Source organism: Phyllostomus discolor, chromosome 1 (genome assembly GCF_004126475.2).
Source record: "Phyllostomus discolor isolate MPI-MPIP mPhyDis1 chromosome 1, mPhyDis1.pri.v3, whole genome shotgun sequence".
Lineage (NCBI taxonomy): Eukaryota > Metazoa > Chordata > Mammalia > Chiroptera > Phyllostomidae > Phyllostomus > Phyllostomus discolor.
The window spans coordinates 177,065,253-177,353,610 of record NC_040903.2 but is presented as its reverse complement, the minus strand read 5'-3'; the positions used below and the strand labels follow the sequence as shown (position 1 = coordinate 177,353,610).

The 288,358-nt window shown below is 49.0% G+C and overlaps 2 protein-coding genes and 1 non-coding gene across 3 annotated transcripts; 1 reads left to right on the top strand and 2 right to left on the bottom strand.

Moving 5' to 3' along the window:
* Positions 1-110,138: 110,138 nt before the first annotated feature.
* Positions 110,139-229,837, top strand: ITGA11 (integrin subunit alpha 11). The gene is given in 34 exon segments (XM_028506350.2): positions 110,139-110,301; positions 139,741-139,852; positions 167,727-167,827; positions 172,001-172,092; positions 174,580-174,694; positions 177,757-177,884; positions 178,976-179,124; positions 183,657-183,801; positions 184,593-184,758; positions 186,089-186,159; positions 193,882-194,026; positions 195,770-195,918; positions 198,938-199,078; positions 199,353-199,556; positions 200,227-200,357; positions 202,015-202,177; positions 203,567-203,710; positions 205,187-205,297; positions 208,596-208,681; positions 209,481-209,688; positions 213,037-213,060; positions 213,062-213,103; positions 213,105-213,137; positions 214,630-214,706; positions 216,688-216,777; positions 217,647-217,742; positions 219,285-219,354; positions 219,356-219,397; positions 219,613-219,699; positions 221,722-221,841; positions 221,948-222,001; positions 222,003-222,044; positions 225,374-225,487; positions 226,062-229,837. Coding segments are annotated over 34 exon segments (3,576 nt in total). The 5' UTR covers positions 110,139-110,249; the 3' UTR covers positions 226,134-229,837.
* A 2,657-nt stretch (positions 229,838-232,494) lies between these two features.
* On the bottom strand, positions 232,495-248,870 carry FEM1B (fem-1 homolog B). Its single transcript, XM_028507677.2, has 2 exons — positions 247,950-248,870; positions 232,495-238,556 (listed from the first exon to the last, which is right to left on the bottom strand). Exons 1-2 carry the CDS (start codon positions 248,195-248,197, stop codon positions 236,921-236,923), a joined length of 1,884 nt encoding a protein of 627 aa, XP_028363478.1. The 5' UTR covers positions 248,198-248,870; the 3' UTR covers positions 232,495-236,920.
* A 29,104-nt stretch (positions 248,871-277,974) lies between these two features.
* On the bottom strand, positions 277,975-278,106 carry LOC114493676. The gene has a single exon (XR_003684288.1). It is a non-coding gene; the product is annotated as a small nucleolar RNA SNORA41 (small nucleolar RNA).
* Positions 278,107-288,358: the final 10,252 nt, after the last annotated feature.

Genomic DNA, 288,358 nt, shown 5'->3' with positions numbered 1-288,358 from the left:
ATTTGGATCTTCTCGCCCCTGCAGCTCCCTGCTACTGTTTATTAAATGCGGGTCGCACTATTCCTCCTGACGCTGTATCAGCCACTGTGTCGCTCATGAATACTGGATTCCAGTGACTCTCTCCAATGCTTGTTGTCTGCTTCGTTGCAGACAACTGCAAACACAAGTCCCACCCAGCATGCAGGAGATGAGGAGGAACACTCACTTCCTGGTCATGAACTGACCATGAAACGTGAGAGTGTACACGACAAACCCTGTAGCTGTAGAAGACAGCAAGGGGTGCTCTTGGACGTTGGCACCAGGGTGAAGGGTGCTTGCCACCGCCCCTGCCACTCTTGGTACTGTTGGCGAGAGGTGACACCATGGTCAAAACACAGAGGGGCAAGAGCCACCTCACAGACCCTAGACTGATGGTCGCCCAGAGGTCTGAATTTGCCCTGATTCTGATGTGGGAATCCCCGAAATCAGCGTGCTGGCACCATTCCAGTGGCCCAATCTCTTGTGACCTCGATCCACAAAGGCCATGAGGCACCAGCCAGACTGTGGGAACAGCCTGCTCACCAGACCACCCTCTTGGAACTGCAGCCTGACCACAGGATCCTAGGGAAGCTCCCAAGTGTGAGTCCCAGAGCTCCTGGTGAGGAATTATCAAGCCAACCCCCTGCGTGGGGTCAAAGTCAGAAAGTCCCCAAAGGAGAGAAATGGGGGGCTGAGGCCCAGGTAGGGTCCAGACACGCTCCAGGCACCTTGTATAAGTGGCACTGTAGGCCCCAACTGGCCTCAGGTACTGGAAGGGAACTGAAAAAGAAGGCACCCCACTGTAGGGACCCCTGAGGGTTCAGCAGTAGGGCCCCTGGCAGATGTTTTGCCCTCCTAGGAAGGCCTGCTTTATACTTTTTTCCATCCCTCTCTGTCTTGGCTTTCTTCTGTGCTCTGTAATGATTTGTGAGTTGGCTGGGTCAGCCAGGTAAAGGCTAGCTGGAAGAGTCTCTTCCTGTAAAACATTCTGTAAAGCAGGGCTCCTCAAACTTTAATGAACCCCCTGGGCCCCCTCTCTTGTTAGCAACACATTTTGATTCAGTAGGTCCCGAGCTGGATTATATCCCTCTGCATCGCTGAAAGCTCCCAGGTGCTGTTGCTGGTCTGCGGGCCACACCGGGAGCAGGAAAGCTCCCCAGGTCTGGGTTTCCCTCTGAGACAGTGACACCTGCTTTCAAAGACTGCAGTGCAAGTGGCTTGGGTGATGGAGAGGATGTCGGTCTAGGGGTCAGAGGACCTGAGCTTTATTTTATCTTACTCGGCACATAAGCCTAGTAAGAGTCCATCCCACCATTAGCCTGAGAGAGCTTGTTACAGGAGAGGGCTGAGGCTGGACTGTGTGGGCTAGACTTTCCCTCAAAATCTTACCTTCCCCATGGGATGCCTCCCTCCTATTACTGCTATTTCCACCAGGATAATGGCATTAATTAGAAGATTCATTTGACAAATATTTAACAGACATCTAATCCATACCAGTCACTGTGCTGGGACCTAGGGATGCTGGTGGAAACAAAGCCAAATCCTTGCCCCTCTGTAAGCTTTTCTTTTCCTGTGGGTGTGTTGGGGGCAATGTGCAAAGTAATCACTAAGTAAAGACATATCAGGGGGAGCTAAATATGATGCAAGAGAAGGGGTAAAGGGAGTAGGGTGGGGGTATTTCTGGTATGGTCAAGGGAGGCCTCATTAATACATGGCACTTGAGTAGATCCCCAAGGAGGCCAGGATGGCAGTCCTGTGGACATCTGGGGACAAGGAGCCCCGGAGGCCCATGTGGCTGGACAGAATGGGAGAGCAGGATCCTGCAATGTTGCCAGGCAACCCATCGGGAGCTTACAAAGAAGCCAGGTAAATGTTCTAGGGCAGCTTTTAAATAGATGTTCGCCATCAGATCTCTACCCCCAAACTCCACCACAGCCTGGGGCCCAGCTTATATATGTCAACCACCCATTAGCTCCTCTTCATCTTCCCCTGAAACTTCCTTCCACAAGGACAAAACCCTACCAGGGTCCTCTTGAAGTGGGAAGATGAATGCATTCTGCCATCATCAGAAATGGGGACCTAAGATCAAGAATCAAAGGTGACCAGTTCCGGGAACCTGCCATGCACCAGGTGCTTTTGGTCCATTGTCTCAGTCTGTCTTCATTGTAATCCTGGAGAGGGTTTCTTTCACTCTACAGACCAGAACATTGAGACTCAGAGATTTGGAGCTACAGGCCATCCCAAGAGGCAGTAGTGGCCACAAGATGGGACTGTGGGTCAGTCTGGCTCCACCCTGGGCCCTTCCTGCTGCACCATGTGGGGCTCTGCCTGTGTGCACACAGATCCTTCCTGGGTGTTTCCCTCAGCAGAGCTGGGGCAGGCGCAGCTTCCATGGTCTGAACCCCAGGGGAGGACAGAAGGAGAGCTTGAAAGTACCTTTACTCTCCTACTTTGGGTGCCTCGGGGCCTTGGACCAGCCCACCTTTGTGGGCACATTGCTTCTTCTCATCATCTTAGTCCCTGGTCCTATCTCAATGAGAGGACACTGACTTCTTCGTCACCTAGAAGTCTCCCCTGATGTCTTAGAGTTTCACGATCAAGGCCCACAATAGGGATTCATTGTTTAGATTCCAGCTAAGATGGAGGCATAGGTACATTCTCTTTGCTTCCTTGCACAACCAAAAGAAGGATAACAATTATTTAAAAACAAAAAACAACAAGAACTGCCAGAAAATCAGACTGTATGGGAAGTCCAACAACCAAAGAGTTAAAGAAGAAATATTCATCCAGACCGGTAAGAGGGGCAGAGATGGGAAGCATGACAAGTCAGCTGCTGGCGGCCCAGGGTGGACGAGGTGGTGGCTGGCAGACCAGGTAGTCCCACATGCACATTCAGAGGAACAACTGAGTAGTGAGACAAACCACACAAACCAGGGTTCCAGTGTGGGGAAATAACACCTCAAAACCTCTGACTACAAAAATATGTGGGGGTTGCAGCAGTGGGAGAAACTCCCAATCTCACAGGAGAGTCTCTTGGAGAGACCTATGGGATCCTAGAATGTACACATGCCCACCAACCCGGGAATCAGCACCTGAAAGGGCGTAATCTGCTGTGGGAAGTGAGGAAAGTGACAGAAAGTGGGGCAAAATCAGAGGAAGCTAGCAAGCAGCATTGTTCCCTCTCTGACCCCTCCCCCATGTATAGCACCACAACACAGCAATTTGGGTTGCCCCATCCTGGCAAACACCTAAGGCTCCGCCCCTTACAATATAACAGCTGTGCCAAGACAAAGATACATGGCCAAAATGAAAAAACAGATCAAAGCTCCGGAAAAAAACTAAGCAACAAAGAGATAGACAACCTATTAGGTGCAGAGTTCAAAACACTGGTAGTCAGAATGCTCATAGAAATTATTGAGTATGGTCGCAAAATAAAGAAAGAAGTGAAGGCCATGGAAAGTGAAATAAAGGAAAATATACAGGGAACCAACAGTGAAGGGAAGGAGACAGGACTCAAATCAATGATTTGGAACAAAAGGAAGAAGTAAGCATCCAACCTGAACAGAATGAAGAAACAAGAATTCAAAAAAATGAGGAGAAGCTTAGGAACATTCAGGATAACTTTAAACATTCCAACATCCAAATCATAGATACCAGAAGGAGAAGAGAAAGACAAAGAAATTGAAAACTTATTTGAAAAAATAATGGAGAACTTCCCCAATCTGACAAAGGAACTAGACTTGCAAGTCCAGGATGCTCAGATAGTCCAAAACAAGTTGGATCCAAGAAGAAACACACCAAGACACACCATAGTTATACTACCCAAGATTAAAGATAAGGAGAGAATCTTAAAAGCAGCAAGAGAAAAATTAAAGAGTTACCTACAAAGGAGTTCCCCTAAGACTATCACCTGATTTCTCAAAAGAAACCTTGCAGTCAAGAAGGGGCTGGAAAGAAGTGTTCAAAGTCATGAAAGGCAAGGACCTATATCCCAGATTACTCTATCCAGCAAAGCTCTCATTTAGAATGAAAGGGCAAATAAAGAGCTTCTCAGATAAGGTCAAGTTAAAGGAGTTCATCATCATCAAGCCCTTATTATATGAAATGTTAAAGGGATTTATCTAAGAAAAAGAAGAAGATCAAAAACTATGAACAGTAAAATGACAACAAACTCACAACTATCAACAACTGAATCTAAAAAACAAAAACATAACCTAAGCAAACTAGAACAGGAACAGAATCACAGAAACTGAGATCACATGGAGGGTTATCAGTGGGGAAGGGGAAGGCAAGAATTGGGGGGAAAGTACAGAGAATAAGATGCATAACTGGCCCTGGCTGGTGTGGCTCAGTGGATTGAGCACTGGCCTGTGAACCCAACGGTCACTGGTTTGATTCCCAGCCAGGGTACGTGCCTGGGTTGTGTGCCAGATCAGGTTCCCAGTGGGGGGCATGCGAAAGGCAACCACACATTGATGTTTCTCTCCCTCTCTTTTTCCCTCCCTTCTCCTGTCTAAAATAAATAAATTTTTAAAATTCGTGTAAAAAAAGACACATAATTTGTAGGCACAAAACAAAAAAAATGAAGGGAGGGTGGGTGTTAAGAATAGTATAGGAGAAGCCAAAGAACTTATATGTACAACCCATGGACATGGACTAAGGGAGGGGGAATGCTGGAGGGAGAAGGGGTGCAGAGTAGAAGGGGAGAAAGGGGAGAAAAAATGGGACAACTGTAATAGCATAATCAATAAAATATACTTTAAAAATACCCATGATAGACCCTTATTCATTCTAGGAGGCCAGAATTACCCTGATACCAAATATAGATAAGGACATTGCAGGAAAAGAAAGAAAACTTCAGACCAATACCCCTCACAAATACGGATGGTCTAATTCCGAATCATTGCCGTGTTCCCTGCAGGCACTTCATAGCCTAGTCTCTGTTGGTGCTCTCAACAGCCCCATGAAGGTGACTCATTTTTCAAGAGGGAAAACTAAGACTTGGAGGCTAAGTGACTTGAAGGCAGTCACGCAGCTAGTGAGTGGCAGAGCTAGGATTCAAACTCACTTCCAACTCCAAGCCCAGCTCCTCCTCCTACACCACCCAGCCATCCACACGGGGAAAGAGAAACAGCTGACCCTGCAGATTTGCCCTTTCGTTCCAGTACCAGCTCTGCACAACTGTTTGGTCAGGTGACTCACCAGAGTAGCTTCTCCCTGCAGGTGAGACCCTTCCTCAGGCCTGCAGGGAAGGGCACAGACCCCACGCCCAGGAAAGTGGCTCCTTAGACAAAGAACATCAGCCTATGCGCTGGGAGAGTTGTGTGTAGGGAGAAGGTGGAGAGGGAGGGCAACCTGTCACTTCCTGGGCAAAGCCTTCACCTCCCTGCACCAAAGTCCCCTCGTTTGCAAAATGGGGGCGAAGCTCCAAAACACCGACAACACCAAATGCTGGCAAGGATGAGGAGCTCTCTCGTTCACTGCTGGTGAGAATGCAAAACAGCACAGCCACTGTGGGAGACAGTCGGGCAGTTTCTTATACAACTAAACATAGTCTCACCACACGATCCACCAATTGCACTCCTTGGCATTTACCCAAAGGAGTTGAAAACTTATATCCATACAAAAACCTACACATGGGTTTATAGTCATAGGCAGTTTTACTTATAACTGCCCAAACTTGGAAGCAAACAAGATGTCCTTCAGCAGGTGAATGGATGAATCAACTGTGGTACATCCAGACAATGGAATATTATTCAGCACTAAAAAGAAATGAGCTATCAAACCATGAAAAGACAGAGGACATTTAAATGCAGAGCATGAAGTAAAAGAAGTCAATCTGAAAAGGCTACATACTCTGTGACTCCGTCTAGGTGACATCCTGGAAAAAGGAACACTATGGAGACAGTCAAGAGGTCAGGAATCGCCGGGGGTTGTGGGGAGAGAGGGGCGAGGGAGTAGAGCAGAAGAATTTTAGGGGGGGCGAAACTGTCGTGCATGACACCGTAAGGTCAGACACACACCATTATACGTTTGTCAAAACCCACAGAAGGCACCGCACCAAGAGTGAGCCCCAGTGCACACTGCGGACTTCAGATCACTGTGATGTGCAGGTTCACGGGTTGTAAAAGCGTCCCACTCCGGTAGGGATGTTGCTAGTGGGGGAGGCCATGTCCACGTGAGGGGAGGGGGATAAGGGAACTCTGTATTTTCTGTTCCGTTTTGCTGTGAACCCACAGCCGATCTAAAAAATAAAAATCTAGTTTTAAAACTGGGGCAAAACCACCAGGTCTCAGGCTGGGATCAACTAGCTAATGCCCATGGGAACAGCTGTAGAGGAGGGCAAGCTGGTCGGTTTGTTTGCTTGTTTGTTTTTGTCATAGGGATTGGTGCCATTGAGTTTCTAAATCCCAGCTGTGCCAGAAACCTTCAGTGGGCGTTCATGAGGGTCATTTTAACTTTTTGGGCCCCAACATCCTCAGCTACAAACAAAGACAGTAATACTCATTTGTTGTTCCCATCCCCATGACAACCTCTCAGAGGGTAAGTGGCAAGGAGTGAAAATGATGACGATAGCCACCATTTATGGTGGGCACTGTGATGAGCACTCTAAACACCTTATTCCGTTTAATCCTTGCAGCTGATTTTACAGATGGAGCACTGGGCTGGGAGAGGAGGGGGAAGTGGAGCGGGTGGGGGCAGGCAACTTGCCCTGAGTCACAGAGCTAGTCAGTGGCCCAGCAGCTTCTGGGAGACTCAGTGCTTGCACTCACCCTCCAGCCTCACCCCCACACCGCCCAGCTGACCCCAAGGGTACAGGGGGGCGGCCCCATTGCCCATCACTGGGCACTGGCTTCGTAATAACAAACAATGATCACAGCCGACCTTTCTGTAGGAATTCCCATGAGCCAGGACAGCCTGTGTCAGTGTACCGTTTCACTGAACTCTTACAATAACTCCCCAAGGTTGGTAGTAGTATTGTGTGTGTTTACAGATGAGAAAACTGAAGTATAGGACTCCAAGAACAGAAGATGTCAGACCCAAGAGGGAGTGTGGGGCTCAGCAGCTCCCAGGCCTTTGTGGGACATTCTGCCTCCCCTGGGTGGCCTCAGGTCCTGCAGCTAACGCAAGGCCCGTGGTGTGTGTGCGTGCGTGTGTGTGTGTGTGTGTGTGTCGCACACCTCGCTGTGCTGTGGCTGCATTGCTTCCTTTGTGGCCTCCCTACTCAGCAGTCAGAGAGGCCACACCTGGGCCTCCAGATTCCTGTCTCCTGCTGCGTTGGCCCAGGAGTACCTGGCAGCACAGGCTCCACCCCCCACCCCCAGAATGACATTTCGTCCCCACAGGCCAGGTAGGAAAGGGAAGTTGGGAGCATGGAACCTAATTTGCCCCTTAACTGTGGAGGAGGCCCACGGAGCAGGAATGAGCCACAGTGGGGAAGGGGGCAGGGGAGCAAAGCATGTAAGGCCTGGAGGCAAATCCATTTAGTGGCGAGACTCTGCGGGCTGGAGGGGAGAGGAGGAGCTTCCTCTTGGTCCCCACAGGATCCGAGACCTGATTTTGAGTGGGAGTTCCTCAGAGGACGTTTTGTACAAGGCTTTAGAATCAGCCAGATCTGAGTCCAAATCCTGTCTCTGCTGTTCCCTGGCTGGGTGACCTTGTTCGAATTCCGTAGCCTATGTAAGAGAGCCCCAGTTCCCTCCTCTATCAAATTCAGATAATGATGGCAGCCACTTCACAGGGCAAAGTCTGTGCCTGGCCTGGGTCAGAGATTGCCACGGAGTAAGGACTCAGAACATTATTAGCTGTCTCTCAGCGGTAGAATGGATTTCTATTTGTTCCTGCCTTGTTGTGAAGGTTAAATGAGTAACAGACATGAGAGGTGTTTCAGGACCCTGGCACAGAGAATGCACTGACCGTTTTATTGTTAACATCCTCTCTCCCTGCCTCTCTCCCAGTCCAGGCAGGGCACCTCAGGCCTGGGCAAGGGGGCTGCCCCACTGCAGGATTCAAAGTGCAAAGCTGGCATTATTCTCAGCTGTTTCCCTACAGCAGTGGGGGAGAGATGGGGCTGCACGAATTCATTAGCACCAATTAACACAGGGAGGCTCCTTCTGCTCTCACCCTGGTCTGCCTCCCTGCGGGCTGGGGGCCTGGGACTACACGGCAGAGGAAGCAGCCAGGCTTGAGGAGAGGGGCATACGGTGGAACCACCAGCTGAGCCCAAGCAGGTATTATTCCTAGATGCCCAGGGAGAGGTGCGGCCAACACGAAGCACAGGAGGGCCTGCTCCTCAGAACCATGGACAAATGCTTCTCCCAGTCAGGGCCCTCCTCGTGCATCCAGCCCCCAGAGTGGGGACCATCCCTCACCCCAACCCCAACCCCATACAACAAATGCTTTCAGTTATAATCTCACGATGAAGGAAATCATAAAAATGGCTGGAAAAGAAATGCAGACAGTGAAATTTTTTTAAAAACTTTATATATATGTAGCCCTGGCTGGCGTAGCTCAGTGGATTGAGCTCGGGCTGCGAACCAAAGTGTCGCAGGTTCGATTCCCAGTCAGGGTACATGCCTGTGTTGCAGGCCATGACCCCCAGCAACCGCACATTGATGTTTCTCTCTCTTTCTCTTTCTCCCTCCCTTCCCTCTCAAAAATAAGTAAATAAAATCTTAAAAAAACCTTTATATATATTTTCATGCCAGTAAAAATATGAAAAAGGAAAATAGTAATGGACTAATAGTTTTAAATTACTCCAAGGTGTTTTGGAAAACAGGGGAAAACATATTACTTTATTAGTCTGTCACTGTAGCAAATGACATTACAACTTCGGCCTATCTGAGACTGGCGTCCGAACTGACCTCCAACTCATGTTCAGTCGACAGTAAAGCAATATTTGCCCATCTGTCTTTACTCATCAGTCATTAAAGAACACTTTCTATTCATTTCAACTTTGGAAACTTACTTTCACATGAAGCAACAGATAAATAAGTAGTTAGGAAAATTCTTAAATATAAGGATAGATTTGGTAGGCATTCTAAAGCTTTCATGTCACAAAAAATTCTAGAAATTGAAATACGGCTTTTATCTTTCTTTAGTATTGATTACAGTGGTTTTCAAATGTTTCTTGTAGTCAGAAATTTCTGGTAAAATGTCTTCACCAGCAAATTTTTTCACTCCATTTGGTAAAGTCTTTTGAAGACTTTTTTTCCCTCCAAAAGGCACAGACAATGGCTGAGAGAGAGCCCTGATGTGACTGACCCACTGCTCTGAAGGATGGCGGACTGGAGCCACTCAGGTTCTGCTTCCCGATGCTTACCTGGCACTATTTGCCGGCAGTTCTGAATCTGAATCTACCCAAGCCAGAGGAACATTTGACAGATTTCACTATGATTAAATTGTTCTCTCAACAATTCCATATAGAAGCTTAGTTTAAGTGTGCCAAGGCCCCCTGTACAACTGGGGGTTCTCCTAATCAAATTACGTGTTCAAAACAACACTTATTAAAGGGTAGATCATAAAACATGCTATCTTACAAAATATTCCTCCCTTACACATTCAACAAGAAACACAGCAATTACTAGAATGTAGATCATCTAATGTATCTAAGGGATTTGGCCTATAGTTGTTTTCTTTCTTGTAACATCTCTGTCTATATTTGGTACATGGGTAATGTTGCCATCATAGAATTAGTTAGGAAGTATTTCTTCATCTTCTATTTTCTGAAAGAATTTGAGAAAGTTGGTGTTGATTCTTCTTTAAATTATTAGTAGAATTCACCAGTGAAGCCATCTGGCTTTTTCTTTGTTGGAAGGTTTCATTATTGATTCAGTCTCTCTACTTCTTATATGTATATTCGGATTTTTTTTTTTTACTTCTTCTTGAGTCAGTTTTGTATGTAGTTTGTGTCTTTTAGAAATGTGTCCACTTCATTTATGTTATCCAATTTGGGGACATGTAATTGTTCATATTCTCTTATCTTCGTTTTATTTTTGTAAAGTGAGTAGTACTGTTTCTAATTTCATTTCTGATTTTAGTAACTTAAGTCTTATCTTGTTTTTCTTAGTCAGTCTAATTAACAGTGTGTCAATTTTGTGGACCCTTTCAGAGAACCAACTTTTGGTTTCACTGGCTTCTCTATTACTTTTCTAGTCTATATTTCGTTTACCTGTTCTCCAATTTTTATTACTTTATTCTTCCGATGGCTTTGGTTTAGTTCGCTCATCTTTTTCTGGTTCTTATGTTTTAAATTTAGGTTATTGATTTGGGATCTTTCTTTTTTTATAATGTAGGCATTTACAGCTATAAGTTTCCCTCTAAACATTGTTTTGGCTGAATCTTAGAAGTTTTGATATGCTGTGTTTTTGTTTTCATTGCCTCAAAGTGTTTTCTAGTTTTCTCATTTCCCTTGTGATTCCTTCTTTGACCTATTGGTTTTTTAAGAATGTGTTTAATTTGCATATATTTGTGAATTTTCCAGTTGTCCTTCTGTTGTTAGTTTTCAGTTTTATTCCACTGGGGGGCAGAGAACATGCTTTGGATGATTTACACTCTAAAAATTCACAGAGACTTGTGCTGTGACCCAACAGCTGGTTGATCCTGGAGAATGTTTCACGTTCACTCGAGAAGAATGTGTATTTTGCCTTTTAGCAATGGAGCATTCCGTACATGCCTGTCAGGTCTATTTGGTGTATAGTTCTATTCAAATCCTCTATTTTCTTATCGATCTTATTTTCTAGTTGTTCTATGCATTATTGAGAGCAGGGTATTGAAATCTCCAGCTATTTGTTTAGCTATTTCTCCCTTCAATTCTGCCTTTATGCATTTTGAGACTCTGTTGTTAGGTGCATATTTGTTTGTAATTGTTATATCTTCTTGATGAATTGATCTTTTATAAATATATAATGCTCTTCTTTGTCTCTTGTAACAATTTCTGGCTCAAAACCAGGTTTGTCTGATATTAGTATAGCCAGCCCAGCCCTTTTTTTATTATTATTTGCATGGAACATCTTTTTTTACCCTTTCATTTTCAGCCTATTTGTGTTTTGGGGGAGCTACCAGTATAAGGTTGCCAGATTTAGCAAATAAAAATACGGGATGCCCAGTTAAATTTGAATTTCAAGACACAATGAGTAAGTTTTTAGTGTAAGTATATCCCAAGCAATTTTTGATATGCATGTACACTAAAAAAGAATCATTCACTTTTTAATCTGACATTTAAATTTGGGTGGGTATCCTGTGTTTTACCTGGGAACCTTATTCTAATAAGAATGCACAGACAGACATATGCCCTGCACTCTGGGAACTCTTATCTGGGGGTGACAATCAGAGCCTACCCTGGAGAGTCTTCCAGTTTAAGAGGGACATGCCTGTCTTGCACACAGAGCTTACAATCTGAGGAGAAGGAGAGACGTAGCACAATCTTACCAGGAAGGCGAGAAGCGTTAGCAAGGCCTTCCTAGCAGTGCCTCTTCTTGGGTCTCTCCAGGTTTCCCCATCCACACCTCATTGTCCACCCAGTGCCTAACACCCAAAGTTCACTTTTTCATCTAGTGGGTAGGGGCTGGGGAGTCTCAGCCAGCCTGCGTTGGGGAGCAAGATCTGTGGAAGAACAGGGCACCCCCCCCAACTCATCCACATTCATATGCATGTACACAAACTCATGTGACATTCATGTCATGCTCCCAGGGATATCTTCACTACATACACACTCCCACACATTAACACACGTGGCATGTCCAGAAGGTATCCAGCTATGTAATATGAAAAATAGAGACATTTACTCAAGAAGATAAAAGATACAAGAAACATTGTACACAGGACAATGACATCTCAGTTCCCTTCAAAGTGGGCACCTTGGGACTTCACACAGGTCTTCCAATCGCCATCAGCTGCCCTGTCGTATTTTTCTGAATCTCATCAACAGTTTGAAATCTCTTCCCTTTCAAAGGTGATTTTAGTTTTGGGAAAAGCCAGAAGTCACAAGGCACTGAATCTGGGCTGTAGGGGGGCTGAGTCACCTGAGTGATCTGATGTTTCACAAAAAAACTGCATAAGACATGATGCATGAGTGGTCTCATTGTCATGATGAAGCTGCCAGTTACAGTTGCCCACAGCTGCGGCCTTCTCAGTCATTGGAATAGTGTCCATGGAGGAATGTTCAGGCTTAATGCAAAATCTGATGCAGATTCGTTGCTCCACTCGCTCAGTCATTTTGAATGCGATGGCCACACAGTACACATGCTCACTCAATGGTGTCTACCCCCTCACTAACTAGTACAGGGAGGTTGTTATTGTTCACGCATGTGCATTTTAGTCCACTCTCCTTGGCTGCCAGGTTACATCAATGTTGTGCAAAGGACCTGAATAAATACTTCTCCAAAGAGGACATACAGATGGCCAATAGATATATGAAATGATGCTCAGGGTCATTAATCATCAGAGAAATTCAAATTAAAACCACAATGAGATATCATCTCACACTGTCAGAATAGCCACCATCAGTAAGTCAACAAAGAGCAAGTGCTGGCGAGGACGTGGAGAAAGGGGAGCCCTTCTGCACTGTTGGTGGGAATGCAGACTGGTGCAGCCACTGTGCAAAGCATTGTGGAGATAGCCCAAAAAATTAAACATGGATCTGCCTTTTGACCCAGCAATCCCACTTCTGGGAATATATCTGAAGGAACCCAAAACACTAATTCAGAAGAACCAGAAGCACCCTTATGTTCACTGCAGCATTACTTACAATTGCCAAGATATGGAAGCAGCCCAAGTGTCCATCAGTACATGAGTGGATAAAACAACTATGGGACACAAGGAATACTACTTGTCTGTAAAAAATTTTTTTACCCTTTGTGTCAGTATGGATGGACCTGGAGAACATTAGGCTAAGTGAAATAAGCCAGTCAGAGGAAGAAAAATACCGTATGTTTCACTCATATGTGGAATCTAACGAACAAACTGAACTAACAAGCAAAACAGAGACAGACTTGTAGATGGAGAGCAGGATGACAGCGAAGGTGGGGGTGAGGTTAGGGGGTGGAGGGATGGAGCAAAAAGGGAAAAGGACTCATGGACATGGACAACAGTGCGGTGATTGCTGGGAAGAGGGAAGCTTAAGGGAACTAAATAATAATGGAAAAAATACAATAAAGGTTACATTAAAAAATTCTCATTATATTAACAATGGCTGGACTTTTTCTGGACAGACTGACACCGGCAGGCCCACCAAACACAGTAGCGGAATAAACACAGACTGGGACACCCAGACCCACGGACACACGCTCCACCCCCACAGACACCTGGTCCTGTGCACACTGGCACACTCGGCCCTGCGTGCCAGCAACAGATCACGGTCGCAACCAGCCTCGTGCACTCTGCCTGTCCTTCTTCGGGTTCCAGATGCGTGTGTATTTCTGCATTTTCTCCTATCCTTGCTACCTGGATATCTGTCCATCCTCCACTCTCCCACCCCAGCTCCCTGCTGCCCTCCCTGCAGAACAGGGAAGGCCTTTTCTTTATGCCAACCAAGGACCCTCGACCCTGGAAGGAGGCAGTACTGGCTTTTGCTCAGGCCCTTGCCCAGTGGGACTGGGGTGAGGACGGGGGGAGGAGAGGGGAGGACAGGATGGGATGACCATCTGGACCTGGGAGAGTGGAGCCGCAGGCATTGCCCGAGGACTCCAAGATGGCAGATGGGCATCGTGGTGCCTGAGAGGAGTTGGAAGGGGGCCCCTCAGTATGGCGTATGCAAGAAAGCCCCCACTCCACCCCTCACCTAATCTCCCTGAGCATCCTTACATCTAACAGATTCTGGGAAAAAAAACCCTCTCAAAGCTCCCTTCCTTGGAATCCAACCAGCACTCAGACGTAAAGTTGGGTTGGGAGTGAGGGGAGGGGCACAGCCCCTTTAAAACTCTCCAGGCTCTTGTACCTTTTGTGTTCCGTTCTACTGCAGGAAGTGTGGTCGCTCCCACACTCTTGTTTTGGATCCTATTCCTGGGGCTGATGGAGAAGATCACTCTGTGCCATGGAAAATCCGGAGGAGTGGGTGCTAATTTGTGCAAACCTCACAACAGGGTGAGGAGGGCTTGGCGTGGGTTCCTCTGGGTACCTCACACCAAACGCATCAGTATAAGGCCTGTTTATGCCTGGCACTCAGCCCTGGAGGTCCTGAAAGCTGGACTTGGAAGGGAGAGGTTTAGGGAGGGTGGCCAGAGAGGGGCCCCACCAGAGTAGCCAGCGGAAGAGATGAAGAGAAGGGCCTGTTTGTGAAGGGCCATGATCTGAAAGGCGGGAGGCCGCCTGCTGCTCCAATCCTCTTCAAGAAGAATTTGCCTATCAGCCTCGAGGAGGGCAGTTAGCGGACAACGTCCAGCACTTTCTGTCCCTGAAAGTGAAGCCCCACCTTCCCACGTGGCCCTCAGCCAATGACTGAGAGCAGCGAGTTCTGAGGACCTGCTGGTTTCAGCCTGTCCAGGGCCCCTCACACAGACAGCCTGGACTCACAGCTCCCTGTCTCCCAGGGGTTAGCAGGGACTTCCTCATATTTGCGTTTGGTCTGAGCTTCCCCCTGCCAACCCTGCTGCCTTCCTCCTCATCTTTCCCAAGTTTAATCTCAACTTGCACTCCAAACTGTTTCAATGTCTGCTTACCAGAGGACCCAAACTGACCCAGAGTCTCTGTCTCTCTCTTTCTCACACACAAATACACACACTTCTCTTGGCATCTGGGTCAGTTTGGGTCCTCTGGTAAGCAGACATTGAAACAGAGTTTGGAGTGCAAGTTGAGATTCAATTTGTCTTAACAGTGTTCCTCGGAGCCCTCAAGGTCCTAAGTATGTGGGCCACACCGCCCCCTGGTGGAAATTCCTTGGAACCTCACCTCCCCAACAGGAGGCCATTGGGAACATAAAATGGTTTCATTGCAGCCATTGACTCAGACTGTTCTCTAACAGAACTTCAGGGATCGCTGTAGCAACAGGGAAACTGAGACCCACAGAGGAAAAGGATTAAAGACAGAATTGGGGGACATCTTGTTACCACCCGTGTTGCTCCTCTGCCCCCCATCTTGTTCCTTCCTACGTCTTATGGGCCCCGCACTATCAGCTCTGCCCTCTTCTCCTGCAGCCATAGCCAGCCCCACCCAGCACCCCTCCTTACTCTGGCCCTTATCCCCACTCCCCAGGGCCATGGCGACTGCCTCCCCAGAGGCCCCTTTGCTCCATCCACCTCTCTGCAGCCAGGTGACCTTCCTGAGGTAGAAGTCAGACTCCATTCCTTTCTAGCCTAAAGCTCACTGCGGCACCCCGGATCACAGGGGGCCCTGCCTGCACCACCTCGCTCTGGCTCCCTCCTCACCCTGGTCCGGTTGTCACCGAGCACCCAGAAACTGCAGGAGTCCCATGTCCCCCAGCCCACTGAGACTGTTTCTTCCACGTGGACTGAGTTCACTGCACCCCACAGCCCATCTCAGAGCCCGCCTGACACCCCCTCTTCTCGCCCCCTCTCCCTGACCACTGCGTGCTGACCTTTATCCCAGTGGCAGGTGTAATCCTTTCTTGTTGCTGCTGTAACAAATTACCACAAACCTAGTGGCTTAACAACAACTCAAGTTTATTTTCTTACAGTTCTGGAGGTCAGAAGTCTAAAATCAGTCTCACAGTCAAGGTGTCGGCAGGGCTGATTCCTTCCGGGGGCTCATTATTCAGCCTAACTGTTCAGGCCACTGTTCAGTAGGTAAGGCCCAGTCCCTGCTTTCACCGTGTCAGAGAGGGGACAGGTCTTTACTTTCCTAAGCCCCACTGACCTCTACTGAGGCATTCCAACATGGACTGTTGTTTTCCACGCCACCAAGCAATTTGCTGATTCTTGGCAGACACTGACTGGGTGTCTTACACATTCAACTCAATTCTGACACTACCTACTTGGAGATAGAATCAGACCCCACAGGTGAAGGCCTCAGTCCTACAGGACTTCCCCCCGCCCTTCCAACTCCCATCGAAAGCCCCAGGTTATCACCTGTGCTTCTGACCCACCAGCTATAGATCGGAGGTTCCCATGACCCCTCCTGGGGCACCACCAACTGGCTGGAGCAGCTCACAGAACTCAGGGAAATATTCACTGGTGTCCACCAATCTATGATAGAAGCACATGACTCCGGAACAGCCAGGTGGAAGAGACGCGCAGGGCAAGGTCTGGGGAGCGGGCTGAGAACTCCCATGCCTCTCCAAGCTCGCCACTCTCCCCCAGGCTCTCCGTGTTCCCAACCCAGAGGCTCATCCTTTCTTGTTGTTCAACAGTTTGTTTTTTTAAAAAAAGATTTTATTTATTTACTTTTAGAGAGGGGGAAGAGAGGGAGAAAGAGATGGACAGAAATATCCACGCAAGAGAGAAGCATTGATTGCTGCCTCCCCTACACGCCCTGATGGGGGACCAAATCCACAACCCAGGCCTGCGCCCTGGCTGGGAGTTACACCGGTGACCTTTCACTTTGCGGGACAATGCGCAGCCCACTGAGCCAGCCAAGGCAGCGTTTGACCGTTTTTGTAGAGCTTCACCGCAGGGCCCATTCCCAGAGGTTGATGGGTGTATCTGAAAGTTCCCACCCTGTAATGACTTGGTCTTTCTGGTGGCCAGCATGCTCCTGTGGCTATTCAGTGGCCCTACCCTAAGTCACCTCATTAGCCTGTACTCAGGTATGTTCAAAAGGGACTCCTTACAAATGAAAAGACACTCCTGATACTCAGAAAACTCCATGGCTTTTAGGAGCTCTGTGCCAGAAATCTTAACAAAGGCCAAATACCTTGCTTTTTACACTACAGGCACCAACCAAGATTGCTGGCAAGAAGCTGACCATGGATTTGCCCAAAGACACCAATTAACTGTTGATCAAGTGAAGCTAAGTTTATTAAGCATCTTGCAATAGGGAGAATCCACCCTGACAGGCTCTCAGTAGTGTCCAAACTGGGGAGATCAGGGATAGGATTGGAGGGCCCGAGCTCATTGAAAACAGGCAGGGACCTGGCTGGGACTGGGGAGAACCGACAGAGCTTTGAATGGGAGGGCACGGGGATGTGAGGATCTTGAATTGAATCTTGATAATCTGGTTGTTAATGAACTGTTTAATTAGTTCATGGTCTTACCAATCCTAGAGCCAGTAACTGAGTTATTTTTGCTTGGTCTCTGAATTGTTTAACACAGGGATGGGGGATTGTCGGTTCACCAAGATAAAAATGGAGAGAAAACCCCAGAGAGATTTGCAGATGGATTTTATTAAGCTTGTGCTTGAGCACAAGGGAGGCGGCACAGAGGAAAGGAAGGTCCTTTAAGTTGGCCCAGGGGCTGGCTCTGCCTGGCTGCTGGCACAAACTGGGGACAAAGTGGGCTTGTGAGGAAAGGTGGGCTTTTTGAAAAAGACAGGCTTTTGGAATTTTCCATTCCAGGGTCTGGGTGGCCTCCTTCCCAGCTGCGTGGCCTGCTAACTGCGTTGGCGCCCGAGCTGTCAACGCAAGACGGCGGACTGCCCATCACCGCCACCGCAGGTAGTCGGGTAGAAGGCAAACCTTCATCGACTGAGCCTGCGGGTCAGTAGTTTAAGCAGGTGGTTAGAAAGGAGATAAAATCAACTGCCTCAGCATTTCTGAGTCCGGTATGGAGGCTGCTGATGTTTTTGCATTCCTTCTAGCCAGCTGGTCTTAACTCGACTTCCTGCCCTCCCAACATTTTCTGTTCCCTGGGCCGCAGTTCCTATGCTGTCTCAAGGTAACTGTTTGGTGCGGCCCTGCCTTCCTGCTGGGCACGCCACTCCCCGGGAGAGACTGAAGAGAGCAGAGCCACCCCTCCTAGGCATGGCCCCACTCCTGGGATGCCCCCAACCAGCTGTGAGTCCCCCCTTGGTCACCAAGGTTGTCCCTCTGAGGCACTGGGGCCCTGTTTGGCCTGGAGTCTGACCTCCCCAGGCAGGGCCACTGCTTACGCCAGCCCTCAGCACCCACAGTGCCAACCCCACAGTTTGTGCAGCCCAGCCCAGTCCCGCCAGTGGCCTAGCAATGAGTCTCAGACCTCCGTATGCTCTAAATCTTGTGGGCAGCTTGCTAAAATACAGGTTCCTGGGCCCTGTCCCCAGAGGTGCTGCTTCATCAGAGTAGAAGTCAGGGCTGGGAATCTGCTTAACGAAGGGTTTTGAGTCATCTGATCTGGGGGTTGGGGCTGGGGATTCTTTTGACCACACCGTGAGAAAGAAAGACTAGCACTTCTAAAATAAACAAATGTGTGGAAGTTCATCAAAAGCTTTTCATTTCCCCTGGGCAAGGAGGCCACAGATTCCCCCAAAGGCTGCCACTCCTCCTGCCAGTGAGCAGGGGAGATGGATTCATTTATTATTTTTTCTTATGCAAATGCTTTTGGCAAAACAAAGCACAGAGTAATTTGTACATTAAAGTATTAATAAAACACAATGCCACTTTTAACTAGCAGGGATGCCACTGAATGATAACTGCCCCATGCCCCTCTGGTGTGCCGTCCTGGTGAAAACAGCCACTTCCCACGCACATCTGCTACCCACTCCCCTCTTCTTAGCACTTACAATGGCGTCCAGCAAGTAACACGTGGTCAGTATTATTTGCTTAACAAAAGTAAAGATGACACAACAGCAAAAGAGAAACGTGCTCACTCCTTCACTCACTTCCTTGTCTGTTACCTCATTTCATTCCTCACAACTCCTCTGTGGGGTGAGTGTCAGGGCCTGGAGATGAGGGAACTAAGGCTCAGAGAGGGGAATTAACTTGTCCAGTGTCACACAGCAAGTCAAGGCAGAGCTGGGATTTGCTCTGAGATCCATGTGTGTCCTGGCATCTCTCCTACAGCCACTGACAAGGAGTTAGGAAGGAGGTCAGTGGTCCCATATCCTCCTCCCCCTTTATCTTGCAGACCACATCCTGTCTGGGGTCCAGGGGAAGTGAGTTTGCTTTCTCATGCCTACCCCCACCCTCCCAGCCATGCAGGGCTTCAGCAGGATCCCTGGGTCCTGCAGGCAATGGCCACAGGAGACAGCTTCCGGAGAAGCTGGGCTTTTAGCCCAGAAATGCATTATGCATGGGGGTCTCCATGGAGCCCCACAGTGTATCCCCACAGAGGATAGGGAGCCAGCCTCACCCAGCAGCTGCTTCTTGTCTGCCCTCCCCCTGGAGGTGGCTCCCTCCCTCACCACTGACCCACCCCTGAAGAAGCCCCTGTGCCCACACTGCTGCTCCTTCCAGGGAGGTGCCAGCAAGTACCTGTCTGGCTGCCCTCTCAGCCACTGAGATAAGACATCCCTCAACTGCCAGGACACCCCACAAAGGACTCTCATGGAGCCCAAATGCCCCCCACTGGAGGCATGTCCTCAGGGCTTTCCAGACACATGCTCAGTCCAACTGGACAGAGATAATACATTACCTGGGAGGTGTGCAATACCACTGTCCACCCATCATTCCCTGCACCCCTGTCCTTGCTACACTCCTGGAACGCCATGACTCAGGCTTATGGAGTCCTGGTGAGTAGTGCAGATCTGATATCAGGCTGCCTGAGTTCAAGTCTCAGCTTTGCTACCCACCAGCTCTATGACTTGGGCCACTTACTTAATCTCTGCACCTCAAGTGATGGTGAAAATTGTGGCACCAAGAGCTTGACATGTCACCCTACCTTACAGGGTGACATGTCAAGCTCTCAGACCAGTGTCCGGCTTGCAGTGAGCACTTGGAGATGATGCTCTTCTGGTGAAGGTGTTGCTCAACTTCTGCAAAACTGAGCACGGCCTGGGTCCCCAACCTACACCGCCATTTCCCAGGTCTGTCTTGGGTGGATTAGCCCTGAACCCTAGCTTCCTCACCGGGAGCCCTCCCCAGGTTCTGTTCAGGATTAGACTGTATGTATAACTCTCTATGTGTCCGGTTCAGAGCGCTGGAGAAAATGTCAATGGGTCAAGATCACGCGTCGAGCTGTGTATTCCCATCCCTGTACTTCGGTGAGGCAGTTAGACTTGGCATTCCTACCCCAGGAGACAGTCCCGGGCAGACCAAGGCAGGAGTTGCCAGCGCGGCCACATCTGCCTTCAGGGTTTTGTTTCCAAAGCTGGAAGTCAAATGCCCCAGCCTGAGCAATGGCAGTCAGAGGGTCTTAGAACTGGTATGCTTTTCCTGCTAGGTCTGCAAAGAAGAAGGGGCCTGGGCTGGAGGGCTGCCTGAGGGAGGAGGTAAAGATCTGTTCAAGATCAAGGATGTTCTTGTTGGAGAGACTGTGAGAAGGAGCAGGGGGAAGGCAGGAAATGAGGCAGGAAGGGTCCTATTCATGTTCAGGGTGGTGGGGGAGTCCAGCGTGGGCAGGAGTCAGTCTGCGGTGTGTGTGTGTTTGGGGGAGGGGGTCATTCCAACCAGCTGGTGCTGAGAAGACTGGAGACTCACAGGCACACACTGCACACAGCCTCCCTCTGATGGGGCTGTCACCGAGGCAACAAATGAATCTGGTTGCCCAGCAACGAGACCCTGCCTCCTCCATCCCTCCCATGGCCATTTCTGCCCCTCGGGAGCCTTGTGCCCTTCCTGGATTGCTCCCATGTGTAGTTGGAACCACATTCCCTCTGTGTCCAAATACTGAGGGTAGCAGGGCAAAGGAACCCCTTTTCCTTCTGTGATTGTGGTGGCTGGTGCCACCGATTCAGCATCGGGAGAGAGGAGGGCCTCGGTGGTCTAGGTGAGGTAAGTGGTGTTTCAGCCTTAGTTTACACTGGGCGTTTTCCCTTTTCTATTCTTACTGAAGGGAAGCAGGAACTACAGCTGCCTGGCAGTCAGGAGAGCGGGTGTGACAGCCTAGGTCTGCCTCTCACTTGCTGAGCATTACCAGCAAAGGACTTCTCCCTGGCTCTCAGTTTCCCCGTCTGTGACGGGGGAGCTGGGGCAAGCTGACCGCCATGGCCCCCTCTGTGACTGCAGAATTTCAGGGGCAGAGATGCAGCAGAAAACAGGCTTCAGGTCCCAGCCAGGTCTCTTCTCCAAACACCCACCCCCACCCCACCCGCAGGCCTGCAGCATCTGGCCTTGGCCTGTGGGGGCTGGGGGGAGGGGAAAAGGCCATTTGGCTCTGGGCCTTCCATTCACCAAGGACCCCACATCTGGACCTTAGATGTCATTTCAAACAAAGTTATAGTCACTATCATGTTTTATAAGCAAAAAGCATTAATCTGTAATTACAAGCATTTAAAATAAGCTGTGGTCTTTGTAACTCCAATTGCCATTCTTCATTGTTCAAATATACCTTGAGCTAATGATGTGGAAGTGGCCCAGGCCCCCATCCGTCTGGGAGGGCCCTGACCCTACCAGCTCCGGGAAAGGAGGGTGGGGGCTGCTCAGTGTCCCTCCTGGGGGCTGCCCGGAGACCAACTGGACCGTCAGAGGGAGTGAGGTGGCTGGTTAAGTCCCAGGTCTTGCGGGGGTTGCAGTAGGGGGGCAAGTGTTGAGGTGTAAAGGAGGCTGGGGAGGCAGAGCTGGAGGAGGCCCTGCCCCCACCCCGCATATCTCTGCTGCCTGTGCTCCTGGGAACCAGAGGCCTGAGGGGCACCTCCTTGTGCACAGCCCTTGAGGGGACCTGGGGCTACGAATCTCTAAGACACAATGAGCCACCTCCAGTGCTGCACCTTAAGCCTGTAGAGAACCCCTGGGGCTCACACACTGACAGTGAGGAACTGGGCGGGCTGGGCTGGGGTCGGACACTCACACAGAATGAGTCCCTGAGAGCATCCTGGCTCTGTGCCCTCTGATCCGCCTCCTCCACGTCCCGCCTGAGGTTCTCCCCACTGCACACTCTCCACCCACCATGGCTGCTGGTGGCTGGGGGTGGCTGAGTGAGAAACCCTGTTCAGGGTCATCCAAGGGGCAGAGACCTGGGCCCCTTTCCCCTGAAGAGTCAGAAACTGTCTGTCTCTCCACCCAGACACCCACACAGCGCACTTCGCCCACCCAACAACCCACACCCATGGCGGGCAGTTGGCAGGCACGTGGGGGGAGACTGGAGGTGTGGGGAGAAAAAAGTGTCTCTGGGAAGCATGTGGCCTGTGTTGAAGCCCTAGCTCTGTCGTGACTGCAAGAAGACAGCATTCCCTCTTTAGTCTCAGGACCCCTCTCTGGAAAATGAGGGAGCTGCACTCTCCAGAGCCCTTTCCATCTCGGCCTTACTCTGGCTCCAAGACCCTCCCTGCCTGCTGGAGAAAATCTTTCCGCTAAGCAGCTGGAAGATTTGCTCTGAGACAGCACCACCTGCTGGCCATTCTGAAAATGACGCCCCTCCCTTCCAGGTGACTCGGGAATCCCTGAAACTTGCTGCACGGGTAACGGAGGTTGTGAAAATGTACCCGTTGAGCCTTACTTTGCACCTGGATTATTTCATTAAAATTTTACAGTAAACTATATGAAATAGGCGATATTGTTTTATAATTTTATAGACTATTGAATTGAGGTCTAGAGGAGTTAAACAACCTGCCTAAATTGGTCAGCGGTGGGGCTAAAATTCAGTGCTGCCCTTCTGACTCCGTTGCCCCTCACACCACCAACCACCGCCCCCCAACTCCGCCCCGTGAAGGGCTGTTTTCAGAAGGGCTCCTGAGGCCCAGGCTGAATGACTTGCCAAGGCCACGTGACAAGTCAATGACAAAGTTGGGAAAGAACCTAAATCAACAAGAAAGCGCATTTACACGCCAGGGGGCTCCTCCCAGCTTGCTTTGGGGACTTGTCTGAGAAACTCCTAATTTTCATGCTGGCAAGAAAGAAGTAGCTCCAAATCAGCCTCAGGCAAGTAGGTTTCTCCCTAGAGAACCCTCAGCTTCAAGCACACCTGGGGCCTGGCATCTCCCCTGTCCCCCTCTTCGGTGGACTCTACCTATTTCTAGGTCTGGAAATCCCACCACATGCAGTGTGCAGCCTCCAAGGAGCCGGAGTCGAGGAGCTCACCGAGACTGAGAGGAACTCAGTGATTCGTCCATGTTCACGGCAGTTTTGGAGGGGCTGGGACTGCAACTGCGTGAGCCAATCGCCAGTTCAGGACTTTTCCCACTTCATTCTCCCTGTGGCCCCTTCACCCTGTGCCACAGGAGGCCTGAGCTGATTCGGCCAAAGGAGGAGGAGGGAAAGGGCTGGAAAACTTTGCTCCAGACAGCAGGAGATTTTGGTGCCACAAGAGCAGGCACATTAAAACAACCAATAAGAAAGCAAAAAAAAAAAAAAGTCCAGATCTAAAATTCCAGGAAGGAATGTTGACAGATCAACAATTGCTAAACCACATTCTCAGAGAGCTGAGTGCTGCACAGCAGGGTGCCCTCGGTGGGCTGACATCACTGGCCCACACAGAGGGACAGTATAAACAGCCTTATGTCCATAGAGGAGTGGGAGGTAATATACCAATGTACTGACAGTGCTTGTTTCTGGGTAGCAGTGTTTTTCATTGCTTTCTCTTCTTACTGATTATATATATTTTCTCATTTTTTTTCTGCAAAGACTCTATTGCTCATGTAATACGACAAAAAGTAATTTGCAAAAAGGAAGCAAGGAGGAGAGTATCTTTATGGTTTGGGGAAGAGGGGGAAGAATTTCTTAAACAAAATATGAAAAGCACAAATCAACAGAGAAAAGATTAGAAAGTAAGACTAAAGATATTTCCTTTCATATAACAGACAAGGGATGATGATATGAAGTAGGAAGAGCTAAGACTCATGAAGAAAATGATAAATAGTTTGAGATAAAATGGCCTAAGAATGTGAATAGGCAATTTGCAGAAGAGGACATCCAAGCCATCAACAAACGCATTAGAAGGTGTGCAGTCTCACTGGGTCATGCCGTTTCTTAGTCACCACATTGGCAAAGACGGAAGTCTGACGTGCCCGGCACTTGTGAGGGCGTGGAGACGCGAAGACTCTCATATGCTGCGGGAAGGAGTGTGAATGAGAAAGGCCACTTTGGAGAGCAACTTGGCAATGAGTGGTAAATCTGAGGACACCAACAGCAGCTTCATTTTAATCTCTGTCCCTAGAGAAAGACTCTCATATGCTGCGGGAAGGAGTGTGAATGAGAAAGGCCACTTTGGAGAGCAACTTGGCAATGAGTGGTAAATCTGAGGACATCAACAGCAGCTTCATTTTAATCTCTGTCCCTAGAGAAATGCTTATATATATGGCTCAGGGAGGTCAGCACGCTGTGGTGTGCCAGAGCCGACTTGTACCGGTTCTCAAGTCCTGACTACGTTTGACTCTCCCCAACTCTGCATTCGCTGATGTTATGTTGGTAGCTTGGAATCAGTCCAGGGGGGAGAACTTGCACTATGGGAATTAGCAAACACTACAAACCAGGGTGCTTTTCCCCCGCTGAAAGCTAATGGCTAAACATTTACCTGCATACCACGGCAAATATGTTCTTCACAGCTCTGATATTAACAGAAAAATATTGGCTAATCTACGTGCTCATTCTAGGAAAATAGGTTAATAAAATGTGGTCTGTTTATTCCATGAACTAGTATACAGAAATTAAAAGAGTTAGATTTATGTATCAGCATTGATCTAAAGAATATACTGTTAAACTAAAAAAGTGATGATGAAATGTTCAGTAGGAAATGGCCGTGTAGATTAACAATTAATGTAATATATGAAATGTATGTCTGTATTTTAAATTGACTGGAAGGATAATCACCAAATTTATCATAGTAGCTCCTTTGGAGAGAGGAAGGTGAGAGAAAAAAAGATAAAGGACTTTATCTGAAGCGTTTTATTTCTTTTATTGTTTAAAGTAATGCTGACAAAATACTAACAACTCGCTGTAAATGGTGGTGTGGCACATGTTTGTGATGATCTCTCCACTTTCTATATTTTTACTTTTCTTTTCTTTTCAAGGTAGAAAAGAAAATTCTGTGTTGATGCGTCGGTTTTGCAGGTAGCACTCGGTTAAGCTTAAAATATCTCCCTGGTTTACCAAGTTTTGGGGACATTAGTGGGACTGATTCTTCACCCCACACGGAGCCTCCCTTGTCTGCTCAGGTGAGTCTTTCAAGGCTGAAGACCCCCTTGGGAATCCCAGCGCTGGCGCAGGGACCCTCCAGTCCGATGCTCAGGAGCCGCTCGAGTCTAAAGCAAGCGGGACTAGGGTGCTTCAGGGTAATACGTTCATGATACCGAAGTTTAAAGTCCCGTCAACAGAGATAGTTTTTAAAAGCATCGCTTGGATGAGTAGTGGAAGCTTGCAAGTGACTGTTGTCCAGGGCCAAGAATGACACTACCTCTCTGATCCATTCATTCACTGGATTGCCCCAGGGGAAGCCTAGAGGCCAAGTATGGGCTGGGCTGTGTGTGTCCAGGGACTGCCACTGGGCTCGTGGGCGCTCATCTGTTTGCAAGTCTCATCGGACGATCTCCTGAATCTCAGTTTTCTTTGGACAAGCCTCCGCTCTTTCGTTATGTGTCTTGGAATGCTTGAACCAGGCCACGCCCTGCCGGGGCCATGTGCTTCCCAGGACTCTAGAAATCCGTGATTTGGGGGGTGGACGTGGGCCGAGGTCTGGGGAAGAATGTGGCCTCTGCCGTCCACCACAGCAAAGCCTTGTGGAGAGGGACAGCCACACACAGGGGCTTGCCACAGGGCTCTCGTCTCCCCCTTGGCCAATAATCAAGTGACAATGTTATGTTTTCAGAGTTTTGTAACATAACTTTTAAGTCCTTTGGCCGGGAGACATTACTCCGCACAGTGCAGCCCAGAACCGCCGCGGCAGTCTCGCTCTGGCTGCCTGCCGCCTCGGAAGGACGGCAGGTCCGAGGCTCCTCCCACCCGTGTGCCCGCTGCCCCGCTCTCAGCAGGCATTTTTAACGTAAAGGCAGTAGCGCTATGGACTTTCTGGCTCTACTTATGGTGACTGAGGCCACAACTATGGATGCAGCTAATTCACATGGACTCTCTTAACGAGGAAGCGTGATTCCAGCTGCAGTGGGGAGTCTCTAACCTGTCTTTATCTCAGGGACACCAGGGAGTTCTCTGAGTACATGTGATAGGGTGTCCCCTTTGCACTGGCTGTCAGGAAGCTCGGTGGCAGATATTTGCACTATCTCTAGAAATTATACTGGAACTCCAAGTTTGCATTTATGTCATTCTTTATTTTTAACTTCGTTTTTAGCATCACTTTCCCTTTGCTGTGATTTTTGTATTTGTTTTATAATACTTTATTTGCATTATACTTAAACTTATAAGCTGATTTGAGTCTTTTCTGGAATGAAGCTGGCTGTAAGTTAATTTATTTTTTCAAATCCATCAGGTAGATAAGATGTGATCCAACAAGAGAAGGAGAAAACATCCTGAGTGCTTACCTAAAATATTAGCTAATATTTGTAGGGTTTGTTGTTGTTGTTGTTGTTGTGTCCCGACCTAAAGGACCAGGTAATGGCGTGGACAGGGGGCAAACACTAGCTAGCTAAGGTCAAGGCCAAGGTGTGTGGAGGAAAGTCAGTATAAGACCACAGAAAGGCAGGAACAAGGCAGGATCAAGAGCATAACAAGGCAACATTTGGTTCATCCCCCCTTCTTCCCTCCCTCCCTCCCTTTCTTCTCTCCTTCTCATTCATTCATTCATTCATTTGTTCATTCAGTAAGTAAGTACCGGGCACCAGAGGAAGAAGAAAATGCACTGTACTGGGCAGTGAGGGCGGGTCAGGCAGGAGGCCAGTAGCAGCTCCTGGGGGTCCATCTAGACACCTCGGGCTTTGGAATAACCACAGCCCAGCCTGGGAAACCAGCACAGGGCAGCCAGAAGATCTGGGCTGCAGGTGGCTGACTGCTCCCACTTTGACAGGACTCCCTGCAGGTTCCATGGAAACGCTGGAAGCCCTCGGGTAGCTGAGTTAGGGCCCAATGTACAGAAACTCATACCACACACCCAAATCGGTGCGTAGTATTAGGAAGGCAGAGAAACAGAAAAAGATGCAAACGGGATGGCAGTACCCTAAACCCAGCACTGGGAGGCCTTGTGGCAAATCCCGCAGTGTCTCTGAGCCGGGCCTCCTCTTTTGCAGGAGGAACGTGGCAGTTCCTTGTCTGGTCACCCTCTGGGCAGGAACCGTGAGGGTGGAGGGGACTTGAACTTAATGGACCGCCAACAGTATATTCGGAAAAAAGAGCCTTCTGTCACTCCATTTACTGCCCAAAGACCGGAGGGTGGCAAGCACAAATCACAGTTGGCATTTTGCTCTGGAAAATGGGTGACATGAGTTGGCAAAAGAGGGAGAGCAGAGTGGGGGAGGCCTGGGGTGTAGGAGACCCTGTGAGGAGGAAATGAGAGCTTTTGTTGGAGGAAATGCCAACTCCCTGGGTGGCCACTGGCCGTGACAGACTTGCTGGGCTCTGGCACAGCCGTGTGCCCCTTTCCTGACCACATCGTGGGGGCTGGGGCCCGGGGATGTCTGGGTCTGAGCCCAGGAGATGACCTCAGCTCCCATCACACCCTGGGGGTGTCCCAGCCCCCCAGACAGGCCTCATTTACCCTGGCTCTTTACTGCCAGTGAACGGGAGGGCGGACCCGTCTCTCCCGAGGAAGAAATGTTTCCTCCAGCACCTGAGGAAGGGGAAGCCTCTTTGGCTCCTTCAGATGCTGCCCCAGCTCCCTCCCCCAGTATTACCCGCCTTCCCCTTCAGGCTGGGCTTCCCTCGGGGAGCTTCTGGGTGGTGAGAAAGGCCAATGGGGAAACCCCACTCTCTCTCTCAGGAACTTTAAAATGTGAAGAGCAGCCACACCCACGCAGGAGATGCAACTCAGTCCACGATACATTCGAAGGACTGCATTTCCCACCTAATGTTTCCAGGACTGCAGCGTGTAGGGTAGGGAGGCCCCAAACTTTGGAGTCAGATAAACCTGAGACCTAACATTTACAGCAGCAAATGCCTTTCCACATCAGTTCAATGAGAAAGTGGAAACAACTTTGCGGGTGGAGGAGTCAGAGAAGAAATCACGGAGGCGCGAAGGCGGTTTTCACTTATTTGCGCCTTCCACCTGTACTGAGCACTCCGTACGAGCCGGGCACCATCGCTTTTATTTATCAGAACTCCTTCAATCCTCACAGCCCCACGAAGAAGGAACAATGAGTTCCACCATTTTATAGCTGCAGAAAATGAGGCGCAGAAAACTTACAAAAAGCAGTAGGTTCCTTAGCCCTGCGGTGTGCAATGCCCTGTACCCAGCACTAGGGGGAGCACAGAGATGTCTGCAAAGTAGACCCCATCCTCTTAGGAGTGTAGGGTCAAGTTGGGGTGTGGCGCCCTCCCCTTTGTCCATTATTGGGAACTCAGCTCAGGTGTTCTCCCCAGACAGAAGGGTCTGCTCCCACTGCACAGGCGCAGTTCTGAAAATGCGTGTCACACGGTGTCCAGACTTTGTGTACCTAGCTCCCCTGGTTGAAGGAGGCTCCTTGAGGGCACAGCCCCAGCCTTAAGCATCCCTAGCTCAGACCCTGGCAGAAATGGGGGTTTGGGACACCTGTGCCAGGTGGATGGGTCAATAGATGGATTGAATGATGACCAGTGAGACAGGTCACTAGTGACACACACACAGTACCTGTTACATGTTGTCTCAGTTACTGCCCCCAGTAGCCTTCTGAGGAAGGTACCATCATCATCTCCCTTTTGCAGTTGGGGAAACTGAGCCACAGAGAGAGAGAGCCACTTGCTCAGGGAAGGGCAGAGTCCGGATATGGACACTGCAGTTGGGTGCTGGAGCCCCAGCTCTCAAACACTACCCTTCCAGTTGGCTGTCTACAATGGGGACTGTAGAGCGTGGACTGGGTTGATGGTCACCAGGTTGGCCTTTTGACAATCAGAGAAAGGGATGGGAGAACACCCCAGGAAGAAAGCATGCGATTGGCCCAGCAGACTGCTCGTTCTGACTAGGGTGGGGCGGGGGGAAGGTGAAGGAAAGGATCCAAGGTTGCAGTGGGCATCATCCCTTCACCTGGGCAGCTGTTGGAGGCTGCTGGGCAGGAGACTGCAAGGTGAAGCTGGGGAGACTGGATTGGCATTCACGAGCAGGATGGATGAGGAAGGTGGGGGGAGAGACCAGGGCAGGAAGCAGATGGGAGATTTCTGCAATTGTGTTGAGGGGAGGGTGGAAGTCCTGAGCCCAGAGACAGGCAGGGGGGCTGGCAAGGAGGCACGAGAGTCCTTACAAGGGAAGGGTCCTTGGGAGCAAACGGGAGGGTCTGTATGGGAACTGTCGAGTTTGCCTCTGGGAAATTGGCCTTGTTGGCCTTAGAGTTGAATTGCAGTCATTCCCACAAGCCCCTGGGGTGACAGAGGAAGGAGGGGAGACAGTGAAAAGGTGGGGGCGGGGATGCACCAGCCCCTGAGATGCTTTTAGTCTCTGTGTGTCTGCGGAGTCAGGAATGGGCTCAGACACCAAGATAAACAACTTGTTGACCTGGCACAGGCCTGAGAATGATGCTGATAGTGACTGTGAATCAGCACCAGGCTCTGGTCCAGGACAGACATTTCCCAGCCAGGGGAAGGGAACAAGCCAGCCACTGTTCTGGAAATTTCCACTCGAATTGTCCCTCTTTTAGAGGGGAGAAAGCTGAGGCCTGCAGAGGAGACATGACTTGTTCCAGGTCATCTGGCAGCAGCAGGGCCAGTGTTGAAGAGCACTTCCGTGAGACCTAGGCCCCAGGGTCACTGGGATTGTGGGCATTTTTGACTCCTAGTGCTGCCCCCTGCTGGAAGCCTTCCTGAATGGTTGCCTCCAGTCCAGTCTGATGCTTTTCCTAGTTAAGAGTTTCCTTTGACAATAAACCCTGACAATTCAGGAGAAGTTTGGGACAAGGCACTTTTTTGTTGTTAAATATGTTAAATTCAAAGCATGACTCAACAAATCACATATTGACTGCCGATTATCAAGTAGGCATTGGGGCTGGTTGAAAATCTCCCTGTTTCCCTCCTTCTTGGCACATGGTAAGATTGTACATCTCTGCTCTCTTTGGAAGCTAAGGAAGGCCATATGACTTTAGCCCACCTATAAAATGTGAGCAGAAGTGACATATGACTGTCTGGGGAAGCCTTAAGAGCCAGTGTACAATTTTGGTTGTGTCCCTTTCCTGCTCAGCAACTATGGAATCAGGAGTTGAGACAGAACCTTGATGGCCTGGTTGCTGAGTGACTACCAGGAGTGGGGTCCCTTCTTTCTGGTCCACACTGGACATGTAGTGGGAGCCAGACGTGAACTCTTGTTCATTTGGGGAGTGTTAGCATACCTTGGCCTATCTTATGCTGACCGACACAGAAATTTGTCTTTGGAAGTGGGAGGCAGTTGAAACAAACAACTAAAAGAGGCAGCATTCTCTTAGAGGTTCAATGGCAGGCAGGGAGGAGACTGACTTTGGAGGCTGGGAAGGCAGTGATCCTGCAGTGGAGAAGCATTTGGTAGTGCTCGGAATGCACCCTAGGGAAAGAAGTTTGAAGACAGAAAGTTAAAAGTGATGTGCTCAGTGTTGGCTACATTTGGCAAGGCCGTGCAAAAAAAGTGATGAGCTCAGAAGTTGCGTGGTTAAGCGTGGGTCAGCCTAATTCATGGGTACACAGTGGGATGAGATCTGGAACACTTCGGGGCTTCCAGGTCCAGCCAAGAAGTAAGAAACTGGATTGACTGGCCTGCCCGAAACAACTAAAAATGTGAACCAATGGTTTTCAATACATTGGAACCCCGGCAACAGAGGACAAGGGTCCCTAAAGCACAACAAACAAATGAGACAAGTTCCCAGCCTGCTGCCTTGAGGGAGTTCCCAGGCCACCGTGCAGGGAGAAGGAACACAGGCCGATCCCAGAAGACTTTCTGAGCTGAGAAGGCGGAACTGAAGCCAGGGAGACCGAGGCAGCTAGAATCCACAGGGCACGTACTGGAGAGGAGAGAGCCACACAGAGAAAGAACTGCAAAGATCCACAGGGGGTCTCTCTCCAGACTTCAGCAGAGCACTGAGACACCCACGGAAGCTGCAGGGGCCGGGGAAGAACTGCCTGAAACGATTAGAGGGAACAGTGGCAGGAGCCCACACTAGGCCGGGAATAATGCTTGTTCTCCAGGCAGACTGAACTAGGTCATAATTCACAGGGCATTGGGCAAAGCACTCAGAAGGGTCTTGCTTCAGTGGGGCATAATCAGCTCTAAGTGACATTATTTGGGTGAAACGACATCACCACTTGCACTATGATTGTGGCACGACTGCGGTGATATAGATTCCTCCAGGGTCAGCATCTTGTTATCCTGTGATGACCCCACTCGCTCATCACCGGGTTCGCCAGAGAAGTTCATTTGGTTTTCCTATAAGATGTCTCTAGGAGCATTTAGTCATTTTTAACTTCATTCAAAACAATTTTGTTAGGTTGTATTGTGACAGCTGTCACATCAGCGTGCATTTTTTTAAAAACATCAAAATTGGTGAATTTTTGTGTAACCCAACACTTTTGGTATATTATGCTTTAATATTTCAAGAAAGGTAAAAACACAACTGAAACAGACAAAAAAAGATTTGTGCAGTGTGTGGAGAAGGTGCTGTGACTGATCAAACATGTTAAAAGTGGTTTGTGAAGTTTTGTGCTGGAGATTTGCTGCTGGACGATGCTCCATGGTCCAGCTAGAGACCAGCTGGAGTTGATCGCGATCAAATCAAGACATTGACTGAGAACAATCAATGTTTTACCACACAGCAGATAGATAGCCTATATACTCAAAATATCCAGATCAATGAAGTTATTGGTGAAAATGAAAAATGTTGGCTTATATTTTACAGAAAAAAGTAAACAGACGTTTTGGCCAACCCTGGACTATGTAATCTTTGTTCCCACAGTTGGATGTGCCCCCCCCCCCCCCCCCCCCCGTTAAGAACTCATCTCAGTGCAGTACGTATGCCCCCTCCTAGTCTCACCTGCCCCTAAAGGCAACATCGTGCTACTTGGCTCCAACAGGATTCTCAGTTCATATGAGAATTAGGACCCTGAAATCACATAAATGTCCTCAGTTATAAAATGTTTAAATAGATCTACAATTTTCAAACTGTTGGCCACAGAATCTTGGAGGTTCCTGAGACCCTTTGGGGATCCACAGAGTGAAAACTATGTTCATAATGACACAAAGACCATGTTTTTCCTTTTCTCCACGTTGAAATCTGCACTGATGGTGAAAAAGCAATGGCCCGTAGAACTGCTGGCGCTTCAGCACGAATGACGTCGTGGCACCAGCTGTGCAAGCGGTCATTGATTGGGTTTCTCACCACCATGCACTTGCGGACCAAAAAAAAGAAAAAGCCAGTTCGGTTTAAGAATGTCTTTGTTGAAGCAGCAGAAATTTTTCATTTTAATAATATTGAATTCTGAGTACATGTCTTATCAATACTCTGGCTCTGCGTGATGAAGCGGGAAAGTGCGGAGAGCGGTTCTGCCGCCTGCGCCTGCGTGGGAGGCAGCGCTGCCTGGAGACCAGGCCTCGTGCGCCCAGCTGAGCTGCCAGCGCCCCGGCCCTCGTGTCGGGGACTAGCGTTCTCACTGCAGACAGACAAAGTGCAGTTGCTCAGAGTTCCGTGTTTGGCAGACACAATTCTGAAAATGAATGGAGCAAGCTTACCACTCAAGGGAAAATAACTGATACTTATTGCCAATTAGAAAATTCAAGCTTGTAAGTACAAGTTAGAACTTTGGAAAACTTGTATTTGCCGTTGTGAGGATGACAGTTTTTCAATACATTGTGATTGGTCATGACATTTGAGATGCCATTTTTTTACATTGTCTACTGAAATGTGTCCACATTTGGGAGCTCTACATAATAATTCAATAAATCAATATTTTGCACATGATCGATAAATGATGTTTCAGGAGCATGCATAGACAAGGATCCCTTTAAAGTACAAGGCTGACAAATGGATTGGATGTGACAGAGCATAAAAGTTAGCTGATATGATTTCCGATTCCTCAGTGCAACTCACCTTTAAGGAGCTACCACTTGTTGCACTTTGGCACACTGTCCAAGAAGAACAGTCACAATTAACTTTAAAAGTGGTTGAAATACTCCTCTCTTTTCCAACTCCATAGCTGTGTGAAGCCGGATTTGCTTTTAAAAAACTTATAAAAACAGCTTTACTGCCCTGGCTGCTATGGCTCAGTGGATCGAGTGCTGGCCTGTGAACCAAAGGGTCACCTGTTCAATTCCCAGGCAGGGCACATGTTTGGGTTGTGGGCCAGGTCCCCAGTAGGGGGCATGTGAGAGGCAGCCACACATTGATGTTTCTCTCCCTCTCTTCCTCCCTCCCTTGTCTAAAAACAAATAAATAAAATCTTTTTAAAAATAGCTTTACTGACATATCATTGACATGAAAATTGTATATATTTAAGGCATACAACTTGATGTTTTGTTTTATTCATTGTGAAAAGATCACCGCCATCGATCTAATTAACACATCATCACCTCACATAGTTACCATTGTGTGTGTGTGTGTGTGTGTGTGTGGTGAGAAGCAGATTTTCTTCATACACCTCAACTAAAACAACATATCACAACAGACTGATTGCAGAAGCAGATGGGAGAATCCAGCTGTTTCCTATTAGGTCAAACATCAAAAAGATTTCCAGAAATCTAAAACAATGTTACTCTTTTCACTAATTTAATTTGTTTTGGAAAATAGTTATTTTTATAAAAATGGGTCTATTGTTATTTTTAAATGAACAAAAACTTCAAAGATTTCTCAGTTTTTCCAATAAGGTAATTATTGATAGGCATAGCCCATATATACTGGTTAGCAGTTTACTGATTCCAAGTTCTTCACTGCCAGCTCTGGAAAAATGGAGCTGGGCCCTTTAAATATTTTTTTTCTTTGCCAGCTGGCACACTGTTTGTCAGTAGAGGGCGCTAGAGAGACATTGCAGCAGGAAGGGGGTCTTCCTGTCTGGTTCAGTGTGCTCTCTTGGCAGGCTCCTGCAGCTTGGGCTTCTAGAGTTCCCAGTTCTGTTACACTGTGGCTAAACTTGCTTATTGGCCCCTAAGCCATTTCCTACATTGTAGGAACTATGAATGTTAAATAGCATGATACAATTAATATACAATGCAAGTGTTTAAGTTTAGGCACAAAAACTGCAACATGAGAGTATGACTGCCATTATATAATTAATAGTTTTCCAAACCATTGACACATCCAGAATTACATAAGATTCATACAGAACAAGCTTTCAAACTTATGCAAGATTCCTAGAGGCCAAGGTACATGAAAATCAAAATTCCATAATTACCCTGAACTTCATATAGACCAGGATCCCAGAATCACACAATATTCTTTTTGAGCAAGTTTCTGAAATAACACAGTGTTATTACATAATGTTCTGATAGCCAGGATCCTAGAATCAAGCGTATTTCTTTCAGGCCAAGTGTTCGGAATCACATAATGTTTTAGTCAATCAAGTTTCTAAAATCATGTAAGTTTATTACATATCAAATATCCAGAATCACACAAGCTTATGAAGTGGCATAATATTATTGTAAGCCAATATTGCACATCATATAACCTTCTTACAGGCTGTTTCAGAGTCACCCAAAGGTTTCTCATGCCATTGGATCTAGAATCACACAGCATTCCTGGAGCCTGATGTTCCATAAACCCACACAATTCTCAAAGATCAAGTTTCCAGAATCATACAGTGTTCTTAACCTGAGTTCTGGAACCTCAGATTCTTATAGGTGACATTCCTGGTCTCCAGTTCCTAAGTAGACCACTAAGCTGGCATTGAAGTTGACTGCTTTCAAGTTAGGATTTGCAAAACATTCCCCCTCCGATGCCAGAAGCAGACACTCTTGCCCTCTCCAGACACTTCCAACTGCTGTATAAACTGTAACAGATTCTTAAAGTGTTTATATATTTGTGAGAGGCAGGAGGAGCAGAGAGGTGGCATCATCAGTGTATTAATAATAATTAGATCAATATGCTATATGTATCATAGTAGTTCTTGACATATTTTATCTATTTAATTATCCCAGCCCAACAACCCTTTGAATTATTAGTATGATTAACATCATTAATAATTATCAATGATCTCATTTTTTACATGATCAAGCTCAGTTCCAGAAGAGTTAAGTAACTGTCTAAGATCATACAACAATAAAATGGTAGATTCAAAATCATAAGCCTGATTGCACCAGGACTACTGGGAGATACCTCCAGCTTTGGAGCAAAGCGTAAGGAAAAGACCATCCCACTCCTGAGATAAAAAAAAATACTAAATTTCAACAGGAAAGTGATAAAAGGAGCCATCTACAGAAACAATTCTTTCTGGGAGGGAGTAGGAAGCCAGGACCCTAGCAGATCTGGGGAGGCATAAATCTTAACCAGGTGGCTCGGGCAGCCTGGAGTGCATTCCCAGGTCACGAGGCACCACGTGACAAGACTCATGGGCTGGCACATGCGGAAAGAACAGAGGTGTTGGCAAAGGGGCTGTAAGCGCCAGTGCGTTTTCAAAGGGTAATTTAGCAGTTTTTAATCCGCCGTGAGTAGAGAAAAAGAATGCCTAGAATGGCCGACTTGCATATTCTGGTTCATTGGCAGGCACATTCCTAAGGTGGAAGTGAGCACATTGTTCGGCAATAGTTCGTTAAGCTTCTATCATGTTCCTTGGTTTGAGGAGAAAATACTATAAAAATGTATAAGGCAAAAATACAGGGCCCAGCACAAATACCGCACCTTTTTAATGACAAAATCTTTTATAACAAAATCATGAGCCTGTAATTCTGGAACATAATGCTATCACCCTCAAGCACGCCATATGTCATGTTAGGTGAAATGTTCAAATCAAAACGGTAAATTGTTACACCCATATCATTACCCTACGGACGACACTCAGGCAGGCCTTACTTCTGCTGGACCCTGCATGTGTCTTTAAGCAGTTCCGCTTCAACAGAAGGAACAGGTCGGTGAACAACCACCAAGCCTAAGTGCAGTCGCGGGAGGCCAGCATGCATGCGTGTGCACGAGCCGTTCTCGTGCGCGCACAGAGAGGCGAGGGGAGAAGCAGGCTTCACGGAGAGGGAGACGGTGAGCCGCATCTCCGGAGACAAGACGGAAGAAGTCTGCTGCGTGGGGTGACGCTGGCAGAAGTGTGGGAGGCCTTCCCATCCAGAGGACCCACGAGAGACACAGGTGCCCCAGGGGAAGGGACCCCTGCGTGATGGGGAACCACGAGGAGTCCTGCCTGCCATGGACACAGAGCTCACTGTAGGGAGCTCAGGGAGCAGGGAGGTTAGGGCCAGACTGAGTCCTGCTTGGATCTATCGATGACAACAGGAAGCTCTGGCTCCTGAGGTTCTGAGGCGGGGCGCTCCGCACAAGCAGGAGTGGGGTGTGGTGAGCAAACAGTCACGATGAGGTCCCCACCCTTCGATGACCTTCACGAGCTCTCAGATGTTGGGCACAGATATTTCACCTGGGCATTTCATACTGCTTACCCTAACAAATTTTTATTATTATCTTAACAACTGTCATGTCAAATGTAATCTTTGAAAATGTTGGAAAGACACTGTTTTTTGGGACAGTGCTTGGGGAGCCACAGCTGTTCACCTTCCTGACCTCATTCTGTCACTGACCCTGCCCAGGGGAGGACCAGCTCAGGTGTGACTTCTCTCCTCTCCCCACAAAGGAGGGGTAGTATTCCCCTACCAGCCTGCACTCAATGATTCAGCCCCACTGGCTTCCTCTTGGAGAGGTTGGTCTGTTTTATCGGTTCATGCATTCACTAATATTTCTGTGTACGTATTACATATCCATTTAATCTGCACATTTACTAATCTACCTCTGTCTCCCTCAACCTAGCTGAGAGTATCTGAATTAAAATTCAGCTCACAGGGTTTCTACATCTGACCAGGATAGGGTAACAGAGTTCAGGCTTCCCTCCCTTCCATTACCAACGAGTGAACTGATCAAACTATACCAAACACTTTTTTCAGACACTGGGTAGCAGGCAGCATGGGATTGTGATCCCTGAGGGAAGGGAAGCAAATGAGATGAGCCCAGTGACGTCTACAGACTTGCGTCTAGAGGCACATTTTGGACTGTGATGCGGGAAGGAAGTCTTAAGCAGAGCACAGTGGCCTCATTGTGTTGAAGAGACAGAGATCAAGTTTCAGGGATGTGGAAGTGGCCAGAAATGTGGCTAGAGTTCTAGGCAGAAGGGAGCTATGCAGAAAAAAAAAATCCAAAAAATTGCACAGGGGTTCCCTTGAATGTTTGCTGAATTATATGTCATGCACATGGTAATGGAAAGTCCATGAATTCACACAGAGGACAACCGTGGATTTGCAAGTTGAAAGTTTCCAGGGTTCATACAGAGGAAGAGATGTTCAGGCTTCAACTCAACAGAGCGAAGTTTTTATTGATCACCCAAAACATTCAGCTCCCAACCTGCCCTGACAAAGGGTTAAACAAGCCTTGAAAGGAGCAAGTTAGTCCTTTGGCAAATTTAACCTCCTGATCTAACAATTGCAACATTGTTTACAGGAAGACAAGAAAATACTTAGCTGCATAATATTCACATTTAAACAAAAACGTAATTAAAAATTACTAAACATGCCAACAAGCAAGATAATGCAACTCAAAACCAGGAAAAAGTCAAGTCAGTAGAAGCAGAAACAGAAATTACAGAGGTGACAGAATTAGCAAACGAGATCTTTAAAACAGCTACTAGAAATATACTCCACATGTTCAAAAACTTAAAGGAAAATATGAACACAATAATAAAAAATAGAAGACACAAGAAAACAAAACCAAGAAGAGAACCACACAGAATTTTTGGAGGCAAAAATACAACATGTGAAATGAGAAATTCACTGGGCGGGGTTAAGAGCAGATTAGAAGAAAGCATCAGTGAACTTTCAGACTTGGCACTAGAAACCTTCTAAACTGAAGCACAGAAATAAAAAAGGCTGAACATGAACAGAGCCACATAACCTCCCCCCGTAACCTACGGGCAGCAGGAAGCTGTCTAATACATGTTGCTGGAGTCCCAGAGGAGAGGAGCAAGGACAGAAAAATACTTAAAGATCTATTGGGAAAAAATAGTTTCCAAATGTGATGGAAAATGTAAACCCGTAGAGCCCAGAACCTCAATAAATCTCAAGCAGAACATAAACAAAACCAGAAAAAGGCACATTACTGTCAACTTAAAATTCTATATTCATAAAAATATTCTTTAAAAATGAGGACAGTAAAGACTTGTTCAGGCATACAAAGCTGATAGAACTCATTACTGGCAGATCTACGGTATAAGAAAGCTTAATAAAGAAAATTTTAAAAATTGATACTCAAAAACTTGGACCTATTGGAAGGGATAAAGAGCATAAAAATGGCAAATACCTTAGTAAGTTAGTAAATTTGAGAGTACTTGTCAGGGAGTGGCATCACAGAAATGGCCACACGGGACATCCTTGACTTCACTCCCCCTCACAACAAGAACAACTAACAACTGTTTGAGAACAACACACCACTGAGAGCAACTTATTTCCTCATGGTCCTGGAGACGAGGCGTCCAGGATCAAGGTGCCGGTTGACTGGTTTCTAACGAGGCCTTTCCTTGGCTTGCAGATGTCTGCCTCGTGCTGTGTCCTCGCATGGCCTTTCTCTGCACACGCACATCCCTGGTGTGTCTTCTTCTTCTTCTTCTAAGGACACAAGTGCTTTGGATTAGGGCATCGCCCTGTGACCTCATTTAACCTTAATTACCACCTTAAAGGCCCAATCTCCAAGTACAATCTCTGGGTGGTTAGTGCTTTAACATATAAATTTTAGCAGGTTCATAACTTAGTGCACGACACTGTTCATCAAAATTAAAAACTTCCGCTCCTTGAGCCCTGGCTACTGTGGCTCAGTGGGTTAAGTGTCAGCCTGCAAACAGGAAGGTCATCAGTTTGGCTCCCAGTGAGGGCACATGCCTGGGTTGTCCGCCAGGTCTCCCAGTTGGGGGCGTGCCAGAGACAGCCAATCGATGTTTCTTTCCCTCTCTTTTCCCCTGTCTTCCTCTCTCTCTAAAAATATATAAATAAAATCCTTTTTTATAAAACCCTGCTCTTTGAAAAACATCTTTAATAACTGAAAGACAAGCCATAGGCTGGGAGAAAATAATCACTTTACATATATCTGACAAAGGACTATATCCTAGATATACAAAGAACTCTCAGAATTTAACAATCATAGAAAACCCAAGTAAAAATGTTCAGCATATTTGAAAGATACTTCACAAAAGGAGATATCAGAATGGCCAACATCATTAGTCATCACGGAAATGAAAGTTAAAAGCCACAATGAGATATTCATTGCATTAGCCTGGTTAATATTAAAAACTGACAATTCCCAGACTTGGGAGGATGTGGAACATTGTTGGTGACAGTGTAAAATGGCCTAACCCCTTCAGAAAATTGTAGCAGTTTTTATAAAGTTAAATATACATTAAACATATGACCCAGACATCCTATTTTTATACCCAAGAGAAATGAAAATATATGTACATGAAAGACCCATACACTAAAGTTTATGAGCAGCTTAGAAAAAGCCCCAAACTAAAAAATAAACAAAATGTTCATAAATTAGTGAGTGGATAAAAATGTTTCGGTACATCTATGCCATGGAATGCTACTTGACAATGAAGAGGAGTGACCATTGATATATAGGCAGCCACAGGGTTGAATCTTAAAATAATTATGCTGTGTAAAGAAAGCCATACTTAGGATGTCATTCATTTGAGACCCTAGAAACTTTAGAAATAACTACTTTAGAAACTTTTAGAAATGTATGCTGTGGTGATAAAAAGCTGACTGGTGGATGTCCAAGGTTGGCTGTGAGCGTCCTGGACTGGGGCAGGGCACGAGCTCACTTCCGGGGGTGAAGGAGTGTCCAGCATCTTGAAGTTGTCCACATGGATGGTAACACTTGCAATGGGTGCCCTTTACCGTGTGCGCACACACATGCACACATGTATAAGTATATATAAAAATACCTCAATGCAGTCGATCAAAATAATATAAAAACCCAGCAAGCTAAGCTCGACTGCCTGCTCAGCAGCCCATTCTGTAAGCGATGTCAATGATTTTGACCTTCTTCATGAACTGTGGCTGCAAACCGTACTGGGGACAAAAGTGAATTGGACTGAACTTGAGACAGGACTTTGGAGACCTTCACTGAGTGAACGAGTAACAGAAATTGAGTTTCTGCTTTTTAATGAATGAAAAAAAATATTTGCCCCAAACCCCACAAAAGGCTCTGTCAAGAGCTGAGTTTGTCTCAGCTTGGTGAGCATACAGCCTCACTGAACCCTCCCGTGACCCAGAAGGAGGGGACACTACCCTGTTCCAAATTTTGACAGGCTCACTAGTAATTTGCTTCAAACCTCTTATAGGCCTTCCTGACTTTTTCAGCAATGTTCCACAGACAGCATTTCATTTCAAAGTGCTTCAGAATTTACTTTGAAAAGAATGTTGTGTCACCCCAGCCCCTGCCCACCCCTGGAATCTTGAATGACTTATTTCAGAAATGGCTTCAATTTACATGCCTGTCATTTTAGATCATAATCAGCCTTGTTAACTATTAAATGATGTCAGTTTTCTTTTCATTTGCGTGTCGGTGGGGGTTTTGCTAGGTTAGGCTGCCTGTCTGAGAGGGGCAGATTTGTCTGATTTAGTTATATCCAGATGTGCTTAAATATAAGACAAACTGAGTAAGAGTTTTAGTGCATTTATGTTGTATTCCTCATAAATTCCTGTGGGTTTCTTTTGGCACCAGAATTTAATTTGTTGTTCACAATTCCTTTTAAATAAAATCTGATGCAATAGTTCGGGGCCAGGGTCAGGCTGGGAGCCTCCACCTCCGGTGAGCTGCCGCAGCAGAACAGACATCGGTCCAGCAAGCATTTCTTGCACTTCCATTGTGCACTCAGGTCTCCGGTGAGCCCGATGGAACATTCAGAAAAAGGCTCTGACTTCGGGAGGCCTGCAATCAAAGAAGAGGCATGAATGGTGGCTAGACTTCGAGTTCAGTAACTCGATTTTAGTTAGGATTCATCTCCTTCTTTAGCACTGCTTATTCGTGGATCAGTTTAAGATCTTTGTTAAATAAAATTTAATGAGCTTCAGTGTCATGATTTTTAAAACAGGAAACACTATCTCCATTTGCACAATTGGGTTGAGGTTCAAAGAAGATAATGCTTAGGATGTCAGTTTACAAAATATAAATGCAATAAATTGTAACGTTTATTTATTAGAATGTGATTGGGGAGCTGAGCCCAAGATGACACAGCAAAAAATGCATGAACATATTTATGATTTGTTTGTTTATATCTTGTGGAACAACAAAGAGGGCTTGGAGAAACAACAGTTTCAATTAACTTGTAAATCATGAAAAGATTTCAAACATGAAGAAGCTTGAGTCAGATCAAAATTTTCATTGGGATCAATTGAGATAGCTGGATAAAATATTTTAAAAAAATTTTTTTTAAGAATTATAGGCCTCCCAAGGCAGCCACTATTCAAAGGGCCAAGGAGAAATAAAAAAGAAAGGTTTTGAAAGATCCCAACATCTGGTCATCACTTTTCCCTTGGGACATTTGGGGCAGGGTGAGAGGTGGAGAGGGTTGGGGGAGGCCCCCCACAGAGGCGGAGAGGCCAGCAGAGCTGCGGACTATCTCACGGTGAAGACAAGCCGCACACACAGGTCTGCGCTTCCAAGGCAGCCGGGACTTGAGGAGTCGGGATCCCACAGACAAGGGAGGCCTGGAGAGGCTAGCCTGGCAGTCAGCACTTCTCTCCTTGAGGCTACTTCCAGTTCTCAGCTATGCAAGATAAGAGGCTAAGAAGATGAGTGAAAGATGACTGAAAAAAATTCCACCATCCCGAGAGATAAAAATTTGCATGAGAATATGCCAAGGATGAAAGGACCCAGGAATTACCCAGGTTCTCAGCTGGGACCACTGCAGGGCTGAGCCCTGGAACAGAAATCCACTAGAGGGAGAACAAACTTACACAGGCTGGAACCAGGCCTCAGATCAGTGCAGCCCTTGGCTGAGGGCCTGGACTTGGCCCTACTCCAGCTGCTTAGCAGAGGATGGGGGAGTCCTCTGTGGAGGACGTCGTGCAAAGCCTCCACATGTTTCCATGTCAGCTCTCCAGTACTCAGTCAAAGGTGCTAGGTGTGCTAAGTCACAGGGCCAAGAGATGAAAGAGACAAAAACAGACAGAAAAAAAAAACAAACCAAACCAGATAACCTAGATGTTAAGGTGATCAGACATTAACTTTAAAATAACTGTGATGAAGGTCCATAAAAATATATAACAAGATGGAGAATTTTACTTGGGAAGTGTAATTCATTAAAAAAAAAAAAAGCATCAAGCAGAAATTCTAAATCTGAAAGAGAATGTAACTCATAAAATTAAGAATTCAATAGATGGCTCCACAGCAGACTGGAAGAGAGGAAGAGGATTAATTAAAGCATGGTTAAGTCATCACAATATATACAAATTGAAGTTCAAAGCAAAACAAAATACTGAATACAGGATAAGACACACATAGGACAGGATGGAAAGTTTAAATATACATTCCAACACTGATGTAATTGGAGACCCAGAAGGGGAAGAGAGAATAGAGAAGTGGTGTATAAGGAAAGGACAACCAAGAATCTTCTAGTGATGACAAGACATCAAGCTAGAGATTCAAGAAGGGTTACAAAGTCCAAACAGAATAAATATAAAGAAAATCTCACTTAGGAACATCATAGTGAATCTTTGAACACCAAAGATAAAGAGAATATTCTTAAATGTGTTCAGGGTCAATGATGCACACCTTCAAAAGCACAATAAGATACAGGTCAGAGAAAATGGAATAATTTCTTCAAATTGCTAAAATAACTGTCATAATCATCATCATCATCATCATCAAACTAGAATTCTATACCCAGTGAAAAAATCTTCCAAAAGTATAGGCAAAATGAGATTATTTCTAGACTGACAAGAACCAAGAGAATTCAGTGCCAGTAGGCCTGCAAATAAAAATAAAAACTAGAGTGAATTTTTCAGGCAGAAGTAAAATACCCCTAAATGGGAAAAATGTTTTAAAGGGCATCGAGGAAGAAATGGACAACAGAAAGTCTAAATGTGTGGGCGTGGGCAAGTCTAAGTGAATATAAACTTTACAAGATAATGAAATACGAAGTTTCCCATATTTAATCCCAATAATGAGTATATGGGATTAAAAGGCATGACAATAACCCAAAACAAAGGAGGGGAATAAATGGAGTTAAAATGTTCCAAGCTTCTAGCATTATCTAAGAATTTACAAAAGCATTACTTTATATTAGACTCTAATAAATTAAAAACTCGAGAGCAATCTCTAAAATAATAGTAAAAGAATGTAAAACTGACAAGCTAGTAGAGTAGATGGAATAGTGAGAAATATTTTATTAATGCAAAAGAATGTGAGAAAAGCCAAAGGAACATAAAGCACACAGAAAAATCAGGAAACAGTCAAGATAGTAGATGTGGAACCAAATGTGTCGGCCAAGGAACAAAACACTCTGATTAGATGTAAAACGGGGAAACACTGAGAAGAGATGCAGACGTGTAGAGCATGGACCAAATACTCCATTTAAAAGACAAAGGCGAGATTTAAAAAAATATATATGCTGCTTATAAGAGACACCTTAAATATTAAGTTGAAGCATATGGAAGTGCCAATAGTCAACCATGTTCAACTTACAAAAGTGGTGGTTTCATATGATTCAGCCAAAATCATGGCACAGTAAAACTGGAGGTAAAGGGATAGAAAAAATATACTGTGTGTCCAGTAACCAAGAAAAAGTAGAGTTTAAGGCAAGGATTACTAGAGTCGAAGAGAGACATTTCTATTTATTTATTTGTTTGTTTGTTTATTTATTACTTTTAGAGGGAGAGGAAGGGAGGGAGAAAGAGAGGGAGAGAAAAAGTGTGGTTGCTTCTCACGTGGCCCCCACTGGGGACCAGGCCCACAACCCAGGCATGTGCCCTGACTGGGAATTGAACTGGTGACCCTTACGTTCCCAGCCCGAGCTCAATCCACTGACCTACAGCAGCCAGGGCAAAGAGAGGTATTTCTTAATGATAAAAGTGCCAATCTATCAGAAAGATACAACTCTCCAAAATTTTTTGTGCATAGCTGCAAAATATAGAAAGCAAAAATTAACTGAGCTAACAGGAGAAATAGACAAAGGTTGAAAATAGGAGGCACTCTTATATCTCATGTTCAGTAACTGATGAAACAAGCAACAAAAAATCTGTGAGGATGTGGATCTGAATGACGCAAGTGACTAGATCCACCTGCCTGGCACGCACAGGACCTCACCTGACGTCAACAGAAAACACACCGCATGCGCGTGGCACGTTTCTCAACATGGATCGTGTGCTGCCCCGTAACACAGATCTCAACACATTTAAAATGGTCAAAATAATTCCAAATACATTCTTCAATTATAGTGGACTAAATCTAGGACAATAAGAAAAAATACTACAAAATTCCCAGATGTTTGAAAATACAGCATTATGCTTCAAACAATATATGGATTTTTTAAAATTACAATAGAAATTAGAGAATAGTTTGAATTGAGTGATATGATAAATATGACATATCAAAATTTATGAAGCTAAAGCAGTGCTTAGGGGAAAATTTATACACTTAAATATGCCTGTGTTAGAAAACAAAAGCTGAAATCACTTTATCTAACCTTCGTCTGAAGACACATCTGAAGCCGTCTGTGCTTAGAGAGAAATGGGCAGGCTGAAGTTGGGGGGCTGGGGGGAGGGGCAAAGGAGGATACCTTGGGACAGCTGTAATAGCATGAACAATAAAATATTTTTAAAAAGAAGGAAAGCTAAAATCAGTTATATAAGTATTTATCTCAAGAAACTAGAAAAAGAATAACAAATTTTACCCAAAGAAAATAGTAGGAAGGGGAGAACAGATATAAGAGCAGATATTAATGAAATAGAATATGAACAACAAAGGAAAATCAGTGAAGTCTAAAGTTGGTTGTTTGAAAGACTAGTGAAATTGATAAACCTCTAGAAAGACAGATGAAGGAACAGAGAGAGGTTCAAATTACCAATGCCAGTAGTTTCATTACTGGCGAACATTCATAATAAGTTTACACAGGCCATGTAGCAGGGTGCTTCAGAATACAGCCTCTAGCACCAGGCTGCACCGGTCTCTGAGGTTCAAAACAGAATTAGTACCACTCACAACAGCCAAGACATGGGAACAATTGAACTGTCCGTCAGTGGATGAGGGGATGAAGAAGATGCAGTACGCATACAATAGAATACATCTCACAGATATATTACAATATACCTATGAATGTATGATAGACTATTTGAGAAAAAGGGATATCCTGCCATTTGTGACAACATGGATGGACCTTGAGGGCATTATGCTAAGCAAACTATTAGTAAGTCTGACACAGAAAGACAAATACTACTGTGTGATATCACTTCTATGTGGAATCTAAAAAAGTCAAACTCATAGAAACAGAGAGGAGAATGGTGGTCGCCATGGGGCTGAGGGGTTGGGGAAACAAAGGGAGGTGCTGGGTCAAAGAGCACAAACCTCCAGTCGGAAGATGAGCAAGTTCTGGGGCCTTAACGCACAGCAGGGCGACTGTAGTTAATAACCCCGTGTTACGTGCCTGAAAGTTGCAAAGAGAGTAGATCATGAATGTGCTCACCACAAACGAAACAGTGATTATGTGACATGATGCAAGTGTTAGATAACCGTGTGGTGGTGATCAGTTTACAATACGTAATCTTATCAAATCAACACCTTGTACATCTTCAACTTACAAAATGTTATGTGCCAGGTATGTCATTATATTAGTAAAGCTGAAAGAAAGAAAATAGAATAGAATCAACAATGTAAAGCTAATATGGTAGAATTAATCTGCCTGATAGTTTTGGGAAGTTTTGGGTCATTGTCTTTTCAAATCTGGCTTTTGCCCCATTTCCTCATTTGTCTCCTTCTGGGACTCCTCTCACTCACGTCTGTGGACGTACGCATGTCTGGGTTTTCACACTTGTGAGGAGTCAAATCTCCTTGGCCTCCTCTGCCCTGGCCGTGTTTTCTGCAGGCTGCTGGGACTGGGTTCTCCCTGGGAGTCCCCTGCAGGATGTTCTTGTCCTGGGGCGGGGATGGAGTGGGGTGCAACCCCGTAGCCATGGCTCCCGTGCACACAGTGTGAAGGTCTCCCCAAGGCCCTGTGCACACGGCCTTGGTTTCTGCTGGGGCCTGGAGCTGGACAGCGCGCATGCTGTCTGAAGTCAGTGACGGGAGAGCAGAGGCCCAGCCCTCTCTTTCTGGACTCGAGGTCATTCCAGGGAACCAAACCAAGGGTCTGGAGACCCAGAGCCTGAGGATCAAGCACGTCGCCTTGCTCTGTGTCCATAGGGCCCCCTTGACCTTTCTGTGTTTACAGCTATAAGGAAGAGGCCTCTCTTTTCTCACGGCTTGCTGGGAGCAAGGGCGGGACAGGCCCAAGGCAGGAGGAGAGAGAAAAGGGAAGAGAGAAAGACTGACTAGGAAACTGGGAGGGAGCAGACTTGGGAAGACGGAGGCAGGGGAATGAGGCAAGGGGAGGAGAGAAGCCAGGGGAAGCCTGCTCTAGGCCACTGCCACCCACACCTTTCACATGCTGCTCAGAAGTGCTTGCAAGTCGCTGGAGATGGTGCCTCCAATCTTAGAACAGCAAGAGTTAATGGTGGGATTTCAGGCACAGGGCTCTCAAATGCCTGAGACTCCCCTCAGTCTCAGGGACCTTAAACTCCCCTCCTTGGTTTAGGATTCACCCTAGGAAGCTGGAGCCTAATCCTGGCAACTGAGAGCGGCCACAGCAACGGGAAATCTGGGAGAACGGGGAGAGCCGCCGAAAATGTGTGTTTTAAAAAAGCCTCTGCTCTTTCAAAACAACTTCTTTTCAGTGAGGAACTTGAAAACCAGAATCCCTCTCAAAGGATTAAAACTGCCTCCCCCAGCCTTTGTTCTAGCCCACGGAAGCCTCTCTCTCTCCCTGGGACCACGTGCCCGGACACCCGTGGCCTTGTGAGGACACAGGCAGTGTGAGGAGTATCATTTCAAAGCTGGGCAGCCAGACTGATGATAAATCACTCTCACCATGTATGGCTTGGCTCGGTGGTCCTTCTGGGAATGGGGATTCAGGGCAAAGGAATCTGCCCTAATGGATTTTCCAAAGGCCCAGTCCCACACTTTCGTGATTCTGGCCTTCAGAAGCCCCCTTTACCTCTGCCCAGCCCTTAGCCAGGACCATCCCCTCCTCCTCCTCATTGCCCAAGAGGCAGCCCTCAGCTGTCTGAGAGATGGATGGAGGAGGCAGTCCGTCCAGTCGGGAGGGAGGAGGAGCGGAGCTACCAGCTGCAAAACAGACCGCCAAGCCAGGCCACCGCTGGCAGGGGAGGTGGCTTTTCAAGTGGAAAGCAGTGAGAAATATGTTGGAATCCGCCTCCACACTCATGGAGCTTTTCAAATGTCCTTTTCAAGCACATACTTTGAAAGAAATATTTAAAGGCAAGGGAAATTAATTAGGGCTCTTTTGTGCTGGAATCGTCTTCCCAGAGCTCCTCTAGCGAGAGAAGTAAAAATAGAGCCTGCAAGGGGTTGAAAATGCACTGTGCACAAAGGTCATATTTAAAAGCCCGGCGAGGCGTGGCTGTCCAGATAGAAGAAAGGAGCTAATCATCTCCATCGCTGCAGGGGAAACGGTGGCAGTCTTCTTGGGGTCCTCGAGAACAGTCCCGAACACTGGAAAGGCCCCAGGAGGCTGGAAGGAGAGGCCTTTCAGAGGGACAGACCTGCTTGTGCCCCTCACATAACCGTCCCTTCTGTCCCAACTCTATGTCTGAGGAGGAGCAAGGAAGTCGGGAAGGAGAAGTGGAGAAAAGCAAAGAGTTTGGAGGGCATCAAACGGCTCTTCCACTTATGCGACAGTTTGACCTTTTAACTATACTCTTCCACACATTTGACCCTCAATTACCACCCCCCACCCCAGGAGGTCGGCCTAAAGGGGGTTCTCATTCTCTCCAAATGAGAAAGCTAGCTGAGTTCAAAGTGACACGACGGTGTTACTAGCAGGTTGTGTAAGGCACAGAGTCAGAGGTCTGACTCTTAGCCTGGCCACCATTCAGTACAGCACAGTGGGGACGAAGGCCGTCTTTGGAGCCACAGGGCCTGGGGATGGAGTCTCGGTCCAGCCCCTGGCGGTGGAGGGCGCCGCTCGGATTAGGGTGAGCGAAGCATGATAGCCATGAGCGAGGACTCAGGGGCCACCTGGCCAGTGTGTGGCTCCTACTTACTCTGTGACTTTGCACCATTTTCTTGACCTCTTTGCACCTCAGTATCCTCATCTGCACAAGGTTGTGAGGATTTAAATGAGCTCTGCCATGAAGAGCACATAGCATGTAACTGATACGCCTGAAATGTTGGCCGCTCTGAGTGTTTCTTTTTACAGATGGTGAGGCTCAGAAGGTAATGCGCTTTGCCCGTGGACACAGGTCTAGTAAGAGGCTGAGCCTGGGCTTGGAGAGTGTGTGACTTCAAAGCTGGAGCTCATCTCTCTGTATTTGCAGTAACCCCACCAGGAGACTCCAGGAGAATAAAATTATCACCCTCCATCATCATCACCACCATCCCCTACTTTTTAAATAATGCTTTATAGCTTTAACTATAAATTTCAACAGTCTATCTTATTTCATTCTCACAGAAATTCTGATTCCCATTTTACAAATAAGAAAACTTAAATTCAGGGACAATGATGATTCACCCAAGATTGCGCAGTCCGTGGTGGGACAGGCAGGACTTGAACCCAGGACCCTTCCTCCACACAGCACAGCTGCTGGGCAGCACCCTCAGCCTGTTGCCTTAAAGCAGCCACACTTTCCTCCATGTGTGTTCCTATCTTCTTGGGTTGGCTCCAGGGGAGCAGGGCAGCGCCGTCTCACAGCAGTGTTAGCTAGGTGTGTTGGAAGCAAAGTGATAGTCCACCCCCAGGTGGGGGAGCAGGCCCTTTGAACAGGCAGGGCCATGGGTTATAGGGGCCAGGTTGCCAAGAAGGATCAGGCCAGAGCACGCTGATGCACAGAGGACAAGAGCAGAGGCAGCCTGGCCAAAGCGGTCAGGCCGGAGGCTCTCTGCAGTGGGTAGGGCAGTGAGAGCTGCCCATGGGGCCAAGGCCAGCACAGGCCCCATGGAGGCTGCTCTCTGGTCCACGGCTCCGGCCACACACTGACTTCAAACCCTATGCAGGATCAAACTCAACTCTGGGCACACGCAGACCCTTAAAACTCGATACAAACTGACTCCAAACCTCAGTCATGGGCTGACCATGCCACGGAGTTACCCCACCTAGACGCTGACTTAGAGACGAACTCTGAGCACAAACCATACTTGACCCCAGTCCTCTAGGGATGCCCCTAACTGACACGGATTAGCCACACACTGACCACAGGCTGACCTCTGACCCAGCTCCAGACTGAACTATTGCACCCCGGCCAGCCTGACCCTGGAGCAGCCAGACCTAACGCGTTTGTCAAGCAGGAGGCGCAGGTGGGTTTACCCAGCACGTCTGCACTTGGAGCCCCACGAGGCTGGGGCTGAGGGCAGCATCCCCTCTGAAACACAACAGTGACCAGGACTCTCTGAGGAGAATCCTCGAGCAGAGGGAATCACGCGGCGAGACTGCCTCAGCCGCCCCCTCCAGGCCCGGCAGCACTGGAGTTTGCCGGACAGAAATCCTGACAGAAAGGAGAAATCTGCCTAACTTTCATTTTTACAACATTGCTTTTAAAACTTGATAGAACAGGACATAAAAAGAAATTTACAGACTACTTCACTTATTGCTATAGTTGTAATTCTTCATAAAACATCAGCAAATTATTTTAAAAACAGCACATGATGACTCAGAAGGGCTGATGCCAGGAATGTAGGGATGGTCCAGTGTCAAGAAATCCATCCATGTGTTTCACCACGTTAATACACTCAGGGAGGACAATCACATGATGTCTCAACAGATGCATAAAATTTTAAAAGTTTATCTTTTTGTATAAAAACCTCTTGGAGACTAAAAATAGAGGGGAATTTCTTTAACTTTAGAAAGGTTCTCTTCTAAAATCCTGCAGTGCTGGTTCCTTTTGGAGGTGGCTGGGGAAAACCTGCTTTCTTTCCTTCGCCCTCCTTCTAGGGACGGCCTGCACTCCTCAGCTCAGAGCTCCTCCCCCCTTCTCTGAAGCTGGCAGTGCTGCACCTCTCCATGCCCTTCACGACTCTGCTCCCACCAGCCCAGCACTTTCTCTGACTTCCTCTTAAAGGGCCCCTGTGACCACAATAGACCCACCCCGATACTCCAGGACAATCTCCCCACTTCACAGTCCTTATGTTAGTCACACGGGCAGACTCTGTTTCTCCGTGTAAGGTGACATAGTCACAGGTTCCTGGGGCTAGAGCACAAACATCTTCGGGTGCCTATCACGCTGCCTACCACAGGGACTTTGCATGGATAGGTGATGCTGGAATCACGTGAATCAAAGAGCATAATCTTCTCAACTCCCTGTGATTCCAGTTTCACAGGAAAGTGCTTGGAAGAGGAGTGGATTGCTGGGAGAGTAGATGTTGCTAGCACTGTGTCCCTTCTTGGAAGGCCTGGATGGCTTTCCTGAAGATGTGATGTTTGAGCAGATCTCTGAAGGACATTCAGCGGGGCCAAGAGGAAGGTCTGGAGGATGCTGGCATTGAGCCTCTTTCTAGACCTCTGTGTCCCCGCAGCCCCTGCTCTGTCCCCCTGCGGGGCTGTGGCCTCTTACCAGAAGAGCCACTTCACCCACCTCATCTCCTCCCCTTCTTCTTCCATGGATGCCCCTCTCTGTGGGCTCCGGGTCCCAGCACCTCTCACCTTCTTTGTTCACCACCCCCCGTCCCACTCTCAGCCTCTCCTCTTTATTTTCCTGGGGACACACCCGTCGACATCATTCCCGTATCAGAGACAGGAAACACACTCATCTCCCCTGAGCTGAGCCTCGTTCTTCACCCCACCTCAGAACCCTCTCTCTCCTTCCTTCTCCAGCCCAGCTTCTGCAGAGCTGCCCACACATGCACACAGTGCTCACCCCCACACTCCCCACTGCAGTCTGGCCTCTGCCCCCACCCCTAGTGATGAAATGACCTTTGCCAAGATTGCTAATGACCTCCTTGTCCAGAAATTGGGGGATATATTTCTTTCCTCGATTTCTTGCCTTCAAGACAGCATTTGACACTGCTGGCCTTTTCTACCTCTTCGAATATTCTGCATGGCTTCATGAAACTCCTCCGGTGGGTGCCTGCTACCCCCTCTAGCCACTGCTTTGCAGTCTTCTCTGCAGATTTCTTTCCTGTCATTGTGCAGTGCAGCTGGATGCGTCTCAGGGTTCTGTCCAAGGCTGTTTCCTCATTTCCCTCTGGGAGCACGCTCCATGGGAGCCATGTCTGTGGCTTCCATTACTCTTTCCAGGCAAAAGGCTTCAGACAGGTGATGTGCCTGTCTTACTTTCCTAGGGCTGCTGTCACAAAGTCCCTCAAACTGAGTGACTTTAAAGAACCGAAATTTATTCTCTCACAGTTCTGGAGGGTTAAAGTCCCAAATCAAGGTGTCAGCAGGGCCGTGCTCCCTCTGAGGGCTCTGGGGAAAATCTCTTCCATCTCTTTCTCTTAGCTTCTGGGGTTGCCAGCTCTTCCTGGTTTATAGAAGCATCACTCCAATCCCTGCATCCCGATCACATGGCTTCCTCCCTGAGTCTGTGTGTCTTCTCCTCTTCTATTAGGACATCAGCCATGACGGATGAGGACCCACCCTAATGACCTCCTCCTTACTTGTTAAATCTGCAAAGACCCTATTCCTGAGCAAGGTCACGGGCATAGGTACCAGGTGGGAGGACTTCAACATATCTTTTGGGGGGACATAATTCAAGCCATAGCAGTGTCCCTGCCCCACAGCATGGCAGAGCTCGTCATGCTGCATGGCAATTGCTGGTCCACCTGCCTACTTCCCTACCAGCACGTGAGCTCTGTGACACCAAAGCCATGAAGGTGACACTCACCAATACCTCCAGACCTGGTACACAGCACATAAAATCATTTTTGAATGACTGAATGCTGATGTGATAAGTAAATGGACCCCTGCACCTACTGTTCTTGCTGGCTCCTTCTTGACCAACGGGTCGGCCTGAATCTGATTTTATCTGCCACATCATACCCGTTTATCACCATGGAGGAGTCTTAGTTTGAAGGGGGTGGACAGGACAGGTCACAGAGCCACTCCTGTGACCTCAAACTGGTCCTGCCCAGCAGCAACCCAGGAGCACACGGTGCACACTCGACCCCAAATGGCCCATCTGCAAATTCACCTGGAGGCTGCAGCCAGGGCTGCTGGCCCAGCTCCAGTGACCACAGCTACGCAGGCTCTCCTTTTGGGGGGTGGGGTCATGTCTCACAGACAGCACCCCAAAACTGTCATGTGATTCCTCATCTGAGAGCTTCCCCACCAGAGTCAGAGGTGAGGCCAGTGGGAGGGAAACGTGGGCAAAAGCAAACCTCTTTGGCCTGGTTCTCATTTAGAAACCATGAGCCACTCTCACTGATGTCCCAATGAGAGTGAAAATGACATTCCAGAACAAGGTAGAAGCCTGCCGGGGCCCCTCGTTAACTTGCTACCTGGGTTGGTGTGAGGGGATTGGGACTCTGTTGTGACACTGCAAATGTCAGAGCAGATAACCTGTCTGGATCCAGAAGCATCGCTCCCTTTAAATTACCTGGTGGGAGGTGCTGAGGGGGTGGCCCGAATAGTGCATGGGGAACCTCAAAGCAAAGAAGCACGAACTTCTGCAAACAGTTGAGGCAGCAGCATCTGACACAGTTATGTCGCGTCAGTTCATTTGCTCAGTGGCCTTGGGAGGCAAGAGGACAGGAATCATGGGAAGGGGGAGGCCGGCCACACGGAAGTTTAGGCTGGAGGCTGGGCCACACTGGCAGGGCCCTGAGCCTGTGCTGCCTGGTACCTTCTGGCGGGAGGCCTAGTTTGTAATAATTGGACTCCGTCCCAATCAGTAAGACCCAGGCCCTGGAAGTTTCTAGGAGGGTGGAGAAGGCTTCAGGGAGCCTGGCTTGGGGGTCCTGGGACCCAGGGAGATGGCTGTCGGGAGGCCGTGCGCCGCCGTGCACGGGAACCGGAAGACAAGCATTGGGGCCTGCAAATGTCATTACTCCAAAGAGACGTGCCTGGCTGTTCAGAACTTTCAAGTCTTTTGATGAAAACCAACCTGTTAACGCTTCAGGAATTTGCCGTTGGCTCAGGCGTAGCCTACTCCCCCTGCCTACTCGGGGGTGAAGTTTCCAGAAGTACCAGGCCAGATGTGGACCAGCTGAATGAACACGAGAGGTAGCGAGAACGTGGTTGAAAGGCAGTGAGCAGGATGGGGGTTGGGGAGAAACCTCCGAGATCTGGACAGGCTCCAGGGCTCAGAGCTGGCATTAACGTCTACCTGGAAAAGATAAGGACCTTTCGATGACTCTGTCTGACAGATCCTCCCTCCTTCAGGGTGCTGCTCAAAAGCTTCTCCTTCGCTAAGAGACCTGTCTTCCCCTTAGACGTCCCCACGACCACTCTGTGCGGGTCACCACAGGCGCAAACAGCCCACAGCTCCGTGCACAGCAGGGAAACCCCTGCCCAGCCCGACAAGCAGGCTCAGGTGCAAACCCACTCTGCATTCAAATGTGCAGATACTGTCCATTCACATCCCCAGACACCCCATGCCCTCCATCTGCTCAGAGCAGAATCACACTCTTCCTCCTGTTCCTGCCAAAACGTTTTCCCAGTTCAAGGAGCTCTGGGATCCAACCGTGCCATCAAAGTCTGAGTCTTGGGTGAGTAGTCAAACCGAAATATTGCTGTCACTGTTCACAGTTCTAATTTTCTTCCACTCTGCACTGCACTTTTCCCCTGTGCCCCTGGTTCCCCACGCACTTTTCTGACTCCAAACACTCCTGCGGGGGAGCGGCTGTGGTAGCTCCCCTCCAAGATGGCCCCCATGGCCCATCTCCTGGTGTTCACACCCAGTGTCGTCTCTGCCACCTGGTGCCAGGTTGGTCCGAGTGAACAGTAGGGTATGGCGGAAGTGAGGGCATTGAGACTTCTGAGATTCGGTTATAGAAGACACTGCAGCTTCTGTCTTAGGGGTTCTCTCTCTCTCTCTTTCAATCTCTCCCCTCTACTCCTCTCCTCCCCCTCCCCCATAGCTTTTCCTCATCACTCGCTCTGGGGAAAGGCAGCTGTGTGCCAAGAGAAGCTCTAAGGAACCGAGGCCTCCTGCCAACAGCCCCATGAATGAGACTGGAAGCAGGTCCTCCTGCCCCAGACAAGCCTTCAGACATCTGCAGCCCGGGCTGACAGTGGGACTGTAGCCTCATCAGAGGCCCTGCGCAGAGTCACGTAGCAAAGGCACTCCCAAATCCCTGCCATCTGAAAACTGTGTGAGACAATACATGTTTGTTATTTTAAACTGCCAAGCTTGGGGATGATCTGGTATGCAGCCATAGATAGCTGATATAGGGACTCTTGGGTGGGGTGGGGGGCTCAGGCTCAGCCGCTGCACTGCCAGCTGGGGCAGTGGGGTGAGGGGCTGGTTTTACTCCCCCTGGAGGCGCGGCCAGGAGAACAGAGCCCAAGCCTGGGCCTGTTTCTGACTAGTCGGCACAGTGTCCCCTGCAGATGGGTGGCCCCAGCTGAACCGGTGGGGCGTGTGCCTGGACAGGGCACAGCCCCGTGTCACTCTTCTGTGGTCAAGGAACCCTGCCCCATGTTTGATACGTGGTGGCTGTGGCTGCAACTGACTGCCCTGCTCTTGGTTTTGGCCCTTTTAGGGATTTCCTTTGGTAAGAAGATGTCAGGCTTTTGCAAGTTCTGGAAGGTTCAGCTGTTTGGAGCAAGCCTAGTATGGATGGGCAAGGTGCATCTCTGGGGATGAGGCTGTCACAGGCTGAATGGGGCATGTGTTGGTTGCACGGGACACTGCAGGGACAACTGGGACAGTGAGTCGATGGCCTGTTTCCGAGTGGGACCAATGGGCCAGGGAAGGAAGAAGCTGTGGCCCAGTCAATGGGCACACCAGGCTCCCAGGACCCCGCGGGCCCAGAGCAGTGAGTTCCAGTCCTCGCCCAGTAGGGGTGAGGACCCTAGAGGACACGCTGCCTGGTCAGCACTGGCTCATGGTATGGGTGAAGGGGCCCGAGGGGCTGTGGCCAAGCAGAGATGGGACTGATAGCCCGAGTGTCCAGCCCCATGGACAGTTCTGCCACGGCACGGCAATTGGTCGGCCTTGCTCCCTGGCAGCCTCAGGAAGCATCCCCCACCGTGGCACCGGGAGCAGTGAAGACTCTCTCATGGGCGAGACAGAAACCCAGCTGCACGTGGATGGTGAGCGACACTTATTCAGAGCTTGTATCCGCTTTATGCGTTTTAACTCAATCCTCCCCACAACCAGGACATAGGTATTCCCATCCCATTTACAGGCGAGGGATAGGAGACAGGGAGCAGACTCACCTGGCATCCCTCCAGGCGCATGTGGGGAAGCCAGGAATTGGCCTAGGCAGGCTGGCTCCAGAGCCCATGTCCCGAGCCCCTGCCGAGAGGAAGACCCCAAGATACCTGTGCCTTCAGGTATCCCTGCGCCCGAAGCTCAAACAATTTCACCAGACCCCACTCTCCTCGTCATCTCTAAGCCAGCTCTTGGTGCTGACCTCCGTCCCAGGCCTGTGCACGCGGCCCCCAGCACACGAGGCTTACACCATCCCCAGCTGTTCAAACGAAAGTCCCAGAGCTGAGTCTCACTGGAGTACCTGGGCTCTCTGGCTCACCCTCAAGTCGCCCTCTGTGGCCCAGGGCATCCGATGCTCTAAAGAAACACCAGTTGGTCAGAGGACCCACCTGGGAGGCAGGCCCAGAGTCAGAACAGCAGAACCACTCGTCCCGGGAGTGGAAGAGAAGGCATTTGCCCGGAGACAGGGAAGTGGGTGCAGCCCAGGCAGACACGGCGAACGCGCCTGAAGCAGCATTGCTCACGTCCAGAGTTTTCTAACGGGGTGAGGGGGCGTGACACCATTAAAGAATGTTCAGGAAACACACACCGGGGATCCTCTATGCCACACACGACAGGACAGTTTTTTCACTCGAGCTCCTCACCTCCAGGTCTGGTCCACACGCGTGCACCTCGGAGGCAGGTATGGCCGCAGGACAGCTCCCCGTCTCCCACTCCAGTGGTTATTAGGCTGCAGATGGCGCTGCTGATTCCAGCCCTGAAAGACATAAAGGCATCTTCTCACTCTGGTCGTCTGCTCGCGATCCTATTGTTCTGAGTGTTTTTTGAATGGTTGGTTAGTTGGTTGGTTTTACGAGGCTGGGTTTTGCTCTGCACCTCTGTGAGAATGAGGGTGGGTTGTTTCTGGGGTGCTGGCCGGGTAAGACTGGGAGATGCTAGCTGGCAGCGCTGGCCCTGACCTCCCCTGTCCCCACACCACAGAGACAGGTCTCACCAGGTCCTGGGTGGGGTGGCCCCTACACCTGAGCTCACCTGGTGGGAGCCCTTGATCAGTGCTGGGCCTGCGAGCTGGTGGCGGGACCCTGGTCTAACCCCGGGGTCACGATGGGGGTGGTCAGCACAGCACGCCCGGCACAGAGAGAACACAGTCGGCCTTTTTGCACACGTTCTTTCACTGAACTCTCATAACAACGCTGTGACAGGTACTGTTGTTGCCCCTCTTTCACGTGTGAGGTTAAATAAGTGACCTCATCAAGGTCACACAGTTAGGGAAGGGGGAGCCCAGATTTAACCCCCCCCCGTTAGACCCCGTGTTCACAATCACTTAGAGAAGGAGAGTAGGGGGTTAAAAGGCACAGACTCTGGACCCAAGCTGCCTGGAGTTAAATCCATGCTTTGCTACTTACTGTCTGCATGGCTCTAAGCAGGTTACTCAGTGCCTCTGCACCTTAGCTTCCTTGTTTGTAAAAAAGGATAATTTAGCATCTACTTCATAGGGCTGTTAGGATACATAGTAAGTTCTCCGTAGACTCTAGCTATTAGTATTACACTCGTGCAAATTCTTGGAAAAGTGTTAAGTCTTCGACAAGTGGCTGAGTCCCCAGTTCAAATGGGACACTGTGCTGGGTGCTGGGTGGGAGTGCAGGAAGGAAGGACAGAGCAGAACCAAGGGTGGGTGACAGATACGTACAGCAAAGCAAGATGACTACAATTCGTTCTAGCATACCTTGCAGGTGTGTGCTCAGAGACAGAGGGAATATTGTTCAGGCCAGGGTAGAAATCTGGAAGGGCTTCAAGGAAGTAGCAGCTTTTAGCTTAGCTCGCGATAGAAGCCCAGGGCCATACAGTCAGATGAGAAGACATTTTAAACAGAAGCAAGGAGGTAAGGAGGGTGTGGGGTGCTGGCATGTGACTGGAGGGTCAGTGCTGGGGCAGAAAGAGGGAGGGAGGGACAGGAATGGGAAAGGACCCCAGGGTGTGGGGCAGGGGCCCACAGGAACTTGGTAGTGTTTGCTCCTAGAGGTAGTAGCAGAACAGGGATGTTTATGATGAAGCCCTGCAGACCGGGTCCTGCTCCCTGCCACCCCATCTCTGTGTGTCAAGGCCCGTGGTGGTCACAGGCTGGTCCACCTCCACCTGGGTGGGCTGTGCTGCTTGGCACAGGATCACTGGCGGCCAGCTCACAGAGACCCCGGGAGGAAAAGCAATCATTCCGCTCAGACTCCATGCCTCTCCCAGGCGCCTTCCCTGAACAAAGCCAGCCTTTATAGCTTGGCGCCCTGGGGTAGGGTTACCCAGGCTGTTTAATGACTCGGGATGGAGGACTTTCCTGGAGAGCAGAAGCCCCTTTCTGTCCTATTTGAAAGCCATTTGGGCTTTTGGAAAGGGTCTAGGGGATGGCATTTTGCCCTTAAAAATACGACGAAGCTGGAAAGAACTTTGATGACGTTATTTCTTCTTCCAGAGACTTGCTTAGGCCCTAACAAGACTCCCAGGTTTCAGAAATTTGGGAAGCCCTCAGTCAGGAGGAGCTGCCTTCCAGAGCAGGGGACCCATAGTACCCCAGCACCAGGCCAGCCTGCTGGAAGTGCGGAGCTCCAGGCCGTTGTCCACGTGTGCTGGGACTGACCGTCTCACTCCAGTCTGGCCCAGGTGTTCCAGCTGCAGGAGGAGGTGGGAGCAAATGGACCAGCTGACCTCTAGGGCCCTGTGTTGACACTGCACCCTCTGCTGAAACCCCTTCAAGCCAACAAAGGCAGGGGACGCGGGGAAGAATTTCAAGTTGCTTCCACCCTCTTTACTGAGAGCCGTGGCTGTCCCTTTGATGCCCAAGCCTGAACTTAAGGCCTTTACTCATCTCACGTCCCTATGGGCTGCCTAAGAATCCAGGCATGCAGAGAAATGAGTGATCTCTAACACCTCGGTCCTTGCCGAGGGCATTCCCCAAGCTGTCCCCACTCCCTGCTGCTCTGTGTGACTGAGGGGCTCCAGGAAACCTCTTTCCTCACCCAAATGGTTCCTCCAGCCCCTGCCACAGCCCTGCTCCTTCCAAGCAGGCATCACATGCCAGGAAAGGGGGGGACGCTGAGTTAGGAGCAGGGAATTGGGCAAAGGAGGCAGCCTGGGAGAATTTGGCAAACTCGGGAAAGAGAAGAGGTTTACAGAAACTCTTTGACCAGAGTTTAAAATCTGGCGGGGTGATGAGAAGTAAAGAAGAGGGGAGCAGAAGTAAGAAAGGGTGCCTGACAGAAGGGATGGGGAAATGAAGGGAAAGGAGGAAAGGAAGGCAGAGGGGCTGAGAACAGGAAAGGGGGGAGGGGAGAAGGAGGGCAGGGAGAGCAGGTTGGGAACAGTGGGAGGGAGAATGGAGGGGAAAGAAGAGGAGGAGGAGGAGACAGAACAAACAGGGGGAGAGTAGGTACTCAGGACCTGGGCCTGCCCCTGTCCTGAGTGTCCTAGTGGGAAGCCCTAGGGCACAGCCAGTGCCTCCCAGTGGGGCTTTCTCCTCCCAGGTTCTGGGCCAGAAGTGCTCTTCACCTGCTGTTTGACCTTGGACTCCCAGGAGCCTTTACAACATCCCCCTCCAACCCCCACCCCCCATTTTATGACCTGCAATTAGCCTCTCTTTCCATTCTGATGGAAAGAGGAAGTAAGTATTCCCAGCAAAGCTCATTACCTCTGCAGCAGACCCTTGGTTACCTATCCAGTGGACAGACAGACACACACAGGTGCACACATGCACTCTCTAGACCTGCCAAGTCTGCAGTGGTAGACGTACTGTTCTGAATTGGACGGCACAGATACAGAACATTTCTGTCACTGCAGAAAGTTCTACTGGACAGTGCTGCTCTTCGGTCTTGCCTGAGCCCTGGTTCTGCTTAGCTATTTATCTTTGCCTGTGTTCTGGAAGGCGATGCCCAGCATCAGGCTACCCCAGGGGTGGGTGTTAATTAGTTTAAGCCACTCACGGTCATTCTCTATTCCTTACCAGTGATGGGTTTAGTCTGGGCCTGAGATGCAGCTGTGTCCAATAGGATATAAGGGGAATTATGCTTGGGAAGGAGAGGTAGCTTCCGGAATATCTTTCTCACTAATAAGCAGAGACAGTCAGCAGCCAGTGCTCCTTCCCTTCCCTGAACTCCATCCTGCCTGTGTGAATCCCCCGGAATGGCCACACCCACCCTGCCACTCAATGGCAGGGACAGTGAGTCCTGAATTCATCAGCTCCAGGATTGCTGGACTGCTGGTTATGTAAAGTCATATGTATTTCCCGTATTTTAGTTTTGAATTGTTACTTGCAGCCAAAAGCATCCTAATACACATAACAGTTTTTAATGAAAGAATTTATTAGCTACTCCCTGAAAGCTGAGATGGGCGAACTGACCCAGTCACAAGGTGGGGATTTATTACATGGGGATGCAAATATTTGACTTGTGATGAGTGGAAGAACATTGAACTTGGAATGACCAGAGCAAGATCCAGACCTGCAACTTCTGCCTTGGACAAGTCAAATGCCATCTCTGAGCACCAGTGTTCCTACCTGTGGGGTGGGGAGAAGGACACGTCCTCCATGGTAAAGGTGTGGGGCCGGAGGCAGTCAGTTATTATCAATCCCTTTCCTCTGTACAGTTGAGAAATATTTTTGGTTGTACGGTCTATAAAACTCTATCAGGTCAGAATCATCGCCTGCATGTCAGAGGAGAGGATGCTGAGGCCCTGGGTACCTAAAGTTTGCCAAAAGCGAGTTGCAGAGCTGGGATTTGTACCTAACACAGGTCCTGGGCCCTGTCCACTCTGACCTGGGAGGGGCTGAGTAGCATTCATTCACACTTTAGAGTGGGTCAGCTTCCGATTGTCCAACTGGTGGTGGTAGCTGAAACCCAGGGTCTAGGAAAGAGGCGAAGGCTGGGGAAAGGATAGGTGCTGTAGAGGCCTGGAGACCTGGCTCCACCTAAGGCAGGTGAGCTAGCCCGGGGCTATGCCACGGTGAGGGTGCTCAGGCTACCATCATGGGGGTGGGAGGGACAACTGCAGAGTTACCTGGTGTTGGGTAAGGTTCTGGCCGAGGCCTTAGAAGACCTGGGTTCAATTCCCAACTCTGTTCTTTCTAGCTGTGCGATGATCACGGACATGTCCCTTAACCTCTCTGAGCCTCACCTTCCCCACCTATAAAATGGAAACAACAATCCTTGCCCATCCGTGTTAATATGACATAGGCCGACTGAGGTACTTTATGAACTGTAATGCATTAGAAAAATCTAAGCCATTGCTTTCAAGGGGAAAGATCATTGAGAAAGAAGGCCTATATATGTTGATTGACGCAGCACAAGATCACTTGTATGGTAGGGCCCGGGTCTTGCTTTGGGGTCCCTGGGGGCTTGTCCCCGCACCAGGAGAAACAGCAGTTTGCCTGGAGAACACGGACAGAGAGCCAGAGCAGGCCGAGGGCAGCTTGTTAAACACCAACCTGGTGAGGCTCTCCCGTTAATGAGGTGCGATCCTGAACATACAAGACCTGGGTGGGTTCTGCAAAGAGTCTGTTGGCTTTGATCCCCCTTCTCCTATAAAATGTTATTTCTGCTCTCTGTCCCTCAAATTCCTAGACGGACGAATCAGTCTGGGCTGCCCGTGGAATTTGAAAACAATAAGTTTTCAAAAAACCACACTGGGGAACAATGGTTACCAGAAGTGTCTGGGTCTCGGAGGAAAACCAAACACCCAAGCCCCCACTGGCAAGTGTTTCCCAGCCTTTCCCTTCCCTTGCCGGCCTGACCTGCACCTCACAGGACGCCCGAGTTTAATGAGGAGCTGGCTCACCCTGGGCTCCTGAGGTCTGAAAATAAAACCGACCAGGTGCACCGGCTGAGTCCTAGAGAGGCCCCCGCCACGCCTCCCTGGGAAAGGAGGGGCCCAGAGGGTGGAGGGCTCACTCCCCAAGCACGTTTGTCCTGGAGGAGGTGCGGGGACCAGGTCTCCTGCGGCGAGAAGCAGCACTCGCTCGGCTTCTCCCTATCGTCCAAATGCGTTCATTGAAATTTTAATTCTAATCGAAGCAATATGTGTGTTTAGTTTTAAAAAGTCAAATAGCACCATAGCAGTTATAACAAAACAGCACTATCCTGATTTTGAAAACGAGCCAACCATTTTCAACACTTTTTGAAGTGTGTTTCCCTGCATCTTTCTATATCATGAGCTTATGATCCTGATTCTTGATTTTCCAGTTTTAGACATTAGCCATTAACTGTCAAAGATGACAACTTAGCTCTCTTACACTTCTAACTCTAACACATGCACACACACACACACTTCCCAAACTCCCATCTTCTCAATGCAGTCATATCACAATTTTTACCTAAATCTCCGCTTAGTATTAACATACTTATGACCGCAGCACACACAGCGAACTATGATTACATTTTCTTACTTTTTGAACAGTTTTTTTTCAGGGTTAATAACAGCTCTGTCTCTTGCATTTGTTGAGTTTCCTTGAACCTGGGATTAAATTCACCCCTAACTTTCGGTCAGAACCATCAATGTTTGTTTCCCTGCCACGTTCAATCCACCCACCTTGTAAGCTTAGGCTTTTCGAGCATCTGTCCTCCTGCTCCAACCTGAACCAGTTGCCCACAGAGCCTGTGTGGATGGGTCACCCTGGGCGATGGCGAAAACATATGGGACCACAAGCGCAGCTGGAAGCAGCTCACTCATGCCCACGAGGGATTGGCCCATGGCGGTGTGCACGGTGTTGATGGACAGTGAGGAGGGTATAAGGAGTGTGTGTCGGTCAGAGCTGCTGGGAATAGACAGTGGTAAGCACGCAGTCTGATTGTGGAAATCAGAGAAGCCTTCCCAGTGGAGGAGGCATGGGAGCTGGGCCTTGGAAGATTGATTAATAAGATTTCGATACACTAAAGAATAGAACATTCCAAAGTGATTGGGACAGAGGAAACGGTATCAGGAAAAGGGAGCAAAGACCTGAAAGTGCGTGGTGAGGAGCGGTGCGTGTTGCCAGGGCCTGAAACGTGTGGGAAGGGTGTGCTGGGAGTGAGGCTGGAAGGGGAGGAGCCACCCTGGGCCCAGAAGGCAGCGGGGAATGTGCACACCGGGATCCCAAGGAGCGAGTGTTCCCAGTGGCCCTGTGGGGGGGTCTGACTTACTCCATTCTTACGGTGTCTTCTGCACTTCATCCTTTGCTGAAACAGGGCCACCGAATATCTAAGTTTTGAGAAAGAGAGTTGTCCCTCTGCTGAGGGACAGGATGAGCAGAGGCCCGAGGGGAGAATTCAGGATTGGGGGAGGAGTACAGCCAAGAGCTGGAGGAGACATTCTTACTCTATAAAACAGAATGTGCAAAAAAATGTGTTCTTTTATTAAAGTCTGTCTTACCACTGTATCTCCAGAACCTAGATGGGTGCATGCACACAATGTGTTAGGGTGAATATTTGATGAATGAATGAATGGCTGCATCTCCCTAGGCCCACAGTTCAACCACTGCCGCAGGAAGAGGACCCATAAACCCACTGACTTCCAGCCCTAGTTTGTAGGGCTGGGAATCTCCACCGTCCGTTGCTGTAGGGGACGAAGAAGACCTGCACACACAGGGACTACCCCAGAGTCACTCCCTGTCCTGTCTTCTGCCGCTGTTTTCTCCATCAGCTTAGCCTTTGTCAGAAGGCTCAAAAGGAGATTGTTTCAGGTTCACTTCTCTTTTGTCCCTGCAATCATCCCCGAGGTAAGGGAGCTCAAAAACCCAGCCTGGGTCCCAGAGTGGAAAAGAACTCAATGTGAAGAATAAAGGCCCTACGAGGCCTCACCCTCCCAATGCTGCTGCAGAGCAAAGGGAAACACAAACGAGCATCTCTGCACTTAGCCCAGTGCCCAGCATGTGACGGCGCTGCAGTCCTCCCACTGGCGTCAGTAGTCCCTGCTGAGCGCTGCCTGGGGTCTTCCTTGGGCAGGACGCTGAGGGAACCTCTCTCCCTCCCCAGCTCAGGGCTTCAGAGCCCTGGGAAGGATACCAGGTCAAGGTCATGCTCCTGGCTACCTCGGAGAGGCCTCCACCGGTTCTGAGCTCTCTGCATGCTCCACCACCAGGCCCTGGGGAGACAGGCTGTGAGGTCACCTCTGGCAAAGGCACTGCCCTCCACCTCTTTCTTTTCTTGAGCCAAAGTAACCCATGATTTGGCCTCCAGAGAAGAGGAGCAAAGAAGAGCGTTGAAAACAAGCTGAAGGGCACAAGGACCGGAGGTCTGGGAACAGGGCTGACAGGAGTGGGGACATTGCTTCTAGAGACGAACTGCAACCCTGCTCTCCCAGCTGCAGCCTCCCGCTCTGTGCGGGCTCCAGCAGGCTGTAAACCTCTCTGAGTCTCAGCCTCCCTGTCTGTAAACTGAGAATCATTGTCCCTGACCCTGCAGGAGCTGTGAAGTTCAAAGTAGACAGTCCCTGTCCACACACTATGTTTTCAGTTCTCCTCTGCAGCGAGATAAAATAGAACAGAGGGTCAGTGCTCAGGAACGTTTGTAGCACTTTGAAATTGCCCGACATCCAAGCCCAGGATCAGGGGACCTGTCTCACTGGACAAAGTGTAGACCAAAATATTGATCGTCATTGAACTAGAAACACATTTTAAAGGCAAACCCAAAGTTCCAAGCACATGGTCCTTCACCACCCGTAGTTTGGGCAGCACTGCCGTGGAAAGGCCAGCTGCCCCGCTCTGGACCTTGAGGTCAGAACAGGGGGACGCTTAGAGCAGCACTTCCCAGTACCAGCTGCACAGGTTGGTCCACTGCAACCTCGCCCTTCCTTTCCTGGGGCCTCCTCCGTGCCCGGCACTGGGCTCGGGACTGGACGGTCACCTTTGATTCGTGCCTCCAGCTCAGCCCTCGAGTCCAACCAGTTGGCAAATCCTGTCTCACTCACTGCCTGTGTGTCCTTTGTTTCTGCCCCATTCCCTCTGGTCCCTCTGCCACCAGCAGAGAACAGGCCTTCACCTCCAGGAGGATGCTGTGCCCGCCCCCACCCCCAGCTCCACTCTATCCTCTATGGTGCCTGCAAAAGGAGTTGTTTTAAATTTATTTAAACAAACATTTTGTTTGAGAACAGTTTTAGATTAACAGGAAAGTTGCAAAGGTGCTATATAGAGTTCCTGCACACCCATCACCCTTGTCACAGCCAGTGAACCAGCTTTGGTACGTTACCATCCACACACATCTATGTGGGTGTCGTTAGCTTTACCCTCAATGTCCTTTTTCTGTTACGGGTGCTCATTGCATTTAGGTGTCAGGTCTCCTGGCCCCCTCTGGGTCTGTGACAGTTTCTCAGCAGAGAGTATTTTAAAACAGACCTCATGGGCTCTCACTTCGCAAAAGCCTTCGGTGACTCCCCATTGCTGAATTCCATGGCCTCCCATGACCTGGTCCACACTACTTACCGTCTTTTTCCATCCACTGCATTCTCCAGCCATCTCAACACCAACAACAGCCAGCTCTGGATGTGGCTTGGCAGTCTACATCCAGAGGCCCGCGGGTCAGGAGAGCTAACTGTAGTCTCAGCCTCAGGGCGGGTGACTGATGTCCCAGCTCAGCAGGCAGGCAAAGTGGCTTGGCCGCTCTCCAAAGCTTTATTACCCTCTTTTCTTTCTCAGGCTATGAAAACTCTTCTTATCCTTCAAGAACCAGCTGGAATAAAATCTCCTCAGCCTTTCAGATCACCTATGCATGGCTCCTCCATGGCTCACTGTTTCTGCCTCTACTTAACATCAATTCTGTTCAACTTCCATATCTTTCTTCCCACTACACAGAACGCCCCCTGCAAGCCATGTGGGTTGTAGTGCAGAGTCAAACACATAGGACCAACCCAACTGTGTTACATTACACAAATGTCTTAGCTTCTTTGTGACTCAGTTCTGTCATCTGTAAAGTGAGACTAAAAACTCAGAGTCACAGGACTGGGTAAGGGGTTAAGTAAGTAATACGTGCAGAGCATGTCACATAGTAAATGCTCAAGAAACAGTAGTTGTAATAATGTCACTATTACTACCTTTGTATCTACCCCAGCCCACCCCTCTACAGAGGATGGCAATCATGCATTGAGTTGAATATTTTGGTTCTTTTCTTTTCTTTTCTTTTTTAAAATTACTTTATTGTTGTTCAGTTATAGTTGTCTGCATTTTCTCCCCACCTCCACTCCATCCAAACCCACCTCCCTCCCTTGCTTCCACCTTCCCCCTTGGTTTTGTCCATGTGTCCTTTATAGCAGTTCCTGAAAACCCTTCTCCCCGCTGTCCCCTCCCCCCTTCCCCTCTGGCTATTGTTAGATTGTTCTTAATTTCAATGTCTCTGGTTTTGCTTTTTTCTTTTGTTTGCTTTTTTCTTTTGTTGGTTATGTTCCAGTTAAAGGTGAGATCATATGGTATTTATCACTCACTGCTTGGCTTATTTCACTTAGCATAATGCTCTCCAGTTCCATCCATGCTGTCGCAAAGGGTATAAGCTCCTTCTTTCTCTCTGCTGCGTAGACTGTGTAGAATTGAATTAAATTTAAAAGCTCCATCCTCCTGCCAAGATTTTTAGCATGTAGAAAGAGGACCACCCTCTCTCTCTCTCTCTCTCTCTCTCTCTCTCTCTCTCTCACACACACACACAGACACACATACACACACACAAAAGTGCAACGCTGAACCCAATGGAATAAATCACAAATGGTGGAATTTCAGCCACCAGCAGAAGTGTTTGGGGAAAGACGTTTTTTGTCTGTGCTTCTGGAGTCCCGCCCACCTGTCTATGAACCCTGGCCACAGTGGTTTGGAGTCCTGGCCCTGGAGAATCCTCACCAACTACACACAATGCCGATTCCCACACTGTCGATGTGAGCACTTGTCTCTGGGGCGAAATCACCCAGCCAACCCAGAAGTCCGCTTTGGAGACTGCCCCACAGGCCCCGTTTGGGCAGATATGGCAAGCAGGGTTTCCAAACACATAGGCACGCTGCTGTCACATTAGTCATCAGATGTTGGCAGTGAAGAGGTCCTTAGGCAGCATCTCAGTGGACAGATGGGGAAACTGAGGCCCAGAGAATAGAAAAGGCTTGCTCACTGCCAGTCACCACTCACTTACTCACTTGTTAATTCATTCATTTGATAAACACTTGGGGACATCTTCTCTAAACCAGATTCCATGTTGTTGGAGACAAAATGATGAATGTGATTCCACAGTTAAAAATAATAGTAGTAACAGCCCTGGCTGGTGTGGCTCAGTGGACTGAGTGCCGGCCTATGAATCAAACATTTGCCTGTTCGATTCCTAGTCAGGGCACATGCCTGGGTTGTAGGCCAGGTCCCCAGTAGGGGGCACACAAGGGGTAACCACACATTGATGTTTCTCTCCCTGTCTTTCTTCTCTCTGAATAAATAAATAAATAAAATCTTTAAAAAATAGTAAAGCATCCCAGGCTCAGTGATGTAAGGATACCCCCAGAATTCCTCCCAGGCAGCTGCATGCCCCCCACTGGAGGCAGGGGGCCCTGTGGAAGGCTCCTGAACAGCTCTGGCTAACCCGTATGGAGCCTGAACCCCGCAGCAGGCATCATTCCTTCTAGTTAAAGTTGTGTCCCTGTGAGCCTCAGTGTCCTCCTTTTTGCCTCACAAGATCAAACGAGACTGCGCTTCATAAAACATCTGGTTCTTTATGTGTCTGCCACACAAAGGGTAATCTGACTAAACAATTTGGTCACATCAACCTTTATTGTTTTTTGTGTTCTGACACAGGCAGGCAGCCGGTGTCAGGGAAGGACAGTAGGGGCAGGAAATAGGCTCCAAGCAGGGGCTCTCTGAAAACTCACAGTGTCGTCAGCCACTGAGATTTGGGGATTATTTGTTACCACAACATTACCTAGTCTATCCTGACTCATACAGGGCCCCTTTGGGAATCTAACAAAAGCTTGGACCACAACTGTACATTCATGCAAGATTAAGAACCTTTCAACTTTAATGCCATAAGATTTCCTCTGTGTTTCCAAGATCCTGGATGCCCATGGCCTCTTCTTCTCAGCTTTAAAATTTGGGCACCGGGATGTGAGCGATGCTGGGTCAGGGGTCACAAAGGTTCATGAGACTGAGATTTGGCACGAAGGAAGTGACCCTATCACCATAGAGCCAGACCTAGGGTTGTGGAAATGAGTCAGGAGCTAGGGAAAGAGCTTGAGCCCAAGCTTGACTATTTTGGATGCTTCCTTATATCTGAACTTGTTTTCCAGATGCTTTCATGGGCCTAAACTTGTTTTTTGGATACTTTCTTCTGCCAGCTACTTTATAGCCCCTCCTAGTGTGACAGCATCTTATTATCAGAGGTCTGAAGAAGAAAGGGTGCTTGTTGCTATTGTGAGCAAACACTGCATAAACAGTCAGCTCACAATGTCCCAGAGCATGTGACTGGTGGCCCGGCGTGAGCGGAGAGAGGGACGTTCTGAGGTCAAGGAAACATCACTCGGGAGGCACCTCCATAGGTGAGAAGAGTCATTACCAAGGCCACACGCCAGGACAGAGGGTCGCAGCTGCCGGATGGAGCTTTGAACAGGATGGGCATAAGCAACCTGAAGAGTCCACACTTGTAGCTTGAATCACACATTAGAGGCTCTCCTGGGTCACACATTCCCCTCCGGCTGAAAGGCCAAGCTGCTCCAGGGCCAGCTGGTGAGTTCAGACGGCTGCCTTGGGATGTCTCCAGCCACCCGAGGGCGTGCACTTGAGAGTGAACAGTGGGGGTAAAGGAAGACCTCAGCCTAGGGGTCAGGACTCTTGGTTCAAATCCTGGCTTCACCGTCAGGCTCCTGGGTGACGGGACTAGATCACCCCTCTCTGGGCGCCTGGCTGTCTGGGAACTGAGGTGCCCTTCCCAGCTTTGAAGGGTCTCGTTTACTCAGCTCAAGGTTAGGGCTGGCTTCTCAGGGGTTGGCAAGTGGTCAACCAGTGAAGCGTGGCCACCTCCTTCTGCCAGGTGTTCACAGTTCAGTCCCTGGGCAGGGGTCACAGGAAGGTCCATCCTTCCCATAGCTCCATACCGGTTATTATTATTCAATGTAGGATGAGAGACCACTCACCTGTGATCGCAAAAGCAACAAAAGACCTGAGGTTCCAGCATCAGAGCTTCACACTCTCAGGATGATGCAGTGTTTCCTGTTAAAATGCCAGTGCTGCCAGGCAGAGGTAACTCCTAAGGCTGTTGTTAGTTATATACACCTTAACACGAACTGATTAATAGGCCCTCTCTGGAGCCAGCTGGCAGGGAACAGATTTGGATAAAAGGGAGAAAGGAAACTTGGATGCCTAGAGGGTGGGAACAAATTTGTGTGGGAGCGTGGTAATAATACAGGTAATAGCAACCATGACATATCATGTGTTAAGTGCCAGGCCCCATTCCAAGCAATAGATATATATAGAGAGAGATAGATGTATTCATTTAATTCTGAAATGGTCCCAAGGTGTGTGTGTTACATCATCACCATTTTACAAATGAGGGACTGAGGCACAGAAAGGTCATAGATGCTGACCTTTGCCCCTCCAGACCCACCCTTCACATTTCTCCCCTCTGCTCTTTGTCCCAGAGGCTGATCTACAGTCAGCTTGTCTCCACCTTGTCTTCTGGCTTCTAGTTGGCTTCAGCCAATGGGGGCACTGGCAGGAGCAGGGGAGGTCAGTGCATTCACCTGGCTTCCTCCCTGCTGGACACTGTTTCCTCTTCTGGCCAGAGCTCCCATCCTCAGCTTCTCTCCCAGGGCTACAGCTCTCACCAGTTCCCCTCTCACGCTCCCTGCCCATACCCTTCCGTTCTAGAGGTAGCACAATAGCCTCTATAGAAGTTGTTAGGGCTGCCCTGTCCTTTGTGGATTCCTTTACCCCTGTGCATACCCCTGTGAATAGCCCCTTCTGCAAACTGCTCACCTACACCCTGCGAAGGAGTTGTTTCCTGCAGGACCCTGTTCAGCATCTAGTAAGAGGCAGAGCCAGGATTCAAACCTGGGCAGTCCAGCTGCAGGCCACCAGGAGCCTCTTGTCGATAAAGGGTAGCAACCCATTGACCTGCTGCACAACACGGCCTGTAGGATGGACTCCGGCTGGCCTGAGCCCTGAGGCCAGTGTCAATGAGGAACGTGGCACACCGGGTGTGCTGGGCTCGGTAGGATGCTCTCACCAGGTGAGGTTCACAGCCATGAGACTGACTGAGGGTCCAGAACATCACTGCCATGTATCTCATGCCCCGTCCCAAGTGCTTTTTGTGTGAAAGGGTAGCCACAATCACCCAACATCATACAAATTCTCTCCCATCTCCAGTCATTTGAGCATGCACACTTTAAATCTTGGAAGTTCTAAAGCCTTTCTAAGAAAGGGTATGTGCAGATGTAGCAAGGTGGGCAGACCCAAAGGAGAGGGAGCCTTACTAATAAGCCATGATTGGGCAGGGAGTTCCATAGAGGTCATCTGGACCATCCCCCTGCACCTCGGCACCCTTTCCTGAACCAGCCCAAGCAGGTGGTCCTCCACCTGATTTTCCAAGCATGAGAGCACGGCAAGAAGCCTCCCCGGCCAGCCCAGCAGATCTCGTACATAGCATCCTTCCTCCTCCAAATGCATGGGGTAGAGGAATTTCCCCCTAGAGTTCCACTCACCGTTCTGAACGGGAGCCCTTGCCAGGGCTCAGTGTCCTCCGACTAGTCTGTTGACAGAAAAACCCCAAACCCCTGAAATCTAACAAAGTAGCCTAAGTGCCCCAGGGGATGGCTATGGTGACCTCTACAGCTCCCGCCCCCCACCCCTGGACACCAAAGCACAGCAGATGTCAGAGAAGCCAGGTGGGCCTTGAGACCATTCAGTCCAGCTCCCTTCCTTGCAGTGGGGGAAACTGAGGCCCCAAAAGGAGTATGACTTGCATCGGTTCTCCTGGCTTTCAGCCCATTTGTATTTCTCTGGCACTCAGCGGCCAGAGGAGGCCTTCGGCTCTGGGCAGACAGGCTGATGATTTCCACTGGGAAGAGCCAAACGTGAGGTTGGCAGGAGGGGCTGGAGCTCAGCATCCTCCCCACCACCGACATTCCAAGGCTCGTCTGTCGGAAGCTTTCTTTGGAGCCTGAACACTGGTAATTGGGAGAAGTTGGTGACTCATGTATCAAATGCTGTTTTTGTTTTTCCTCTTTCTTAAAAATCTCAACTATTGGCTATTTTTATTTCAGGGCCAGATTCGATTTCATCATTCCCCCCGCCCCACCTTTTCCTGAGATTCTTTGCCCTGTTGCCATGGGAACCCTGGACCCCCCGCCCCCCAAGCTGTCATGAAGGTACCTGCTTGACAGTCAGGGAGACGACAGAGGGACTCAAAGGCCACTGCAGCAGCCACAGTCAGGGCAGGACTGGGCTTCCCTGCCGCACGCCTCACTCCCAGGCCAGCCCAGGACCTCGCCTGCCCTGTGTTCTTGTCCTCAACTGACCCCTTGGCCCCAACACTTGAGCCTTCTGGGGACCGAGGCCTGCTCCTCCTTACTCAAGTCCTACCTGGGTGGTCCTCCCCCAGGAAGCTTCCTTCACAGGCCCTGCCCTGTGCCCCCCAACCCCCTGGGGCCTTCCCCAGCCTCTCTGCTTCTAGCCCCCTTGCTGGCATGCGTCCTCCACATGGCTACCGAAGCCATTGTTCATTTTTAATTTGTATCTAATCAAAGTAGCACATACACATTATTTTTTAAATAGTGCTAAAAATTGATGAAAAACTGTAGTCCTCTGCCCCAACCTCTGGTTCCTCTCCCTAGCAGCGCCAACCTTCCATTCTTTTTAGCTCTTCTGGTGTTTATATTTTTCAAAAGAAATATATATGTGTTTACACTGCTATTTCTTGAATTGTTTGGTTTTAGCAGAGTCTCTTGGCTTCTCGTCATGGCAGTCTGGGATTTAACCCTTTTATCTACGGTTCTCCCACTTCCTTTGCTCTCGTATCTCCCCAAGCGCAGTTGCAGTTACTCCAGCAAGCAGGGTTCACATCACTCCGCCTGCGCAGAAACGGTTCCGATGGGTCCACCCGTGGCTGCGTCTGCTTCCTTCGGCACACAGCTCTGTTTCCCCCGGATCTGTCCTCAGACCTGGGCCCCACGCTGGCCAGGCTCTGACGGCATTTCTCTGGAAGGACCGAGCAGTTTGCAGGGCCAAAGGGATGTCCCTTCCTGGGACCCACACCCCTCCCCTCTAGGCCATGCTTCGGGTTCCTAGGACCCCAGAATTCCTTGGTCAAATGGCTCAAGCAACATCCAGGGAGTCTTTTCTAGAACCACCTCTCCCAAGCAGGGTCCCCACTGCTGAGTGCACACCCTTAGGCCCCGGTGGCCCAGAGGACGCTTTTTGGAGAGGTGTAAATGGAACTTGGACATGAAGGCTGGAACGTCTGCACACACGGACAAGACCCATCATGGGGCAGGAGGTGGGGGCAGACCTCGGCACACTTGTCCTCTTGTCAACAGCAGGGAGGACTGGACAGTGGCTTTCTTCCAGTGTTCTGTGTTCGCATGGCCATGTCCCCAGAGTGCTCCAAAAACACCTGTCCAATGTGCATCAGTCAGTCTCCCAAATGCTCCAGTTCCTCACATCACCTAATCCAGCCATTCTGTTTCCCAATCTTAGGTGAAGAAACTAAAAAAGAAACACTCAATACCCACTGGGTGCAGGCAAGGTGCTAGGTGCTGGGGAGCATGTGGCGAGCCAGGCACAGTGCTTGGGTGCCTGTCCTCCGGGAGCTTGTGATCCAGTGAGAAGAAAGCGGGGGCTTTGAGGCAGCTTGCTGAACGTTCCATGGGGCCCGGCACCCATGGTGGCTGCAAGGGCCCCAGATACACAGAGAATGACACGCAGGCGGGCCACGGAGTATGACGGATACTTCCCTGTTAGGGACCCATAAACTTCCTAATGTGAAATCCTTCAAGCAAGTGGAATGGGAGAAACATAAAACCGATAAGGGAGATAGAAGCAAGTCCTTCATGGAACGCTGGGAGTGACTCAGAGCACAGTTTGAGAACCACTTCTGAGGCTGTTATACCAAAGGGATTTATAGCAACATTGCCTTTTTTGTAACTGTAAGTGCCAAACAGGGACATCATGGTTTGCTACTTGCTCCATACATGAGTTGAAATTAAGCCAAGGGCTTCTTCATCTAACCTGGGGAACAGAGTCTTCTTACTTCTCTACCTCAATTCAAAGCAGTAAATGGCTAATAGTAGATGTGAAGGCCGCACCACGCTGAGAAGTGTTTGATTCAGGGGATCTGGATCCCGTGTTCCTCAAATCAAATCATGAAGGCAACCGCCTGCTCCAAAGAGCATCAGGAGCCCCCTTCTGTCCGGCACCCAGCTCTCCTTCCCTTCTTCCATCACTCATTCATCACACACCTGGGGAGCACCAGTGCATGCAGGTTCTTTGTCCAGTGTTTGGAGCTACAGTGGTGAACTTGACCTTGTCTTGGGGATCAGTAAAGGAGACAAGGTGTGTGCCACAAGAGAGGTACTGGCCGAGTGTTATGGGAACTCAAAGTGGGAAGAAGCACCCCACCCCAAGCTGAAGGGGTCAGGAAGTCTTCCATGAAGGAGATGGCACTCACGCTAAGCCTTGAAGGATAGTGAGACCTGCATGTGGGAAATGAGTCAGAGGGAGCCCACTTCAGGTCTGGTTGGAAGGCATGAGAAGTAGTTCTTTTCATCGGAGCACAGGTGGGGTGGAGCAGGGCAGAGCAGTGGTGAAACACACCTCCCCCCCACACTGCCCTGAACCCAGACCCACTGGACAACTCCAGCCCACGTGTGCGTCTGTATCGCATGGGGCAATTTTCCAGGATTTTTCATGCGTACATCTTGTTCTATCACCTCCAGCATGAGCACCTCTGGCCAGTGCTGTTTCTTTGTTCACGGGATGGTGTCTGCACGAAGGGGATGTGCAGTAAATGCGTGCTTGCTTCATTCATGCATGCAGCACATGTTCACTGAGCCCCTACAGGCTCCCTTGTAGGCACCGAGAGGCAGAGGCAAACAAAGGAGATGGTGGCCCGCCCTTGGGTTGCTGGCACTTTAATGAAAAGCAGGCACGGGCTCTTTCATAGCTGGCTGGAAAGTCATTCCCCACCTTACCCTGAAGACTGAGAAAAACAAACAAGGATCCTGTCTGCACACCAGAGTGGCCTGGGTTCTAATCTCAGCTTCCTGCTTAGCTGTAAGACCTCCAGAAAGCCACGGTCCCTCCCTGAGCTGGTATCCCTGCCCACAGAAATGGTGTTCATGACACCACCCCACGATGCTGCTGTGGGACTCAGATGGATCAATTTGGAAACGTGCCCAACACAGCGTCTGGACCTAGGAGAGGCTCTTTTCCACAAATATTAGTCCCTTTGTCTTCCCCACTGTAAGGCCTTGGGTTTCTCATCTTTGTAATGATCAGTGCAGGCCGGACAGTGTACTTAGAAAAGTTCTCACAGCTGTAACACTTTGTGATTCCAAAAATCCAAAAAGGCAGGGGCAGTGGGACGGCTTGTGTATTATTCTTTGCAGCAAATCAGCCCCTGTGTGAAGTCACCTCGCCTCCCTGGCATTCGTCAAGTTTTCCCTTTATATGCCGAGAAGTGTGGGACCTGCCAACCCCGCAAAGCCACACTGGCTGCTTCTCCGAGTGTAAATGGCTTTACCATCCATGTGCAGCTCCACCATCCCCCTGCGATCCCGCAGGGAGAAAAATAGCCTCTTCTTATGCAACCCTGTCTGGAGACACAGACAGCAAATGAGCACAGCTAAAAATACTTCATTTTCGTGTGTGGTGGGGGGCTGGGGCGGGGGCTGAGGGAAGGTGGGTCACATTCCCAAATGCTCTGGATTTTTCTCTGTGCTTTGCTGGGAATATGAGAAATAAGAACACAGGAATGGCAGCTCTGGCCACACAGAATCCACTTCATGGCGCTTACCATCCAGGATTCTGAAGTGGTCTCTCCTTCTCCTGCCAGGCCTTGCATCTAGCCCCAAGGTGCTATCCCAGGTCTCAGGACTAGAAACGTCGATGCCTCACCCAGGTTCTTTCAGTTTCCATTCTCTAGCTTTCTGGAGCTTTGTTGCTAGTGGCTAGCACCCATGACCTTCAGCACATTGCTCTTGGACACAGAACAGCCTCACTGTAGGGAAGGCTAGACAGGGCAGCAATGGATCCTCAGCCCCGTGCCCCCCCACCTCGCCCACTGCCATCCCATAGCCAGTGACTGATGGTGCGGGAGCCTGAGGTGTAATTCACACTTCAGAACACCCCTGGGATCAGGCTGAGCGTGAGGCTCCACCTGCAACTGCACCCAGCTTGGCTTGTCCCCCAGCCTATCCTGCTTCACCCTTTCCCTGACGAGTTATCTGTGGGAGCACACCCTTCGCCAGTTCATTGCACTTGATGCCTGGGCTTGGGCCTGCTCTCGGAGAACCCCACATACAAACCCTTCTGCCAGGAGCCCAACCCCAGCCCAGACCAGTTGCCTTTTCTGCACTTTCCTAATAAACTCTTCTCTGGTCGTCGGTGGCAAGCACTTAAGTGCTCCCTTTGCACATGCCTTCCTCCTTTTTCTCTGGTCACTGGTGTGACACCGGAATGACCTGGGATGAGGGAGGAGACCTGCACTTTCACCAGCCTGCCCTTCTCCCCAGGTCATTCTCATACACGCTATATTTTAAGAATCTTGGCCTGGAGGATTCTTAGAGTGTTTTTTATCTCTGTTGCCAGACCACAAGCCCCTTGTAAGGTAATAACTATTTTCTTACATTTTGTGCAAAATGCTTTGATATGCATCAAGCCATTTGATCCTCCTAACCACACCATACTTTTTGAACTGTCGATGACAGAAAGCTTGCTCAAATTAGCATATGTAAAAAAGGATATCTATTGCAGTAGCTGGCTTCAGGCCCAGCTGGATCTAGGAACTCTAACAATATCAAGTAATTGCTTCTTCCATGTGGCTAGGAAAAAAGATCCCAGTAGTCCCCAAGTCTTTCTTAAAATTATGGTCCCAGAGGAAAAGCAAGTGCCCTTTCTGATAGGAGGAGGAGGGGGCAGGGAGGAGAAAAAGAAGGCTTAGAGAAAACTGTGACTGGTTCTGCCTTGATTATAGCCCAATACCATTCTGGCTAGATTGATGCGTCCTCGCCTGGCTTGACCTTGGCACTGTGCCCACACCTGGGCAGGTCAGCCCCACCTGAACCACAGGGAGTGAAAGAGAGGATTTGGGCAGACCAAAGGACTGAACCACAAATGACTTACCGAAAGTCAAGGACTTAATAAGTGGTAAAGTTGAGACTTGAACCCAGGTCTGCTGTCTTGATGCCAGGAATCGGTCCCTCTACACCAGAGCTGTGATCCATAGCACTTAGCTAACACCAGAAACACCACCGTGGTCACCATCAGTAGTCACGGCAGCTGTTCAATCCATAGGGCTCCTGCAACCTTGCAAATTACTTTGACCAACACTCTCTTCTCCCCCATTCCCAGAAAACTCTGAGACATGTAGATTAATTGCAGATTCATATGCATTTGTGAGAAACAATTTAGAGAGACCCCATGTATCTTCTACCCAGGTCCCCCCAATAGTAACACCTTATAAAACTATAGCACAGTATCATCACCAAGATGTTGGCACTGGTACAGTCAAGAAGACATGAGCCTTTCCAGACACAGGGATTTCACATGATGTCCTTTCTTAGCCATGTACACTCTTTTCCTGCCCCCATCTCCTCTTTAACCCCTGGCAACCACTAGAGAGCAATCTGTCCTCTATTTCTAGAATCTTGTCATTTAAAGAATGTTGTATACATGGAATCATTCAACACGCACACTTTTGGGGACTGACTTTTTCCACTCAGCATGATTTTCTGGAGACTCAGCACAGTGGTTGCACGGACTGCAGGCTTGTCCCCTGTCATTGCCGAGGGCATTCCGTGGTGTGGAGGTCCACCAAGTGTTCGACCATTCACCTGTAGAGGACAGCTAGTTGGTTCCGGTTTTGGGCTATTACAAGCAAAACTGTTGTTAACATTACTGTACGTGTTTTTATGTGAACTCAACTCTTCATTTTCCCGGAATAAGGGCCCAGGAGCCCACTGGAGGGGCCCTATGAGAGTTGCCTGTTTAGTTTTAAAGAAACTGCAAACCGTTTTCCAGAGCACCTCTCCCATTCCACGTCTTCACCAGCACTGCAGGGGAGACCGTCTCTGTACTGTCACGGTTTTTCATTTTCGCCATCCTGAGAGCAATGACACCTCGTCACAGTTTTAATTTACATTACCTTAGCGGCTAAGGAGGGCGAACATCTCTGTGTGCTTGTTTGTCGTCTGCATATCCCCTCCGGGGAAATGTCTGTGCAGGTTTTTGCCCTTTTTTTCTTTTTTCTTTTTTTTTTCTGGCTGGGGCGGGCATTGCCCTTTTCTTAATTGACTTGTTTGAGCTTTTAACTGTTCAGTTTTGAGAACTCTTTAGATATTCTAAGTCCTAGTTCTTTGTCAACCACATGGCTTGCAAATATTTTCCCACAGGGTGAAACGAGATATTTTTCAGAGTAAAAGTTCTTAATTTTGACGAGGCCCAACTTATAAATTGTCCCTTTTATGGATCATGCTTTTGGTGTCAAGTCTAAGAATTCTTTGTCTTGCCCTAGATCACAAAGATTTTCCTCTGTTTTTTTTTCTAAAAGTTTTATAGTTTTACACTTTACATTGAAGTCTGTAAAAACTTTTGCCCAAGGTGTGAGGTTTGGAGCAAGGTTCGTTTTCCTGCCTGCGGCTGTTCAGTTACTCCAGAACCATTTGTTGGAAATGCTATCCTGCCTTCACTGAATTGCTTTTGCACCTTCGTCAGAAATGAATGGGCTGTCTTTGTACAGGCCCATTTCTGAGTTCTCTGTCCCGTTACGTTGCTCTGTGTGTCTGTCCTGCCGTCAACGCCTCGTGACTTTCTTTGACTGCTGCAGCTGTTCAGTAAGTCTGGAAACTGGGTGGGCTGATGCCTTCCAATATTCATCTTTTTCAAAAGTATTTTAGCTCTCCTACTTCGTTTGTATTTTTATATAAATTTCAGAGTAATGCTGTCTATATCTGAACAGTATCTTGCTGGGATTTTTGTAAAAACTGCATTAACCTTGTATATTAAATTTGGAGAGAACTGGCATCTTTAGTACATGGAGTCTTCCATCGATGAACACTATCACACACACATACACAGCAACACGACACCACTTTTATAAAAATTAAAAACTAAACCACGCTGCAACTCAACACACATACTTGGCAAACATGTTTTTAAAGTAAGGAAATTGTGAGTATGAGATTCGAGACAATGATTATGTCCGTGGGGGAGGCAGGAAGGTGGGATGGGAGGAATAAGCTACCAGTGTTCTTTCTCTCGGTCCTGGAGGGTGAGTTCGAGGGTGTTCACCAAACACCCACACAAAAACTAGGCCATTTTACAGCAGTGACAAGCAAGCATCAGGGGCCACACAGATGTTCTCACACTGGGCAGAGTATGAGACATATGGTTTGGTGGAAGGTAGACCCTCTGAGGAAAAAAATATACAGAGATTCAAATATAAACCAGAAATAAAAGTGAATAGTTATTTAAATTAGAAGCCGCAAATTGCAAATTTTAATAATATGATATGTAACACAAACCTCACAAAATCCAGAAGAAGAACATAATATTTTCTATTAATAATAACTGATGACTTGGACTTCCAGCCAAGACGGGGGTGTAGGTAGATACACTGTGCCTCCTCGCACAACCAAGATAGAGACAACAATTTAGAAACAGAATAACAACCAGAACTGACAGAAAGTTGAACTGTATGGCAGTCAGACAACCAAGGAGTTAAAATACACACGTTCATCCAGACCTGTAGGAGGGGCGGAGTCAGGCAGCTGGGTGGAGAGGGGTCTCAGCACAAAGAGCAGTGGGACCAGGCACGCAAGGCATCCCGGGAGTGCAAGACCTCAGTGGGTGGACCCTGGGCACGCAGGTGACAGCTGGCAGACCCATTGAGGTAGTGATTGTGCAGCAAGGCACTATGCACAACCCAGGGTCCCAGTGCCAGGAAATAGAGCTTTGGGGTACTGATTGAAAACACCTGCGGGGGTTGAGGCACAGGGTGAGACTCCCAGCCTCACAGGAGAGTTCGTTGGAGAGACCCACGGGATCCTGGAACATACACAGGCCCATCCACATGGGAATTAGCACCAGAAAGGCCCAGTTTGCTTGGGAAAAGTGGCAGAAGGGACTGAAATCTGACAGAGAACGGATCAAGTGCCATTGTTCCCTCTTGGACCCTGCCCCCATACAGAGTCACAACCCAGAGACTGGGTTGCCCTGCCCTGGTGGACACCTAAGGCTCCGCCCCTCATACCTAACAGGCATGACAAGACCAAAAAAAAAAAATGGTCCTAACAGAAGAACAGCTCAAAGCTCCACAGCAAATACAACTAAGCAACCAAGAGATAGCCAACCTATCAGATGCACAGTTCAAAGCACTGGTGATCAGGATGCTCACAGAATTGGTTGATTTTGGTCGCAAATTAGATGAACAAATGAAGGCTACACTAAGTGAAATGAAGGAAAATGCACAGGGAACCAATAGTGATGGGAAGAAAACTGGGATTCAAATCAATGGAGTGGACCAAAAGGAAGAAAGAAACAATCAAACAGAAAAGAATGAAGAAATAAGAATTCAAAAAAAATGAGGAGAGGCTTAGTAACCTCCAGGGCATCTTTAAACATTCCAACATCTGAATTACAGGGGTACCAGAAGGGGAAGAGGAAGAGCAACAAGTGGAAAAGTTATTCGAACAATTAATAAAGGAGAACTTCCCCAATCTGGCAAAGGAAATAGACTTCCAGGAAGTCTAGGAAGCTCAGAGAGTCCCAAAGAAGTTGGACCCAAGGAGGAACACACCAAGGCACATCATAATTACATTAGCCAAGGTAAAAATGAAGGAGAGAATCCTAGAAGCAGCAAGAGATAAGGAGACAGTCACCTACAAAGGAGTTCCCATCAGACTGTCAGCTGATTTCTCAAAAGAGACCTTGCAGTCAAGAAGGGGCTGGGAAGACGTATTCCAAGTCATGAAAGGCAAGGACCTACATCTAAGATTGCTCTATCCAGCAAAGCTTTCATTTAGAATGAAAGGGCACATCAAGTACTTCTCAGATAAGGTCAAGTTAAAGGAGTTCATCATCACCAAGCCCTTATTTTATGAAATGTTGAAGGGACTTATCTAAGAAATTGAAGAAGATCAAAAGCTATGAACAGTAAAATGATAGCAAACTCACAACTATCAACAAATGAACCTAAAAAAAAAGAAAAACAGTGAAAAAAACTAATCAAACAACTAGAACAGGAACAGAACCACAGAAATGGAGATCACATGGAGGGTTAGCAACAGGGGAGTGGGAGGACAAGAGAGGGAAAAGGTACAGAGAATAGGTAGCACAGATGGTAGGTAGAAAATAGGGGGAGGGCAAGAATAGTATGGGAAATATAGAAGCTAAACACCTTATGTCAGATGGACATGAACTAAGGGGGAAATGTGGGTGGGAGAGGGTGTGCAGGGTGGAGGGGAATGAAGGGCGGGTAATGGGACAACTGTAATAGCACGATCAATAAAATATATTAAAAAAAATAACTGACAACTTAACACACCTGAACAATGCTGATCCCCCCCCCATATTTTAACATTTCTGATGGTATTCTCTTTGATCAGGCTTTATTTACATAATAAATATTTCATAACATTATTTTCTTGTGAAAGGAAAAACCTTAGCCTGCCCTCTGGCCTGGATTATCAGATGTGTTTTGTATTGTTGATAGTTTGGGATAGCCAACCTCATAGCTTGTTACTGGTAATATAACACACACACAAACTCCCCCTGAAATGTCTGGTTTGGCTGCTGCTCTGTGCCCAGGATCATGTCTGGGCATGGGGCCCAACTCAGCCCAGCCGTCATCAACCTGCTGGACAGGTACCTGAGGAGTAGGGTGATGGCAAAGCCTTGATTGTAGTGGCGTCACCTTCGGAGTCTTCTCTGTGGGTATTAAAAGCAGAGTCCACATGCTCAATGACGGCCCCTGGGTGGGGAAGGGGGTGGGGACCTCTGTGGATTGTGAGGTGATACAGGCACCGCCAGGGCACCGGTTAACAGAGAGCCTGCGCCCCCAGCAGAGAACAGACCACCTGAGAAGGGCCCATGCAAGAGAGGGGTGCTGAGGCCTCGTGAGCACCTCTGTCCATCATGTCTGGAACCAGTTTGTGAGTAATCCATTCTGCCCCTGCGAGGTCACGAGTAATGAGACACCCTCTCCCCTGTCCCCAGCAGTGAACTAGTGGCAGTTGTGGCACCTCTCTGAACCTCCCTGTGAAGGGAAAACTACAGCTTGGTCACATAAGCTAGGGCACAAGAGAGCAGCAAGATCAGTGGCCTCATTCGCGTGTACTGCCTGGCTGTACTTAGTCATTGACTCAACAAAGAATTAGTGAGCATCTACTATGTGCCAGGTTCCATGCGAGGCACTTGTGTATGACAGTGGAGCTGTCCTGGGGGAGCTTCCTTACAGAGATGGCATCAGTTGGTCTGGGCACATCTCCCTCCCAGAGTTAAGTGTTCTAGACCTTGGCCTCCTCTTGCCCCTGTCCTTACTCCATCAAACAATATGTGTCTGTTTCATGGGGACTGGGCACATTGGTTAATTTGTGTCTGTGTCCCCAGTGCCCCGCACACTACTCAGTGCACAGCTGGAGACAGTGTAGGATGGAGCCAGGTAACCAGAAGGACCTAGGGCAGGGAGACGGGAGGCTGTGTTCAGAAGAAGCCTGATGACTTTAACACCTCAAACACATTCCCAGGCTGGTGTGACTTTGGTTTCAGAGGCTCCATGGAAGCTGTGGAGGCTGGTCTCCACTCCACCCCCAGGACAATGGGGAATCACTGTGGGAAAGCAGGGAGAGCTTTCCTGAGGAGAGAGGGCTTGAGAAGGAAGAGCATCATCTGGTCTTTGAGAATAGACAGCACCAGACTCAGATATCTGCTGTACCGCTCACCACTCAGCAGCCCTGGGGCCTCCTGGAGGCCCGCACACTTGTGACCTCGCTCTCTGTGAGCGATGACAGTGCTGGCCCAGCAGCGTCTCCTGGGAAGGCAGAGGGAAGGCTGCTCTTCTACAAAGCGCACAGTAGCTCAGGGTAGACTCTCAGCCCTTCTGGTCACCACAAAGCCTCTCACTCCCAACGGCTGATCTCACTCCTGAACATAAGCTCCAAGAGGACTGGGGCTGGTCTTTTTTCCCCTCGGGCATCTAAGACAGTGCCTCGGACATAGTGAGGCAAGATAAATATTTGTTGAAGGATGGAAGGAAAGATTATACTGCGGAAATATAAGGAGCAAAAATTTGTATTGTCAAAATGACGCATCATGAGGCTAGTTGCTTTGGTTAAAACGAATTCCCGACTATAAAAAAATCTGACCTCAAAAATGTGTTTTCCACTTTTCAGGAGGACAAATGCCAGTCTGGTGCTATTTGAAGATCTCTCTCCTGTGTTGATGCTACTGTTACTAACTCACTGTGAAAAGTCTGATTGCTGGCTCGGGGAAGAGGCGGCCTGGGCTGGAACAAGACTATCATGGCCCCTGCTCGGATGCCAGCAAGCAGCATGGCCTCTTCCCTCCTCAGACCTCCACACATCAGGTGTCTCAACCAACTGCCCAGCAGCCTTTGCAGCCCTAGTCCCGCCCCACACTTAATCTGGGAATGACAACGGAAGAGGGTGACTGTGTACACATGACACACGTGTGTGTGTTCTTAGGTGCATGTGCATGGGCATGTGAGTCTGTGTGTAATGTCCCTCCCTTTCCCATCAGGTGTTTGGAACGTGTTTCACTTGCACCTCTGGTGAGCCCTGGAGCTAGGCCCTCTGTTCTGTCACATCCCATTTGTCAGAAGGACTGGCGCACCATGTTCAGTAGGCATGAAACCTGCAAAAAGATGAGCCAAACCTATAAACTTTCTGTTCAGAGGCTTCCCGGCCCTGTCCAGGTTGCCTCCTCTCCCTGTACACATGACTCTATAGCTCTCTTTCCTACATATCGGGCTCATACCTTCTTACCCTGATAGTCACTTTCCTCCCTGTCTTCCCACACCCCCACCTACAGCCACTACCCATCTCTAGGTTGTTGGTCTGCTACACAGATCCTGCCCCCCTCTAGTCTGACATAAGATCCAGCCTCATCTTGGCATAGCCCCTAATCACCACCAGAGGCCCCCACTTCCCTCATCCCTTCTATACCCTTAGACATCACCTTTATGACGTCCTCATGAGTTGCCTGTATCGTTGCAATTTATTCACCTTTCCATGAGAAAGTAAGCTCTATGAGAGCAGGATGTCTGTCTGTTTTGTTCACCAAAGGATCCCCAGTGCCAGACACCAGGTAGGCACTCAGTAAATGTTATTGAACACAAACAAATGCACAGTATGGTGGAACAACTGGCCAGTGGATTTAGAAGTAGCTCAATTCATCAGCTTCTGGAAACCCTAATAGCTCCAGAAAAGATGTTACTCAAGTCCCAGGAAAGGGGCATCCTATTACACAGTAAACAACATCTTCTCATCAAAGAAAAGACCCTACTTTTCTTCTCCCCACCACCAACCCCATCAAGAATTCCATCATTTGGGTTTTTTTAGACAAATTCACTTGGGGCGTAAAAACAATAGAACATACAAGGGATCTCAGTTTCACTAGGTACATCTCAGGCTCCCTTAGAGCCATGGTTTGCCATTTTAACTGTGAATCATAATTCCTGTGGCACTTGTTTAAAAACACCATTCCTAGCCCTGTCTGGCATTGCTCAGTGGGTTGGAGTGCTGTCCTCTAAACTGAAAGGTTGTGGGTTCACTCCCTGGTCAGAGAGAGTATATACCTGGGTTGCAGGAGATAACTGATGTTTTTCTCTCTTCCCTTCCTCTCTCTCTAAAAGCAATAACAAATGTTCTCGGCTGAGGGTTAAAAATGAAAACACCATTCTTGGGCTCTATCCCCAAAGGCTTGGGGTTTTAGTAGGTCTGGGATGAAACCTAGAATCTGTATTTTTAATAATCTTCTTAGACAACATAGGGGCAACTGGCTGTCACTTGAGGAGACTCTGTCTTGAGTTTATTATGGAAAATGAAAATTTAGCTAAATGTGATCAGGTAGGACCTGATGGTTAAGTGAAGTTGGTCAACAAAACCAATGTGGCAGCATCAGAGACTCTACGAGCCACAACTGGAAAAGGACACATCCAAGAACAAATGCAAGAGCGTGAGGTGGAATTCTTAACAAGGCTGAAGACCAGAATAAACTGAGAGATGTTTCTTGAAGGAAATCGATGTAGATATTTGAGGGCTTGTCCTGTGAAGGAGAGGGTGGACTTCAGAAGAGCTGCTTCAGGGAGTAGTTGTTATTTAGGGAGGCAGATTTCAGCTCAAGCATAAGAAAGAACTTATTACAGACCCAGCCTGGAGTGAAATAGACTCATGATTTGCTTAGAAATTGGAGACAATTGAATTTACCTCAGAACAATAATGACCAGAAGCTGGACTTAAGAGTAAAATAAACCCCCATGAGGAAAACTTTCATTAGAAAAAAGTGACCACTGTTGTTCAATTATTGTTGCTGGGGAAGGCAAATCTGGAGAGCCATGAGCTTTTATTTTCCTTCATGGACAATGCAAGTTTGGGCCGGAGCTGAACTGCTAGGAAGAGCTACAGCTGAACTGCCGTATGGAGAAAGGGTAGAGGAGGAGCAACACTGCAGCATGAGGGGAGGGGAAACCTTGGGAGGAGCAAACCTGATGAGAAGGGTGTCTGGGGGCTTTTATTTTTCTGTTGTGGAATATAACACACACCTTGCCTTCACCCTTCTTCAAAATCTCCATTGAGCTTTATGGTTTTCACTAATGTGCTGGGCAGGGAATTTGCTCTTGAGGGGCATGATAAAGTCTTGATTTCTGATCAACAATGACCTGGAACAAGAACCAAAGCTTGTTCATAGAAGAAGACTAAATATGGGTCTTAGCGATGTGGATTGCTGTGAGTCCATTAAATGTATCACTACATTTAATTCTCACCATAATCTGATGAGACAGAAATGATCATCTCTGTCTTTCAAAGGAGGAAACTGAGGCAACAAAATGTTAAATGGTTTGTTCAGTGCTGAAGCTGGGATTCCTTCCCAGGCCTGGCTGGCCTCACGGTCTGTGTTTTTAAATACTTTTTCCCCCTGTCACTGGAATGTCCAGCCTGAGGCTGGTGACCCTTTGTCAGCTATGTGGTAGAAGGACTTCTGACAGGATTTTAGGCCCTGGAATTATGCCTGCACATAACTAGGGTAGACGTGAACACACACACACACACACACGCACTTTCTGGGATGTAAGTATGGGATGCACATCCGTGTCTTTCCTGTACTTACAAATGGACTGAACTACTCACAGCTCTCAGCCCTGCTGTGTCTCTTTCTCAGAGCTCTGTGAGAGCTCCGTCAGGAGCTTCTGGGTCATGGGAGTGTGGCACCCATGGAAGATTCAGGACTTGCTTCTCCCACTCTACAAATATTGATGGGATTCTTGCTCTGCACCAGATGGGGCACCAGGCACTGGGGATACAGGAGTGAGCAAAAGCAGAAAAGACCCCTGTTCTCAGGGAGGAGACAGGCATTAACCAAACAACCACACAGACACCATGCACCACGACTCTGCTGTGACGGGGAGGTCCGTGGTGCTACCGAGCTGGGGCCCTGAAGGACTGAGACTGACTGGGTCTGAGGACACCTGGACTGAGGTCTGAGGATAAGCAGGTGCTGTCAGGTAACATGTGGCAAAAGAGCTCTCCAGGCAGAAGGAATAGCATGTACTGTGGACGGGACAGTGTGGCCTTAGGGAAGTGAAGGCAGACTGGTGCTGCCTGGGCAGCTGTGGTGGTAAAATGAGGTCTGAGACGAACTGGGAGGAAGGTGGGCAGACCAGGCCACACTAGCTCTGGAGGTATGACAGCGACAACACCCCAAAGCAGTAAGGAGCCATTGGTGGCCTTCAAAGAGGGGCTACAGAGGAGTCATAGCACATTTATAGTTTAGAAAAGGGACTCTGGCTTTTTTGTGGGAAGAAGATGGAGGGGGACCAGCAGGGATGTGGTGAGCCCCACTGGTAGGTGACTGCATGGTCCAGAGCCATCAGAGATGATGGTGACAGATGCCAAGGTCTTTTAGGAGTGAATCCCATGCCTTCGCCAGCCCCAGAGCTCTCAGCCCCGCCTGCAGGTGGTTGGGGTCCATAAAGGGATGCTGCTCCACTTGTTGGTCTGCCCCAGAACAAGACAGGGGCCTGGAGGCAGCCAGAAGTCCCTGATTCATCCTCCTAAGAACCATCTCCCCTCTGGCTTAGCTCAGGCATTTTGCTAAGTGGTGGGGGAGATCGGGGTGGGGGTGAAAAGGAAGGCAAGCTCTCTTATTTCTGGACCACGTTCCCATTTTTTGTGGGAAAGTGCCCTGCAGTTATCTGTACAGATTGTCAGATTGTCTGGCAGAAACCCCAGCTGGGGCCCTTTGGGGAGAAGAAATGCATGATTCAGCCTGTGGAATGGAGGCAGAAAGGTTTGCAATTGATGGGAGAGGTGGACGGAAGCTGGAGGTGAGCAGTAAGGAGTGAGGGGTTTGGAGTTCCAGGCAAGAGAGCTCTGGAGAGGAGGGCAGAGATGGTGAGGAGGCCAGTGGAGAGCCGGCCAGTGCCCCAGGCTTGCCTAGCAGAAGACAGGCTCCTGTGCGCCACTTTCTGGAGGCAACGCTGCTCAGCAGGGAGCCAAGAAATAATAAGATAGGTCTGATTAAGTGACTGATTCAGCAGTGGGGTTGCTCTTGGTCTCGGCCCAGCCTGGAAATTACAGGCCTGGGTTGCAGCTTCCGGGACAGCTACTGGAATCAGGGGCCTGCTGGTGACTGTGGTCAGTGGCCACATGGCCCTACCCACCCTCCTGAGCCACGGTCATCGATTGGGGGAGGGACCCTGACTTCTGGTCCAGGCTGGGGAGCTGCAACCATGAAGGCCCTGCCAGGCCCAACCATGTCGGTCCCCTGGGAATGCAGCTATCAAGAAAAACTCCATCACTACTCACTGAAAAGCTCAGACTGGCTCGCCCAAGTCTACAAGACAAAGATGCTGAACTCTAAGTCTCCATTCACAGTGGACATGAAAATGCACGTTTGTGTGGGCGCCGTCATGGTACAAAGGAGATAGGAAGTGGCTTTCTAGTCCTAGCTCTGCCGTTGTTGTGTGGCTTTGGAAAGTCTACTTTCCCTTCTGAGCCTCGGTTACCCAACCTGCAAATGGAGGCAATAGTACCTGCCATGGCTTACAAGACTGCTGTGATGGACAAAGTGAAACACTTTGGAGAAAAACGAGATAAGACTGTAATGACTGTGATGACATCCCATGTGCCTTTCACCTTGTGAGAAAAGGACCTTGAACCCTATTTCCAAGGTGAGAAATTGGGGATTCAAGGAGGTCAGGTATCTGACTAAGTAGATGGTGAGCCTCTGAGCCAGCACTCCAGTCACACTCACCGACCCCAAAATTGAGGTTCCCGCCACCATCCCACAACTGCCTGTGGGTTCATCAGGAGCCAATTTTCATTTTTAAAGGCTTTTTAAAAAAATGTTAGTCCTGAAAGTCCAGAACCAGAGACAATAGTTGCTTTAATTTTCAGATTTAAAAGTAAGCAAGACAGAGAGGGACAGCTCATAGCAACCTCTTCATGAACTCCAACCAAATAAAATATCTGGAGATTTGTCCCCAAAAATCTTTGAAACAGAAGTAGCAAGATTAGAGTTGGGTGGATTTTTGCAGCAATCACAAGGTGGCAGGAACTTTAGAGACCAGATATTCCCCTCACCCTCATCTTACACATAAGGAAGCGGAGGTCCCAAGAAGGGAGGGACCCACATCCTGTTGTCACTTGTCCAGTTATATGTAGACAGAGCTAGGATGACAACTTGAGTCTTCTTTACTCTCCATACAATGCTCTTTCCAAAATAGCAGCAGCCTCGTGATGTTGTCACATGCAACTGGGTGTTCTCAGGAAGGGAGGGGTGACACTTGGAAGGAGCACTCTTCAGCAAATCACAGGGGTCCCGGCCTCAGCCTCTGGTAAGGTGCTCAGACCTTCGTAGGCAGAGGTTTGAGGCCCATGCTCACCCTCATCAGGTCTCACCAACTCTCCTTCCTCATTCCTCAAGACTCCCCAGTTTCATCTCTTTGCTGTAGCCTGGAGAGCTCTTTACCACCAGCTACCTCCTTCACCCACTCCACACTCCTCTTGTCCCCAGCCTCAGTTTCCCCCACTGCTGCCATTCTTGCCGTGTATCCACTTTTCACTCTTCTTCGAAGGGAGCCATTCTGCTTGCTCCATGAAGCTTATCCCAGGCTCTAAAGCCCTCTTTCCTCTCTAGCAGTTGTTGAAGTTTAGTACAAGCCAAGTGCTATACTAAGAGATTGCCTCATGGAAACCCTAGTTGCATTATCGCTCCCCAGTGGGTGCTATTTTTATGCCCATTTTGAAGGGAAAGAGGACACAGGGATCAAGAAAGTTTACATAACTTGCTGAAGGTCACGCAGCTTGTCAGCATTGGAGCTGAGGCACGAGCCCAGGGCTGGCCATGTGAGTCAGGAGCCCCGCTCTAACCGTTTGGCTACACTGTGTTGGGGGATGTGGCCTGCAGCTCATTCAGTCTTTACCACCCACTCTGGCAGCTTCTCACACCCCATCTCGCTGTATCCATTTTCCATGGGTAGCCCTGTCTGACCAGCTGAACTGTGACTTCTCAAGGGAAGAACAGGTAGATACCTGACCATTTCACTCTCCCTGGTTTCCGGGGAAATCGAGTTGGCTCTCAAAAAGACCATGCTTCTAGATTCCAACGTACAAGTGGCCAGTTATCAAAACAGTCATGGGATGTAGAGTGCAGCATAGGGAATACAGTCAATAATATTGTCTCAATAATATTGTAGTAACTGCACGGTGTCAGGTGGGACGAGACTTATGGGGCAATCACTTCGTAAGTTATTTAACTGTCTAATCACTATGTTGTACACCTGAAACTGATATAATATTGTACATCAACTGTACTTGAACAAATAAAAGACCATCTTTACCTCACCTTCCAGAGACAGACTCCACGCTGCTGAGAAACAGGCAGAGACATACGTCAGCCTGGCCCCTCCACCGGATGGTTGCCTGCATTCCCGGAAGACAAGGGTCTCGTTTTGTAGTAGCGGAGTGAGCGGGCCACTTCCATCTGGTGCTGTGACATTTCTCTGGTCGGCTGCCTATAGAATTCCCTCCTTTCCTTTCTCCCCTCCTGGCCTTCCCACTCTCTGATTCTCTGACTATTTCCAAGGACCTCACCTGAGCTGTCTTCTCCGTAGACTGACAGCCCCTCAGTGTCCACAGTGCAGGACCCCCTCTTCTTTCTAGCAGGTCTGGGCAGCACTCAGGACGGGTTCAGGCCTGCGATGGAGAAGAAGCGGCCTCTCCCAGCCCCCTGAGCATTTCCCCTGAGTGGATGTGATGAGTGTCCCACCATCATACAACTGGAAAGACCAGGCAGGCTGCTCTGTGATAGCCACGTAAGAAGTGTTTGTGGGTGCTGGCAGCCTCAGGAACATGCTTCCCAAGGGCTTAGACCAAGGCAGTCACTGGAAAAGTTACCTTCAGAGGCAAGATGGCTCCCAGGTCAGCGAGAGGGAGCCTAAAGAACAGCACGCAGGTCAGGTGGAGAGGGCTTCTCGACCACAGAAGACTGGGGAAAGGCGACGTCCCCGGACCCGCACTGGTGGTGCCTGAGAGCGCAGGAGAGGAGGCCCTAGACTGTGCCCTGGCAGCGTTTTCATTCGCAGAATGAGTTTCACTTCATTCAACCTCTAGTCATTCATTTATTCATCAAACACACCTTTGTCAGACACTCCTCTAGGGTCTGAGATTCACTGGTGAACGGAAGAGATGAGTTTCCACTTCACTGATCACAGTTTGTAACTTTATCTTTAGCCAAGTAATCAGCTGGTTATGTCCTGCCTCCGTGGTTAGGCTGTGAGTGTTATGCTCAATGCAGGACCCCCAGTACCCACCGTAGGGCCCAGCTCATAACAGCACCTGATAAACATGTGCCAGTTAAATGTGGGGCTCATCATCCCTGTTGAGACAGGAGAGGCATGAAATTGTATCAACAGGCTGTGAGGATCCCAGCCTCACCGGCAAGGCCATCCAAGTGTGAGAGGAATGGTCCCCTGTCCTCACTGTGAGCACACTGAGCTGCTGGAGATGAGCGTGTCCACACAGTACCCCCTTCGGGGAGAGAATGCAGGCACCATGTGAGTACTGAGCTTTACTTGCAAATGAACAATGAGCATGGCCAGCCTGCAATCCCCAGAGGCCACCCTCAGGGTCGGCCTGTGCACGTGTGCAAAATGTCTTTATCTAAGAGTGGAATGTGAGATTGAGGGTTTGTGCGTGAAAACAGTTCAGGCGATGCTAAACAGTCATCCAAACACTCTCCTCCATTCACACTCCCACCAGCAATGGAAGAGTTTCCTGGCTCCATGTCCTTACCAATACTTGGTATTGTCAGATGTTTTATTTTTTGCCTATCGCATGAGTGTGTAACTGTGTCTCATTTTAACTTGCATTTCCCTGATTACTGATGCGGTCAAGCCTCTTTTCCTGTACTTTCTTAGTCTATGATATCCTTGCTTATAGTTTTTGCTTATTTTTCAAATTTTGTCATTTTTTTATTGACTGCTATTTATGTATTCTGGATGCTATTAAGCCCTTTATTAGATTTGTGTGTTGCAATTAATCTTCTGCTATTCTGTGGTTTGTCTTTTAGTTTTAGGTCTTATATTTTTCAAGTCACAGTCTACTTGATTCTGTTTCAAATGCATTTATTTCTTGCTTATATTCTTACAAGGTACCTTTTATTTCTTTAAACTTATTAATTTTAGTTTTTCTTTCTGCCAATTCCAGAATATGAAGTTCTTGTGCATCTAATTCTGCTGTGTGGTGTTTCCGCTGACCCTACTCTTTGGTCCCTTATTTCCTTGTGTGTTTTGTTTCATTTTTATTGTAAACTGCTCATTTTCCTTGGAAGTTTATTTGAGGGAATTCTTTGAGAGATGGGTTTAAGTTTAGTTCCTCCAGAGATGATTCATATTTGCTTCTTCCAGCATAGGACCACTTAACATTAAATTTGCCATTTGAGGTTTTTGGGCCACACTGAGAGTATGAATTTGGACTGCACTCATAAAGATCAGCTTATAGTTCTGAAGTTTCAGAGTTTTTGTTCCTCTCCATCCTCAATAAAAAAAAAATTTAAGGCTAGTTCATGTTTATCCTCTTTGCAGAGTTTACGTCTTATTCACTTACAATGAAAATAAAGCTTTTTAGGGATATCCTAGCTTTATGAAAAGAGATCTCATATTAGATTTTCCACCTTGGGTGGACCCAAGGCTTACAATTGTATTCTCTGATCCTGTAAAACTGTAAACAGAAGCTCAAATTCCCACATTTTGATAGAAACCTACAATTCAAAGAGAGTTTTGGTACCAATTTATATCCAAGGATTTCTGGTTTCACCTCATTGTGATTTCTTACCTTTATATCAGCTCCATGGTGTGATTAAAAATATTTCTTTTTTTCTTAATATAGCATTGCCCACCATTGTGCTTGGTAGAGTCGTTCACAGTATCTAGTCTGCTGTCCTGCAGGAAAAAATGTCTCCATAATTTTGCAAGAGAGGAGACTCAGTTCTAGAGAGAAGCCAGCTCAGCCAGGTAGATGCTGACACTGTCACAACGAGGAAACAAGTCCACTGAGGGTATTGCTCATAGAAGAATCCCAGGGCCAGGGCTGACCTGGCAGGTGGCTCACCATGGCCACTGTGGACAGTGTCTCCCGGAGAAGTGTCTGGTTTGCGGTCAAGGAAGATCAAGTGTCCCCCTGCACCCTTCCACTGTTCCAAGCACCCTCTTCCCCTCCCGTACCCACACTCCACTGTGCGTGCCATCACCCTCACTTCGCAGGAGGATGGCCTGGAACACACAGGGGGATGAGGCCTGTGTGGTTGGAGGTGGAATCATGAGCCTCCTCCCCGTTATGGTCTCTCCTGAGAATGCTCTTTGCCTCTTCTAGCATCCATTGGCACGTACGGGGTTTCAGCTGGCCTCTCTTGGCTCCCTGCCTCACGCTCAGCAGCAGCCACCTAATGTCTCGCCTCTGGCCCTCTGGTGGCCAGCCAGATATTGCTTAGGCTCCTGGGAAGGAAGTACCTGCCTTGGGGAATTAAGAGCTACCTTCCACTGAGAGCTTGCTCTCTAGTCTCTGCCCCAGGAACAGCAAGTAGGAGAAAACTGAGTTAGCGCTGAGCACTCAGACTCATTACGTCCATTGTCTTGAGAGCTCATAACTTATTTACTGAATGCTTTCTTCACATTAGGCCCTGTGCTACACTCTTTATGTTACTCTAATTCATCTAATTCTCATGAGAACTCTAAAGTTAAGAGAGGTTAACTCCCTTACCCAAGGTCCCCTATTGGTAAGTGGTGCTGGGATTTAAACCAGGTCTCTCTGATTCTGGAGACCATGATCCACCCCCCCTCATAGTCCCTCACAACCTGCAGTGACCTGTTAGACAACCTAATGCGATCCTTTCCTTTTGCAGAGGAGGACGCTGAGACCTGGAGAAGTGAAACAACTGGCCCACGGTCACACAGTGTGTCGGCGTCGGTGCCAGGCTTTGCATGGCTGTCCTGTTGATGCCCTGTTTGCAAGCAGAACTCGGATGCATTTGTGGATCACGAGCCAGGGCAAAGGGCCACGACATTGCCTCTGCAAGGCCCCGGCCCAGCCAGACTCCAGGCACGCAGGATCAAGGGAGCCTGGAACCAGGCGCTCTCCTTCACTTCTGCCACACCCAGACGGAGGAAGAGGAGGAGGCGAATTCCTCACCTTGTTCCCTGGGTTCTCCTGGAGCCGCCAACCCAGCTGCCTGCCTGCCGCCTACCCACGGGGCTGTGGTCAGGCCAGCTGGGGAAGTATTAGATGCTGCTGGATTTCCATCTTTCCATCCAGCTTTGGAAGGGCCCCTTCCAGATCTTTGAGCAACAAGCAAATTTGGAGAAAATTGAAAAGCTGGCTCTCTTTTCTGAAATCCTGTGGAGCACCAAGCATGGAATAAAAAATAGAGCTGCCGAGCCATGGAACAGTCTAATTTAAAGATGAGATCCCCATTTGGGGAAAAGTGAAGCTGCCCAAATGAGTGAACTGTGCCGACCTTCACAGACAGACAAAGAGGCAAACAACAGCCTTTTCTTTCTACTGGGCTTTGTTGCTCGCCCTGCTGTTGTTTCACATGAGTGTTTTCCATGTGAGGTTGGGAATCTGCGGTTGGGAATGTGAAAATACTGTTTTCCATCTGTATTTGGTTGAATCCTAGGATGTGAAACCTCCTGGTAGGAAAGGCCAACTGTATTTGTTGGGGAAAAAAAAAATCCATGCACAAAGTGAATCCACTCAGTCCAAAGCCACGTTGTCCAGAGTCGACTGTGCTTTTCTCCTGGAAGCAGTCATCTGAGGAGGTGGGTTCTGGGCGCGGAGGAGTAGGTCGTGTAGCCCAGGAGGAGGCGTGTAGCATCTGTGCAGGGTGGGAGAGGGCCAGGAGGGGCCAGTTCAGGAACAGTGGTGGGCCCATGGATCGGGGGTCTCATGAGACAACACTGGTTGAAATCGTATCTTTAGACAGAGCTGGAGGAGCCTCCCAGACCACCTAGCCCAACACCCTTGTTCTACAAACGAGAAAACTGAGTCCCGGAGAGGGGAAGGGACCTGGCTGCGATCACACCACCAGTGAAGGACAGCTGCAGTTTAGGAGCCAGAGTGTCCTCATGCTCGGGGAGTCTTGGCTTACTCAAAGTTGGCGACTGCCAGCCAGAAAGCCCAATGGAGATTCCTTTCCATGTAGAGCATGGGGGTCATCAGCCCCAACGGTCACAGGGGAGAGAACAGGAGATATTTTGATGGGCTGCTTTCAGGCATGTTCCTTATAGCCTACATCCTCCCTCCAGGGCCTCTTCCCTTGGTTTATCCTTGGCACTGACCTTGTGGCACAGCACCCATTACATGTACAGAACCCATGTCACGTCTGTCTCCTCCACCAGACTGTGAGCTTTTAAAGGTCATCTGCATGGTCCTGGCACTGGGCACATAGTACGCACTCAATGTTTGTTGAATGGATGAACAAATAATTGGACAGATACATGTGTGTTTAGGTAGATGAATGGATAAGCCAACCAGTATCTCCCCAATGAATGAGATCACAATTCAGTGTTGTACAAAGTTTCCAGCATCTGGAAACAAAAGGCAGATGGTTTAAATCTGAGCTCACTTCTTATCAGCATACGGCTTGATGCAAGTCAGTCAGCCCATGCCTGGCACTTGGCAATGGCTACACTCATCTGCCAGTCCTCGAGTTAAATGCTTAATTCACATTGCCTCATTCAAAACTTACAAGTAACCAGTGAATAAGCACTATTGTTCCTATTTTACAGAGGCAGAAACAAAAGTGCAACAAGGGTAAAGATGTAAGGCCTGAAATGAAAGTTCAATACTATGTGCTGCCTTGATATCCGATGATACTCGGAGGGCCCTAAATGTCCTAACAGCCATTTCCCCTCTCCACTCTGCTCTCATGGATGAGGTTCCCTAGCCAAACAACTTGTGTTGCCGGATAGGCCAGGTACAGTCCTCACTTATCACTCAGCAGCAGTTTCTGGTTCCCTGCCAGCCTGCAGAATTATTGGAGCAAACCAGTCACATCCTCCTGTGGGACCCAGGGGGCACCACAGCCTCGGGATAACACAAAACCTGCTTCCCACAGACCCCAGTGCTCACCCTGGTCCCGAGTAAAACCCAGTGTGACCCTGCAAGGTGTGTCCTCTTCCCCAGAATGAGTATAGACAGCTAATAAACTACCCTCTATCTCATCTGTCTAGTGTAAGTGATTATGTACTCAGCCATCCCCATAACCTTAGAATGGTAATCATCCCTCAGCAATGGTGTAAAGGAGAGGTGATCAAAACAAAGACTTGCCCAAGGTCACATAGCCAGTGAGCCATGAAGCTGGGACTTGAACCCTAACATCTGCCAGAGTCTACAGCCTTTATTTTTGTGCCAAACTGCTTACAGTAAGCATTCTGTAATCACTATTCTATGCATCTGTGAGCATTGTAAAATCAAGCACAGTGTTTTATTTGAAACTGCATCTTTTGAGTCTACCATAGTGCTGGGAGTATTCAAGAACACAGTAAAGTGTTGTTAAGTGACAAAGTAGATGAATGAACCTCTCGTTTCTGACCTCAGTTTCTGCATCTGGAAAATCAGAAGAATAATCTCCATTTACCTTGATAGAGATCATTTATCAAAGCAGATAAAATCATTAGCTTTGGAACCAGGTGACCTGGGTTTAAATCCTGGTTCCATCAACCATATAACCCCCTGAATAACCCCCACTGTGATTCCGTTTTTCCTTTATAAATTTAGAACGATAATAGGACTTACCTTGTTGGGCTGTCATAATATCTACATGAGTTTACACATATGAACACTTAGTAATGTTAGCTATTGCTATTGGTTTATGGGTTATTGTGAAGAATATGTTGGACTGCATATGTGTGAAACACTAGGGGAATTGTGGAATGGGTGATTTGTCTTTGGTGACATCTGCGTCTATTTCCAACCCCCTGTGGTGAACATGGGTGGTTGTCTGTTCAACAACCATTCTTCTTCCTTCCTAACGGAACCCGAGTTTTTTGCAGGTTTGGCCTCCATGACTCGAGGGAAGATAGCCCCATTCTTAGCCAGAAACAGATCATGACTCGTCTAGTCCATTGTGGTGATTTAATTCTCTTTGACGGTGATTGGTATAGGAGAGGGCATGTGACCCAATTCTTCCCAGTGAGAGATGAGGAGAGGAGGGCTGGGGGTTCCTGCTTTCCCTCGAGGTGTCTCCATGGCTGGGTTAGACAAATGAAACTCCATCTAGTACCAGGCTGAGGATAACAAAAGGGAAGAGACAGGGGAGTAGCTATAGTCGTGATGGCTACTGTCTGAGTTTCCCCACCTCTGGACTTAGAATTTTGTGAGAGAGAATGCATTCAGTCATTATTTAAGCCCATTTGGGTCTAGTTTTCTGGTGTTTGCCATCAAAACATCACAACCAATATAATTCTTCTTGTACTTGGCACCCTCATCCTCTTCCTATTACAATTGATTGTTCTCAGTCAATTTGCCTCTCAATCCGTCATCACATTTGAGTGCAGCTACATTTTTTTAAATTTGTCTGAGCCTCTCTCTCTCTCTAGCCTCTCAACTTTGAGAAAGAAGGAAAGGTGTCTGTTTTGCTCACTATAACATGCCCAGGGCCTAGATCCACGCCTGAAACATAGAAGACACTCGATAAATATTTGTTGAAGAAATAAATGAACTAATTTCCCAGTCCTCAAGCTATTATAAGACTGAATAAAATCACCATCCAAGAGTACTTGCTTTTGAGTGGAAATTCTAGAATGTTCACAAGAAAACTCTTGCTGAGTTTTATGAGTTATTATTAAAGGGCATCTCGAGGAAATGACATTGTCATATTTTGTATTACATTTCCAATTTTGGCAGGTTGAGTGATGTAGACAAATTTTCCCTCTGAGGAGAACTCAAAAAAGTAGACAAGATATTTGCCAAAAATCAGCTTGAAAGTATGGAAAAGCTATCACGATCATAAAAAATTACTGGACTGAGATCTGAAAGAAGAAGGAAGGCCCGGAGAGGGGAGCTTGGCGTTTGCGGCTGCCTGTGCCCTGGAGTCATTTCCAAATCTAGATGGCTCAGCTGAGAAGCTGGAAAACATTTCTGACAATGTTGGTAGAAGAAAAAGCTGTAGCTGATGGTCTGCACAAGGGGGAGTCACGGTAAATTTCGAGCACCTTTGAACCCTCAGAGTGAGGGTCAGCTGTCAGGAAACCTCTCCTCACGCAGACCGCAAACCAGCTCCCGGACACCTGGGTGCCCAAGAAAGTCTCACTCCTAAAATAGTACTAACAGTATATTACTAACTCAAGTGAGCTGGATGGCCTCGGGACCTACCAGAAGCAAATAATCCTCTTTGGAAGATAAAATTCAAAGTCTTAATTTGTTTTGACAAACAGTTTTTAAGTTCCGTGACATATGCACAGTCAGAGGTAACCGGTCCTGTGAGGAGACATCGCATGTGAGGGTGACGGGAACAACATACAACGGAAACAAACCACGATAACTCCAGCTGATCGGACACAGCCTTTAAAATAATGGCATTTCCTGTGTCTGAGGAGATAAAAGACAAAATTTAAACTTTTAGCAGAGAACCGTAAAGAACAAAATAGAAATTCTCCAAGTAAAAAATTAAATAACCCAAATTCAAAACTTAAAGAACAGGTTTTGAGTCAGCTGGGGAAAGGCTTCATAAATTAGAAGATAAGGCAGAAAAAATATCCAGAAATAATAGGAAAATGCAAAGAGAGGACAAAGGGCAGGAAGCAACTGTCCCAGTCCATTCAGGGTATTATGTGGCCTCGCAAAATAGTTAAGGAACAAACATTTAGTTCTCACAGTTCTGGAAGCTGCGAAGTCCAAGATCAAGGCACCAGCCGATTTGGTGTCTGGTGAGGACCCACTTCCTAGTTCAGAGATACCCATCTTCTCAGTAGGTTCTCGTGTGGTAGGAGGGGTGAGAGAAATCTCTGAGGTCTCCTTTATAAAAGTACTAATCCCATTCATGGGGTTCCACAGTTGTGATATAATCAGCTCCCAAAGGCTCCAACTCTTTTTTTTTTTAAGATTTTATTTATTTATTTTTAGACAGAGGAGAAGGGAAGGAAAAAGAGAGGGAGAGAAACATCAATCTGTGGTTGCCTCTCACATGCCCCCTACTGGGGACCTGGCCCACAACCCAAGCATGTGCCCTGACTGGGAATGGAACCAGCTACCCTTTGGTTCACAGCCTGCTCTCAGTCCACTGAGCCACACCAGCCAGGGCCTAAAGGCTCCAGCTCTTAAAACCGTCCCATTAGGGGTTAATATCTCAACATGTGAATTGGTGGGGGTAGGGAGGAACATTCAGTTCATATCCAAAACAGTAATAAATTCTAACGGTTATCGGAGTCCCAGCAGTTGAGGAGAAACAAAATGGGGCAGACACAATATTTGAAGAGGTAATGGCTAAAACTGATGAAAGGCTTAAGTTTACAGGTGCAAGTCCTGGAGGCGTCAGTGCTCTGTGGTGTTGGTGTCTTGTCGCGTGTCAGCCTGTGTGTGCATGTGCCGACGTGGCCTCAGATGACTATACCCAACAAGCATCCCAAAGCTATGGGCCTACCCCACCCAGCAGCGCAATCAGCCCTGTGGACAGCAGAGTGATGGTGGCTACAGCCAGCCAGGGGACACTTCAGGCTATGGCCAGAGCACCCATGGTTCTGATGGACAGACCCTGAGCACAGGCTATGGCACTCAGTCAGCAACCAGGGGATATGGCTCAGCTGGGGGCTGTGGCGGTGGTTGGAGTTCTCAGTGGTCTCACGGCAGCAGTCCTGCCCTGGCTGTGGCCAGCAGCCAGCGGCTGCCTCCTGAGGTTCTGAAACAGCCTTCCTTCTACACCCAGTGTTACTCTCATTGTTTTGCAACCTTCCAACTCCTGATCGCCCACAGGTTTGTTTTGTGTCAGACTATGTAATTGTAACTACATCTCTGGTTCCCATTAAAAACTATCATTTCACAAACAACAAGTACTGGCAAGGATGTGGAGAAAGGGAAATCCTTTTGCACTGTTAGTGGGAATGCAGACTGGTGCAGGCACTGTGGAAAACAGTATGGAGATATCTCAAAAAATTAAAAACAGATCTGCCTTTTGACCCAGAAGTCCCACTTCTGGGAATACATTCGAAGAAATCCAAAACACTAATTCGAAAGAACACAAGCACCCCTATGTTCATTGCAGCATTATTTATAGTCACGAAGACATGGAAGCAGCCCACGTGTCCATCAGTAGATGAGTGGATAAAACAACTGTGGGACATTTACACAGTGGAATTCTACTTGGCTGTAAAAAAGAAGAAATTGTTAGCTACCCTTTGAGACAGTATGGATGGACCTGGAGAATGTTATACTAAGTGAAATAAGCCAGTCAGAGAAAGGCAAATGCCATATGATTTCGCTCATATGTGGAATCTAATGAACGAACCGATATAGCAAACAAAACAGAGACAGACTCGCAGATGAAGAGCAACAAGTGGGGGGAGGGTAGCGGGGGAGGGACGGAGCAGAAAGGAAAAAAGACTCGTGGGCACAGACAACAGTGTGGGGACTGTGGGGGGCAGGGGCATGAGGGGACTAAATGGTTATAGAAAGAAATACAATAAAGATTAAAATTAAAAAATGAAAGTAAATAACTAAACCCATCATTTTAGTTTTTAAAGAAGCCAAATTATTCTCAGGACAAATAAAAATGAACCTATTTCATAGCAAATCTCCTGAAAACAAAAATGAAAAAAAAATGTAAATGCAGCCATAGGAAAATTAGACATTTTACTTCAAAGGAGCAATGATTAACCTAACAATTGACTTATCAAAAATAAGCATCAAAAGACAAAGGAATGATTGTCTTAATGTGCTGAAAGAAAAAGTAATGCCCAGAGAAAATGTTCTTCAGGAATAAAAATGATATAATATTTTTATACAAACAAGAATGGGGAGAATTTGAGACCAGAAAAATCCAGTCTGAAAGAAAATACTAAATGATATTCTTCTGGCAGAAGGAAAATGATGCCATATGGAAAGTCAAAGATACAGGAAAAGCAACTGAAATGGTAAATATGTGGGTACATTTAAATATTGATTGGCTGTGGAAAGTATTAAAGTTGCAGTGTGTAAAATATGGAGAGAAGCAAAAGAAAAACAACGGTGTGAACAGTAGGTGGGCAGCAGGTGGGGGCGGCGCCGGTGCTCTGGGGCAGGGTGGGCCTGTGCTGACTGGGAGCAGAGCGGAGGAAAGCACTTCTTCACGCGAGACTTCAATAAATCAAAGATGCAGGCTGGAAACTCTAGGGGATCATTAACTAGGAGCAAATGGCTTTATTACTTCCCAGCTAACAGAGGGGAAGCTAGGATAATTTTAAATAATCAATCCGACAGAAAGCAAGAAAAGAGAGGAGAAGGAACATAAATGAGGCAGGACAAAGAAAAGACTAGATAGTAGATTCAAACTCAAGCATAGCAAGACTTCAATGTAAATGGGCTGACGCTCCAGTTTAGATACAGTTTGGCAGGTTACATTTAAAAAAACAGCTAAATGTTGCTTGTGTGAGATAGGTCTAAATCACAAAGACACGAAGAGGCTGAAAACAAAATAAAGGCAAATGATATTCCATGAGAACACTTACCAAAAGAAAGCCAGTGTAACTATACTCATACAGACAAAGTAGTGTTTAAGGCAGAAAACAGTACTAAAGATAAAGGCATTTTTAACAATGGAAGGTGCAAGCCACTAAGAAGATATAAAATTCTAAATCTGTATACACCTGATAACTTAGGCTCAGAATCTATAATGAAAAAAAAAAAAAAAGACAAAGCCACATGAAGGACACTGCACATGGTTCTGCAATATTTGTGGCAGACTGTTTTTGTTTTTGCATAAGCAAACGGCACTCACTGTGCGCCGGCCGCCTTTCCTTTCAAACGCTTCACCTGTGTTAGCTCATGTAATCCTCCTCCAACAGTCACGTGAGGTAGGTATTCTCATTAACAGGTGAGAATTCCAAAATACCAAGAGCCTAAGACGCTTGCCCAAAGTCGTAGAATCAGTAAAGGCGAGGGCTGAGATTAGAACCCGGGCTCCAGAATCTTACTGAAACTGGTGGGAGACATTGACACGGCCCCCTCAGAAACTGACGGGAGGCAGGCAAACCTCCGCAGAAGCAGGCACTCTGGGCACAGCCGTCTGATTCCCCATCACCGTTGCTCTCCTCCACCCAAGGCGTGTGCCCCGGTCGTGTCCAGGAGTGGGTGTTAGAGGCTGACATGCCATCACATGTTTGTGAACTGGGAAATACTGTGCAAGTGCTAGTTCTATTGTTTGACCCTTGGTCTTCCACTTTTATTTATTTATTTTGGGGGATTTTATAGGTTTGTAGCAACTGCTTTTATTGTGAGCCCTTCAGATCCCTATTATAAAAAAGCCAAGCACAGTGTAAATAATGAATAAGGTTATGGTTGCATCACAGTTTGTGCAGTTGGGTATAAAAATGTCTGAGTGAATGTTAACAGAATCCAAAAGGGGCATACTGAAGGCGCACACGCCAAAGTTTTCTTGCTACTTTTTCCAGCCCTCATGGTGTGTCATTCAGGCTCTGGGGTATCCATACAGGCTTGCTGAAGAGGGGTGCGCCCAGAGCGCCAGTGTGGGGCCTTGTGCAAGTCATGGGCCTCTGGGCCTCCAGGCCTGTTCATCCAGCTCTGAACTGCTCCCCTGCCCTCACAGGGCTCAGGGAGGGCTATGAGAGATGCAACTGGGAAAGCCCTTTGGATTACACACAGGGCTAAGCAAATGCCAGGCATTGTTAAGAATCTCAGATGGTGTGTGGCTAGCTTGACTAATCTGTTTGACACCATTTCATATGTTGTTAATAATAAAAGTTAACATGTACTGAAGGCTTGCCATGTGGCAGGCGCTGTGCCAAGCAAGCCCTTTGCAAAATGCACTCCATCTCCTCCCCACAGAAACCCAAGAGACAGAGTGGTCGAGGGTGCTGCAGCCAGATTGCCTGAGGTGATCTCTAGGCTCTACCGCTTACCAGCTCAGTGTCCTTGAGCAAGCCAATAGCCCCCGCTGGGCCTCAGTTTCCCAATCTGTAAAATGGGAATAATGACAGCAGCGACTTCACAGAGCTGTTGTAATCATGCAGGGAGGTAATCCATGCCAAGTGCTTGAAAAGGTAACTGGAACTTGGTAAGTGGTCTGTAGGGGTTCCTTTTATCATTTTCATTTTACAGATGGTGAAATGTTTGTAAGTGGCAAGTCACCCGGCTGACAAGGGTCAGGCTGGAGTTCTGACCTAGGTCTCTGAGCCCATGTGTTTACCCACTACACTCCCTGCCCCCAGAGCCGCACGAGCAGCTTCAGGGGCCACCAGCCAATCAAAGCTCTGCAAAGACCAAGAAAGTTGTTGTCCCTATTTCCCTAGCAATCACTAATCCTCCACATGATGCTTAATGGTTGGCTTCCATTGAGGGGAAAGTTCTTAAGATGCCTTAAGTCCAGCACTTGCGCCCACATTTTTCTCACTAATGCTCAAAGAGAAAAAAAATACTCACAAAAACATTTGTTACCCAAATATCAACTAAAACATCCATACTCACCCTACCTCTCCCCCCCTCCGGCCCCCAACCACCACCACTTAGCCTCTGCCCCCAGCTGCATATTGCTCAGGAGATGTTTATTGCTGGGACATGCTTGAGGATGAGCAGCAGCAGCTGTGGCAATCTGGGGCCTACATCCCCCTGCAGAGCGGGAGGTCAGTCCTCTTTGCAGAAAAGTTGTAGATAAGCAGTCTCCAAGCAAGCACCCACAGGTGGCTGCCCCCACCTGGCAGACAGTGGATCCCTGGGACAAGGCCAGCCCCTCCAGACTGTGGCAGAAGTGGAGGTAGAGGGAGGTAGCATCCTTTAAAAATTCTCCTCACTGGGTTTAGCAAAGCTGGCTGGAGGCAGAGGGAGTTTCATCACTGGTCACATTGTCACGAATGTTTTTGATGGTTCCTCCTGGGCTTTGCTCCCCTATCTTTCCTCGTCAACTTCCAAGATCAGTTATGCAACTTGTGGTGCTCAGAAATGCCTGTGCGTCCTTCCAGGCTGAGGACATGAGCCCAGGAGACTGGCTCTCAGCTGAACAGGGAAACGGGACATGCTCATTTTCATCACCCTCGCGGCTGCCTGTCTGAGGGTCTGCCTTCTCCACCGGGGCCTTCCAGCTGCATGAGGGCTGGTGTTCCTGACTCACATCTCCCACAAAATCATATCCTTCCTCTTCCTTATTAAATAAAGCTCCTACTCTGTGCAGCGACCTTGGGGAAGGAAATGATGTGGTACCAAGTTTACACTGTGAATGAGTGACTGATGTTACCTAATAAGTTAATCTACTCCCCGAGGGGATTTTTCTTTTTTGAAGAGGCAGAAACTAAAATGACAAAATTTCCAGCATCCCTAGGCATTCCAGAAGTTTGGACAGATGTGAGAAAGTCTGGGGGCAGCATAATTAGAGTTGTTTGGGGGCACATCCACCAAACTCAAGTCTTCACTCAGCCACTCTCTAGCCAGTTGCTTCACCTGTCTAAACCACCTGCCCGTGCAGGTGCCCCTGGAAGTAGACCCTGATAGAAGGACTGAAGTGTAAGTATTCTCAGGGAAGGTGGCCACGGGAAACATTGTCAAGGGGAACAGGAAGGAAGGCGGTGGAGGGAAGAAAGCAGTAGTGAGCAGGTGGCCATTGCAGGTACCTGGGGCTCCGTTCCACTGGGCTCCCCCAGGAGGCTGTGGATGTGCCTCAGAGTTGCCCCTCAGGAGGGGTGTCTTAGTCCGTGTAGGTTGCTGTAAGAAAAATACCGCAGACTGGGTGGCTTATAAACAACAGAAACGTACTTCTCACAGTTCTGGAGGCTGGGAGGTCCAAGATCAAGGTGCCAGCAGATTTGGTGTCTGGTGAGGGGCTACTTTCTGGTCCATAAATGGCTGGTTTTTTTGCCAGGTCCTCACGGGGTGGAAGGGATGAAGGAGCTCTCTTTTGTAAGGACTCTAATCCCATTCATGAGGGCCCCACCCTTGTGACCTAATCCCCTTCCAAAAGCCTCACCTCCTAATAGGATTCAACACAGAAATTTGCTGGTGGGGGGAGGGTGGGGTGGGCAGGGACACAAACATTTGGTCCATAGTAAGGAGTGTTGGAGTGGGGCGACCCCCCTCCAGTCCCATCAGCCATTGGCTGAGGGCTGCTCCCACTCCTTCCCCAGCACCCCTAGGCTGCTCAGAGGGCTCCAGCTTGTAGTTGGAAGCCACAGGGTCTGGCATTCACTGCAATGGTGAGCGCCAAGGGAGTACATTAGAGCAGCCCTAACTGATAACCTTTGTCATCTCATGGCACACATAAACTAATGCTAAAATTCTGTGGCACGGCAAAAAATACATTTTTTGCCATTCTGACAAAAAATAGGTACAATTTTGATTCATTCACACCAGGAGGTTATTGTTGTGCTGGCTATTGTCATTTTTTAATGTGACAATCTGAGGAAAAAGAGGTCAGTTCCCCTGATGAAACAGTCAGGTGGTGCACGTGAAATAGTCTCGCAGCCCACCAGGTGCCGCAGCACACCATGTGCCACAGCACACCGGCTCACAGCCACTGCGTTAGAGGACTGACAGGGATTGCAACGTCACCTGCTCGGTGGGAAAGAAACACTCAGTGTGTGCTGAGAGAGTCGATGAGAGGCTGTAAGGCACTCAGCACAGGGTCCAGTCCAGGGTCAGCGATGGTCACGGTGGTTGCTGGTCCTATTATTCTGAGGCCTTACCTCTCTGCACCTCAGTTTATTCCTCTGTAAAATGCAGATCATAATTATACTACATCCTGGGCTTGTCATGACGGTGAAAGGAAATCATATAAGGAAAACATCTAGCACAATAAGTGGTCAATAAGTGGCCGCTGCTGTTTTGATTATTGTTGGACATGTTTTGTCTCCTTTCCTAGGTTAGAAGTGTCATGGGGAGGCACAGCCCACATCTGGTGTGTCACTCCGTCCTTGGTGTGGCACTCAGGAGTAAACTCACTGAATGGCTCAGCACCTGGTCCCTTGCACCGTGTGAGAATCTCTCTGCCCCAGGACTTTGTTTGATGCCACAACTCTGCTCCCTGCCCCCGCCCCTTGGGCACACCATTCCTTGTGCACACCTCAGCCTGGCCAGGGCCAGGATGCAACAGCTGGGCAGTCATCTGGGCTGCGCTGATGAGTAAAGGAAGCGATGCAGGGGTGGCATGCTGTCCGTGTTAAGTGCTCAGTTGAAGGTAGTTACTCTTCACACTGCTGTCGCTGTGACTGTTGTTTCTGGTGGGGCTTTTCCAGCTGGTCCACTGTCCAGGGTTTAGCTCATCTAAGCTTCATCAGAAATTGTTCCTCAGCTAGGATGTTGACTGCTACCTCTAGACTTTTAAGGCAATTTGTATTCTCTCATGCCCTTTGACAGACTTTTTCTTCAAAGGTGTTTCCTTACCCATCCTGCGTGTCTGTTTGCGCTGTGGCCATGTTCCTTTCCTTTGATTTCTTTACTGTGAATGCTGTACATATTTGTGGCTTGAGAAATGGAGATCAGAAAATAAGTTCTTGGATTTGGTACAGGTTGTATACAGGGCTTAATCCAATATGAATCCCAGTGGCTGACCCTCCACAACAGGACTAAGATCGGGGCCGAGGCACAGCGCTTGGAGGAAGGCCCTACCACCCAGCGTTTTGCACTGGACTTTCTGCTTCAGGGAGAACGTGGCTGGGGCAAACAGAAGCTACTGGGGTGAACGTATTTACTCAAAGCCAGTGTCCTTCACTCTGCTGGCAGGGACGAGACCTGGGGTGACAAACAGAAACCAGGAAAGCCCTCTAAGCCCCTTTTTGTGTGACAAATGCAGTCACCTCCCCATCGTCCACGTGATTGTCCCAGAACGGTGGCACACGCCGCTCCAACGGTACTCAACTTTCTTTACTACTTTTTGTTGTTGTTTTAACTTTGGACTTTATTATATCATTTTTTTGGCAAAAGATGTGCCTTCCCAGTAACTGTAAGCTTGCTTAAGTTTATCTTTTAAAAAAAAAAAGTTTACAATTCCTTAGCACAAACCAATGGACAAGGAAGGCACAGGAGGAGGCCAGATCCGTGACGGGGACTGCAGGGCCGACAGGAGCCTGGGACCCAGGGTGCCCCGCAAGGTGGACGCCCCCCAGTGCTGACAGGGAGACAGAGTCATTGGAGGCTCCTAGAGGCAGAGAAAGGAGTGGGAGGTGAGGGCGAGGAGAGAAGGCATACTGCAGAAGGAAGTCGAAGTGAGGCAGAGGGTCCACCTTCTAGGCAGAAAGAGCGGGTAAGAGGACCAGCCTGTGTCAGCTGGCCAGGGATTGTCCCAGTTTTGAAATTCAAAGTCCAGAAGCCCGGGAAACCCCTCGGTCCCCGGCAATCCAGGGCAGTCGATCACCCTGGGTCACAGCGGTGAAAACTCTGAGAAAGGGCAGAAAAATGAAAGCAGATTGGGACACCCCAACAACGTTGCTGGGTGAAGAGTGTTAGTCATAGAAGAACCAGGCTTCTGCCGTCAGTGCCCCCAAACAGCAGGGCTCCTGCGGAGGGCGTGGCATCTCGCCCACCTTTCCTTCCTGGAGAAGTCAGGTACTCCCCCAGGAGGGGGCTCAGACCCAAAGCTTCAGAGCCAGAGGACCCACCCACAGGCCTCCAGGCTAATCACGCTCCTGCAGTCCTGGCGTGAAATACCTGCTCCCCTCACCCAGCTGTGATGCAGTCGTGAGTTCTGGGCCTGCTGTCAGAACACCTTGTTTCTAATTCCAGTTCCTCCACGAGGGTGCTGTGGAATCGTGGGTAAATCCTTGCTGCTTGGAGTTTAGATTCTTTGCTTTGGCTTAGCAAGTAAGGATTTTGTCTGTCCAGTATATTTTGTCATCTCCCTTTTTATGTTTTCTTTAAAGAACTTCTCTCCTGTAGTATAATGTCTTGGTGGGGCTGTCAATCATACGCCCTTTTCTTCCCAGCTCCCCAGGGCTGGGCGTGTGCCCCAGATTGGACCGATTGTAGTGCTGTGTTCTCCAGATACTGATTGGTTCAGGGGTGGGCATGAACCAGAACCATGGGCTTTTCTGCTGGAGCCAGGAGGGAGAGCTGTCTTCTCCCTTTAGAGTCTATAAAGTACAAGCTTGGAACTGCTGGCTACATCTTCCTAGCAGGCAGAGAAATCCTGTCTGCTGCAGGGAAGGAGAGCAGAGTGAAGTAAAACTAAGGGAAGGCAGAGAGAAAAAAGGCAGGAGTCTCCCTTGAGGCTCTGATCCCGACACACCTGAAGCAAACCACCTTTGCACTTCCTAGTTACAGAAGCTTGTACATTTCCTTTTCTGATGTAGTCACTTTATATCGAATTTCTGTTACTTGAAATTGGAAGAATCCTCACCAGTGCAATCTCTTTATCTATAAAAATGAATATAACTTCTTGTAGGACTCTTGTGAGTATTAAATAAGGTCAAAGGTGTGAAAGGGATTTCAAAGTTAGTAAAACACCACGTTCAGTCCTCATGCATCGCTTGTGGGCACGTGGAACAGGACAGCCCCTGTGGAAACGGTCTGGCAGCTCCTCAGATAATTAAACAGAATGCACATGTGACCCAGAAATTCCACTCCTAGGCACAGACCCAAGAGAATTGAAAACATATGTTCACACAAAAACATGTACACAAATTTTAGAGCAGAATTGTCCATAAAAGCCCCAAAGTGGAAACAACCCAATACCTATTACCTGATGAGTGAATAGACAGAATGTAGTATATCCACATAGTGGAATGCTATTTGCAACAAAAATGAATGAAATACTGATACATACTACAATAAGACGAACCTTGAAAACAATGTTCCAAGTGAAAGAAGCCAGACACAGAAGGCCACATGCACTATGATTTCATGTCTCTGAGAAATGTCCAGAACAGACAAATCCACAGAGACAGAAAGTAGATTAGTGGTTGGTAAGGGCTGGGGTGAGGGAACGGGGAGTGGCTGCTAATGGTTACGGAGTTTCTTTAGGGGATAATAAAAATGTTCAGAGATTAGTAGCACTAGTCGCACAAGCTTGTGAATATACTAAAAATTGCTGAATTGCTTGGTGAGTGTTACAGTCTGTGAATTACATCTCAATAAAAATAAATAAATACATATGCTATGTACATGTAAAGGATTGTTATTGTTTTTATTACTGCTCAACTGAAGTCCCAGCCTCCATAAACTCTTCCTCTGAGCCTCTGTAGGCTCAGTGTGGGTTGTGCATTTGTCACCCATACGCTGCTGCCTTGTGTGATTTAAAGAGTGTATAAAAATCATTAAACTATAAGTGATTTAAATGAATGATTAAGTAATAAATGATTGACAATAAATATAAAGTTATGTTGCATCTTCTCAATTCCATCACAAGCTCCCCGACCACAGTCTCCTCTCACGTGACATTCAGAGCATGAGGGCCACAGTGAGCATTCAACTATTTGTTGAAAGAGTGGCTGAGGGCGCACCTCCCGCCTCACCACCCTGTCTGGTTACACAGAGGCCCACACGCTGGATCCAGGACCCCCGTGCCCTGTGAGGACAACGTGAGTCAATGGATGGCAGAATCGCTGCTGAAAGGCCAGCAACAGCACACTGTCACCGCAGAGCCCTGCCAGCGAGCTGCGAGCAGTCTCAGAGTCAGGCCTTCAGCCTACCTATGAGGCCGGACACCTGCAGTGCCCATCAGGACCCCTGACCTTTGGGGAACCTGCATTCTTCACAAGTGCTCCAAGCAACTCCTGTGCACCTGCGGTGTGGGGCCCACTGGGGAGGGCACAGGTGTGTGCAAGGCAGGTGTGGCCTGCAGCCTGCTGAAGAGCTGTTACCAGGGTGCTCCAAGTCCAAGGCATCCCGACTCAAACCCACTTACACAACACAGGGGACACTGGTCCCACAACTAGAAAAAGTTAGTTAGTTAGTTAGTTCAGCCTGGGAGCTCTTTTAGAAGTACAAGAAATCTTGTTTCCCAGGAAACAGTTTTCTTTTGTCATGTTGCCCTTTTTTAAAACTATGGACAAGGTATGGCCACACTCATCCATTTCAGCCTAAACCACATACCCCTCTGCTTCACCCCCCAACACCCCAGGGGTGGTATCGGCTTCCCCCCAAGTCTGTGGCTGACACGAAGAGGTGAGGGTACCGAAATAAAAACAGGAGAGCTACCAAGAAAAGATCACAAGCCCATGACTATATTTATATGAACCTGGACTTTCTCAAAACCACCTTACCCTCCTCGACTCAGTCTGAATGTCACCTTTTCTGGAAAGCCCATCCAGCCCTCCCAGGCAGAAAACTACAGCCTCTGTGCACCCCACACCCCTGCACTCACCCACCCAGCCTCCCACTGTGTTCCTGGTGGGGAGGGGCCTGAGTGCTCAGTCGTGAACCACATGGATTTCTACTCTAATGGTGTTTTCAGTGTGGACAGGGAGAGAAAAAGTTAATCAAATGATTTTACCAATTGATGTGTAGCTTCGGTACTAAGTACTGTGTGTGTGTGTGAGAGAGAGAGAGATGTACCTGGGTAGGACCTGTTGAGGATAAAGGGGGCGGGGGTGGAAGGCTTTCCTGAGAAAGTGACGAGGGGCCTCCGCGGTAGCTTTCACTGCACTCACCATCCTCCCCTCGGCCTTGGCTCTCTCCCCTGCCCGGAAGGTCAGCCTCCACACCCATGGGTTGTGGTCCAGGGCCTGATTTAAAGCTTGTGCAACAACTGTGCGTTGAATTTAATTGTCAGTGGTTAGAAGAGCTGGGAAGGAAGGTGGCCGGGTTCCAAGGGCTTCACTGCTGTGGTAAAAGTGGACACAGAGTCCTTCTGGAAGCTTTGGAGAGCCTCAGGTGTGAGGGGCAGAAGTGGAGAGGGGTTCTGCACTTCTCCAGGGTCAGAAGAAGCGCTGTGCCTTTATATTCATTCCAAGCCCCAGCGTGCAGGGGGGCAGGGGGTTGCCTCAGAATTTTTGAGGGACATCTCCCCTTGGCTAAGGGAGACCTGACTCACTGCCCATGTTCCTGGACCACCTTAGGTACCCTTTCTTCTCAACTTTGTGAAGCTCTTTGCTCTGGGAAGTGGAAATATAAACCACTTTCCCGGAACAGACTCTGGATTGGGGGACGGTGGTGTAGGCACTGGCAAGCTGGTTCCCAGAAGCACTTCTCTGGGTTTTCTCCTAAGGCAGAGGTGGGGGCCAGGGGAGGGATCTGGAGCCGGCGTCGAGGCGGCAGCAGGCCGTCTGCCCAGGTGGCAGAGGGGCCTAGCCTGGCGCGGAGCCAGAGCCGAGCGGTGTCCCGCGCCCCTCCCCGCCGCCCGAGCCCTCCCACTTCCTCTGAACCCGCCGGCTGTCAGGGAGCCGCGCGCGCGGCGGGCGCGCAGTGCAGGCTGAGGCGCCGCGCCCTGGAGGCTGCCGCTCCCGCCCGCCGCCCGCCGCCGCTCCGCACCGGGCACCAGTCGACGCGCCGCGGGCCATGGACCTGCCCAGGGGCCTCCTGGTGGCCTGGACGCTCAGCCTATGGCCAGGTATGAGCCCTTCTTGCCTCCCTTTGCCTCCGGGCGCGGCTCCCTGGCCCGCCCGGGCCTCGGATCGGGCTGCCGGGAGCGGGACGCCGTGCACCTCCATGGGTCAGACCTCGGCTGTTCTTGGGAAGGCTGGCACCCCGGGAACTGGCTGCAATCTGACGGCTCCGCCAAGTTCCGTGAAAGAGGGAGGTTCTCGGGAGCGGCTTGGAGCGGGTAGTTCAGTGTGTTTGGGAAGAGTTGAAGGGCTCTGAGGGCTGCTGGCCCCACTGGAGTCCCTGGCTACCGCCAAGGGCCACGCGGGGTTCCCGCACCGCCGCCGGGGGCACTCGGGCGTCCCAGGAGCGCCAAGGGCGCGCGGCCAGGGCTGGAAAGGGAATGGGATGCTCGGAGTGAGCGCTGCCTTGTAGCCCTCCTGTCCCGCGCGGAGGGCGCACCCCGCAGTGTAGAGAGCCGGGCGCGGCGGTCCCGGAGGGCAGGGGAGACCTGGGAGCCAAGGGCTGCCCGGAGGGGCTCCGGCCAGGGAAGAAGCGAGCCTCAGGGCTGTCGGCCCCAAGACCGTGGTGAGCGGTCGACGGCCCGGCCAAAGGCGGCCGCGGACAGCTTCGCAGTCCGGAGCTCCCGGAAATGTTAATATCTGGCACTCAAAGCGTGGACAAGGCACGACCCCCATCCTGGGCTCAGAATTATACGATCGTTCAACAATCCAGGGAAGCAGCTGTCGCCGAGACACGCGCTGCAGCCTAGTGCACTCCAGGTGTCGGGGCGCGGTGGGGAGAAGCTAGCCCTGGGATCTCCACACTAGAGCACCCGGTCTAGGCTTCCCCACACCACGGGCCTCGGCAGGAACCGCCACGCGGGGGCGGCGGCCAGGAGCGCTGTCCTATGGACCACAAAAGGTTTCAGTGTCCCTCAACTACGCTGGGACCAGCGCTCGCCTCAGGGACTCGGTGCCTCCCCTTCTGTGTGTGCTCCAGGCTGGGGCTGCCGCCGGCACCGGGGGTCAAATGCAGTGGCAGCGGGACAGACGCCCTCAGGGAGCATAGGCGGAGATGCCCCCACCCCAGCCCATGCCATTCACCCCAGTCCTGAGGCACCACGGTAACAAGTGCACCCCCTCCCCAACCTGTCAGTCTACGGCAGAGCTTCTGGAAGTGCCTGTGTTTGCAAGGGCCTCTGGTTGGTGGGGTTCAGTTCAGACCCTAGAGTCACAGTTGTAAACAAACATTGATGCATCTAGTTGTTGAGGGTGGGAGATGTGGGGAGGGAAGCTGGGGAAGACAAGAGAGAAGCTGTGACCCGGCCCTATACATCTAGAAACCAGCTTCAGGAGGAGACCAGTGCACTCTGGGTCATTTCAGTGGGTGGGGAGGCCACTCCAGGAACTTGATGCAAATCGCTATGAGATCCTGCTACAGAGAAAGAGGGCACTCCTTGTGACTCCAGATAGGCAGAACCACCTCCTCAGACCCTGAGATGGAGAGGCCGCCTTAGGGGCCAGAGGCAGTCTGGACCCCAGGAAGCGAGGAGCAAAGTCTTTGAAACCAGACCTGGCTTCCAGTTCCGGCTCCGCTGCCCGTTCGTTGTACAGCCTGGGACAGGCGATGCCGTTTCTCCAGCAGGTTTTCTCCTCTGTGGAATGGAGATAGAAATCGGGAGTTCCTAGCGCTGATTAAGAAAGGCACTGTAAGAAACGTCCTTAACACAGGGCTTGGTGCCCAGCAGAGCGAAAGTAGTGGCTGTTAGTGCTGTTACTCACACAGGGGCGGCGTGGGGGTGGGGGGTGAGGTGAAGGATGGGGACAGGACTTGTGACTCAGAGCTCCCTTTCTATGGAGACAACCACCCCTGACTTATGTTTGGTCAGTTTGGGTTCTCGAAATATGGGATTCATTAAACATATCAATCAATGTTGGAACAACATCTGTGTGCAAGGAGCTGAGGCTGCGGCCCAAGTGTGTATGCAATCTGGGCCCTGCCCAGAGCTGAAAACAAGGCAAGATCGGGGAAAACTAGATAGATAGAGACACTAGGGAGTGAACGGCACAGAAAAGGTATGGACCACGGTTCAAACTTGGATAAGCAAGGGAGGCTTCCTGGAGGAGGAATACCATTTGAATTGGGCTTTGAAGGAGTGTGTAGGTAGCATGTGGACAGGCTGTAAAGTGGAACTATTCACACATTACAGTTATTTCCTGTGGCTAGTTAAGGAACAAAATGGTGAATACTTTAAAACCACAAAGATGACTTTGGCCAGTGCGGACTCTGAAGACTGGAAGTACAGTGGAGGTCACTGGGTCCATTCCCCTGACTCCAGGGCAGGATTGATGTTGGTCTCTCCTCCATGGGTCACATGGGTTCAGTGAGGGCATTGCCAGCTTGCCCACGGGTGACAGCCCAGTCTGGCTGGCAAGGAACCTGTTACAGGCCAAAGTTGGACGTGAGCCCTCATCAAGGTCATTATGAGTTCAGAGCTCCTGCTGCAGTCTGAACAGGGTGACTGGGTACACAAAACTATCAAGAAAGTCAGAAAAACGAAGTCCAAAGGCTTTTCCAGTTCACGTTCAGAGAGAGCAGATCCGTTGACGAGAACTTTACTACCATAGCGCATTGGTAGTACGGGTTGATGAGGTGATGATCCTCTAAAACCCAGTCTTCACCAAGCACCCGTTATCTGCCAGGCCCACGGGGGGATCAGACATAGTGTGAGAGTAAAGGCCCTGGGGTCACCTCCTGGGATGGATCTGGGCTCTGCCAATTCTCTGTGCAAGTGACTAAATGGCTCTGTGCCTCAGTTTTCTCACCTGCAAAATGGGGATGATAATAATAGAACTTACAGATTTACTCAGAGTTAAATGAGCAAATGTATTTCAAGTTCTTGGGAAGTTCCAGGTACATAATACGCACTCAAAATACTGACCATTGAGTAAGGAATCTGAGGACGCAGAGCTGTAACATCAAACTCAAGTCCACAAGAGAAATCTAGAGGGGGCGCCAGCGTCCCAGAGGCCCCCAGGAGGCCTACATTCCATGGCTCTAAGTAAATTTAAATGTTCCCAGCTCTTCCTCCCAAAGACCTGGCCCAAAGTCTTGAACATACTGGGAACTCGGGGTGGGCGGGGGTCGCCACTGAGTCTGCCTTAAAGTCTGTGTGATTTTAGCGTGAGTGTTTTGTGGTGTCAAAGAGAATAACCATACCACTCAGCGTGGCCCTTGTGTGCCCTTGTGGGAGGGGTCTCATTCAGCAGAAAAACCTTGCATGGAAACAGCGCAGTACTAGGCACCACGGGTGTGCGAACACTGCAAAGACCCGAGTCCTGCTCCCCAGCTTTGGAAGAGCAGGGAAGGGGATGAAGTTGTCCCTTTGCCTACTCCACCGCCCACCCTGCTGGGAGCTTGTGGGCCCTTCCTAATCAGGCACGGGGGGGCCTGAAAGAGGTGGGTGTGGAGTGTCACCCTTTTTCTATTTATTCACCACACCTCTACATCAACCCCACAGAGGACCCCCACCCCAAAGACGGGATGTCTATCTCCTTGCCATTCTCCTCATTCCAAGCCCATCCACGCAGTGCCACGGGCCCTTGAGGACCTAAGATTAAATTAGACTCACCTTAACTTTGCCCTCTCCGATCCTCTTTCCCTCCCCTCCTGTAGCAAAAGCTTCTTCTGGCAGCTGGGAACCCTTTCTGTTCTCTCTCCTCATCGCTGAGGCCACAGCTACGCTGGCCCAGAGAGGCTCTTTCGATATAGATGAGAGCTTGAAGATTTTAGAAGGCCTCTTTTCTCTCCATGATACCTGACTTTGGAGAGTACTGTCTCACTATAAGCTTCAAATCTTACTTTGGGAGTCAAAGTTGAGCCACGTTCTATTACAATTGCAAAAAGAAAGGATCCGCCATAACCCTCCCCAGGCAGCGACAGCCTCTGGCCCACTCAGGGGGAGGGTCGGCTATAAAGCAAGCTGTAACATGCACTACCATTTAAAAACTGGTATCTCTGCTGGTTGTCATTACATAATGCCCCTCTCCCACCAGCGTCAAACCGTGGGCTGCCATCAAGGATCCCTGGCCATTTGAAACTGTTTGCCCCCCAAACAGTTGTGAGCTCCAAAGACACCCAAGGGCCCTCAGTATGGAGTGCTTGCCATAGGGAGTTTGGTGCAGGCAAGGACCGTCCTCAGCCCCCATCATATAAACCCCGACTGTGCGAATTCTTTATTACCAGTGAGGAAAGAAGGGGAGGAGGGAGAGGGGAGTTGGTCATCTTGTAAACCGAAAGTAAATAAGCTCCAAAAAGAACTCCCTGAAGGGTTTTCATACTATGTACTTCTGACCTGAGTCACTAGATGAATAAAATCCCACCTGGAGGAAAAAGTCAGGGTGGCCCAGCCCACTCCCTGCCTCTGTTTCTCATTCCCCCTTACCCCCACGCTGACTGAGCAACAGTAGCAGTCAGCAGGCCTGGCCTGCAGCCCAGCTGCCTGGGCTCAAATCCTTCCCACGTGGGTGACCCTGGATGAGCCCTCTGGGCCTCATTTTCCTCAGCTGCAAAATGGGGATAATAATGACTTCACAGGCTGACGTGTGCTGTGCATTAGGTGACCGTACATGCTCCATTCATCTCGAGTGTTCGTAACAGCAGCTGGCACCCAGTGAGCCCTCAATTAACAGTAGCAGTTATCATGCTTCCCACCATTTATTACTTGATTGATACCAGCCACTGTGTCAAGCACCTCTTCACATCTCAGGCCTCAAAACAGCCACATTAAGCCATTACTGCAATCACAAGGCCATACATGCGAAGTTAAACGGCTCATCCAAGGTCCTGCAGATTGAGTAAAAGACGGCATCAGGATATATCTGACCCCAAAGCTCCTGCTCTTAATCCGTGCATAATATCTCTTTAGGACCTGGGCCTAGAAGGCAGAGAAAGACCAATAAGATGCCCTTGCTAACAAACGAGGCTGGCTTCATGAGGTCAGTGTACACAACATGGCCATTCTCACAGGGGAACCGGCCTGGGGATGGCAACCCCCTTTTCAGGCTCAGCTAGACAGTGATTTCTCAGTCAGGAGGCTGGCTGGGTGAGAAGTGTCCTCATGTGGTGCCTCCTCAACCTGGGAAACTCTCTCTCACTTGTGTCCTGGTTCAGCTGCTGCTCCCCTGCACCCACCCCCATTGCCCCGGGACTCTGGAGCACCCTGCTCCAGGGCTCCCTCTCCACCCCACCCCCATGGTCCAGGCGGGTGTTCCTCTCCTCCCTTCCCACCTCTGCTCCCATTCCCCTAATGAAAGCCTTCTCCGAGCTCCAGGCCTAATGAGATTATTCGTGTTAAATAGCACTAATGAGCAGTGACAACTTCAGGTGTCCTATCCAAAAGGATTTACGTTTTAACTGAGCTGTGCCTTGAGCCAAAGGAATAAAGGGATAATGTTGAGTGGAACTTCGAACACCAGGACCAGCAAGCAGGCAAAATAATGGAGGCAGGGGGCCCTGTCTGGCAAGGTTCAGTTGCTCAGCCCATTTCCATCACCAGTCAGGTGCGTCCTGCTCTGGCCTCTGTGGATGATGACAACCTTATCCTATGACAAAAAAGAAGCCAGTCTGTGGCTTGGGTGATGCTGTTCTAGAGCAGGCAGAGGTTTTTCCACGTGGCATGTGGGGTGAGTTAGGCAACTTGCTATAGCAACGTGCTCCGAGATTCCAAACAGGATGACACACAGAAGTGGCTCCTGCCTCCGCAGCTGGGGCCAGCAGCTTTCTTCCCCCGGCAGCCTCGCTCGGCTGGGCCAGGCTGCCAGAATCCCTGACCCTGAAGATTTCTACAGCCCATTTCTTTGCAGACTGGGAGGACCGGGCCTCAGGAAGGCCATGGAAAAATCATGAAATGAACGAGTGGGTGCAGCTCCTGACAGTCTGCAGAGAACACTCCTATGTTTGTTCCAGCAGTCAGAAAAGGCCAGGTGAGGCCAGGTGACGCCAAAGCCGTCATGGGCTTTAGATAGATGGGGAAACTGAGGCTCTTAGAGGTTGAATGATTTCCTGTGATTTTCCCAAGATCACTGGGAACCCAGGGGGGAGTGTTCTAGCCAAAGATGACATTAGGAAACCAATTTGCCATTCCCATTGGAGAAACTTAAGGAGAAAGCAATGCTTCAGACAAAAGAATGAAGTTCAGTATATTTTGTACATCTGTGGCAGGCAGGTGGGACACGATCATTGAAACCATTCTCCGCACACTTCTGGAGGTGTCCCCCGTGTCCCCCCTCCTCCCTCTTAGCCTGGCCCATCCCAGGCCACCACTGCCTCCTGTACCGAGGAGAAGGCCACAGAGCAGTGTCCCTCTCCCCTCCTTGTACTGGAACTGCTCTTTCACAGCCCCTGACATTCAGTGGTTGGTGGCAATCATAAAGTTCCCTAAATAATGCACAGATGGAGCTCTCCTCTGAGATTATTTGCACCAGTTACTACATACACAGGACCTGTTACGTGATCTGTGGGACCCAGTGCAGGATGAACATACAGGGCTCCTTGTTTTAAATGATTAAGAATTTCAAGATGGCCACAGGAGAGCATTTCACCAAGCAGAGTCCCTTCTGAATGTGGGGCCCTGAGCCCCATGTCCAGCACAACCATGAAGCTGGCCCTTCATGGGGTTGTCCCTATGGGCCTGTAATTTGGCAAGGAGGCACCATACTCCCACTTCACGGGTGAAGGAACTGAGTGGCTTGTCCATTTGGCTGACATGTACTGACACCCACTATACCCCAGGCACCGCCAGGTTCTAGGGACTCTACAGCCTCTGCCTCAAGGAACACGGTGGGGGCAGGAGGGCAGAGATCACACACAGGTTGCAGGGCTCGTGCGAAGTGCTGGTGTCCATAGTGCAGGGGTGTCTGTGGAGCAGTTCAAAAGGCACACAGAATTCGGAAGATGCTGCTGTCTCCACTTACTGCCCCAAGGCCACTTTGAGAAGTTTTGTGGGGTGGGGAGGATACTTCAAGCATTTGATACTGGGCTCTGGAGTCATCACCTTGGCGAAGACAAGAAGCCAACACTTGCAGTCGCTGAGCCTTCTGCAGCTGCCGGTGTTTGCACTGTGGCGGTCCCGCTGGGCTAGCACCTCTAAGGAAGGCGTTGCTCCTCGCTCTTTGGGTTCTTTCACCCGCCCACCTCCGCCTCCCCCTCTGCCTGAGGTGGAACTGAGGACGATCAGCAAGCCCAGTGTCCTCCGTGCGCGATGAAGAGAGAGCAAGGGCATAAAACAAACCCTCTGCCCAGGCCCCATCCCAGGCCACGTCATCACTCTCCACGGTGGAGCCCGGCACTGGTGTTTTCTTAAAGCTCTCCCATAATGCCAATGGGCAGCCAAGGCTGAGAATCACCTATGGAATCCAAACCTACCTCCCAGTCAAGCAAAAGAGAAAATGCCGTCCAGGGAAGGAAAATGATTTGCTTAGAGTCACACAGCTGTTAAGTGGGAAAGCAAGATGTCGCCAGTTCTCCTGACTCTCTGGGGAGTCCCTCCTCCCCAGCCTGAAACTGCACAGGATTCGGGCTGGGATGGAGACACAGCTTGAGTCTGATTTGAGAGGCTGAGTGAAGGTGGGATTGGGGGGGGTGAACGTTGATCACTGAAGGGTTATACACTGGTGGCCCAGTCTTTGCCCACCCCAAGGCCGTAAGCTATTGATCACTGCGTGGCCCCGAGTGGGAGACCCAGGAAAGACAAAGAGGGGCTACAGGGACTGGTTTGGCAGAGGATGCTGGTCAGAACTGCACCCAGACAGACGGAGCAGCGCGAGAGTTTCGAGGGGAAGCAGGGGGTGTGCGGGAGTGGATGGATGAAGCCCATTAGGGTCATTCCAACCCTGTGGTCCTGGCCCCTGCTGAAGCTGTTGCGAGAGTTCAGGTGAAGGAAGTACCTGACTGGGTGGGGAAGGGATGCTCCGTCACAGAGAGGGAGAGGAGGCTGGCCTGAGGGCAGAGCAGGAGAGCCCTAGGAATCCTCTGAGTCCCCCACCCAACCTCAGGAGTTATCGTGCCTCTAGCCCCAACCCGTCCAGACCTTTCTCAATAGGAGCCAGAGTGAGGCTAAAACATAGGCCACGTTGTATAGTCACTCCCTTGCTTAAAACCCTCAATTCCTCCCTATTGCCATTAGGTTAAGTCCAGACTCTTTAGCAGAGCTAACCAGAGCCTGAAAGGGTGGCCCTGGCCTGTACTCAGGACTCACCTCTAGCAGTGCCAGGGCCCCTGCCCCCTGCACACCCCTGCAGCACCCCACCAAGCTGAGCATCTTTGCTTCTCAAACACTCCAGCTTTCTCCAGCCTTCACTCCCATTGCTTCCTATTCTACCTCCTTCCTCCTGGCTGCCTCCCACTTATTCTTAATGTCTCCACTTGGGCACCACTTCTTCCTGAAAGCCTCACCTGACCCCCTTAACCAGACCTTGAAGCTCCACTGGTGTGGTCTCAAGATAGCCTGTACTTCACCCACCAGACAGTAGTATAGTTGCCTGGCCATCTTCCCCCACTGGACTGAGAGCAAAAGCCACATCTCTAATTAGTCTCTGTGTTCCCAGCTCTCACACAGTGTCAGACATAGTAGGTGCTCAGCTAATGTGTTGAATGAATATAAGAACATCCTACCCCAGTGGACAGAAAGATATTTAAGGTCAAGAGAGATGTTGTGGATTCCTTTGTACCCGCACCCCAGGAGGTCCCAATACAATAGAGGGTATGAGCCAGGCCCCGTGCTTCGGGAGATAAGTGGTAAGTCCTGTCCTTTAAGGAGTTGATAGTATAGTAGGAGAGGAGATCCTTAGATAAATAACTCTAATACAAGCAGGTAAGGGGAGTCATAAAGGCTATAAGAGAGCTACAGGTAAAAGACAGTGGGATTTGAGGTGAGAAAGAGGTTATTTTGTAAGTGCAGGAGCATGGAGACTGCATCTGGGAGAGCAGCCTGATGTTTGCTCAGCAGGGCACTGAGTGTATGCTGTGGGGAATGGCTGGAGGGAACAGTGGGCTGAGGGTGCTGAGAAAGGACCCAAATGCCTGCCAAGGCATCGAGATTTAGCAGATGGGGAGCCACTGAAGGTTGCTGAGGGAGGATAGTGGCATGTTCTAATCTGTGTTTCGAAAAGCTCCCCGGGGTGGGGGGTGGAGGGTGGCATAGGACACCACCTGGGGACAGGCAGAGTAAGACGGGCACTGCAGTGACCCAGCAAGAGGCCGCTGGAGCCTGCGGCGAGGGTGGTGTGCTGAGAGAGAAGTGGGACTGTGAGGGGCAGAGCGGAGCAGGGCCTGGTCGCCAGGGAAGGAGAGGTGGCTGGGAGGCCCAGAGGCGGTACCACTGACTGACCTGAGGACAAGGTCTGAGGAGGGGGAAGTTGATCAGTCTGGACATGTTAACTTTGCAGGGTTCTTGGGGCAGGTGGAGGTGGCCCTTGGGCCATTGGGAATGTCAGCCAGAGCTCGGAAGCGAGCCTGTCGCATGTACGTGCCTTGGCGGCACACAGGCCTGAGTGAGAGGGAGCACCCAGACCTTGGGCCCTCCTACCCCTCCATCCCCTTTCCAGGCCCAGAAGCAATGATTCATGCCCTAAACTCAAAGAGAACCCAGGTTCTGATTTTAAAAGCCTTTCTGAGCAGAAGTAACCAGGCCAGGCCAAACCACAAGCCAAGCATCAGCTGTGGAATGTGCTTGCTGCTGATGGTGAGGCCAGCCCGGGGCAGAGATGCTGGCAGGCTCGGCAAGAGGCCCCACCGATTGTTCTGAATGTGTCGTGACTGTCACCGAGATTGTCCCTGCTCTTTTCTCACTTTTCAGTGTGGATCTGCTTGTGTTCTAGCATGTCTTAAAAGTAGCCCCCACCCACCCCAACCCAGCCTGTTACTTCCACTGGCCCCACATCACCCTTAATGTGAAAGTCTGCCATCCATCTTCCCACCTCTGCTTAGCCTGGAGAACTGTGACCAGGGGGCAGGCAGGGAGCTGGGGGCTACCGTGGGGGGCACCCAGAAAGGCTCCCGTGGCTGTGGCAACAGTCACCTAATTGATCTCCCTGCATCTGCCCTTGTCCCCTTGAGGATCGTCCGCCCAGTAACCAGAGGGTTGCTGCTAGGATGTAGGTCAGACCAGGCCGTGTCCTTCCTCTGCTCCAAACCCTCCAGGACTCTCCTTCCGACTCTGAGGAGGAGGTCGGGTCCTGTGTGATCTGGCTCCCTCTGCCCTCCTGACCTCATCCTCTACTCCTCTGCCACTTGCTCATTCTGTTCCACCCACAGTTTCCTGAATGTTCTTCAAACACACCTGGCACCTTGGGCTTTGGCCTTGCTATTCCTTCTGCCTGGAATGTTCTCACCAAAGAGCCTCTCTCACTTCCTTCAGGTCTTTACTCCCACATCACCATCTCCTGGAGGCCTTTCTGACGCCCCTAACTAGAACTTCAACCTCCCCCGCTTTAGTCTCACTGAGATATTTCTCATTGTTTGGCATCATTCCCTATGTATTTATTCACCTTGTTTACTGGCTGTCTCCTCCAACAGAATGTCACCACAAGAGCAAAGATTCTTGCAAGCTGTGTTTACTTACATGTCCCAGAGTCCAGAGTGATGCCAGCCAGTTATGGAATGAATCAATTAATCAACAGAAACTTCGCCCCAGCCTGGCCCACACAGCACTAATCAACCCCCTTTGAGGTGGGCATTGCTCTCTCTCCATCACCTTCCTTGGGACGCCGTTCCCCTAGGTGGGCACGCTTTCGGTCCTAACACGTCTGGCTTTTTTTCCAGACAAGAAGGAGCTAGGGACAGTTGTAGGTGGGCAGGCAAGATGGGCTGCTGAGGGGGAGAGGGGTTCTTAAAGGGCAGATAGCCTTGAAAAAAGGCACCTCGGGTCACAGCAGGCAGCCCAGGCTGACCCAGCTGGCCCTGTGCTGTTCAGTGCTATTTGCTGTGACTCAGAAACATGAGGAGACACAGGAAAGGCTTGTTTTACACAGTGTAAACCTAGGTATATAATGAGACTTCCCAGGAAGCAAGGGGCGTGGAACAGAGGTTTAAAATGCCTCATTTCCCACAGAAGGGTAGTGATTCAGACATATCCATGTACCAAAGAACACGGCCATGTCATTTAGAACCCAAGAAGAAGCTGGCAGTGCCCAGAGAAGACAGCAGGGGCTGGACAGTGGACTCCAGTTTATGATCCAATCCCCGGGAACCACCAGCCCAGCATCTGCCCTGGTGACTTGGGAGATGACAGGAAACCCATTGTACAGGTAGAGAGCCTTAGCCTGAGTCTGACAAGGTTCATATGAGGGTCACGTTCCATCGACTTGGCATTGAATACAGGCCCTGATGCTACATGTGTAACCTTGGGCAGATCACTTTCTCTCTTTAGAATATGCAATAAAATTACAATGTCTATGGCCTAGGATCATATGAAAAATGAGAAATAACATGGATTGCCACTCAAAATGATGAGGCAAAGGGGAGGTGCTCAGTAAATGCCAATACATTGCATTGAGCAACAGTAATATTTGCTAGCATTCCCCAAGGGCTTTCGTCAGGGTTTGTGCTACGTGCTCATCTTTTCGATAATCCTATAAGAGGATACAATTTCCCCCACTTTGGAGGCAAAGAAACTGAAGTAGATAGATGTTAGGTAACTTACCCTAGACTGCCCAACCAATAGAGTCACAGCCTGGGATTTGAACGCAGGTAGTCTGACCCCACAGACCGAAATTCCGAGAGGTTACATGACTGGCCCAAGGTCACGCAGCTGCCCCCAAACAAGCAAGCCAGAATGCAAACCCAGGTTTGATCACCTCTCCCACTTTGCGTGTACTGCCCACATGGCTTTATACATATGTATGACACATGGACTACTTTCGCTTAATAATTTTCTTTAAATTGACTTTAAATCAACAGTCTTTTCCCTTAACCTCATTCTAAGCAATAATTTCTGTCCTGTCTAAGTTTTGATTTGCTCATATTTATTTATTTATTTATTTAATCTTCATCTGAGGATATTTTCTCATTGCTATTAGAGAGAGAGGAAGGAAGAGAGAGAGAGAGAGAGAGAAGCAACAGGATGAGAGAGAAGCATCAGTTGGCTGCCTCTTGTACATGCTCTGACCAGGAAACAAACTCACACCCTCGGTGTATGCCCTGACCTGGAATTAAACCCGCAACCTATCCGTGTACGGGACAACACTCCAACAAACAGCCATACCAGCCAGGGCCGCTTATAATTTTTTAATATCCATTAACAAACACATTAGTAGTCAAATTTTAATATTCACTCTGGTCCCACCTATGCTCTTCTGGCCCATCACACCATGGGGACCACTGGGTCACCATGCACAGCCTCAGATATCCCTGTCCCTACTCACCCGGAACTGAAGTGCAACAGGGCTCAGGTTTGACTGGGTTTTTTTTATAAGATGGACCATCCATCTGTGTGACATGATATCTCAGTTGCCCTGGTGCTCTTTCCTTGGGGGTTTGACCAAGGCCTTTTCAAGGGCCAGTGCCCCCTTGGAGGGAATCTAGAGAAGCTGACAGGTGTCCCGGCAACAGGAGTGGCCATTTTCTCTTGCGCCCAGTTCACCCCAGGGTGAGGCCCAGGAGGCCACTTTCCTGCCTCCCACTAGCCCAGTCCCTTGCTGCTCCTGCAGTGCTGTTTGGCTTGGCAGCGGCCCCACTAGACGTGTCTCATTGCAAATGGGGGCAGGCCAGGGAAGAGGGTCTGCCCAGGGTTTTCCATGAAGGCAGAGGGAGCTTTTATGTGGAACTAGAGCCCAGATGAAAGCTTTGATGAGCATGGGGCTGGCCTAGAGTTGGTGGGGTGGGGTGGGGTGGAAAAGGATATGGTGGGGGAGCGAGGAACCACAAGTCTGTTGCCTCCATGAAAGAAAAGGAAACCCCTAATCCTCTCCCTAATAAGTGTCCTTAGTGGATAGAGGTTAAAGTAGAGAGGAGCTTTTTGCTTTTCCTGAACCCTAGCAGATCTAGAAAGCCCTCCTTTTCCAGGAAGCCCTCCTGGACCACTATCAAAGAGATTATCATATTTCTGTGGGCTTCTCTATCTTATCAGCAGCACCCCCACTCTCCATAAGGCTGCCTGGCCCTTTGGGCAGTGGACACTGTTCACTCGTCTCCTCCTTACTTTCTCCTCCTCTGTGTAGCACTGCGCCGGCCTGCCCTACGTCCAACACACACCCTTTTTAGGGTTTGCTACTGCCTCGGGCACTTCACACCAACCAGCTGCCCCTCTTCTTCAGAGCCTGGCTCTGCTCAGTCTATCGAGTGCTACAGCAACTATAAATAATTCACACTGGGGAGTTCATGGCTGACCCAACATTAGACCTAGCCCACCCCTTATTGATTTTTTTAGAAATGGCTACTTGAAACCAGCTATGACTTAGCCCAGATGGATCGATCTGGGCCAATCCTGAATGTTACAGATGTAGAAACCAAAGCCTGGGGCTTGATTACGTCTTTCACTAGCTGGACCCTCCAAGCCTAGGGTAATGAAAAAGCCCTGGGCCCAGATGACAACCTCTGGGTCGAGCTCAAGCTCCAGTACTAAATTTGAGTGAGTCATGTATCCTCTTAAGGCTGCCATTTAATCACTTCTAAAGTTAAGTGTTTGGCCTTCCTGATTCCAAAAGCTCTGTGGAGTATACTCCCAAGCTTCCGTAAGCATTCCTGCTCCAGATAGAGCCTAGACTCTGACCGTAAAGGCACATGTAACATAAGCAAGAAGTTGACAACAGGGACTGTGTTTTAAAATAAGTTCATCTAGCACATGGGTGGACCCGGCACATAGTTGGCCCTTTCTCACCCTCAGGCCTCTGAGAAATGCTGGGCCTCGGGGGCCTCTTGAGAGGCCTCACTACCAAGTATCTGCCTGGGAGGGAACTTGGAACCTGAACACCCTACACAAGTGGCCATCTTTGGTTTGCATCCCTGCAATGACAGAGAGCTCACCACCTCACAAGGCAGGCCTTTGTTTCCCAGCAAAGACAGATCGAGTCATGAGGTCTTGACTCTTCTAAGGACCTAAAATCAGCAGTAGACATTTGGGATAGTTTTTAAACGTAGAGTAACTGCCACACACCAAAAACTGAAGCACCTCTGCATAGCCCTCAGGGAACCCAAACACTTTCACTACCCAGCATCCTCCATCCCCACCAAGCCTAGCCAATAGCGTGTAGCTTGACTTGGGTTCCGGTGGATCTATGTTGAGCTCTGGGCAGCCAAAGAACTTTTCAGATGGGCGTGGGACTATCTACTGTAGGGCAGGCCCTGTAGGCTCGGAAGGGAAGGGCCCCCACAATTCCTTTTTTTAGTTTGCATTCAAAAGCCAGGGGCAGACAGGCGCAGCAGTTCTCCGGGTCCTCGCTGTCCTGCTCGCTCTCCTCCGAGGGAAAGCCCTGCCACAAATTGCATATGCTGAGCCTTGTCTTGCTCTTACTTTGTCCAAACACTCCTTGGGCTGGGGCTAACTCCGGATGCACAGGGCTCTTGATCCACACACCCATGACAAGCAGAAAATAATCTTAGGAGCTAGAAAACCAAAACCAAACTGTCTGAGCCTTTTGAGCTGGTTAGTATGTCAGGAAAGGGAGGGACTCACTGTCCAATTCGGCTCCTTTTGAAATGGCTAGTGGCCAGGATCAGAGTGGGAAGAGCTGCCACGTACAGCTGTGCGGGCTGTGCACCGCAGAACTCGGTTGGCTGCAGTGTGAGTGGCGCCCTCTGCGGCTGTGTGAAGCAGTGCAGTAACCCCGGGAGTCAGAGGTAAGGAAAGTGACAACATAGAGGGGCTTCATTAAATCTTATACAGGGACTTAGAAAAGAGCATCTATGAACTTAACTGTGCCTTTTACAGTTAAGGAAACAGGGCCAGGAGGAAACTGGTCCGAAGTCATAAAACAAGTCAGAAGCCATGCTAGGATTAGAACCAGGGCTTCTGAAGCCAAAGGCAGAATTCTAATTTCCTTCCCTTCCTGAAGCTTAGAGTGCCACAATCCCTTCAACATCTTGGGCAGGTTAGTATGTGAGGCTCTGGAGGCCTGAATGCTTCTATTCATATACTTTTTTCAATCTCTTTTAACAAATGGACATTGAGCAGCTATTGTGTGCTAAGCATTGTTCTAGGTGCTGACAAAGATTCAGTCTTTGTATCTGGTAAAAGTTTAACAACCCATCCTGGGTCTTAGGATGGGGCGGGGAGTCCTTATTTGAAGCATTTGAAGCCAATTACCATGGTGTAAACCCTCCCAACATGGTTAATTTTAAACCACTGACATGACATCACTGAATGGGAAGATCGCACACAGTCAGCTCTGTGAGCACAGTCCACCACCCCTCTGGTCCCTTCCCTCGGATCTTAAGCTTCAGTGGGAAAGGAGACAGCATCTAAATGAGCAAGTAGCTTATAACCATCTGTGATTATTTAATTGTAAGAGAAAGAAGATGCTCCGATGGAGAATAATGTGTTCTCCATAGCACAGTAAGGGGAGACTTCTTCGAGGCCACAACATTAAAGCTGGAGGTTGAGAAGGGACTGACTAAGCAAAGACCTTGGGGAAGAATGTTCCAGGCAAAGGGCCTTGTGGTGGGAAGAGCTGTGTGCGTGTGAGGGGCAGAGGGAGAGGCAGTGTGGCTGGAAGTTGAAAGTGATAAAGATCACAGCACAGGGGCAAGTAGATCCAGAAGGGTCTGGTGGGCCCCAGAGCGTTTTAAGCAAGAAGGTGCTAGGATCTGATTGGCCTTTTAGAAAGATCACTCCGGCTGCTGTGAAGAGCCTAACTTGGAGCTGAACAAAAGTAGAACTGAGGGACAAGTTAAAAGGGCTCTTACAAAAGTCCAGGCCCAAAAGGATGAAAAGGACTTGGTCTGGGTGCTGTCAGCAGGAATAGGGAAGAGTGGACACATTTGGGAGGAACCGAAAGAGTGGAACCTGCAGGATTTGCAGGGAGTGGAGGGAAATCTTTGGGAACAACTTCCAAGCATCTGACCTGAGCGATCAGGTGGGTGGTGATGCTGAGTCCTGAGTCAGAGAGACTGGGGGAAAAGCCAGTGTAGAAGGGAAAACCTAGGGTGCCTTTTGGTCCTATAAAGTGTGAGATGCTGTGAGACATCCAAGTGAAAATGTTCTACGGGCAGCTGGGCAGCTGGGCAGCGATCACGGGGCCGGAGGGCAGGCCTGGGCTGGCTGAGGTGTGATCTGGGTCTTCAGGAGCCTTGGCTCAGCCGGATCCCGTAGGTGTGTATTTGGGGCCATGTCCCTTGAATCCAGTTTTCTGCACAGCTCAAGGTCTGTGCTTGGGGGGATGATGTGGGGTCTAGTTGATCAAGACTTCATTGCACATTAAATGAACTTACAACACAGAGATTCATAATATCAACATTGGTATGTTTTAATACCCTTCATGGGAGCTCTTAAAAGCTTAAGAAGTCCATTTTTATTACTTTCGCTACTTGGAAAAAAAGATGAATTATGTAAGGCTGAAAAAGTACACTAGCATTCATAGCATTCATAAAACCATGAGTCTTATACCTGGAGGAGGTAGTCCATGTCTTCTCTGAAGCCATGAGATGGTTGTCCAAGGCTGGGAGCAAAACCAATGTTAGTGACAGCAAATTTCAACTCGGTGTTTGCCGTTTTCCATTTTAGGCCTGTTCTCAATGAGCTAGCCACCTGCTTAACTGGCACATTGGCAAACATCTGATTTCCTTTTTTTAAGGTTTATTCATTTATTTCTTTTTAGAGAGGGGAAGGGAGGGAGAAAGAGAGGGAGAGAAAGATCAATGTGTGGTTGCCTCTTGCACGCCCCCTACTGGAGACCTGGCCCACAACCCAGGAATGTGCCCTGACTGGGAATCAAACTGGCGACCCTTTGCTTTGCAGGCTGGCGCTCAATCCACTGAGCCACACCAACCAGGGCTCTGATTTCTTTTAAAAAATTAAAAGGGCAGCCCTTGCTCTCCCCGACACTTTCTCCTTCTTTCCATCTCCCTTCTTGGGATGTTTATGCAACTATCACTCAGTCAGCCAGCATCCCACCTGCTCCAACAAGCATTTGGTCTCCTCCACACAGCCCAGCGGTGGGACCTTCACTGCTCCATCAGGCTGCTCAGCCCAGGTCTGATTGTTTCTGACTTTGAGAATCTATCCTCCTATAGGGCAGCAAGTGCTTTGGACAGTTGAGGGGACATTGTGATAAGTCACTTGTTAGCAAGCATTTGTTTATCTAGCACGAAACAGGGCATTGAAGGAGCAGACGTTTCTTCTGATGAGACAAGGACACTGAAGTAGAGGAGCAAGGTAGGCTGGCCAGGGCCAGGGGGCTTCAAGGTGGTAGACATCCAGCGTGTATCATAAGGCCTGCCAGGGCCTGGCCGGAGAAAGTGGAGGGTGAATTGACAGGGCCCTGGGTAAGGAAGGGAAGGCTGCCCTATGGCCCATCTGCCTAGGTCCTTCTTGGAGGAATATCTAGTTAATTCAATGAGCTCATCCGTGCCCATTCATTCATTCGTTTGTTCAGTCAACATTGTAGAGAGCCTGCTGTGTTCCAGCACTGTGCAGGCAGGACAGAGATGAGGAGGGACAGAACCCCCTCTGCTTAGCCCCAAAGAGGCTGTTTCATGGGTGCCTGTGGCCACGTGCCTCTCCTTTGGTCCCCAAAGAGGCTAGATAGAGCTATTCCTGGTCCAGCTAGGGGGCGAAGGGGGTGTCATCTTCGGGCCTGAGTAGAGGGGCTCATCTGAGCCCACCAAGGAGAGCTCTCAGCTGCCTTGGCCTGCCTCACACAGACACAGCCGGCCTGCAGGGGGTGCTGCAAAGGGGTTAAGGATGTGTTGCCTGGAAGCAGACAGGACGAGGACCAGCACCTAGGCCACAGGCAAGTGAGTCCTGGAGCCTCTGTTTCCTCCCCTTTTCAGTCGGGATAAAAACCCCTAATTCCTTGTTAGAATTAAATGACACACTGTACTGAGGCACCTGGCCCACCCCTGACACTTGCTCTGAGAGTGGCCGCTGAACCCCGCCAGGAGGTTTGGGGAAGGAGCAGAGTAAGAGCACTCGCTGCCCAGGACTGGGGAGGCGGATCCCTGCTCTAACTGTGTTCCACCAACTAGAGGACCGTGGTCATGGCAGGTAACCTTCCTAAGCCTCCACTTCCCATTGGTGAAAGAGGCCCAGCCCACCCTTGGTGTGTGTGTTTACTTCATGCCTGCCGGCTGCCTACTATGTGAAACTCTAGGCACCAAGGAGGGGCAGGGGCAGGACATGGCATGGGTCCTGTCCCCTGGACTCTCCACCTGATGAGGAGGGGCGTCAGGAGACAGGGAAGTTGTGAGGGGATGCAGACTAGGTGGGTCGATTGGCCTGACAGATAGGTGCAGAATAGGGGCCGACAGGAAAAGAAGGCAGGTAGGTAGGGGAAACTGAGGGCAAAGGCGTGGAGGAGAGAACAGCAGTGCTCCTTCTGTGTAGACGGTGTGTCGGAGGCCGCCTGTAAAGACCTGATGAGATCATAGCTGTAAAAGCTCTTTCCTACTTAACACCTCTGTGCCCCCGTGAGGGCTTCCTCAAGGCTCGGAGCTCAGAGGAAACTGGAGCTCATCTAGTGACAGCATCCGCTCCTCACTGTACACGGAGGAAGCTTGCTGATCCTGCTGTGTTCTTTCTCACATATTTAACATTAGGAGGACCTAAACGCTCATATTGTTCTGGGGCTTTTCCTCCTGGGGGAGGCAGGCACGTGGCCACAGGCACCCACGAAACAGCTGCTGGCACACTCAATGCGGCTCGCCGCCAGAACAGCAGTGGGTGTGGGCTGGGGACGCACCAGCTCCCAATTGAGATCACTTCTCTGAGACACTTCCGAAGAAACAAGTGGTGTGCTAGTGAGGAAGGTAACGCCTTTCCATGGAAGCCTCCACACTAATTCCTTCTCCCTTCTTTTCTCTGTCCAGACTGGAGTACAGCTGGTCCCTCACATGGAAGGCATCTCTGTCCCCAAAACTCTCTCCTTTCTGTTGTTACCCCTTCCATCCTGTCCACTCTGGCTAATCGCTTGGCCACACATGTGCACACATGTGCACACACATATGCACGCACACCCAGTGAGCCATGTTCTGACCTGCAGGAGGCCGGGGGAACCAAGGATACAAGAGTCCATCCAGACACATGGTTCTATCCAACAGAGGGGAGGAAAAGGAAGGATGGTGGACTGCTGGTGATCTCGGTGGCTGGATGCATGTGAAGCAGGATGGCAACTCCACGGTGTTTCTTCAGAGAAAAAGGCAGTGGGTAATGACCAGTTAGCAGAGAGACATGACCTGACATCTAGAAGGGTAGTCATTTTGGAAAGAAGTAAGACGCTGATGAGTTGATTAGAGGAGCTAGAAAACAGAGTGGCCTTTTGCAAGAGGAAAGAGGAGGGACTGTTTCTCTCCTGAGAAGATCCACCTTTGGCCCAGTTTGCCCTAAAGCACAGCGGGGCATCGGGCCTGATGGGAAGAACTGGCTGGGCATCACAGCCCCCAATTCCAGCAAGGGGCAGTTTCAGCCGGATGCTGGGGACAGACAGGAGAGTGTCCTTTAGAAGTGGCCTGAAGCTGAGGGGCAGTTGTGTTGGACGCTAGTGCCAGAGGAGTGGGAGGGAACGGCGTCAGTCCTGAAGGCCAACCGAACAGGGACTTGCAGGGGCAATGGCCATCTGCCTGCCCCTCCCCTCCCGAGGGAAATGGATTTGGAAATGAATACAGAAGAGAAGGGCATAGTTGGGATGTACAGAGACCCAGGACATCCCAACTATGAAGGTCTTTAGGCTACCTGGTCCAGCTTCCTCATTTTCTAAAGGGGAAACGGGGATCCAGAGAGAAAAACTATTTTGTTCAAGGTCCCACCAGTGCTAATGGCAGAACCTAGGGGAAATCCCAGGTCTCCGGACACGCAGCCTTGTCTACCTGCCACGCAGTCCTAGCTCTCGGGGAGTGGCCCTGACATTCCCATGTCCCCTTTTCCACGTCCTAGAACCAGCTGTCCTAAAGTCAGGAGTCCATCCTCTGGCCTTTGACTTTGATAATAGACCTCCAGTCATTTTTCCTCACTGATAGGATCTTGGCTTCCATTCCTAGAAGATTCTTGGGAGAGAGGTCTCCACAGTTTCTGAAATAAAAGTGGTCCAAAGGGAACTGTGGAGTCCTGCCCACATGCTCTAAATCTTGCTGAGGTCTTAGCAGCACATTCCGGCTCCAGGGCAGAGCTGGACTTTCTTGGGAAGGTGACCACATTGCCTGGACCCCCACCAAAACCTCAGTCCTTCTGGCACCTGGGTCTGCCTAGAGCCGCAGTCAGGGAAGGAGGGTCCTGGGGCAAGTTCTCCATGGTTCAAGCGAAGAGAGAGGGAGGGGACCTGGGTAATTCAGAGCACTGGGTGATAGTTTTCTCCAATCCTTCCCCTTGGCTCAAGAATGCAAAATATGATCATTGTTTCCTGGAGAGTTCCCTTCCTAAATGAGTTTGATTCCAACCAGCATTAAGACGAGTTTGCATTCTTCTAAACAGCTTGGCCTCCAATTCTAAACTGTTTGCAGAGACTCAAGATAGACGCTCACATGCCGAAAACTGGAAGCTGGTTGTGAGTTTGCCTAAGAGAAACTTTCATGCATGCGCTGGGGCCTGGGGCTGGGCCGTGGATGCCAGAGAGCTTGAATCATCTGGTTTTACAGGTGAGGAAACTGAGGCCCCATCTGGACAGGCATCGTGACGCCCCACGGACACATGGCCAAGTTAATGACAGAGCTGAGATTAGAACCCAGATCACCCTGCCCTGTGCAGCCTTCTCTCAGCCTCACTTCAGGCTCTAGTGGCTTGCAAACATGCCTCTTGGCCCACACATGCCATGTGGGTATAGATTCAGAAGATAATAAGTCGTGTCTTCCCGGACTTCGCGTCCCCACTGCCCAGCATGGAACCTGGAACATCACAGGCCCAAGCACATAGTTAATGAACTATAGGGCTGTGGAGGAGGGTTACACAGGAGTGGTGGTGAATCAGACGGGCACGAAGAAAAGCGGTGACCTTGGGCAAATCCCCGCCCCTCTCCTAGCCTTAGTTCTCTCACTTTTAACGAGAGTCTTCAGCCCAATCAAGTGGTTCCCAAACTATGTTGCAGGACACCTTAGTATTCCCAGGAAGTGTCTAAGGACTGCCACTGGGGGTATGGAGCCAGTCCTTGTCCCCTATCCCTAACCCCAACCTCAACTTTTTGTGTTTGCCTTTCATGCCTAGATGCTCTTCCAAAAAGGTGGGGTTCAGTGCAAAAAAAAAAAAAAAGTTTGGAAACCACTAGAGCATTTGATCTCTAAGATCCCTGATTGCTCTTAAAAATAAAATCCTAGTAAGCTACCCCTCCCTAATAGCAGATTTGCTACATACCACCTTTGACCTGATGGTTAACGTCTAGGGTGGGGATGAGGGGGCAGGGAGCTCATGCCCCCAGGTAATTGGGAGGACAGACAATGAGGCACCAGAGGGCCCTCACTCCGTGGAGGCTCTGCTGCTGCACAGAGGCTGCTCCTGGGCCAAGGATCGATGCTGGGGCTCTGTCTGCATGTTTATACTCTGTGTCTGCCACTCTCTGTCCCGACAAGGCAGGACAGCTCAGCAACAAGGTTCAGTGTGTGGCTGGAATAGGAGAGGTCATGGCCTGCTTGCTGGGCCACACTGCTCTCGGACAGGCAAGGTTCACCCTAGCCCTGCCTCATGCTGGCCTTCCCTGTGAGCTCCCGAGAAGCGAATGATTGGGTTATTATTCTAGAAACCACGAGTCCCCACAGATCTCCAGTCGCCCTTTGCCTTTCGTCTTTGTCCCGTCACTCTGTGAAATTGTGTCTCTTCCTCCCCAATTGTCCATCATTTAAGGGCTAGACTGTGTCAGCTACCAAATGCTCTAATAATGCTATGATATGTCTCCCAAATCTGAGAGACACACAGTAGTTATTTAACTCACATGTCTACGGGCAGCTGGGCATAGTGGACCCTAGCTAAGCTTGGCTGAGCGGTCCTGCTGGTCTCATGTGTCTGGGGGGTGGCTGACCCCAGGTGGGCATGGCTAGTGCGGCTCAGCTGGGGCAGCTCTGCCCACGTGCCGCTTTCATCCTTCTCCTGGGACCCGTGGGCCGGCCCGAGTGAGTACCGTGTTTTGCCGTGTAGAATGTACACCCACACTTTTGGCCCAAATTTTGGGGGGGAAAAACCTTTTGCTTTAATTTTTTAGTTCAATGTTTTATTTATTTACATTTAGAAACAAAACCAATGATCATATTCTAGGGTATTATTTCGCATACAGATATTGTTATTGCTTTCTAGAGTTACATTTTTAACACATAAGCATAAATAAAAGTATTTAAAACATTTATATAGATACAGAATTCGTGCTACCTATGTATAATGCACATCTTTATCTTTCCCTCAAAATCTGGGCAAAAAATGTGCACATTATATATGGCAAAATCCGGTACTTCTCACATTGAAGTCAGAAGTGCAGGTGATCACACGGACAGGTGAGGTGTCCTAAGACTCAGCTAAGAACTTTCATTTCTGCCACATGTGGCCCAGCCCAAAGCCGAGAAGTTGGGGGGCAATGGCGGGGGAGGACCTCCTCTGCCCCTTCAGCGAGAGGGACCAGGAAGTCACATAGCAAAGGGTGTGGGCACAGAGGAGCGGCAAACGGGGACTGACAATGCAGTCTGGAAAGGGACCCTGATTTCACATCCCAGCTCTCTCACCTACTAGATGTGTGACACAGGGCAAGTTACGGGAACTGTGCCTCAGTTTCCTCACCGCAGAAAAAAAGGGAACGTCATAATACCTCTCCCATAGGACCGTCACGGGGAGTAGATGAGTTAACACATGTAACTATCTCGTACCTGATGCTGAACAGTGCTGTGAGTTTGGGGTAGGCAGAGCTGAATTTGCCACTTTGATTCAACACCTTTTACTCTGTCCCAGTCCTGGTTCTCACATTGATCGGAGTCCTGGGATGGGGAGAAGATGTGTGGAACTCATGCTGCTCTGTGTGTAGGTTTAACCCCAACACTTAGCAGGTATTTACTACCCCCCCCCACCAGTAGAGGGAGGTACAGGCAGAGAACAGCCCACAATGCAGTGTGATTTTCCCACCACCCAAGCAGCCACCTGCAGGGGAAGGACTGCACGTTTTCTCCGCCCACAGGGGGCCTCCCAAGGGCCCAGACCCCACCCTCCTGAGGGATTCCTGGGGGAGAGCATGGTTACTAGGTCTCCTATGAGGGCAGCGAGCCCCCAAAGGCATGTGGTCCCACCTCTCCCCAGAGTCAGAGGGCTCCCTGGGCTGAGACCACCTGCCCCCAGTGGAGGCTTTTCCCCTCAGCCAGCCAGAAGCTGCTCTGATGAAGCCGGACCATGCTCTCCCCTCCCTGTCTCTTCTTTCATGTATCACTAGTGCCTCTCACAGGGGTCTGGGCTAGGACCCTCGGGCCTGGTCAGCAATGCCCCCAAACCTGCCTGTTTTTGAAACAATGGCCTCAGGGCAGAAGGGAGAGATGGCTGGTGGCAGCCAGAGCCATCACCTTGTGGAGTCTGCCCAGGCAGAGGGGCAGTGGTGCAGGTGACGCAGTTAAAGCTCAGCCACCTGAAGCTCATTCTGTGTCACTCTGGGATGTTCTGTCTTTTTTCTTGCACAGCAGCAGGAGGTCCACTTTACCATTCCTTTTTGTTTAGGCCAGTTTCAGGGTCTTTTCTTTCCCTCACCCCCATCTGAGATTTGCTTTTAGATATGAAGATTCTTGGGGCCCAAGTCAAACCAGGAGAAGGGAGATAATACCAGAGTTTGGGTGGTATTTCAGCCTCCCCCACCGCCCCCCAGGTCCCACCATCCAAGGAAAATGACAGCCTTGTTTACACAGGTGCATCTGCAGCAGAGCACTGGGCCAGAAGAGCGAGCATGGGCCCCGCCAACGCAGCTGCTGGCGCTCTTCACTCCTGGGGTCCCAGAGTCGCTTCCTCTTGCAGTCAGCTGCCTGGTGCTCCATCCAGACCCCCAGGACTCTGGCTGGTCCTTCAGGCGACCTGGGCTGAGCAGGGCTCTAGTGAGCAGGGTCTACAGGTGTGGGACCCAGGCCGGGGGAGTTTTTAAGATGAAGGGGAGGGAGGAGCACAAGCCAGTGTGGGACCACCACAGTGAGGAACTCAAGTGGCTGAAGGGCATGGGAGCTGAAAGGGATGAGGAAGGCCGTGGCGGCAGGCAGCATGGGACTGGACTGATGAGGCCCAGAGTTCAGCCCTGCCACTTCCTAGCCAGGAGACCTTGGCCGGTTACCCACCTCCTTTGTGCCTCAGTTTCCTCACCTGTGAAATGAGAATGTTAATATACTTACCTCGAAAGGTTGTTGTGAGGATTAAATAAATCTGGGGCAGTGCTTGGTGCCTCACCCTCAAGGAGCCTGGCAGGAGGGTAGGAAGGAGCTGGCCGATTCCCAACACCACCACCCGGCAGGCTGTGTTTTTCCTCCTGTCCCTGGTCCCACATTCACACTAAGAATTCCTGCCTACCTCCTCTGGGCTAGCTCTCCAATTCCTGCACATTGCCCCCAAGGCCGGATCATGCCTCCAGCAGCTTCCTGCACCCCAGCACACAGCTGCCCCTCCCTTCTCCACCAGCCATAGTGCTCTGCTCACAGCACTGCACTTTCTCTCCGAGTTTCCGTGGGCATGGTCCCAAGCTGGTAGAGTCTCTGTGCTCTTCTTGTCCTGCTTGCCTCTCAGCGGTGTTCAGGGCCAGCCCTGGCTCAGTGCTGGATCCAGCAATGAGCAAACAGGCCCCATCCTGCCCTCACGCAGCCACTCTCCCAACAGGGAGATGGGAGTAATCAAATGATCACAGGCGTGGTATATAATTACTAACTGTGATAAGAAGAGGCAGGGTTCCCTGTCACCTGTTAGTAAGGCGTGATGGGTGAGGAGATCATTGGGTAAGACCTAGTATAAACAGGGGTCAAGGAGGCTTCCTCAGGGAGGAAGGAAGGCTATGACATTAGTATTGAGATTTCAAGGCAATGAGAAGGTCATCAGAGACATTCAGGCAGAGGAAACCACATGGGCAAAGGCCCTAAGGTGGGAGGAAGCAAAGTGCACCTGGCGAGTGGAGAGGGGGGCCCTGGTAGCTGGACCACGAGGAGGCAGGGGAAAGCTCTCACAGGCTGGGGAGGCCTCAGAGGGCCTTGAGGCCAGGTGGAGTTATTGGACTTTTTCCCAAGATCCCTGGAAAGTTATTTAGTTGTTTGGCAGAGGTGTGGTGGGGGGGGTAGGGCACAGTGGACTCTCAGCAGATGCTCCGAGAGCTACAGTGAGCACTCCCTGGGGAGCTGTGTAGTTGACGCTAGCTCTAGACGAGTGTCAGCCTGCGTGCCTCAGCCTTTGGGACTGTGACCGCCCGCCCCACCTGGTGACGTGGTGGTAGCCTCCACCTTAGCCTGCGTTTAAGGACCATGGGCCCCAGTGATGCTCAAGCTCCTCACTGTAGCTTTGGTGCCTTCTTGGGACTCATGGATACTTTTTAAACGACGACAAGATTCTGAGAAAGGGACCAGCTGCTGATGTAACTCTGGCCACAGTCCACAGGAGAGCAGCCCAGGAATGGCGGTTTTTCCCCCCTCTGTCATCAATACCAAGAGCAGAAAAGTGGCAAGCTGCCCAACCCGCCTCCAGTGTCTCTGCAGCCGGCCCGTTGGTTCCCGTCAAGAACAACTTTGTTTTATTTTGTTGGTGTTTGGGGTCCACAAACCTCTGAGCAGAGTGCATTCCCCAAGCATGAGAGCCACACGCCCTCTGAGGAGCGAGCAGAGGCCTTGCCGGGGCTGAGGTCAGGGTGACAGGCTTGACATCACTTTTAGGAAATCCATCCTTTGGTCGGCTCGGTTTGGTCAGACGCAAAGGCCAAATGAGGGAAGAAACCAGAACTTCATCACTCAGTGACCCAGCCCTGAGGGCTTTTGTCCTCTCCTCTTCCTGGTGGCCAGACTTCACTAATCCTATCCCCAGGAGGTTGGGGGCGGGAGCCCAGGGGACAGCCCTACGGGAGAGAAGGAGCCCCTGGCCCCTGCCTTCTCTCCCACTTTCTTCTTTCCACCAAACCCAAAGGCAGAGGAGCGGGGACCAGAAGGGGGGAGGGAAGACCTTCTCCGAAAAGAACTCCCCCTCCCCCAGCGGGTACCGTGCCCGAAGAGCTGATCTCCCAGGGCTTACACACCACCCACATGCCACGAGCCACTCCACCGAGGACCTGCTCCAACCTCCTCCCAGCCGAGGGATTTGGGACAAATCATTTAACCTCCCAGAAGCGTGGTAATAAATATTTCCTAGGGTTGGTGTGAGATTTAACTATTCTATGTAAGTAATGGTTAAATACCCAGAATAGCGCCTAGAATAATACATCAGTGTTCAGTAAATATTGCTTTGTTTCCCCCTCCTCATGGACAGGAGAAAGCATCCCGGCCACACGGGCCCTGGTCTCTAACAACTCAGTAGGCCAACGTGTGTGACCCTTAACTACCAGTGAGATCGTTACCCGAGGCACTGAGGGAACCGCCGAGAGGAGACAGCAGTGTCTCCGGCGCTTAGGGAACATGAGAATATCACAGACTATCAGCCACATGAGAGTAAACGGAGATGGAGCATGTTTGTGGTGACACGGTGAGGGAAACCGAAGACCGAGGGCTTAGGGGTGACGCGTGGCCTGACTGGAGGGCACGGATGGACAGGTGGATAGCTGGGGGAAGGCGGAACAGCCGGGGCGAGGATGCTGATCAGGGAACGGATCTGATGCTGTCTGGGACCTGCAGGGGGCGCTGGGGGCAATGCACTGGGTCAGAGGGACGGAGGGGAGGACGGGACCGAGGGGCAGAGGGAATGGGGCGGGCTCCTGCGGGGCCTTGCAAGTGAGCAGCTCGGCCTGAGGGTGAGGGCCGTGGGAAACACCGGGCGCAGGGTGTGCGGCTGAGGAGTGCTGGGGTCTGATGGGCCTTTGAAGGAGCCCTCTGGTGATGTTTGCGCCAGAAGCACTAGGAGTGCGAAGGCCCCAGAGACACAATTTATGCCCCGTCTTTACTGGTTCTTACGTTGCAGCAGGCCTGGGAGTGGGGGGTTGCGTCTGGATTTCCTGACGGTCCGAGCAAGCCTTTCTCTTGTTTACGGCCACCTCCCCCTGCTGGGGTCAGATGCAGGATGGAGAGGACCAGGGACCACCAGGGAACACCTCCAGGGGGAGCCAGGCAGCCAGAAAAAGTGTTGCCCCATACTCTGGGGTTGGGTGTGGCCTGTGCATGTGTGTGTGTGTGCGTGTGTAAGTGTGTTTCCATGTGTGTACATGTCCATTCCTGGGACAGACTTAGAGAGTGAGTTCCTCTCTGTTCACTTTCCAGCTTTGCACAGCTGACCCTGGTGTCTCTCTCCCCTGTGACATGCCCTCACTGGCCAAGGATTCGTACTCCTCCAACCCTCTTCGCTCGTCTGACCAGGGTCTTTTTCCCCAAGGCTGCCTACTGCTAGCCAGGCTGCCACTAGCGTTCTTGGTCTGGGCTTTGTAAACTAGGCACTAATCAACTAACGTACTCTTCCCCTGCCACCCCCACTGAGGGCCACGACACTAAGTACATGAGGCAGATTCAGAGTCAGGAAGACTAGGGGTGGAGGGCAGCTATCCAGGTACTTGCTGCGCCGTCCTCCCCTGCATCCTCTCAGGTACTGCTCAGGTACTGCTCAGGTACTGCTCGTCGATCACACTTGCCTTGCCCACTGAGCCCGGACTTGACCTCAGAATTTTTCCTAAGTCCGTGCTCCAGGCAGCTCTGGTCCTCAGTTGACAAGGGTGAGTGAAATAACACATGTCTAACAACCCTGATGGAAGGTGTTTCTGTTTTGTCTCTGGGAACTCATTCTATGACTGTAATAATGGAACTTTTGGCCACTATATCCATTTGCTGAGCAAAAAAAAAAAAAAAAGTATGGCAAAAACCACTTGTACAATAGGCCTTATCAAGTAGGTGCCCCGGGGCGTCACTCCTGAACACTCAGCCCAGGAGCCAGCGCCCAGGAGAGGTCCAAGCCTCCTATTCCCAGTTCCTCTCCAGCAGGCGGTGGGGCCTGGGGCAGGTCAGCTCACTCTCTGACCCTTGGCTTTCCATTGGCTGCTCCATCACAGGGTTGTCACTGCAATAAAATGATAACATACACGTGAATGTTCTTTGAAACGTATAATGTGCCCTATACATGGAAAGTGTGACAATAATAAAATTCTATTCTGCTGATTGGTTTTCACTGATCTGGAGGTTTTGGCTTGAGGTAGGATTCCACACCTTCGACCCCAGGGGTCCCTAGTTTGGTGGTCCTGTTAGTACTGACAACTGGGTGAAGATATCACTTAGGTGTGTAACAAGACCAAATATACCCTGAAGATGGAAGGAAGGAGTCACGGGTCCTCCTTCCTGCCGCTGCCGCTGACCTGCAGCCCGGGCCAGACTCTTAACCTCACTGGGGCTAAACCTGCTGCCAAATGTGGATGATGCTTGCTCATTCTCCCGAGTCCTGCAAGGGTAAATGATGGCAGACACCCAAACTGCCATACAGATGTCAGTTGTTACTCCTTGTAGCTTGGCACAAGGATGCCAAAGGGGCAAAGCCTTTGGCTCAACAATAAGGCTTTCCACCAGGTGGACATTGACATGTGAATTTCCAAAAAGGGAAGACCTTTGGGGCCAGGGTGAAAGGGTTATGGGACCCCATCTCTGCTTTGCCTCAGCTGCCTCAGCCAGTAGGGGCCCCTGCTAAGCCGGGCAGAGCCTCACAGACCAATTCAGCCAGCAGGGAGGGGCCACGGCCACTAAGATGCCAGGCTTGACTAGAGGTGGGAAGCCAGTTCCCTGACTCTCTAGCAGACAAAGATGAGAGAGAAGAGATGGAGAGAGGGGAGGGAAAAGAGAGGGGAAAAAACTGGAAGAGCAGGCCTGCAGAAGCTGGAAGAAGCAGAGCTGGAGAAAGGAGTGATGGAGGCAGGGAGCTTTCTCTCCCCTGTTGAAAATGAGAAGTTTCTGAGGGAGGGACTGGTCTTTCCACTCAGACCGGGTCTCCCTAAGAGTAGGCTTTGTGCCTGTCCTTTGGATTTTGCTCCCCAAGAAAAGGGTTTGGTCCTCTTCCATCAGACTGTGGGCTCCCTCAAGCAGGGACTCCTTAATAGAGGGGATCCCCAAGGACAGGGGAACATACCCTCCCAGACTCTCCAAGCTAGGGGACCTGCTATGGGGCCCCCATATCCCTGGGGCCAAGACCTCCACCCGCCTGACTCCTCTGCTGTCCCCTCTTCTCACCCTACCCCAGGGTTCACGGACACGTTCAACATGGACACCCGGAAGCCACGGGTCATCCCTGGCCCCAGGGCTGCCTTCTTCGGCTACACGGTGCAGCAGCATGACATCAGTGGCAAGAAGTGGTGAGTGAGAGCTGCCACCCACCAAGCCTTGACCTCCCCACCTGGCCCCCCATCCTGCCCCTGAGCCCAGGGGCTGCCAGACTAGTCCTCACATGTAGACACCCCCATTTCCAGTGACTTGACGCATTGCCCTGGCAGGTAGAGGCTGCAGAGGCTCTGCCCTGATTAGGAAACCTTGAACATTCCACTTCACAGGTCCTCAATCATCTCACCTGAGAAATGGGAATGAACACCTTTCCTCTTTCTGGTTATGTGACAGCACAGTCAGCAGCCACCCTGAGACCAAGAGTTACCCCTTCCCAGCTCCTCTCAGGGCCTCTTGTCTCATCAGTGGGGCAGCGCCTCTGGCCCTGGCTTCTTGGAAAACTGTTCGGGGTGTCTCTGGGGGGATGGATTGAGTGTGCTCACAAGCTAAAACACAGACAGTGGCGGCATGAAGTGAGAGCCAGGGGGCATGGAGGGAGATCCCAGGGCCCTTTTCGGGAGGGGGCAGTCAAGAGGATGGTAGGAGTCCTAACCCATGTGGCTCAGTGGGTCCAGTCTAATTCCCCGTCAGGGCACAGGCCTGGGTTGTGGGTTCGGTCCCCCATTGGTCAGTGTGCCTACAAGAGGCAACTAATCGCTGTTTCTGTCTCACATGGATGTTTCTCTCCCTCTCCTTCTCCCTCCCTTCCCCTCTCTATAAAAATAAATAAATAAAATCATTTTTTTTTAAAAAAAGAGGAGGAAGAGTTCTCCTCCTATTTCTAAAATAACTTTATTGGGTAATATTTTACATATCATAAAATTCACTCATTTCAAATGTACAATTCAATGATTTTTTTAAAGCAAATTGATCAAGTTGTGCAGCCATCACTGCAAATCAGATTCAGAACATTTCCTCACCCTAGTAAGACCCTCATCCACATAGACTGTCAGTCGCCATTCTCCTCCCTCTGGCTGGCTCTCAGCAGACAGAAGACAAGGCCTTCTTTCCTTCCAGAGATAGAAAGGGCACGGCCTTGGGCTGGCCTTCATAGATGCCTTTGCCAAGTTCAGGGACCATACGAAGAACACCGGGGGTTACTGTCCTGCGATGCCCTCTTCCCAATCAGGCCTCTGCCTACCCTCCCCAACTTCTTTTTCTTCCATTTCTCCCACCTCTTTTGCTGTGCTTAATACTCATCACTAGTTGAATTGCTTTATATCAGTGTTTCCAGCCCTCTAGATCTGCTCTGCACAGGCAGTTCCCTCCTCCCACGGTATCCTCTCCCACCTTCCCCACTCACGTCTCCCCGCCATTTTATAGAGAGAGAGGTAGAGGTAGAGAGAGAGATAGAGGTAGAGAGAGAGGTAGAGGTAGAGAGAGAGAGAGGTAGAGAGAGAGGTAGAGATAGAGGTAGAGGTAGAGATGGAAAGAGAGAGACATGTTTTTATAAAGGAGTATCTTACTTGCTATCTTTCTACTGAGATGTAACTTAGATACAATAAGCGTAGACATCTTACATATACAGCTCAGTAAACTTCTACATATGTCTATACCTGTGCAGTCACCTCCCAGAACATGGCACAGGACATTTTCAGCTCCTTTGTGTCCCCTGCCCAGTCAGTGCCACTCCAGGTAACCACTGTTCTGATTCCTATTGCCATAGATTCCTTTTGCCAGTTTATGAACTTTGTATATCACACAATAGATACTCCTTTATACCTGACCTGTTTTACTCAACATTATGTCTCTGAGGTTTGACACACTGATAAGTGTATTATACTTCATGCTTCTGCACCGGTGTGTAATAATCCACTGTAGCAATGCACTACAATTTATTTCTTCATTCTGCTATTGATGGACATCTGGATGGTTTTGATGTTGGCTATTTTGAATAAAGATGCAATTAACATTCTTTTTTAAGTATATTTTATTGATTGTGTTATTACAGTTGTCCCAACTTTTCTCCCTTTTCCCTCTTTCATCTGATACCCCCTTCCCTCCAGCAATTCCACCCACCCTTACTTCATGTCCATGGGCCATGCATATAAGTTCTTTGGCTTCTCCATTTCCTAGACTATTCTTGACATCTCCTGTCTATTTCTTTACCTACCAGTTATGCTTTTTAATCCCTGCACCTTTCCCCTCATTCTCCCCCTTCCCCTGCCTAGCTGATAACCCTCCAAATGATCTCCATACCTATGATTCTGTTCCTGTTCTGGTTGTTAGCTTAGTTTGTTGGTTTTTTTTTTTAATTTAGTTGATAGTTGTGAATTTGTTGCCATTTTAATATTCATAGCTTTGACCTTCTTTTTCTTAAATGAGTCCCTTTAACATTTTGTGTACTAATGGCTTGGTGTTGATGAACTCCTTTAGCTTTACCTTGTCTGTGAAGCTCTTTTTCTGCTCTTTCATTCTAAATGATAACTTTGCCGCATAGAGTAATCTTGGATGTAGGTCCTCGCTTTTCATCACCTTGAATACTTCTTGCCAGTCCATTCTTGCCTGCAAAGTTTCTGTTGAGAAATCAGCTCATATTTTTATGGGAACTCCTTTGTAGGTAACTCTCTGCTTTTCTCTTGCTGCTTTTAAGATTCTCTTTTTATATTCAACCTTGGACATTTTAATTACAATGTGACTTGGTGTGGTCCTCTTTGGTTCCAACTTGTTTGGGTCTCTCTGTGCTTTCTGGACTTGTATGTTTATTTCCTTTGCCAAATTAAGGAAGTTTTCTTTCATTATGTTTTTTCAAATAAGTTTTCAATTTCTTGCTCTTCCTCTTCTGGCACCCCTATGATTCAGATGTTGGCACATTTGGAGGGGTCCCAGAGTCCTCTTATTCTCTCTTCTTTTTTTTTTTGAATTCTTGTTTCTTTGTTCTGTTTTGGTTGAATGTTTATTTCTTCCTATATTCTAAATCGTAGATTTGAATCCCAGCCTCCTTTCCTTCACTGTTGGTTCCCTGTAGATTTTTCTTTATTCCACTTAGTGTAACCTTCATTTCTTCCTTTATGTTGTTGCCGAACTTACTGAGTTTTCTGAGCATCCTTGTCACCAGTGTTTTGAGCTCTGCATCTGATAGGTTGACTATCTCTGTTTCATTTTTTTTTTCCCCCTGGGGCTTTGTTTTGTTCTTTCATTTGGGCCATATTTCTTTGTCTCCTCAATTTAGCATCCTCCCTGTGTTTGTTTCTGTATATTAGGTAGAGTTGCTTTGACTCCCTCCCTGTAAAAGTCCCCCATCTGGATGAGTGTGGCTTCTTTAAATCCTTGGTTGTTGGACTTCCATACAGTTTGATTCTCTGATAATTCTGGATGTTATGTGTTTTGAGATTTAGTTGTAACTTCTTTTTGTGGTTGTGTGAGGAGGTGAAGCGTGTCTACCTATGCCTCCATCTTAACTGGAAGTTGCAATTAACATTCTTATGCATGTCTTTTTGTTGGACATAACACTCATTTTTATTGGGAATAGATTGCTGCTGCTCCCTGTTCGAACTCTATTTTCCTGTGGTCGTTGAGGAAAGTGCCCTCATAGAGAGAATTGAGTGAATATGGCTTTATCTCCTATGCTTGTTTTTTCTCAAGCATTGAGCTCTTCACTGACTGCTGTCCAGTGCCTGAAAATAGTCTTATCTATTTGTCTTGTTTTCATAGCTGTTTATGGCTGGAATTGAAAATCCTCTTTCATAGTCTCTTATCAACTTAGATATCACTTCCTCTGAGAAGACCTGTATCAAACTGGATAGTAATTGCCTGTTTCATTGTCTTTCTTCCTGAAATCAGGGGTATAATCCCTGGCATTTAGTAGATGCTCATAAGGACATACTTTGAAACACTGAATTAATTATTTGAACTTCTCTCCACCAGCCCACACATAAGAGACACAGCATTCATATTCTTTACATATAAAGGGTTAAATATTAAATGGAACTGGCTTTTCCAAGATAGAATTTGTTTTGTCCAATATTTGTTTATTAAGCATCTGTTAATAAATTTTGCTAGACTGCAAAATATCGATTACAGTAAGCCATGGTTTCACTCTCAAATAACTCACAGACCAGTTGAGGAAATAACACTAATATCCTTGAAATAATTAAAAAACAATACAAGACAAAATATGATCCAGTATTAATTATGTTCATCTTTGTGAGACACTTTCTCCATGAAGACTTGCTGGATCCTTCTCTTTGCCTAAAATGGCCATACCTTCCCTTAGCCCTCTCTCGAATGGCACACATCACTTCCCCCCTTATGTTAGAGTTGCTTCAGCCCCACGGCCCAGGCTCTTCCTGCCTCCTGGGTGCGGACCTGGCTTTCAGTCCTTAAGGCAGAGCTTGCATACCTCACTCTGCATTTCCTGGGCCTGCAATGGGGCCAGGGAATCTGTGTTTTTAAAAGCTCCCCAGAAGATTCTAGCAGGGAGTCTGGGGTCACTGAGGCTCACCATCTTTACTGAGGGCAGAGGATGCCAGTGGGAAACATCCTCACTACTCAGCCTCTCCCCCCAAATCTAGGTCCCAGCATTGCCCCAGAGAAGGACCCACCAGCTGTCTCTTACCACAGGCTCCAGTTGGGTCTGGTCCCCATTTTCCAGGTTGCGAGCTTCCTTAAATGTCAAGGGCATCAGACCCTGATGTAAGTGGATGGAGGAGAGGGGGATATACCTGGTGGGGAAGCCACTTTATTTTATTAACTCTTCACTTTCAGCCCAGCACATCGCCAGTTCAGACCTCAAACTATGCAAAGCTGACTGTACACCAGGGCTTTGGGCATCTTGAACAGTTTTCCACATGCCTGGGTTTTAGCAACAATAACAATACTCACAAGCACACAGAAAGGAAAAGAGAAAACAAATTCCTCTCAGGCTGAGTATTCTCTGCCCCTGTGTTTTAAGCCCTTGTATATTTTCAGAGAAATTTAATCCACATGACTCTAATGTATGAACATTGAAATCATTAAGTCAGTTGGATTTTAAGAGCATCTGATGTCCCAAAGCTCCAGTGCAGGGTTCGCAGAGGGCTTCTCCAAGCCTTTGGTCCCTTGGAGCAGGAAGCCTCCTGGTGCTGAGATAACACAGAGCTGGGCCCCACAAGTTTCCAGTTTGTCATTGAAGTTCTCACCCCTGGAGAGAGAAGCCTCAGCTCTTGGCAAGGCGGGGTATTTCCTCTCCTCCCCTCAAGGACCCAGGGAGCAGGAGCCTGACGACACCCAAGGGCTCCTGAAGGAGGCCCCTTTGAAACTCAGTGGGCTTTAAGAGGCCAAGATGAATCCCCTGGGATACAGGTTTGGGGACATGAGCAACTTGTAACAGAAGAGACTTGTTCCCATTTTACAGGCATGGCAACTGAGACTCCAAGAAAGAGATGGCCTAATTAGTAAGTGTCCGAGGCAGGTCTGGAGCCCAGACCTTATTAGGCATAAGGGGGCCAAGAACAGAAGCAGCCCCAGCACTGAGGCTGGCCAGGAACATACAGTCTCCAACGGCTGTGCTCTTCCCCACTGGCTACGCTGCGGACCCCATGAGAGAGCCAACGCTGCAGTGTTCTGAGGGCCCGGCGCTAGCACATTCACATAAACAGCATGTGGGAAGAATGAGTGCTTAGCCAGCCGGGAAGAGAGGGCGTGTGCTCACAGAGCCCCAGTCCTGGGTGGTAAATGCTAAGAGAGGGCAGACAGAAAGAACGTTGGGAGTTTGGGGAAGGGAGAGTGAATTACTAATTCAGCAGGACTGGGTGGAGGGAACCTGAAAAAGAAGAAGCCACATTTAGAGAAAGGACACTATCCCAAGTGACTGGAAGAGGAGAAGCAGAAAGTGGAACAGTGAGAACAAAGACTGGGAGGGCAAAGATTTTATTTCAGAGGTTTTTAAACACCATGGCAAGAGGATTGTATCCGGGAGACAGTAGGGAGCCATTGGAAATTTTAGAGCAGGAGAGTGGTTCGCCAGAGTTGTAATTTTTAGTGTGATCAACTTGGCTACCATGCAGAGGATGGAGTGGAGAGAGGAGACCCTAGAAGGGGGTTTGGTGGAAAGGACGTAGAGGTCATGGTGAGTGGAGGGTCTACGTGGTGGGGTCTTGATGAAGGGGCTTGCTTTATGAGCATCAATAGTTGATTCATTCATCCTTGAGAACCTGTGTTAAGTCCTGAGAATTCAATGGTGGACAAAATTGCTAAGTCCCTACCTAGAGGCACCTTTTCTTCTAGTGGGGCAAGACACATATTATTTGTTTATCCATTATCTGTCGGATGGCAAGATGCACAATGGAGAGTCATTAGGCAGGGTAAGAGGATTTGGGAATGGTGGGCGAGGATGCAGGCTGCCACCTTATTCAGATGTCAAGGGAGGCCTCAATGCTAGGGTGACAGCAAACAGACAGCAAAGGAAAGGGAGAATCTTAGGCAATCACGAATATTTGAGAAAAGAGCAGTCTGGGTAGAGGGAATGGCAAGTGCAAACACCCTGAGTTGGGAAGAAGCTTGGAATGTTTAAGGAATGAGTGCAGCTGGAGTGGAGTGAACTAAGACAAGAGTAGAAGGAGTCAAGGTCAGAAACAAAACAGTGTGAGGATGGCTGACTGGGAAGACAGTGAAAAATCAGAACAGCACAATCCAGCAACAGGGTACAGACTTTGGGAGAACAGGTGAGCTAAGCTTTGGTCCCATTCGTTCGAAGTATCTGAGGATCCCCTGGGCGCAGATGGCCAGCTGAGCAGGCAGCAGGGGACTGGAGCCTTCAGCTTAGCAAGGAGATCAGGGTAGACACTCAGATGTGCTGGGAGAACTATTCTCAGAGAAGCGGTTCAGAGAGGAAGGGGAGCTGGGGTAGACCCTGGGATGCCTGTGGGAGGAGAGAGAGATCAGAGGTAGGCTAGAAGAGGGCTCAGATTCCCAGAGGGCAGAAGAGGAGGGAATTGTGAGAAGGGGGAGGGGCTGTCTTTCCCAGACAGGAAGGGCAGGGTGCAGCTCTTAGAGGGCTTCCAACCGTGCCTCTCCCAAAAGGGGCCAAAGGGGCCAGGCTGGAGAGCCTGAAGCACTGGGCAAACCTCTGCACACCCAGAGCCCTTGAGATGTGAGGACTTACTCCTGAGTACATCCATGCACACAGAATAAGCCTAGAGTTCTTAAAACGACTCCCTGAAACGTATGTGAAAAGTGTCTGCAGTTACCACGCTGGAGCAGCAGTTCTCAAACCTGGCAGCATGCATTAGAATCCCCAGGGAGGATTGCTGGGCCCCCTCCAGAGTTCCTGATCCACTAGGTCCAGCAGAACAGGAGAATTTGCCTTTCTAACAAGTTCTCAGGTGGTATTGTTGCTGCTGGTCTGGGACCACACTCAGAACCACCAGCAAGAGATTTCTGTTTTCTGTGTCTTAAGCTGGTGACCACAGGCAGACACAAGATTGCCTGGATCAGAGTGGGGAAATGGGTGCCTTGGGGGTGGGGGTGGGAGGAGGGAAGCGAGGCTATTTTTGAGATACACTCGTATCTCATTATTGTCATCCACCCAAACCCCTCCTGTCTCTCTTAGCCCTTCCTCTGCCTCCTCCTACTTTTCAATTTTCTTTTCTATGCCCTCTTTCTTTTCCTGATTTCTCCATTTCCCACCTTGCTCCTTACTTTCTCAACTTTTCTTCCCCTCCTCCCCCTTCCCTTCTCTCCTTTTTTCCCTCTCTCCTCCTGCACTGGAGTCTCAGATGGAAATGGGCATGACGGGGTTTGGGCCCAACCTGTCCCTGTATCCCTACCCCCTCCAGCCTCTGTCCCTTGCCACCGATGTCCTTACTCTCATCCTCCTGCCATGTACCCTTGAGGGGAGGGAGAGGAGAAGGGGCCCAGCCCAGGCCTCCCAGCACCTGTGCACCTGGCCAGCTGCACTGCCCTCGGGGTGCCTTGGGGCAGAGGAGAGCTTGTGCCCAGAGAAGGGGACAAGGGTCAGAAGAGGGGGAATCCCTGGATGTGGAGAGAAAATGGAGAAAGAGAATCTGGTGGAGTGGGAACTTGAGAAGGAAGTTAGGGCCTGTGCTGGCCCCTGAAAAACCATACCAGAGTGTCGGTCTCCTAAATTCTGGGGTGGCCTGAGAGGAAACAGCAGCTTCTTGGAGGAAAGGAGCACCTCACCCCTGTCATCGCCCTCAGCAATGGGAGGACAGACTTGGTGGCACAACTCAGTCAGAGTCACAATGAGTCCTGGGCTGCCTTCCCTCTTCGAAGGGTCTTTCGGACTCTTTCACAGCACTTCGAGGCCTGTGTGCTCAGAGGCCGGAAGGGCTGTGAGGCGGTGCCCTGCATGTGGACCCCAGGCAGTGGGGAGGGAGGCCCAGAAACCTGCTGGGCTTGGGGGCTAACCCTCTCCCCAGGCCAAGCGCAGATCCAGCCAGCAGCACCCACCTCATCACCTCCCCCTGGAGGCTGGTGTCACGCAGGGGATGGGCACCCTCAGCCCCAAAGGCAGACAAAGTTGAAATGGACCAGCCTGACACAAGCAGATAGCCATCTCTTCTCGAAACCTCTCTGCCTATGCAGTGCCGACCACGGCTGGAGACCTCGGGCGGAGGTCACCCCTGCCGTGGTCTTCAGCAGGCTGAGGTGGGGTGGGGGTGGGGGACAGGGTGTCTGGGGGCAGGCTCAGGAGGCACAGATGGACAGTGAACTTGGGTGGGGCCTGCCTTCAGGGCTACTACACCTTCTTCTGTGTCTCCCCCCACCTGAGAGAGGCTTTGAAATTGTTTATCCCAACCCCCTTACTTTACAAATGAGGAAACTGAGGCCCAGCAATAGAGACTACAGCAAGGTCACACAGCAAGTCAGTGGGAAAACCAGCCCTGAGACCCAGGTGTCCCAACTCCCAGTCCCATTGCTTCTGCTTCCCATGGTATTTCCTCCTGGAGCAGCCAAAGGGTTGGCTCACCCACCATCCGGATCCTCGGCTCAAGATGACGAGGTGGTATCCACCTAAACCAGATTGTAATTGGGGAACAGCATTAATTGCAATGCCTTCATGCACTGACCTTCCCCGATAACAAGTTTGCATTTTTACTGCGATCTCTGTCTAAACCCAGAGGCCCACTGATGGTGGAATTTGGAGTTGACCAGAAAGGTAACCCATCAGGAAGTAATTTTCAAAATCTGACTCTAAGGCCCAGGCTAAGGGGTGAAGCCCTCGCACCCTGCCGCTCCCTCCCCTCCAAAGCCGGAGGTTCCCCAGGCTCTCCTTTGCGGCCCTTTTCTGCAGGGCTAGGGCAGCGTCGTGGGGGGGGGGGGGCGGGGGTGGTGAGGGCTGGGGCACAGGTGACAGCCTCCGCGAATCAATGAAGACACATCAGAGTGGCTCCTCACTCCGGAAAAGTCTAGGCTTCGGCACCACATGAACCTGATTCCCCCGTCCCCGTGAAGCCACTTTCCAAGCTGTGGGAACTGGAGCGCAGCACATCCATGCACTGGACCAAAGGGCTCTCAGGAGGAAGAACGAACGGGAGGTGGTGTGTCACCAGGCAGACGCCAACTCCGTTAGCTCCTTACACTGGCCCATCCCCCAGAAAGGACAGGGCATCCGGAGAGAGGCATCGAGGAAATGGGCCTCGGGAACTGTTGCTTGGACAGAATGACAGATCTTACCCAAGTCCGTCCCTCCTCCTCAGGCTGACAGCACGGTTGTGAAGCCTGGGGCAGCCCCAGGCTTTGTTGCAGTGAAATCTCTCCTAGGAACATCCTAGGCTACTCTTTTCCTGGCTCAGGCCCCCAGCGCAGGCTCCCAACACCGCAGCACACAAATGCCCTCTGCTATTTTCTCTCGGAACAAATAAAATCCGGCACCATGACTCATGCTGGTTAAAGGATAAATCACTACAGGAGCGAAGCCCACGACAGACGAAACCACCCAGCGCACGAGCGCGACGGAAAAAGAGAGGAAAGGCTGTGCTCATGGGGCAATGTTGGCCCGCGGCCCCGCCAAGCCACCCCGCAGACCCTGGCAGGCAGCACGGACAAAAGAGTGTGAGCCGCTGAGGGCTGAAGAAGTGGAAATCCAGACGGTGGTCCTCACAGGCGGCAGCCGGGGAGCCTTCAGACCCTCAGAAGCACACAGCGGCACTGAGAGCAGGCAAGGAGAGCCTGTGAGCCCAGAACACCGGGAGAACTGAGGCAGTGCCTGCACTTGAGATACAGCCTGCAGGAGGCTCCCAAGCCTCTTTGTATCTCCAAGCAGTTTTTTCCTGGCACTGAAGAGTATGTCGGCGAGGGCCCAGGTGACCTCTGACACCCACATACTGGTCAGCCGGAGCCAGAGCTAAGGCCAGTCCTCGGAGCCATAGAAAAGTCCAGGCAGAGGTCAACCATTGGGTGTTTTCAGAGGTAAGACACACAGTCTCAGTAGTGGAAACATGGAAAGGAAAGTCTCCTGGTTACTAACCTCCACGAAAGAAAATAAACTTAATTTGGGCAGTTCAAGGAAGCCAGAGGGATTTGCTAACTCAGCATACTCTCCAACCGCCACTGCCCGCCCTCCTCAGCAGCCCACGGGCTCTCCCTCCCTCCTCCTCTTCTGACGCCGATGCTGTGGGGCTTGTGACCCCAACGTCCTTCGTCCTTCGTAAGTCCAGCGAGCGGAGGGCAGGGGAGCTTCTCACATGAGGAAGAGAATAAGCTAGTGCTTCAATTCACTCCATCTGAAGAATGATTTTCTTTTGGAAAAACATTTTAATTGAATCCCACTTGGAGAAGTAAGCAAATCATAGCGACATATGATACACACGTAATGATCACATCCATCTCAATCTGTTTACAAAGTGAACCAGCCCACGTAACTGCCACCCTTTGCCAGGACCCCGGAAGCCTCCCCTGTGCACCCTCATTGCCAATATCAAAAGTTGCCTTTGAGCCCTGGCTGGCGTAGCTCAGTGGATTGAGCTCGGGCTGCGAACCAAAGTGTCGCAGGTTCGATTCCCAGTCAGGGTACATGCCTGGGTTGCAGGCCACAGCCCCTAGCAGCCGCACATTGATGTTTCTCTCTCTCTCTCTCTCTTTCTCCCTCCCTTCCCTTTCTAAAAATAAATAAATACAATCTTTAAAAAAAAAGTTGCCTTTGAAAGCAACCACTCTTTTGACCATGATCAAAACTGATTAATTTAGCCTACTTTTGAACTTGACATAAATGGAATCATGTACTGCTTTGTGACAGATTTGTTTTTATTAAAGGATAGTGGATGTGCAAAATTACATTAATTCCAGGTGTACAACAGAGTGATTCGACAGTTACAGTCCTCATGTGTGATCTCCACGGCCAGTCTAGTGACCGTCTGCCACCGTGCAAATATTGACTGTATGAAAACCACCCACAACACAAAAAGGCAGCCTACTGAATAGGAGAAGATATTCACAAATATCCAATAAGGGGAATATCCAAAATATATAAAGAACTCATCTGCTCAACATAAAAAAAAATCAATTAAAAAATGGGCAGAGGACCCGAATAAACATTTCTCCAAAGAAGACAGACACTTGGCAACAGACATATGAAAAGATGCTCAACCTCACTAATCATCAGGGAAATGCACATCAAAACCACAGTGGGATAGCGCCTCGTGCCTGTCATAATGGTTCTGATCTGAAAAAGGCAATAAATAACAAGTGTTGGCAAAGATGTGGAGAATAGGGAACTCTTGTGTGTTGCTGGTGGGATTGTAAATTGGTGCCGCCACTATGGAAAACAGTATAGAAGTTTCTAAAAAAATTAAAAATAGAACTACCACATTATCCAGAAATTCCACTTCTGGGCATTTTCCCAAAGAAAACAGAAACACTAATTAGAAAAGATACATGCACCCCTGTGTTCATTGCAGCATTATTTACAATAGCCAAGATATGGACACAATCTAGAAAATTACTTTCTATAACTTCATAGACTTTCAAGACTTTCAAGCACCAACTCAGTTTTTAATTGCTCCTTGGCACTTTCTCTGTAATTGCCATACCTGACACTAAGAAAAGCAAGGCTACCTGGGTAATGGCTCCTCCCTCTAGTCACCTAGGCTTCCCGTAGATGTCACTAACTCAGGGCAGCACGTGATTCTGTTCAGTGAGGCTATAAAATGTGGAAAGCAGGACTACTTATTGAAAACCACAAAGTGGGATAAATGTGTTCCAAGGCAATATACAATTAGAAAGACAAATCAGTGTGCTATAAATGCTTTTTCTCACTAAGGTCAACTGTGATCAATCACTATGTATGTAACCTACCTCTTGTTTTCCCCGGACTTGGATGGAGTATCTCCATCTGTCTTACCCTGCCTCCTTCATGAGCAACTGAAGGCTCCTCAGGAGTTCGCCCTTTCAAATGGCTTTTCTTCCCTCTCAGCAACTTCTTTTCCACACAGCTGCACACTCAGATGCTCGTTATTGGCTGGAGACAGGGTTTCCGTCATTTTCTGTTGAATTCCTAAATCCTCTCCACTTTTCCTCTTGAATCATTTCTTCTTGGTTTAGGGTAATGAGTTGCCCTTAGCCAATAGTGCAGAGAGACATGGAGAGAGGGCTGTAGAAAAGCCAATCAAGAGAAATGGAAAATGAAATGGAGGAGAGAGAAGAGGAGGGAAGAGGAAATGAAGAATAAAAAGCTAAGAGAGGCCAATGGGGGAGTGAGAGCTGTGAGCCCCCAATGGTAGGTCTTGCCTTTTGTTCATTTTTGCATGTTTAGGGGTTGGCACAGGCCCACAGAAGGAGAGAATGGTTCTAGAAATCTGGGTGTGACCCACGCTCAACCTCAGGGAAGCCCCAAGCTGGACACTCTTAGTTTATTTTTTCTTTTTAAATTACAGTTGACATGCAATATTATATTAGTTTTAGGTGTATAACCCCATGATTAGACATTTAATAACTTATAAAGTGATCACCCCAATAACTCTAGTACCCGTCTGTATTTATTACAGTATTATTGACTATATTCCCTGTGCTGTACCTGACGTCCCCACGACTATTCTGTAACTATCAATCTGTATTTCTAAATGTCTCCACCTTTTCTACCCATCCCCCCGACCTCTCTCCCATCTGGCAACCATTAAAATGTTCTCTGTATCTATGAGCCTGTTTCTGTTCTGCTAATTTGTTTATTTTGTTTTTTAGATTCCATTATAAGTGGAACCATATGGTATTTGTCTTCCACTGTCTGACTTTTTTCTCTTAGCGTAATAAACTCTAGATCCAACCATGTTGTTGCAGATGGCAAGATTTTATTATTTTTTATGACTGAATTATATTCCAGTGTATATATACACCATTTCTTTATTCATTTATCTATTGATGGACACTCAGGTTACTTCCATATCTTGGCTATTGTAAATACTACTGCAATAAACATATGGATGTATGAGTCTTTTTGATTTAGTGTTTTGGGTTTCTTTGCCTAAATATGCAGAAGTGGAGTTGATGGGTCCTTCTTTGTCTCTTGTTATAGCTTTTGTTTTAAAGTCTGTTTTGTCAGCTATAACTATTGCTACTCCAGGTTTTCGTTTTGTTTTTTTTTTCCATTTTCATGGAATATCTCTATTCATCCCTTTACTTTCGGTCTGTGTGTCTTTCCATCCAAAGTGAATTTCTCATAGACAGCATATGTAAGGGTCTTGTTTTGTTATCCACTCAGCCTTCAAATGTCTTTTGATTAGAGAATTTAATCTGTTTGCATTTAAAGTAATTGTTGATAGATATGTATTTATTGCCATTTATTACTCATATTTTTATCCTTCCTCCTCTTCCTCCTCCTCCTCCTTCTTATGAAGACCCTTTAATATTTCTTGTAATATTGGTTTGGTGGTAATGAACTCCTTTAGCTTTTTCTTGTCTGGGAAACCCTTTATAAATCCTTCAGTTTTAAATGATAGCTTTGCTGGGTAAAGTAATCTTGGTTGTAGGTGCTTGCCTCTCTTCTGGCCTGCAACGTTTCTGTTGAGAAATCAGCTGACAGTCTGATGGGCTCTCCCTTATAGGTAATTAACTGATTTTCTCCGGCTGCTTTTAAGATTTTTCTCTTTGTCTTTAACCTTTGGCATTTTAATTATGATGTGTTTCAGTGTGGGCCATTTTAGGTTCATCTTGTATGGGACTCTCTGTGCTTTCTGGACTTGTATATCTATTTCCTTCACCAGGTTAGGGAAGTTTTCCTTCATTATATTTTCAAGTAGGTTTTCAATGTTTTGCTCTCTTTCTTCTCCTTCTGGTACCCCCATATGCTAATGTTGGTACACTTGAAGTTGTACCAGAGGTTCCTTATAATATCCTCAGTATTTTTATTCTTTTTTCTTTTTCTGTTCTGATTGGGTATTTTCTGCTTCAAAGCTGGACATTCTTGTTATAAAGGGCAAGGCGACATGGCCCCATGAGATACTGTGATTTCCTGTCCTTGTCTTTCCCTATAAAAATAGGGAAAACTGAAACCAGGTCAGGCAGAGGGTAGGTGGCTGGTTGATGGTGGTCTGGCCCAACTCTGGGCAGCTTGCCCTGTGTCAGCCGCACATCCCTACACTGTCTTCTCTGCCCCTCCCCAACCACCGAGTCAATGAATTTGTAACCGAAGGAGGAGGACATTTCCAAAAATGTAATGACAGACTTTGCCCTCCAGTGGTTCAAGTGAGTCCACAGCTTCTTTGTTTCCTAGTGGCTTCTTAAAATAAGAACAATGCTGTAAGAAGAGCTGTTACTCATGGCCCTGAAAAGAGAGGAGGGAAACCATCCTGAGCTTTGAACCGGATGGAGAGAACCTGGAAGGATTCTGTATAGCCTGTGATTCCCTAGTGTGACTCAGGGCTTCTGGATGCAACACAGGGCTGGCTTCTGTGTACCCTGCTCTCCTAGAGGTCTGGAAAGGACCAGGTAGAAGAGGGAGAGAAAGAGCCACCTTTGCCAGCTGGGTGACTTGGGCAAGTCACCTAGCTTCTCTATGTTGCAGTTTTCCTCAGCTTCAAAATCTCTCTCTCTCTTTCTGAGTATTAAGTGCATCAATGTCAGAGGAAGCACCTAGCATAATCCTTGACGCATAATAAACTCTCCCAAACATTCATTCATGACAGTATTAATTTATTTGCTTGTTCACACAACATGCTTTGAAAGTAGATAAACATATGACCTGTGTTTGTTAACTATTTCTTGATTGTACATCCTGCCTCCAATTCCCATGTGACCTGTTTGCCATTATGTCAAAGTCCGGTGATCACGTGATAATATAATCTAGTAGTCCCCAAAGTTGGCAGAATAGAATTGCCATTGAAAGTTAGGAAAAAATTACAGATTTCTCACCCTAATCCAAGACCTACAAAATCAGAATCTCTAGAGGTAGGACTTGGGAATCTCTGTTTTTAAACATCCCCAGGTACATCTAATGGCCTACCAGGTTCTGGAACCAGTGACCTAATCCTTTTTAAGGAGTCTATGGGTTCTCATGGATTCTTAGGTTAATGCCTTTTAAAGCTTACACTAAGAGTGACCCTTGAGCCTGAATCCAAAGAGGTGACCAATGGCAAGGATTTAGAGACCCAAGAAAGCAGGTAGGGCTAACCTGGTCAGGAGGCAATGCCATGCCCGTGTAGGCATCTAACCATCTGTCTACACTTTGGGCCATTTTAGATAGAGTTCTTTGGACAAGTCGGGGAGAAGGCAGGGGATTTGGAACGTCAGGGAGATGTGGGTGGGGAGGAAGAAGGCAGATGAATGGTGTGAGCCTGGGGCTGAGACAAGTTCCTGGAAGACAGGGACTTTGTCCCTCTGGGCTGAGCCTTTACCATGAGGGGTACTTTAGAATAACACACATGAGCACTGGTACCATCAGAACTCAGCTGTCATTCCCACTGTGGGCCCCAGCCCCTCTTCACCTGGGTGACACCTATTCACCCTCAAGGCTCCATCCAGGAGTCTCCTGCTCCAGGAAGGCCTCTCACATGGCTGAGCAAGTGCCCTTCCTCTGTGCCCCTCCACACCCAGGCCCTCCCTCTCATAGCCTTGTCCCCCACACTGAAATTGCCAGGTGTCGGGCCCTCAGTCCCCACCAGACTAAGGGTGTGGACTATGTTTCACTCATCATTAAGTTCACAGGTCCCAGCACTAACTTTCTTTGTCCTGACCTTGTCCGTGCCTGTCCTGTCACAGATGAAGGAACTGAGGCCCAGAGAGGGCAGGTGCTCACCTGAGGTCACTTAGCCCATCTGAGAGCAGATCAGCACTGACCTTAAATGCATCAACAGGCCCAAGACTGAAAAAAATTGTCCCTCCCTTCACCTCTGGGCCTTCTCCTCTTTTTCTACCTCATCTGAGTCTATGTGGCTAGAGCCCTGGACACAGTCAGACTTACAGGTATTCCGATTGTGCCTCAGTTTCTACTCAGAGGATCCTGACATTCTCTGGGCTTCACTTTCTTCTCCAGTCAAAGAAGAATGCTTTCCTGTCTAGTCGCCTCCCCTGGTTGTGGGTCCGACGCAGTGAGCTGCTGGGTGTGTACCCAGGGTCCACACCACCCTGACTGGGATCCTAAGTAAACAGGCCGCCTCGCATGGGGAGCAGGGAGTGCCAAGGCCCCTCTCCAGCAGAGGAGCTGTCAGCCTCCACATACCAAGAAATTTAAACTACACATTCCACTGAGAAACATCTGCCCAAACTATTATTGTGTGGATGTTTCATTTCCAGAGGAAAGAGCTGTTATAGAACTGGGGTGGGGTAGGAGGGGCGGTTCTCTGACTATGACTTGAAAAAATAAGTGAGAGTTATCAGACATTTTGAAAAAAGAAAGGGAAATTTTTACACTGTGGACTCAGCCTCTCAGCCTCTCTGTGTGACTGCACATCACAGCCACCTCCCTGGGACAGTGGGACCTAGGGCCCCCCAAGGCTGGTGGTCCATCTGCAAACGGGACCCGTAAGGCCTCAGCCCAGCTCTGCTCCCAGCTGCACCCCAAGACTGAAGACCTAGCTCGTCTTTGCAGAACGAGCAGCCTCCTCGCCATCCATCCATTTGTTCAACACACAAGTATGGAGCTTTGGCCGTGCTCACTGCACTTTCACCAGCACTGCGGGGAGATTTAAAGATGGGTCAGGTTTTTCTTCTGCCCTCTAGAGGCAAATTACCTGTAGGAGGGAAAAAAGACACCAGAGGGGTACAACCAAAGTATCATAGGAACTGAGGGAGAGAGCTTTCGGCTAAGAGATCAAGGAAGGCTTCTTAGAGGAGGAGGCCCTCAAGTGCGGATGGAAGGGGCCAGCCCAGAGTTTGGTGTGAGGAAACTACGTGCAGAGGGGCAGGAAGGAGGGTTTGTGTGAGGTGTGGTGAGAAACGGACAAGTGGCCCTGTGAGCCTGGCAGTGGAGTGTGAGAAAGGAAGGGCCACTGCTCAGTGGCAGATGCCGGCCACTCACAGTCAGTAGGTCAGGTTCTCATTGCCCTTCAGGTGGATTGAGAACGCCCTTTGTGGTAACCTTTCCTCTTCTCTTCTAAGTACTTCGGCAACTTAGGAGAAAATGCTGTGTGGATGTAAGCTAGGTGGATCCAGAAGTTTCCAGGAACAAAGCAGAGAGCCGAGCTTGTGAAATCAACAGCTGTGATGAGGCTTGTCAGCAGACTCTGCACCGAGAGGACGGGGTCGGCTCCAGGGCCAGCCCCGCAGGCACGCGCATGGGCCTCGCACACGCTGCTCGCATTGCCCCCCCCACCCCACCCCCGCAGCTGCTCGTGCCCTGAGGCGCTTTCATTCACTGGTGGTGATAAAAGTCCTTGTGCAATGGAACATCTTTAAAGCACCTAACTACAGCTATCACTGAGGAAAGCGAGGAAACAATGTAAATACCCATCAATAGGAGAATGGTTAAACAGAGAAGTGTAACACCATGCATCGGAATAAAGGATGAGGCAGAGCTGTATCATCCATCTATACCAGGGCCAGCCCTGACCTCTGAGGGGCCTGGGGGCAAGAAGGCAAATGGAGGCTCTGGCCACAGCCCACATTTTTCCTTCGCACCTACAGTTCCCTCTGAGTAACTGAGGGACCTCGTGGGTACAGATGCCCCATCCGGTGCATCCAAGCTCTGCCCACACCCCCTCAACCAGCGGCTCCCAGGCTAGACCTGTCACTGGTGAGATCCACCCCCACAAAGTCAGATCCGAGAAACAGGCCTGTCTCAGGCTGTTTCAGCAGGAGACTCTGGCATCCTGGGTACACGTGGTGACACGTGGGCTCTCGGGGGCCTGTGCCCTTGACCTCTAGGACTCTCCACCCCATAGGAAGCGGCAGAGCCAAGGAAGAGTCAGAGCAGAACCCAGGACAGGGGCCCTGGTGACCAGGTCCTAGTGCGACATTGATGTATACTAACATGGGAATTATATAAAATAATCGAGTGAAGAAAGCATGTTACAGAACCACGTCTGTAGCAGGATTTCCGTTGTTAAACCCCCCACGTAAGTGCCGAGGAGGTTTTCCGCACCCTGCTCCTGACGGCGGTGCTGTCTGCAGGGCCGGGTGGGGAAGGCGAGGGAGAGGCCTTGCGTGTGCCACTTTGCGCAGTGTGCGCCACGAACATTGTGCAACCAGCATGCACTGCCTTTATAATCTAAAAGGTGTAAATAATACTTTTACTTTGTTTTAATTTTCTATTGTATTTTTCCATTACCATTTATCCTCCTTACCCCCCCTCCTCCCAGCAATCACCACACTGTTGTCTGTGTCCCTGAGTCCTTTTTCCTTTTTGCTTGATCCCTCTAAAATTAGTACTTTTCGCACCAGTTAAAGTAGGTATTTCTTATGTGTTTTCTTGTGACCAAAAAAAGAAATAGTTTAAAACCTGTGGGGGAGCTTTGTGCTCAAAGCCTCCCCATCTGCCACGGATGAGACTAAGTCTACCAAGACAGGATCTGCTTGGGGAGGAAAGATGGCCAATCTCTCACAGGAGAAGGACCAAGAGCCTTTTACTCAACGGCTTTTATTGGGTTTGTTTACACAGGAATTCAGGTAAAGCCCATTACTCATTGCCAGGAAGTAAGGATCAAATAACAAGGAACTCTGAGGGCCTATTTTGAGTCAGGGTCAGATAGCTAAAGAGCTATAAAACTTTGAGAAACAAACTTACTTCTTCCTTGGACCCTTATCAGTTAGTTGAGAGCATTCTAAACAAAGCAGGTTTCACAGGATTTTACATATTCTTTCTTAGGCCTGATCATCAGGGGAACCCGCCCTTTCTAGCACAGGGTGGCACCACCTGTCATTGTTTCAGGCTTAGGTGGAGCAAGGGAAGTAAGGCAGCCAAGACATTAGGAGATTTTCTTGCAGACAATGAGGACTCAGGCTATGTCAAAGCTGAGGGGCGAGGGTCCATCACCCCCTTTTGCTGTAGCCCCCAAAGTCCTTCCTTGGGGGCCTCCCATGTGATCGTGCCTGTCTTAGGTCGTTCCCCCCTTGGGGAATCTTACCCATCATTGGCTAACCGACCAAGCATTGGGGGCCAGCAGGGTGAAGTAAAAGGAGCAGAAGCAGTGCTCCTGCCAGGGAGATAAACTTTTGTCTCCTTGGTGGCTTACAGTCCAAGGTCATTCCCTCAGCCTTAGCCTTGGCAGGGATTACAGCTTCTGATACCAGGCAGGGTGGTTCCCAACAAAAACCCAGTTGTGGACCACGTCTGGACCATCAGTGAGGTTGCCGTGAACGTGCCCCCAGCTATAGTGAAAATTCCTGGTACACAGGTGCTCTCTCAGGTGTGCAGAGGCCCCTGTGTGCTTCCCCAGCAGGTCCTCCACACAAGGGCTCTAATCCTGCCCGCACATCTGGGAGCTTCTAAAAAATGGGTTCCCTGGGCCCTGCCCCAACTAGCTGAACTATAACCTTCTGCAGATGAGGCCCAGGAACCTGCATTTATAACTCCCCAAGTGATTCTGGCTGAGCAGCAAGTTTTGGGACCCACCCCCCTTGAAACCCTGGGTGATAAGTAGCCCAGGTGTACGTAGTCCCCTCTGCTAGATGAGAACGCTGAGGCCCAGGGCAGTTAACAGCCTTGTCTCAGGCCATGGTGCGGAGTCAGTGAGCTCCTCTCATAGAGCTTGTTCTACTCTCCCAGCAGGGCTGGCAGGTGTTGGAAGACCAAATTGCAGGCTAGGCTATTGGATTACAGTCATCCCACTAAACCAAATGATTAGATAATTAATCCAGCAATGATATTTCAGGGACCCACCTGTACCAGGCACTGTTCTGGTGGCTGGGGTGTCTAGAGCTGCAAACCTGACCAACAAGGCCCTAGCTTCCCTGCAGCTCTCCTTCTACTGGGAGGGAAGGACGACTAAAGGTAAACAAGAAAGATGGCATCGGAAAGGGCAAAGTGGCATCGGAAAGGGCAAAGTGCTATGAGGAGGATAAGATAGGGTGGCCAAATGGGAAGTGACAGGTGGGTAGGACAGTCGTCTGTGGGGAGGTGACATCGGAGCTGAACCCTAAGTGATGACTTGGCTGTGCCATGTTCAGCCCTGGAGAAAGAGGGACAGACAGGTGGGCAGCGGTGAAAAAGTGCAGGGCTTTGACGTTACAGCGAAGAGGATGGCCTTTACAGAAATGGACCTGGGGCTCTGAGCCCAGCCAGAGTTGCAGGGCGCCGTGCCTCTGCTGCCCCACGTGAGCACGCCTCGCACCGAGTTATGATGCTTCTCAAACTTGATCGAGCATTAGCATCTCCTGAAGGGCTCGTTAAAGCACAGCTGTTGGACCCCACCTTCAGTCTCTGATCCTGTCGGGCTGGGTAGGGCCTAAGACGTTGCATTTCTCACCGGCTCACCTGTTTAGAGGGAAGGCTGATGCTGCTGGGCTGGGTGCCACTTTGAGAACCACACTGTGTTGTGGTGGCGTGCAGATGTCTGCTGTGCTGGAGGCCTCCCGAAGGCAGGGACAACGTTACAGTCACCATCGTGCCCCCAGTGTTCGGTGCACTAATAGGAGCTCAATAGATGGTTATGATTCGATGAATAAATAAGGGCATGGATCTTCAGCAACATGAAACAATGGACGGAAAGCCCTTAGAACATAAAAAGCACTGTGTAAATGTGTTAGTCAGGGCTCTCCAGAGAAACAGAACCAATAGGAGGTACATATAGAGATTCTCTTCAACTTACAAGGGGGTTGCCTCTCTATAAACCCACTGTAAATTGAAAATATCATAATTCAATCATTAAAATGCATTTAATCCACCTAACCTACCAAACATTGCAGCTTAGCCTATCCTACCTTAAACATGCCCAGAACACTTATGTCATCCTATCGTTGGGCAAAGTCATTGAACACAATGAACACACTGTGAGGACCGCTCGTTCACCCCCGAGATCGTGTGCCTGATCAGGTGCTGGGGCTCACTGCCACTGTCTCCATCATGAGAGAGCATCATTCTGTCCGCATACTGCTAGACCAGGAAAAGATCAAAATTCAAAGTATGGTTTCTACTGAATGCATATTGTTTTCACACCATTGTAAAGTCAAAAATACTAAGTCAACCCATCAGAAATCAGAAACTGTCTGTATGCAAAGAGATTTATTGTAAGGAGTTGGCTCATGTGCTTACAGAGATGGGCAAGCCCGAAGGTCTGCAGAGTGAGTCAGGAAGCTAGAGCCCAGGAGAGCCGATGGTGCGGTTGCATTCTCCAGGCTGCTGGATGCTGCGGTTGCATCCAGCAGCCTGGAGACCTAGGGAGAGCTGATGTTCAATCTGAGTCCAAAGGGAAGAGCAAGTCAATGTCCCCGTTAGTCAGCCAGGAAGGATTCTCTCATATTTGGGGCAGTGGTCAGTTTTTTGTTCCATTCAGGCCTTCAGCGGATTGGATGAGGCCCATCCACACTGGAGGAGGCAGTCTGCTTCACTCGGCCTTCCAAGTAAAATGTTAGTCTCATCCAAAAACACCCTCGCAGACACACCCAGAACAATGCTTAACTAAATATCTGGGTACCCCACGGCCCTGTCAGGTTAACAGTAAAATTCGCCATCACGGTGTTTGTGTTTGTGTGTGTTTAAAACACACACAAAGGATTCCCATCTCTGAGGGGGTTTTACAGTGGTAGAGGGTGTCGAGGATGTGCTGGCAAACAGCGGGGTCCTCATTTTCCTGACCCCCAGGAATCCAGGCCCTGCCAGGCGTCTGAGCCACAGCCAACCACAAGCCCCTCCAACCAGCCCAGGAAGGTAAGCAGGTACCTGCATCTCCCCTCAGGCAGGTCCCAGGTGAGCTCTCCCCCATACCCTGCCCCCAGGGGAGCCCCAGAGCAGCCCCAGGGCCCCACTCCCAGCAGAGCTTTGCTGTGCTCAGCACCCCCCAGCCCCGTCTTGAACACATTAGCTGCCATACTCACCCTGGCTGGAGGAGATTACATTTTCCATGGAGAGAGTAGGAAAAAAGCCTCGCTAAAGAAATAGTCTCTCTTTTGTTCCCTTGATTCTCTGCTCCTCAAGTGGAACCCCCTCCCTAATGCCCCTATCTGATTTCAGGAAAGGAAAATGAAGCCAGGAGAGAAATGGAACAAAGGGCCCAGAGTGGGTTTGAGTGGAGGAAGGGTGCCTCAAGAGAGGAGCAGGTGAGTCAGGGAGAGGGACGAGAGAGGAGGAGGCCGGAGGCCCCTGGGGCACTGGCCCAGCTGGCTCCAGGGAAGGCAGCCCTGACCCAGAGCTGGGCTTCCCGAACATCCCAGCCCTTCACAATAGTGGATCGAGCCCTGGACCTGGAGTCCAGCCCTGCAACCGGCCAGTGTCTCTTCACAGGCTTGTCACATCCGCTGTCTGAGCCTCAGATACGAAGGACCCTTCCAGCCTCAAAGCTGCCTGGTGATCAAAATCAAATGCAATTTAATTACATCAAAAGTGAATCATTAAAATGAGAAGAATAAACAGTGATAATTGGATTTCCTGGGATGTGAGATCAGGTCTTGCAGAGAGGATCAAAAAGGCTGTCCAGGGTGGGAATGAAACCCACTTCTTGCCTTTCCTCGGCAGTTCGTGCTGGCCTCTGGGCTCAGGACCTCCTCCAGGGGCAGGCCCATAGCCAGAGGTTTCCTTCTTCCTCCGCAGCATCGGATAGCCTTTTTCTGCCCGTGGCATCTGCTCACCCAGCCTAAGCTATTCACACCCGCCTCCCCAGACACAGCCAGAACAGGCCAAGCTGGGCCTGGAGGCCCAGCCTGCAGGCCCGGCCTGCCTGCAGGTTTTCCACCTTCTGCGGCCTAGGGGAGCACTGCCCTGGGAGTCAGGTCCCTGTGCAACAGTCCAGCTCTGCCACCCTCTGCTCTCTGCAAGGCCAGTTACCAAGTAACCAGAAGCTTCTGGAGTACAGAGCTCCCTACCCAAGTGTCCATTTTAAATGGGATGCATAACAAACAAAAGGTGTTCTGTTCCCATAAGGCTGGACCAGTGGACAGTTTTTACACAGGCAGTTAACCAGAGAAAAATAGAGTGTGTAGTGTCTAAGAGCCCACCCACCATTCATGCAGGAAACACATGCCCAGATGGAGCATGAGCTGGGGGATATGAATCTGCTCCTCTCTCATTGGTCTTGGATGCCATGTTCCTCCCACTGCATGGTAATATATGGAGTTTCTAAGAGTAATTTAAATATGTGATGCTTTTTTTTGCCTTGCACATTCCAGTTAGTATTTTTCAGTTACAAATATCTGAAAACTCAACTCAAGTAGGCCTATACAGTAAAAAAATAGTTATTGATTATATATATATATATATATATATATATATATATATATGAAGAGGTCACTTCAGGTATAGTTTGATCCAGGGGTTCACAGTATCATCAGGCTTCAGTTCCTCTTCCTGATACATCTCTCAGCCACACCACCCCCCAACAATGCATCAGCTCACACCTCTCATTGTCACTAGGCTGCTGTCAGTAGTCCCAGGGCTTGCCTCTACATATTATGACATCCAAAAGACAAGAACTACTTTGGTCCCTGAGTCCCAAGCAGAAGTCCTCAGAGTCATTCTGATTGTGGTGACTAAAGTCATTTACCCACCCTGACTCAATAACTACAGCCAGGGGGTAAACTGACCTAGCCTGAGGTATATGCTTGATCCTAGAACTGGGAATGGAGCCAGCCAGGTCCCCTGGGTCCCCATACAGAAATGAGGACTGTTGAGAAGAGGGAAGTGGAAACCAGGGAAGCAAGCAACATTGACTTTAAAGATTTTACTTATTTGTTCTTAGAGAGAGGGGAAAGGAAAGAGAAAGAGAGGGAGAGAACATCAATCAGTTGCCTCTACCCAGGGACCGAGCCTGCAACCCAGGCATGTGCCCTGACCAGGAATCAAACCTGCGACCTTTCACTTTGTGGGATGACACCCAGCAAACAGAGCCACACTGGTCAGGGCAGCAACATCGATGTTAGTGGAAGTTGGGTCACTCCACTGAACCTCTGTGCATAAAAAATACTCAACTTCTCAGCAACCCTTTTTCCAGGCACTGAATCCTCTTAGGCTCCCCCCAGGCTTCTCTTGGGCCTGAGGTTAAGCCAAAAGTTCCTGAGGCTGCTGCTGCTGTACACTGTTAGGCAGGAGGTCAGAGTAGCCAGTGGGTACCCCTTTCCAAGGGCCCTCTAGAACACCCTCCTATGCAAGGGCAGCAGGGTGCACGGAAACATCTTGGCCCGGAAACATCATCAAGGAAAGATGAACTAAAACACTGGTAGACACACAGCAGGAAACCACTGGTAGACCACACAACCAGGAAAACACTGGTTTTCCACACAGGTTTATGTGGAAAAGATTGGGGTAATCAGGGAAGGCTTCCTGGAGCAGGTGGGAATTCATGCTGGGTCTTAAAGGGATGATCTCCAGGGTATGGTGTGCATAACACAGAGGATGTGCAGAATACAATACTGAGGCATAAAAATGAAATGATTCAAGTTCTATTTATGTTTACATTTTATTTGAAAAAAACAGGATTACAGATATTTAATATACAGATTGACAGTTGGACACTGGTTTAATTAACATAAAAATGTACACACATTGGAAGTCCATATTACTTTTTTTCTTAGCTTGTGTTCTGTTGGAAACCAAGGAACCCAGGGCCCAGTGGGGCCATGTCCTGCCTTCCTCAGGTGACCAGCTCCACGGTGAGCCTCATCCCTTGGCCAGGCCCTGTGTAGAGGGCAGCCACCAGGGAGGGGTCCTACAGGGCTGTGGTTGAAGCCTGCCACCAGTCCTGCCGTCTGCAGGAGCCGTAATCCCCACACCTGCGTGGGAAGAACGCTGGGAGCCGACAGCCAGGGAGCCATGGCACACAGCCCACGGAAAGGGCCCTGACGCTTGCCATGACCCTTGGGGTTTGCCGTGCTGTGCTGGTACCCAGGCCAGAGGGTACAGAGTGTCCAGTCCCCAAGTGGCACGGCAGCCCTGAAGCTGCAGATGGCTGTGTCAGTCTGAGGCTGCAGGAGGTGGCAGGGGCTGCCAGACCCCAGGAGTAATTTGGCGGGTCTCAGTGGTGATGCCAACATTTTCCCTGTGCTCAGGCAGCTCTCCCCACACAGCGAGACTGAATCATACCCTCAAAACCTCAGGCCCGACAGGCACACGTAATGCCAACACTCAGGAATGACCCAGGCCCACCCCTCACGGCGAAGAGACATTTGGGGCAACACAGAGAAAGCTCAGAGAACAAGTCCGAGCCCTCTCCCACACACTGCGGGACCTGGATCACCTCCCTCTTGGGGCCTCAGTTTCTGCACCTGTGATACGGGGACAGTAAGCTGTCCAGCTACCTCCTGTAGTGCCACAGACGCCCGGAGAGGCCAGGGCTGGGAGAATGGAGATGGGACGCAGGCAGCGGCTGTTGTTCTTTGGAGAGGACAGAGCCCAGCCCTGCAGCACATTCAGAGGCCACAGAGACTTGGTGGATTCGCTGCCTGCAGGTCGCATCTCGGCCATTGCCAGCACACGTGCCTTCTAGGAAGCCACCAGTCCTCATGTGTAACTTACCTTTGATTCAACCCCTGCTGTTTCCCAGTGTCTTTTTGATGTCTGTAACTTTCCACAGTGCCCCTGAGAGGTAGGTCGTATAGCAATGGCTAACCCCATTTCACAGCCAAGCAAACCAAGGTCTGGAAAGTTCATGACTTCTCAAGACCACACGGCGAACTGGTAACCAAATCAGAAATGAAGTCCCAGCCTCTGGATTCTCAGCCCAAAAACTCACCCTGTGTCGGGTGCCCCTCCTAGCAGGCGGTGGGGCCTCAGAGTGCCCTTCTACAAAATGGGAAGACGTATGAGGAGTCCCCCTGGTCACGCTTATGGGGCTTTTTGAAGAAGACACATGAGGGTAGCTTCCTAGAAGATGGCCAGGATTTTTCTAATCTAGAACCTGCGGTGTCTGATTCTCCCAGGGGCACCTGCAGGCTGTTCCTCGAAGGTGCTCTCTCCAGGAAGCGCTCCCGCCAGGCAGGCAGGGTGTCCGGGAGGGGGCATTCCTCTGGAAGCCTTGGTTACGTATCAGGGGGACTCTGAAAACCAGAACAGCCAGAAAAGCAAACTTAGAGCTGGAGCCTAAGCCTCGCACACTGATATCTCTCTCTCTCTCTCTCTCTCTCTCTCTCTCTCCCTCCCTCTTTCTCTCTCTCTCTCTCTCTCTCTCTCTGTCTCTCTCTCTCTCATTGGAAAAAAAAATGGAGTGGACTTGACCACACAATCCCTCATAGAATTAAGTAGCCAAAAATCACATCGTCTAGACAAACACATTTTATGAGTCCAATTAATTTCTGCCAGTCAAAAAAGGCATGCTTAATAAGCGATATATTTAGAATCTGTCATTATCTGGTCCCCAGGGGAGAGACCTCAGCTCTTATTTCATAGACTCTTAATTTCAAACAGAGCTCTATTGACTCCCACTTCAGACCTCACTTGCTTTCCTGATGGCAGGGAGGGTGGGCGTGGGGGCTGGGGGAGTTTGACCACAAGAAGCCACCAAAGTCCTGTGTAGCTTGACCTTCCAGGTCTGTCCCATCTCAACCCTCCTAAGTCAGAAAACAAATGACGGCTTCTTCGTTGGGCCACAGTGCCTGGGGGTGTCTCACCTGCACCTGTGCCCCAGCCGCCATCATCATCTGTTCTCTGTCCCGCACGGCCTGGGAGACCTCTCGCCTCCCGCCATTCCGGCACAGCTGTCCTGCGAGCGCTCCTCTCTCGAGTCTCTGTGAGCACCAGCGCCTGAGCAGCGGCAGCAGTAGCTGGCTGAGAGTTGGCGTGGCCCGCAAAGCCTAGATGTGCCAGAGGCAGTGGCACTGACGGAGTGGGCAGGCGGTCACTGAGGGTTGGCTGCCTCTGACGTTCTTAAGCCCTGCTGGCTGTCTGGCCCACCCTGAACAAAAACTCAGTGGCTCAGGGGACAGCCATGACCATTGAGCAACATGACCCTCATCTGAGTCACTAGCTGAAAAATGGCCATATAATGTGAAAAATGAGGCCCCTGCTGACAGTGAGAGATGGCTAAGACTATGGCTCCAGAACTGTTCCTCTGCCCAAGTGGCCACCATTAGCACTCTCCTACCATTGGACAAACTCATAATCAACTGTTAAGACCCAGCTTCAGCATCCTCTCCTCCGTGGTGTCTGCCTTGCTCTCGTCTCCCAGGGACTGCCTCCATCCCATTTGTTGCTGGGCCCACGTGGTCTTCATCTCAGTGTCTCTGCATCTTGTAGAGGGCCAGGGGTCAGCCACAGGTGCACTGAGTAACCTCATGCTGAGAGCCCAGCATCCCCCCCTCCAGAGAGACAAAGCTCTGAGTTTTCAGGCCTACGTGTGGCGGCTCCTCCAGGATTCCCCACTACCCCCATCCTCCCCCATCACCGCCCTCCAGGTTCTGGCCTTTACCAGGAAGGACCAGCACCCCCAGCACCTTCACTTGTCTTCCCTCCCTCCCCAGGCTCGTCGTGGGTGCTCCACTGGAAACCAACAGCCAGCAGAAGACAGGGGACGTGTACAAGTGTCCAGTGACCCACGGGAACTGCACCAAGCTCAACCTAGGTAACGTGGGCCCCCGACCCCACCACCACGAGGCCCACCGTACTCAAGGGTGGGGTAGGCTCCGAAATACAGAGTCACACTGGCTCACGCGGCTGCCCTGGAGGTGACCAGCTGGTATCACTGCCCCGTTTTATAGATGAGGACGCTGAGGCCAGACAGAGGAAGCACCTGTCCACAGGCACACCGCTTGTGAGAGGCTGGCCAGGAGTCAGACCCAGGCCCCAGGGCCCCGGGCTCTGCTCTTCCTGATCCACCCGCCACCCCTCCCCCAGCAGGAGAAAACCGCTTCCTGTCTTCCTTCTGATTTGGAAGTGCTAACATTCGAACATCTCATATAATGTTCACTCCGTGTCAGGCACTGGTTTAAGTGCTTTTAGGTGTTTTGACTCATTAATCCTCACAACCACCAATGAAATTTAACCATTAAACAGAGGAGGAAATGACTGCATGTGGGGGCGAGGGGACCTGCCTGGGGTCGCCCAGCTAACAAGCAGCCAGGCTTGGGTTTCAGCGCAGGCAGGCTACGGCCACCCTTTAGCCACCACCACGACGTAACTCCGCCCTCTGAAATGAAGGCTTTGTTCCTCACTGAAGAGATTTCAGCCCAGGGAGATGCTGTGAGCAGCCTCGAGGCCTTCCAAGCCCTTGTAAAATCTGCTTGTGTGTGCGTGTGCATGTGTGTATGTGTGCATTCACTAAAGCACACACAGCAGTCCTCGAAAGCACGTCTACTTTGTCCCAAAGTCAGACAGTGGCCAGGCCACCACTTTGCTCACAGAAGGGAGCGAAAGTTCCATTTGGGCTGAAAAGCCACGGTTCCGAGCCTTGCCCTAGAGGACTGGCCCGCCCCAGGGCCGGGACCCGCAGCCTCCTTCTCTTCCAGAAGGGGAGCCTCTACCCCAGAGCAGTGCGGCAGGGTTCCCTGGGGAGGGGGGTGATGGCAGGGCTTCGGGAATGAGCAGAGGATGAAAAGGCCCGCATCAAAGAGAAAGCCCCAAGAACTCAGATCTCAGGGGCGGCCGGCTTCCCCATCACGTGGTGCTGGGCGCCCCTGCTGTTCATATCTGCGTCAGCACCACGGGTGGGAAGTTCAAACGCAAGCGCAGCCGAGGCCCAGGCTTCAGAAGGAAACAGTCTAGGGGAGGTGGGGGCCCAGCTGGTGGCTCATTGATCCCAGTCACCACTGCTCTGAAGTGCAGCTTCTGAAACAGGCCGAGCTGGGTTCCTCCTTCCAGCCGTGCAGTCTCTTCATGGTGTGTTCTCGGGGAGCTCACACCGCTCTCTGAGTCTCCATTGGCTCGTGTGTAAAATGAACAGGGCACGCCCGATGACCCTGGGGTCCATTCCAGTCTGATGTGGCCCCCAAACTTTCATGAGCACCTTGGATGTGCTAACACAATGCCAGTCACTGGGGATATAGCGGAGAACGAGATGGGCCCCGCTGGCAGGAGATAGTAAGTGAGCAGACAAGCCAGAAGGAAGGATAAGCTCTGGTCGAGATAAGTGCTGTACGTGTGATAAACCAGGGGTTTATGGTGAGAGAGGCTGCGGGGGGGGGGGGGGGGGGGCGGGGGACGTGCAGAAGTGGGCTTGGGAAGGCCTCCCTGAGCAGATAACACTGGAGCCAAGATCTATTGGTGAAAAGGAGTCAGGTGGGGCCAGAGCATTCCAGGCAGAGGAAGAGCAAGTGCAAAGACCCCGAGGTGGGAATAAGCTTGCTCTGTTGGAAAACATAAAGAATGGCTCTATGGCTGGGGCAGAGGGAGCCAGGGGGCTGATGGAAGCTGTGGGCACTGGGCTTGGGGCCTGGGCCACCAAGAGAAGCCCCTGGCCCAGGTGGGGACACAGATGCATGAACTGACTGTTTGGTTTCCTCTGTTGCTCTGGTTTCCAATGTGGTCCAAATTTCCCTGCAAAGGAGGAGCCCCTGCCAGCAGTGAGAAGCCACCAGACCCTGGAAAACATTCCTGCACCGGGGCATACGCTGGGTGGCAAAGTGAGTCAGAGCAGAGGAAAAGTGCTTCGTCTCAGGAGGGTTCTTTCCCCACCACGCAGGAGAAAACGCACAGCAGGAAGACCATCTGTCGGCTTACCCCACACTGGAAAATGCAAGGCAGGGAAACCGGAGTGCTGGGTTTTCCTACGGCCTTTCCAGGCTCTGAACCCTGCCAAGCCTGGAATGTTCTTTCCTCTCTCTCCAGGGAAGGCTTAGGGGTATCAATCATTCACACCTCAGTGTGAAAGACTCCACAGATGCCGCTTTCTTCCCTACACCTGCATGAAGTTAGGTCCCCAGACCCTCACAGAGACCCGCTGAGAAAGGTGTTAGTCTCTCCTGGTCACAGAGCAGAGGTCAGTGACTGCCCCAAATCCACAAGCAGCAGAAGCGGCAGAAGCAGGACTTGAACGTGAGTCTTTCTCACTCCAACACAAGGGTCTTCCCCACCTTGCCCATCTGCTTCCAGGCAGGCCCAGTTTCTAGGGACTTCAGTTACTGAGACAAGAGAGACAGAGAGGGGCAGGGGGATGGGAGGGACATGCCCCTTGAATAAATGGGGGGAGGGCAGGATTCTTCAAGCTGCAGAGGGGTGGACGTTGCCCAGTGGGGGCCTGGAGCTTCCTCCCCAGATTTCTCACTGCCATCCCAATGCCACCACAGCCCTACCATCAGATGGGACATCAGGCTGTAACCTTAGATGCCCTGGGTTCAAATCCCCACTCTGCCTTTTACCAGTGATTGCCTTTGTAGAGTTGCAGCCCTTTCTGCGCCTTGATGTCTCTCCTCTGGAAAATGGAAGTGGCGACTCCTGGGGGAGCATGTGTGGGCAGGACTGTGAATAATAAGAAATAACTTTAAAAAGTCAAAGTCATTACTATTACTTTCTCCCTGGTTTCTTGGGATAGACAAAGCAGAAAACCATCTCAGGCACCGCACAGCCCAGAGGGGCTGGATTTCTGTAGGAGCCTGACCACAGACTGAGGGAGCCCCAAGGGAAACAACAACAAACGCAGATGCCCACCCCACAGCCCGGGGCCTGTCGGGGCGGCGGGGGGGGGGGGGGGGGGGGCGGGGGGAGGCGGCCATCGCTCAGGCCTCTGCTCACGCCCACCCCGGCCGCACTGGCCCATGCCCAGAAGGCAGGCCAGCTCTTCAGACTCCCAGTGGCAACTATGCTAAATGCCAACTCTGCCCCGCTGAGTCCCCAAAGAGCATGCCGCCCCCCCCCCCCCCACAGAAGACTCGGGATCCTCCTCACAGCAGGTGAGGATCGACTTGCTCTGGGCTCAACAAAATGCCTGATTGCCCCACTGAAACCCTCCCTCCGTGTGCCCCTGCCCATGCATGCACTCACACACGTACACACACATGCACGTACACTTACACACCAACTCATGTCTGGGGAATTCAAGCTCACTTCCTTTGCTTCAGTGGCCTGACAGAATGAAGCCAGTAAAACCTTAAGTGATAAAAGTTACTTAGCAATTCTAATCTGCCACCGCCCTCCCCCTGCATCCAGGTAGCTGATAATCCTGCTCTTTGATATCTGTCACAGCAGCGACCACAGAATGACATTCTTGGCAAGACCTTGTGCCTCTAGAATGTTGTATCTCTAGAATAGCCAACTAGAACGTTGGCTATTTGCTACCTGTGAGGAAGAATCAGGTATCATACAAAAATTTATCAGGTGAGCAGCAAACAGGGCCCTGTGAGAACAGGGCAGGGGACAGGGAAGTTTTGGTGGCAGGTTGGCATGAAGAAACATGTGGAGGTGACACTGCCCAGAGAAAGCCAGCCCAGGTGGGGTGCTTGGTGTGTGTCTTGTGGGACACAAGGGGAGTGTCGGGGTCCCTCAGAGGGCTGGAGGAAGAAAAGCTCTGCATGAGGAGATGGAAAGCCCGTCCTGTGCTTCCTGTGTGACTCTGGGCAGGTTGCTTGGCCTCTCTGAGACTCATTTTCCTCAGCTCAAGAAAGTTGAGAGGAAACAACTGGACCACATCTGGGCGAGGCCTCCGTCAACCATGAAGGTCTGCACCAATGTGCAGGGAGAGCTGGGGAGGGCTCTGCTCAGCACCACCCCTGCCACGGGCATCTCTGGTGGCCAGCGGCAGCAGCGGACCCTGCTGGAGAGTGGGCAGGGGGCTGCATGGTTAAGCTTCTCCCTCCCTCCTCAGGAAGAGTCACCCTATCCAACGTGTCCGAGCGGAAGGACAACATGCGCCTTGGCCTGAGCCTGGCCACCAACCCCAAGGACAACAGCTTCTTGGTAAGAGCCACCAGCCCCACCCTCTCTGTAAGCCCCGCCCTCCTGCCCCAGGGGCCCTCCTCTCGGGATCAGAAGAGGCCCCTGGTGACTAAGTGCGTCCTCACGCACACTCTGCACACTGCCCACCAGGCTGCCTGTGCTCGCACTCCAAAGGACAGCTCCTTTGCCAGCTCCCTGCAGTGCCCCCAATTTCAGGGGTGGGAGGACAGTCCAGGATGGAAAAGTATTGAGCCCCTTTGTGCACATGCCCTAAGGGTGAGGGACAGGCAGCCTAAAAAGGAACAGGAGTAAATAAAGGCCAACAGTCCAATGGGAGGCTAACCCTTCCTTTGGGGAACCAAATGTCCAAGGCAGAGGCCAAACCTCTGCTCCAGGTTTGATCAGAGAAACAGGACACCCCATGCACCCTGAGAAGAATCTGAAGGAAAGTCAGAAACGAGTGAACACAGATTCACTACAGCCCAGGGAAGGGCTACAGAGTGGCAGGTCACCTGGTCTGCACGGGACCAGATGGAAGGCTGCCCAGAAGAGGTTTCGGCTTTGTTTTTAAAGAACAGACAGGCTTTAGCAGTGAAGAAAGAGGAGCAGGTACTTGGACGGCAGTGATAGAGACATTCATTCATTTTAATAATTGTGTTGAGCACTCACAATCTGCTGAGCCCAACGCCAGGCACTGGGGACCCAGCAGTCAGCAGAGCTGCTGCCCCTTGCAGCTCACATTCTGGTTTGGGGGTCAACAGTGAGCAAATGAGTGACGTAAACATGATGTTGGGCCAGGAAGGCAGCCACGAGGCACGCTCGGAGGTCTCTCCCCTGCCCAGGTGAGCATGCACAGGCTTCGCCTGCAGCAGGTGTGTGCAGGTGGAGGGGAAGATGGGGACTGCCTGCTCCCGGCCACCACCTTCCAGTGAACGACCATGACTTTGGGTGAGGCTGGGAGCTTAGAGCAGGATCCTTTTGAGACTTATTCCTTGAAACAGATGCAAGAGAAATTTGGGGGAAAAAGTTCCTGGAGAAAGCCCAGTAAAATGTACCCCTCATGTGGAGGCGGGAGGGCTGTGTCAGTCTTTGTTCTCGCCTGTCAGTCTGTTTCTATGGACAGATGAGACGTCTGGGGTGTGGGGCACTAGACGCTAGAGCAGCGGAATGACAAGGATGCCCAGGGACTTGAGGACAGTGTAGTGGCTCTGCTGGCGGAACCCTGAGGTGCTCATCGTGTGGTCGGCCCACAGCCCTCCATCATCCCCAGCCAAGGGCAGGCAGGGCTTCTGGCTCAGACCATACGCCTACCCCCCCCCTCGGGGGGGGGGGGGGGGACTTTGCTCCCTCTGAGGCTCCTGGTCACATTGCTACTACTTGATTTCATCTACTTCGCTAGACGGGGTGAAGGCCTGAGAAGGATGGTGTGATATACCGTCTTGGGCCTCTGTGGGTAGATTAAGTCCCCGGTATATACATAGCAACTTTTTTTAACTCATTAACTCATCCATTCGTCCATCCACTCATCAGTCTGTCCTCCAACCAATTGTCCATCTCTCCACTTATCTCTCCATCCATCCATCCATCCATCCACTCATTCACCCACTCATCCACCTGTATATGTATCCACCCCCCATCCTCCCGTCTAATCATCCATCCATCCACCCACCCACCATCTTTTTGTCCACCCATTCACCTATCCATCCACCTCTCAAGCTCTCCATCATCATGCCTCATCCATCATCCACTCAACCATCCATCCATCCGTTTATCACCAGCATCCACCCTCCCATTCCTCATTCTCCCCTTACTTCCAAAAATAATTTACAGCAGTTTCAACAAAGGGTACCAATAAAACCAAACCATTAAAATCTGAGTAAAAATAGAAAGCTAATGAAGCAAAGAGATTGGAAATGGAATAATTACTCCTCCAAACCAAAGGAAACTACAGCACAAACTTTAGTACTGGGTTTCCCAGCAGCAGGAGAAAACTTGAGTCACAGAGCTGACTTTCACCTTAATTTAATGACCATGACTCTGAGATGAACTTGCTGCTCAGTCTCTCTTCTTCCCCTAGTAAGAGCCGTGGGCCTGTTGTCGGACCAAGTCCTGGAAGTTTGCCCAGTAAGGGCCTTCAGGTGACCTGTTCGGACAGAGAGCCCATCCCCATGGACAAAAAGGCTTTCCCAGCTCCTGTGTGGATAGGTGGGTGGGCAGGCAGGGTGGAGAAGGGAAACGACCCTAGATGGTGGAATAGAGAATGAGACCTTTTCAGACAGAAGAAAGGAGCACTCTAAAATTCATTTTCTCCATTCCCCCTGAAGCCAAGGGAACTGCCAGCAAGAGAGTTCAGAGAGACTCACAGAAGCCCCTCTAAAGCCAGAGACAACAACACTCAGATAGGGGACACCTGTCGTGGGTCCTGGAGGCTGGGACTGGGCCGAAGGCTGTTGGGCCTGGACCCACCCTGAGGGCCCCCACTGACGAGGCCTGTGCTGTGATTCCCAGGCCTGCAGCCCCCTCTGGTCCCACGAGTGTGGGAGCTCCTACTACACCACAGGGATGTGTTCTCGAGTCAACTCCAACTTCCGATTCTCCAAGACCGTGGCACCAGCTCTCCAAAGTAAGTGGCTTCAAATCTGCAGACTCTGGCTGAGCAGCTGACAGTCCATGGGAGGCTCGGGGCTCTGATCCCTGCTATTGTGCAGCTACAAAGCAGCACTGGGACTCTCCCTCCGCCCCGCTCTGACTCTGTGGGTAACTCACTTGACCTCTCTGGGTCTCTGTGGGGTCATAATATTGGCCCACCCTCCCACACAGAGCGATGGGAAGGGCAAGTGTGCTAAAGGTATGAAGGCAATGTGGTAGCCAGGAGTGCTCACTGCAAACCCAGCCTGAGTGAGGAAGAAGTTGCTGGGCAACCATGTATAGCAGGCAAGCTGCACAATCCTGGGGACATCACTCGCTTAGACTACAATGTGAATGGTGCCCTTTGATGCTATGCAGTTCAGTCACCCTGTAGGTGGAAGACCAAGGAGAACAGAAAGATTTCAGGTAATAGTCCCATGGAAGCAGTGTCCTTGATCATCAGGAAGCTCTGCCCGGTTTTCCCAGAGCTTCATGGAACACTGAACCTCCCACTCACTCCCCACCCGCCAGGAAAATCTGGGAAATAATGCTCAGACTTTGCCTCCTGCAAGCCCAGACTGCTTGGCTCTGAGCCTCACTATTTCCTCTGGGTTAAATACCATCGCCCCAAACAGCTGCTGCCCGTTTTATTGAGGGCAAGGGGATTAGCGCCTCCGGCTAACGGCAGCCTCCCTCTAAACAACAGGGCCCAGTCATGGATGGAAAGATGGTGTTGCAGAAGGGGGCTGGAAAGGGGTCATTTTAGGAAGATGAGAAGGCATTGATTCTAGTCTCACAAAATGGCAGAGGGAAGGGGCGCGAGGTCGTGAGGTGTGCACGAGGGAATGCCCCGCCCACCCAGGACTGCTATTTCCTCTGGCCAAGGGGTGACAGTCTCAGGCTCTGGAACCTCCTGTGGCAGAGGCCTCCCACCCACCTGACCAAACAACACGGCCCTGGGAGCTAATCAGATACAGAGCTCAGGGTGGCCCCCCAACCCCAGGGAGGCTCGAACTCAGCAGGTCTGGGATTAGCCCCAGAGTGTGTGTGTGTGTGTGTGTGTGTGTGTGTCAGGGGGGTGTTCTGCCATGTTTAGGAACCGCAGACCTAAAGCAAGACTCTTCTCAAGGTATCTAATTTTATTTTTTTTTAATGTTTAAAAATTTTTAAATTACAGTTGATAGTCAATACTGTATTGGTGTCAGGTGCACAGCACAGCGGTTGGACATTTCTGTAACTTACGAAGTAATCCTCCAGAAAAGTCTAGTAACCTTTCGATACCACAGAGTTACTACACTACTGTTGCCTATTCCCTGTGCTGTGCTTTGCATCCCCGGGACTGTTTGGTGACTGCCGATTCGTACTTCCTCATCCCTCACCTTTTCACCCGGCCCTCCAGCCCGTTTGTCTGTCTCTGTATCTGCGTGTTTGTTTCTGTTTTGTTTGTTCATTTATTTGGCTTTTCAGATTCCACATCTAAGTGAAATCATATGGTATTTGTCTTTCCCTGACTTGTCTCACTTATCATAATTCCCAAGATATCTTAAAAAGGAAAATTTGAAACTATAAAAAAAACCCCAGCAATAGTAAAGGCATTTAATAATAAAAATGTGCATAAAAATCAAAGAAACCCGGTCCCTACCACTACAGTGGAAACCCCTCCTCAGGAAGGAGTTTCTGTGTCGGTCCCCTCTGTGGCCGCACCGTCACAGTGCGCTCCAGCGTGAGGCCGGTGCTCAGTCCGCAGGTGCTGAGCCGGCCCAAACAGGGAGAGAACAAAGCCATCAGGTGCTGTCGGCCGGAAGTGTTGGGCCATCAAGTGCTGTACACCGCATGCAGGTGGGACAAGAAGGTCTCACAAGTTCTCCTAAAACAGAGGAGACTCTGAGCATGCAAACCACCAAACGCTTCTAAAATGCCCTCCCAACACAAAGTGACGGGCACCTGGGCTCAGAGCCAACCCCCCCTCTCCCTGGGGAGCGCTGGCTTCAACACGCTGCACCCTCATGACGCCGTGTTGCTGGAAGGTTCACACACAGAAGCTTTCTGCCGTAGTATTGCGGTAAAGTCAATTTTAAAACAGTGTGAAAATCCTCAAATAAAAATAAGCAGATGCCCAATATTTCAGTATAATGTAGTATAATATATATCATATCATATTGAATCATACCATGTTTTATTTCAAAGTGACCCCAACCTTTCACAAACAGAAATTAATTACTTAGATTTTAAATGACATTTTAACATTTATTTACTTAACCAATATTTCATTAGATTTTTTTATGTTTTTATTACTCATTTTAATTTGGTATTACTATTACAAAAATATAGAGAAACCTTTATGCTCAGAGCAGAGATACGAGCATGAGCGCTTAACCCATGATGTCACTGCCACATTAATGAAGTAGTTTGCTTTCAAAGAAAAACAACGCCAGCTAAGACTGCTTGAGCACTTACTTGGTGCTCAGCCCTTTGGAAGCATCCTCATCTCATTAATTCCTCATGGCAATCTGCTACTCCCATTATGTGTATTTTTCAGAAGAGAAAACTGATGCCCCGGTGTTAAGTGGCTTGCCCAAGTTCAAAGCCAAGAGTCAAATAGGTTCCACATTCTTAACCATGACACCAGACCACCCTCCTAAAAAGTGAAACCCATTCATTCGGGCTGCTAGTTGTGAATGCCAGCCTGCCCGTTACAGCAAACAAATGAGAACCAGGTATTGCTTTTGGCAGTGTTGGCTGTCTCAGAAACACTGACCCGCCGACAGTGGTCAGTCCCAGGGGAGCAGAGGCAGCTGGGTGTAGTTAAGCTTTGTTCAGACAGCCAGCACTGAGTGGCAGAAGAAAGCCAGGAACTCCTGGGCTTGCCATCCACATTGCCCAAACAAACGTCCTGCCAAGGACGGCTCCCCAGCCCGGGGAATTATACACGTAGAATCAATCGCACACGTGTAACAGCATCCTTCTTCTCCTGTCCTTTGGACAATCATCTGGAGAATCAGAAACTTGCAGACACTGGCTCCTTGGGGAGCTGTGACCGTGTCCCCAACTTCCCAGGGTGCCAGACCTACATGGACATCGTTATCGTCCTGGATGGCTCCAACAGCATCTACCCCTGGGTGGAGGTTCAGCACTTCCTCATCAACATCCTAAAGAAGTTTTACATCGGCCCTGGCCAGATCCAGGTGAGTGTCTCCGGGACTCCTTCCTCCTTCAGACAGGGCCCCCCAGGCCCATGGCAGATGCTGCCTTAGGATGTGGGCGGGCATCTTTGTGTGAGCTAATAAGGTAGAGGCGAAAGGTCCAGCACCAGGGCCCTGCAGCCCAGGACACCCATCCCTGCTGGGCTCGTCAAGGGAGCGTCTGGGGAGGACCTCACTTCCAAGGTCAAATGCTGGGCAGGTCACCACCTATTAGGAAAGAGTTTGACCAGATACAAAGTGATAAGGAAATGTTGAGTAGCACTAGAACCCTCCTGAGTGAGGCACAGCAGAGAGTTAGACACATTGACCTTGGAGAACAGAGCAGGAAGGAGGCCACAGCTTCCAGCACATACTGAAACCCTGCCTGGCTAAAGGGAGTGGATTTACTCCATATTGTTTTGGCAGGCCAAACAAAGACTGATGGATAGGAGTTCCAAGGTGGCAGATTTCAAATCAATCTAAGAAATCATCTGGTAACGATTAGAGCTGTGACAAAGGGAGTGGGCTTTCTTATGAAGTAATGAGTTCCCCAGTACCGAAAGGGGATCTTTCAGGGTGTCGTGGGTGAAAGTCCAGCATTAGTAACACATTTGTTCCAGACAAACCCTGGGCCCACGCAACGGTAACGTGTTATTGTTCTAACCCCACTGTATTCTAATGCTGTTCATACTGTCACTACTCCATCAACCTTAAGGATAAAGAATCTTTCCCCTTCCGAGTTGTAAGGACATGCTGAGTTCCAGGGTTTGGTGAATGAGCCGTGGCCTCCATCCATGCTCTTCCTAATATTTTAGACTTTAATTCTACTCTCAACCTTTGTGTTTTTAAGCAAGAAACAACTTGTTGGGCTTTATTTAAAGCACGGTCTCCTCTCACGGTATGCCCCTCCCACGTGTCTCACCAAGCCATCCATTCATTCCCAGAACTTGCAGGACCTGCCTCCCCTCGGCTTGGGGAAACAGCTCTCCTCACGCCTAACAGTCACAGGCATGAGATGGCTCCGGGGGGCCTCACCACCCAGGGTCCAAGGGTCAGGGGCCAGGAGTTCCGACGCCCTCTCCTCTCACTTGCAGGTGGGAGTTGTTCAGTACGGAGAAGACGCGGTGCATGAATTCCACCTCAACGACTACAAGTCGGTAAGAGACGTGGTGGAAGCCGCCAGCCACATCGAGCAGAGAGGAGGGACAGAGACCCGGACGGCATTTGGCATTGAATTTGCTCGGTAAAAAAAAATATTTAAAAAATTTTTAATTGTTTTAAATTTTAGATATCATTCCGGTTATATATTGCTGGGTAACAAACCCCCACAAAATTGAGTACCTTGAGACAATAATTTATTAATCCCTCAAATTTCTGGGGATCGGCTGGGCCCAGCCTCTTCTCCCTTGGATTTTTTTCATGTAGTCCAGTGTCAGCCAGGACTGCTGTCATCTGAAGGTCTGATAGACTGGACATCCAAAATGGCACACCAGTGTGACTAGCATTGCTGCTGGCTGTCGACTGGGAACTCACCTGGGGCTGAGGACCTGAGTACCCACACGTGGCCATATGGCTTGGTTTTCTCATGACAGGGCAGCTGGGCCCTGAGAGGGAGCATTCTCCAAAGGGAGCTTTCCACACAGGGATCCACACAGGGCCTCTGAGGCTGCCCGTGACCCAGGTGCAGAAGTCCCAGGACATGACTTTGACTGAGCGAGCCGCTACAGCCAGCCCAGATTCAAGGGGAAGGGAAACGATCCTGCCTCTTGATGAAGCACCGGCAAGGCAGAGAGCACTCGGGATGGGAAATAGCTTGCAGCCAACTTTGTACAAGTTGTGGCTCCACCACAGTGACGCTATGAAACAAGCATAGGTTCTGTGAGGGCAGAATCTTCCCGTGGCGTCTTTGTCAGCAGCGGAGTGTGGAGAACAGAGTTAAACCAAACCTCTGAGGGTGTAGAATAATGAGGCTGGCTCCTTAAGAACCACGCCAGCACGCATCCGTGCTGACAGTGAATGCTGTCTCTGGCCGCTGTCCACACAGACGGCTGCGTCTTTATTCCAGTGACGCTGCTGCTGCCGCCGCTCCTCAGAACATCGTGCTCGCCACCCCCCACCCCCGCACCGCACCCGAGATCAGTGCGTGACTTTCAAGGCACATCCCCAAGATGTTTCAAGTTGAGGCCTAAACTCCTGAGATGACTGTATCCGTGGCATTTAGATTTTAAATCGTAAATTTCACACCTGCGAATATGAGTTCTGCTACGTTCATTGAGACCGCAGTCCCGGCTCCTTATAATCCCACCTCGAACAGGGCGAGCCAATGTGTCTACCAGAATCCTGCAGTGGCAGCCATATGGGAGTAACATGACTTCATGTGGCCAGAAGATTTTTTTCCAACCTCATAACCCTTATGATTAAGTTATTGCTCCACTAACATATTTCTGTTTGCTGCTAAAACTCGCTCAAGCTTTTTCCATAAATGAGCATCCTTCCATGTGAAAATGGCCCTTGCTCACTCTCACGAGGAACAAGCCATATTTCTGTTTTGCTGTCATTGGGGTGAGCCCCTGAGCCCCAGCAGCCAATTATGGAATGTCTGGGGAGACAGAGGGAGCCTGTGCCCAGAGCTATGGCTTCCTCAGTGTAAGGCTAACTACCCTGTACGGGGAGGGAGCCCCCGTTCTGGTCTCCTGTCACAGCCCACCAACCCCAGGGCACTTGGAAATGTGTGACTCACTGAGTAGTTTGAACCTTTGGTGACTCGGGCAACAGCCAGACCCACAGGCTGCAGTGCACAATCTGCATTTCAAGTGACATTTGAAATCCGATCTTCCCAGCCTGCCAAGTTTGGGTCCCAGATTACAGCCAGTGAAAGACTTTCTCTCCTCACTCATTTATTCATGATGCACTTTTGCTGTGCACCTACAAAAACACAAAATCCAAGCCATGGACTTGAGGGGTCACAGAGATGATAGCCTGTGGCCCCAGCCCAACAGGGAAGCTCTGGTAAGTGTCAGCCTGACTCAGGGAGGCTGAGAGGGGGAGCAGTCCACGGAGGGGGCCGGGAGGACTGCCAAGATGGGTGGCATTTGGCCTGTCCTAGGAAGACGCCAGGAGGAGGTGGAGAACAGGCAAGCCTCAGAAGACACTCTGCCCCGAGGAAGACAGAGCAGAGGGAAAGCTGAGGGGAGAGGAACACTTACACTCCGAGCCACACTCTGACCACAGGCTGCAGTCCGTGTTGGGGGCTGGCGAGCCACACAGCCGGGAAGATGACTTGGAGCCCAGCTGTGAGGGTGGTGATGTTATAGCTAAAACAAGCAAGAATGGCCACTGAAGGTTCTGAGGATGAGCGTGTCATCGTGAGACGTGCCCGTGAAAGTCGAGCTGGCAGCCACATAGGGCTGGGCTGCAGGCGCAGGGACTCTATGGTGCAATTCCACCTTAGTTCACATGGCTCTTTTTATTGCACATCTATTATGTGCCTCACACTGTTTTAGGCACTGGGATGGATCAGTGAACAAAACAGACATGTCCGGCCTTCATGGAGCTGACATTCTAGCAGGTAAGGCAGGCAATACATAAAGAAACAGATAAATCACGATAAAGTCTGTGGGAAGAAATAGAGCATGGTAACAGGGTCGAGCAAGTTGGAAAGGGCAGGTATTTAATCAGCATTAACAGAGTCCTCAGGGAAGGCTGCCCTGAGACTGACATTCACCTGCAGGAGAGGAGGAAGTCGGCCAAGCCAGTACTGGGGGGAGCATTTGAGGACGGGGGCAGCTTGGACAAAGGCACTGAGACAGGAGCATGCCTGGTGTTTCCAGGAGCAGCAAAGAGCCCAGTGTGGGTGGAGAGGAGTGAGCAGAAGGAAGGGCACAGAGGGATAGCGGGCCAGGTCAGAAAGGCTCTGGTGGGCCGGTGGCAGGACCTGGGAGAAACAGCAGCCATCGCAGGTTCTGAGCAGGAAGGAAACGTGAAGTGACCTTCTTTTCCATGGGGTCACACTGGCTTCCAGGTTCATGGAAACTGTCGTGAGTATAAAGCTCTCACTGCTCTCCAGGAACATATAATCTGATTTACAAAGGACCAAAGCCAAGTCTTTTGCACAATACAGAAATCACAATTCTAAATCTGATGATTCATGCCAGTACTTACCCAATTACAGATTCACACAGATATTCACACGAGTCTACTGCAGTACGTGGAAATATGATCCTGAAATTGTTCTTGAATCTACGTATAATAAAACCTGGTTTTCCCCACTACATCTTTTTGCATGGAGTTTTGTTCCTGAGCCTGGTCCTCTAATGATACCATGGAAGCATCTAGAATCTCCTTTGAGGAAATAGCAGAATTCTCCCTCCACTGGGTCGGACTTAAGCCCAAAATCTGCTCTAGCCATGCTGAGGGTGCCTCTGCCCGCCGCTAGCCCCCAGCTTACACCAAAATTAGAGGGCTTTTTAAGTCAGCATATCCAGAATATCATAGAGCTGCTAAGAGAATGGCAGAAGGTCTGTTAACCGGTGGCTTGAAGATGCTGTGCACTACTCTAGTCCAAGTGCTGTGAATTCCTCAACATCTCAGTCATGCATGTCAGCTCATCAGCTTGCTGTGTAACAAGGGATACCTCTGGTCACCAAAGCCTTGGGGCCTGGAGACCGACCAGCTCTCACCTAGCATTGTGGAGCTTAAACCTGTGGGTCAGACCCACGAGGAATCCCTGCAGAGTCTAAGGGTAACATTTGTTTTTAGATCGTTGTTGGCAAATTCTACCTGCTGGGCCAGACTCTTGGGCCAGACCATGTCTGCCCTTCTCAGAACCTCACAGTCTAAAGGAGGGGGAGCCACAGAGGCCCCAGGAGCCAGTGATGGTTTGGGAGCCAGTTTTCCATGCTCCACAGGCAGGTTTCCAGCTGCAAGAAGAGTCTTTCTGCAGCATCGGGGTCAGTGTGCCAGCCCCTCCCCCACCCCGTCCCCTGGCTGGATCGCCTAACAGGCAGGCCAAGAGCCTGCTCCCAGCACTGAAAACAAAACAAAACATGAGAAGGAGGAATTATTTGCCGTAGACGTTGATATTTAATAGTTCCAAAATTAGAATCAGGTTGTCCTCGTGGGAGAGAAATCAGAACTTCGTCAGGCTTCGTTACCGGGTTTTCTGGATTAGTGTTGTGTGGGTGTTAAGTTACCCTGACCCAGCACCTCTTCAGCGCAGAGGGAGGCAGTTCTCAGTGCTGGTGCCCGTTAGAGCGTTCCAAAGAGACTGGTGCTCAGGCCCCACCCAGAGATTCTGATTTCAAGAGTCTGGGTAGGGCTTAGGCATCAGTTAGTTAGTTAGTTAGTTAGTTAGTTAGATAGTTAGTTAGTTAGTCAGTCAGTCAGTCAGTCAGTTTGTTTGTTCTTAACTCCCCAGGTGATTCTAATGCGCAGCTGGGTTTGTCAAGCACCAACTTGGAGCCTCTGAAGTTCTCCACCTGACTTTGACCTCCCCTGCCAGGCCCACCCCACCCCCTCTGTTTGCCCAGAACAGCATGATCAGGACCCTAAAGGGCTTTTTAAAGTCACTTGTTGAAGACAAGCAGAGATCCACTGGAGTGGTCTGGGCATCTCAGCCCTGTTTCTCTGTGGTCTGAGGTCCCCAAACCTTCTGGGTTGCTAGAGATGGGCGTGGGGTGCATGTTGGCCCTGCAGCTGCCCCTCTAGGGGAACACCAGGGCCTGCCCCATCCCCATGTCCCTCTTGTGACGCCCCCCCCCCATGCTTGGGTTTTAGCTCAGAAGCTTTCCAGAAGGGTGGAAGGAAAGGGGCCAAGAAGGTGATGATTGTCATCACAGACGGGGAGTCCCACGACAGCCCAGACCTGGAGAAGGTGATCCAGCAAAGCGAGAGGGACAACGTGACCAGATACGCTGTGGCCGTGAGTACTGTCCCGCCTGCCCTGCCCCTCGCCGCCCCCGCCCACAGGCTGCCGGCTCTCTTATAGAAGCTTTACCATCAACCCCTGGGGGACTCCCAGGGGCATTTTCTGGACAGTAAAAAAGCGTCTGGTCCCTCAGATGGTTCTCTCTTTGTCTTATCTTCTAAAGAGCAAGATGAGAACCTCCTTTCTGCACTGCCTATGCCTAGCCACCATAGTCACAGGGTTTCCCCTTGATTTCTACAGAGGTTCTGAAACCCCAGAAAACCAGAAACCCTCCAGTCTCCCGACCCCCAGAACCCCATCTTAGAACAGGGCCATCTCTGGCCCCTACTACAGAGTCTGTTTCAAAATGCAAACGAGGCCAGGCGGTGAAAGACAAAGTACCATATGAGCTCACCGATAAGTGGAACCTAATCAACAAAACACACAAGTGAGCAAAATAGAGCCAGAAACATGGAAATAAAGAACAAACTGACAGTGACCAGAGGGGAGCAGAGAGGAGAGGGGGATAACTCGGGGGAGGGTCAAGTCAAAGAACACGTATAAGGGACCCACGGACAAAGACAGGTAGGGTTGGGCAGGGTAGGGCAGAGTAATGGGGGAAAATGGGAACAACTGTAATTGAACAATGAAAATTTCTTTAAAAATGCAAATAGGACTCTGAGGACTACTCATGTCTATCGAAGCAGTGACTCCAGCCCTCCCTGGGCCCCAAGGTCAGGGACCAAGGGTGTGTGAGGCAAGTCTGCACTATGTCCTGGTTTGTCGCCCGCCCTGTTCCCTGGCAGGTCCTGGGCTACTACAACCGCAGGGGGATCAACCCAGAAACTTTTCTAAATGAAATCAAATACATCGCCAGTGACCCCGATGACAAGCACTTCTTCAACGTGACCGATGAGGCAGCCCTGAAGGACATCGTCGATGCCCTGGGAGACAGGATCTTCAGTTTGGAAGGTAAGCGATTCATATAGAGAGGGGTCTGCATCCCTGGGGTCACATCAGGTAAAGACCTCGGAGTGAAATCCAACCCGCAGAAGGAAATGGTTTTGCAGGAGCCCTCCCTTCACGGTCAATGCCAACACTTGGGCGTTACCCTGCCGCACATGAGGCTGTGTGCGCTCTACGAACAGCCCCTGGAGGTGGTTTTGCTGATCGCCTCCTCCTTTAGCCACGGAGGAAACTGCAGCTCAGAGGAGCTGGGTGACTTGCCAACGCACCCGCAGCTTGAGAAGGAGCTGGGGTTTGAATGACAGTCACCAGATTTAGCAAACAGAAAACACAATCTTTGTGGCAGACTTATACCAAAAAAGATTCATTGTTTGTCTGACATGCAGTAACAGTGTCCTGTATTTTATCTGGCAACCCTACTTTGAACCCAGCTGGGCTGACTCCGGACCCTAAAACACTCTATCTCTGCCTCCCGCTCCACCAAAATGCTTTTTGCAGGGTTCCTTCAGGTTGCCTCCCTCTATTCGACTGAAACTCCAGGTCTTTGCACCATGCATTGCAATGGAGGGCGCTTTCCACACTGCGCTCTGCCATGTGGGGGGACTGGCAAGAGGTGGAAAGCAGCGCCCCAAAGCCTGAGCAGTCTGCAGAGCGTCGGAAACGACAAGCTCCAGACACAGGAGGCAAAACACAGCCCCCGAAGACCAGGCTAAATATAAAGTAGGAACCTGAGTTTTGACACTCACACTAGAACTTAAATATCCAAACCAGTGTAGCTCTCAAAATGATCGCCCTGGGTGACAAGAACACTGGCTCCCTTGACAAGTTGAAGGGCCCTCTGCGGGGAGGGGCTTTGAGCTCGCAGGAAGTTTCTCGTGCGCATCTGTGGGGGTGCCAGTCTCCCCCCGAGGGTCTGTGTGATGTTGAGGAATCACCCAGAAGCAGCTGGAACCAAGCATGGTGAATAAGAGGGGCGAACGAAGTAGGGAATTCCATTTCTTGCCCAAACTATTTCTTTCCCTGCACTTCTCTTGATCTCTCTCTGATTTTGACTGTCTCATGGTGGACATGCCCCATGATAGAAGTTGTCCTGAACCCTTCCCAGTGGGGAGTGGACCACTAATAATAAACCCACATGACTACCTGCAAGGTGCTCAGTGCCTCCCTGGCAGGGTGCCTGCCACTTCGGGCAGACAAGGCCGGGCTCTGACTCAGGGCCCGGCTCATCTCCCTGAAGGTGCCTCCTAGGAAACGAATGCTGTGGATTAAGCTGCAAGTGTGTGTGGCACTAAGCCATCAGCCATGGAACCAACCTCTTTCTGTCCCTCTATCTTAGGCACCAACAAGAACGAAACCTCCTTCGGGCTGGAGATGTCACAGACGGGCTTCTCATCTCACGTGGTGGAGGTACGGACCGGTTCCCAGCTGCCCTCCCACATGCTCGGCACTCTCGTCACCCTCCTGCCTTTCCTGGGCTGTCTCTTACCGCCTTTCTCTTTTTCTTGGAGTCTCTCCGCCTCCCGTTTTCTGTGGCTGGAAGAGGGACATCAAGGTCATCAACTTACAGCAAGTTGCCTTACCTGCCCCGTGCAGAGAGCTGATGGGGACATTTCCTTGAGGGCCAGTGGTCCCATTTAGTCCATAGGGTCTTGTGCAAAAGCCAGGCCAACGTGGCAAAACTGACTGTGTGTGCTCTAATTGTGCCCCCACGTGACCGAGAAGGTCTGTGCATGCAGGGACCCAGCCCTGCATTGATGTCAGGAGGGTGGCCAGCAGTGTCCGATGTGCTCTGGTGGGCGGCCCTCATGGTCCCCCTCTCCATGTGAACTCAGCATCAGATTATAGAGGTCCCAGGTGAGCATGCAGTGTCACAAACAGCACGTCCAGTCTGGGGCTCTGCGGGGCAGACCCAGTGCCTCAGGCCATCACCCACCCTCTACACACTGCACCTGGTTCTGACGCACAAGCTGAAACTCATGGGATTGCCTGAGGGGCGGAGGAGGTGCCACCAGTGAAAACGCTTTATAAACTGTCTGGGTATAAGCCCTGCCTGGGAGCACCGCGTGCAGGGAGTGCCATGTGGGGAAAGCCTTGATGTGTCAGCATCTGCACGAGCTCTCGTGGGCATGCTTCAGACAGACACGTGCCCCAGAGGTGTTCTGCCCAACTGAGATGGAAAGGGCAGAATTCCTGTTCCCAGTTTCCACCAAAGAAACCGAGTCACAGAATGGTTGAGTGACCAGCTGAAGTGCTCTAAGTGAGAGAAATACTCACCCCATGCTTTCCGCTACACCTGGGGACATATAAATAGATAAAGGTGAAGGTAACGATTGGCACAAGTATAAAAGAATAAACAAGAATTAAAAAAAAAAAGATTAAGTTAACATTTCAGCTGGCAGCAGCTCCAAATCTAACTGGGGAGATAGATTCATAAATAGTAAGTTCAGTCTCCTGCTTCTCATTCTGTGCCCTGTGTACACCCAGAAATCAAGGAACTTGAAGAGAAGGGAAATTAAGAAACTTCAGGTATTTGGGGGTGCTTGAGCTGAGCCCTGATAAAGGCCCGCGCAGCTCGGTGTGTGGAGCAAGGTGAGTCCTCAAGGACCTCCAGGTTCCCCAGCTACAGGGGAAGACCAGGACTCAGAGCCCCAGCTTGTTATTTAGGTCAAGGTCATGCACTGCCCTGTGCGGCTTCTTCTATATGCCCAACTCTTGTTCTGTTGCCCAGTCACAGACAGCAGGATGCCTCTCCCCATCCTGTAGATACGGACCCATTTCTTCTATCGCCCCGTCTTGTTTTCAAGTGATAGGTACCTGGATTTTTTTTATGTGATAGGACTTTGAAAAAGAAGATTACATTTGATTCTGAAACTCCTTAATATAAAAAGGAGGGAGGGAGGGAAGGAGGGAGGGAAGGAAGGAAGAGAAAGAAAACAAAACGGGAGGGGAGGGGAGGGAAGGCGGGGAGAGGAGAGAAACCCTTCCAAATCCAAAGAAATGGTGCAATTTGATGGTGGGTTGTCTGGTACTGTGACCAGCCACGGGGTTACTATTTTAGAGCACAGAGATTTTTTTCATGCTGCCACTGATGCCATCCTAATTGGCCACAGCCAGCCTGCCCCTGTGGGTCCAGCCCCACACCTCTCAGGGTCAGTCAGATCTCTCTGGGGGTCGGGGGAAGGCGTAGCCAGCCTTTTAGCTCTGCCCAGAGCAAGTCCTGAGCCCAAGTGCATCCATCTCCCGGGCAGCCCCAGGCTGCATCTCCCCCAGCAGGGCTCCACTGTGGTGGCCTCAGGCAGCTGCTGCCTGTGAATGTGCTGAGGAGCCTTCGGCTGCCCTGAGCCTGTTTAGTTTTGTCAGAGGAAAGGCCTCTAGTCCTGGGGGGCGGACCCAAGAGGACGTTCTCAAATGGCAGGGGAAAGGCCCAGCGCCTCATCGCCCTGTCTGCTGCCTCTGCCTAGCAAGGAAACCAGCCTTTGAGTTAGAAAGGGTAAAAACTACAAGAGGAAGGAAGGGACCAGGACCAGTGTAGGTGAGAAGACCCCAAGACATCACCTGGCCACCCGAAGAGCTCAAGACTCCAGACCACAGGAATCGCATCCCACGCTGAAGGCCAAAGATAGAGCCACTGGGGAAACTGAGAGAGCTGGAGCCACCCCAGGCGCTGTAGTATTAACTTACAAGAAGGGGGAAGAGAATATTCTGGAAATTACCCTCCGAAAGACCAGCTATGGATCCCTGGTCAAATTCTAGAATGGAGTTTTTTAAGCCAGTGTTTTCATTAGCATTTAGAAAGCTGTCAGCGAAGGTCACTGAGGGCTGAAATAGCTTCTATTACTGCTGGCTGTCTGCTGAGGTGGTGAACTCCCTGTCAAGTTGGGTAATCAAGAAGAAGCTACCAGAAAGCTTGCAGAAGGGGACATAGACATTAATAGTCTATAATCGCCAAGGGCCACAAGGGGAAGGTGTGGGGGAAGGAAGAGGAGCCCCAAGGGGAAGGTGTGGGGGAAGGAAGAGGACCGTAAATAATTGATGCCGATTGGTGACAGATGGACCGCGGGGGAGCTCCTCCTACATGAGGACTCAGCAGAGGGATTTCACACTAAACATCCTACACCAAAGTCCACAAATCCTCCTCCACAACAAAAGTTTACAGAAGGAAGCAGACTTTTTAGGGTGGATCTGTCTACACAAAAACTTGGGTGACTCACCCCAAGATAAAAAGAGATCGTTTTTCCTGTAACCTGCACGTGAGGCGCTGACACCCTCCTGCCTGCTCGGCCTGTGCGCTCCCACAGGCCCTCCTGGGGCGGTGGGCTGGACAGCTAAGGTTCTCAGTTGTTGAAGCCTTAAAGCTGTAATCTTTCCTGAGAGTTTTGCACTTGAGCTAGTTGTGCATATCTGATCCAATCCAAAGCAAAGGAAAGACCCAGGAGCTGTGAACCCCTCCTGAGCCCCCATACGCCTGAGCGCTGGGGCAGACTCTTCATCTGCCAGCTAGGCCAGGCCATCGGGGCTGTCCATCAGGGCTGTCCGTCACGGCTGTCCGTCACGGCTGTCTATGGGCCCCTCCCATGAGGCCAGGACATGGTATGCTTATTCCAGATTATTTACAAGGTGACTCCTGGGGGCAGGAATCATTTCCAGGTCACTAGGGCCCTCCTAAGTCCAGCTATGTGTCCTTGGGCTGTGCCCTGTGCCCAGCACCCAGCTCCTGGGCCTTGTTCTGGGAAACTCTGAGCAGAGGCCGCCAACCCTCTAATCTTGACTGGGCAGTCAAGTGCAATGTGCCCCTTGCCCCCCACAGCCCCTCCTCACTGCCCTGGCCACCGGCTTCTAGTAGCACACACGGTGAGGGGCTCCTCTCCACGGAAATATGGAGGGCCCGTTTCTGGGTCTTTCCTACCCAGCTCCATCTAAACATCCTGGCACACATCCTTCCTTGGGCTCCACTTTGAGCTTGTTGAAAAGAAGTCTAATGCCAGAATCCAAGCAACCAAAGCATCACCCACCCTCGTAATGATATATTTGCCTTAGAAGGGGCTCTTGAGAATGCAGTCCTGCCCCCTCTACAGTTACCTTAAGGTGGACACACAGGCACCAGGGAGGCAAGGGGGAGCCTGGGGGAGGTAGCACTGGGTACCCTGAGGTGGTCCCCGTGCACGCCGGTACACAGGACCACCGGTGACCCCCTCTGCCCGCCCCCACAGCCCTGCCTCTCCAGTGCCAAGAAGAACTGCTGGCGCCTGGTGTTCTAACTCCATTACTGCCTGGCTGTGCAGGCACAGACAAATCGTTTAACCTCCCTGACCCTAGTCTTTGAATAGATGTCTGAAAATTTTTGTAGAACTGAATCCTGAGGCTTGGAACTGAAGTGTGCATTTTGAGACTTATGTAATAATCAATCAAGTAAAATTTTCCTAAACTCCCTTTCTAACTCCACTGTGCACCCACCCCCTTTCTCAACTGGTCAGCCGCTCCTGCAGGGCCCCAAGTAGACCGTCCTTGCCTCCAGCCAAGCACTTCTCACAAGCTGAGGGGGGCTCATCTGTAGCACTAACTTGACTGAGAGATCTGATTCTTCGACTCCTGCCTCCTGGAAGTGCTTTATGGATGAATCCATCAATGAGAAGAGCCACTATGTATCAAGTCCTTATTAGCTTCTGAGCACCTGCTAAGAATTAAAAATGCTAATTCTTACAACAGAACAGCTGAGGAAGCTGAGGCTCAGAGAATGAGAGAAACCTGCCCAGGCTTACACAGCTAGGAGCTTTGGAGGAGGAACTGGAAGTCAGGAATGTGTGTCTCTAGAGCGCACACTCTAACCATAAGGCCAGGAACGCTCAGCCTCGGCCCATTGATGATCCAGGCTGGATACTTCTGTGTTGTGGGCTGTGCTATGCACGGTAGGTGTTCAGCAGCACTCCTAGCCTCTACCCACCAGATGCCATGGCAACCCCAAAACCATCCACAGCTGCGACAACCAAACTCTTTTCAGGCATTGCCAAATGTTGCCTGGGGGCTAAACAACCCCCAGCTGGGAAGCACTGCCCTAGGTTACACTGTTTCCAGGGCTGGGGATGCGACCAGCCCGGCTGGGAACATGGACATCTGGAGCATGGAGCTTGGGGAGGTAGGGCCATAGCCCAGGGAGCACTCAGCTCATCTGGGAAGGCAAGGCTGAGGTCAGGTCAGAGGGCAGGGAAGAGCCGAGCTGGCAGGACCTGGTAGTGCTCACCGCGCTCAGGTGAAGACAGGTGCAGGTCCTCCTCGGGGAGGGCACAGACTGGGCCTCGGGCCATCTGAAGGCCGCCAAGTCTGCACCCTAGTTTTTGCACAGAGCATCAGGAAAGTCAGCTTGTGCCAATGACCCATCTGTGCAGGGGCACCCAGGCACACCCTGCTGATGTCTGGCAGGAGCCCAGGGGGCCCCATAGAAAAGGAGGCCACAAATCAGGGAGCAGGTGCTGGACCTGGAGAGTGAGACCTGCTGCTTGTTTCCAGCTGGGCCTGCAGGCCTGGCTTCCTCTCTCAAGACTCTGGCTTTGAGATGTTTTGAGATGTTTTCCAAACTCTGAATGCCTGGGCTCCCACAGCTGGAAAAAAATGGTGACATAGTGAAGTTGGCTCTGGTGGCCTTCACTTGTGCTCTCAGCCAGCTCTCTCCTCATGGTGCACTTGTCCTCAGTGGGGCTCTCCCAGCCCCCAGCAGACCCCTCCCCAGAGAGGGCCTCCCACTGGGACCACAAGCCTGCAGCCATTGCCAGGGTAAAATGGCATAAGGTGAGAGCCTGTGAGCCATCCCCCGGCCACGTGCTGCCAGGTCCAGAAGCCCCCAGGGATCCCCAAGCCCCACGTGAGCTGAGTCCGCATCAGGTTCCCCAGCAGAATCCCAGGCACTGGGCTGAGCACCCTTCTCAGTACATCGCACAGGACTCCAGTCATCTGCAAAGCCAAAAATTCATCTTCAAAGTTTCTCCATGAAGCAAAAAAACCTGACATGTAGTTGCAAACTTGAACTCAGCAGGCAGAGAGAGGGAGGAAAGGAAGAGAGAGAGCTGAAGCCCAAACGCTGCACCCCCCTCAGAGGAGAGCTCGGATGGAGAGCTGGAAGCAGGACCCAGAGGCCTCTGGGAAGCAGATGGGTGTTTCCTCCTCAACCTCCCTCCCTGGTTGAAGTCCTAGCTCTGCTTCTGCCTTGCTGTGTGACCTCGAGCAAGTCCCTTTCCTTCTCTGAACATCAGATGCTCATTTGTCAAGTGCAGATAGTGACATCTGTCCTTCTGCCCTCACACAAATGGGTCCCTGGATGAGAAAGTGTCCTGGAGAGCATGGAGCACACCCACGTTCGGGACTGTTGGTGGCGACTTTGCGGGCAGAGTCCTGGAGCAGCTGGCCCGGACCCTGGCTCCCGCAGATCCTCAGACCCCCCCAGGCTGAGGCTCGAGCAGAGCAGGAGGAAGGAAGCCAGTCAGAAAGCATGGCGTTAGACACAACCAAGCGCATCAGACTCTCCCAGACTGGTTTATTTACAGTCGTGAAAACACTGTCGGAACAGTCCATTCTACCTCTAGGATGCTGAGATTTTCAACCCTTTGATAAGATCAACTTTACTCTTTAAAGTGACACCTTGGAAATGAGAAAAGAAAGCTCTGCTTAAGGTTCTCAGTCTTGCCCCCTCCTCTGCCACCAATGACACTAGTGCAGGGAGACCCTGCCTGTGTGTTTCGGTGGCTCTGACTGTCCCGAGGCCAGAATCACATTTTTCTATTGGTACCATTGCTCTGAGGGTAAGCGGGGATTGAGCACCTTGGGCCCCAAGCAGTGGGGGAACCTCACATCCAGACAATGAGCCGGGCTTAGGGAGGCCCAGCAGGAGAAAGGCGACTGACTTCACCAGCTCGCGCTTTACCAGCCCAAAGCTGCTTCCCCACCCTTCAGCCCCAATCTCCAGCGTAACCCCGGAAGGCAGCCCCTCCCTGCTTCCACCACCCTTCTGGTCCCTCGTTGCCCCTGCTCACTTCTCTTCCTCTTCCAAGTGCTTGCTGTTTGTCTTCCTGAGCCCACTAGCTCCTTGGACTGCTTAAGGAGGTGGGGTGGTCGTGGATAGGGTGCAGGTGCAGCCCAGAGTGTGAGCGGACCCGGTCCTTGGGAAAGGCCCCTGGACTCAGTCATGTAGAGACTTCACCTCCAGGAGGCAGAGCTTCCTGTCTTCCTGCCCAAGAACTGCAGCATCCGCTTACCTTACACCTAGTGACAAGCTCTGTCCTTGGGGTTGGTGGTCATGGATGGCCTTGGCTCATCTGTCCAGCCTCATCTTGAACCGCTTGCCCCCTCTCACTCACTGTTCCAGTCAAACAGCCATCAGACAGCCTTCGGTTCCTTAAAACCGGAGGCTCTAAACGCTCTCCAGCCCCAGGACCTTTGCACGAGTTGCCCCACCCCCTCCCAGTGTCTGGGTAAGCATCACTCGTTCAAAACACTTTGCTGACCTCCATCTCAATCTAGATTAAACCTCACTGAGGCATCTATTACATCCCTCATCACATTTATCCCGGTTTGCAACTATTACGCTTATCTGTGTATTTACTTAGGATCTTTGAGCTCCATGAGGTGTCTGGCAAAAAGTTAACAGTGAATTTTTACTTAAAAGATGAAGAAATAGGATTTTCTACCAGGGAAGCAACTCAGACACTACAAAGGAATGTGGAAGGAGGCCAAGGACAAGGGCACGGCTTGAGGGAGTGTCAGAAGGAAGGAACAGTGACAAGAGATTTCCTGGAGGGGCTCTGAAGCCCCAAGACTAATGGAGGTCTGGTTGTGGATTTGGAGTTTCTTTCTAGAACATTCTTTCTCTCCTAAGATCCCATCCTTGGGATTCTCTTGACCCATTTTGCTCTAAGGATGAGTTGAGACAAAAATGCCTGTGTGTTAAGTTGGACAAGGAATGAGTCCTTGACTCATTCAAAAGCCAAAGATCCTGGCTACAAGTTGGGCTGTTAAACATGAACCCAGGACGAGGTGCCCAGGGTGGCCGGCAGATGCCTCGTGGTGCAGGACCTAGTGTGGCTTCCCGGAGGGGGGCACCTGGGGGAGGAGAGCTGATGCATGTCCCCTCCCCAATGCCAGGATGGGGTTCTGCTGGGAGCCGTCGGTGCCTATGACTGGAATGGAGCCGTGCTGAAGGAGACCAGCAGTGGGAAGGTCATCCCTCTCCGGGAGTCCTACCTGGAGGAGTTCCCTGAGGAGCTCAAGAACCACGGCGCGTATCTGGGTGAGAGCCAGAGTGAGGGCGGGTGAAGGGCAGCGGGCAGGGAGGGGCTCTGGGAGAGCCAGAGCTCGCCCACACACGGCACAAGCGTCTGGTGCTGATTCAAGCACCAGTCAGGGCCGTCACCTCTTCAGACTGGTGCGCACCATGCCCAGCAAGTAAGTAGGTGGAATAAATGACAAGCCATGCACCTCTACCTCAGGGACTGCTTCTAGACTCTCTTCCTCCTCCCAGAAGACCCTGGTGGGTGGAGCCAGGCCAAATGCCCCTCACGAAGCCCAGCTGTCTGGCCTTGACCACAGTCACCACCTTGGGTGGGCAGGGAAGATCCCTCCCTACGTGCCCTGAGAGAGAGGGGGGATGAAGGAAGGGACTGGGAGGCCAGGCCCTCTGCCCACACACTAAGGAGGCTGTACGGCCTCCTGGCCCAGGTCCGTTCATCAGGCCTTCAGGGAGGCTGGCTCAGCTTCCACGGTGGCCCTGCCTGCGGGCCAAAGAGCCACATGGAAACTGAAGCCTCCACCGATGGACTGATGGAAGCAGGAAGTTCTCAACATTGCTTGGAGCTCTGGGGGTCAGGCCACACTTGCTCCACCACAGCTGGCCCCCAGGCCCCTCCTGCCACCACCCATCTCTCCTCGAGTGGAAGTCCAAACGGTGAGGGCCAACAGGAGACACTTCGGTGGTGCCACTGAGGGCTCAGCTCAGAACAGTCTGCCCCGCATCACGAGGCCCTGCCCCCAGACAGGTATCCATGGTTGTGCCAAATACACAGCCACACTGGTGACCCCCATGCAACGTCCTGGCCTTTCCTGAGCCTTCAAGCCCCATTTCCCAGAACACGCTTCGAAGAGCCAAAAAATGTGTCTCTGGAACCCAAGTGGACGCCCTGCTGCTCCCGTGCTCCTGCCCCTGAATCAGCTCGTCCATACTTCCTGGAGCTGCTCCGGAGCCCACCAGCAGGACCCGAGTGACAGTGTCACACACGCACACACACACGGCAGAAAGAGACATCACTCCCCAGAAACCGCCCAGGAACTGCCAACAGGCCCGACACCATCTAAAAACTGGGATGCAGTCCAAGAGTGTCTGGCAGGAAGTGGAACTCTCGGCTTGCACACCTGCCCCCCGGCTTCCAGGAGAGTTGCCTGAAGATGCTACACACTCGCCTTCCAGATGCTGGGTGGGCAACTCGAGAGTCTCAGTGATCCGGCAGTGCCACCCTGAGAACACAGACTGGCACCTTTCCAAAGAGCCCCTGGGTTTCCATTTCTCCTTCTTTCTCGTGGCTCATGAGGGGCCTGAGAGGAGCCTGGGAGCTCCCTCCTTTGAGTCTGTGAAGCTGTGGGGCTGCGAGAATCCCTGAGATCCTTACGCCCACACAGACAACACTGGTTTTCATGAGCCACATAGCAGGGGTTTGTGGGAATGAAGAGGACACTGTTTGGTCCCCGAGAGACCATCGGTGGAGGTCAAAAGCCAAGCCTGCAGGTGAAGGAGGGGCTGTGCACATTCCAGGCCAGCTGGGCCTTGCAGTGGCCCCACCTGGCTGCCTTTATTCCTCCAACTGGTGCACAGGGCACGGGCCTGGGAAGGACTGCCCCGCATCAGCGCATCTGCCCAGCTGGCCCTGAATGCACTCCCTGCGCCGGCCTGCCCTCCCGCACAGCTGAGCCATTCGGAGGGCTCTGGCAAGGCCTGCTGAGCACATGGGGCCAGAGACCAGCCTGTTTCCTCCTGCGGCAGGGTACACAGTCACATCGGTCGTGTCCTCCAGGCAGGGGCGAGTGTACGTGGCCGGAGCCCCCCGGTTCAACCACACGGGCAAAGCCATCCTGTTCACCATGCACAACAACCGGAGTCTCACCATCCACCAGGCCCTGCAGGGCGAGCAGGTAACGAAGGGGGAGTTTTGGGGTGGGGGCAAAGAAGGCTAAACAAACGGGAAAGGCTGGGCTGGAGGGGTCTGGAGGCCACCTCTTCCCTCTCAGTAGGATGGTCCCAGGCCCACAAACCTCTTTCCTGGTTGGGGGGCATATATCTCCTTCACACCAGCCTTGTAGCTGGACCCACCCACCCCCGGAAAGCCAGACCCTGGTCCCTGCCGCAGCCAGGAGAAGCTGGAGAACTTGCTCGCCTCCGTTTTGTGGACCTCTGCCCCCGACTGCCAGCTTCTCCCTGGTCCTGTGTAGAGTCTGGGGCAAGGCCACATCCAGACTAAGGCCTGGGCTACGAGGGGGCCTGAGGGGCAGTCATGTTCCTCACGCCACCTTCATGCTGCCAGGAGTTGGCATCCACCCACTCAAGGCCCCACAGGTTCGCCAAGACGCCAGTGTCTTCCCTTTTCCCGGAACGGTAACAATGCAGAACGGCCCCGTGGCCAACGCCATTGCCCCGCCGGGGACATGGTGGGTGACCAGACCACGCTGCCGAGAGTCTCGTGTTGGACAGTCATGAATGAAAATTAGAAAGCTATGATAGAGTCATTGGTGGTGAAAAGTTCAGAAGACAGAAAAGTCATTTCAAAAGCTGAGGAAAACTGTGGTCCTAAGAAGCAACATAGCTTTTCCAAGGTTACAGAGTGGACTCATGGCCAGGTCAGGTTCAGAATCCAGGACTCTTGGTAGGGCTGTCTGCATTAAGCCACCTCCTGACTCCCAACAATCCCCAAACCCGGCCTCAGCCCCTTCTGACTGGCAGCTTCCAGCACCCATGGCACCCTGGCCTTGGCTGGGCCCTGTCCCGGTCCTTGCTGTCATTCCCAGCTCCCCCCACCCCAAGCTCCCCAGAGCCTGGGAACAGCCCTATCTCCTGCCTCGTCTTCTGTACTTGGCCTGTCCATGAGAACAAGCTCCTCACTGGGTCTGACCTGAACCCTCCGGCCGTAGGAAGCCGTCATTTCACACGGGACCCAGGGCGCTGCTCTGTTCCCCGGCCTCCACCCTCCCCACCCTCCACCCTCCCCACCCACAGTCCCCCCCAGGGAATCCAAGGCTAGACTTTGAGAGCTGGAGGGAATTTGCTGATGAATTTATGACATTTTTACTGCCCAGCCCTGCCTCCAACATCCGAAGGAGAAACCGCAGTGCTGAAGGCAGCTAAATTAAGTGGATTCTAAATCACCATGACCCACATAGCTGAGGCCACATATTTGGACACTCTCCCTCCCTCCCCACTTACTTGCTGTCTGCCTCTTAATTACTTTAGGCAAGCACATCGCTGCCCTCCCGCCCCCCCCCCCCCAGTGCTTATGATTTTTTTCTCCCTCTTCTGTATTTTTATCTTTCTCTTCAGTGAAAAGCTCTTCGTGCTTCTGAAAGCACCCTAAGCCAGGAGATGACTGGGGGAGGGAGAGCCAGGGCTTGGGTGTCAGACAGACTGAGTTCCAGCCCAGTTTGGCTAAGACCAGCCTTCTGACCTTGGGCAAGCAGCTCACATTCTCTGTTCCATCCCTTCCCTCTATAGTGAGGACCGTGAGGCTCACGCGTGCTGTCCCGAGGCTGTAAAGCCTGTCACGCAGGGCCCACCCCTGGGCAGGGCTCCTTCCCTTTCCTGGGTGACCCACTGACGCATGAACATCTACCGAGTGCCTCCTGTGTGCCGGGCGGGGCCCCCAGGCCTGCAGAGGACACAGCAGGCGCAGCACCCACCCTCATAAGGCACCTGCGGAGGGAGTGACCTGAGGGATGGCACACACTCATGGGGAGGGAGGAAAGAGGAGAAGTGCCAACAAGAAAAAAGTTTGTGCCAAGGGAAGCCTGGAACCCAGCCAGGGCCTGGGCTTTTAGGAGAAGAGAAATCACTGGGTGTGGCAGGAGGGCGTCTGGGAGCCCAGCGTGGGGGCCAGAGGCTGGGGGTAGGGGGAGGGGGTCCGGTCCAGCAGGGTCACGCTGCAGAGTTTGGATATGTCCCGAAATCAAGGAAGCAGCATGGTCAGCTGCTAGGAGACCACTCTGGCCGCTGTGGGGGTGGGCTGGAGGGGCCGACCTGTAGGCAGGGAAGCCTTTGGACAGGGCCTGACCTGGGGAAGAGGCAGCAGAGGAGGGAGATAGGAGGATCGGGGCCATGTTTGGCCAACCCCAGGCAGGACTCCCTGGGACACCACAGGAGCGGGAGGGTCAGGTGGAGGGTGCAGCCGGGGGACCCTCTGATTGAGTGGGTGGGCGGTGCCCTCACCAAAGTGGGGAGCGTGGCACCCAGTGTGGGAGGGGAACCCAGTGAGTGCTCAAATGCTGCAAAGAAATCACAGTTCAGCCTGCAGGGTGCTACTCCCGTAGGTATTTGTGACATTAGAAACTGAACCAGCTAAATGTTCCACAGTGGAGGACTGATTAAACACACCTGGCACAGACATGACTTTGAATATTGTAGAATCACCAATGACTGTGCAGTAGAAAAAAGTTAATAAAAGCTCAGGACCCATCAGTACATAAACTATGTATATATATATAGTATGATCCAGATTGGAAAAACAAACACACGCACACACACACAGGGCACCACACTCTAGAGAAAACAGACTAGAAGAAAATACACTGCCACATTCATAGTAGTCGGGTGTTTGGACAATGGGTGACTTTTATTTTCTTTACACCTTTTTATATGCTCATTTCTTGCCGTTATAATGCACCCATTACAAACAGAACAAATGACAGTTGATAGAACTGAACGATGGAAAGAAAGAAGAGCAGGATGGAGACACTGAGGGAAAACAGAGGGGAAGGAAGGACACACTGAGGGGGCAAGTCCACTCCTTGGGGGCGGGGGAGTGAGAGGCAGGGGGGCGGGTGGGGACCTCCTAGCTCATTCACCCGAAATCCCAAGTCCAAGGCCGTCGTGGGCTCCCCTTCTCCGGCGGGGGGAGGCCTCTCCGCACCCCAGCCCCACAGCCCTCTCCCCGTCTCCGTGCCGCAGATAGGCTCTTACTACGGGAGTGAGATCACCTCGGTGGACGTCGATGGGGACGGCGTGACCGACGTCCTGCTGGTGGGCGCGCCCATGTACTTCAGCGAGGGCCGCGAGCGAGGCAGGGTGTACGTCTACAACCTGAGACAGGTACCTCTGTGTGCAACTGGCAGCCTCCCGGGGTGCCTGGTCCCTGCCTTCACTCCCACATCCACGAGGGAAACTGAGTCACAAGGGAGGCCAGCACCTGCCTGCTGAGCCAGGGAGGGGCGGCTAGAAAGCTCCTCTGTCACTGGGTTTCTGTAGCCAGAGAGGGGATGATGGGGAAAGTGGGGTGGAGCAAGGGCGCTGCAGGCCAGAGGGGACGTGACCCCAAGGACCCTTGCCTAGTCCCCCTGGGCCTCTTCCTGGCCTGGTTTTACAGAACCGGTTTGTCTACAACGGAACACTGAAGGATTCCCACAGTTACCAGAATGCCCGATTCGGGTCCTCCATCGTCTCGGTGCAGGATCTCAATCAAGATTCCTACAACGACGTGGTGGTGGGAGCGCCTTTGGAGGACAACCACCAAGGGGCCGTCTACATCTTCCATGGCCTCCAGGGCAGCCTTCTCAAGACGCCAAAGCAGGTAGCCCGAGGGGCAGAGCTGGGACCTAGAGGCCTTGTAGCTGGGGTTCAGCCACTGGGTGTGGGGCTGTCTGCGGTTGTCCTCTCCCAGGAAAGCATTCCCATCTCCTAGTTCTACTTGCCTTGTGTCAAAGCTATACAATGGGCACGTGTTTCTTCAGGAAAAATGGGCACCCTCTCCCTGCTGACAACAGCAGCAACAGAGCCCCAGGCCCGAACCTCACCCCGCCACGTGCATGCATGCACTTGACCTCAGCAGAGAAGTCCTACCTGGGCTCGCTCGACTCCAGAAATGCCTCATGCTGGACCCCTTGCTCCCCTCAAAAGTGACCCACCCTGGGTCCCATCCCCTCAGGGTCATTATCATTGCTCAGTATGTTATTAGTAAGATAGTCAGCATACCACGGTTAGAGATACCAATTGGGTTACCTGCCAGGTAACGTATATTTACACTTAACAGGGAACTCTTTTCAGACACAATACTTTAGTCCAAAAGTCTGACTTAATGGTAGAACTTTCGGGTGCCAGCACAGCCCAGCAGACAGCTTTGGCTGGAGAAGCATCCTAATGGCTTTGAGCAGGCTCCCTCACGGGTTCCCACTTGTGCGGGTGGCCACGCCCCACCCGGTTCTAGCAGTGCCCGGTCCCAGCTTTTCCCTCCTACTCCCCAGAGAATCGCCGCCTCAGAGCTGGCTCCCGACCTCCAGTATTTTGGCTGCAGCCTCCATGGGCAACTGGACCTCAACGAGGATGGGCTCGTCGACCTGGCGGTGGGCGGCCTTGGCAACGCTGTGATTTTGTGGTTGGTTCCTTCGCTTTTCTTGACTCGGGCTCTCCTGAGACTCATGATGGATACAGGGCTTAAAAGCTAGGCTTCGGGATCTTTGTCCCTCGTCTTTAATCACTGTCAGCCAAACTCGCCCTGTTCTTACCCCATCATGATTACAAATCTCCTTTGTATGAAATGACTGTGAATTATTCTCAAGTTCCAATCCCTCTTCTCAAGGGAGTTCTAAGATTTTTGAGCTTTTAGTGTCAAAAAGCCTCTCTTAGAATTTACCCTAAAGCTCTGGCTACTTAGGCATTCTTTTCAACTTCAGCCTTTCCAGCTACTTAAAGGAACAGACCTCCCTTCTCTGCCAGTAGGAAAGCACATATGTCTAATACAGAGACTGCTTTCCTCCAGAGCCCTGAGTAGCAATGAACTTGTGGACAGAACCCGCTAGGGAGACTAGATGGTCAACCCTGGGTCTCACATGGGACTGGCTGCCCCTTAGGGTCACCTGGGGAGCTTTTCAAACTCTCACTGCCCAGGCCTTACCCAAACCACCTAAAGCAGAATTTCTGGGGGAGCGGCCAGCAGGAGGTAGTTTTTAAAGACTCCGCCGGTGTTTGTCACCAATAGGTAGCTGAGTTTGAGAACCGCTGATATAAACTATTACGTTTACACAGCACTCTCCACTGTCTCACTTACCTGCTGTGAGTCTCACAGTTCCCATGGGAGAGACCATGTGACCCGCCCAAGGCCCCGGGAGGAACCAGCAGAGCCAGGACTGGACTTCACCCTTTTTACTCCTCAGCGCAGAGGAGGCAGCACCTCCCCTTACGCTAGAAAGAGCTGAGTATTATCAGCACAGACCATCACTCTGAATCTCTGAAGCATCTAAATCACACTACACTTACTTCGTTTTATACAAATGCATGGTTTGGAAACACGATACATTTCCTTCCCTGAATATGTCTGACTTAGACCAACCAATAGAAGAGGACGTCTGGCTGCCTGGGTGGGCAGTGCCGGGTGCACCGGGGCAGAATCTCTGGTACAGGGGCTGGCTGCCTACTGTGGCCGCACGCTGGACTCGCCCGGGGAGCCTCAACCCCAGGCTCTTCCAAGTCTGGTCCAAGGACCAAGCGCAGCAGCAGCATCACCCTAGCGCTTGCTAGAAAAGCAGCGTCTGTGCCCACCTATCAGAGCAGGATCTGCATTTCCACAGATCCCCAGGAGATGCGCCACTGTGTTAAAATATAGAAGCTCTACTTTAAGACACGTTGATGCCGATTCTGATTTAATTTGACCTGGAGTTCGACTTCAGCACTTCAAACTCCAGGACTTTGTTTGAGCTCTCCAGGTTATTCTACTCTTTGTCTGGGGTTGGGAACCACTGACCTAAAAGTGACGAGGAGGCAAAAGGAAGGCAGTATGGTCCTCGGCCAGGAAAACAAGGAAGGGCTGCCTCAAAGGCCAAGGAGGTCACTGAGCCACCCCTTATCGCCTGTGCACATTTTGCCCAATCCTTCAACAGCTGGGGCTCCTCTGCGCCCCCATCCCCACACCCTGCCTCACCCTCCAGGGGTGGTCTTGCAGAGTCCACTCCCATCGGGCCCTCCACCTTTCCCCCAGGTCACAGCAGGGCCGCCTTGGGTCCCCCCTGCCCCAGCTACACGCCCTTCTTCTCCAGGTCCCGCCCTGTGGTTCAGATCAATGCCAGCCTCCGCTTTGAGCCGGCCAAGATCAACATCTTCCACCGGGACTGCAAACGCAGCGGCAGAGACGCCACCTGCCTGGCCGCCTTCCTCTGCTTCACACCCGTCTTCCTGGCACCCCATTTCCAAACAGCAACAGTCGGTAAACCAGGCCCCTCTCTCTCCCCCACGGACTTTGGGATTGCTCTGCTTCAAAACCTGGGTTATAAGTGCCAGGTCACACCTAGGGCCACCTTCGATGACTGCTGGATGCCCATTTGGTGCTCTAATTCCAAGGGACAGAGAGGGGATATCATGCCCGTGCGGGGATGGCAGTGAGCCATGGTGACCGAGGGCAAGGCCAGGAGAAGGAAGAGGTAGTTGGGGTGCAGTTTGGATCAGAACAGAGGACTGGAAGCCGTGGAGCAAACCGGGAAGTGAGAGCCATTCAGTCAGCCTCCATGCAGAGAAAGGGTCAGACCTGGGGCAGGTGGCAGTGGAGGGGGCGGTGCGGAAACCAGGTGACCAGGCAGCCGCAAACCGGGGAGCGGTGATCACTGCCAGGAGGAGGAGTGAGTCTGCAGCAGGCGGTTTTCCTTCCGAGGGGCCCGTCACTCCTCTTTCAGTTCAGGCTGGGGCCAGACACCTGCCCGGGCAGCCCTGGGACCAGGCAGCTCTAGGGAGTGACGGCTGCTGGTTCTGGGCCCCGGCCGGGACCTGGCTGGGCCTGTGCAGGAAGTGGGGACTACAGACAGCTTCTCAGCCAAGGAGCAGGGTCAACCAGATGAAGACGAAGCAGGTGTCTGGGGCAAGATGAGGACAAAGTCAGGCCTGGGGACTGTGCCCTTCTTTCCACTTCTCCCTGTGAAAGGAGAGAGGTGCGAGGACCTGGCGCACCCAGAGGCCCAGCCGGGTTACCGGAGAAGGGACTGAGCCTTTCCTGGAATCAACATGAGATCAGCCTAATTGAAGGGGAGGAGGCTGGAGACCTTTAACCTGGGAACAGAGTCTTAAGTTTGAGGAATGGGTGGGAAGCTGGTGGGGGCTGTCCCCCCTCCTTGGTGTGATGGGACCTGCCACCCGCAGAGCCTGTGAACCAGACGTGATGAGATCCCAGAGCTGAGGGTGGGAGCTGGGGAGAGGAAAGGAAAGAGGTGGAAAGTCGTGTTGACACCAGGAGGGGCTCAAATGGGCATCACCTTGACCCCTTGGCCTGTCTTCTCTCCTCTTCTACCACATTCACTTTCCTCTCCATTTCTTCTTGTCTTTCCTTTTACTGTCAGCCCCAACTCCCTTTCTCCTCCTCCTGCCTCCCTCTACTCTCCAGTTTCTTTCTTTTCTTCTTTCTCGTGGCATTGCTTGCTCTCTTCCTGGGAGTTTCCTGCCCACATTGGGCCTCCCTGAGGGGAGAGGAGCAGTTCTTTCCTGGCCAGCCTGGAGGGCTCCTGGAGGAGGGTGACTTCCCAGAGGCTATTCTAAACGAGAGGCAAACAGTCTTAGATGGAAACGTGACTTCACCTTCATGGTCTTGGCCTCTCCCTCCTCTAGGTATCAGGTTACAATGCCACCATGGACGAGAGGCGGTACACGCCACGAGCCCACCTGGATGAGGGTGGGGACCGATACACAAACAGGGCTGTTCTGCTCTCCTCCAGCCAGGAACACTGTGATCGGATCACCTTCCATGTCCTGGTGAGCCTGACGCCCAGCAGCCCCACTAGCAGGACCCAAGTTCCTACAGCAAGGGGACACAGAGCTGGAGGGGGTGCTGCCACAGGGCAGTCAGGGAGCCCAGCTGGTGCCTGCAGACCTCAGGAGGCCAGCCCGCGGGCCATGTCCTGGACCATGGCCACCCCACACTCGGGCCCCAGGGAAAATGTTACAACCTACCACCTGACAGCACCCTCCTCCGAAATTCCTTCTTCCCCACCTTTCAAGTTCCCGAAGGTCCCCATCAGGGAATGGAGTGCGGGGAGGGAGGCAGTGCTCACTGAGGTCTAGCAGAAAGACCAGGGTCGGCCAGCAGGGACCATGGCTCGAACAAAAGAATAAATGGGCATTGATTGAAACTGAAGACCAGGCGAGGCAGGCCAGTGGCATGGATAAGCTGGGAGGAAGGACAGACAGAGGCCAGCCTGGCAGAGAGGGAGAAGCAGCGGGTAAAGAAGAGGCTGAGAAGTTTGCCTCATCCAGAAACTTCGAGCACCCAGGCCACAGCTCCAGCCTCAGGGCACACAGCAGGGGACACTCAGAGCCTGCTGGCCCCAGGACACAATGGGCAAAATAAAAAAAAAAAAAAAAAAGCTAGCAGGAAGTGAGAAGTCTTCGCATCTGTTGATACGGTGCCTCTTCTGATGGGCTGGTGCACTGGTTCTCCAAGTGTGGTCCTTGGACCAGCAGCATCTCCATCACCTGGGAGCTTGTTAGAAACGCATGTTTTCAAGCCCCATCCTAGGCCTCCTGAATCAGAAACCCTGGGGCAGGGACTCAGTGTTTTAATAGCCCTCCCCCCACCCCCAGGGGGTTCTGATGCAAGTTCAAGTTTGAGAGCCACTGCCTTAATACAAAGAAGCCACTCGTGTCAGGGCTTGGGATCCCTGGGGGAGATTGTTCCGGCAGCTCTAGGCATCCCCTCTTACCATTTACACACAGGGCCGCCTGAATCGGCCCTGCACTGGTCACAGGTTTTTCATTCATGGGTTTAACACACTTATTAAGCCCTGTCACAGTGCTGGGACGGCGCTAAGAGGCTTCTGAGGGAGGGAGACGGACACACAATCAGGGGGTTTGAATGCCACAAGGAAGTGGCCATGACAGGGCTGGGCAGGATGGGGGGTGGGGGCTGCCTGGCTTCCTGGAGGCCAAGGTGTCGGGGAGATGGGTGCCCAGCCTTGAAGGGTGACCAGGAGCTTGGGGAAACACCCAAGAAGCCAGATTGCCATACGCCAAGCCCAGGGTCCTTTCCAGGACGCACACGCTTCAGCTGCGGCCCCTCCTGGGACCCTCCAGCCCCCACCCCAGGCAGCTCCTGCATCCTGGACTCATGCTGAGGGCCGACAGGGTACTGCCCTCCGGGTTTAGGGAAGTGAAATCCTCCTGTCTTAGCGGCTCTGGCCCAGAAACGGGCGTTGCCTCAGCCCTCACCCCACCTCACCTCCTCCCACACAGGACACCGCTGACTACGTGAAGCCAGTGACCTTCTCAGTCGAGTATTCCTTGCAGGACCCCGACCACGGCCCCATGCTGGACGACGGCTGGCCCACTACCCTCAGAGTCTCGGTAGGTCCTGGCTCACTGGGCACACACCTCCGGGGCGCGCCCCAGTCCCACACCCACCTCCTCCCGGAAGCCCAGACCTGACAGTGGCAGGTACAGAGGAGTTCTCCCCCAGCGCACCTCCCCACCTCCTGCCCGGCCAACCCCCCACACGGCTCCTTCCCTTGTTCCTTGTGACCTGCGCTGAGCAATTTTTCAAGGGTAAGGGCCTTCTTGTTTTGGACGGTCCCCCACACCCCTACACAGGGTGAGCACTGAGTGGATCACAGGGCCTGGGACTCACAGGACCAGAGGGGCTTAGGTCACCGTTGCCGCCTCCTGTACAGATAAGGGCCCTGGAGGCCCGAGAGAGCCTGGTCTGTGGCTTGCTGAATGACTGACTTATTAACAGTCTTCCCCAAACTGGGTGCTTCTAGCCACACCCTCAGCTCTGGCCTCACCCTCAACCACATTCTCTAACCCCTGGCTGGAGGGGCCATCCGGATTCTCTGAAATCCGGCACTAGACGCTCCTACTTCTGCCACTCCTTGTACGTCGTACATGTATCTGCTCAAAGACAATATCAGGCAGCCGCCACCTCTGTCAGAGCTGGGCCAGGAGAGCAGGCAACGCCGGTGAAATGGAGTCTCCCATGCCTGACCCTCAGGACTAGCAAACAACGCTAAAATACACCCAAAAGCTTTCAGCACCATGACCCGTGAGGTCCGGTCTCTGAGGGTTACCATATGGAATCCAGCCGGCAAACAGAATTTCCGATGCTCACATTCTTACGTGTATTTCTCCGACATGAAAGGACCCAAACAACGGCACTTCTGAAAATCCCCTTTGTTCCCGCCCACCCCTCTCAGACCCCCACCCCAGCTCCTCTGGCATCCCCCCTTCCCCAGACCTCCGCACTCCACCACCCACCCCTCACCCTGCACACTCTTCCCTGTTCTCCCTGCTTCTGAGTCACCAACACAGGGCGGCTGCCTTAAAATGCAGTTCAAGAGAGGGAGAGAGATGGACGGGCAAACCCAGGAGAGGGGAAGGTCTGGGGGCACTAAGTCATTAATGTTCTCCCCCACCCCAGTAGTTACAAGGCCTTGACTGCAAATGAATCAGTGAGTGTGGGTCGCTCATTCTATGCGCAGGCGGAAGCACATGACCCGAGTGAAAGTGCAGGGCGCTCTCTGCTCCGACCCCAGAGATCTCAGTGCAAGGTTGTGGGCCGGTCGAGACAGCTCAGAGGAAGTGTGATCGAGCAGCCAGATGATGGGGCAGGGGGACTTCCTGGAGGCTGTGGCTTTCAGCTGGACCTTAAAGGGTAGACAGGACTCAGACGTACAGAGATGGGGAGGAGGGGCTGTCCCTCTGGGAGCACTGGTGGCAGCGTAGCCAAGGTATGGACGTGCAAAATAGTGAGTGGAGGGATGTGTGAGGAAGAGGTGAGGAAGACAGCTGGAAAGGACAGTCTGGGGCCATGCTATTGAGGGCTTTGAGTAGCAGCTAAACTTCTAGAAATCCTGTGGATCTGGATTTCTAGCCCCCAGCAAATTAGAAACATTCTTCCCGTCATTCTTCTACAAATTCTTATTTAGCATCTATTAAATGTCCAGCGCTGTTCTCCTGCTGTAATATCTCACCTCTCGGGGGAATGAGCCACTCCATATAATGGGGTATAACAACTGCTCATCCCATTACATTATTCCTTTTAATGAACTGGATAGAAATTTTCCCAAAGGTTATTATGTAGTTTCCACACTTCTTAGAGTATGCTGGCAGAAGTGGGAGATATTTTAATGGAGACTTGAAGTCACCAAAATGACACGGTTACTCCAATACAGTGAAGGAAGGCCCTGAGGCTGCCAAAGTGTCTTGAACTGTGTCCCTTCACAGAATGACCTCTTTCCGCCCTACTTTACACGGCCCTGCTGTCTTCTTTCCGGCGCTGTCACCACAGTGCGCCCGCTTCCGCGCAGACCCACCTGCAAGGGGGAAGCCGAGGGGCGGGCTCCACAGCAGTGAGTTGCAGTTACAGCGTGTGGATCCAAGCAGAGGCCAGGGGGCTCCCTTTGAGAAAAGTTCATGAGTTTGGGATATGCATGGCCGCTGTGACACCTGTTCACCGCGCCCTGGGTTTGGGCTGTGTCCTCGGTCCTGCCAGGTGCTGCTCCTCAGCTCCAGCCTTGAGTGCCCTGCGGCCTGAGCACGCCCCCTCCCCTCCCCGCTCTGCTTACGAATGAATGAGTGAATGAGTGAATGAATGGTGTGGCCATCCTTGCAGACACTGAAAGAGAAACTCAGCCAACACCCTAGACCCTCTTCTCCCTTAGCCCCCCCAGAACTCCAGGACTTACCGATCCCACCTTCAAGGTCCCTGACCTGTTTTTACCCCTCCACACCCACTACCCACACCAACACCAATCTCATCACCCTCTTAGCGAACATTTCAGGGAAACTCCTCAATGGTCTCCCTGCCTGTAGCCTTGACTCTTCAAGTCCGCCCACCCACAGAAGCCAGAGGGAGCCCTCAGTCCACAGGTCTGGCAGGACACCCTCCTGCTGAAAGCGGTCAGTGGGTCCTGTCCCTTGCAAGGTGTGACCCCAAGGCCCCTGTGCACCTCCTGTCTCCTCCACCCCTTACCATAGCATCACCCAATTTCCCGCCGCTGCCCCAACTCCCCGTGCTGCTCCACGTCTCAGGACCTTTGCACAGGTTCGTCCTTCCTCCTGGACTCCCCTCCCCCTCTGGTCCCTCCAGCTAAGGGGTCATCCTTCAGAGCTTGCCCGAGCTTCCCGGAAGCGTCCTCTGACCATCTACAGGGCAAAATAACTGTTTCCTCTCCTCTGCTTCTCCTATTCATCAGACAGATTTCTAGTTTTTGCACATTTCACACTGTAATTATTTGTTCACACACCAGTCTTCCCATGAGCTGAGAGCAGCGGCCGGGTCTCCCTCATCCTATAGCTCTGGTACCACAAGACCTGGCCCCCCACACGGTGGATGACCGGCAAATTTTCACTGGAACTGCTCTGCTGTGTGAGTGGGTATTCTGTGCTACCAGCTCAGTTAAAAACTGAGAGGGACCCAGAAAGCGTTGAGTTTCAAGCCATGTTATAAACAAGTTAAAATCCATGCGAAGCCTGAGAAGCAGCTGGCGCGGTGTCTGTGAGAAGGGCAGGAAAGACCCAGCCCGCTCCAGTGCGACAGAGAAGGGAGCTGGTGTGCTGGGGGGCGAGGGACAGCCCGCAGCAAAGATGGGGCTCCAGGCTGCGGGCTTCCTGTGCAGCCGCCCACCCCTGGCTCTCCCTGGCCCAGGTCCCCTTCTGGAATGGCTGCAATGAGGACGAGCACTGCGTCCCTGACCTCCTGCTGGATGCCCGCAGTGACCTGCCCACAGCCATGTGAGTTTGGCTCCTCCCTGCCCCTACTCCGACTCCTCGTCCTTCCCTGCCGGGGGTGCCGGCGGCCCCAGGGCCCCGGATTACTTCCTGCACATCCTTCTCACAAGCAGCATGGATGAAACTCTGATACTGGAGCCCGAGTCTGACCCAGGCTCTGCCTCTAACTCCTGGGTGCCCTCAGGCAGGTCTCTTCGTTCTCTGGGCCCCAGGTGCCTGCTCTGTGAAGTGCATGCTGCTGGTCTGAACCAACGTCTTCAGACTGTTCCGTAAAAGGGGCCCTTCCGGTGGAGCCCACACTACAAAACTGCCAAAGGCGGAGGCCAGGGGCCTGGAGATCCAGGTCCTCATCCTCCAGCCCCCCGGCGAGGTGACCTGTAAGGTTCACTGACTGACCACTTGAGTTCCATGCCAAGGAGACTGGCAGGAGGTGCCCACAGTCCCCTGGAAGAAACAAACTAACATAGGAGCAAAAATAAGGAACAATATCCTATTTTAAATTTATATAATATATTTTCAAATAATTTGTGTTCAACTTTTGAACAACTATGAGATGATGTAGACCATGATACACCATGACATATATAATAAATAGAAATAGCCCCTTCAAACCTTGTGGAAGGATGAAGAAGCAAATATTCCAAGCACCGAAGCTAATCATCAGAATTGTCTTTACATTCAGCTCTGAGCTTCCTGGCAGCCAAAGCCTGAAGGGAAACGTGCTGAGTAGAGAGGGGAAACGGGAGGCGTCTACCCTGCACTCCCCTGCCCCACCTGACCCCTGGCTGTCTCCTCCCTGCAGGGAGTACTGCCAGAGGGTGCTGAGGAAGCCTGCCCAGGACTGCTCCGCGTACACGCTGTCCTTCGACACCACGGTTTTCATCATAGAGAGCACGCGCCGGCGGGTGGCCGTGGAGGCCCTGCTGGAGAACAGGGGTGAAAATGCCTACAGCACGGTCCTAAATATTTCACAGTCAGCAAACTTGCAGTTTGCCAGCTTGATCCAGAAGGTAAGACCACGGCGACCTGCCCGGCCTGCCTGAGGTGAAGGGCACAGGTGGGAGAGGAGGGGTCCAGGCAGGCACCTGGCTGGCTGCATGTTGGAATCACCTGGGGCTTAAACATTCCTATGTCCAGACTTCTCCCCAAAATCCTAATTGACAGTCTGGGGCCGGGCCTGGATCCGTGTGCTTTTACAGTTCTCCTGGTGGAGTCAGTGTGCTGCCAGGCCTGAGAACCCCCAGGCCTGGAGTCTGAGCCCTTCGGCCTGTGCCCTTGGCCCTCACACACACAGGCAGGCACACACACACCCTCTGCCTGCAGCTTATCCCCCAGGCTCTCTCAGAAGGAGCCTTCCAACAAGAACCAGAACAGGTGATCCCCACTTTAAAACCTCCCATCATTCCCAGCTGCTTTCGCAATAAATTTCAAACTCCTTATTATGGCACACAAGGCCTTTCCCTGCTTCCCCACCCACCACCTGCCACTTCTGCACTCACCTCCACACCCTTGGCTCCCCCAGCCACCGCTGCTCCCCAGCACGCCAAGGTCCTGCCTGCCATGGTCCCCTGCCTAGGACTCCCTCCTCCCTATGCCCACAAGCTACTGCTCCTTAATAACTACTAACAATGCCCAGGTACTGTGCTCACCTCTTAACAATGATGGTGGTAGTGGTGGTGATGGTGGCAATTGGTGGTGGTGGCAGTGAAGCTTGTGGTGGTGGTGATGGTGAGGGAGGTGGTGGAGGTGGCGGTGGTAAGGGTGGTATAGAGATGGTGGTGATGATGGTGATGGTGGTGGAGGTGGTGATGGTGGTGGTGATGGTGGTGAAGGCAGTGATGGTGGTGATGGTGATGGTAGCAGAGGGTAGTAGTGATGGTGGTGGTGATGGTGGTGGTGATGGTGGTAATGGTGTTGGAGGTGGTGGTGGTGGTGGTGGTAGTGTAGGTAACAGTGATGGTGGTAGAGGTGGTAGTGATAGTGGTGAAGGCGGTGGTGATGGTGGTGGTGGTGGTGAAGTTGGTGATGATGATGGTGGTAGTAGTAGTCCCACATTACTGAGGAGAAAGGTGAGGCACACAGAGGGTTAAAAGGTCTGACGAGGACCCCCAGCTGATAAGTCGCTGAGTGGGATTCCCACCCAGCAGCTGGCCCCTGAGCATGCACCTCATGACAGGATATAGTCCTGGTGTCATGCTCTATCAGATACCGTCCCAAAGGCCCAAAAGGCCGCATGGGCCCTGCACAGCTCCCTGGTACAACCCTGTGTGTGATCCAAGAAAATCACCAGGTTCTGAATGCTGCACTACGGAAACCCTGAGCTCCGAGGGCGCAAGTGCCCTGTCTTAGCCACTTCTGCCCCCAGGGCCAAGCCGGGGATGGACACGTAGAAAACCCTCAAGACGTGTTTGTTGAGTTAAACTAAGATATTTTGTCCTGTGTGTAGATGCTGGTGGCGGGTGGGGGTCCAGGTCCCCTCAGACACTGTCTCTGTTCTCACAAATCTCCGCATACCCACGTGCAGCCCAGAGTGCGGGACAGCCAGTGTCAGCACCTCTGTCCTCACCGCCACTGCAGGGCCACCCCACCCACACTCAGTTCCTCCGTTGGGCGCCGGCCTGGCCCCCACGCAGCCTCCCTCCCCCGCCTGAGTGCAGGTGAGGTACCCATCTGATGGTCTTTCCCAGCCCTCCCCTGCCCAGGGGTTTGGGTCTGGATTTGAGGTATTTAGGGGCAATTGAGCCCCAAACATGAGGCCACTTTTTCCCGCTTCCCTGGCCCAGATCTTACAGCCCTGTGCCCATTCGTAGCCCTAGGAGGAAGGAATCATGGAGTGTTGTGTCTGTGGCACAGAAGGGCTTTGGACGTGAGTGAAGGAAGAGGGAAGTGGGAAGCGTGTTACGTAGAGTGCTGTGTCCGCACGCCTGGCGGTCATGTGCAGGGCTGGCCTGCGGCCTGGCTCCTTCACAGAGGCCGCCCATCTGCCCCAGCCCAGGGGACACTCACAGCTTGAAGATGAGCGTGCCTCTCCTCTGCCCGCCCCCCACCCCGCCCCGCCACCGGGCACGGGAAGCTGAGCACAGGAAGCGCTCCTCAGCCAAATACAGATGTGTCAGTCTATCACACACACTCAGTAACACACATGCAAAAACACACAAACCCACATATACATCCAAGGAAACACACGTACCATGTATATATGCAACTGGCACATGCACACCCATGTACCTATGTGCAGACCCCCCAGACGCACCTCTGTATCCACACGTGCATGTGCCCACGCTGTGCCCAACAGTGCAGTACCTGCAACAGGTATGAATAACCCTCATAGTGACTGCTGCCACACGTGGAATGATTCACAAGTCTGGGCATTGAACAAGGCCCTGCATTTACATGCAATGTATCATTTAATCCTCATACAATTCAATGCAGTAGGTACTATCATTCCCATTTAACAGATGAGCGAAATGAGACCCAAGCAAATGAGTGCATAGTCAGCTAGCAGCATCTCGGTAGAACACTGTGTGTGAGCCCCTTCCCTCTGGACCCGTGTGGAGGGGACACCCTGCTAGCCCAGCTGAGCCCCATCAGGTTGGGGAGCCTGGTGGCATTCCCCACTAAACTGTCAGCCATTTCTCAATGTCCAGCAGCCAGTGAGTGACCTGCTGTTGAGAGTCAGGAACCAGACAGTGGTGGGAGGGTTTGGAGGGGCGGAGCCACGGGAAAAGGAGAGAAAGAAGCCCTCGCTGCCTGCCGGCCTGGCGGTGGCAGAGGCTCAGGAAGGCTCCTGACAAGGGAGCAGCCCCTGCACTGGGAGAGGTGGGGTAGAGCCACAGAAAAGCCCCTTGCAGTCCCCACCAGGAGTCAGCCCACAACCTGCCCACGGTTATTGTGGATTACAAAGTTGTGCAAGACCCCAAAAGCCTCATTTCTTGGCTCAAAGAGATCCTTTGAATTCCTTCCGATAAAAAGATGCAGTCCATGAAAGGGCTGCAAAGCCAGAGGGGGCCGGAACAGCCAGCCCGGAGGGCCTCTGAATCCCAGCTCTGTGCCACGTTCCGGCCACGTTCCGGCGGCCTGAGCTAGCTACTTCCTGCCTCTGGGCTCGGTGTCCCCACCTGTGCGCGAGGTGGTAAGTCCTGTGTCCAGGGCTGACACAGAGGGAAAGAGAAGGCGTGTACGGGAATGCCTGACCACTCTTTCCACAACCCAGCAGCACTGAGCGTGTCCCCATCACCGCCACACACCCGAGCCTGTGCTGCAGCTGCAGTGTGGGCAGTGGGGGCTGAGGGTGGCCCCCACACCCGGGTCTCAGGCCCCAACTAACTGCCGCCCCTGTGCCCCCCACCCACCCACAGGACGACTCCGACGGCAGCATCGATGTGCGTGAACGAGGAGAGGAGACTCCACAAGAAAGTCTGCAATTGTCAGCTACCCCTTCTTCCGGGCTAAGGCCAAGGTGGAGGCTGAGGGCAGTTTGGGGAGGGACCAGGGTGGATACTGGGAGGCTCAGGGAGGCAAGAGAAATGGACGCAAGCAGAGGGGAGGACTGGGGAGGGACGGAGAGGCCTGGGGGTGGGTTTTAAGCATGTTCATGTATTCTCCCGTGCAGTGACTTTCAACACTCTAACCAACCAGCCGTCCCCAGGGCCACAGGCAGCCCACCCCAGGAGTGCCCCAGGCCCCTCCCCTTCACCTCCGGGGCAGAACTACCACTCCCGCCCCCACCACTCTCAGCCCATTATTCCACTGTCCTCTAGACTCCTTTAAACTCAGTGTCCAGCCTCTGTCATTGTGCCCTGCATGGGAGAAAAGTTACCATTCCTCAAGCACCCACCATGGGCTTCCAAGCACATGTGACAGGAGCACGAGCTGCGTGAAGTGAAGGGAGAAGCAAATATGAGGGAAAGGGCAGCAAACTCTGGATTGGGGGGCATGTGCCCATCGCCCCTGAGCAGTGGGCAGCCACTGAAGGTTCCGCAGCGAGAGAAGACCGAACTGAGGCCATGCTGCGTGTGAAGCAGGGGTCGGACAGAGGGCAGCTGAGGCAGGAGCCAGCTGGAGAGCAGGGGCTGCATGCGAGGCTGGGGAAGGGAGGAGGCGGGGGAGTGGGGCTAGGGCTCAAGGAACCTCCCCAGTGGAACGCAAGTCAAGATCTCACTTTCAGGGTGCAGCTCTGACAAACCAGGAGCTCTGGAGTGAGCCTGGGGCGGGGGGTGGCGTGCAGCACAGAACACAAGCTCCCCTCCCCACCCCAGCCCTGCCCCTCCCTGGGAGAAGGGGACCCCAGGTCTCCTGGGGAAACTCCAGGAGGGTCAGATCTGGGAAGAGCACAGTGGTCTGTACAAAGTGGGAGGGCAGTGAGGAAGGTCAGAGGTCGTAGGGCCACAGTCGGCCAGGGACCCAGACCCACTCCCGGGCACAGGGACGGGCACAGGGAAGGGAAGCCGTCAGAGGGGCAGGAGGGCTTATTAACCCGCTGGGCGGCCCTGAGCTGCCACTGCCCTTCCGCGGCCTCGCCTCCCACCACACACAAGAGCAAGGGCTGGGAGGGCCTGTCTTTCATCCTGTGTCCGGTCCCCACATACTATGCTGCATGGGGACAACCAGCCCTCCATCCCACCAGCAGGCCCTCCCCGCCCAAATCCTACAGGAAGAGTCTGAAGTTGAACTTGCTGCCTTGTAGCTGCCTGTCGTTAAAAGTAAAAAAAGGAGGAGGAAAGTAGAGGGGCTGCCCCCCAGTCAAGAACCCCCAGCAGAGGAACTCTTGTCGGGCTGTGTGTCCCCCTCAGCAGCCCCAGGCCCAGCTCCCTCCCTTCCCCCAGCCCACTCCCAGCCAGCAGGGCTCAGCCAAGCACGCAGGGGCTGGGGCGGGCGGGTCAGGGCTTGCCCCGCAATGCCCACACAGGCAGTGCCCAGCTGCCCCAGCTCCAGTGACTTCTAACTTGCAGGTGGTTTTCCGTCTGGATTTTGAGTTCAGCAAGTCTGTCTTCCTGCACCACCTGGAGATCCAGCTCACAGCGGGCAGGTCAGGACCTTGATGGCTCCCTCTCCCCCCCAGCACACTTTTCCTGGCCCATACTGTCCCTCCCCACACTGAATCTCCTGCCAAGCCCTGTCCCCAAGCCCTGTCTGTAACTGCCCCAACCCAGGAGGGCCCCTGGCCAGTCCCCAGGTGTGAGCCAACCTGCTGCCTGCTGGGCTGCCACGCTCACTCCTAGGTGGCTTGGATGTAAATGATACCTGCACCTTTATGTCGTATTTTACATAGCAGCCCTTTCAAAACCCTACACTTACAAAGCACTTACATATAATATCTCACAAGCAGCCCCCTAAGACAGGTAAAGCAGGAGTTATTCCCCATCCTACCTCCAAGTTACAGGTAAGAAAATGGAGGCTCAGAGAGGTTTCGTGAATTTCCCAATGACACACAGCACGCACATAGTACAACTGGGAGCTGAACACGAGTTGTCCTACTCCTTGTCCACGCTCTTTCTGTCCTGGTCACCCTCTCTCCCCTTGGAAATGTTTCCATTTTTAGAAAGGCTTCCCTTACTTCATGCAGGTAGGCCTGTCTGTCTGTCGGTCTCCCTCCCTCCCTCCCTCCCGGGGTTTGCTACTGGTTGACACCACGAATCACCCTGTGTCCGTAGTAAACACTCTTCTTTTCCACAGAATTGCCTCTGTGTGGGAAGGGAGGGGGGAAGCAAGAAGGGATCAGACAGCTCTGGAGCCTTGTAAATGCCCCATGCCCCCCTGGGAACCTTTCCATGCTGAGAAGTAAATACTGGAGGCAACCCCCAACACTGACAGTCCCACACATGCACACACATACACTCTCATACACTCACACACACCCAGGCAGAGGTCATGGGAAGGAGCAATGGGGATCAACATGCCAGCAGTTTGCCAGGGGTAAACAAACTGTGCATGTGGGTGGAACTCTCATTTGACATGAAAAAGTTTGTAAGATGTATCGATATCTTAAGGCCTCCCTGACACTCTTCCTGTTCTCAGAGAAAATGAAGGTGCTTGCACAGCGGCGTCTTTGCACAGCCCTGGGTGTTTGTGCGTCAGGCGCGTGCAGGGAGGCACTGCGGTGTCTGCGTGCGCCCAGCATCCTAGTGCAGCCCCTGCCCTGGGGTGGGGCTCCCGGAGGGGATAAAACTCAGTGTACGTAACAGGAGGAAATCCTACCTTTTTAAGTCTGAAAGTATTTCCCTGCCCATTCATGGTGCTGCAAAGGGCAGCACATTTGACAAAAGTCCCTCCAAATGTCTCTAATTTCAGTCTCCAGTCTTTTCAAGGCAGCAACACACCTGAGCCAACCGGTGGGCGCTGCCCGCCCCAGGCAGCTGGGCGGAGTGGGGTGGGGTTGCGGTTTAGGGATAAATAAACCGGCTCTACTGAGAAGTCCTCGGCTCTACTGAGAAGTCCTCGAGGTCTGCCCCTCACCTGGACGGAGCAGGCAGGCTCAGTCCCACAGGCGTCACCTCCGTCCGGCCCACGGCGCAGGGCTTGCCCTCTGGCCCGTGAGGGAGCGCAGCTGGGAGGGATTGAAATGAACGGCCAAGCCCGCCTGGTCCTCCCAGCTTCCATCGAAGTCCTTTCCTGCCCCCCACCAGCCCACAGGTGCTGCCCTGAAAAAGGCAGCTCGAGGAAAGAAGAGAAAAGGGGGGCAGGGTAAATGGTGATAGGAGACTTGACTTCGGGTGGTGAGCCCCGATACAGTGTACAGATGATGAACTGTAGAATGAAACCTACACAATTTACTAACCAATATAAAAGAAAAAGAAGAGAAAAAGCTGATGTCCCCAGTTCCCCTACTGCCCCAGGCCTTTCCCTCCTGTTCCAGTGCCGTAAGCCTAGAGCGGAAGGATGCTCCTTCTCAGGCTGAGGCAGACCCCTGCCGCACTGGGCCAGGCCGCACACCGCACGCAGGATGCTGGCGGGCCGGGTAGAGGGAGGGCGGGCTCCTTCCCCACCGTGCTGCCTGGCTCTCCCTGCAGTGACAGCGATGAGGAGGACAGCACCAAGGAAGACAACACGGCCCTCCTGCGCTTCCATCTCAAATATGAGACTGACATCCTCTTCACCAGGTGGGCCAGGAACCCAGGGCAGGGGAGGAGTGAGGCCTCAGATGGGACGGCCCTCTGGGAGGCCCCGATAGGGTCAGAGGTCCTGGGAGCCGGCCCCAGTGCTGAGGGACTATGAGATGGAGCCAAATGTGTCCCTGAGGGCTCAGAGGGTGCAGCTCCCCGATCCATGGTAGGAACATGGTATCAAACCAGAGGGAGGAGGAGACACGGACCTGACCTCCGCCCAACAGGGACAAAGGCGGAGGGCCAGGCAGCAGGAGGTATCCACCCCAGGTGCAGGCTGTAAGTAGGGCATGATCTGTGGAGAATTTTAAAATAGTAATAAAACCTACAAAGTCCTTCTGCTTTTCATTACCCACCTCTCCCAGCAGTTTGAAGCAATGTGAGTGGGAAAATGCCCCTCCCTAGGCAGGGCGCTCGCACTGTTCGCACCCCCGGGTGTGCCACTGGCCCCCTCCGTCCTCCGAGAGCTCCCAGGCAGAGGGAGGCGTCTGGACAGAACAGCAAGCACACAGAAAGAAAGTTCAGGCTCTCTCACGACCCCTGGAGGCTGGAATGGCGCGCAGTGGGCAAGTTCGCACGCAAAAGAGGCCACGCTGCTGGACCGAGAGGCAAGGGCATGGCTGGGAATCACCGGCACTTCTGGCTCGTGCCCGTCCCATGCACCAGGCAGACACCGCTGACCGACGTCAGCATCTGCTCCTGCTGGGCCTCACCTTCCCACCACAGTGCTCCCAACGGACACCAGAGGGAACCCGTGTTTTTGTGGTCCAGTGGCAGACGGGCCCACACCCACACCCTCTTTCGTTCATTTACCCATCTAGCCAGCGGTCACTGAGCTCACGGCGGCCTGTCCTCTGTCCCTGCAGGAGCAGCAGCCTCAGCCACTACGAGGTCAAGCCCAACAGCTCCCTGGAGAGATATGATGGCATCGGACCCCCCTTCGACTGCATTTTCAGGGTAAGGCCAGAGGGGAGCCAGGAGAGGGCGAAGGTCAGGGGGTGAGGACCCCGCATTGAGGAGGGGAGGGGATCTGAAATCACTGCCAGTGCCCAGGGTCACATTAGCCCTGCCACCCACTCCCTGGGTGACTTCAGGCAAGTTGCCTCCTCTCTCCGGGCCTCTCGGTCTTCTTCTGGAAACCAACGGGGCCAGGCTGGGAGAGCGTGTCCGTGAAAAGTAAGTGCGACCGCATATAATATTATTTTTAATTTGTTCAGATAGATTTATTTATTTACTTACTTACTTACTTACTTATTTTAGAGAGAGGGGAAGGGAGAAATAGAGGGAGAGAAACATCAACATGTGAGAGAAACATCAATCAGTTGCCTCTTACACGCCCCCAACCTGGGACCTGGCCGGTAACCTGGGCATGTGGCCCTGACCGGGAATTGAACCTGCGACCTTTTGGTCTGTGAAGCAATGCTCAGCCCCATTGAGCCATGCCGGTCAGGGTGTTCTTTTCTATTTTTTTAAAAAACAGTGGTCTAAACACACCGGGGATTACTCTCCCCCATACAAGAAGTCCTGAGTTGGCAGCTTTTACAAAGTCACCAGGGCTGGGTCTCCTGTCTTTATGTCCCACCGTCTTCAAAATGCAAGTAGCAACCCCAGGTCCCCCTCACAGCCCCAGATGGCCGCTGTCCAGCTGCCACATTTTCATTCCAGGCAGCAGGAAGAAGGAAGGGACAAAGGGCAGGAACGAACTCCTTGGCTGTTCCCCCTGTCCAGAACCTTGTGATTTAGCTATAAGGGAGCCTAGGAATGAGGCTTTTGTCTTGGTTTCTGTCACTAAGGATGGTGGGAGAAGGAGGATGAGGAGGCAGCTTAGCAGTGTCCACCACAGTGGGCCCCACAACCTCCCCCTCCTGGACCTGCATGCATGTGGGAGCCAGAGGCAGGCTGACGGCTGGAACCCAGAGGGCTCGCCCCACAGGGGTTTAGTAGCCTGCCTGAGGCCACCTGGCTCTCCCTCAGCGACAGCCCTGAGTTACAGTCCAGTCTTCCTGATTCCAGAGTTCTCTCCTTTATCACTGCGGCTCTAATACCAAATGTGTCACAGCTAGAATGTGAACTACCACACACTCACCATGCATACCCTTCATTAACTGATGATTATCTCTTATAATAAATTACTGGCTGTCACCATCTCTAGCCCCAGGGTGGCCACCAGTGCCAGGCAACAAAATCCGCCAGAGCCATGAGCAGTTGGAAATGGAAGTGGCCCTTGCTCTCCAGACATGCTCCCCGCACTGCCCCCCCCACAATGACTTGTCCTTAGCTGAAAAGAGAGCCCCACCCCTTTTGGGATCCCTGCAGCCCCCAGCGTGACTTGGCAGAGCCTCAAAGCTCCCACAGTGAAAATGCCAGGGGGCTTAAAGGGCCTTTTTCCCAGCCCAGCTGAAGGATCACAGCCCTCAGGGGCTGGTTGGCCTCTACAGACCTTGTCCTCCACCGCCTCTCCCCCAGCTGCTGCTGGTGCACTGACTCCTCCCTCTCGACCGCAGATCCAAAACCTGGTTTGTTCCCATCCACGGAGTCATGATGAAGATCACCTTGCCCATCGCCACCAGGGGTTGGCAACCGCCTGCTGATGCTGAGGGACTTCCTCACTGACCAGGTACCGCTGCCCTCTGGGAGCTGGCTGAGAGGCGAGGGGACCAGAAGGACACAGGACATACCCCTAGGTGTGTCCCGAGTCCTCAGACCCCAGCTCCTTCTCCCAAAACCAGGCCTGGCGGGCCTTCCCTGGAAGAGGACGGGAGGAGGGAACATCCGGACGCTGAGTTTGCCGGCGCTGCTGTGTGAAGCTAGTTGTGTGCATCCCTCGTGCAGGTGAACACATCCTGTAACGTCTGGGGAAACAGCACTGAGTACCGGCGGTCCCCGCTGGAGGAAGACTTGAGTCGTGCCCCACAGCTGGTGAGTGCCCCCCAACCGAGAGCCCCGGGGGGAGGGGAAAGAAGAGTGCTGCTGCCCGAGCTCCGGGGGCTCCTCCTCTCCGCAGCCCGAGGTTTGTCAGGAAGAGTTTGTTGAGCACCTATATGCCCAGCCCCAAACCAAGAAACAGAAGAAGGAAAAGATAGTTCTTGCCCTTAGTGAGCTCACCATCTCTCAGGAGACACAAGAACCGGTGCCTAAGAAGCCAGGGAACAAGCCTGTGCTGCATGTCAGAGAATGACAGCAGGAGCAGACGAACTCGAGTGAAAGAGCAGTGAGAGGAAATGGAAACACGAAGCACCCCCCTGGTCAGTGCAGCACTGTTTGCAACAGCCAAGACACTGGGAAAACCTATGTGTCCGTCAGTGGATAAAGAAATGGTGGTGTATATATGTATGCAATGGAGTATTACTTGGCATAAAAAGGAAGGAAATCTTGCCATTTGCAACAATATGGATGTAACTTGAGGGCATTATGCTAGCAAAATAAGTCAGAGAAAGACAAATACTGTGTGATCTCACTTATATGTGGAATCTTAAAAAAAAAAATCAAGCTTATAGATACAGGGAAAAGATTGGTCACAGCCAGAGGCAGGGGGTGGGGATGGGAGAATGGATGAAAGGGGTTAAAAAGTAAAAAAGGAGGAGGAGAAAGAGGAGAAGAAGGAAGAGGAAGGGGAAGGAGAGGAAGAGGAAGGAGAAGAAAAGGAAAAAGGGAAAGGAAAAGAAGAGGAGAGAAGGGAGGATGGGGAGAGGGAGGGGGAGAGGGAGGGAGGGGAGGGGAGAGAGGGAAGGAGAAGGAGGGAGGGGGAGGGGGAGGAGGAGGAGAAGAAGAAACAAGGACAGTGGCTACTGGATTTGCACCTGAGCCTAAAAGAGCCACAGGACAGAGATAACAGAGGGAGGGGAGGAAGCCACATGGATCATTGCTATGGAGGCCAGAACATACATGACTCGTATTGGAGACATTGACCACATCAACTGGGGCCTCCCTGTGTCCCTGGGCATGAAAGGCAGCTCAACTCCAGTTCCCAGAGCCCTCCCTCAGACACCTGCTGGTTTGCAGGTTTATGTTCTCACAGCTGCCTCTGGCCCCAGATGCCTACTTCTGTGCATGCTTGCACTGTTCCTTACCCAGACAAAAATCTTAGCTGTTTAGTTTGATTTCCCCAAACAGTGCTTCATACAAACTTTTTTAATGCAGTGCATTTTACTGAAGACTTGGGCTTGGATAGGGTTGAGATGGATTGCAAAAGAGTGACACAATAACTTTATCCTAATACATCCTAATTATTTTTTGATGATTTGTTTGGGTTTCCATTAAGATACATTATCTGCTGATAATAATAGCTTTAGCTTTATCATTCAATTCTTATACATGTTTTTTCTTATCTTATTGTTCTGTCTAGGACCTCCAGGATAATGGTAAATAGAAATAATGAGTCTTGTCTTGATCCTGATTTTAACGGGATTGTTTTTAATTTTTTTATTACTAAATAGGATACTCCCCATAGGTTGTTTGTAAATACCCTTTACTCAGATTCAGGAAGTTCCTCATGTGTTTTTATCATAAACTGAAGTTGGATTTCCCAAGGTGCTTTTTCTGCCTTGGTTTACAGTAATCATTTAATTTCTCCTTTAATATCTGTTCGTATGGTAATGACATTTATAGGTTCCTTAACGTCGAACCAAAAATCCTGTCCCCAGAATACACCTGTTATGCACAACTTCAAATGCAGCATTGGATATACTGTCCTTACCCTGCCCTCCAGCCACCGCCTGCAGCCCAGCCCATGTGTCCCCTACCTCCATCTCTCCCCTTGTCCCTGGTCCCTGTCCCTCCACTCCCAAAATCAAAACCACCACTTGCCCTAGCAGTAAGCTAGGGCCATCTCTCTGGTGGCCCGAACGCCCGCTCACCTTCTGGGCTCATAGCTAGGTTTCTGCCTCCCTGCCTCTCCTAGAGTCCTGGTTGCTCACCCCAAAGACTCACCTTCTTTTTCAGAATCATAGCAACTCCGATTTGTCATGTCGTCTCCATCAGCGGACAATGTGAGGCTGGCCCCCAAACCATGGAAATCAGTTCCAACTGCTGGGGAACCTGTGGTTGCGGTCCCTAAAAGCAGTAAGTGGAGCACCTGGGCTAGGCTGCAGAAAACGGGAAGGAGTGGGTGCTGGGAGTCTCCCACCTGGGGAGAGGGCCAGCTTCGGACAGTCCTCCGTTTACACAGCTCAAGTACAAGTGGATGAAAATCACGGTCAACGCAGTCTTGCAGAGACAGTTCCCACAGTCCTTTCATCTTCCGAGAGGAGGACCCCAGCCGCCAGGTGAGCCCCTGGGCACCCCGCAGAAACAGGGCCTGAGCCAGGCTCGCTTGGGAAGGGTTTACCTGGTCCCCTACAGTTTTCCTACACCCTCTGCTGTGTGTTCCTGTAGGAGAGAGATGGACAGGCCTGCCAGTAGTTAGTGCAGCATCAGAAGAAAGAAAAAAAGCAAGACAAATAGGCCTTTGGGAGCAAAAGTGGACAGGCCGCAGAAGCAGGCGTCTTCCTAGAGCCCCGGGGGCCCCCGGCTCTGCCTGCTCCACAGCAGCCCCATGGGGGCCGAGGAAGGAGGGGGACCTGCGCATTTTACCCCACAGGAACCGAAGCGAGCCCAGGGCAGCCTGCCGCTCGCTGGGTGGCTCACTGGCTCCAGCAGCAGTGAGGCTGTGTCTTGGGCAGGCTTGGGCAGCAGAATGACCACCCTCCTACTCTTGTCCTCCCAACCCATTCGCACGTCACAGCTAATGAAATGCGTGTGACCTGTGCTTTAGAAGTCTGGTGTGCAGGGAATTGGTGAAGGCCAAGGGATGCAAGATGTCTTGATAGTGAAACTCTCCATAGTGAGTAAAGCCAGACTGTCGCAGATCAAACTGGCTTGAACCAGGGTCTAGGAAAGGGGTGGGACTCCGTGCAGGGCTCTCCAGGGAAAATGAGAAGCTGGTCTTGAGGAAATGTCCAGTCCACCGGAAAGAGGCATCTCAGGCATGAGGCACTGCTGCCCTCCACTGGCCATGTCCCCCAACTGCCAGCCAGGTGAGCGGTCAATACCAGATGCTGGGTAAACCCCCCAGGCCCATGCCAGGAGACACAGGAGAGCAAATAGCCGTGGGCCAGAAGCCATTTCTTAAGATAATACACAAATACCCATCACAAACAGGTTGGGGTGTGCCAGGCACAGAGCTAGCAGGTACACGCAGGGGGCCCACCCAAGGAGTGGTTTTATTTGTTCATTCATTTGGCATTTGTTGGGTGTCCCTCCTATGACTCAGGGCCCCTAGGGGACACAAAGGTAACTTAGGCAGACAAAGGAACAAGGGCAGGTTGGGGGCAGGGGAGGGAGAGGTGGTCAAACTAAGGAAAGCTTTCTGGAAGGAGCCCACTTGAACCGAACTTGAGAGGTGTGCTAGAACTTCCCAGGTGACCCAGAGAGAAGAGGCGTGGCACGGGCACCCACACGCACACACAAACTACCCCCGCTCCACACCTGTCCATGTCTTTCGAGTGAATTCTCCTCCTCCTTCCATTACCACCTACACCCCCAAAAACTCCCTCGTGCCTTCTGGGTGCCTCACTTCTTTCTGAATCCAGCAACCCCAGATGTCAGCCCCTGTTGGCTCAGCTGTGTGCTAGGGGCCAGGGGTGGGAAGGCAACAAGAGACCTGTGACTTATTGAGCCCTAACTATGTGCCAGGCATTGTAACGGACACTTCATGTGTTATCTGTGAGTTATGTTCCACTGCCCCCATTTTTCCGATATGGAAACTGAGGCTGTGTGAGGTAAGGCAGAAGGGGATCAGTGACTTCCTTCAAGTTAAACACTGAGTCAGTGGCCAGGCCAGGACTCTACCATGCTGTCCCCAGGGGTCAGTCAATCAGTCAGGCATTCCACACATTGAATGAGCCCCCCCTCTGCCCCAGGCACAGTGCCTGGCACTGAGGATAGGGCAGTGAGCAAATCAGATAAAGACCCAGCTGTCCTGACACTCCAGGTGGGAAGGAAGGCAACTAACATAAATACAGGGCAGGCAAAGTAGGTTTACAGTTGTGAGTATGCAAAACACAGTTTATTTCTTAAATTATTATTATTATTGTATTATTTTTCATACAAACACCTATAAACCTACTTTTGCCCACCCCTGTATATACAGCGTCAAGTGGTATGAGGTCTGCCAACAAAAAGAAACAATGCAAGCATGTAAGAGTGGAGACTCAGGGGCGCTGAGGGAGATTACAGGGAGATTAGGGAAAGCTTTTCCAATACAGTGACATCTGACAGAGACTATGGGCCATGCCAGCAGGGGGGAACAGCAGTGCAAAGGCCCTACAGCAGGTGTGCTTGGCATGTGGGAGGCCAGGGGGCTGGAGGGCTGGCGTAGAGAATGAGAGGGAGAGCAGGAGAAGAGTCAGCCAGGTAAGCAGGCCCAGGAGTGCAGGCCCGCAGGCCAGGGCAAGGACTCCGGTGACTGGCTCTGAGTGAGGTGGGAAGGAGACTTGGAGGCTCTGAGCAGAGCGGAGCATAGATCTGCCTTCTCTGGATGCTATACCCAGAACAGACTGCGGGAGCTGAGGCAGAAGCAGGGAGGCAGTTAGGCAGCTATTGCAGTCTCCAGATGGGAGATGAGGGTGCCCAGACCCGGGAGGTAGCCCTGAGGGTGAGAGGAGGAGCCACCTTTTGGGCATTTCAAAGGTAAAATGGGCAGACATTGCTGAAGGAGTGGGTGTGAGGCAAATACAAGGTTTCTGGCCTGAGCAACAGCAAGGAAGCACAAGGCTGCCATTTGCTTTGATGGAAAAGACAACGAAGGAATAGATTTGAGGGTGAGGAGCAGGCTCAAGAGTTTGTTTTGGGGCCTGTTAAAGGTGCCAGGCAGGCCAAGTAGACATTCAGATATGAGTCTAGAATTCAGCAGAAAGTCCAGGCAGGCAGTAGAAGCAGGAGTGGTTGGAGAGCAGATGGTCCCAGCCCTGGCCGACTCCGCCCAGGGCTGACTGGGGACTTTCACGACCCTGGACACGTTTGCCCTTGGGGCCTCTTCCTCCATGAAAAAACTATTTCTTTTTCATTTTAATTTTTTTTTGCATTTTTTATCACTGTTCAATGTGAAAAAAAAACATTTTAAATGACCATTTCATGACTATATGCATATAAAAGCAAGTATAATCCATGCAAGATTATATTCATTTATTTCTTCTAATTTTAAAAATGTTAGATCATGTCTGTGGGCCCCAGGGCACTGTGCCCATGGTGCCCGCCGGGTATGTCAGCCCGGAGCTCACCAGGGAGTGACTGTAGATAGAGGAGAGGTCCCGGGGCAGAACCACGGGACACGCCAGCATGCAGCAGTGTGGGAGACAACAAGGAAGCAGCAAATAAGACAAGAGGCGGAATATGTCTCCAAGAGGAGGCAGGGTCACCTGCGTCACATAACTGAGGTGTCCGCTGGGCAGGGGCTGGGAGCCCCGGGGCCTCTGCAGGCTGGGTGGCACCCATCGGCCTTCTAGCATCTTTCCTGAGGAAGGGGGTGCAGCTCTCCCACCAGGGGCCAGGTATCTCCTATGCTCCAGCCCTGCCCCAGGCTGCCATTAACCTGGCTTCCCTCCTCCCCCTGCAGATCACCTTTGAGATCTCCAAGCAAGAAGGCTCACAGATCCCCATCTGGATCATTGTGGGCAGCACACTGGGGGGCCTCCTACTGCTGGCCCTGCTGGTCCTGGTGCTGTGGAAGGTGAGGGCCCCCACAGGGTAGGGGTGGGGAGCAGCATCCTGACCCATTGGCCACCAGAGGGCACTCAACCTATGGCTCCCACAGTTTTGTAGGTCCCCTTGAGAACCTGATGAAAGCTAGGGTTCCTCTCAGCAGAAGAAAGCAAATACAGCACACACAACCACAGAATGTCTCCCACAAAGCCAGGCTGTTAACAAACCCTCCAAAGCCCTTCGCTGTCTCTGAGCCTCAGGTTAAGAAGCCCTGGTCTCAACCTCCTCCTGTTCTAGATAAGGTGACAGAGGTTCAGAGAAGAGTGCTAACCAGGGCAGGGTCACACAACATGGCTTCCTGCCTCCCAGCCCAGACTCTGTCTGTTCCTGGGCCCCCTCACCAATTAAGTGGCCCATTGTGAGGCTCACAAGTGAGCTGGGGAGGGACAGAGAGTCCTGGTCGTCGTCATCCTGAGCTGGGGTATTCTGGAAGCCTTCTGAGGGAAAAAGCCTGAGGAGGGTTAGTGGAGAGCGAGCAGTGAGAGGAGCTAGGTTTTGTCCCTCTGCCCACTCCTGAGATGTCTGCCTCTGCCTCCCCACAGCTCGGCTTCTTTAAAAGTGCCAAGCGCAGGCGGGAACCCAGCCTGGACCCTACCTCCAAAGCGCTGGAGTGAGACTCCTGAGGAGGCTGCAAGTTGATGGGGGCCAGGTCCAGGTGGCACACAGGCCCAGGCCAGTGGCCCCACCCAGCTGGGGCAGAGAGGATGCCAGCCCGCTTTGCACTCGACCTCATCTGAGAAACCGAGCCTGCTCCCTCTGAAGGGAACTCAAGCCGGATTTAAGAGGGACTGTCCTACTGGGAAACCGAGACACCTCCAAACTAAGATCCCTAGGGATATAAAGGGACCCCTTCCAAGGCACACCCAAAGCCTCTCCCAGGCTCTGTAGGGGCATTTGCTACCCCCACCACTAAGGTGCTAGGAATTCCCAATCATCCCCATCCTCAGATGAAACCCAGAGGAAGACTGCAAATGCAGACCCACTCTGCACATGCCAGGCCTCTAGTTCCCATAGGACCCCGTGGACAGCAGATTTGAATTCTGTCTGCACTGCCCTCCCACCCCCCGACGCTGCTGAGGGCTCCGGAGTCACGCCTAACCCTTCCCCAAGCAGGGGATGGGTCCCTGGAGCCCAAGAGCTTGATGGTGAGAGCTGCTGCCCAGGGATGAAAAAAGACTCTGGGACGTGGAGACTGTGACGGACGGGCAGCTGGGACCCGGGAAACGGGTCGCCCACCCAGAGATGGGGAGGCACTCCCAAATGCTCACACTGACTGTCACCCACACTCCCCCACCGCGCTTGCGGCCCGCCCCGCCCCCTCAGCTGCATCTCCCCTCCACCGGCCGCTTTTGTTCCCCGTACATCCGGAAGCGTGTGGATGACGCAATCCCCGATGGATCAACATTCCCTTCGGCCTTGCCTTGCAGCCAGCCCCACGCCGACGCAAGGGTGAGGGTGGGGGGTCTCCCCCCCCCCCCCCCACACACACACAACCTCCCATCTCTCCCTTCCATTCACCTGTGCACAGGAAAAGGGTTCGGCCCGCGCTGCTGAGGGGTCCTCTCTGGAATGCACTGAATAAGGCCGGTGCAGGGACACCCCTCGGTGGCAAATATCTGATCCGCCCGCCCTTGGGACAAGTGGTACTACCAATGATGGCACAGGACAAGAGGCACGCCTGGTGCCCAAGCCTCGTAATTTATGCCCTAACCTTGTTTTGAGGTAGGAATGAAAGGGGATACGTCAAAGGCATCTGTCCCCCGTTACATAGTACGACCTTTACTGTCGTAAATATTTTAAGAAATTAAGAAAAAAATACAGTGTTTAAAAACAAACAAGGCGCTGACTTCCCTTTTCTGTGGGCAGAGCATAGCCTAGCTGGTGCACTCTCTTCTTTGAAAAAGAGGAAATGGATGGGGAAAAAGGCTCCCTGCTTCCTGCCTTTATCTGTAGGTGCTGGGGACGGACTTGTCCACTACGTGCTCCCTGCAGCATCCTCTCCCAGCCGCTACTTGGTCTGGGACCAGGACTTCAAGCCCTTGGGACCTCCCTCCCAAGCCCAGCCATTCCCGTCTCTGGCCAGTCAGATGGCTGGAACCCCAGTGTCACTGTAGCGTCTGCCCCTTGTTCCAGCTCTCCCCTCAGGCCTCCCTGACTTCTCCAAACGAGCGTTTCAGTGCTATCTCACACCCTGGAGTCTCTTCACCTCCACATGCTGTCTGCTCTTAGACCACACTGCCTCCCTTATGTTAGTGTGCCATTGCAACCCCAAGGACCAGAAGTAGAACCACAGAAATTATGTCATCTTGTTTGCCCACAGATGAGGACCCTCAGATCCAGAGAAAGTAAGAGGAAGCCCTGGGTTCCACAGCACAGCCAAGGCTAATTAACCCCAGGTCAGCTCTCCTCACAACACACGGTCCTTCCAGCCCAGGTCAGAAGGGCTTAGTGAAGGAGCAAAGGAAATTTATATAAAATAACTCTTTATGGGAATTTTTTTCTCAAATGGTGAAACAAAATCAGGAGGCATTTTAAAGTCATATTTCATTTGTCATCACCTCTGTGAATGGAGCAACCTTGCTGAAAAATCAATGAACCCACACTCAAGTGTTTTGTTTGATGAAGCGCTAATTCTCCTGTCAAAAAATCATCAATTCTGGGGATGCCTTCTGTGGAAACCTGACTTTGAGATTAGAATCCCCAAATTTTTTTATTACCGTGCAACCACACTGCAGGCCCAACATGTATCTGCCGGTCAGATGCAGCCCAGAGGTCTCTGAATTGCAACCTGTGGACTCAAGAGGCGGCCTTTCCCTGGGGCTCCACAGTCCCTTCTTGCCCCACCCCTCCCCACCAAGATCAACTAAGTGCTGAAAAGATGGAAAATGGGAGGCTTGTATCTTCGAGCCCTTTGCATTGTGTCTATTTCTCGTATCAATTTTCCTTTCCAAATATATTTGCTCTGGGTGTAAACACCCAAGACTGGCCTTAAGAGTGCCTGGTGGGGCAAGCAGAGAAGACATCTTCATGAGTAGCAAAAAGCCTCATGCTAGAGCAGTTTCCTCAGGCCTGGCTGCCTATTAGAATTGCCTAGGAGCTTTGAAAGCTATCTATGCAAAGGTTCAGCCCAGGGATGGAGATTTAATTAGTTGAGAGAGATCAAAGTTCCCCTGGTGCTGACGCTGAGGTTAACAGGCAAGTGAACACAGAGGCTAGAAAACAAACAAGGGGTTAACAGGCACCAATGACCTTCTACAATGAGTAATGGGAACTGTGCTCTCATGGTGATGTTGTTCAAATTAGCTCCAGCCTGGAGTTTAGAAGACACTCTCAACCCAGCAAGTCTCCAGAGCGGGATTTGCTGCAGATTTTTGCTGTTGTCTGGGATGAAAGATGAACAGCAATTTTGGCATTTAGTGGCACGCAACCCAAAACACAACCTCTAATCAACATTAAACTTCATATTGTGGTTCACAGATGGACATTATTAGCAACGTTCTATCTAGTAGAATGATTATTTATGATGGAGTGAAGGGCTGAACTCAAGAGTGTTAACATGAAGTGTATCTTAAAAATGGTCCAGTCTTTTTAAAGCATCACTGACTTATCCTAGACACCACTCTGAACAAACTGCTCTGACCTCCAGGTACCCAGGTGATAGATATTTAAGCAAGTCTGCAACAAACAAGTGCATGGGAGAAAAACATGCCCGGGGCAAGGTCTGGCTCTTGTAAACCAAGTTATTAACAGAAGGTGGTTTTAGATTTGGTCCATGGATTGTGGGAATTTTTGAAGTTCTAGGCTCGCTGTCCAACAAGAAGTTATGATATGAGATGTGCAGTGCTCTGGGTGGTTTCACTGTCGACTCTGACAGGGGAGAGCTCGTGTGGGATGGGACAGGCCTCGGAGAAGATACAGAAGCGAAGGTACAATCCGCAGGTAGATTCGAGAGGAGCCTCGGGCCCTTATGCCATCAGTGTTCTGCAGGGAACTGGACACGGATTATGTTGTCAGCTCCGGCCAGCTGAGAGCTGGAAAGGAGAAATCCAGCGTGAGTGCTGCTTCTCTCTAGCATTAGATGGTGTGGGCATGCAAGCGCGGAGGGCAAACTGTGCTTCTTAAAGTCGATTATGTATCCAGAGCTGAGCTTCTCTAAGTGGGGTCCCAGAGCCACCTCAGAATGACAAAGTTCCACCCAGATCTCCCAAATCTGGTATCTATGAGGTAATTTCAAGCACATTAAAACTTAAGAGAACCAGGGATCTAGACCCATGCAAGTCTGTTACTCTCTGTCAGTGTCAGTTTCTGAAACAGTGCAGCCTTTCTTAGCTGCCCTGGGTTCTATCTTGGTGGCAGCTATGGGCAACCCCCCCAGAAAAAAACCCCAATGGACCTCCTTCCAATGCCATCAGTGGAGTTTCTGGGTTCTCCTTCTGTTAAGGTGGTGTTTCTTTCCGAGGCAGGTATCAGATGGAATAGGCAAAGTGTTAACTTGAATACAACAGAGAATAACTCTGCCCAGGCAAATGTGGAAAAGCTCCTGGGAGGTGTGGACCTTGCCTTTCCTAGAGGGCTTTAAACTACAAGTTGCTATCTCCATCAGTACTCAAGGCTTTTAGTGTCAACACTCACCCAGAATAAGACACTAGACTTGAGTCAGTCCCACTGGCTTCAAGCACCAAGATGCCAAGCATCCTATAATAGAAACAGCTGGCTTACTCATGCTCCTTGTCTGGCATGGTGACTCACTGCAACCACACCTCACCCCAAACAAGCACCAGGTCTCTCCACCACCAGATGTGCCTTCTTCAGTGGTGAACGATCCCCGTTTTCATTCAATGATACATTAGCCTTTGTTTTTATTTTTAGCTAATTCATGTCAGCCCTTTACTTTGTACTACTTCTTACTATTTTTTAAAAATCCTGCAAGTTATCCATAGATTAGTATTAACATCAACTAAGCTCTTCTCCAAGGGCAGGCAAGCCTAATCGACTCCATTAAAATCTGCAGAGTGCTTCTGTGTCACTGTCTATTCCATTAGCTTTGACATCACACTAAAGTAGGACAGCGCGTTCCAAAACAGAAACTGAAACAGAACAGAGGAGCTCTGCTGGATTAGCATGAAGAGAGTCAGCCCGGCAGCGGGGCTCTGAAACTTTTCACTGTGATGTAGGCTGAAATGTACCCAGCAAACTCATGAGGCTGACAGCAGGGTATGAGAGGAAAAATACTTGTTTTAAAAAGGATGGGATATCATTCCTTAATGGATTTACCCTATCTTAACAGCCTTTCATGTTCTTTGTTCTTATCGTCTGGGTACTATATTAAAAAAAACAAGCAGCAACTCAAATGTTGTTTTCAGAAATGTTTCAGAAGGTGGCCTGAGCTAGAGTCAAAGGTGACATCATAAAATTTTACTTGGGAAATAAAAATGACAATTTGAGGAAAACTAGAAAATCAGGTTTCAAACAGGAGCATTTAGCTGGACAACGAGCTCACCAAGGACAGGAACCTTCTTTCTTGTCTGCACGCACGCACGCATCCCCGGTATAGTACCCCATACACGGTCGGCACGCAGTAAGTGCTAATTTCCAGCAGTCTATTCCCACTTGTTGAAGCAGGAGCAAACCCTAGTTCTGCTCTTGCGGTGGACTAAGCACAACAGATTTATGAAGCACTGGCAAATTAGAAAATACAATTTTATCTAAGCTTGCCAACAAGCATTGTTAACCACCTGAGGAGGAGGAGGAGGAAAAGGGGGAGGAGAGAAATAGGAGGGAGAGCCCATTAAATGACTAGAAGAAACCCTAGATTAAAAGCCTTATGGTCTTGGAATGGAGACAACCTTACAATAAGCAAAATGCCAAAACTCAGATCCATTTTTTTAAAAAGATAAATTTGGCTATATAAAAATGTAAATTTCTGCTATAAAAACTACTATATTGAACGTCAAAACACAAACTACAAACTGTGACATGTCAAAGAAAATTTCCAAAAAATTTCTAATAAGAAAAAGATCCCAACCCAAGACAAAACCAAACAAATACAAAAGGTCAGTAACTATATATGAAAGTGTTGACTTCATTCATAATACAGGGACACAGATCTCAACCATGAGACACTAATTTCCATCAATCATCTTGGCAAAAACTAAATGATTAGGTACTGTCTGATGTAAAAGGGTACAGGGAGATAGAAGGCAATCTGATAACTCCCATCAAGATTGTAAACAGCCAGTCGCTAACCAGAAGTCCCAGTGCTAGTAATGAACTTGTTCTGTTAATACGGTATTAGGGTGTTTACTGAAGCATCATTTGGCATACAAATAAACTGAAAACCTAAAAGTTCAACAATAAAGTCTGGTTAAATAAATTTTAGGGCCACCCATAGAATTAGGTGCTATGAAGCTTTGTTTTTTAATCTATACATTCCAAAATTTTAAAATGTCTAAGACATATAAAATGAAAAAGACAAGAGGCAGAATAGTGGAGGAAAGGTAAAAGCCATTTGTATTTCTTTTAATGAAAAAAATAAGTACATATGTGCACAGAAAAATTCTGGGAAGCTGCTACAAAAACTAGTTATGGTGACCACCCTCTGCAGAGTCCAAATGGGAAACAGAGATGGAAAGGGGATTTTCTCTTTCTTTCTTTTTTACCATTTGAAGTTTTCTTTACTCTTTGAATATTTTCCCCATGCACATGTATAATTTTTGACTTTTTTTCAAATCAATTCAACAAAACATCATCTCAACTAAAGCACACTGAACAATAAAGACACAAACTTCAAGGTAGTTTTTTTTTAAAACATTTACTGAACACAAACACCATTTTTCCTTTTACACAGCAATTTTGTTAGTTTCAAATTAGCTGAGCTATTAGGACTGTCAATTGCCATGAAATTAAAAATGATTCTACATGTCAAACTCAAACAGAAAATGTCATGCAATATAGAAATCACTAACAGATCTCTGGTGCAGTCAGCAAGTTTACTAAGTTTATTAAAGTCACGTAGATGGTTTGACAAAAGTGCACAATAGAATAACATCACTGGTTCGTTATAAATCACAGTGAATTACTAGAATACAACCATTTAGTTCCTCTACATGGAAGATTGCGGGATGGGGTGAATATTGTAAAGGATGGGCTCTTTCAACACGTTAGGCCAGTCAGATTTTCTTCCCCAACTATGCACCTTTGAAAAGATTGGTTAGCAAAGCTGAGGGATTTTTTTCCCCCGTCATGTTTTCTCCTCTACCAGTTACTAAGCAACAACAATGGAAAAAAGCCATGCACAAATTTTACAACACCTGATAAAAAACATACAAAACCTTGTTCACTTCATCACTTGGCAAAGCTTGCATCTTCGCTCCTTCGTTTTTCCGATTAGGCCATTCATCACGTGACTCACCCCTAAATGAAAAGCTGTTAATGATTTAGCAATACTCACCCCTGCACACACATCAAGATACACTCCCCATAACCATCGAGATAATGTCCCTTCCCTACACATTAACACAAATGAACACACCACAAACCTAGGACTAAAGACCACATTTACTTTACAGCTGTAAAAATTAATATATCTATCACCACTATCGGTGTAGTATTTATACTTGGGGGCAGGGAAGCGATACAACCCAGCCCATCTGAAGACGTAGACAAACCTGCCAGAACTGTATGAGAAAGCCCTGCAACGTGCCACTCGTAATTAGGAGCTTTCTACCTTCCAGAGAGGGTATCCAGAGCACAGCTGTGCACTTTCACAGTGGAACACAGCTTAAAATCTTATAAACTAGTAGTAACTAACTTGTCAGAGAGCAAAAGGCAGAGTTTAAATTTCTTTGACGCATTTTAATATTATAGTATAATCAGTGAGGAAAAATAGAATGTCATCTGTACACGGGTACATCTGGCTAGCCTGAAAAGGAACATTTACGATTTTTACAGAAAACCTACCATAAAAACAGGTCATTTATACTTTTATCCATCTACTCACTAGTTTAATCACTGGCTGCTTCTAAAACCAGCAAACTGTAATCCAAGGTCCAGCAACTCACTCCGTACCCTGCCCCATTCCAAAACCAGAAACACTTGGTTTGAATAATCCAAACGGTCTTATCCATAAAGGAGCTGCGGCGGAGACTGGTGACAGGGCGTTGTTCCCTTGAGGTTTTAATTTCAAAATCACTTGCCCAGTGCAGTTATTTAGGGACCCACTGCCCCCAAATCATATTTTACTTCACACAGTGCTATCGCACCTAAGTTTCTCATAATTACCAGTTATTAATCAAGATTAATATTATGAAATAAAACCCTTCCCAGAAATGAGCAAGACCAAAGCTTGCTTTCTTTGTTTGAAGTTCCCACAGCAAAGAACCTTCCGGTAGTTGGACTGTGGCCTACTAGAGCAATCAGGGCAGACAGAAAAAATGATGTTGTGCCCGAGTTCTTCCATCAAAAGCATCCCCCTTCTCTATCAATCAAGGGAATGGATTTGCTGCCTGTTCTTTGAGTTAAATAGTTACCTAACTCAAGAACTCAACTTTAGCAACTCTATTAAAAGCACAAAATCAAGCTAAGTTTCACATGGTTTGCCCAGGCATTCATTCACAACTACTGAGTAAGACAAAGTTTTGATTGAATTTGTAATGTTACCAAGGAAGACTTACAATCCAAAGCTTAATCCTACCAATAAGAAACGCAAAATAACAAAAGTGGCTGGAGAATGGAGACAGCTTGGAGTTCTGAGAGAGCTGAGATACAGAAAGATCACCTTTCTTACCTATTTATTTCCCTTAAACAAAAATTTAAAAACAAAACTTAAGCTTGGGAAGGGTTTGGCTAAACATATTTTTAAATAATTCTACCAAAAACAAATAAAAAAACAGGCATGTAGATCACTTGTTTCAAAAATGGTTTTATACAGGTGTTTCACAATACATATTTGAATTTATTTTACAAGACAGAATCAGATCCTTAGCAATATAGTGCACAACGTACTTCTCTACTATAGTTAAAAAAAAGAGAACCTCAGTTACCATTTGCAGAGTTCATAGTTTATTCCACTGTCTTCAAATTTTCTCCAACTTTGTCAGCATTTCAATCAGCAGTTTGACTTTCTCCAGCATTCAGTTCTCCCTTCTCAAAAACACTGTGCCATTAGATTTTGATGTCTAAATATGTACATATAATCATTATCCTCACTTTACAAATAAACAATATCTAAAATAGTGTTGGTCCTGGGTAGCCAAAGGGATGAAATGGTTTTTAAAACATGCAATTTTATATGATATTTTAAGTTTGAGTGTATAAAAATCATATACATTATTAATGAAACCAACTTAATACCAAGTATGATAGCCATTCCTCAGACTGTCAAATAAGCAGGCCTTGAAGTCTGAAAAACGCAGGGTCTGATCTGAGCTGTAGAAAGGCATGATTCACTCACCTTGATGATGCGCATTCTCTTTCAGTCCATTAGAGTTGCTAAAAGCAAGGTACAGTATTTCCTTGACTCACACCAGGAGGATCAAGGCCAGTAATTTTCAAATTAGGGTTCATTCAAATACCTCCCTTTAAACCATCCTAAAAACCTTCCTTGTAAAAATCTCAGGTTAGAAAAACAGAAATATATTACCATGACAGAAGTCACCATCAAAACATTCCTAACTAAAGCAAGAAGACGCACAACTCTAACTACAGTAGCTGTAAAATATCTTGCATTCTTGGGGGAAAAAGTTTTTCAAGTTCCCCCTTCCATTCCCTCCCACCCTTCAAAGTATTACATTTTGTGGGGTATCTCTATTTTATTTAAGGCCCTAGGTGCTAATTTTGGCTTGGTCATTATGTTTATACTAATCCAACTGCAACCTTTCTCTTACACTTCACAAAACAATATCCATACATAAAATGTTAATTGAAACCTTACAGGTTTTAAGTTTATATCTGATGTTGCTACATCATTATAATGCTTTTCATGAACGAAAAAAGAAAGCTGTAGGTCTTTACTTACAGTACCATGCACTATGAGTAGCTAAGGCATTCATTTGGCACTAGAGAGAAAAATACAGATATAGCTAATTTTATCATTTTTAACATCAATAAAAATAGGTGTGTACGCTTTACTTGAATTTCTGTGATGCTTCAAAGATAATCACAGAATACTCTTCTAGTCTTACATTTAAAATGTTGCCATTAAAACAAAACAAAACAAAAAAAAAACATAAAGACCTCTGTACAGCCTGTTGGGATAAGTGACATTTTATGGTTGAAAAATTTGCAGCTCTCAGACAGAAATTATCTTTCAAAGTGGCATTGCAAATTATTTTCATCATCAAAAATATTTAATTTCCTATACCATACTAGTGATTATTTTTCTACTTCTTAAACTAAGTAAAGAAAGTTAAAAAAATTAAAAATATCCTGGTTCCTTTCATCTGTCATACACACCTTATTAGGGAGGCACAAATAATGCCCTCTGGAAAAGTAGTTTCCAAATTTTAAGATACCACACAGGAGGAAAGAGAGAAAAAAAAGATAGAATGTGTAACTATATGTGACAATTTGTTTCATAAGAAAACACAGCATTCATAATTTTTACATGTTTGTGAGTTGAGTCAAATGCAGACTGCTACAATTTAGATACACGACATTAAAACAGAGACTTCAAAGAATTTTAGAATTCAAAGCCTAAAGGCAAATAGTCCATCAGTATCCTCTGAAAAGTTATTTTAAGATTTTACTACTTGGTATATACCACCCAGCATAATGCAACAATTTCAGTGGATTTAACTTTATAAATTTATACCTATTATTAAATTAGCACATTTTTAGATTAATCTACAGCTATATATTTTTTAGTCCTCCTGATGTTATAATGTGCTGTATCACTCCACATGATTATTGGAAGAGTGAAAACTACCTACAGCAGTTTGGCATGTGCAGAACACCTGGGTATCACTTTACTATTAATGTTCATTTTCAGTTGTTTTTCTTCATGAAATCCTCAAAACTGCTGCAAGGATAACATGCTGACAAAGGCTTAACAGAAATACTTTTTTGTAGGCAGTTTTTTTCAACATAACTTAAAATCATAATGTTGCTACATCAACAAAACACTTTATATTCATTCCTAAAAAAAAGGAAGAAAAACAGTCAAGTGACCAACCAATATTCAAACACCTTAGATTAGTTACACCTAAACAATGTGGCTTTGTTTAAAGTGTATTTGAAATCAATTACCATATGAGGCAAGAAGACCAAATACAAAACTAAGGAAGGATGGGGAGAAAGGGTAGTGGAAAGAAAAGTAGAATTTATGAACACATAATTCTATTGTCTGTGATTAAAGTTCTTTACTTTTTAGCACCACATTAAACAATTTTACATATCCAGTCACTTAATGAAATCCAACAAATTCTTCAAGAGTTCTGGGGATCTGGTCTTGGTAGTTAATGTCATTAGCCCGAACTGCTCGGGCAGCCAGGCACTTGAGACTCATCTTCATTTGAGTTTTGAGTAGTATTTCAGATACCCCAGTTGTACTTTTGTCTAGCGGAGTCTTATTCTGTTTATTTGTCATGTCAGTGTGAGCGCCAGCTTCAACTAGGCTAATGATGATGGAGTGCAAGGTCAAAAAATCACTGATGGGCCTGTTATACTGGACGATGATATGAAGGGCGCTGTTCCCTTCATTGTCCACAGCATTCACCTCAGCACCACAGTCTAGCAGGAGCTTTGTGACGAGTGCATTTGGAAAGCTGCAGACATCATTGGTGTGGAAATCATCGACTGGCGTATTCGAATTGACAGCTAGATGCAGTAAGGTGAAACCTTCCCGAGTTCTGGGATCCAGGTGAATCAGGTTGTAGATCTGCTTGTTGATTTTGCACTGATCTTCTTCACTGCATTGTGTTTTGGTGGAGATGCACACTAAATACAGAAAGGTGTACAGATTACATTCGTAATTGTCCATAGCATTGTGGACATCCGCATCTGAAATATTTCTTACTCTGTTCATACTCTGTTCTATTTCCAAAACACTGCACCTCAAAACACATTCTATATCTGGTGCTTTCACAGTTTCATTCAAATGTATCATCTGTGAGAAAACTTGAGCAAATCGAAGAAGATCTTTGTGGGTATTCCTGTTACCTTTCTGTCTGAGGTGCAGAGCGTGAAGCCACAACTTGATACACTGTTCGAATTCCATGTTATCAGCATAAACAGCTCCCCTATAAATAATAGGATGGGAAACATCAATATTGTCGGCACCTAAAATCCGTTCCCGAACTATAAGGCCTTCCATATGAAGAGCATCTCTGTCTTGCCGAATGGATTCCAGTTCCTGAGGATTTCTACATTCAGTTCTATTCCCATAAGCATGGATTGGTGGGAGGACCTCTTTCTCAAGAATGTTATTACGATCTTGAAACCTTTCCAACATGGCTAAATATAAATAATGGTACGTTTTCGTGATGTCATAGTTCTCGCGGTCATTTGCAAAGGAGGCACCCAAGAGTTCCAAAGCTTCAATCCGACTTCTTCGGTCACAATCAGCATGAGAGAGCAACAGTTCAACAACATCAGCTTTGCAGCTTTCGGCAGCTACTTTGAGTGGTGTCATCCCATGGCCGTTCACGACTATGGCAGCACGCCACTTTATCAGCTCTTTCACAATGTCTATGTGCCCTGCTTCAGCTGCAAAGTGCAATGCCGTGGCCCCACAATGTGCTTTAGCATTGGGATCAGCACGTTGTTCTAAAAGGTATCTGACCACATCAGTGTGTCCCTTATATGCTGCAATCATTAGGCAGGTGTTGTCATACTTGTTGGCAATGCTGATATTGGCATTATTTTCAACCAAGTACTTCACAATATCCAGCCTGCCATCGAAGCATGCTGCCCGCAGAGGGGTTGAGTTAGTTACTGTAGTGTGGTTCACGTTGGCTCCATGACTGACTAGAAGCTTAACGACTTCAAAATGTCCCGCCCCTGCTGCACACCAAAGAGCAGTGGCGCCATCAATGACATACCTATTATCCACGAAAAGAACAGAGAGTTAGAAAGTGGAGGCCACATACCCTAACATAAATGTACAGAATGCATTCATTAGTACTGACCAAAGCCTCAATCTACAGAATATTAATAAAACATTATTTTTGGTGAACATAAAACCAGGTATTTTAAGTACAGCACTTTGCACAGTACCTGTACCTAGTATGAGCTCAGGAAAAGTTAGCTATTACTATTATTACTGAAGTATATAAACTTTTTTAAAAACACTAACTTTTTACGAGCAAAAGTAAATAAACTCCAGATACAGGAAACGTATGGAGGTAACTTCTTTACCACCAAGCTGATGCACAGGCTCTTAAGAGCACAGCCTGTTCCTCATTCCCAGCATCCCCCAGGTACCAGCTTCTCTCAGCAGGTCGGTTAGAAAGCCACCCCATCCATACAGTAATATTGTATTAGAAACTGCTTTAGGGAGAAAAGTATTTAAGCAGAAAACTTTGCCCTAAGATTATCTAAGCTAAGCAAATACTATACTTCACTACAGCAAAAAGGATGAAACAATTACTGCTCCTACAACAATATGGATGGATCATATAAACATGATGCTGAGCACAAGAAGTCAATAGAACATAAAAAACGTATTATATTACTGCATTTACACATCCACCTGCAGTGTTAGAAGTCAGGACACTGGTTACATTTAGGGGGAGGTAGTGAATGGCAGGAAGCACAAAGGGGACTCTGTTAAACAAACATGCACTTTTAATTAGTGTATTTGTGTCTATATGTTATACTCCAATGGAAAAGTTTAAAAAATACATATGTATATGGGTGCGTCCATATTGTGTCTATGTGTGTTCCTCGACTAAGCCATTGGGGGAAAAAATACTAACAGCAGTAAACAACTAATACTTTCCAAAAACCAAGTAGGTACCCTCCCTGACCTTTGGTCTATGACTGGACTCAGCAGCTTCACAGTCACCACTTACCTACTGAGTGTCTAATACATGCTACTTTCACTACTTGTATCAAATTAGCTTGTGCCCTGGCCGGGTGCTTCAGCTGGCTGGAGGTCATCCCATACACCAAAAGGTTGTGGGTCTGATTCCGGGTCAGGGCACATACCTAGGTTGTGGGTTCAATCCCCAGTTGGAATGGCAGGCAACCAATCAATGTCTCTCTCACATTGATGTTTCTGTTTCTCTCCCTCCCTACCTCTCTCTCTAAAAGCAATAAACATATCCTTGGGTGATGATTTAAAAAATAAAATTAGCTTGCTAGGAAGCCAATCTTTCCCACCTTTCCATTTCAATTTTTCCCCAACATCTCAATCTATTACTGACCCTCAATTCTAAAAACAGATTTGTGCTGGAGATACTTAAATCTGCTGTGCTAGAAACACTAAAATAAATATACATACTTGAACATGTTAAAGAAAAAGATCAATCAAAAGCAACATTCACTAGAGCAATTTATTATTAAACACTGGAGTGGTCAGTTTCTGGTGAGAAACTGGTCACAACACAGGTCACATTACACCTCCCATGAAGTGAAAGAGAGTACAGTCCCCCTATGTAAACATAAATATAAAACTGTATAAATATCATAGCTTAACTCCAATTAATAACACCCAGACAAGACCACCACCTATTATTTCTGCTGAAAATAAAAACCCCACTTTAAGCCCTGGCTGGCGTAGTTCAGTGGATTGAGCGCAGGCTGCGAACCAGGCATCACAGATTCGATTCCCAGCCAGGGCACATGCCTAGGCTGCAGGCCACAGCCTCCAGCAACTGCACATTGATGTTTCTCTCTCTCTCTCTCTCCTTCCCTTCCCTCTCTAAAAATAAATAATCTTTTAAAAAACACCCCATTTTATAATCATTCAAAATCAGTTTACTTCTTCAGTTTCAAGTAATGACACAAAATGTAAGCAAAGACTTCTCAGAAACAGTTACCTATGGGGTCACCTATGGGACAGGATGTAGGGCTGACTGGGAAGAGGCTTAAAGTTACTGAAAATGTCCTATATCATGATCTAGGTAGTCACCTGGGTGGATATTTAGAAAAAAAAAAAAACTCAACCTAATTGCACATTTAATATTTGTACATTTTGAATGCTGAGAGAAACCTCAAAAAAAACCCTGAAGCCTTCTGAAGTCTCTTTTTAAATTGTTTTTTTAAATGTTATTTTACTGTTAATTTTTAAAACTACAAAAGAATTTAAAAATAAGGTATTACATCCATGATGTGTTTTAGTGGTTACCAATTGTACCTTCTGCAAACAATTCCGTTACATTAAAATTCATTTATTATTTTTATTGTCATGATTATACACAAGGTTCACAAATGTTTCTTTCACTGTCAAAAAGCATACCAGACACCAGAAAAATTGATATCCAGTAACAAGTCTAACAAAAAATATGTAAGATTTCCAAATTGAAAACTACAAACATTCGTAAGAGAAATTAAAGAAGATCTAAATAAATGGAGAAATATTCCACATTCATGGTTTAGAAGACTTAATAGTGTGTTAAGATGTCAATTCTCCCCCAGAATGACCTATAGATTTATGCAATTGAAATCAAAATCTAAGCAGGTACACTGTGTGCACACACATACATGCACCCACATGTGTGTAGAAATTGAGAACCAATTCTAAAATGTATATAGAAATGCAAAGGACTTAGCACAGCCAGGACAGTCTTGAAAGAAAAATAAAATTGGAGAACAAACCATAGTAATTAAGATAGTGACCCTGGCTGGTGTGGCTCAGTGGACTGAGGACCAGCCTGTGAACTGAAAGGTTGCCAGTTCAATTCCCAGTTAGGGCACATGCCTGGGTTGCAGGCCAGGTCACCGGTTGAGGGCCTTATGAGAGGCAACCAGTATCTCTCACACACTGATGTTTCTCTCCCTCTCTTTCTCCCCCAACCTTCTCCTCTCTGAAAGTGAATATGTAAAATCTAAAAAAAAAAAAAGATAGTGTGCCATAGCACAAAGATAGACCAAACGAACAAAAATTCCAGAAGCAGATTCACACACACAGAGTTACCTGATTTATGACAAATGCTCCAGGGAAATTCAGGTACAAAGTATAGTCTTTTTGACAAATGGTGCTAAAGCAACTAGATGTCTATATGGGGGGAAAAAATGAACCCTGACTCTTATTGTACCTCACACTATACACAAAAATTATAGAAGTAGCATAGACCTATACTATGAAAAGCAAAACAATAAGTTTCAAAAAATCAACCACTATCTTCATAATCTGGAGGTTGATGACAATTCTTACACAGAATGCAAAAATAGCAATAACCATAAAATAAAAAATTTGATTCATTAGACTACATTAAAATTAAAAACTTCTCATCAAAAGACATTGTAAAGAAATAAAACAGGGAATCCACTCACTGGGAGAACACATTTGTATTAGATGTAGTTGACAAATCAATGAGAAAAAGGCAAACCAATTAAAAATGGGTGAAAAGGCTGAACAAGATACTTCACAAATGAAGATAACAAATAACAAACATGAAAAAATGTTCAAGATAATTTCGGGGGAATGCAAATTAAAACCAGGAGTTACCAATACACATCTACCAGAATAGTTAAAATTAGTAAGAACCGATGTGACAACACTAAGTGTTGGCCAGGATGTGGAGTAACACAAATTATCACTGCTGGTGAAAACTGCTGGTAGAAACATAATTTAGTTCAACCACTTAGGGAAAATCAGCCATAACTATTAAAGTCAAACATACACCCATCCCATAGCCAGCAACTCCATACTTGGTATGTACTGAAGAATAAAGAATGCAAATGCCCACCAGAAAACCTATATGGAAATGCTCACAGCAGCTTTATTCAAAACAATCAAACATTAGAAATAACCAAAATATGTATCAATAGGACAAACTGCCATGCATTCACAGAACGGCCTACTACACAGAATTAAATATACTACTGACACATGCAACTACACGGATGGACCTCACAGACAGGCAATCACACACTGATGTTTCCCTCCCTTCCCCACTCTAAAAAAATAAATATTTTAAAATTTAAAAAAAATATTAAAAGAAAAAATTGATTAAATTATTTTCTGATCTCAAATTTCCAAAAATGATGCAAGAGTAAAAATTAAATTACAAGTATATCCTTTACTTGGTTTTTGCAATAGTTTAATGCTTTCCCTGGTATAGCATAATAATTTCCATTTTTCACATTTTTGGTGACAGGCACCTTTAAAAAGTTTCCAGTACCTATTTTCACGGAGGCAATTACAATTCTTTAAATAGTTTATGATTTAAAAAATCACTGCAATGTATTATAAAATGAATAATCCTTCAGAAACATTAGCTGTAGTAAACTTTTAATTTCTACATCTAAACAAATATATTAAATAGACTAAAGAGAATTATAATCCTAACAGCTGACACTCCTTTGTTCATAAAATTCAGCTAAAATTATAAGCATATACAGCCTTTTATTTTTATTAAAATAAAAATTTAATAAAATCAATGCAACATTTACCTACTGTCTACAGGAGAAACACTATATAAAACTATGATCTTTCTAGACTCAGTCCAAAATTGCAATGCAAACACTCTATTATTATTTCATCTTTAAAAATCAAGAAACTATGATCTGATATTCATTCACCTTTTTAAACAAAATGTATGTATCAGATGATGGAAACTCTTCACAATATAAAAAAACATTGCTGTTCACAAAACTAAGCTCAACTATTTTCTGGTTCAATTTGAAATAAAAATGTCTGATTCAAGTATTCGAAATGGAAATAAAAATTCGTTAAATATAAATAACCAGCACTTTATTTTAACCAAAGTCCTTAAAATCATTCATAAGATCAAATATAGTTCCTGGAAATACATACTAGCAATGACTTTTTAAATGAAGTCAAATGATGATGCAACTCTCATGCCTTCCCTTTACCTGGATGTTCATTAAAAGTATTAGTAGTGACACGGACTTTAAAAGTAAGAGCACTGCCCTGGCCAGGTGACTCAGTTGACTGGAGCATGTCCATACACCAAAAGGTTGCAGGTTCGATCCCAGGTAAGGGGACATACCTAGGTTGCAGGTTTGATCTCTGGTCAGGGCGTTCCAGGTGCATAGAGGAGGCAACCGGTCAATGTGTTTCTCTCTCCCTTTCTTTTCTTTTCTTTCTTTCTCTTTCTCTCTCCCTCTCTCTCTCTCCACCTCTCTCCTTACTCTAAAATCAATAAATATATCCTTGAATGAGGACTAAAAAAAAAGTAAGATCACTCAACAAAAAGCCTCAGAATTCCCAGAGGTCCTGTTCTTCTTTCCACCCATGTCGGCAAACCTCTACTAATACCAATACAGTGCAGGGGTTCCCACAAACTCTGGCACAGAGCATGACGCCCAGAGAACTCAAGCCAGCACAAAATTCCATGGTCACGTGACACCTAGCCTTTGTTCTGTTCCATTTCTATAACATTCTTAACCTCTTCCCATCCTCCAACTGAAGGTTCTGTCATTCCTACTCATCTATGTCAATTTTAGCCTTCACTTATTAAGCCATAAGTAAAATAATATCAAAGGTTACTCCTAGAAATATGAACAAGGAGTCTCAAGTATCATTGTGGAGCTTAACCCAGGTGGGTGGTCCCTTCCCCCTGAAACTCTATTACCAATCAATTCACTTTTGTTTCCTAAGGTATAATAGAAGTTTTTAGGCAGAACACACGCTTTTTCTATTTTAATGTTATTTTAATGTCTCTCTCACACACACACACACAGAAAACACATTTCATACAAACCCATAATTACAGATACCGTTGCTTGGTATAAAGCTAAGAAGTAAGGCTTTTTTAAATATTAGGCAACTAACAGAAGAGGTGGTGAACAATTTGGCAAAAAATTGTGAAGATGATACACAAGTAACTAAAAGTCAGGAAACACTAATCTGCATTAGCAAGCACAGAGAACCTGTTTGTCCCCACCTGGCCATGGGTTTCAAGTGCCAATGGAATCTAAAATGGGGCTTTGGGTTAATCTCTTCACCTTTTTCATCTAGCCCCTCAGCCTCCCTTCCCTTTGACAGCTATCAGTCTGTTCTCTATGTGTCTGTTTCTATTTTGTAAGCTTATTTTGTTCATTAGACTCCACACATAAGTGAAATCATAGGTACTTGTCTTTCTCTGACTAGCTTATTTCACTTAGCATAATATTCTCCAGGTCCATCCATGTTGTCGCAAGCAGTAAGATTTTTTCTTTTTTTTTAAACAGCTGAGCAGTATTCCAATCTGTAAATGTACCACAGGTGAAAAAGGCAAAGGGATTAAGGGGCAGGGTGCTCGGGGACCTCATAGACAAAGACAACAGTATCAACAGTATGGTGATTACCAGAGTAAGAGAAGGGTGAGGAGAAGGTAGAAGAGGGTAAAGGGGGGATAAATGGCGACAGAAGGAGATTTGATTTGGGGTGGCAATCACACAATACAATATACAGATGATGTATTATAGAACTGTACTCCTGAAACCTACATAATTTTATTAATCAATGTCACCCCAATAAATTCAATTAAAAATAAATAACATAGCCCTGGCTGGGTGGCTCAGTTGGTTGGAGAATCATCCCAGACACCAAGCAGTTGCAGGTTCGATCCCCAGTCAGGGCGCATGCCTGGGTTGCAGGTTTAATCCCCAGTTGGGGCGTGTGCAGGAGGCAGACGATGTTTCTCTCTCCCACCAATATTTCTGCCTCTCTCTCCCTCTCCCCCCACACCGTCCTCTCTCTCTAAAATCAATAAAAACATATCCTCGGGTAAGGAAAAAAAATAAAAATAAAATAGGCCAATAAATAAATTAATGAAGATGGGGGGTTGGCTAAGTACCTAAAAGCCAGCCCCCAAGGGGTGAGTGAGCTTTATATTGTGAACATTTCACTCAGGCTAACATTTCACAAGGTCTGGAATGAATGTGAAGTGAAATCATCACATTGACAATAACACTCTTTATCTAGTTCTAAAATGCCAGAATGACTGGGATAAACTGCAAAATAATCTCACAGAGTCATCTGAGTGGGCAGAAAGGTGGCTATGAATTTCAATTCTCCTTTGTTAATTAGTAAGCTCCTCAAAAGTAGGAACTTTACATTTTTTCTATATCTTCACAGAATGTGGCACAGGGCTAGGCCCACCATAAGCATTAATAAATAAAATAAATATTAAGCTATTTTAACATAGCAGCTAATAAATTCATAATTGTAATGATCTATAACAAAAAAAGATAGATTCAAGAAGGGTCCGATGAAATCACGGATGGTAGAAATGTTTGCAACTTCAGTCTCACCAGCCTGACTCTTATTACTTTACACCAGGACCACGGAACTCTGGCTTCCACCTCTATCCCATCTCCTGCAGTCTCTGTCTTAATTTCCCTGGCTTGTATCCCTTCCTGCAACGGCACTGAAACACTTGTCACTGCAAGTGCACTATGGTGCTGACCCTCTTCTTCACTGCCTACAATCCTTTTAAGACTCAGCTCAAACACCACCTGGCTGTGAAGCCTTCCCTGATTCCCCCAGGCAAAGCTAAGCGCTTCTTCCTCTGTTCCTCAGTAGTTCAGAAGACTTCTAGACACCTAAGTGGCATAGCATCTGCAGTTACTCACTGATATATCTATTTCTCTGCCCCCTCCCACTAGACTGTCTTCCTCCACAGTGGGAACAATATGTTACTCATCTGTCTACCCAATTAACACCAGAGAGCTTTGCATACAGTAGGTGTTCAATAAATGTTTGCTCACTGAATCCCTTAATTTCACAGGCCAATGCAGATTAGTGGGCAGGGTAGGCCACTATATAGGCTCAATTTCTAGTCATTACAGGTTCTTTTAACTGCCATCTCAAAATATGTTTCTCTTTGATGGTTAAAAAAGACAGCAATAAAAGCAAAGCCTTTCCAAATTCTTTGGAAAACTGTTTTCTCTCCAGTATACTTCCCTCATCCAAATAGGTCTTAACCAGCTCATTAGCAGCACTGCTCCCAAGGGCTGTTTTTGCAGATTCATGTGTCAGTGGATGCATGTGCCTATACAATTGGAAAGGTGCTGGAAGTTCGGGGGTCTTTCTGCTTCACTCCTGGGGAGTTCAGGGAGCTGCAGGGAGTCCCCACACAGGGGGCTGCAGGAAGCTAGAGAAAGGACACTGAAGCCAGTACAGGAAGCAAACATGAATCAGGTTGCCATCTTTGGTCAACATGAAAAAAAAAATCCCCTTAATGTCTAGAGAGGTGTTAGGGGAGATTAACCACCACCCGTGGGCCATCATTTCATTAAAATGTAATACTCTAAAATAATTTCCTCTCATCTAAAACAGAAGAAAAAGACTCAATCAAAATTCAACAATGCTGTAGTCATCTTCAAGAACTGATTTTTTAATTGGGTTTTAACCAAGCAGTTTTCAATCACCAAAATTAGAGCTATGCATCTTTTTGCCTGGACTACATCCACCTCCAAAGAAAATATCAGAATAGTTTATGTACTAGTACAAGTCAACAAAAACAAACACAATCAATGAAGTAAAATCATTATGCAGTTGTAACCTGTAAAACACTTCATAATCACCTAGCACAGAAAAAGGAATGTCAAACCTGACAATTCTGTGTTCAATATTATCACACCCCCAAAAATGTACAATTAAACCCAAAAGGCAAACTTTAAGTATGACAATACGAATTTCTGAGCTCTCCACCACGAAAAACAGTAAATTAGCAAGCTTTCCCACAATATCACAGGATAACATGTAATTTAACAATCGTACTATCTACACCCAGTCCAGTGCCATTTTTGCAGCCCATATATCTACCCCCAGCAATATGGGAGAGTCAGAGTCCTATCTGGGGATGTCCGGCTGCATCTGGAGGGAGCTGCTGCTGGTCCTAGGGGCTTATTTTGACATTAAGGCCCCAGCAAACCACTGAGGGCTCTATCAGACCACTAACTTGAAGGAGTAAAACCTGGTTGGCCAAGTCATTCATCAGAGGTCTTCAGTGTTAACTGCTGACCTCGTTAATTTCTGATCTGTTACAACCTCAATACTAATAAAGGTAAAACCTGAAAAGGCAGCCACCTCCTTCATACTGCTTGTTCACGGACTATCTAGAGAATAACTACTAATCTTCAAGACAGAGGGTGTGGCTATTTACCTCTAAAGGGACGAAATGTTGGGGCCGATGAGAATGAGCAGCAAAACATGGGATGGAGTGTTAGCCCTGGAAGATGAGGTGGGCATTAATGGGGCAGGAGGAGGTACAAAAAGGGATGATACCTCCATGAAGAAAGTGAGGGAGGGGAGGACCCACGAAGTGGTAGGTCGGCGCGAATGGAAGAGGAAGCTAGAGTTGGGATGTACCTACCCGTCGAAGCGGACGGTGCCAGTCTGCTGAGTCTGCACCCGGTAATGTTCTAACAGCAAGCGCACCACCTTGGCGTGGCCATTGCGGGCTGCGATGATAAGGGGCGTAGAGCGCTGCCCTCCCTGCTGGCTGACATAGCCGAGCAGATAGCGGATGTCGCTTTCAGACCGATTGAGGAGCAAGGCGGCTAGAGTCAGCACCTTGCCCTCGCTGGCCGCCTTGTATACATAGCCAGCCAGGCCCTCCATGGCCGCCGCCAACTCCAACACCCGTTTGGTCGCCACCGCTGCTGCTGCCTTGCGCCCCCGGAGGCCGCGTTCGCCAGCGCTACAAACCTGGGCCCTCACAGCCCATTCAACAGGGCGCCGTCGCCGCCGCCGCGCCCAGGCAGTAGCGCGGCCCGGGGAGGGCGGAGAGGCAGAGGTGGCGGACTGCCGCGGGGGGCACGTCCGCGACCCAGCACCAGCAGGGAGGAGGGCGGTCAGGGCCGCCCCGAAGGCCCCTGGCACAGGCCCTGGGCCGAGGTGATCTCCATGGTGGCCGCCGCCCCAGGCCTCAGGCCGGACCCGTCCTTCCCGCGGGCTGAGACCAGCGCGTGTCAGAGCTACGGGTCGCTGGTGAGGTCCCAAGAGGACCGCGGGCACCCCGTTTAACTAATACGGGGCGCGTCTCACCCAACCCGGCTCGCCAGGCCTGAGGCCTGAAACTGCCTCCACCTCTGCTCTCCGACCTCCCTGGGTGGAGGAAACACGCAGGAGTTCTCCCACTGGAGCTCCGAAGTGCCAGGGACTGTCGGTGGCTTCGGAGCTCCGCGCCCGGGGAGCCCCTGAAGCGATGCGGAACGCTAGCGCGGCAGCAGCACCGACCTCCGGCGGCGAAGAAGCCGAGCCTCTCCAGACTGGGCCGGGAGGGGGCGGGTGCGAGCGGGAGGGACGGTTAAAGTGGGGTGTCTCTTCCAAAGCCGCCCGGCTGGGAAACGAAGCCCTGGTGTAGAAAGGTTCTGCTGCGCGAAGTTCGCCCATCCCCAACTGGTGCTTGGATGTCCTCACTGCCCTTGACGCCCGGCGCCTGCCCCTCGCCCCACACGGCCCTGGTGGATCCCTAGCCAGGGACTGAGACGGAGAGCACTGACCTGTTGATACTGGTGGACTACAGGGCCCGCCCCATTTTAGTGTAGACCGTGGGGGCATGCACCTGGGGACCCATCCCTACCCGCCCCCCCCCCCCGCCCCCCGCCACTCTGTCCTTGATTGGGGGTTCTGGAAGAGGGTTGTGGGCACCTTGCAAAGTCCATGTTTGGAAAAGAGCAACTTCTTTGGTCTTCCAAAACGTGGGGAGACTTCGAGGGCCTCCGCACCAGGCTGAGAAGGGACCAGAGGCCCACCCTGCCATCCCTAGAAAGGTGGATGAAGTGTGTGAGAAAGGTCGTGGGAGAAGGGGAACTGCTTCCGGTGAAAAAAAAGACGAGGTGTCCTGGGAAGGAAGGGGATGTCCCTGTTCAGACAGACAAAACTCTGATCCTGAGCGTGACAGAACCTCCGTTTTGTCCATGCCTCACTAGATTGTTAGGATTTAAAAAGATCATTTATCCAACGAATGCAAAGGTCTACTATGTGCCAGGCTGTGCTTGGCACAAGGCATTCAGTGATAGACCAGATAGATACAGTGCCTTCCCTTTCAGGCCCTTGTGTTGTGGGGGAAACAATAAACAAGTAAACAAATGACGGACAAGGCTGGTTGAGTGTTACTGCCATTTGCTAAGAAGCAAATGAAATGGAGTGATGGAGCGGAACTAATTTAGTGTGGGTGGTCAGTCAAGACCTCCAGGACAGGTAACAAGAACTGAGTGTATTGTAGGCCGAAGGAACAGCTAGTACAAAAGCCCTGGGGCCCAAAATTCTTGATGAGCTTAGAAACATAGGTCAGTGTGGCTGCAGCAGAGTGGGTCACAGGAGGTAAAGTCAGCAGAGTGCAGGTCGTGTTAGGGCCTAACAACCCATGTGAAAGTACTTAAAGTTCTCTTAAAGTACTCTTAAAGTGTGAGAGGGGCATTTGAAGAGTTTTAAACAGGAGAGTGATGAGATACAATTTATGTTTTTAAAAAGATCACTCTCACCACTGTGTGGAGAGTAAACTCTAGGAGGAAAGAGTAGAAGCAGGTAGTCCATTTAGGAGAAAAGGTAGTCCATTTAGGATTAGGATGGTAGAAGCGGTGGTGGTGAAGCTCCTGGGGTAGTATCAAGTACAAGCTCAATATGCAAGTTACTTCCTCCTCCCCCCACACCCTCACCATCCACATCCCCCACCCAAGGACAATATCTATCATAGAGAAAGAGCAAATTTATTTATTTGGTTCCAAGGGACCAGGCTAGGCTCAAGTTTACATAAATTATTTTATTTGAACCCCACTATTTTAATCCTAGTAGGTGAAAGCTTTGCCTCAGCTGCAGAGCTGGCGGTGGGAGTTTGGGCCACTTCTCAAGCTGTCCCCTCCATTCTGCAACACGACTTTACCTATTTGCAGGTCCCTACACAAACATTGTCCCCCACCCCCTCAACATGTTAAACTTTTGTTGGAAATGAGGGCTGAAGGTGAGATGGTAGAGTCTCTGAGATAGCTGGTGGAAAAGAGGTGGAAGCTGGTTGATTTCATCCCGGGACTTCAGGGTTAGAAGAATATCCGGTTGTGACCCAGGCTTTTTGGTCTCTGGGGACTCAGTAGTGATACATGCAAATATGTGACCTGGAAGCTGTCTTCCAACTGATTTCCTTCCGTAGCTCTCTAGAGCAACCAGGCCTTCTCATTCTCCCCACCGCCGCCCCCCCCCCCAACCACCTCTCTCTCTCTCTCTCTCTCTTTGTCTCTACACACACACACACACACACACACAGCCTCTTCCCATGCATGTCTTTTTCCAGCTGACTTTTTGAAGAAGGTGATCCAGACCCAGGCCCCTCCTTCCCTTCAGTTTTGTTTTCTGAAAGATACTTAATTCATCCAGCTATTCATTACTGAATAAGAGACTTCCTTCTTCCTCCTCTCACCCTTGTGAGATAAACTAGGATTCATCCTAATGCTGACACCTCAATTCAGGGTGTAACTGGGTGGGTGCTAGTGGGATAACTGGACCCAGAGTCATGCCAGAGAAGGGCTCAGAACTTGCACTGCCTCCTCCCCCAGGTAGGAATGTACTTCTGCTCCAGCAGCCCAAGGTCAGGAGCCTTGAACTGCTCCTTTTTCAATATTTATTATAGTTACCTAGTGTAGGGGATTCTAGGATCCTTTGGTTGCTCAATAGCACTGGCTGGTTTTAGAGTACTTGGTTGCCTGTATTTACCTGGGCTTGGCAGGTAGCATGTCTGTGGCCAGGTTGTGCAAATCTGAAGAGAATGTGTAAACAGGACAAGGTTGCTTTCCCAAAAGCCAAAGCCAAGAAATAGCTCCTTGTACTTCTGACCTATTCCCCTCCCCCTTGACAGAAAGCTACTGAGCAAATGAATGATAGTTAAGTATAACTGCAAGTAGCTATATCCTGATGGAGATTAATTTATTCATAATGAAACCTGTAACCTTCCACTCAGACCAAAACAGAACCAGTGTTCAGTGCTTTGCTTCCTGGATATTGGGAACTCCAGCAGAATTAGTTGAACCCTCCACAGAGTATTCTTTTAGCAAGCCAGGTAGGCCTAGCCTTACAGCTCTGAGTCAATGGAGTTTCTCAGATGTTATGTAACGCGCATGCAAGATGTCATTTTCTAACACCAGAAAGATCAATGTTTTAGTCCTATAACCCTCCCACATACTTTAATGAAAGAGGATGACCCTTGGTGTTGAACAGATCTGGGTTAGACACCCTTCTCTATGGGCTGGCTGTGGCCTTGGGCCAGTTTCTTTATCTGTACACTGAAGTTAATAAAACACTTCCCTTGCAGGGCTGGTGTAATGGCAACATGCACTCTCCTTCACCAAGCCTGGTCCTGGGAAGGAGTCATCCTTCTGTGGTGACATTAACCTGTAGGAATGAGTCTGCCTCTGAGACTGGAGATAAAATCCATAGTATGCAAGCGACTGAGGGGGCTCACTAACATGACAAAAATTCCAAGAGAGCTACAGAGAAGGATGTCAGGAAGCAGTGAGTGTGACAACTAAGAAACCACTGATGACCACTCTCTATCAACCCAATTTCAGGGGACTCGTAGCCCATTGGCCTCACTTCCTCTTCTTCCCAATCCTTGCCTCTCCCTGAAAGGCACACCTAATGACTGTCAAAACCAAAACCTACAGTGTGGGAGGGGGACAGATAGTCAGTGCTGTCTAATTTCATCTAACCCCACTTCTCCCTGAGACTTGATGCCAGTCAAAGACCCGGGGATCATAACAGAAATAAATGTGGCTGGCTCTCACTGTTTACTGTATGGCAGGCATCATAGTAAACACTTTACACACATTAACATGTTAAATTTGCACAAAACTCTGGATGACATACCAGTATTATCGATTCCCATTCTTCAGATGAGAAAGCTGGGTAGAGATGTTGTGTAGTTTGCCCATGGACTCGTAACTAGGGCATGGTGGAACACCAGGATTTGGGCTCAGGCTGTCTGACCCCCACCCCGTCCCTACTACCAGCCCACTGTACCTCCTTTTATCTCCTTGGTAAACAAAAAACTTAACTTCCATGGCTCAAAGCCTTTTTTTTTAAAGGACTTATTGAGCCAGGAAAAGGACCAGATCCTGGGGCATGAAGTCTACACCAGCAGCAGCAGCGCAAGGTGGAGAAGGCCACATGGCCACTGTCTTGGAGTTGACCAGGACATGTTTTGGGGAAGAATGATGTTGTTTTGAAAGAATTTGCACTGGCTACAGATAAGAGGACTAGTTCTGGACTGGTTGTGGGCAATAGTATGGGAGATTCAGGTGTAAGGATGAAGCAGATGCTCCTGAGCTTCGGTGGCACCTGGCTTTCCTCTTTCAGACAATCGTGGAAACAGTCACCTGGAAGTTAATTCAACAAATTCCAACAAATACTTAAGAGTGTGAGCAGCCTTTGTCAGCCAGACCCCAGGAACTAACAGACTAACTGCTGTCTTTTTCTCTCACTCTCCAGGCTGCTGTAATGTAATTTAGAACATCTCAGAATGGTTTTTCTGGTCACCCCACCCAGCCTCTTCTGTAGCTAGGATCTTGGCTGGAGGTCCCTGAGACTTCCCGTGGTCCTGATCACTTCACCTGGGCCCAGGCACCAGTTTAGCAAATCTGACCACCATCTGTGCTAATGGGGAAGGGCTACAGCAGGGATGTCAAACTCATTTCCACCAGGACCACATCAGCCTCGCGGTTGCCTTCAAAGGGCCGAATGTAATTTCAACTCCTTAACAGTTAAGGAGTAGTTACATTTACACAGTCCTAAAATTATTTCGGCCCTTTGAAGGCAACCACCAGGCTGATGTGGTCCCCAATGAAAACGAGTTTGACATCCCTGGGCTAGAGAAAACCCTTCCCCAGCACCACCCCCAACACACGCCAGACGTTCCACATTCCTACACCGGAACACAGTTCCAAAGCCAAAGCCAATGTCATTTTATCCTAGAAGTCGTCTTTGATTTTGCCCTGAGCTCTATACCACTTTACACCTCTCTTGGGACCCTTACCTTTTCCTAATAATAACTCATGTCTGTTCAGCACTTTACAATCTACAAAGCACTTTCCGATCCATCTATTCCAGCCCCCTCCTTCTAGGCTTCTTAACCACTTAATGCAGCTGGGAGGTTACAGAGCACGGAGGTTCAGCACCCAAGCTCTGGAACCCCCTCCACCAGCACCCTAGCTCCACCTCTTGCCAGCTGCCTAACCCGGGACAAGTTGTTTATTTAACGTCTCTACATCTGTCTCCTTATCTGGGAAATGAGGATAACAACGGTGCTTCTCCCATCTGGTTGTTGTGAGGGTTGAATCACACATACACACACACACACACAACACAGAGCAAGCAGCTCAGTAAGTGTTGGTTATTGTAATCATTATCTCACTAGGTCATACCCCAAACCCTGTGGGAATAAGCAAAGCAAACAAGTTGTGTCATCTGACGTAAAAATGAGTGTAAACTAGATAATCTCTAAGCTCTCTTCCAGCTCCATTAGGCTCTGACTCTACCATGAGTCACAGTTATTTATAGACACAACTTAGCTCTTCCAGGCTGTAGCAACCTCCTAAAGGCCCATTGCTTAACAGAGGGACAGTGGGCTGTCCTGCCACGTTGATGTTAGCATGTAATAATAGTCCCTGCCTCATCCAGGCATTGGGATGGACAAACGAGAAATTCCTGTATAGCATGTAGCACGGTGCTTGGCACAAAGTAAGCTCCTAATAAAACATAGTTGCTTCTTACAGTGAAGCTCTTTAGCATGATTGTTACAAACATAGACTCTGGAGCCATACTGCCTGGGTTCACCCTAGTGCTGACCCTGTGAGACCTGGAGCAAGTGAATTAACCACCCTGGGCCTCAGTTTCCTCATCTGCAAAATGGCCATGATGCTAACAGCACATGCCTAATGAGGTTGTGTAATTCAAACGAGTTAATATGAAAAAGGCACCTAGGGCTGTGCCTGTCATGTGTTTGTTATATACAAGTAAGTGCTTTTTGTCATCATTTACAGATGAGGACACTGAGGCTCAGAGATGTCAAGTGACATCCCCAAAAAGTAGTGGAGCTGGGATCCAAATCTAACTAGGCCCTGGCCGATTCCAGAACCTCAGTCTTAATATTAGGGATTATTACTGCCCCGAATGACCCATGTTCATTTTTAACAGGAGCCTTCTCTAATGGTGGAGATCTCAGGAGCGGGGGAAAGTGAGTTAGCACCAGAAATCCCTGGGGTGTGGGAGACCACAGGATGCCCTCAAATCATTCCAAAGGAGTGACTTTTTCCTCACCTGTGTCTGGCCCTATGGCTTCAGCTTTCCATCAGGGCCAAGACCCAGAAGCCCATAAACATGGCACCACCCACACCTGCCCTCTAGCCCCAAATCTGCAGCAAGACCCTCATTATGGGCACTGCTGTAACACTCAAGCTGGACCTTAGCTTTCCAACACAGGCCTGACCTTGAGGCGTTTCCCATTTCTGAGGCATGATTCAGCCTGGAGACAAGACCAGACAGGCAGGCTACCTGGAGAAGAAGGGGTGGGTGGTGGATGGAGGGGAAGAAGAAAAACAAACAGGGGTAAGAGCTGGGTGAGCTGCTGCAGGGCGAAGGGAGCAGGAGCAAGCGGGGGCGGGAGTGCCCACTGCAGGAGCACAAAGCACAGCTGCCGGAGGACCAGTTGATCCTCCTTGCACTCACATGTACTGATTTACACATGAATCCAACGATGCTTCTGCAGCCCCAGAAAAACATTAATAACATTGCACATTTGTGCAGCATGCTCACACAAACAGCCTTAACTTTGAGTTGCTTTTTAAATTAATTTGATTCTCTTACTACAAAGCAATAACATTTTCAGTAAATTTCCAGCTAGTCTTTCTAAGCCCACATGCAGATGTACTTCATTAAACAGAAGTGGATGGCTTACTACATAAAGAGTTTTATGTCTTTTTTGTCATTTAATGTAAAATCATTGGCATTGAATAACGTTATCAACCATTCCCGCATTACAGTTTAACATGACTGGATTTTCAGCACAGATGTGCCACAATTTCTGTTGCCACGCCCTAACTGTTGAACATTTAAGATGTTTACAAAAATGTTACCATTATAAATAATACTGCCATGAACATCTTTTTACTTACATTTTTGTCTCTGTATCTAATTATGATCTCATGATAAACTTCTAGTAATAGAATTACTAGCTCTTGAAGGATTTGAATATTTTGAGTACATAGAACTGAATCACTCTCCAGAAAATATATTATTTCCACTCCACCAGCAATGTGTGAGAATGTACTTCGCACTCTCCAGTTTTGATCCTGTGAGTGAGTTAACAGGTGTCTCGTGTTACAGAGGAGGCAGACCCAGTGCAAAGAGTTTAACTAGCTGGGGTTCATGCAGCTGGGACTCAGACCCTTGTCTCCTGGAGTTGGTGCCAGGACCTTCCCACTCTGCCCTCCAGACATGGAGAGCTCCGAAGAGGCTTTCCTGAGCAATGGAGTTGCACAAAACTTTCTTTTTATATCACTACCTCTTGGTGAAAATATTTTTTTAAAATCTGCAGCTTGTTGACCTAATTTGTGCCATGGTCCCCTTTGGCAGTGCTATTAAGCCTACCAACCCCTTCTCAGAATAAAGGTGTTTATATGCATATAATAAAATACATAGGATCATAAAGAAAACCAGTCATATTGAAACATGAAAACAAAATGATGATATGGCAATACCTCTGCTCCTTTGTACAGGCATTAATAACAAGGTCTAGTACTACATGTTGAAGAGGCAGGGCCCCAAATATCCCTGAACATTCTTGCTGAGGGCGCCAGACTGCAAGGCTTATCCATCCCGTGACACTGAGCAGTTCCAGTAGCTCGTCACTTAGGCAACCAGACTAGCCTATTTGTCGCTTGCTTCATTTACTGCTGGCTCAAAAAGTGCCGGGTCCTTGGCCCTAAATTCCTCTCTTGTAACATAATCCCCTGCATGTGCTCTTGTCACCTGGCCCTTCGTGTTGGCCTGTGGGAATTAGAGATCAGAGAAACAGCACAAGTACAGTGACACTCTGGCTACCACTTGGCTGTGAGTAATCAAATCTTTCATCTAAGATCCAGGAGTTTCATGTCTCCTGTCATTAGCCATGAAACTGTGGCAAGCTGTCTTGTTAGCTTGCAAGTAGGGCAAAATCTCAGAGCCTTCACCATTCTGACCCTACACTAATTTCAAAGAAGTGGTGGGTAGAAATGATATTTTGAGAATATGTAACAGCTCCAATGTGGATTGAAAATACCTGTAATTTTTATGGGTGACAAGTCAGCATGGTTTGTTGCTTACATTCATAAAGGAAGGAAATGTTAAATTTCAGTTAAAGGATTATGAAAATAAATATCAGGGTTTTTTCTCATGCAACTCCGCAGATTTTGTGAGAACTCTGGTCTCCTACCAACTCCCCAAAAGAATACCAGAAAAACTTGTTGTTCAAGCAAAGTAAGTCTAAGTCTGTCACGTACTTACTGCAGTGAGGGAGAACACCAACTTGATCAAGACTTGCTAGTATCTCAGAAGGGAGATTTCAAGAAAGGATATTTAGCCCTGGCTGGTGTGGCTCAGTGGATTGAGCAACAGCCTGCGAACTACAGGGTCACCAGTTCGATTCCCAGTCAGGGCACAAGCCTGGGTTTTGGGCCAGGGCCCTCACTAGGGGGTGCATGAGAGGCAACCACACATTAATATTTCTCTCCCTCTCTTTTTCCCTCCCTTCCTCTATATCTAAAAATAGAAAGAAAGAAAAGAAAGAGGTTATTTGTAGAATTTTGGAGTCTGAGCTCAAGTGGTTTAAGATGATTTTTCAAAGCAAAAGAATTGATGGGGATTGGGCACAGTTTATGACATTTAAGACACTTTAGAATTTGTAGGCACAGAGAAATGTGGGTCCTGAAGCAAACCTTGATAAACTTTGTCACTTAAGTGAGCTCTTTGCCCATGTGTGCAGTCTGTGGTGGTGATGGGGAAGCAGTCATTAGCCAAGTCCCAAACTACCAAACTAAGAAAAATTAATTTCTTCAGGCACACAATTAATCTATTTCTCTTCCTGGGCAAGAATTTCCTGGAACAGCTGTGAGATGTTGATGTGGATGGTCTCAGTTCTTACTCAACAAGTCCAACCTAGCCTGAATCTCCTTTCCCACAACGTGGAGGCCCACCTAGTTTTGCCTGTTTTCACTGTCTGTTGTTTTCTGCTGCAAGTTTACTGTGGGCAGGGCCTACATCTTACATTCCTGGAAGTGGGATTTGATAGTTCTCTATATATTTGTATTCAAAATGTGTAATGTACACTATTAATAACACTTTATTATATTTCCTGCTTTTTTAAAAAAACTCTATTGTCATAAACATTTTCCTATCCTATCACGCAATCTATAAACACCATTTCAATGGTTCCATATTATTGACCATGGGGTTGTTGAGAATCCATTTTTAGCTAGATCCCAAGAAAAGGGATTACCGAGACAAAAGGCATAAACCTTTTTAGAACCTTCATAAACATTATCAATTGCTTTCCTAAATAAGTTTTTCCAATTCTCACGCCTTCCAGCCACATACGAGGACCCCTATTTCACCAAACTCTCCATAGCACTGAATATTATTCTTTTTGAAACACTTGTTAATTTGATATCTTTGTTATATGGGTTTATGTTTGTTTGACTCCCAAAAATGTTGGGATTTTTAGGTGTATTTGTCTCCTAGTTCTATTTAATTCTTGACATTGTTTGTTTGTTTGTTTGTTTTATAATCGGTACTCAGGTCCTCAGGTGAAGAGAATTAATAAATCACTCTTCTCAGCCCAGTGTATTGTCCTCACAGGTTGGCACAGTGGCTCTCTCAAATGTTTTCTTTTCTCCCTTCCTCTGTGGTGTACATATGGGCAAAGGAAGTCACACAAAAGAGTAACTATTGAATGATTCCATTTAGATGAAGTTCAGAAGAAAGCAAAACAAATCCTTGATGGAGTTAGAAGAAAGTTTACCTTTGCAAGGAGGTATTGACTGGAAGGAGACACAGAGGAAGTTTCTAGCATTCTTGACCGTTTTTGACTACTATGGTTGGTTACATGGTGATGCTTATTTGTAAAATGTATTGGGTTTATTATGATGTTTATGCACTATACTATATGTAAGTTATACTGCAACACAAATGTTTACCAAAAAAAACCCCAAAATAGCAATATACCTTTTTTCATACATGCGGATGTTCACTTGGTGAGGATTCCCTAGTGGGGTATACTTTTTCATATGTGTGTAATATTTGAGTGATTAACTTTCTTTTTTAAAAAGAATACGCCTCCTGCCCTGGCCAGGTGGCTCAGTTGGTTGAAGTGTCATCCCATAAACCAAAGGGCTGCAGGTTTGATTCTCAGTCAGGGCACATGCTCAGGCTGCAGATTCAATCCCCAGTCGGGGCGCATCCGAGAGGCAACTGACCAATGTGTCTTCCTCACATAGATGTTTCTCTCTCAAAAAAAAATCGATGGACATATCCTTGGGTAAGGATTAGAAAAGAAAAAAACTCTTATAGCTATTGATTCTTTTTTCCTTTTTGCTTCTTTTACATCAAAATTCCTAAAAAGAGCTATCTATATTTATTGTTTCTAACTTCTTTCCTTTCAGTCTCTCTCATTTTGAAATAAATTTTTTTATTTGGGAAATTTAAAACATAAGAAAAGTAGAGAGAATTGTAGAGTCTGCATCCCTAATAAACTCATAGTCCTCTTGGTTCACCCATACCCCATCCCACACACATTCTCACTGTATTCTTTTGAAGCAAATCTCAGACATTGTATCATTTCACCAATAATTATTGTAGTATATATCTTTAAAGATAAGATTTTTTAACCTAACCATAATACTATAATTTTAAAATATAATACCACAATATTTAAATATAATGTAAATATAACATAATATCTTTAAAATTAATAATAATTCTTTCATTTCATTAAATATTTAATCAGAGATCAAATTCCCAAATGTCTCATAAATAATAGGACATGTTTTTTTTGTTTGTTTGAGTCAAGATTTAAATAAGTTCCGTATATTGCATTTGGTATTTTAGAGATTCACTGTCCCTCCTTGATTTTTTTTCTTTTAAGATGTCATCGAAGAAATCAGGACTCATCCTGTAGTGTCCTACAGTCTGGATTTGGTTGACTGCATCCCCTCCATATGTTTCTTCACATGTTCTCATGCCTATATTTTTGTAACTTGGTAATTTGCAGTTAGACCTGGTCTTGCACATTTAGGGGAGAGCATTTCAGAGATGATAGTGCGGTGGTCTCCTCCTAGGAGACAGATGTCCAGTTGTCTTTTTCTCTTTGACTCAGCCTCTCTTTTGCCACCGTTGATGACATTGCCGGCACCCATGATTGCCTTAGTGGCTGCACTGTTCCTTCTTTATTTAACAACAAGAGGTTCCTGGGGACTTCTGGCAAGATGGAGGAACAGGTGGACGCACCGTACCTCCTCGCAAAACCAAGAATAGAACAACAATAATTTACAGATATAATATCACTCAGAATTGTCAGAGGATTTATCTGAATGGAAGTCGGACAGCCAAGAAGTTGAAGTAGACCCGTACATCCAGACTGGTAGGGGACGACGAGCCGGGCAGGCGCGGGGCTGGCGCCGGCGCGACAGCCATCCGGGGTGCAAGAGCGCAGCGGCACAGCGGTGATCCCTGAGTACGCAAGCAGAGGCTGGGGGAACCAGTGGGGCAGCGATTGTGGACCAGGGCAGAGCTCGCAGCCCAGGATCCCAGGGAAGTGTCTGAGCCCAGGAGAACGGAACTGCCGCCATTGTTCCCTCCCTCTCCCGCCGCCGCCCCTGCCCCCACCCCCACCCCCACCCCCACATATAACATCACAATCTAGCGACTGGGGTGCCCAGCCCCCAGTGAACACCTAAGGCTCTGCCCCCCACCATAACAAGAGCGACCAGACCGGAAAAAAAAAAAAAAAAAAAGGAGAGATAGGGAAAGATATAAGATATGTTTCCAACAGAACAGATCAGTCCCCCAGGACTCATCCTTTTGAGCGACTAAGAAATAGCCGATCTATCAGATACACAGTTCAAAACACTGGTGATCAGAAAGCTCACGGAATTGATTGACTTTGGGCGCAATTTATATGAAAGGATGCAGGTTACCATAAAAGAGATGCAGGAAGATACACGAAGGAGAGCCAATAGTGAAAGGAAGGAACCTGAGTCTCAAAACAATACAGTGGACCAGAAGGAAGGTAGAATCAACCAAGCAGGAAAGCATGATGAAATAAGAATTCAAAAAAATCGAGGAAAAGCTTAAGAGCATCCAGAACACCTTTAAACATTCCAACATCCGAATTATAGGGGTACCAGAAGGGGAGGAGCAACAAGTGGAAAAGTTATTTGAACAAATAATAAAGGAGAACTTCCCCAACCTGGCAAAGGGAACAGTCTTCCAAGAAATCCAAGAAGCTCAGAGAGCCCCAAAGAAGTTGGACCCAAGAAGAAACACACCAAGGCACATCATCATTACATTAGCCAAGGTAAAAACGAAGGAGAGAATCCTAGAAGCAGCAAGAGATAAGGGGACAGTCACCTACAAAGGAGTTCCCATCAGACTGTCAGCGGATTTCTCCAAAGAGACCTTACAGGCAAGAAGGGGCTGGAAAGAAATATTCCAAGTCATGAAAGACAAGGACCTAGATCCCAGATTGCTCTATCTAGCAAAGCTCTCATTTAGAATGGAAGGGCAGATAAAGTGCTTCTCAGATAAGGTCAAGTTAAAGGAGTTCATCATCACCAAGCCCTTATTTTATGAAATGCTAAAGGGACTTATCTAAGAAAAGAAGATAAAGAAAAGACATGTATAGTAAAAGGACAGCAAACTCACAAATATTAACAACCACGCCTAAAGCAAAACCAATAGAAACTAAGTAAACAATTAGAACAGGAACAGAACCACAGAAATGGAGGGCACATGGAGGGCTAGCAGCAGGGGGGTGGGAGGAGGAGAGAGGGGGAAAAGGTATAGAGAATAAGTAGCATAGAATGTAGGTTGAAAATAGATAGGGGGAGAGCAAGAATAGTACGAGAAATGTAGAAGCTAAAGAACTCACAAGTATGACACATGGACATGAACTAAAGGGGGGGAATGTGGGTGGGAGAGGGGGTACAGGATGGAGGGGAGAGAAGGGGAAATGGGACAACTGTAATAGCATAATCAATAAAATATATTTAAAAAAATAAATAACAAGAGGTTTCTTGAAGAGAAGCTCCCTCTCATAAACCATTCGGCTATCCTGAGGTACAGCTAGATAGAAAAAGACAAGTCGTACTTGATTCTTTCCTTTTGTTTTCAGTTTGTTTGTTTTCAAAGTACTGAATTGTGTTTCCTTAACATCCTCCAGATGCAAACACTGACTATTTTGGAGGGATTTTATTGCATCATTACGAACTCAGGGATTTAAACCAACTTCGTATGTTTCCATTTATTCTTATTGATGGAAATGCCATTTTTAATCGATCATATTGTCAAAGATCAAAAAGTTTGGAAACATACAGTGTTGGTGATACTAAAATAGTCACAGAGGTGAACCACAATTTAGCAATATAAAGCAAATTATAAAATATACATTTCCTTTGACCCAACAATTTTATTTTTAGGAGTTTATCCTACCGATAGACTCAGGCATGTATATGACAAAGTGGTATATGTACAAAAGTATTAATTACAGCCTTGTTTATTTTAGAAAAAAATGGAAAGAAGTATTTGCACACCAGTGTTCATAGCAGCATTATTCATAATACCCAAAATGTGGCAGCAATCCACATGCCCAAAGATGGATGAAAGGATAGGCAAAATGTGATGTACACATACAATGTGATATTATTCAACCTTAACAAGGGAAGAAATTCTGTCACGTGCTACAACACGGGTGAACCTTGAGAACATTATGCTCGGTGAAGTAGCCAGTCACAAAAAACCAACTGCTATATGATACCAGTAAAACTCATAGAAACAAAAGGTAGACTGGCAGCTTCCACGGGCCAGGGAGAAGAAGAAATGGGGATTTGGTGTTTGATGGGTATCGTTTTCTGTTCCGCAAGATGAAAGAGTTCTGGGCATCGGTCACACAACAGTGTGAATGTACTTAGTGCTGCTGACCTGTACACCTAAAAGGGTTAAGACAGTAAATTGAGATATGTATATCTTACCACAGTTAAAAAATTAAAAACTTGCAGGCCATACAAAAATAGGTGTTGGAATAGATTTCATTCCTGGGTCATAGTTCTATAAACCCTGATTCAGGGTATTAAACTAAATACGAATATATATGCTTAGAACCTGTGGACACTTAGAATCTGTCAGGACAAAGACAGAAGAGGCTGGTAACAGGACTGACTCCTGTGTATGGAAAATGGATGTTGGGGAACAGATGTGAGGTAGGTTTGCTTTTCACTGTATATTCTTGCATATCCTTTTTGGGCTTTTTGGTGATAAAATACATACAACATCAAATTCGACATTGTAATAACTTTAAAGTGTACAGTTCAGTAGCATTAAGTACACTTGCAACGTCGTGCAACCTGACCACCGTCTAGTTCCAGAACTAGATGGGAACCCCATGCCCGCTAAAGCAGCCACGCCCCCCTCTCCCTGCCCCTGGCCACTGGAAACCGCTAACCCGCTTCCTGTCCTATGAATTCGCCTGTGCTGGATATTCCATCTAAATGAAAACATACGCTATGTGGTGTTTTGTGACTGGCTTCTTTCATTTAGCATAGTGTTTCCAAGATTCATCTAAGTCATACCACATGTCAGTGCTTCACTACTCTTTATAATTAACAATGTTCCATTGTCTGGATACACCACAATTCTTATCCATTCACCTTGTTTGGCTATTGCAAATAAAGCTGCTATGAACATTTATGTACAAGTTTTTGTTCGAACACCAGTTTTAATCATTTTGAATATACACTTAGGAATTGAATTGGCGGGTCTCATATGGTAATTCTGTGCTTAACTCATTGAGGAATTGCCAAACTGTTCTCTACTGTCATGTGCCTTTTTAGGTATATACTGTGTATATGTCCTACCTAGTCAACAAATGCACTTTAAAGTAATCTTTCTTTGAATATTAAAAAGCAAATTAAGTGGTGGTATACAAATTTATGACCTTTACAACCTAATCTAGGGTTTAACATTACCATGCTATTATATTACATAGCATTTCTCTCTGACTTAATGGAGTTTAATATAGAAAATTAATATTACAGTTTTTTGTTAAATTGGGATGTAGTTGATATAAAATAAAGTTATAGAATGCAAATTTCTTGCAAAACAGTAGTTATCAGCCATGCTATGTCACCTGCAGCGAGTCTTCCTTGGTTTAGAAAGAACCACTTCAGTTAGGTGACAGCATGGCAAAGAGACTGCATGCTCTGGCTCTAGATGGACCTGGGTTCAAATCTGAATTCTGCCACTTTGTAGCTGTGTGACTTTATACAAATATATTAACTATTTTGTGCCTGTATGTCCTCATCTATTCAAAGGACTTTATAGTACCTACCTAATACTGTTGTTAAGGGAAACAAGTATTATAATCCCTGTAAAACATTGTACTCAGTAAACATTTGATGTTTGTTGTTAAAGTAGCTCCTTTTATTTATGTATAAGGGGGGAACCCCCCTTCCAAAAAAACAGAATTATCTTCTAAAGGGCAGGCCCTTGTAGTGCAGGCTTCCCCTGCTAGCTGAGTATTCTAGGAATTCATCTGTATCAGTGTGCCAGCTGGCATTGTTGTGAGAGGCTGCACTCAGCTTCAGTGAATTTTTCTGAAGACTTTTTCAAAGTGTTTGCCCATTTTATGATGGGTGATTTATGAGGGCACCTGCCCACACCATGCTGGGTGTTCAGCAGTTTTTGACCAAAAACATCATAATCCCTATGCTTCACCCTTCCTATTCATCTGACCTCACCCCCTTTTTTTTAGTTTGTTTCTCCAGATGAAAAAATTCCTCAAAGGGAAATGTTTTTCTAGTGTGGAAGAGGTGAAAGAAAAAAACAACAGAGAGGGACTTCCAGCCAAGAGGGAGGCAAAGGTAGACATACTTTGCCTCCTTGCACAACCATAAGAAGGGTCACAACTGACTTCAAAACTAAAACTATAACTGCCAGGAAATCATGCTGTATGAAAATCTGACGACCAAGGGTTTAAAGAAGAAATATTCATCCAGACAAGTAAGAGGGGCGGAGATGGGGAGCCAGGCACAGAGGGTGCAATGTGGTAGCAGCAAGGCACTGCTGGCAAGACCGAGGAGGCAGCGGCCAGTGGAACGGGGGTCCCACATTCACGTGTGCAGATAAAAACCTGGAGGGACACCTGGGGAGTGAGCGATCCCAGTCCCGGGCCAGACCACCAAGCCCAGGGTTCCAGTGCCAGGATATAAAGCCTCATAACTTCTGGCTATAAAAACCAGTGGGGGTCGGGGAGAGAGAAAAACTGTCAGTCTCAGGTGTCTGTTTAAAGAGACTGCATGGTCCTAGAACCTACGCAAACCCACCCACTTTGGGATTCAGCACCAGGACAGCAGCTAGAAGGGTGCCAGTTGTGTATGGGAAGTGGGGGAAGTGACTGGAGATGGGACAAGAGCTGAGCAAATGGCATTGTTCCCTCTCTGACCCCTCCCCCACGTACAGCACCACAAAGCTGTGAAGCAGGTTGCCCCACTATGGTAAATACCCAAGGCTCCTCCCCTTACAATATAACAGGTACACCAAGGCTGGGAGTCAGCTCTACCTAATACAAAGAAACAAACACTGGGAGGCTGCCAAATTGAGGAGACAAAGAAATATGGCCCCAAATGAAAGAAGAGATGAAAACTCCAGAGAAAGAACTAAGCAAAAATGGAGATAGCCAGCCTATCAGATGCAGAGTTCAAAACACTGGTGATCAGGATTCTCACAGAACTCCCTCAGTATGGCAAATGCATAAGGGAAGAAATGAAGGCTACACTAAGTGAAATAAAGAAAACTCCACAGGGAACCAACAGTGAAGGGAAGGAAGCTGGGGTTCAAATCAATGATTTGGAACATAAGGAAGAAATAAATAGTCAATCAGAACAGAAAGAAGAAACAAGAATTAAAAAAAAAAAAAAAAAACAAGAGGAGAATAAAGACTCTGGGACATCTCCAAATATACCAACATCTGAATCACAGGGATGCCAGAAGGTGAAGAGAAAGAGCAAGAAAATGAACACTTATTTGAATAAAGAAAAATAATGAAAGAAAACTTCCCTAATTTGGCAAAGGAAATAAAAATTCAAGTCCAGGAAGCACAGAGAGTCCCAAACAAGCTAGACTCAAAGAGGGCCACACCAAGATACATCATAATTAAAATGCCAAAGGTTAAAGATAGAAAGAATCCTAAAAGCAGCAAAAGAAAAGCAGAGAGTTACCTACAAAGGAGTTCCCATAAGACTGTCAGCTGATTTCTCAACAGAAAGTTTGCAAGCAAGAAGGGAATGGAAAGAAGTATTCAAAGTGATGAAAAACAAGGACCTACAACACAGATTCCTTTGTATCCAACAAAGCTATCATTTAGAATGGAAGGGCAGATAAAGTACTTCCCAAACAAGGTAAAGCTAAAGAAGTTCATCATCACCACACCCTTATTATATGAAATTTAAAGGGACTCATTTAAGGAAAAGAAGATCAATACTATAAACAGTAAAATGACAACAAACTCACAACTATCAACAACTGAATCAAAAAAAAACAAGCAAACAAACAGAACAGGAACAGAATCTAGAAATGGAGATCACACAGAGGGTTATCAGTGGGGAAGGAGGAAGGGGGAGAAAGGTACAGGGATTAAGAAGCATAATTGGTAGGTACAAAATAGACAGGGAGAGATTAAGAATGGTATAGAAAATGGAGAAGCCAAAGAACTTATATACATGACCATGGGACATGAATTAAAGGGGGGATTGCTGGAGGGAAGGGGGTTACCAGGTGGAGGGAGGCAAAGGGGAAAAATAGAGACAGCTGTAATAGCATAATCAATAAAATATACTTTTAAAAAGTAAAAAAATAAAAGTTATCACTGTAAAAAAAAAAAAGAACAGCAGAAGCACTAAAAGGTGTCAAAATCACCAAGTTCAAAAACTGTTTTGAGCAGTGGAGAAAACATCTTGAAAGGTGTGTTGCATCAGATGGAGAGTACTTTCAAGGTGACTGAAGTTTAAATATATAAGAATAAATACACAATTCTTATAAATAAGTCCCAGTTTTCTGGGGTCTGCCCTTGTTTGGTGACCAGAATATCACAATTCTGGAGAATTTAATAACTTGACAAAGTTGCCTCTCTTCTTCCTATTTTCCTAATAACCCAGGTTGCTGGGAAAAGTTAGTGAGATTCACAGAAACTAAGATGCCTCAAGTGAAGTGAAAGATTAAGATCCATCCACTTTCTTTCCTTTTAAGGTTTGTGGCAAATTGAAAAATAATGGCCACCTCCATACCTGTACAAGAGCCAGTTTGCAATGAGACTGCGCAGCTTCTTCCATCAAGAGATGGAGTCTATTTCTGGGCTTGGCCATGTGCCTTGCTCTGGCCAATGGCATCTTAGCAAGTATGACTAAAGCAGAGACACAGAAAGTGTTTGCACACTGGGTATTACTCTTTGGCTGATCTTTGGAATCTGGAAACTGCCAGACCAAGAACCCAAGGCTGCCTAGTGGAGAATGAGAGATCACACAGGGCAGAGAGTTGGGTTGTATTGGAATTTGCTTTTATCAGATGACATTTATGAAGGGAGGAGACAAGGGAGTTCAGGGTGTATTCACGGAGTAACTATAACAAGGGTTGATGACCTTAAAACTGGGTAAGGAGGGAAGATGGAAAGTAGAAAGCGAAGGACAGAGAATAGATGGTAAAAACAACCAATTGTAGGTCTCACCGGAATCAGCTGTTAGACTTGGGGTACGGGAGGAATGAGCTGGACATCTAGAAGAAGTGGTCAGAGCCTGGGATGCTCAAAATTAAGACTGTGGAAGCAGGTGGATTACAAAATTTGTGAGCCCAGTGCAAAATGAAAATGCAGGGGCAGGCCCTGACTAGCAAGGCTCACTTGGTTGAGCATAGTCTGGCAAGGCAAAAGGTCACAGGTTGGATTCCAGGTCAGGACACATGCCTGGGTGACCAGCCCACTCCCCAGGGCTGGGCACCAGCAAGAGGCAACAGATTGATGTTTTTCTCATACATTGATGTTTTCTTCCCTCTCTTTCTTTCTCTCTCCCCCTAGAGAAAAAAAAAAGAGAATGCAGGGCCCCTTGTTCAAAAAAGCAGGAAAAAACTTTTGCCTTTCTTGTAGCCATTTCTCTTGACTTGTCAACTTCTCTTGTCCTGGTCTTTCTATTTGCTAATTAATGCCTAAATAAAGAAAAATTAAAATTTTAAAAATTATTAGCATGTATTTTATCAATCATCATTACATTGTGCAATCCAGATTTTTATTTATTTATTTATTTATTTATTTATGTTTACCAAAAGAGCGCTTCAAGCCCGACACTGGCTGGGGCCCCTCTTGATCCAGATTTTAAATGCAAATATCATAGTATTTAGCATGTGAAATTTCCAAAGTTACACCTTTTGTGTGTTGTGGCTTGTCGCCAGAAGGTGCTTTGAGTTGCCCAGGAAAGACAAACACAGGAAAGACTAAGGAAGGTTGGAAGGAAGAAGGGAAGATGCCCCACACACCTGCCCCACACTTGGAGCCAGACTAGGGTGCGCTCTCCTGAGCACGTGGCCACTCCCAGGGAGAGTGCAGCTCCTTCCCAGAACCCCCATCGGCACCCCCTGGGCAAGGATTGCCTCCACTGGAGGTGCTCAGGCCTGAGTGCTGCTGGGTGCTGCCTGCTGTGAGGTGCTCTGAAGGGGGCGGGGCACAGTCTAGGGAAGGCAGCGCAGGTGTCCTCACCCAAGGGTCTGCAGCCCAAACCATGGCAGACAACCCATGAGGAAATCGCCAGCAGAGAATTGCCAGCACGGTGCAGGACCATTTGCTGCCAGCTGGAGGAAGGGATGGCCACCACCACAGCGCCCCCAGATCCTCCCCTTGACCTTGCCCAGCACCCCCCCCCCCCCCGCCTCCCCCCATCGGTCCCAAGACAAAGGTAGCAGCAGTCTGGGAGCAGGACCAGGGACCATGCAGGAGCCAAACCTGGGAGGCGAGACAGCACATGAGCCAAGGCCTCTAGCCTCTTGAAACATGCTCTAGTAACCTATGAGACTTCACCTCTAAAACTCAAAATCAAAGATTAAATTAAAGAATGTCAAGGCAATGACAGCAGAGCATTAAACCGAATGCCAGGCCCTTCTAAACACTGGGCCCTGTAGGACTGCACTGGCCCCACTCAGTGAAGCCAGCCCGTGAGGGGTATCCTAAGTACGGGTGATAGCATCTAAAGATCAACACTGGCAGATAGAAATAAAATATGAGCCACACAGCCGAGCCATGTATGTCACTTAAAATTTTCTAGTTAAAACAAAAAAGGTAAAAAGAAACAGGTGAAGTTAATTTTATTAATATATTTTATTTAACTTATACTAAAATACTATCATTTTAACGTGCAATCGATATTAACAATTATTGAGACACTTTACCCTTTTTTTTTTCATCCCAAGATTTCACTGATTCCCTGACCACATGGCTCAATTGGTTGAGCGTCGCCCTACAAAGCTAAAGATCGCTGGTTCCATTCCCAGTTCTGGGCACATGCCTGGGTTGTGGGACTCTGTCCCTGATAGGGCGTGTGCGAGAGGCAACGGATGAATGTTTCTCTCACAGGTTGATATTTCTCTTTCTCCCTCCCTTATCCTCTCTCTAAAAATAAACAAAATAAAATAAAACATTTTAATTTTTAAAAAAGAGGACTTCACTCACACATGGCACATCTCATTTCAGTTCATTTGCTACCGGTGGCTAGTGGCTAGTGCCTAATGTAGCGGACAGGGCCGGCCCAGAGAGCAAAAACGGAAACGTGTGGCTGGGGTACTGTTTGTTCTGTTGCCACTCGGTGGCTTCATCTTGGCTGCTAAAGCAGAAATACCCACCCACATGTGTCAATCACGTTATGTTAACAGGCGATTTGGCACCAGAACATCTGTGAGTGATTTTGATGACTATTGTGTTACTATTTTAACATAAATGTTATTAGATTTAAAATATTCCTTCATACATTATGACAGTGTCATCCACACATTCACAGAACAGTGGCTCTAAAGCTAATGCTGAAAAACACGGCCCAAACCAGTGAGCACAGAAGTGAGGTGTGTCAATTGCCATGAGAGAGGCCAATCAACCAACCTCATGCTCCATATTGTTAATTTAAGGAATGAACGCCACTGGAAAATTCTGAGAAATAAAAATCAGCATTCAAGCAGATACACTTTTAAGTTTGCAAAAACGATTACATAACCGAACAGAAAGGAAAACCAAAACCTGGCCGCATGGCTTCAAGATCCACGCCACAGTAGCGTGCACCTGAGCTGCCCTGGTTACTCAGGTAAACACTGTAAGAACACGAAGCCCTGTTTTACATGCGTTCCTACAAGAGAAACTGAATTGTTAACTCGAATGCTGCCTTCGGTCCATTTCCCTTTTCCTCTGCTTTTCCCCTACTGACGGACTTTACTGACGGACTAGCCTGCCATATAGTGGTGAGAGTGGGGAACTACAGGCTGCTTTAAAAAAATGTTTAATGCCTAGTGTTTGATAGATACATCAAGAGTTTAAATGTGGCATAAAATAAATTCCTGTCAACCCATCATTCAACTTAAGAACTAGAACATTACCTATTGATGCATCTACCTGTACACCTTTTCCATATCCCATTCTACCTTTCAGCAGGGGTAATGCTAGCTCAAATTTTATGTTGACACCATTTTTTGATTTTTGAAAATACATACGCAGTTCTACCACATGTAGACAAACCCTTCCCTACCACACCCCTAAACAAGATGTTTAGTTTACTTATTTGATTAAGCTTTATAAAAATGATATCATGACTGTACGTGGTTTTCCACAACTTGCCTTTTTTATACATTGTATTTGACCAGGCTTTGTGTGTAGCTACAGTTCCTTCACTGTATGGGCAGCTACATACTCATCCACTCTCCTGTCAATGGACATTTGGTAGCCTCCATTTTTTTCCATTTTAATGGTACTGCAGTGAATATTCTTATGCATATGCAAGAATTTCTCCGTAACATAGCTCATTTAATTTTATAGAATATTGCCAAAGTGTCTTTCAAAGTTGTACCAATTTACAGTCCATGTGATAAATAAAACATCCCACTGATCCTCAGCCCCACCAGCACTCAGTGTTACTATACTTCTTCATTTTTGCCAATAGTTGGCAAAAGTAGTTGGCAGGAAATGGTATCTCATTGTGCCATGGATGTTTATTTACCCAGTGATGTATGTCAACATCATTGACAACATGATGATGATTTTTGTTGGCAATTTTTTTCCTTTTTTGGAAAGTGACCATTAACATCTTTTGCCCATTTTTCTACTAGTTTGTCTTTTTCTTAAGATTAACATCTTGATCTGGATCTTAATTCTTTGTCAGTTATATATGTCACAAATACCTTCTCCCAGTTTTTGCATTTAGAAACCTCACTGGACTCTCTTATTAAGGCTAATAATTTGTAGATTCTTTTGTGGGTTTTGCTTATGTGTACAATTATGTTATGTTCGCTGTGAGTGATGACAGTGCTGTTTCTTCCTTTCTCCTCTTGCCCATCTTATCTTTGCCTGATTGAGCAGGAGCTGTGATAACAAACACCTTTGCCTTGTTCTGCTCCTAGAGGAACAGTATTTTCGATGAGTCACCATTAAGAATCATTGCTACTGTAGGCTTTTTAAAAATTTACCTTTTAACATTAGGAAATTTTGTTTTATTCCTGCTTTTACCATGAATAGATATTGACTTCTACTGAATGCTTCTACTACATCTATTGAGAGAATCATATAAATTCTTCTTTGACCCATCAATTAAAGTTACAGGTTTTTAATGTTAAATCATCCTAAAATTCTTATGATAAATCCAGGCTAGTCATGATGAATTGCCTTTATTACACACTGTTGGATTTGACTTGCCAGTATGTTGTTTATATCTCCAACTATTTTCATAAGGGATTGTTCTTTTCTTTCCCATCTAGTACTTGACTGATCATATTTCAAGGCTATACTAACATCATATAATGAGGTGGGGAGTATTGCTTTTCTTGAATTCTTTGTAGTTTATATAAAATCAGAATAATTTGTTCTATGAAAATCTGCTAGGAATTACCAGCTAGACTTGATTTTTTAAAGCCACTGATTCCATTTCTTTAACACTTGGAAACTCAGCCTTTCTTGACACAGCTCTAAGTTATAGTTTTCTAGAAGTATTTCCCTTTCTAATAAAATTTTGAATTAATTGGAGTAATGTTATTTATGTATGCTCATCTTATCTTTTTAATGTCTTCTGTATTTGCAGCTTTCTTCTGTTCTTTATTCCTATTATTGTTTATTTGTGCATGCTGCTACCCTCTCCAGCCCCCCTTGAAAAGAATCTTGTCACCTGGCCAGGTAGCTCAGTTGGTTAGAGCCTCATCCCAATACGCCAAGGTTGTGGGTTCCGTGCCTGGTCCGGCACATACAAGAATCAAACCATGACTGCAATGAATACGTAAATAAATGGAAAAACAAATAGATGTCTCTCTCGCTCTCAATCACTCTTTCTCTCTCTCTTCCCCCTCTCTAAAATCAATCAATACATAAAATGCTTTTAGAAATGAATCCTGCCGACGGTTCGTCTATTTTATGTGGCCTTGATTTTTCCATTGCCTCTGTTGCATGTTTGTGTTCTGTTTCACTAACTTTTGCTCTTTATCTTTTTCCTTATATTTTATCTGGGTTTATTCCATTGTTTTCTTTCCCTCTTAGTGTGAAATACAGCTTATTAATCTTCAGCCTTTTTTCTTTCCAAGGTAAGCATCTAAAGCTAAAAATTCCCCTGTAATTACCATTTTTCTGCATCCACCAGTCTCAATATGTCAAATTTTTATCACATATCCTAGAGTTGTTGCTATGAAACTTTCGATTTTTCTTATGATTTCTTACTTGACTCGCAAATTATTTAGAAGTATGCTTTCTAATTTCCAAATCTCAGGGTGTGTCATCTATCTTTCTGTTACAGACCTCTAATTTAATTGCATAAGTTGGATCTATGACTATAGATCATGAAGCGTAGCTTGTATGAATCAGATTCTTTGAAATTTGTTAAAACTGGTTTGATATCCTTTTATATGGTTGATTTTTTGAAATGTTTCAGATGTACTTGAAAAGATTGTCTGTTCCTTGATTGTTAATTGTAGAATAGTTTATTAATATCCAATAAATCCAGCTGGTTAATTGTGTGGTTCCAATCTTCCTTGATGCATCAATAATTGAGAGCATTGTATGGAAATCTTCCACTGTGTTAGTGGGTTAATGAATTTTTCTCCATAGTTTCATCCATTTTTATTTTATATATTTAAATGTTATTTTAGAACTTTAGAATGATTATATCTTTATGATGAATTCCACCTTTTATCATTATAATGATAGAAGAGGTCCTTATAACACCTATTGCCTTATAGTCTTCTTTTTTGTCTAATATCACTAGACAAAATATAATTATACCAGTTTTCTTTTAATTAGTATTTCCTGGCATATCTTCTTAAACATTTTACTTTCATCCTTCCTGTGTCCTTTTATTTTTGGTATGTCTAGATTCTTAAAAATCTAGGTCTGAGAATCCATCCTTTAATTGATCATTTAGCCCATTGATACTTCCTGTGATTACTAATAATATTTAGATTTCTACCATCTTATTTTTTATTTGTTCTCCTTTTCCAAACTTCTTTTTCTCCTTTTTTTTCTAAATTGAGTTTCTGTTTTTGTCTTCTATTTTCTCCTCTACTGCTGTAAAAGTTATACTTTCTCTATTTTTAGTGATTACCCTTGAAATTTTACCATGCACACTTAACAAAATCTAAAGTGAATCAATACCCGAATCTTCTCAAAAAGAACACAAAGAACTTAGAACAGCCTCACCTCTTCTTCTACTGCCTATAAATTACTAGTGTCATCCAGTATTTGTTCCTGTCTTTTTCAACCCCACAAATTGTATACCTTTATAATCTTTGATTAGTCATTTTTTCAAACAATGTTTGGAATTATCCATATATTTACTGATTTCTCTGCTCATCATTTCATTTTCAGTCCTTCCATCTGGGATTTTTTGTTTTCTTCCCAAAGTATGTTTTCTAGAAGTTGTTTTAGTGAAACTCTGTAGTAATAAAATCTGTTTTTTCTAAAAATATTCTTATTTCAGCCCTGGCCAGCGTAGCTCAGTGGATTGAGTGTGGGCTGTGAACCAAAGCATCACAGGTTCAATTCCCAGTCAGGGCACATGCCTGGGTTGCAGGCCACAGCCCCCAGCAACCGTGCATTGATGTTTCTCTCTTTCTCTCTCTCTTTCTCCTTCCCTTCCCTCTCTAAAAATAAATAAATAAAATTAAAAATATATATATCCTTATTTCAACTTCCAGTCAAGATGGGAACATAGGCAGACATGACTCGCCTCTTTGCACAATCACATCAAAATTACAACTAAAATATAGAACCATCACTCAGAACCATCTGAAGTCGAGTTGAATGGAAGTCTGACAACGATGGAATTAAAGAAACCACATTCATCCAAACTGGTAAAGGGGCACAGATGCAGAACAGGCTGGTCCCATACCCAAGTGCAGTGGATAAAAATTAAGGAGGGATATCTCAGGAGCAAAGAGTCCAGCCACACGGTAGGTCCCCGAGCCCAGGGTTCTAGTGCAGGAAGATAAGCTCCCACAACTTCTGGCTGCAAAAACCAGCAGGGATGGAGTCAGTGTAAGAAACGATGGAGTCCCAAAGAGTTCCTCTACCTACTCAGTTTCACTCCCTCTGAGCTCCAGCATTGGGGTAGCAGCTTGAAAGTCACTAATGGTATACAGGGAGACACTGAACTGTCTGGCATCAAAGTTAGCAGAGGCCATTGTCCCTTTTCTAAACCCTCCCCACACAGAACCACAGAGCCAGCAAGCTGGTGCCATATCTGAGACTCTATCAACCTCGCTAACACTATTTGACCTGCCCTGGAGATCCCCAGAGACTCTGTCCCACCTAATTTAAGGGCCCACCGAAGCTGCTTTTCCACGTGAATGGCTGGTCTTGGCTCATCCTGCACAACTTCCTAAATCCCCTCAAACATGCAACAGCTGGCTTCAGTGAGCCCCAGGCCTGGCACTAGCAGCAGCTAGCCTAGATTCACAGCATGGCTTCACCTGGGAATCTCCAAGTACAGTACAAGTAGCAGCTATCTCAGATTGCTTTATAGCTCAGGAAGGGCTGCCTCAGGCAAAACACAGGTGGGCGCTGACCTTGGCCTGCACCACTGTGGGAACCCCAGGGCCATCCCACCTAGTAAACCACTTTGGAGCACCACCATACTATTCCTGCACAGCTGATCCTCCACAGAGGGTGGTGGTTGGTGGTCAGTGGTCACAGCCAATCCTTGCAGCTAACTGGCCTGGGTAAGTCCTTCCCATTGACCTGCCAACAGCAACCAAGGCTCAACTACAAGTGGAGGGTGTACTTAGTCTACACAGAGGGTACACCTCCACTACCCAGCTTGGGTGACTACCCAGCCCTACAGGACTCCTGCTACATTAGGCACACTACCAAGACACAGAGGCAAAGAAGTTCTACCTAATATATAGAAACAAACATGAGGAGACTGTCAAAATGAGAAGACAAAGAAACATGGCCCAAATGAAAGAACAGATCAAAACTCCAGAAAAACAGCTAAGCAAAATGGAGATAAGCAACCTATCAGATGCAAAGGTCAAAACACTGGTTATAAGGATGCTCAAGTGAGGACCTCGACAGCATAAAAAAGATCCAGTCAACAATGAAAGAAGCACTAATTGAGACAAAGAACAATTTACAGGGAAACAACAGTAGAGTGGATGAAGCCAAGAATCAAATCAATGATTTGGAACATAAAGAAGCAAAAATCAACCAATCAGAACAAGAAAAAAAAAGAATCCAAAAAATTGAAGGTACGATAGGCAGCCTCTGGGACATCTTCAAGTATTCCAACATTGGCTTCATAGGGGTGCCAGAAAGAGAAGAGAAACAGCAAGAAATTGGAAATCTATTTGAAAAAGTAATGAAAGAAAATTTCCCTAATTTGGTGAAGGAAATAGACATTCAAGTCCAGAAAGCACAGAGAATCCCAAACAAGATGGATGTAAAAAAGACTAACTCTAAGACACATCAAAATTAAAATGCCAAAGGTTAAAAATAAAGAGAGAATCTTAAAAGCAGCAAGAGAAAAGCAGTTAGTTGCCTATAGGAGAGTTCCTATAAGACTGTCAGCTGATTTCTCAAAAGAAACTTTGTAGGCTAGAAGGAATTGGCAAGAAATATTCACAGTCATGAAAAGCAGGGACTTACAACCAAGATTACTCTACCCAGCAAAGATATCATTTAGAATCAAAGAGCAGATAAAGAGCTTCCCAGACAAGAAAAAAACTAAAGGAGTTCATCATCACCAAACCATTATTATACAAAATGTTAAACGGATTTAAGTAAAAGAAGATCAAAACTATGAACAATAAAGTGGCAAAAATACCTATCTATCAACAATTGAATCTAAAGACAAATTAAGTAAACAAGAACAGACACAGAATCATGGATATGGAGAGAGTTTTGATGGTTGCCAGATAGGAGGTGGGTGGGGGAAAATGGGTGAAGAGGTGAGGAAATTAAAAAGTACAAACAGGCAGTTACAAAATAGCCATGGGGATGTAAAATACAGTATAAGAAATGGAGTAGTCAGAGAACTTATACATATGAGCCATGGACATGAACAATGTGGGGAGAATTGCCTGGGGAAGTGAGGGCAGCTGAGTGAAGGGGGGCTAAGGGGGAAAAAGCAGAACAACTGTAATAGCATAATCAATTAAAAAATAAATATCCCTATTTCACCTGTTTATATTTTACACTTCCCCTTTTTAAAAGATTTTATTTATTTACTTTTAGAGAGGGGAAGGGAGGGAGAAAGAGAGGGAGAGAAGCATCAGTGTGTGGTTGCCTGCCTCTCGTGCGCGACGTGGCCCACAACCCAGGCATGTGCCCTGACTGGGAATCAAACTGGCGACCCTTTGGTTCACAGGGCAGTACTCAGTCCACTGAGTCACACCAGCCAGGCCTATTCTCATTTTTAAAAATAGTTTTTCTGGGTACACAATTCTGGGTTAGCAGTTATTTTCTTTTAGTGCTTTCAAGATATTTTTCTGTCTTATAGATTCGCTGTTGCTGTCACCATCACCATCTAATTTTTCTTTGTAAACAATTTTTCCTTTCTCTCTAGCTGCTTTTAAGATCTCTGCCTTGCCCTAGCTGGGCATCTCGGTTCCTTAGAGCATCTTCCCAACTCACCAAGGTTGTGGGTTTCATCTTTGGCCAGGGCATATACAAGAATCAAGCAATGAGTGCATAAATAAGTGGAATAACAAATAGATCTCTCTCTCTCTCTCTCTCTCTCTCTCTCTCTCTCTCTCTCTACCCCCCAATCCCCGTCTCTCTAAAATCAGTAGTTAAAAAAAAAAGTTCTTTGATTTAGTGCTCTGCGGTTCTTTTGCAATATGTCCAGGTGTGGGTGTCTCTCTTGTTTAACCTGTTTGATATACATCATATTTTTTCTATCTATAGGTTCACAATCATGTCTTTCATCAGTTCTGGAAATTCTTAGCCATTATTAGCTTTCCAAATATTGTTTCTCCTTTATTCTCTCTTCTCTTCTCCTGGGATTCTGACTGGGTATTTTTCAGACTTTCTCATTTCATATTCCCTTCTCTTTAACTCCTCATTCAAACGTTTCATTTCCTTGACTCTGCATTCTGGGCAATTTTCTCAAATCTGTCTTTCAGTTCACTAATTGATTGTTCAGCTACATTTAATCTGTTATTTAGCCTATTTTTAAATGTTTTAATCTCAACAAATTGTTAAATTCTACTTGCTTGCTTTTCAGATATATTTGGTCATTTGCCAGCCTCTTTGCCTTGCCTATGTTTAATAACAGCTTTATTGAGATATAATTCACAAGCAATAATATTTACCTTTTGAAAGTGTACAAGTCATTGGATTTTAGTATAGTCATAGAACTTGTGAAACCAGTACCACTCTCTAATTCTTTTTTTTCCTGTGTCTGTCACACATATGCCCACTTTCTGTTTGCTAAGAAAGAGGTGTTTAACTGTGTAACGATTCCTTTCCCACAGAGGAATGCCACAACTGCCACCTTCAGAACAGCTGCAGACCAGTGGCTGTGGAAACCACTCTCTAAAACACTCTAAATGTTTCCATCACCCCCCAAAACAACCTTGTACCCATTAGCAGTCTCTACCAATTTCCCATTACATCTATCCTCGAAAACCCACTAGTCAATTTTCTGTGTTTACGGATTTGTCTGGACATTTCGTATGAATGGAATCATACAACATACAGCCTTTTGTAAATGGTTTCTTTCATTTAGCATAAGGTTTCCCTAAGATTCATCCATGTTGCAGTACCAGTACTTTTTTCTTTCTTACGGCTGAATAGTAGTCCATTGTACAGCTACACCACATTTTGTTTATTTATTTACCAGTTGCAGAGCATTTTGATGGTTCTCACTTTTTTTGGATATTATGAATAATGCTGCTGTGAACATTCATGGACAAGTCTTTGTGTAGCCATATATTTTCATTTCTCGTGGTTACATACCTAGAACTGGAATTGCTGGGTCACGTGGTAACTCTATGTTTAGCACTTTGAGAAACTGCCAGATTGTCTTCCACAGAGCACGTACCATTTACAATCTCACTGACAAGGTAAAATAATCCCAATTTCTCTACATCCTATCCAACACTTGTTATCATTCATCTTTTGACCCCTTGTTTGTGACCCCACGTTTTATTTCTTTAAACATTTCCTATCTTATATCCTATTTTTATCTTTTATCTTCATTTCCTATAACTTCTGTCTGATAATTGCAGTAACTAAAAACCTTAGGAATCTAAACGTGTCATTGTTTTGGTCTATTCACAGTGGCTTATTTTCTTCTGTGTTTGATGATATATTTCGGTAAAAATGTAAGGTAGTATTTTTGTTTTGTTCATTGCTGCATCCCCACCAGCTACAACAGTAACTGATATATAATAGGTGCTCAACAAATGTCTGTTCAGTAAATGAGTCCTGAGCACCTAGAGAAAGCAGTAGAGAAAACCCCGAAGATGTGCCTTTGCTCCTACTGGGTGCCACCCTGGGCTGGTTAGCCTCTATCAGTCAGGATCTCATGAGAAAGTGGGAGCCAAACACTCTATTTACTCCAACCATCAGGTGCCCCTGGGTGCAGCTCTCCTGTGCCCCAGAAGGTTGCTTCTTGCCTTCCCAGAGGCTGAGGGCAGGCAATCAGGAGGAAGAGCTGAACAGGGAATGTTTAATATAAGGAATTATTAAGCTATGATAAAGAACTATAAGATATATAAAGAAATATAGGACTGGAAAACAGACTTTGATGGGGGGCTTTTGCCCCAAAGCTGGGGTTCAGACTTCACTGAAGATGTGGTTATACCCACTGGGTGGCAAAGAAGTTTTCAAGGTGGCTTGGAGCAGAGCCTAATGGAACCTCATGTAGCAGAGAATTCTGGGAAATGTAGCTTTTGCTTCTCTGTAATGCAAAGGAGACCTCAGAAATGGAGGGTGTAGGGGTGAGCAGTGATAATACCTAATTCCTCACAGACCTGAGCTAAGGTAGGGTCTTGAGTCAGATCCCCACGCTGGCTTGGCCCACAGGCAAGCTTCCCAGTGGCAGGTGAAATGAGCACGGGCCTCGGGGCCATCCAACCTTATCTTTCCTTCCCAGTTGGGGCTTCCTACTTCAGTCTCAGGTCCATGATTTTTTGTTTGACTTTAGTGGTGAGAGACCTTGGAGATTTCCCCTACTTCCTGCAAACCAACAATACATTAAAAATGTTTTTTTCCCAGGATCTAGTTGTTTTATACGGAAGGGGCCCTTCAGAGATTCTAGTCCATCACGCTGTCGAAAGCAGAAGATCCAGGCTACTTTTGAAAAGATCGATTCCAACATGAACACTCCTCTAAAATCAACGGAATAACGGTAATGCTATTGCTCGCAACAGAAAAAGACCTAAGAAATAACTGATTCAACCTTTTCACTGTATCACAGGGGTCTTTGAAGGTCTGATGAAGGCTAGGCATTCCCTACAAATAGTATCCTTAGAACATGCCGCATACAATGTCAGGCGGATCAAGGGTCCCTGCTCCCCATTTGCGGACCCTGTCCCTGGAGAGTCAGAACCTGATCAAAGAGAAATAAGGTCACACACAAAATCTCAGTCCAGCTTTTATACAGAGGCCAAAGCCATCAGAATTTTTGTCCAATGCTTTTCTCTGAACATAAATGGTCATTTCTGATTAAATGTTGACCACTCACCACTTCTAGCATCTTAGTTTTGTATGATATTAAAAACACAAGTATTCCATTTGCATGAAATATTTTGCAGTGGAATTAAGGCTCCCTGTCTGCAATGCCATCATGCCTGTTTCATAAAGATCAAACAGAGTTTTACAAGTACATTATTATAAGGGTTTACATTTGTAATAACTTTGCTTACATGAGATTTTCATGACTTCGTGTATGTCAAGACCTTAATCAAGAACAAAGTCCTAACTCAATGTTCTTATGGGGAAAACAGTGTTACGCAATGGCCAGTTTATTCAACTGTTTTCAGGAATGCCCTGAGTGAAAAACTGGATTGTCTTGTTTCGTGCAAGTTCATCTTGGCCCCTCAGCTCCCCGCCATGTTCCGCAGGGAAGGGCTGGCATAGCAGAAAGAACTGGCAGTCCACTCTGGCTTCTGCCTGGTAGCCTTGGGCAGGTTGGTTTCCGTCTCCAAGTTTCTCTGTCATCACCTACCAAGAAGCAATGACGATAGCCACCTACTGGTTGGGAAGTACCGTACGGTTGCAAGAAATGTTGGGGTTGTGGTGCAGCTCAACAAATGCTTACTGATGGACTGGGCAACAGAGAACTGGCTCAGGTTTGCTGTCTAGCTAGGGAAAGGGACCCAGCTTTGTTTGCTGGGTCCGCTTATAATTATGGCTTGCCCATTGTTCGATGGGAGATCCTGTAGCCAAACAAATAAATAGTTAATTTAAAGTCAACCAAGTAGGGCTTTTTGCTTTGTGTGGAAACTTAATTCCCAGGCAATCCATACATTATGTATAGACCGCCTTGACCTTAGCCCAGTGCAGGAAGCTCACAGGAGCACAGGGGAAGATCGGCGGTGAGGTGGGGCTGAGCGACCGGGTTCAGAGCTTCCCTCTCACATTGCAAGGATAAGAAAACGCCGGGGCCATCGGAGTCGGCAGGGTGGTATCGATGTGCTCATTTCTGCTGTAGTCCACCATCTTTCTTGACTCCTACTATGATGTGGAGCATCAGAAGTTTTCAAGATTAAAGATCACTTGAGCCCTGGCCAGGAGGTTCAGGTGGTTGGAGCATCTTCCTGTACATCAAAAAGGTCGCAGGTTTGATTCTTGGTCAAGGCATAAACAGGAGGCAACTGATCAATATTTCTTTCTCACATGGGTGTTTCTCTCTCTCCCTTCCTCTCCCTAAGCATATCATCCTCCAGTGAGGATTAAAAAAAAATCACTTGAAATGGTTCAGCTACTTTGGAAGACAGTCTGCAGTTTCTTACAAAGTCATGTGTATACTTACCATGACCTAGCAGCCCCATTTACCTAAGATGGTGATTTTCAACCAGTGTGCCCCAAGACTTTTTAAAACATGCTGCACCTGCCCCGGCTGGTGTGGCTCAGTGGATTGAGTGCCAGCCTGCAGACCGAAGGGTTGCCGATTCGATTCCTGGGCAGGGCACATGCCTGGGTTGCAAACCAGGCCCCCAGCTGGGGATGTGGGAGAGGCAACCAACCGATGTGTCTTTTGCACATCAAGGTTTCTCTCCCTCTCCTTCCCACTCCCTCCCCCTCTCTTTAAAAACAAATAAAATCTTTTTTTAAATAAATAAATAATAAAACATTCAATACCTATTTCATCCAGGACACTGACCTCTTTTCCTTTAGATTATCACATAAACAATGACAACAACCAACATAACAATAGCCATCTAGTGTGAATGAATCATTTTGTCAGATTGGCAAAAAATGTACTTTTCGGTGTGCCGCAGAACTTCAGTATTAGTTTATGCGTGCCACGAGATGAAAAAGGTTGAACATCGCTGACCTAAGAGGCACATATTCACTGCAGAGAACTGAAACGCAGGTCCGCACCACAGACCCACACGTGGGCATTCCCAGCAGCTTTCTCACAGCCACCCAGACTCGAACGCCCTTCCCCTGGGGCAGCGTTGATGAACGGGGTGCATCCAGGCCACCAGTGATAAAAAGAACCAAACTCTTGGTACGTCCAGCCCAACCAACACATTTCAAAAGCATAATCTGAAGTGAAGATACTCAGACAGAAGCTAGGTGACTCCGTTCATGGGAAATGTAGAGAAGACAGAACGGTAACGACACAGAGCAACAGGTCAGTGGTTGTCAGGGCGCGGGGGCGGCAGAAGCGACCGCAAAGGACACAAGGAAACTTTCTGTGGTGACGGAATTCCTCTGTGTCAGACTGCCGTGGTGACTACCTGAGAACGTACCTTTGTCAAAACTCATTGAATTACACTTTAAATTCAATAATGTTTATTATATGCAAATTATATTTTAATAAAGCTGAGTTTTACAAAAATGATGTGGCTTGAAGCACACACGTTTCTCAATAAAACCCGAGACTAGCGAAGTTTCCTTGAGTTTAACCTCAGACTCATTTTTCAGGCAGGTCAGTGGGTCTCAAAGAATTCTGAGCCTCTGGGGGAAAGTTTGATTAGGGTGCTAACACCAGAACTTACATGCTGTTTTCTGCTTGGGGACCTACGGGTTCCAAGCCCAGGAAGGAATTCAGGATCACTCCTGTGATGTGGAACAGGACATTGAACCACCTGGTGGGGGTAGAGGGAACCCAGGTGACCCCCATCCCTCAGATGACCCCACATTGGTGCTGAACTTCAAGTCTTAGCGCCTCCTCTGGATTAAGCATCGTCTTCCCAGAGCTTTCCAGTGGGAAACACATTTCTTGCCACCAGGACAACGATCAGGAGTTTACAAACTCCTACGGCCTTCTCAGAGCCTCCCAATATCCTCAGAAGGGGGCTGTTGTGATCATTCCCATTTTACAGGTAAAGAAACCAAGACTCATGCCCTGGCTGGTGTGGCTCAGCAGACTAAGTGCTGGCCTGTGAACCAAAGAGTCACCAGTTCGATTCCCAGTCAGGACACATGCCCAAGTTGTGGGCCGGGTCCCCAGTTCTGGGCGTGCAAGGGGTGGCCATGCATTGACGTTTCTCTCTCTTTCTCCCTCCCCCACTCTCTAAAAATAAATAAAATCTTAAAAAAGAAAGAAAGAAAGAAACCAAGACTCAGAGCTGGGGTGTCTTTTTCAGGATTACAGGAATTACACAGCCCTGAATCAGCCTGGACAGGGCCAGACCTGGCCTAACGCTCCCCTCTTCAAAGCCCTCGCTTTAGGCAACGCGACTGCCGCTCCGGCTCCCCTGCAGGGTTAGGCCTATGACGACACCTCCAGGGGAAGCCGGGGTTTCTAAAGACTAACAGCTGTGTCTCTGCAGTGGTCCAACAGTCGATGAAATGTCAAAGTCCGACCACCCCGATTTCAGGGTGGACAATTCTTAAACAGTTTTGAAAAGCGGATATTTATACCCTCTGCTTGCCATGGCTATGGGAAAACCTCCCCCAAGCCTTCACGGCCTGTCTGTTCAGGCTGTCTGTGCGGTGGTTTGGAAGACGGCAGGCCCCAGGGTCACTTACAGCTACACCATGGGCAGCCTGTGTGGCCTTGGGTGCATGACTCAGCCTCTCTGTGCCTGGGTTTCCTCATCTGTAAGCAAGGCAAAAGTTATATAATAACTTTTGCTATTCCCCCTAGGGTCATGAGTATTAAATGAGATACTCCACATAAAGCCTGGAGACCAGGGCATAACACATAGCAACTGTACAGGAAATGTTAGTTAAGAGTGAAAGAAAAGAAAAAGACCCTGAAATCCAGAAACATAAAACACCACATGAATTCTGGTTTTAGAATCCCGCATCAGCCTTTCCCGCCACAGGCTCAGAAGCAAACCCTTAGGAATTGAGACCCACTGACCTGCCTGAAAAAGGAATCTAAGATCAGACTTAAGTAAATGTTGCCAGTGTTCACTTAAGTGACACTGATGTGACAATAGGAGACTGGCAGGCCCTGGGATCCTCCCTCAGCTTCTCGCAGCTCTCAGCTGCAGATGGGAGGCAGGGGGTAGCTGGGGGCAACTCAGCTCTGGGCTGCAATGGGGGAGGCAGGCTCCTGGATAAGGGTTGAATTTATACCCACACATAGGAGAGAGCAATCCCTCCCACTGAGGAGGGAGGAAAGAGCACAGAATCTCCTATCACCGGTTTTTGTTCAAGTGCGCAAGCCCAAGGGAGTGCGTGGTCCTCTCCTCCCTCCCTTGTCCGTCTGGTCAGAGGGGGAGCAGCCTGAATTGTACACCACCAGGCCTCCCTCATGGGCCCAGGTGCGCACCTGCCTCAAGCTGAGCCAACCAGAATCGCCCCATTGGAGTTCAGGCTCATTCTGCTTGACGCTTGGATGGAAGACAAACCTGGAAGCTGCCATGCTCCCTAGGATGCAGGAAAAGCTAATCTTCAGAGAGAGAGAGGACGAAACACAAGGAGTTGGAGAGAGGTAACTTTCTGGGTTCTCTAAGTCCCACTGGTCTCGTCTGTACCCAAGGCTCAGCTGCATCCTTGTGTTTAGGTTCCTTAAGAGGCCCCTGTACCTTTATAGTAGAAAATCCCATTTTGTCATCAACCTGTCCCTAGTCGTTTCTGGCTGTCACGACAAGAACCTGAATGAAAGCAATGCGAGGCAAACTCCTCCTTCCCCACAGTGTGACTTCTGGGCACCCTCCTAGCTTCCTAAAGAATGACTTCAGCCTGCAGAAGGGTACCCTACAGGTGACATCAGCTAACAGGGACAGTCAGCCTCCATCTCCTCCTATGTCCCCTCAATCTTCCCCCAGTGCCCTGGGGTCTGTGCTCGTGCAGCCTTTAACCATGAACAGTACGTGTTTCCCACACGCAGGTGTCCCCGCATCGGGCACACCTGACCCTTCCTTGTTCATTTGCTCCTTGCCTTCCCTCTTGGGCCCCAACATCCGAGTTCAGGGGTCAGTGTGTCATGCTTCCCAGGTGGTGGCCACAGTCTAACAGGGAGCTTCAAAGCTAGAAGGTCCTTCCTGTTTCTTCAAAACGGGAAGGTGTTTGGGGGGAAAATTTTTTTTAATTTCTTAAATTGACTTGATGTAAGAATGCTGGAGTAGGAGCAAGGAGTCTGGACTCTGGCCCTGGCTTTGCTTCTAACTTGCATGTGACTTTAGGTGTCAGTTTCTTCAGCTGCAGAATGACAGAATTGGATGAGATCAGAGGCTTTCCAGGGAGCCCTGCTGAGGTCATCACCTTGGAAACCACTACGGAAAAGAAGACGCCACCGGCCTGCTTCCCTGTACTTGGAGCAGCCCCACCGGTATCTGTTTCACACACTGAGCATCCCTGTCACATGCGGGCCCAGCCCGGGCTCCCTGAGAGGCAGAGTCTGAGGCGGTAGCATCTGTGCTAACATTTTAGGAGGGTGTGCAGTGCCAGGAGAGCTGACGTGAGGAAAAAGGAGTGAGACAGAGAAGGAAGAAGAGCCCACCAGTGCACTGCTCACCTGGCCACCGTGAGCGTCAGCTGATGCAAGATCTTGAGTAACCTTCTTTAATGAGGCTGCATGAAGGTTAGGGAATTTCCTCCAAAAGAAGGAAAAGAATATATGTGCCAACCGTTTCTTGTTGGTCAAAGATCCACTCCATGGAGTGCCCGACACTCCTGCACTTCTGAGACCAGAATTTCAGAGCGGGTGGGGGTGCAACTGCCTTGTGCTGGAATGAAACAAGTGGTGAGGGCCTGGGAGAGAGGTGTGGCTGAGAGGAGCTAAGGGAGTGCATTAAAAAGTATTAGGTACAGCCCTGGCTTGCATAGCTCAGTGGACTGAGCGCAGGCTGCGAACCAGGCATCGCAGGTTCGATTCCCAGTTAGGGCCAGTCAGGGAACATGCCTAGGTTGCAGGCCATGGCCCCCAGCAACTGCACATTGATGTTTCTCTCTCTCTCTTTCTCTCTCCCTTCCCTCTCTAAAAATAATAAATAAATAAAATCTTTAAAAAAAGTATCGGGTACAGCTATAATTGAAAAAGAGTAGGAACATTCGCTAAAATAAAAGTTGAAACCACTGGGCTGTATCATCTGTAAGGGCCTTTTCAGCTAAAAATTTCCTTGTTGCTGTTCACTGAAATGGCAGCTCAGAGAGCTGAGATCATTTGCCCTTCTTGTGTACAGGAACCATGTCCCCAGAGGGCTACAGGCAATATCCCTGGAAATGTGTACCCCTCCACACCCAGGAGTTGGGCCAACTATTGCTCTACCCCTCATTCCCTGAGAATTTCCATGCAATCTGAGAGCTCATGCAGATGGTGTTTGCAGAGTTCTGATGGACTGAGAAAGAGAGGACTCATATCCCGACTCATATCCCGCCAGGCTGGGGGCAGTTTCATCTTGTTCTTTCAGGAAAGCCTGGCTTCCCTCAGCCTGGACTCCCCTCCACTCAAGGGCCAGCTGCTGGCTCCAGGCAGAACACAGATTTGTTGGTATTTAAGGGATTAGAGGATTAAATGGGTCAGAGAGGCCCCCTCCACCCAGCCTCATCCTCTAATGGCTGGAAGCCCACCCCCAGGGTGTTACTAAGTCCATGATTCCATCATGGGTGCCTCACGTCCCTTCCTTAGGAGACCAGCAGGCTCTCAAAACCAGCAGCAAATGAGAAATTGGGGTCAGTGCAGGAAGCCTCAATCCTCCTTCTCAGGTGTATACACAGATCACTCTGCAGATGGAAGATCCGATTCACCAAAATTAAACCTGGGATCCAAGCTGACACTGCCTGACCTTGGGCACATAAGTCCAGCTCAGGAGATTGACTTTTCTCAGCTTCAAAATAGGGACATCACCAGCTCTGCTTATGACAGGTGGGGAGCAAATAAGAGGGGGTGGAGCTATAAAGCAAGCATGCCCTTCAGCAGAACACAAGGAGAGTAGCCACCCTAGGGAGAGGCCTGGACTGCACGCCACGGGCATTGGGCGTGGCCTGTTGGCTGGTAGAGCCCAATGTGAGGTGGACGGACAATGACTGGATGCAGGCACCTTCCACAGCTGAGGGAGGGCATTTAGGTTCTGATGAAAGGAGAAAGAAAAAAATCCAATACAAGTGTCCCAAGAGAAAACACAGCGAAGAAAGTAGAATGGAATAGGCATAGCTCACATCCCTCACATCACGGAGGAAATATCAGGTCTAGGAGGCGACTGTAAGTAACAACACCAGAGCCAGGTTCTGTGCCAAGTGCTTCCTGTTCACTGCTTCATTTCCTCATCCCAACCCTGATGTAGTCGCTGCCACAGGCCTCTCCTCCTCACAGATGAGTACACTGCGGCTGGGAGTGATTGAGCAGTGTGCCTGTCAGAGCTGCTGAGGAATAGTACCAGGACTGAAACCTGGGCAATATGCCTCCCAGACTCTAGGCGGGCTTCATCACTTGTCTCTCTTCTCACAGGGACACTGTCTTCCCAGGCAGCCTCTTTGCTTCTGATTGTTACTATTCCCTTGACACTCAAGTCCCTCCCCCAGCTCCCAGGTCTGACCCAAGCTTCAGATCCATGGGCACCACAGCCTTCCTGACCCACCTCAACATTAATGCACCCAAGGATGAATTGTCACCCCAAATCTGCTTCCCATTTCCCCACCCCCCGCATTCAAGTCACAGCTCAGACACTTTCTACACGACTCAATGTCATCAACTCTCTCCTTCCCATTGTCACTGTTAGCAGTACAGGCCCTCACTGGAACAACTGCGCCCCTCACGCTCCACCTCTCAGTCTCCCAGCCTTGCCTTCTCTCATCCATCCCCATGCTGTAGCTAGAAGGGTCTAAAATGCAGTATGGCTGCGCCACACCCCTGCCCTGTACCTTTGTACTGCTTCCGATAGTTCTCAGGATAAAGGCAGGGTCCCTTCCTGGGGTCCACTCTCTTACTCTTCACCCAGCACTCTGCCGCTCTCACTGAACTTGTTTCTGTTCCTCCAAACACCAGATTCCCTCTGGATGCTGGCCCTCCTGCCTGGCTGTTCCCACTGCCTGGAACACCCTTCCCCACCCGCTGTGTCCCGTCGATACCTGCTCAGTCTTCACTGTCAGCTCGTAAGACCAAAGTCACGTCTGGGATGTCTGTCCTCCAGAAGCCTGTCTGACCCCAACCCCTCCAGGTCCCTGTCCGCACAATATTCAGTACTTTCCACTTCACACCACTTACC

Coding starts and splice junctions, on each gene's coding strand:
- FEM1B (XM_028507677.2), bottom strand. CDS start 248,197: ATGGAGGGCCTGGCTGGCTATGTATACAAGGCGGCCAGCGAGGGCAAG. Junction 238,557..247,949: donor GGCACCGTCCGCTTCGACGG/GTAGGTACATCC, acceptor CGTGGATAATAG/GTATGTCATTGATGGCGCCA.